General features: G+C 42.8%; 19 protein-coding genes across 33 annotated transcripts; 10 read left to right on the top strand and 9 right to left on the bottom strand.

The window, feature by feature from the left end:
* Positions 1–1,230: 1,230 nt before the first annotated feature.
* On the top strand, positions 1,231–14,896 carry rasgrp4 (RAS guanyl releasing protein 4). 3 transcript variants are annotated; one of them, XM_041046765.1, is made up of 18 exons: positions 1,231–1,711; positions 6,611–6,783; positions 8,231–8,342; positions 8,551–8,613; positions 8,737–8,868; positions 9,033–9,174; positions 9,973–10,146; positions 10,247–10,363; positions 11,052–11,327; positions 11,420–11,500; positions 11,791–11,895; positions 12,021–12,130; positions 12,264–12,414; positions 12,512–12,548; positions 12,881–13,012; positions 13,109–13,311; positions 13,826–13,871; positions 14,066–14,896. In XM_041046765.1, the coding sequence occupies exons 1-18, from the start codon at positions 1,695–1,697 to the stop codon at positions 14,263–14,265; spliced, it is 2,271 nt and encodes a 756-aa protein (XP_040902699.1). In that variant the 5' UTR covers positions 1,231–1,694; the 3' UTR covers positions 14,266–14,896. The 3 variants fall into 3 exon arrangements, with proteins under 3 accessions (XP_040902699.1, XP_040902700.1, XP_040902701.1); XM_041046766.1 differs by lacking the exon at positions 13,826–13,871; XM_041046767.1 differs by lacking the exons at positions 1,231–1,711; positions 6,611–6,783; positions 8,231–8,342 and having other exon boundaries at positions 8,561–8,613; positions 8,741–8,868.
* Positions 14,897–15,266: 370 nt separating this feature from the next.
* On the bottom strand, positions 15,267–25,866 carry hnrnpul1 (heterogeneous nuclear ribonucleoprotein U-like 1). Its single transcript, XM_041046764.1, has 16 exons — positions 25,716–25,866; positions 24,948–25,213; positions 24,261–24,587; positions 23,010–23,223; positions 22,772–22,845; positions 22,508–22,647; positions 22,151–22,250; positions 21,918–22,030; positions 21,443–21,709; positions 20,979–21,101; positions 20,758–20,886; positions 18,205–18,373; positions 17,175–17,438; positions 16,798–16,943; positions 16,483–16,704; positions 15,267–16,197 (listed from the first exon to the last, which is right to left on the bottom strand). The coding sequence occupies exons 2-16, from the start codon at positions 25,177–25,179 to the stop codon at positions 16,081–16,083; spliced, it is 2,637 nt and encodes an 878-aa protein (XP_040902698.1). The 5' UTR covers positions 25,180–25,213; positions 25,716–25,866; the 3' UTR covers positions 15,267–16,080.
* A 381-nt stretch (positions 25,867–26,247) lies between these two features.
* On the bottom strand, positions 26,248–28,179 carry opa3 (outer mitochondrial membrane lipid metabolism regulator OPA3). Its single transcript, XM_041046500.1, has 2 exons — positions 28,020–28,179; positions 26,248–27,195 (listed from the first exon to the last, which is right to left on the bottom strand). The coding sequence occupies exons 1-2, from the start codon at positions 28,159–28,161 to the stop codon at positions 26,867–26,869; spliced, it is 471 nt and encodes a 156-aa protein (XP_040902434.1). The 5' UTR covers positions 28,162–28,179; the 3' UTR covers positions 26,248–26,866.
* Positions 28,180–28,915: 736 nt separating this feature from the next.
* ppp1r13l (protein phosphatase 1, regulatory subunit 13 like) lies at positions 28,916–41,465 on the top strand. 2 transcript variants are annotated; one of them, XM_041046132.1, is made up of 14 exons: positions 28,916–29,116; positions 34,799–34,847; positions 35,001–35,063; positions 35,174–35,295; positions 35,614–36,133; positions 36,862–36,954; positions 37,113–37,201; positions 37,665–38,028; positions 38,120–38,589; positions 38,879–39,016; positions 39,210–39,343; positions 39,491–39,657; positions 39,977–40,170; positions 40,295–41,465. In XM_041046132.1, exons 3-14 carry the CDS (start codon positions 35,027–35,029, stop codon positions 40,328–40,330), a joined length of 2,364 nt encoding a protein of 787 aa, XP_040902066.1. In that variant the 5' UTR covers positions 28,916–29,116; positions 34,799–34,847; positions 35,001–35,026; the 3' UTR covers positions 40,331–41,465. The 2 variants fall into 2 exon arrangements, with proteins under 2 accessions (XP_040902066.1, XP_040902067.1); XM_041046133.1 differs by lacking the exon at positions 34,799–34,847.
* Positions 41,466–60,099: 18,634 nt separating this feature from the next.
* On the top strand, positions 60,100–64,370 carry tmem91 (transmembrane protein 91). The gene is made up of 3 exons (XM_041046994.1): positions 60,100–60,534; positions 62,266–62,412; positions 64,215–64,370. The coding sequence occupies exons 1-3, from the start codon at positions 60,100–60,102 to the stop codon at positions 64,368–64,370; spliced, it is 738 nt and encodes a 245-aa protein (XP_040902928.1).
* A 2,104-nt stretch (positions 64,371–66,474) lies between these two features.
* Positions 66,475–70,384, bottom strand: exosc5 (exosome component 5). The gene is made up of 6 exons (XM_041046701.1): positions 70,064–70,384; positions 68,662–68,775; positions 68,262–68,383; positions 67,996–68,136; positions 67,183–67,272; positions 66,475–66,942 (listed from the first exon to the last, which is right to left on the bottom strand). The coding sequence occupies exons 1-6, from the start codon at positions 70,158–70,160 to the stop codon at positions 66,847–66,849; spliced, it is 660 nt and encodes a 219-aa protein (XP_040902635.1). The 5' UTR covers positions 70,161–70,384; the 3' UTR covers positions 66,475–66,846.
* A 345-nt stretch (positions 70,385–70,729) lies between these two features.
* On the top strand, positions 70,730–76,235 carry bckdha (branched chain keto acid dehydrogenase E1 subunit alpha). The gene is made up of 8 exons (XM_041045851.1): positions 70,730–71,031; positions 72,479–72,655; positions 72,752–72,838; positions 72,917–73,025; positions 73,768–73,929; positions 74,027–74,233; positions 74,321–74,462; positions 75,236–76,235. Exons 1-8 carry the CDS (start codon positions 70,918–70,920, stop codon positions 75,576–75,578), a joined length of 1,341 nt encoding a protein of 446 aa, XP_040901785.1. The 5' UTR covers positions 70,730–70,917; the 3' UTR covers positions 75,579–76,235.
* On the bottom strand, positions 76,236–79,130 carry b3gnt2l (UDP-GlcNAc:betaGal beta-1,3-N-acetylglucosaminyltransferase 2, like). Its single transcript, XM_041045853.1, has 2 exons — positions 78,980–79,130; positions 76,236–77,995 (listed from the first exon to the last, which is right to left on the bottom strand). Exon 2 carries the CDS (start codon positions 77,850–77,852, stop codon positions 76,572–76,574), a length of 1,281 nt encoding a protein of 426 aa, XP_040901787.1. The 5' UTR covers positions 77,853–77,995; positions 78,980–79,130; the 3' UTR covers positions 76,236–76,571.
* Positions 79,131–79,232: 102 nt separating this feature from the next.
* Positions 79,233–84,308, bottom strand: napab (N-ethylmaleimide-sensitive factor attachment protein, alpha b). Its single transcript, XM_041045854.1, has 11 exons — positions 84,082–84,308; positions 83,256–83,335; positions 83,031–83,147; positions 82,627–82,673; positions 82,417–82,494; positions 82,178–82,233; positions 81,866–81,950; positions 81,660–81,764; positions 81,507–81,575; positions 80,966–81,016; positions 79,233–80,441 (listed from the first exon to the last, which is right to left on the bottom strand). The coding sequence occupies exons 1-11, from the start codon at positions 84,177–84,179 to the stop codon at positions 80,340–80,342; spliced, it is 888 nt and encodes a 295-aa protein (XP_040901788.1). The 5' UTR covers positions 84,180–84,308; the 3' UTR covers positions 79,233–80,339.
* Positions 84,309–85,882: 1,574 nt separating this feature from the next.
* Positions 85,883–97,344, top strand: bicra (BRD4 interacting chromatin remodeling complex associated protein). Of its 5 annotated transcripts, none has more exons than XM_041046461.1 (15): positions 85,883–85,915; positions 87,832–87,877; positions 87,984–88,029; positions 88,581–88,646; positions 88,897–90,978; positions 91,169–91,357; positions 92,749–93,375; positions 93,626–93,824; positions 93,923–94,020; positions 94,187–94,321; positions 94,428–94,477; positions 94,572–94,720; positions 94,809–94,903; positions 95,004–95,106; positions 95,208–97,344. In XM_041046461.1, the coding sequence occupies exons 2-15, from the start codon at positions 87,837–87,839 to the stop codon at positions 97,055–97,057; spliced, it is 5,730 nt and encodes a 1,909-aa protein (XP_040902395.1). In that variant the 5' UTR covers positions 85,883–85,915; positions 87,832–87,836; the 3' UTR covers positions 97,058–97,344. The 5 variants fall into 5 exon arrangements, with proteins under 5 accessions (XP_040902395.1, XP_040902393.1, XP_040902396.1 ...); XM_041046459.1 differs by having other exon boundaries at positions 95,001–95,106; XM_041046462.1 differs by lacking the exon at positions 88,581–88,646 and having other exon boundaries at positions 95,001–95,106.
* Positions 97,345–98,945: 1,601 nt separating this feature from the next.
* On the top strand, positions 98,946–106,972 carry ehd2b (EH-domain containing 2b). 2 transcript variants are annotated; one of them, XM_041046879.1, is made up of 7 exons: positions 98,946–99,354; positions 100,498–100,971; positions 101,087–101,263; positions 102,283–102,380; positions 104,743–105,155; positions 105,295–105,459; positions 105,571–106,972. In XM_041046879.1, exons 2-7 carry the CDS (start codon positions 100,751–100,753, stop codon positions 106,117–106,119), a joined length of 1,623 nt encoding a protein of 540 aa, XP_040902813.1. In that variant the 5' UTR covers positions 98,946–99,354; positions 100,498–100,750; the 3' UTR covers positions 106,120–106,972. The 2 variants fall into 2 exon arrangements, with proteins under 2 accessions (XP_040902813.1, XP_040902812.1); XM_041046878.1 differs by having other exon boundaries at positions 102,283–102,398.
* Positions 106,973–108,738: 1,766 nt separating this feature from the next.
* On the bottom strand, positions 108,739–111,355 carry nup88 (nucleoporin 88). Its single transcript, XM_041046309.1, has one exon. The coding sequence runs from the start codon at positions 111,347–111,349 to the stop codon at positions 109,190–109,192; it is 2,160 nt and encodes a 719-aa protein (XP_040902243.1). The 5' UTR covers positions 111,350–111,355; the 3' UTR covers positions 108,739–109,189.
* On the top strand, positions 111,356–115,632 carry psmd8 (proteasome 26S subunit, non-ATPase 8). Its single transcript, XM_041046310.1, has 7 exons — positions 111,356–111,565; positions 112,183–112,255; positions 112,382–112,484; positions 112,584–112,749; positions 113,372–113,472; positions 114,050–114,161; positions 114,741–115,632. Exons 1-7 carry the CDS (start codon positions 111,386–111,388, stop codon positions 114,876–114,878), a joined length of 873 nt encoding a protein of 290 aa, XP_040902244.1. The 5' UTR covers positions 111,356–111,385; the 3' UTR covers positions 114,879–115,632.
* A 3,780-nt stretch (positions 115,633–119,412) lies between these two features.
* Positions 119,413–123,666, top strand: spred3 (sprouty related EVH1 domain containing 3). Its single transcript, XM_041046887.1, has 6 exons — positions 119,413–119,553; positions 121,366–121,531; positions 121,689–121,857; positions 121,950–122,011; positions 122,138–122,296; positions 122,662–123,666. The coding sequence occupies exons 1-6, from the start codon at positions 119,543–119,545 to the stop codon at positions 123,664–123,666; spliced, it is 1,572 nt and encodes a 523-aa protein (XP_040902821.1). The 5' UTR covers positions 119,413–119,542.
* Positions 123,667–127,185: 3,519 nt separating this feature from the next.
* On the bottom strand, positions 127,186–136,189 carry dhx34 (DEAH (Asp-Glu-Ala-His) box polypeptide 34). The gene is made up of 16 exons (XM_041047143.1): positions 135,278–136,189; positions 134,558–134,869; positions 133,887–134,141; positions 133,679–133,781; positions 133,319–133,536; positions 133,062–133,236; positions 132,618–132,811; positions 132,387–132,488; positions 132,031–132,294; positions 131,465–131,638; positions 131,197–131,302; positions 130,591–130,697; positions 128,917–129,183; positions 128,488–128,679; positions 127,717–127,861; positions 127,186–127,570 (listed from the first exon to the last, which is right to left on the bottom strand). Exons 1-16 carry the CDS (start codon positions 135,980–135,982, stop codon positions 127,428–127,430), a joined length of 3,462 nt encoding a protein of 1,153 aa, XP_040903077.1. The 5' UTR covers positions 135,983–136,189; the 3' UTR covers positions 127,186–127,427.
* A 1,735-nt stretch (positions 136,190–137,924) lies between these two features.
* st14a (ST14 transmembrane serine protease matriptase a) lies at positions 137,925–148,705 on the bottom strand. Its single transcript, XM_041046914.1, has 19 exons — positions 148,304–148,705; positions 145,238–145,397; positions 144,458–144,588; positions 144,265–144,335; positions 143,881–144,047; positions 143,727–143,762; positions 143,400–143,634; positions 142,327–142,469; positions 142,110–142,213; positions 141,873–141,985; positions 141,655–141,788; positions 141,468–141,572; positions 141,225–141,332; positions 141,013–141,129; positions 140,639–140,761; positions 140,282–140,465; positions 139,337–139,608; positions 139,015–139,151; positions 137,925–138,859 (listed from the first exon to the last, which is right to left on the bottom strand). Exons 1-19 carry the CDS (start codon positions 148,343–148,345, stop codon positions 138,701–138,703), a joined length of 2,541 nt encoding a protein of 846 aa, XP_040902848.1. The 5' UTR covers positions 148,346–148,705; the 3' UTR covers positions 137,925–138,700.
* Positions 148,706–149,520: 815 nt separating this feature from the next.
* Positions 149,521–201,983, bottom strand: aplp2 (amyloid beta (A4) precursor-like protein 2). 2 transcript variants are annotated; one of them, XM_041046973.1, is made up of 17 exons: positions 201,678–201,981; positions 175,655–175,828; positions 174,209–174,338; positions 168,419–168,531; positions 166,895–167,115; positions 166,471–166,670; positions 165,852–166,019; positions 164,292–164,425; positions 163,392–163,466; positions 162,237–162,395; positions 161,252–161,380; positions 158,378–158,477; positions 157,416–157,589; positions 154,790–154,872; positions 153,795–153,872; positions 151,980–152,135; positions 149,521–151,675 (listed from the first exon to the last, which is right to left on the bottom strand). In XM_041046973.1, exons 1-17 carry the CDS (start codon positions 201,747–201,749, stop codon positions 151,574–151,576), a joined length of 2,268 nt encoding a protein of 755 aa, XP_040902907.1. In that variant the 5' UTR covers positions 201,750–201,981; the 3' UTR covers positions 149,521–151,573. The 2 variants fall into 2 exon arrangements, with proteins under 2 accessions (XP_040902907.1, XP_040902908.1); XM_041046974.1 differs by lacking the exon at positions 165,852–166,019 and having other exon boundaries at positions 201,678–201,983.
* A 3,902-nt stretch (positions 201,984–205,885) lies between these two features.
* On the top strand, positions 205,886–217,303 carry prdm10 (PR domain containing 10). Of its 4 annotated transcripts, none has more exons than XM_041046970.1 (23): positions 205,886–205,929; positions 207,057–207,198; positions 207,694–207,855; positions 208,032–208,091; positions 208,179–208,283; positions 208,541–208,715; positions 208,964–209,205; positions 209,464–209,664; positions 209,952–210,024; positions 210,151–210,268; positions 210,365–210,485; positions 210,637–210,909; positions 211,269–211,613; positions 212,000–212,155; positions 212,255–212,434; positions 212,516–212,626; positions 212,879–213,079; positions 213,233–213,376; positions 213,608–213,778; positions 214,207–214,344; positions 214,533–214,710; positions 214,792–214,889; positions 215,209–217,303. In XM_041046970.1, exons 2-23 carry the CDS (start codon positions 207,127–207,129, stop codon positions 215,395–215,397), a joined length of 3,513 nt encoding a protein of 1,170 aa, XP_040902904.1. In that variant the 5' UTR covers positions 205,886–205,929; positions 207,057–207,126; the 3' UTR covers positions 215,398–217,303. The 4 variants fall into 4 exon arrangements, with proteins under 4 accessions (XP_040902904.1, XP_040902905.1, XP_040902906.1 ...); XM_041046971.1 differs by lacking the exon at positions 205,886–205,929 and adding an exon at positions 206,173–206,200; XM_041046972.1 differs by lacking the exon at positions 205,886–205,929 and adding an exon at positions 206,322–206,873 and having other exon boundaries at positions 214,533–214,704.
* Positions 217,304–217,994: 691 nt separating this feature from the next.
* si:ch211-151h10.2 (uncharacterized protein LOC567699 homolog) lies at positions 217,995–224,415 on the top strand. 3 transcript variants are annotated; one of them, XR_005894609.1, is made up of 10 exons: positions 217,995–218,197; positions 218,945–219,209; positions 219,295–219,365; positions 219,896–220,034; positions 220,897–221,015; positions 221,103–221,283; positions 221,514–221,597; positions 221,683–221,778; positions 221,870–222,279; positions 223,431–224,415. XR_005894609.1 is itself a non-coding variant. In XM_041046975.1 (9 exons), the coding sequence occupies exons 1-9, from the start codon at positions 218,055–218,057 to the stop codon at positions 222,209–222,211; spliced, it is 1,440 nt and encodes a 479-aa protein (XP_040902909.1). In that variant the 5' UTR covers positions 217,995–218,054; the 3' UTR covers positions 222,212–222,372. The 3 variants fall into 3 exon arrangements, 2 of the variants coding, with proteins under 2 accessions (XP_040902909.1, XP_040902911.1); XM_041046975.1 differs by lacking the exon at positions 223,431–224,415 and having other exon boundaries at positions 221,870–222,372; XM_041046977.1 differs by lacking the exon at positions 223,431–224,415 and having other exon boundaries at positions 221,543–221,597; positions 221,870–221,998.
* Positions 224,416–244,662: the final 20,247 nt, after the last annotated feature.

The raw sequence follows: 244,662 nt of genomic DNA, 5'->3' as shown, positions 1-244,662 counted from the left end.
AAACCATCAAGTTAAAAGACTTCCGTTTCTAAAAGAAATAACAAAATAAAAGCCTTAAAATAAGCCGCATAAACTAAACATGTCAGTCAAAAAAACAAAAGACAAAGCAAACATTAAAAAAACACATGGTTTTCTTTAAAACTCGCAGGACCAATGCAACAGTGAGAATTTCACTTCTATGTTGAAATATTATTTTTAAAAAAATAAAGGTCATTCGCTTTTCTATTGTTTCAGCCTGTCAAAGATCTTCAAATTTAGCAGCTGAGTGGATTGCAGCTCTTCCTGTTTTAAAGAACTATTGCTTAAGATTACAGTAAGATTACCACATTGCTTGTTTTCCATGCACCCTGTTAAGTCCTTCAGTGATCTCTTTTCATATTCAAATCCAAATGCATTTTAGGTGTTCTGGACTTAGCATGCAAGGACTGCAGGAGCCCCGCTCCATGCATCTTTCCCTGCTTTTGAAAGCCATATCACCCACTCTCTCTGCCAGCCAGTCAGCTTCCTGCAGCAAAGAAGCCACCTCTGCAGACTTTGGGACATTAATGTCCCCTGTTTGATCGCCTCTTCCTCTTGCTGTGTTAAAACAAGGATGCCTTTGAGTTTCCCTGTCCAGCTGCACAGCCACATTCACAAGCACAAACACTACCTCCCTGTGTAATCACTTGCTACCCTGAGAAATGACAGAGGGAGTTAAAAAAAAAAAAAGAAGAAGAAGAAGAAAAGGAAGAAATCAGGATGATAAACGTGATTTGGGGAACCCTGGAGACCCTGGATGAACAAATCTATAAAGGAGATGCGTGTCATGATTCAACAATGTTATCAGACACCTAATTATTTCTTATCAGGAACTGATTCTTTTGCCAAGTTCAGGCGATGCCCCAGAAGAGAGCATCAAAAAGTCACATTTAGGTGTGGCACATTTTTTTCTATGTTGATAGTCTGAAAAAGAACCTCAGATGTTGCTTCCTGGAGTACACTGATGGTGCAGAGATGATTGCTCATCACTATCTCTCTCTAACTCTCCTCCTCCTTCCTCTACTGGTACTGCATTTGCATTCACTGTTTCTCTCTCTCTCTCTCTCTCTCTCTCTCTCTCTCTCTCTCTCTCTCTCTCTCTTGCTCTCTCTCTCTCTCTCTCTCTCTTTCTCTCTCACTCATCTCTCCCCTCCCCCTTGTGCACACACACACACACATGCACACACACAGAAACTAGTGTGAGTTCCCCTATCTGTCAGAGCCAGTTCCTCCATTTAAGATGCTGACTTGTTTATGTTGAAGGGACAAGTGAATGACTTTTGTTAGCTCCTGTGCTTTACTTTGAAGCTTGTTTGAGGCTTTTTCCTCTTAACATGTCTGCTTTGTTGCAGTTGGAGGGAGCGTGAAGTCTGTTTTGTTGTTGATTTGTGGCTGATAGATATCTTCAGATAGAAGAGAGAGGGAGGCTGACTGACACGCTGAGTGGTTTGATAAGCAGGGTTTAGGCGTGGAGTTCAGTCTAGTCGATGACCAGCAGCTCTCCGTCCTGTGCCCGCTCTTGTTGTCCTGGGCACGTAAACACATAGAGGACACAGAGGAGGAGGAGGAGAAGGAGGAGGAGGAGCAGGGTCAACCATGGAGCTGTAGGGACACGTTCAGATGCCCGTGCGGATCACCAGTGGAGGAGGAGTGCCGCAGAGGAGAAGAGCCCTGCAATGAACAAGACCAAGAGGTAATTAAAAAGAAAAGAAGAGGGTGCATAAAAACTGAGAGTCTGGTGCACTCAGACTTACTTGCAGCACAGTTTCTTAGCAAGTCTGAGTATGTGTCAGCAGCAAGTGTTTTGTGTGCAGCAGAGATGTGTGAACCTTGAGGTTATATCTGAGATGCAGTGTGGTTTGTGCAGGCTCTTGACAAGTTGAAGAGAAACGAGGGCATTTACTTTTATTTTCCACTTGTTGTGCGTGTATGTGTGTGTGCATTTATTTGAATCTACACAGTGTGCAGTGGAGAAAAAGAAAGGTTTTGTGTTAAAAGAAAGGTTGCAGACGCATATCATGCATACAAGTTCACACACAGTCACACACAGTCACAGCTAATTTCTTTGACCTGCATATCAGTGAAGAATATCAACTTCTCAAATTATTTGTGTGTACTGCACACAATCGAGCCCTGACACTCAACAGTTGTGCGTGCCTATGCAGCGCTACCTGCTCACCTTTCCATGGAAATGTGTTCTGCCTTTCTGTTCTGTCCGGCTTATTCCCATTTACATGTCAGTTCAGAGATGTTTTGTTTTTGTTTTGTTTCTTTGCATTTGATGTTAGATACTGCTGAGAAACAACATGTTTTATAAGCTGTATTTTTAGCGGTTCTTTTTTACTGCTGCAGTTGTGACCACAGCTCTTATCAGATTGCCTGGAATGAAAGGATTGTGTGTTGAATGTTAAGGTAGTCAGATATGTGTTATGTGTGAGTTAGCTACCTCAGTTTAAGGTAGACTGATGGAGTGGCCACATGACTGTGGTTCCCCTTCAGTGAAGAGGTTATCTTAAATCAGATGTCAGAATCAACGCATAATGCCAAGATTAGGTTTTGCCAAGATGCACAAGTGATTTTTTTTTTCAAAGAAGAGAGCAAGAGAGGGAGAAAACAAAGGTGTGTGTAGTTGCACAGGTATAATTTCATGGTCTAACGGATTCAAGGCTACAGTTCCAAACACCTGATTCTTAATTTTCCTCACAGAACAGGTGACGAGATTTGTGGACGTCTGCTGTAGATTTCCTGGTGCTAACTCCTGTGGTTGTTACAGTGGCTTTATGAGGGGCCAAATGATTTAATCACTCTTTGCAGTAGATGCATCCCCTTGATGCAGAGGGAACAAGAACACAGGTTGTGAAAGGGAAGAGCAAGAGAAAAAGAGCAGCTCACAAACAAGGCCTTCAAAGGGCCCTGGCTTCAATTAATCAATTAAGGAAAGAAAGAGAGGAATTTGCATATCCCCCCGTCAGTGTGAGAGCGAGAGAGGGGAAAAAGGGGGAGGCGGAGGGGGGACTGGATCTGTGGCCAGGAGTCCTGACACGGATGGGAAGGGGAGAGAGAGGGGTATTTCCAAAGAGAAAAAGGAGAAGCTGTTTCCTGAATGGCTTGAATAGAGCAAGGATGAAGGAAGAGGAAAAAAGTGGACGAAGGAGGAGTCAGGGAGGAAAAGGAGGTGCGAGAGGTCTTCTTAAAACAAAATCAGTGATATGATGGACCCAGGCCCAGGTTCAGTGATAAAAAAAGACTACTTAGGGTTTTTTCCTCATTGTCATGCGCATGAAAATTTTCTGTTTCACCATCAAGTTTCAGCAGTCATTTTGTTTCCATGAAGGCACTGTTAAATAAAGAAAGGTTATTTTTATATTTACGCAAGTTGGTGTGTGAGGAAAAGCTCTGAGGAAAAGGTAAATGCAAATGCCCCAACAGTAACTCTAATTGTGTTCAGATTTGCATGGGAGTTCACCACATTCTGACTCTATTTACCAACAGCACTTGGTGTCTTCAGCTGGCCTGGGTCGTTACACAGAAAAGAGATCACTAACTGCTGTGCTGTGTGTTACCTGCTCAGCACTCTGGGGGAAATTCCCTGACAAACGTCATGACATCAATAACATTTCCCCATCAGCACTTCTGTTTGTAGTAGCGATTGCGTCTCCTCATATGTGTGTCTGCCTTGATAGACAGAGCTGGATTCACTCTGAGTCAAAGAGAGAGATGACAAGTTGTAAAGGGCACTGAGATAAGAAACTCATCGATAATAAGTCAGAAAATGAATTGGCCAAATTTATGATGATGATATGATCATTTAAGTGTTTTATTTTAGTTTATTTACTGCATTGGTTTACACATTATAAAATACAAAAATCCAAAAGATATACTTGGAGATGTTTGCATATATTTTACAGGAAACAGTAAAGAAAAGAAAATGGGAAAAGTCATTCGTCAAGCAAAACAATTCAAAGCACCCATTTGTTCCAGCTTCTCCACTGAGAGCGTTTGTTGTTTTTTCATCACTATAAAACACGAAATGCTTCTGGATTTTGGACTGCTGCTCTAATGAAACAAATAAGACTTCACCTTGAGCTTTGGGAACATGTGATAGGCAATTTCACCACTGATTGATATTTTTTAATAAAAAAAGAAGTGATTGATTACTCAAAATAATCATTGGTTGAAAACCTACAAACCTACAGTCATACATTAAATTATATAAATTTAATTTTCAACTTCATTATTTGAAGTGGTTACGTGTGGCCCAGAGCCCTAATGAATAAGGCATCAGGCTCTGGAGTTGAGGATTGTGAGTTCAAGTCCCACCTGGGTTGTGTACATCAAATGATGCATAGTTTACACTTAATTTCCCTCTTGAAGTACAAAAAAGTGTTAATTTGAATAAGCTTAGGAAGATAACTGTGTTTCAGACTTGGCCAAAAAAAAATGCCTTTAGACAGTGTTTGATGATTTATGAAATTGTTTTCCGCTTGTACGGGGTTGGCTAATATTCTTTCAACTAACAGGGAAATCAGGCCTGATCAGTATTATTTATATAGTCCATACTCACAAATTACAAATTTTCCACAGAGGGCCTTTACAGCCTATATAGCAAACAACTGTGTCGAGGGTCTAAGAAGAAAGATGATTGTAATCCTTCAATTTATCTTAAAGTAAAGATGTCACAGAACATGTGATGAGATGCAAGGGGTGTATTGTAGAAGTACAAGAACAGGTGGCTGAGGTGTAGATAAAATTAACCCTGGCACCTTGATTGTGTCCTTGTTTGGCTTCTCCCACTAAATTCTTCATGTATGATGGAGCTTACCTATCTTTAATGTAAAACAGTTCACGGTGGTACATGCTGTGCTGTTTAGTGTTTTGAGTTCAGTAGCCAGCTGGTGTAATGAGGCGAAGAGGAGGAGGAGGAGAGGTGGGGTTTTGTTGCCCAGCAGGTTTCCAAACCAACCATGTGGAGCTGGACTACCAGGATCAAAAGAGATGGGGTCTTCACTGACACCCCCACCCCCCATCAGGGTTTCTGAACCTGCACATGGCTGAGGTGGAAATGTGTGGTGTGATAACTCTGATGGCAGGATGGAACAGCACATACAGGCGGGGGAAAAGCTTGTGGTATAAATAGATCATTGAATGTCACCCCGTATACCTGTATGAAATTGTGCATCCATGAGTGTCCATTCATGTGTTGTACATAAAGCAAACCTAACGTTTTCATGTGACTGGAGAATGGATGCATGTGTATGTTGAGTTATGCATTTTGCGTGTGTGTGTTTTGTGAGTGTGAGTGGGCTGGGGAAATGAGCTGCACAAACAAACAGAGGTTAAGAGAAGGGGATGTAAGTCTGGTCATTCAGGGAACTTGTCACCAGTTCTCTGAACTCACAGTGTTTCCTGGTAATGTCATCGCATTAGCAGCGGTATAGAGACCGACTCAGTTTCACAGCGTTACATGCAACACGATTTTTGTGCAGATTCATGGGGACAAAATCTGAAACAGCCAAGCACAAAATTGAAAGTTTGACCATCTTTTTAAGGAGACAGACACACACAATGATCAGATTTCATTTAATTTAAACTTTGGTTTTATTGAAAATTTGGCAAGAGGACTGTGGATAAAACCACTACCTCAACTCTTTTGCAAAAATGAATCAGATACCAGTTTAAATGTAAAAAGCATGAGAAAAGTCAGTTACTGGTTATTGTGAAATACACTCAGACATTGCTAAACTGAGCCCCTGATCTGAAGAGGAAGCATAAAATAAATGAGTCTTATTTGTCTTTTTTTTCAAAGACCTTAAAGATGAAAAAAATCCATATTAACGCTCCAGAAGAAAAAGTGTTCTTCAGTTGAAAAGCTCTGTCGCACTTCTGACCACAGTCAACATCAATCCAGCTTTAGGGTGTGGCAAGAGGTGTGGTCAATATGATGTATGTCTCACCAAAAGCAACTTCCAACGCTTTTTAAGTCCAGGTTCCTCTTGTTCACAGACTACCACAGAAACCCGAAGGAACCGCAAGTAGCACCAACACAGTCCTACATCATTGGCTCCCAACCATTCAGACTTAATGGTGATCCCTTAGATAAAGGCATCGTATAAACCCCTGCATCAATACTACAAAGACAATGGCCAAGTATTGGCAACTTATACCAGAAATTTTGCAGCACTCTGGTCCTCTCTCCATATTTTAAAAGAGGGTGAGGTGTTAACACTTATGACCAAAGCCAAAAACTAATTTAAGTCTGTGACCTATTTGATAGATAATGAACATGTTCTGGACTGTTCCACCATTATCTGTCTCTGTGATTAGCTTCACGTTGACAAGCACAGAAAGCGGCATAGCTGTTTACAGTTTTTCTGCCTGTGCACGGCGGCTCAGGCAGCTGCAGCGCTGTAGCACGGCTTATCAGATGTGGGGAGCTGCATTTCCTCAGATGCTGACCTGCACTACCTCACCACACTCTGCTCTACTTATTTCTAGGCTACTCATACTGTGTCGGCCTGCCTCTCTCTCTCTCTCTCTCTCTCTCTCTCTCTCTCTCTCTCTCTCTCTCTCTCTCTCTCTCTCTCTCTCTCAGGAAACCCAGTGAGAGCCCTGGTGTGCTGAAGAGCAGGAAGTTGGTCCAAAGGAGGAGGAACACATGTCCCAGTCCTCAGGACATCAGCCGGGCCCTGCAGAGCCCCAGCTCTGCTCCCAGCGCCAGTGCTGCCAGCCTGGATGAGCTCATACAGCGCTGCCTGAACTGCTTTGGTCAGTCTCTGTCTCTGCGTGTTTGCATGTGTTCCCGAAGTTTTGTCATGTGTCTTCATTCTTTAACACAACCAGGTTATATAAATGAGGGATGAGGGAGAGTGAGGGGGGGCATCCAGGGTGAGAGGGACTGACAGGGAGGAGGGAGTGAGGGAGGGAGTGAGGGAAACAAAGGGCAGTCTCATACAATCAAGCTTTGTTCTGTTGGGCTGCAGAGGCCAACTAGCTATTCCCATGCACTGTTAAACTACAGGAGTCTCTCTCCTCTCTCCCTCTCCTTCAGTGGTCTCACACTATTCATTGGTCATTTCATCCAAAACACAAAAAACAAGCCGAGTTATCCCTGTTGGCATCCTACATACAGACAGTTTATCATGATTTAGATATCCACTCTTCAGGGTCCTGCTAATGCTGATTAGAATTTCTTTTGTGAGGCTAAAAGACGGAAAAGTAAGGTGTGAAAAACTCTGTGTGTCTGTGCAGAAATAACATCCTGGTTTATCTGGTTTTTCTAGGGAACTCTTTCCGTCAAATGTTAAAATGACAATGAAAGTCAATGGTGAACAAAAGTAAATCAACAAATAAAGCCAAACTGTCTGACTGTCCAGATACCACAAGGAGGAAGTGGAATTTGTTTGTTTGTTTTAGAGGATGGTGGTTTGGTTGTACTTACCCTTTTGGCCAATTCTAAACGTATCCTTAAAGTAATACCAATGAGGCATTTATATCAACACCTAAGATACAGCATGAATTAAAAAACAAACAAACAACTTGTTAGATTTACTTAGATTTAAAATAGCTCTAAATATTAAATACTTTTATAGTCAGTGGTTGTGACTGTTGAAGCAGATCAAATACAGGCACGTTTCATTCAATACGGAGAAAGAGTCGCTGTAGGTAAACACATGCAATAATATTTTTTCCTATAAGTGGGCATGAAAAGGGTCAAAAGCTGGAGCTGAGTGTAAAAGCTCTAGTGGTGATGCCTACACCCACATGCCACTCAGTCTTATTTTTGGCCTTTGTCCCCTTTTAGCAGCAATCATAAATAACCCCGTGGCAGAATGATTTAAACACTTACTTGCACTCTATAAGCCCCATTATAATAAAATGTAAGATTAAGTATCAGGTAAATTAGACGCATCTGTTCAGCCATTTTGCTGTTTTGCAAGGTCACAGGCGGCTGTATCTCATGCACAGGAAAACAGAGCTGGAGAAAAATCTAGTCCACCTGAGCAGCATGTATCAACAAAGCACCTGGAGAAAACAAATTTTAAAAAATCTAAACCCACTTAAGTTGAATCAGCTGACAAACTGAAATAAACTGAAGTGAAGTGAAGCGGCTGACCACTGAGCCGAGGTGCAGCCCATAGTTTTTGTTGTTGCTGTTGATTTGAACCACATTAATCCTCACTGTGTGAAATGTGCTGCTGTGCTTTGGCTGCAGATTCAGAGGGGAAGCTCTCCAGTCCAAGAGGGTCCCAGCTCGTCCACATGACGCTGATGATGCACAGTTGGGTCGTGCCGTCTCAGACATTCACCCAGAAACTTCTCACCCTATATCCTCCACTGTCGCTCAGTGCAGCGCTCTGGTCCCACCGGTGCACTGCTCCCTATCACATGTCCACGCTCATTAATCAGATCAGGGAACAGACATGGCTTTGTTTTGCGGCAAAGCAGATTTGAAGTATATATCCCTGCTGGTGTTTAGTGTAACGGTGTGCCATATCTGTGTAGTTCGTAGAGATCCTTGACTCTTCCTCTCACTTATAAGGATTGTCCTGTGGACAAGAGAGGGCTGAGGCGGACACAGATCTGCCACCTTGTCAGGTGAGTAAGGACACCAGGGAAATGAGCGTTTGACAGTGTGTGTGTGTGTGTGTGTGTGTCTGAACGGGTTATCCTGCTCTATTTGCGGGTAGTAAACATATTTTCTGTCTGCCTCGTGGCAAGGCAGTGGATCAGCCAGTTCCCAGCAGTATTCGAGGCAGACCCCCTCCTTGAGCAGACTATGGGGGACCTGTGGGCGCTGGTTCGGTCAGATGGAGAGAAGACTCACTCGCAGCTCATCGACACCTCCTGCTTGTGAGCCATGTTTTGATTGGATTCACCATTATGCCCTGGAGGAGTTGTAGTTTGCTTGTTTGGCCACAACTCAAACAAGTTTTTCTATAAATAGAAAATAGACCTTTTTCTATAAATAGAAAAACCGTCTATTTTTGTCCTGTCACTTGGCTTTCTTTTCCTAGAAGCCCTCATGTGAACATATCCCAGGCGCCCTCACCCTCTGTCAAGAAAAGGAAGGTTTCTTTGATCTTCGACCACATGGAACCAGATGAAATGGCGGAGCATCTCAGCTACCTGGAATTCAAGAACTTCTGTAACGTTTCAGTAAGTTCAGTGAACAACTTCTCACTGTTTACTGTTCTCACTTTGCTTAATTAGGCTTCATCATGTTGCCATGACTCACAGAATTGTTGCCACTCCCATGACAAACACTCACAATAGGTCAAAGTGCATGCCATGAAGATTTAATAACGTGTTTAACTGAACACATGCCAATTAAAATGCCAAATGTCACATGGATAATTGATCCCTTGATCAATTATCCCTTAACAAGAATTTACAGTGAAAACATAACTTCACCTTACGGCCAGGAAGGAAATCATATTCTCTCCATGATCAAGCAAATTAAAGACACACTGGCACTTTTGTATTACTGAGGGTTTGAAGCAATACAGAAACAACATTAAATGAGACAGTATTAAGGAAACTTAATAAAAAGTGTCAGCCCTGCTGGTAACTGAGAGTTAATGGGCCACAGCGGCATCAGTCTTTTTCATTTATATTTGCTATCAGGCATAATCTGTTTGCAAGAAGAAGCAGATTGTAAGAAATTCTTGTGATCGAGGTTAAGCTTTTCATCACCAGGATATAATGGATAGTTTAACCACCTGCTGTCTGGAAACGAGTTACACAGCATCCGCACCAGAATCCAATTATTTATTCATACCTATATCTCTAGACGTAAACCGTCTATAGAGTGTGTCTTATTAGAAAGTGCTACCACTTCCCTTTTATTGAAGAGTCAGGTAGGATGTTCAAATCAGTTAGCTCAGTTGAGTGGAAACATGGCTGAACTCTTGACCAAGTTGTTTCCTGCCTGAACAATGCTGTTTGATTGGCCAGTTCCTGGACTACCGCAGCTACGTGGTGCGAAGCTCGGTGAGGGACAACCCTGCACTGGAGCGGTCAGTCATGATGTGTAACGGAGTCTCCCAGTGGGTCCAGCTGATGATCCTCAGCAGACACACAGCCCAGCAGAGAGCTCAGGTCTTCACCAAGTTCATCTATGTGGCTCAGGTAAACGAGCTGAGGGATCACACATCACAAAACCTGGCCAGAGGGATTTTTGATCGGCTGCCAAGAGCTGCAGACGCTCATTCTGCTCTTTCCTCTGTAGAAACTTCGGGCTCTGCAAAACTTTAACACTCTAATGGCAGTAACTGGAGGCCTCTGTCACAGCTCAATCTCCCGCCTCAAAGACACCTCTAACCTGCTGCCTCCTGACGTCACTAAGGTATTTTCAACATTGCACATAACCATGAGTCAGTCTGTGGATGACTGCCTCACCACAAGCCAACGATGATTAAACTTTTCTGCCTTGAACCAATCTCCTTCCAGTCCTTTGACATTTTTGGCTTCATTTCTTTATTTTTTATGGACTCCTTTCATGTCTAAGACATACTGGTGTCTGTATCTCTAAGCAAGAGTAAATGATGTGTTTGGGTGTAACAGCACGTTGGAGAATACTCTGGTATGGGTGACATTTTCACTTCTTGTTTTCCTGTGGGGGACAACTTCCTCAACTCCCCCTTTTTAGGGTTCTTTATCTCATCTTTCTTTTGATTGTTTTTGTTGTTGTGGCTTAGTTGCTCTGTTAAATTGGACTTAACCCCCCCCCAAAAAAAACACAATTCATGTCCTACAAGAAATAAGTGAGCTATGTCTTTAAACTCATAGGCTTTGTATAAAAATAAGCCTATAATTTACAGGCTTAAATCAAAGCCTAGCCAAACCCGAAAACGCTGGAACAAGACCATGTTGTTAATACATTATTTCATGTGCTAATAGAATTGTATCTTATATTCAGTGTTGTTTGGATCAAATGTTCGTATGTGATCATTTTCATTACAAAATAACTACGTACAGAGACACAAACAAAAGGCTCATTTATCAATAATCCCTCTATCTTTTTCCTCTTTCAGGCCCTGAGTGAGATGACAGAGCTGCTCTCCTCGCGCAGCAACTACAGCAACTACCGGCGGGTTTACAATGAGTGCACTGGCTTCAAGGTGCCCATCCTGGGTGTCCACCTGAAGGATCTGATCTCGCTGAACGAGGCCCTGCCAGACTACATCGACGAGGACAAGATCAATCTGAGCAAGCTGCAGCATCTGTACAGCAACATAAATGACCTGCTGGCCATTCACAGCTGCACGCCACCCTTTGAGGCCAACAAAGACCTTCTTCACCTGCTCACGGTATAAGACAGAAACGAGGAGGTGACTTTTAAGAATTCACATAGAAAGATTCCATGAAGAACGTCTTAAATTATGTTCTTTTAATGCTTCAGCTCTCTCTAGATTTATACTACACTGAGGATGAGATATATGAACTTTCATACACCAAGGAACCCAAGAACCCGAAGATCCAGGTCAGTAGAGCTACATAGTCCTCTTTGAAGTTGAGCTGAATCTAACACCAATGCTCACACTTGTCTTAACCTATTTTCACGAGAGGAGGGACATTTGTCTGCTTTCTGTGGGTGTAACATGTTCTTCATAACAAAAGCACAGACTCAGTGCTGAGATACATCAAAGTCAGCCACATCAAAGCATCATACGTTAGAGAAGTGTGTTATGTGGTGGGTGTGCTCTTTTTTTTTCTTCTTGTTTTCTTGTGTACAGTCCTTTGTGTCTCATCACTGCATCTGTTGGTCCACAGCCTGTAGCTCCAGTTAAACCACCAGTAGTGGCAGAGTGGGGTTCAGGAGTCACCCCCAGGCTCGACCCTGACACCATATCCAAACACGTCAAACAGATGGTGGATGTGAGTATGTGACTCTGCAGCAACCTCCTGTCTTTCACTTCCTTAATGCTTGGCAAGCTTAAGCAGAACTAACCAGCTGCTCTAAAATGCAACTGACTATCTGATTGCTCTGTTGCCCCCTGCAGTCCATCATGAAAAACTACGACCAGAACCAAGATGGCTACATTTCACTGGAGGACTTTGAGAAAATAGCAGCCAACTTCCCCTTCTCCTTCTGCACTCACGAAACTGACAGGTGAGGAAGCTGAAACACGCACAAAGGCCTCTCACCATGACGTGGCTGCAAAACAGAGAGAACATGATGGATTATAAAAACCTCAACTCACTTACTCACTTTTGTGTTGCACTTTGGAAAATTTTCTGCCCAGGGAGGGACAAATCAGCCGTGAAGAAATCACCTCTTACTTCATGAGGGGAATGTCTATATGTGCCAAGCTGGGCTACAACTTCAAAGACGCGCATAACTTCCACGAAACCACATACAAACGGCCAACGTTCTGTGACACATGTGGAGGCTTTGTTAGTATCCATTGTTGTTTACGTTTTTTTGGTTTTACGTTTTGTTTTTTTGGTCACTCAAAGTGTAACATGACACAACATGTCTGCCCTCTTGTAGCTGTGGGGAGTCATCAAACAGGGTTACCACTGTAAAGGTAAGATCACAAAGTCAAAAATTAACCTCTATAATGTCAATCAATGTCATGTAATTGTTCAGCAAACAGTAATCAGCTTCATCAGAGCAAATTACCAAAAAAAAAAAAAAAAATTCTTACCAACCCCCAGTTGCATTTGGCCAGTAAATTTTGGTCCAGGTTTTGAGATTTCTGTCTCTGAGATTTCTGCAGCCATGTGAAAAGTAAAGTGAAAGTCATTTGGTTTGTGGCACTCCAAGAGCTGAATGCACAGACCTTTTGTAATTTAAGCGAACTGATTCTTTAAGTAGAAGTGCTTCTGTTAATGTCTCGACATTTTCTCTTTCTCTCAGACTGTGGGATAAACTGTCACAGACACTGTAGAGATCTGGTGGGAATGGAGTGTTTGAAGAAACACAAAAACACAACTGGGTCCTGCCCGTGCACCCCCGCACCCGACCTAAGAACCAAGGGCAACAGCTGGAGTGCGTCCTTTCTCCCTTGCATACAGTACACAAAATATTCCCTCCCTGTAAAATGACCTTAAACACAGCACACTAATGCCTAATGTTCCCCGTTAGGTTCAGAGGAGGAGACCTTTGTTTTTCCCCAAAGTAACGAGACAGAACACAACAAGGGCACTTTGGTTTGGAAAAATAACACCAGTGATTCAACGCTGTCAGACCGGTCCACTCAGACAGATCCTGGAGTGTGGACACCTGAGAAAAAAGACAAGAGGGGAAACAACCACAACTCTCTTGTATATGCGTCTCGAGATAGAAAGGTGAGACTGGACACGAGTCCCTGCAAAGTGATCACGTAGGAGGATGGAATTTCTGGACCTTTTCTGACCTTTTACCATGTTTTTATATCACAAATGCTCAATTTGAATCATCAGTAAGTCAGTCTAAATCCCTGGAGTGGCTCCATGTGATAGGAAAACTACAAAGTAAGAGCTTCCAGCAGTGATTCGCTTGAGTTAAACACTTTCGGCTGCTACAAGAGGAACTAATAAATGATTAGTCAGTCACCAATACTCTGGCTCCTTGGAGGGTAAACTTACTAGTTTTTGTGACTCCTTTCAGTAATGTTCCAGTAAATGACGAGCACTCTGTGAAATCGGTAGTTTTAAATTACACTGTTGTACTAAGATTTACTAAGCAGCAGAGAGTCATTTAAAGCCTCGACTGCATGATGGTAACCTCTGGTCAAAAATCTCTAACACGACATGGCAAAATTAGACCAATAAATAATCCTCTGGGTCCTTTCTGAAAGTGAATTTCTCTCATTTACAATAGAGAACTGAGAAAAGTAACCTCAGCCACCTCACCCTCACCACCAACGGTAACAAGCTCACAGTTTTACTTTTCTTTGTTGAGTTTTAAAGTGTAAAGGAGGGATTCTGATTTTGCTCAACAAAGAATTAAAAGTGAGAAATTAACACGTGAAGTGAAAGATTTTTCTGTCTTTTTTTTTTTTTGTGGACCAAACCTTTGTATAATCTTCTTGATGGTAAATTTGTCTTTTCTGTTTTCCAGGTCAACACACTGCCTTCGAGAACCAGAGGCTGCTCCATGCCTGTTTCCTTCTTACAGGAGAAGATGGAGGAGCTGCACCTCTACAAAGACAAGAGCAGAGAGCCAGACTGACCGCTCTTATCTTCAAACATTTCCCCACATGGACAAAACATCCAGATGCCACCACGTCTCTTGACACATCTGTGTCTGACCGGTGTTGAACTGATGAGATTTGACTGGCCATTCACTTGAGAATGCCAGCAATCATAAATGGACTCCTTCAAGTATGCTTGTGACATGTTTTTATTTTTGTCGTTTGTATTAGTTTGGCTTATTGTTTAGGCTTCAAACATTGATTCTACTGTAATTTATGAACACCTCATTTTGTTTTTAGAACATGTGCCTTGGTTCTCTGGTGCTAAGATTCCATACAACCTCAATCCATGACGGTAACTTATGACAGCCTGCAGACAGACATACCAGTTTCCTGATCAAATATACTCATCATAAATGCAGGGTAGGAAATTAACACTAACCTCAACAAAATTCTGGTTAATTTTAAGTTTGGCAGCTACTGTCTTTGAAAACTTTGCTCATGAATTTGGAAAGTAAGCTGGTAAAAACTTCAAGAATTTCTGTTTCTCTGGCTTTGCATTGGGTGATATGATGGTTGTCTATTCCCGTATCATCTCTGGTCGTATAAAGCCCACTTTCTCCTTTTTTTTTTAGGGGGTGGTGGGGGTATTGGCTTTGTTGGATTTTTGCATGTGATTAACTACTTTAACATCTTCACCTGGTTCCCAAGAAATGTTCATCAAAATCTCTATAGCTATCACAAATACATTTTTTGAAAATAAGAGTTTTTCCATATCACCCACCCCAAGTTTAGTTGGTAAATAGTAAAAGGAGCTTGTGAAGTCGAATCCATCAGCCACAGTAACAAGAAGCAGAAAATGTTTTTTTCCTGCCCTGACATAATTTTTGATTTTCAAATTTCTCCAAAAGTTCATTCAAAGTTCAGCAGGACTGCACTGGAACTATATGTATGCTCCAAAATTGTCATAATTTTCAGCTAAATGCTTCTTTGTTTTGTCCTTTGTCCACAGTTTCAATTTTGTTTAAAATGAGAAAAATACACCAGGAATGATAAATCAAACCGTATGTGTTGTGTTTGACCAAACTCACTGTTAGAAAAAAAAAAAGGATCATATTAACATCTCCATGCGTATACAACTGCTTTTACTGTATAAAGACAAGAAGACAGCTTGGGTAACTGGTCATAATCAGATTTTCACTTTCAGGTAGAAAAAATGGGTTTGACAGAACTGGATTTAACTACTGGACTCAATGAATAGCAATCACAAATTGATAAAAAAAAAAAAAAAAAGAAAACCCAAAACAAAAATGCACATACAACTACTCAACAAGAGTGGCAAAATATTCTTCTCAAAGACTGGATTAACGCTTAAATACTACAGTATCAACACCTAAAAAAATGTTTGGATTCTATCAGCGTGAATAAAATGTTCTCATTCGGTAACTGAAAAATAAAAAAGCGAGACAAAGGAGAGGGTCATGAAGGTAAAAAGCATGCACTTTGTTCTTTAAGATTCTCAAAACAAGCAAAATTATTCAGGCCTTGCTATATTGCTGCCCCGTCACTTTTTCACACTATGCATCCTAGAAATAGACATTTACCTCTTCAACCTGTAGGAAATGTGGAGTTTGCAGTTCAACACACATCCACATTCAATGCATAATAGATAACATTCATTAAATGTTTTGATACCTATCTACCACCTCACGGTCACTGCTTAAAGAGTAAGACTTCATTCAGTAAAAAAAAAAGAAAATGCAAAGACATCAAACTGTATATGATTTGTGTTTACACTGATCGGTGAGGAATGAAGGATACTGTGTTAAACCAGACAGAGACAGTTGTGTTTGGTGGCTTAATGTGGAACTGTACAAAAATCAATTTGCTGCAGAGGTCAGAGGTGTTCAGGACACAGGTGGATGCAGGATGTAGGGCAAAGCTACTGGGAACCAGAAGATGAGCCTTGGCTGCCCTGTCCAGGGTAGCTGCCGTACTGACTGTAGTACTGGTTCCACTGGTTCTGGTTCTGGTAGTACTGCTGCCACTGCTGAGCATACTGGAGGGGAGGAACAGATAGCAAACACTACAGTGAGAGTATGTTAATTATTTTTTTTAAACCTTTTTTCCCCTCACAAATTGTCCCTGCATTTCTATTTTTGTACGTCTCTTAGGCACAGCACAACTCCAAATCTTACGAGCATAAAATTTTAAAACACCTCCTGCAGCTCGCACAGAGCCACGCCCTCTGACAGCCCCATCACTCACTCCCCCCGTCCCATTTTGGATTGTAAAATGTTTGTAACAAGCAGGGTCAGGCAGTATTTCATCATTCTTGAATTACCTGCTGATATTGCTGGTTGTAGCTCTGTTGTTGTTGCTGCTGTTGTTGCTGTTGCTGCTGCTGCTGTGGCTGTTGCTGTTGCTGGTGGTGGTTGTATGTCTGTCCAGTGGCAGGTGTCTGGCTGTAGCTCTGGCTGTATCCTGGGTACTGACTGTAGTTGCTGTAGTAATTCTGGCTGTAGCTGCCTTGGTTGTACCCGTGGTTGTAGCTCTGGTTGTAGCCCTGTTCAGGAGAATAGATTAATTTCCTATTAGTTTGTTTTTTTCCCCATTTATTCATTTAGAAAATTTCATACACAGAGTTCATGCTAAGTACCTGGTTGTATCCTCCCTTATAAGGAGCCGGGCGATTGTAGCTTCCTCCCGACTGCTGGTTGCGGTTGTATCCACCGCGTGCATCAGAGCCTCCATCACGGTAGCTGTTGCCCCAGCGATTCTGGTTATAGCTGCCACGACTGTAGCCTGTCAAATAAACAATAATTATCTAACAACACCAATAAACATAACTTCGCTGTATACTGGTATACCCAGCCCCAGTTTGCACCTCTCATGTATTACATTCAAATTCAAAACAGAGTTAAGTGAGAAGAACTCTTTTTGAAACAAGCTGCAGTGTTGTTACACAACCTTCTCTGTGTTTGAGGGATCATCACTCTGACAGTGCATGAGGTATGGGGAACTTGCAGCGCTCACCTCCTCTGTATCCACCGCCTCCATCTCCACTGCGGTTCTGGTAGCCACCACGGGACCCATCACGGTTATCGTACCGCTGGAAGCTACCACCGCCGCGGCCACGGAAGCCAGCCTGCCTGTTGTCGAAGCGTTTTTCAGGGGGCGGGCCAGCCTTGCGGCCCTCCTCATTGTACTGCTTTAACAGCTTTTCAGCCTCATCTCGCTGCAGCTCAATGAACATCACCGCCTCCAGGAAGTCGCAAGCCTCAGGGAGAGTAAAGTTGGCTTGGAAAGTGACAGAGGTGACCACAGGAGGAGGAGAAGAAAGACAGCCCATCCAGCAAAAGATGGATGGAGAGACAGAGAAAGAGAGAGGGGTAGGGGGTTGTAGTGAAGACCAGAGCAGCCACACCACCGGAAAACAAAATGAAAAATTATTACTACCATACAGAGGCAACAGAAATCATAGAGAAACTAAGAGCAGATAGATGAAAGCAGAGGGCAGGGTAAAGGGAACAAACATTACCTCCAGGGGAACATGGAGGAAACATTTGTTTAAGCAGACACGGGGGAGGGAGGAGACTTCAGTAGAGGTGGGGAGAGGGACAAAAAGGACAAGTAGAAGGTTGGTGAGAAGAGGAAACAGCACTGCAAACCAAGGACAGCTGATGTAATGCTATTACAAATTAACTTCCAACAACTTGAGCATGTGACTGCTTGTAAGTTTGCCATTTGGAAATATCCTTTTCAGGGAAGCCAATTGTGCAATATTAGCTCTACTTATTACATGACCTCAACAAGTCCCAAGTCTCAGTTTGCAGTGCATTAGAAGTAAGCTGAATGGCAAGTGGCAGATAGAGGGCAAAAATAAGGAAGAATCAAATTCATGTGGACTGTTTAAAAAAATGTCCAGGTCTGATATCTGGCCAAAGGCTATGATAAGGGAAGGGGGGGTAGGGGGGCATCTTCCAAGTTTGATTTTAGAGACAACACATAGAAAAAGTAAAAAGTAGATCTGGTGTTTTATTTGTTGTTTCCACAGCATTCCTACCTTTCATTTCTAAAACAGCATGATCGGGCACATCCTTCCCCTGCTCATTGGTTTGCTTTAATGTTCGTTCTTTTAAATCCTCGTCCGTGGGACAAATTACAATAGCCTTGCGTTGAAAACCTTCAAAAGGACGCATTTTTCGTCTCCTTGCTGATCCATATACATTTGTCTAGCAATGGTGACAAGAAAGAAGTAGAAGCTTGTTTGTTATTGTTTACTTGTAGTGGCTTTCCACTGGAAGGAAGCTGGAACCCTGCAATAATGAAGTGAGAGAGGTTTGGCTTGGATGTCAGTCTACGTTTTTACTCAAGTGCTAATGGCCTCTCATCACTCCACAGACTTACCTCACAGGCTATGCATCCAGGTGCCCAGTGGCTGTTGATGAATGATAATTATGGACAGAAAGGGACCCCAAAAATATCTAAACTGACTACACTGTACCTTTACTCAGCTACCTAACAACATTTAGACAGTGTTTATCAATAATAAAAACTCACATTTAAATAGCAGTTATAGTGCTTATTCCAAGTACCTCTTCAACCAGTGACAATTTGCTGCATTGTTAATATGTTTTAAAAATGCTGTAGAATCACTGCTTTATTCTCCTGTGAGCAACTTCAGGAAGCTGTGCACTCTGTCCAAAGGCTGTATCATAAACTATAACCCAAGCAATTATGTCCTTGCAGAACAGAACAAGCTGTTTAAATGCAAAGTTAGGATGGTACAACATGCAATGATTTTCAAATGTGTTCTGTAGTATTTACGCACTGGTACTCTCTATCAAATTTTGGCACATTATTTGGGTGAGGAAAATATAGCTGTGAATATCTTGGGGGGGGACACCAAACAAACTTAAGCTGCCATTAAGTGTCATTTCTCATAAAGAAAAGGGTGTTGGATGTTTCTTAGTGGTTACATGTACGGACTCTTGCCATGCCATACATAATTTAGTCAACACACATTCTGGAAAGTTGTGAAAACTGGGAACATTAAGTGATGCATTCCTATACCATGCTGCCAGAGATGCCTCATCAAACTTCCTCCTTAAAATTAAATGAAGTGGAATTTACGCACAAAATCCAACATCTACTGTCATTTGTGAAGTTTAGACACATTTTAAAAGTACCAACTGCACTCCAGCATACTGCAAAAACTATAAATGTTCACGAAGTATCGTCACACAGCAGGTACAAACTTTAAGAAATTTTTCATACATCCATGAGCGTTTTAAATCTGCAACTGCTTCCACTACAGAACTCGACCTTAATAACAAACCCTTTATTAGACTAATTTATAGGTTCAGTAATAAAACCGCAACAGATGGGCAAACATGCAGATGATGTAAGAATAAAGTGAGAATCATGCCGTGTCATGTTATTTAGACAGAGGATGTGCTGTCACCAGCACTTACACGCATTTTATCACAGCGAAGCTTCTGTATGAGCAAACAACTCAAAGTACCAGCTGCAATCAATCTCCCTGTTCACTCAACAATAACCAGCAGTTTCTACACTCAGCAACACGACATGTTTTAGTATGTGCTCAGTTCAACAGTAATGTGTCAGACTGATATTTATATAAAAAAAACATTTGAATCATCAGTGAAGAGAATATCAGACTTCTAATAGTTTCGCTAACTTGCATTTAATTTGATTTCCAATGCTGTACCCTAGTGCCAAAGCCTACTGCTGTCTTTCATAGACCAACATTTCCATTAACAACATCTATAAATCAACCACATGATCCTGACTATTCTCGATTTTAACAGAAAATCATCTGACTTGAACTGAAACCTTTGTTATACCACAATCAGTCTGATACACTTCTCTACAAAAGCATGCTATGCTACATCAGAGATAACTTGCTGTTCTGAAGGGGTCCCCCCACACTTACCTCGACTTACCTCATCTTCATACGAATTCTAGTCCCATTCAAGACAACAACAGACATATATAACCTACCTGCACATACTCACAGTGTCCACTGAAAAGCCACAGTTCGCCACCAGACCCACCTACCTTTATTTCACATTTGCTGAACACAAGGGTCTGAAAATCTAAAAACTGTTAGTCATTACTTACCTTCAGGGTCAATTTATTAAAAAACACACTCAAAAGTTCCATGTATCTCACTTAAAAATAGCTTTTAAAAAGCTATCAACTCTGTCTTATTAAATTAGCAACAGAAGGTGTTTTTCTTACTCACCAGTCAGAGCTTACTTGTTTCTCAACATCTTTACATAGTCATGGTTTACTTGTACATTGTTGAAATTCACAAGACAAACAATACTGTATTATGACAAGAAATAGCAAGTGCAAATATACTGAGGGATGAAAACATGAAATATTCTGTCACTTATGAGAGCCATTAACCATTTTCTTTAACAATGCATGACAAGCAAGTGACAAGAGGGTGATCAATGCTTCTTCTACTCTATAATACACAGAGCCACCCTGAAAGATAAATAAATAGTCCATTAGAGAGAGTGATCATCAGGGCACATTGACTGACTGTGGCGAGAATCAGAGCAGAGTGTGTGTGGGAGGGCAGTACCTGATCCAGGATGTAGTTGCGTCTCTTGCGGGCAGCGATCTCAATCAGCCTGTTCAGACACTGGGTGGCCTGCTGTATCAGAATATCCCAGCGCCCGGCATAGTTCCTCTGGCGACGCAGGCCCATCACCTGAAGAACAAACAGCCAAATGGCAAAAATGATGGACTGCAAAACCGTATGTGTAGGTTTACTTTGTTTGGGGGATGGTGGCCCAAACTAACCTTCATCTTATCCATGATGGCATTTGTGCCCAGGATGTTGTACTTCTTCTCAGGGTTAGTCTCTGCATGCTTTATGGCCCAGGTAGTCTTCCCACAAGCAGGCAGGCCAACCATCATCAAGATCTGAAACAAGTCAACAAAGAAAACCGGTTAATTTTTACTTTATTAGCCCAGCTCCTATTAAAATCAATAAAAATGTGTGATGTAAAATGAATTTCATCTCTTCAAGTGAATTTGAATATATTAAGATTAGTTTAGTAAATGTTTTCCATGTTTATCAGTGCCAAATAATATTCTAATTATATTCAGTATGATTAATGTTATGAAAAAATAAAAACCAAATTGAACAAGGTTGAGTCTCGTAGGAACTGCACCTCACTTTTGGGCTGCTTGCGTTAATCACAATTAAATATTTTACAGGTATAAATGCCATACACTGTTCTTTCATGTCAGTACTGCCCTACCTCGCATTCAGATTTGCTGGCAGGTCCCTTAGTGCCTCTGATCTTGTCCTCCATCTCTAGATTGTGGATGAAGGTGTATCCCTCTGGTGGGGGAAAGAAAGGCTCCCGCCTCTGTCCAAAGTTGAACTCGACAGCACAATTCTTCACCAGAACATGAGGGAACAGGGCCCGACCCGCCAGCTCCTCCTTGGTTGTCCGGAAAGCCACACCCAACCACACTCCATTCTTAGAGAAGCCCATCTCCACCTCCTCACCACTTTCAAAGTCCTAAAATTACAGTCATCATGAATTTATCTTGCTAACACTGTAATGTCAAATAAATGGACAAAACACAAGAATTATGAGCTACAACCAATTATGAATTTGTCAAATTCATGTCAATTCTTCTTACTTGTATTGTAATTTAAAGTAAGACCAATGATCAAAAGCCATTAAAAGAAGATGGAGTAATTCAATCTCTGTTGCCATAACTTACGATGTAACAGCCGATGACGTCATTTTCGCCAAACTTCTCGCCAAAGTCCGCAAACTTGCAGTCAGATGATTTCTTTCCTGTTCCTCCATATCCGAAGGAAAATGGCTCCTCACCTAAAACATGACAATTAAATCCATTTTCTATTCTATTCACGACCAAATTTTCTCAGTTACAGTAAAAGATTCATCCATGCTGAACATCAGTTTGATTGTTCAGACAGCTGCTCCTCTTACCAAGTTGAGTGCTGCAGTTGTTGAGGGACCATCCAATTCTGACCACGTGGGGATCTGGCTCGCTGCTGGGCAGGTGCTTCACGGGAATTTCCTCATTGAGCTGAAGAATAGGAAACAAATCAGCTCAAAAACAAGCCAGAGCTCATACACTTTCAAAAATAATATAACATAAAGCCTGTGTGATGTATCAGAGATCTTTATATCATCTGTGGACATCGTTTACAGAAAAGGTTTATTTACTGTGACTCAGATGAAATTGTCCTGCTCTATCAGAAAAGCTGACAAAGCATTTTTTGGTTTATTGGCATTTTTTATTTTATTGCCACTAGAGGTAGAAACTCATTCTGTGTATACTACCTTCATCTCATAACACACACGACCCCGGGTGACACCATGTGTTGCTCGCGCTCCGGCCCACAGGTAAGCAAACCCTTCGATGGTCAGTGGATAACCACTGTAGCGATCTCGGGACACTTTGAAGTGCAGATCACAGTTGTCTGAAAAGAAACCAAAACAGATTTTCTTTGTAAAAACTGGCGCTACAGATGTGGCACATGATATAATCATGCATTACTCTGGTTTAAACTGTGCAGCTGTATGAGGGTGGTAAAGTGTACTTACATGTATCAATTGTAACAAGAGTGTCGTCTATGTTCTCCTCCTCATCTTCAGCAGGGGGCTGTGGTGTGCGGGATCTGTACAATATCAGGACAGTATGAAGTTAACAGCCTAAAAGTTACTTTCATTGACAATGACATGCACTTCACTTACTCTGTTGTTGGTGTATTGTACTATTGTGCTATTCAGAACACCAGCTAAAAGCCAAAAATCAAAATATCACAATTTATGATGAGCATACCTCTTGTCCTCACGGTGCTCATAATAGCCGTAGCCCCTGTTCTCCTCATATGGTCTCTTGCGTCCGTAGTGTCCTCCTCTATCAGATTCCACTTTGACTTGCTCAACCTGACCTGCACCATCTTGCCCACGCTGCTGTTCTGTCTCGTGAATATCCTGCTTCCTTTCTCCAGCAGCCTCAGGGTCATCTTCCATTTTGACCTCCACTTTGATATCTAAAACGATAAATGAACGTTAAGAGAAATAAAACCTTAAAACATTCAAGTTTACCAAATAAACTGGGAGAAGTGAGTTATCATTGTACATTTTCCATATCAGGTTGCCAGAATCCTGCCAATTCACCAACTTTGCTAACACCATAATTTTCATAACTTTTATGGTGTGTATCCTGGTACCCATATGCATCATGGGGCACATGTATAAAATGAACAAATCAGGACTCTTTCATAGCAAAACAGCTCCATAGTAATAGTAAAAGTCTAAAACTCCACAGGGAACCTTTAAGTTGGCCATTCACAAACTCTGCTCTCTAATGTGATGTGTCATTTCAAGGCCTACAGACATTCACGAGGGTTTTCAGTTGTTCTGAAAGCCTTCCACTCAAGTTTAAGTTCGGTGGAGTGATGCTGACATGACATGACCCAACTACATGCACGCATAAAAAAAAGATGAAGGTTCAAGTTGTTTCATATCAACTGGTGCTACAAAAGCACAAATTAAGTAATTCTAATCAGGAGAAATTAGTGAAAGCACATACATGTAGGTCGTGTGAAGGCTCTTTGATTTAACAGGCCTGTGAAGTCTGTGAAATTTCCTGTAGAAGTACATGTGACAGTAGATAGATTTTTTTTAAGTCTTACCTGCTTTGAAATTGTACTGTCATGCTTGGTTTAGTCTGCATTTCTAAGAAGGTGTCTACTAAGCCTGTGGGGAGAGTTGTCCTCTATATTTGACCCATCTTAACAATTCAGGAGAAGCAGGCAGCCCCAGAGCAGAGCAAACTGCACACCAACTCCAACCTGCTCTATGAGGTGATGGTACTAACCACAGAGTCATTGTACCACCCTTGAAATGACACGCGTGTCATCCTTAAAAAGCATTAAAGCTTTGCTGTGTCTGGTGAATTTATCTCTCTCAACTCTATCTTGATCTTCACAATTATAGTGGTGAATATTTTGCAAGGTGACAATCAAAACATCTTATTACATAAATTAATACATAAATTAATCAATCCCTGTATGCTAAAAATCACCTTGTTTGATCTCAATGTTCTCCTCTGGCTTCAGCACAGGCTTGGTCTGTTCCTCTGACATCACTTCAGATTTGTCTATGTCGACATCTGCTGTGAAGTCAGGCATGCTGTGACCCGAGTCTGAAGTTGGCTGACTTTCGTAAGGCTCGCCCTCTGCCTCCTCTTCCTCATAGTAACCACCTGAATCTCTCCCCTCATCTTCCTCTTCAGGGACATCACCATCACCATCACCTTCACCATCTCCTTCACCATCTCCTTCACCATCTCCATCCCCATCTCCATCCCCATCTCCATCCCCATCATCATCAGCATAATCCTCAGGTGCTTCTGCAAATGAAAAAGGAAAATTCAAAACTTTTAGTCCTCACTAAACGGCCACTTTTAGTTTTTGACACTTTGTTCTCTTTACTTTCTCATCTGCAAGTGCACTGTGACCTATTCAAATTAAATACACAGAATGGGCAACAAACAAGTGGTTATTAAAAAACTCTGTCAAACAAGCAAGCCAAACAATAAGAATTTAGACCTAGTATATGGATCTGTTGAAACTTAATGTGTGTACATAGACTGCACATACCAAGTAATAAATAAAATGCACAGCCTGTTACTAATGTCACAAAGCTTAGTTTATGAGTTATACAAGCAAAAAACAATTAACTTTTTTGTTTTGTAAATAAACAGTATTACCCTGTTGCACTTGGGCATCCTCTCCCTCTTCGTTTCCTTCGTTATCTTGATAGTCCTGGCAGTACTCATCATCCTGCTCCCCTGGCTCTGAGGCATCCGCCTGAGCTTCAGTCTCCAGAGCGGATTTCAGCCTCTCCACCAGGTCTGCCTTCAGGCCTCTGGTGTCCAGGCCGCGGCGCTGGAGCTCCTCTTTTAATTCGTTGACTTTCAGTTTCTTCACGTCAACACTCATTGTGTTTCAAATGTTTGCGGCCTTTATCTGTTTACTAAAAAACACAGGAAACGTTCAAAATCGTACAAATCGTACAAAAGTACTGCTAACAACACTGCGTCCTGCTAACTTTCAAATCGATATCTGTTGCGCGGCAGTCTCAGCTAGGTCGGCTAGCTGGTTAGCTAGACTTGCATCAGTGGATGGATATCGCAGCAGTATAACTTGTTCCACTACAGATATATAAACCATGCAATCCCAGCTTTATACATACCCTTTTCCTATACAGCTTTCTGCAAGATGAAACTATCACTAAACTATTTGCTGTGGTTGTAATTTTTTTCAGGTTGACGCTAAGTGGCTAACGCTGATAACCTTCTTAGCCATAAGCTAGCTAACGTACCGCCAACCGATGCAAGTAACTTTAACTCTGATAATATAAAAGCTGCAGTCGATGCTTTGTTTTCCCAGTAAAGTAATATATTGAATGCGTTGTTTGCTAAGTTCCCGGCACGGTAATTTTGCAAAAGAAGATACAAAATAAGGTTGGGGCCTACCTCCTCTCACGCTAGTTGCGCGGGTCAGCGGCGGTGGAAGCTAGAAGATTGAAAAAGTCGCTACCGCCCTCCAGTGTCTAAAGCTCAAACCGGACGTTAACAAAACCTGGACTCAAACACGCATTTATGAGCGGCTTCTACTGTGAATTTTAAACCTACACCGGGATGCACGTATTGTTTCCGCAGATCAAGTACAAGTAGAATTGTGTTTGTATATAGGAATGTGAGGGAAAGCCAAAATGTTAGCTTAGCTGGTTTGTATGTTACGTATTATCCACTTGGAACGCTCCATAATAGGAAGTGTTGTGGTGTTTACGTTGAAGGCATGCTGGGTAGCGTAGTGTTATAAACACACGACAGATCACTTCTGCCTACAGATGATACTGAAAAAGGGATTTTATAGTTTGCAGTTTGTTTACGTGAAGTGGTGAAAAGATGCATTGTTTGATGGGGCTTATTTGGGTTCAGTTATTCTTTAATTTTCTTTTGTTCATCTTAATTTGTGTGTAATGTGACACAAACTCCATTAACAGACAGCATACCATTTTATTTAACACATTCTTTTTACAGTTGCCATCACATCCAATGTACATGAGCCAGCAAAGGGATTAACGGTGAACATGTCCATGAAACTGTAGGGGCAGATACTGTCAAAAATAATCCACTGATGTGACCCAATGCTTGTTTGGGTTTGAGTGGCACTATATAACCTAGAGTAACTCTCATAACTGAAGCCAACGAAGCATAAAAATCTGCATTAAGGTCCATAAAGATCACTGAAATAAACAGTAATATGCTGGAGCTGTTATCAAATATATTAATTTTAGGGTCACCATTGCCTTGTACTGTAAATCTTTATACAGTCAGCTCTTACATGCAAGATGAACCATAGAAATTCACTATGAATATCATAGCAATCCCCCTTTACACCTAGTTGCTCAAAACATGAGCTAAGGATAGCAGCCCAATCCACAACGCACTGATATGCTCATGTCCATGTCTTCCACCCAACTTTATGGGTTTAGAGGACAGTGTGTGAAGGAGGGTTGTCATCAGGCTGTATATATGGCTGTACTGTGATAGTGCACTCTTATTCCTTCACACACAGATCAACAAACAGTACTATGCCATACAGCAAAGAACTAATTTGATCACTTTTTGGTAGGAGCAGGAAGGTACAGCAATTGCCTGTTGACCTCTCTCAGCTGAGCATCTAGAGTCTCTGTGGTTAGTGTTAGTTCTGCTAGTTGAGTCTGTAGACTTGTGATGGTCTCCTGCAGCTCCTCTTCTTTGCGGCGGGAGTTAGCAGCCTGCCTGCTGTACTCCAGCACCATACATCCACCACCAATGAGGAAGATAACTGCCTCTCCCAGCAACTCTGCGCCCAGCTCTGCAGCCGCATCCTCATTCAGTGGCTTAATGACGGAACCCTTAAAGCCCATGATCCGCATCTTTGTTCTCATCTCAATCCAGTGGTAGACTGTGAGGAAAATGAGCAAACAATATACAAACACAAAATTATGCTTTAAACATAAGATTTGGGTCTTGCTCACATTTGCACGTGTGCCAGATGATACACGGGGGAATGGATTTATGATCGTGTTGATTATGTTGCATGTGTTCAGTACAGTAAGCACTGTAAGTGTGAATTCTACACTAACTGCACTGTGGGATTGCCAAGACACATCTGTAGTGAGTTTACACTATTAGACTCTGCTAAACTCAAGTAACTCAGGTTTTCTTTCATGCTTTCATTTTCGCTCTTTTTAATGTCGCAATCTTTGATTAGTTTATGCGAATCAGCTTTTATAAATAGTATAAATGCTTTTGAAAATGAATGGGAATCATTCAGAGCTCGCCAAGTTTTTTTGATTTAAGTCCTATGACGAAGAGTTTTTAGGTACAGCGCAGCACAGCACCTACAGTATAAATAACATAGCGAACCTTGGCATTTTTTCTGCGTTTTGAACGACTTGGAAATGTCTAAATAACTGGGCACGGTGCCTGGTCTAAAATACTCCCACCTAATATCATAATCTAAGGAGGACCTGAAGGAAAAACAGACAACTGTCCTATCCTGATAAAACCAAAGGCTTCAGACTACAACCTGTTCAATGACAGGTAAGACCCGCCCTCTACGAGCTTCCCTGGTTACTATTGGTCGACCAGCAACACCAATGAAGATGATTGGGTAAGCGGTCTGGAACGCTACAATGTCATTGGTTGCTGGAACCCTCACTTCATCCAGGGGTGTCTGACACTGAAATCTAGCGGTCATTAGCAGCCATTAGCTCGGTTACTCACTCTGTGCCGGAGGCAGACAGATGTAATTTTTGAAGAACTCGCTTCTCCGGGCTCCCGCTTTTATCCGATTCGCTACAGGCTTGCTCATTTGCCTCACTCCGAGATAAAGGAGCTTGGCGATGGGGAAAGCACCGACAACCATCTTGGCGGAAACGCCTCACCAGAGTGGGGCGGAGCACATAGAGGTTACGCGATGACGTTTAATGACTGACGTTAAACGGTCAAGTCAAACGTGCGCGTGCAAATAATGGCTCACCTAGGCCTAGACAATCTAGGTAGATTTCACAACTGTAGTGTAAATTGTAGTGACACGCTACATAATTTAGACATATACCTGGGGTTAATTGCATAAAAAAAATCAGTACGGATAATTTACCCAAACGACCCGATTTGAAACAAGATTTGATGTATGACATATAACATATAACATACAACATACAACATATTATCCGTAAATCATCTCTAACAACCGCCAAATATACACCATAAAATAACATTACCCTCTATTGTTTAAGTAGATAGATAGGTGGACTACTTTACTGATCCCAAAGGGAAGTTGCAGATGTCATATGGCACAAGCATTATATTACAGTTATAGATACTATATAGTTATAGGATCAATATTTAATAAAATCTGTAAGAACATAAGTATAATTATGTAAAGCAAGTATTACGCTCATAAATATGTTGTCCATCTTTAACATAGTTCAACATGTAAATGTATAAGATCATTTATGTTCTAAACGGAGAAGCTCAAATAAAACGATGGCAGTCATTTGACGACAGTAAAAATAATTGCAAGGCTTCACAAAAAAAGTGACGTGGAAGCGTCCAATCAAACGTGCTGGAACATTTTACCTGCGCCAGCTGTGGCAGAAACACCTGGCTCGGGTTACAGCAGCGGAGAGAGTCAGAGGGGCTGGACTCTGAGCTAAAATAACTCAAGTCAGTACGCAGCTATGACTAAATGTCTGGAGCCACCGCCACAAGAGACAAACAGACGGAGCCAGACTTCAGGAAGACAAGAAATTTTGAACAGGACTCAGCTTTTCTCTCGAGTCTGGAACAAAAGAACAGAAGTACTTTCATTGTTTGAGGTAAGGAACTTTTTAATTCGCCCCGCAGGCGAATAGGCTACGCACCTCTGCGTGGGATCAGGCTGCGTGAGGTGAAGATTTATGAAGAATTGCGTTTATTTTTATGTTTACGTTGTGCGATTAGTGCACGGTGGTGTTGCTGTCAGCTCCAATTGTTGTGAAAACGCCTTTTTTCCTCCTCTGAATAGTTCTTTCCGCGGTTTTCTCGTTCACTGTGAGGGGTCTAGTATACGAGGAGGAGCCAGTTCTCAAACTAATGAAAGTCAGATGTTACCATCTCTGCCTGGCATGCCTCACAGTCTACAACAGTCTACAGCCACAAAGCAGAGCTGAAGTGCAACAGCCAGCTGCTGGACATTGAGAGACTGATGTGCAGCAAGTACAGCACCCTTCACCAGCAACTTCAGACAATCATATATTATACAGCTATTTACAGCCTATGACAGTCAATGCTAGTGAGGAATTACTATCTGCAGGGACCTGTGGGGTTTTATGATTTCATTAATTGTTATTTAATAGTGATGTTATCCAATTGAAGTGTTTATTATTGCCAGATGTTCGCCATATGGTGACCTGTCATAGACAAATGATATTAGTGGTGAAGTGTTGTGTTGCTGTGGTAAATTAAAAATCCATCATGACATTTGGAGCTCCTTGTGCACTCTTGTTGCAAGTCCTGCTTTCAAATGTGTCACCTGTTTACTGAGCTTTGTGACATAACTATGATATGCCAGCAAACCAAACCTTCCCGTCAGAGGAGGATTTGAATGGCACGTATCCAGCTTGTGTGTTCTGCACTGGGTCTCAGTCAAAACCAGCTGGGCTGCATTGTGTCATACATTTGCTGTAACAAACTGTTCACACTGTCACCAGAACACCTGGAATTCTACTTTACTCTCAGTGATAAAGCTCATACAGGTACACACATGCAAGCAGGTAGACATTCCGTATTTGTCATCTCTTGGTAATGCTTTGCACTCTTTTCTTCCATCCCTGCATGTACATGGCACACTGCAGGCATTAGATGAAGCATGTAACTCGCTAGAAATGCCTGTTATGTTGTGTAGCACTGAGAGATTCCTAAGTCACATGCTGTGGAGAACAGTATTACTCTAGAAGTGAAGGCGGCAACTAGCATACTGTGCCAAATGGGTCTCTGCAGGATCAGGATGAAGGCAAGTTATAATGTAGTGAAGGATTAGTTGTTATTGTCTCAGAAATATTCTTTGGTCCATGCATAGTTTAGGCGCTGTCATTGTCTTCAGAGCCTGATTTTTATCATCAGCTTGAGAAGATCACTAGAGTAGCATTGTGTGTTTTCTTTGGCAATAACAGTAATGAACAGAATGCACTGTGTGTGTGTGTGAGTACTTGCAGTAGAATGGATGAAAGCACTTAAATTACTAACTAGGTCGGAGGTGAGCATTGTAAAAAGTACTTTGGGTGGAGTTTTTCTGTCCGAGAAGCTTACAGTTACAAAAGACATGACTGATCCATGAGCTTTTTTTGGAACATCCTATGTCAGCAAGGAACTTATCACTCAACATTCAAATTTAACTCAACAGCTCATGTACCCAGGAAAAAAAAAAAGTCAGAACAACTTACTGTTTCATGACAGTTTTGGTAATAGTTTTATCATCTATAAAGCTTGAGGTGACATGCTGTGGTTACCTTTTCTGTGAAACACTTTTCCTGTGGTAGTGGCGGATACTGAACATGAAAACCATAAATGCACCAGATGATCTCCTTCCTAGAGCTCTGTGACACAGATTCCTGATGTTTTATGCAATAATTACACAGTAACTCCCACCTGTATTTGCGCAGTTTGCCCTGGCCTTAATCTCCAGTCAGAATCCAGAAATACCAACAGCTCATTTCAAATAATTCCCATTACAAGAAACAGTGTTGAGCCAATGTAAACATTACATTAAATGTTATCTTTGACATTGGACTTATGCCACAAAAACACCTTCATGTGACTTTACAGCAATGATATTCTGGATATTTCAAATCATGTTATGCAAGAGCAAATGTGAAAGCATATGAAAATTAGATCTTAACAACAGGGTTTTTGTTTTCCCTTTGAACCTAAGAGAGTATATCACCGCAGCCCTGTCATCACAGCAGGTCTGTTCACCAGTGGGACACAATTTAGTTTGTGTTGTCTGTATGATGCCACACCACCAGACTTAGGTTTTAGGACTTCATGACAAAGAAAACTGAAAAGTGATTGTTGTATCACAGGATTTTTTTATCATTCAATCTCAGCCAAGTTCCCTGCCAAGAATGAACATAGACAAAGCCAAACAGATCTGGAGGAAGGATATGAAGGCGGGAGCCACAATTGTGAAACAAGAGAGGGAGGAAATGAATGGAAGCCTGGGTGAAAATAAGGAGTTCACTAGAAACTGGAGAGTCAGTTAGGTGCGTTATCGTGAAGGACATAAAAGGAATGGGAAAGCAGGAGGGACTCCTTGCAGTCTTGGTCAGACACACCCTGGCATTCTGCAAAGCTAATGATTATTGTCTTTAATCCTCAAATCTCCCCTCTGCTTCACACAGGATCTTTCTACTTTTCTGAGTGTCTGTTAACAAAGTTTCTGAGTTTTTAAAATTACTCCTTCATGTTGTTTTAATCTCAGGGCTTTCATCTTGGCTTTGCCACTCGAAAGAGCTAATTGTAGAATGCAAAAATGGTGGAACCAGCTGACATTGTAATCTAAGCACTGGAAAGAAAATGACTGAGGTTTTCCAACAAACTTTTCTCTTGAGAAACCAACCTCAGTGCAGCAGCAGGTCAGCCAGCCTGGTATAGAGGACAGCACCACTGCAGTGACCACAAGCTGTCAGTCCACCTTAAATTTTCAGATGATTAATGTTTATGTTCTTCAGTGCTTAAAGACGAATGCCTTAAATAAAAGCACATAAGAGTTTATGTGCTTTTATGTTCATAGTCTCTACAGTATTTTTATTTTATGATGAAACATACGTGATATCTGCATGTTGACTATTAAAAAAAAGAAAAAATCTGATTCACCATATGCATTTCTATAATTTTATATGCTTCTCTCCTTGAAACCTTCATTCTTCCAAGTTCAACCTAGTCTAGAAATCTTACCCAGCAGTAAAATATGCTGATAAGAAAAGCAAAGGTAGACATTATGCAAATTACCAACAAAAACAAAAGATAAACCTAATAAACAAATACAAAAGTTTTTATTGACTAAATCTAAAAACAAAATCAAATAGATTTTAGCTTTGATGGTGTGAGTGAGAGTGTGCTGACAACAATACAGTGACTAATACAGTTAAAGTTGTCCTTGAGAAAACTAGAGAGAGCCATATAGCACACAGAAAAATTTCACGGGGAGGAGAGGAAAGGGGTGGGGTGAGTGAACTGCTGGGCAAGAAGGGGAGAGGTCAGTGAGTGAGTGATTGAACTGACCTCGGTGAGTCAGTGAAAGTGTAATCTCTTTTTGCGTGAGCTGCTCTTGACAGAGATAAGCATTCCAGGCTATGTGTGAGGTGAATTCCTCACTGGGAGGAGTGGTGAGGACTGTGAGTCTGTCACCAGGTCTGACTTAGACACCACAAGTCCCTGCTACAGTACAGACAACACGGCACACAGTGTGAAGAACATTTATTATCTGCCTGTGCTGAACACTTCAATTTGATGACCTTATATAACGCATGTTTTCCTGTTGCCCTGGCTAATGTTCAACTGGTGCTGGGGTCTTATCCAGTGAATGAGAAGAATGTGTCAGAAGTTGATCGAATTTGGTCTAATTTCACAAGATATTCAAGTAATAAACACGATATTTAATTAATAAACACAACTATTATATCAGGCCTAATGACAACAAAGATAAGCACCCCACTCTCGTCTCTCTTTGTGCCCAAACTGACTCAAAGGAGCTCAAAAGAACCCTCCAACGTCTTTGTTAAATGTTCGATGTCATGTGTTCATCATGTACAGATAAATGAAAAACATCCTTTTCACAAAAAGCCAAAGAAAGAGGGAACATTTAGTGAAAAACTGAAAATTCTTTCAACAAATCTGTATCTGTCATATGTGTATTATTGTTTTCTATTTCTGTATAAGTAAACACGATACTACTAGGACAGCTTTGGAGATGTGTATGGTATTTCTTTTCACAGTTGAAGACATATGTTTAATTTAGGATTTTACTAACTGAAGGCATGTAGACACAAGAAACCTATAAATCTGTAATACCCTAAACACAACACATTGATGATATAATACAGTTTAATGGTTGCTGTCATTTGTTTTTGAAGTGGGAAACAAACCAAAATAGCTCACAGAAATGGTAAGTGGTCACACAGCAGGCAGGGCTGCTGAATCATCAGCGACAGAGGATTCCTTGTTTTCCACAGGCAGAAAGACTGACTTCACTTTCTGTCTGTCTGTGTAACTAAACTTGGAATCATTACTTAAACTAGGGCAGGACTGTAAATTGGAGACAGTTGTGGCTCAATACACTTTGATAAACATGTCATTTAACTACAATTTGGGATTATTTTTTTAGCCCCAACATTCAAATATATACTATCTGATGGAAAGAATGTTAGGTTTAGACATGAAGGCCATATCAGGACTTACTGGTCCTTTTAAGAATGTCATGAACTAAAGGTTCTCCACAATATTAAGTTTTTAAAGTACTTAAAAAAAAAGATGCAGTTGTATTTTGTATTTTATGTAGAAGAAGCCACAGATTAGTGAGCTTTTCTTTTTTGACACCTCTTAATGAATAATAATGAACAAAATAATGAGGAGTTCCTCAAAGGTCCATTCTCTGGCCTCTCCTGTTCAACAGCTAAATGTTCCCTATTTCTCAGATTATGGAATGTTATAATATCTCTTACAATGATTATGCAGATGACACACAACTCTACATAACAACACAGTCCCTTACATTTCATATGTTTATTTTCAGCAGGATAGACTATTGTAAAGGTGCCTTCACAGGTCGTAGTAAAACATTAGCCAAACAGCTGCAGCTCATCCAGAATGCTGCTGCCAGAGTCCGTCACTAGACAAGACAGTGGAGCACATCACACCAGTCCTTAAATCACTTTACTAGCCTCCAGTGTGTCAAAGGATTGATGATTGAATTTATGACCCTAAGTCTGTATGTTCTCAAGATTTGACTACTGTATTTGTCATATAAAGAGTATATGGATGAGCAGAAATCGGAAATTATAAAGAATTATTTTCCATGCAGGTATTTGAAGTGATTATTAGGTGTTCAATGACTCTTTGGCATTAACACGTTAGTTGGATAGCTTTCTGCTCCCAGTCTGGACTAACTGACGTGCTGGCATACGCAACCGTCTGGAGTATTAGTATAATCTGACGTCCACTTGATAAGCTGTGTACTGCACCTGTCTGTCTGTCTGAAACTGGCTTTCACACAAAGCAGTCATATGTGATGTTAGCTTGAACACCTGGCATCACAGATAATGCGGTTGAGTCAGCAAGCAGGACAGACAGCTGCTGCAAACTCTCCTATTAAGGGACTCAGAGGGCTGAGATTTCATTCAGTACATTTACATAAATCATTTGCCTACAAGTCTTTCCTTGCAATAATGTGGAAATTGTGGCTTGTTTGGACATGAAGAGCATTCAGGTTGTGTGTTCACATGTTGTTTACTCCCTGTCAGAGTGCCTGAGGGGGTGAGAGAGCAAGGAGCCTGCAGCAGGAGTGAAGTGGTGGGTTTAAACAATACCTGCTTATACATGCCAAGTCCTAGCCAGTCTCTCCGATTAAAGCACATACATGTCACGAGATTGTAAAATCATTGTTAGCTGAAGGTGGTGTGAGACTTTTCTCCTCCTAAACGCTGTGGTGGTTTTCTTTTTCAGGAGCAGAACGCTGCTACCTCACAGCCATGAGTTCCCAGACAAGCTTTGGCAGCAACATGCTGTGTGAGTTTCCACAAACCCTTGACTTATCTCTTTGGCTCGGTGTCTATTTGTTCACATGGGAGTAATATCCTATGCTAATTGTCTGTGATGTTTATGTGGTTCATATTCAGTCCAGGCCATCAATGATGACCTGAATGCATCGCTGGCTACAGCGGACGAGTTATCCCGAGAGTTTAACTCCCTGCTGAAGGAGGCCTCCTCCAACAGTAACAATAGAAAGTCTGGGCCTCAGGTACACACACATACAAACACACTCACACATACACAGACCTTGAGGACTGGTTTCTCCTTTTCTATGTTTGTTTACAACAGCTATATTATTTTTAGTATTTGAATTGTGTATAAATGAGAGAGTGTCCAGCTCTAGTGAGTTAAAGTCCTGCACCTTGTCCTAGCTGGCCTCTTGGTGCTCATGGATGCAGTAATAGGGAATTCTAACAAAAGTAATTCATATTTGATCTTTGTGAAAATGATACTGTGCTCAAATTTTACTATCCAGTAGTATGCTGTAGATATTCCGTATCATGTTTAACAGACTTTTCTCCTGCAGACCAGCACTACAAGGGAGTCAAGCAGCAGCAGTAATGGCAGCTCCAGCTCTATGCCTTCCAACCCGAGCTCAACATCCTTCTGTCCCATGGTCATCTCTAACAACATAAATGCCCCGTCCTCCCCCGTCTTCTCCACCAGCCCACTCTCATCCCCCAAGATCCGCAGAGAGACACACTCTCCACTTCCTCGAGCTGGATCTGACAGCTACTCGTACGGCCAGCAGAGCCCCAAACAGTCACCTCACACCCCGAGGCGTAACTCGCCCTCTTGTTACGACAGGAGCCCGCGAGGTTCAGTTAGTTACATAGATAGAAGCCCTTCTCCAAGCCCCACATCTGCTTCTTTTGACCAGTCATCGCGCTCTGCTTCACTCCACTCCTCCGCCAATCTGCTGAGCCCTTATGACAGCAGCATGATGGGCCGCAGGTCACCTCGGCCAGACAGAAACCCTTCCCCTTTGTCTTTCAATCATCCGATGTCCAACACACTCCCTCGAAATTTTGGTTTCAGGCAACCTGGTAAGCGGCTACAGTTATCCAGCAATAAGACAGTAAGCTGATAGTTGTGGGTCAACTAAACCAGACAGAGAGAGAGAGAGAGATTTCAGTGACAGTGCTGTTTAAGCATGAAGCTGGTACAGCTCATGCAAAATGATGGAAATGCACCATTTAAAACGGGTATTATGAACTGTTCCTCAGTGTAATGCTGGACAGCTAATGATATTCATTGTTGATCCTATTGAATTGATAGGTGCTGAAGCGGTGAATCAGGTACCGTAGTGTTAAACATAGTAATTAGACATGGTGTGTCAAGAAAGTGGGTGTGGTATCTATAACAGTAGTCAATCATAAGTAATTCTGCTGTCATGTTAATTATAGTTTGCTTTTATTAAACGTGGGTGGAAGCTCTGTAAGCTGACTTTTGATGTAACTGAGCTTTTGCAAAAACAAAACAAGAAATGCTACTAATTGGCTTGATGGTTTCACAATATAGTCCAACCAGTTTGTTACAAATAAAAAAAATGAAAATGCTAACCTACCCAAAAGAATTGAATTAGTCTTTAATGTTTAATATGAGTTCTTCAGCTCTGCAAATTAAAAGTCTCAGAAAAAATATTGTCCTTTCAAGGACTTAAAACTTACTTTTGTAACATCTCCCTCTTTCTAGCTCTCCCACTCTGTTTTTGTGTTTCTGTTGCTTTTATTTTCATTCTCTGTCTCATTCAGTTTCTCTCTGTCTCTCTCAGACGAGGGCGTGCAGCGGCAAAAGAGTCCCAGCAAGTGGAATGAAACAGATCTGGACGTGTCCTATGAGAGAAAACCTCACCACACCTATGACAGTTGGTTGATTTCTGCTACTTCCTGTTGTGCTTTTTTTGTTCAACTTTTATGTGAGGTGCTGAATTAGTCATAGGCAAATAGTTTAGGTATCAGACCTAAGGAGTATGGCCTCTCTGTGTGGTTTTTGTTTTTTTAACTCAACACTTTCCTGTTGCAGAGACAGAATGGCTGCGGCAATCGGTGCCAAACAGCAGCTGGAGAGAATCCAACCTCGATGGCCCTCCTCCAGCCCCAAGTCCCAAAAAGGTGGGTGGTGTTAATAGAGAGACATTCAAACAAGCCCAAAGTTATGTAATCAGCTTTTGCAATCCAAAAAAATGTTTGTGCTTTACCTCAAGTTCTTGAGAAGCCACAAACATATACACCCAATGGGACTTATCACATTTCACATAACAATAGTTTCCACTTTGGAATCCTTTTTTTTCCACCTGGTGAATAGAGGTCAAGTGTTCCTCATACTTTTGGCTCTCTATTCTACCATTTTGTTCTGATCAGGTTTACCAGAGCATGTTGCTGCTAATAGTAAACAAGTGGTTGCTCTATTGTGAAAGAAAGTAATGAGACTGAACCATACAATAAATGTGCCACAGAGCTACAGAATAAACGACAGGTCTCTGTGATTTGGCGCTACAAGAGAACCTTCCCATTTCATCTGATTCAGTGGGTTACGATAAGCAAGAATTTATCTCTCTTTATTTTTCCTTTGCAGGATCCTCGCTCTCAGTTTTCCCATGGTTCTCTTCCCCGTAACACGCGTGTATCAGTACCTCCAGAGGTTTCATCCCCAGCCCACTCACCTTACTACCCTCAGCCCATCATCTCCCGTATTTCTATTCCTCCATCTTCTACTCAGTCCCATCAGCGCAGGCCCATTCCTCTCTCCGTCATCATGCGTCTCCAAAATCCCCACTGGGGAGGAATGCCAATCCATCACCCCAGAGTCCAGGGAGGAGAAGGGGACATGGCAGCTTACCTACCACCTGCACCCATGCCGAGGGAATTCTTCCACCAACCTGTACTCCATCCTCAGCAACACCCACCTGAGCTGAGACAGCCAACCATATACAGCGATGGTAAAACACATTAAACATCTGCAAACTATATGTTCACAGGATCTTTGCTTAACTTTGTGATACAAGTGTGGTGTGTATTCCATCTTTGCAGTGCTGAACCCAGGGGATGTAGACGCAGAGTTAGAGCGACTGGACTATGCTCATCACATACCCGTGATTTCAGAGAATCCCAGAATGCCAGAGGGTGGTAGGGAGGTCGAGCAGGGCGTGCCACCTGCTCCCCGGCCCCTGAGCCCCACCAGGCTGCAGCCAGTGGTGGCCCCAGAGGCCCAGAGCCAGGAGATCCCTGACCTGGAGGAGCTGCTCCGTATCCGGGCAGAAATCCCCCGTGCCCTGAAGAGACGGGGCTCCGTGGACCAGTCTCGGCCCATGAAGAGGGCCTCACATTACCAGCCAAACCAGTACAAAAATCTCATTGACAAGCTTTTTCGCAGGAAGGACCATCGCCAGAAGGGGGAGCAAGGTAGCGAGACCAGTAGCTCCTCAGACGGAGAGGACAGCCCTGCACCTGCCCCTGTGCCTCCACCTCAGACAACCACACTGATTCCCCATGACTTCAGAGTAAGAAAAATTTTCTTGCAGTGGCTGATGATGGAATAATCATGAGCAGAAACATGTCAAACTGTAAAAAATAAATCCTCTAAATTGGCTGAAAATGTAATAAAGCCACTGAATTCATTATTTTGCTTTCAGTGCGTAAGGGAGATTTTTATGTTACTCCTGTACATCATTTGGCAAAAATTGTCATTAGTTAAACAGCAAATGTTAAATGTGTTTTAAATGGTGGAAGAGGTTCTCTGCTCTCCGGTGTTTTACTTTAGACAATTAAGCTTCCCATTCGTCCCCTCAGAGCTATCATTCCATTCTGCGGCGGTCCAGTCGGGATCGCAAAAGTTCTGGGCATCGAGCTCGACTCAGCCCGCTGGTCCTGCTGCTGGATGGAGCGTTGGTTGGAGAACTGGAGACAGTGCAGAGAGCAGTGCAGGAGGTGTGTGTCTGTGCATAGACCGTATTGCCCATACAGTAAACTGCCAATACTGCTACTGCTGCATTGCTGCTACTTCTACTACTATGCTGATACTACTACTCCTACCTAAAGCACTAAACCCATAACACTAAAAAAAAAAAAAAAATGTTGTAATTAGCCCATGAATCAATTCTGTGTAACGTGGTCTTCATAGATGAACGACCCCAGCCAACCCAACGACGAAGGCATCACTGCTCTTCACAATGCAATCTGCGGGGGTCACTACAATGTGGTAGACTTTCTTGTTCGCATTGGAGCCAATGTCAGCGCACCAGACAGCCACGGATGGTAAATATTCTCTTGTTGTTTTACGGCTTTATCCTCTCTCTCACTGACCTTGGCCTCCTGTAAAGGTTGTAAAAAGTCTTGGATATTTTCTTAACCTAACATTGTCCCCTGGATGTTCTTAATCACTGCTGTTTTACTGGCTCACAGGACTCCACTGCATTGTGCAGCCTCTTGTAACGACCGTCCGCTGTGTGAGTTTTTGGTGAGGAATGGAGCTGCTGTCATGGCCATGACGGAGAGCGATGGCACGATTGCCTCCCAGAAGTGTGATCCTTACGCTGTCGGGTTTGAGGAGTGTGAGAGCTTTCTGAAGGGTGAGGCCACTACGCCCATACATGAACTGACACACACATACACACACCCTATGACACTGTACTAGTGGCTAAAAGTCATAATAGAATGAATCATAAGATGACAACATTTGACAGTTGCTGCTTCTCCTGCAGAAACTGCCGGTTAAATGTCATATTTTTAAGATGAGTCTCCCATCAGTCATTCACACACATTCACATAATGAAGCTGATGCTAAAATAAGAAAGTTGGAAAGGCATTTGAAACACTGAACGTAATATTCACTGGCAGTTGAAGGTCTGGGAAACATTAGGCTTTTTTATGTGTTCTTTGTAATATCAGGTGTGGAGGATGCCATGGGGGTGGAGAACAGCGGGGTGCTGTACGCTCTGTGGAACTACCCAGCTCAGGCAGCCGATGAGCTGAGCTTCAGAGAGGGAGACATGGTCACTATCCTGCAGAAACCCGAAGGGTCGGGCTGGTGGTGGGCGTCGCTCTGTGGCAGGGAGGGATTTGTTCCAAACAACTACTTTGGGGTAAGATGCCAATGCCTAATGAACAATGTGGCCCTCACTTTTTGATTTTCTTACTACGGTGCATTTCATAACAAAGAATGAAACCTGATTGTTAATGTTTTTGGTTTGTTTTTGTTTTTTTCAGCTTTTCCCAAAGGTTCGACCAAAGTCTCTCTGCTAACTGGTCTCCTGGTGATCAACCCCGGTCAAACTGGTGTAGAGACACGTGAGGAATGTTTTTGATCTGTCATTCAAGGAGGGTTGAAGGAGAAGAAGTCTCAGCACATATTTGCCTTTCTGATGAGGATAAATCTTTACAGACGGCATCATTTGTATCAGCTCTGCTGTGGTTTTCTGGTGAAGCTGCAGCACGGTACAGTGCTAAACCTCCCAGTTGAGTAATGTCGGTCTGTCCAAAGGTCACAAAAGGGTCATATTCCCTGCAACGAGGTCAATGTAGCTGTATACTGTCAACAAACATGACCCACGATTGTTCATTTGCTCAAGGGCAGCTTCAATTGGAGCGAAATCAACCTGCTCGTTACTGGAACAAAGTTGTCAGCATTGCACACTCTTTGTGAAAGAGAGCAGACAAGAGTTGACATGGAGGTTTTATTCTTTTACAATATTTTGAAAAGCCTCTGTGTATCTTAGTTGTTAGTGTTAGTGTTGGAACTGTTGTGTGAGGCAACTTTTTCTGCTGATTGATCCTAGTAAAAATTCCTGGCTTTACTAGCTAAATGTGATGTTTGAATAGGTATGTGTTCGAGTGTGGCTGTAGACTTTATCCACAGACTTAGACTTAGACTTTAGCCACAGCAAGAATTCACCAGCGTTTGGCTCATTTCTACTAGGGCTTAGTCCTTACACATGTTTTTGTTCTTCTGTTATATTTTTATGCTGCCTGTCTTGTTTGAAAGAGAAGGCTTTGTGTTTCCTATGATAATGAAACTGGTCATTTTGTAGATGTGTTTGTCTTCACAGTGACAGAATGAGTGTTGTTGTTAGGGGACTGCTGTATGCTTATCCTTTAACCCCTCACAAAGGGGCACACAGTGACCAAAGGTTTAAATACTCAATAAATAAATCAGTCATGTGTGTTTGGTTTCCACTGAAAACCTTTGTTACGGTTATGTTTGAGGCTTAAAATTCGACTGTGAAATGTCTTTTGCTGACCAGCAGATGACACTGTATAATCAAATATAAATTCAGCACCAACATAGAATTTACATTTTACAAAACTACCAGCTGATGTAAACTAATATGGAGTGAAATCATTTCTCTGTGTTTTGCATTGTATTAAATCTTCATAGTGATTTGTTTATTCTTCCTTGAAGTTATATTTATTTTCACATTCTTTTTCCCGCTCCTCTTCTGTTCCACCACAGAGCCCCCAAGCGACTGCTGTGATTCCTAATGAATCAATTAAATGCACTATTATGCATAAGTGTAATTACTAAAAAAAAAAAAAAAAAAAGAAGCCACACACAATTAATATTTTTTTAATTAAGTTTGACTCAAGCCTTTTGATCTGCTGACTATCTCTACCCCACTGGTATTAAGAAAACACCAACACTTGTAAGCTCCATCACAATCCCTCAGGAAGATTAGTGTCAACATCGTTTGAAGCTGACTACTGTTCCCCTTTAATGTTTTTCTTTTTTTTAAACTTTATGTAGATTACAAAACCAAACGATGATGACATACACAGAAACACATACGCACATAAACAAGTTACTCACACGCACTGTGTCGCATCACTGTGGAAAGCTAATGTAGTGTTTCAGATCTTCTGGTGAATAATGCAGGTGGTAATAAGTGGACTGAACTGTCCACTGGCCTGTGGCAGCATACGTAATGATCACCTGAAATAGAGCTCCTCCTGGCCTTGACTAGAGGGGCCTTGTTAAGGAAAGAAGAAAACACGGCAAAAATTCCCATGTTGAGTTTCGTCTTTATTCATAAAACATTATATTTCTTGATCCAAGTCAACAAATCAACCAGGGAGGTGAGATACTGTGACTTTTATCACTGTAGTTTCATTCAGCTTCTAAAAAGTACGGCCACCTCAAAGAGAGGCGGAGTAGGAAGAGTCACTTCCAATAGAAGATGACTTTTTGCATAGAGGGAATTAAACTTTTTCACATTTTCTGCAAAGTAACTCCTGATGCTAAAGAAGATGAGTCGCCATCATTTGAATCCATAGTTTCCAACATGGGGGTCAGAGATAAACCTGTGGGGGTCATGAGATGATTAAAAGGACAAAAGAGATGAGGAAAAAAACATGTTTGCCATACAGATTATTTTCACTTTTTCATTTTTTTAACTGTGAAATACTGGAATATCTCTTCAGACCTCTAACCACTATTCAGATGAAACGAGGTGAATAGGAAACATCACACTTTGGTGTAAGGCCTTGAAAGTCATAGATACGTGCAACCTGTGATGTGTTTACGAGAAAACACTGCTTCTGTTTAAAGGGTCGCAAGCCAAAAAGTTTGCAAACCACAAACTTTTAATGACTTCTATCAAAAGTATTTAAACATTTGCTGCAGAGACTGTAATCCAATTCAGCAGAATACAGTGAAGCACTAACTATTCCATTTGTAAAACTTTCTTGTTGAGAAAGAAAATTAACTACATCTCTCTGATTCATATCCACTGCAGGGCTGTTGGGTTAGAATTCAATGCACCGTGTGCATGGTTTTCTGTTTTTTCCAGATCACTGCGTCTCAGTCTTGCTCTCGTCTGCAACCACAAATGCACATTTTCCTTTGGCCCATATGGCCATGAACACTCAGTCAAGCTCCAGGCACTTATTTCTCATTGTTGCTCTTTGACAGTGCTGCACTGGAGAAAGAATTGTATCTGCAGCAGTGAAGGGTTTTGTGCTGTACAGTGATTCTGCTCAAGTAGAACTCATTTGATGCCTCATTGAAACCCCATTATAACCACGATGGAGCAAAATGAACAGTTATTGACGTGGTCTGCAGCCAGCTGGTTCAGGGCAGCGGGGGAGCGTAGTCACTTGCCCAGTCTGTGGCGTGGTTGCACATATTTATTTTTATCTCATTCTCATTCTCCTCACTGCATTCAATTCTGCCTCATTATACGCCCCCCCCCCCCCCCCCCCCAACCTCAAAACCACCACCACAACCTCCAACCTCACCTACACACACACACACACCCACACACTGTGATTTAAGATGCTAGTCATTATCTGAGGCAGCGTCTTTCAGGGTCTGAACCCCACTTGACATGACAAGCCGCCCCTCAATTCCTGCTTTCAAATAAACACATAAGAGCAGTAAGAGCAGATGGGCTCCACTGCCATGAGGTAAAGAGCAGGGCTGTGGAGGCTTCACAGGGAATAGGATGGCTGAGACAACGACAAAGCAGGATGGGAAAAATTGAATGAAGAGGAATAAAGAGGGTGAAAGAGGGAATGGAATACCTCTACCACAATTTTCTTTTTGATGGGATACCTGCCAGAAGAATGCAAGTATAAACTATGAACCACTGAACCACATCAAATATGCTTCATTATACCTGCCCTGACTGACAGCTAGTGGAATCAGCCATTGCAATCTGACGTCTGTTCTGACGGTGATCAAAAGAAAAAGAAACACATAGGGGAAGGGATCAGTTTAATTATTTTTGTTTGTCAATATGGAGTTGAAATTACAAGAATTAGAAACATTCTCATATCCATGCACACAGACATTGTTGCAGACACAACTGGGGTATATCATGCCTCTGTCTTAAGATGGCAAGCAGAAGACCCACAGGTCATCAATGTTGTATGTTTTTGCCTTTTAAGTATTGAACAGACGCCCCTCTCAGTTATACTTCTGAGGAGATTGGTTCTGTCAGACCAGCAGCAGGAAAGTATCTTATAATGTGATCTCAGCAGGGGCTATGTTTCATTATTTAGAGACAACAAATGTGTGTGTGTGCTTGTGTTTGTGGCTCTACATTGCTGTGACAACAGTTGGGTGATGGATCATAGTACATGCCATGTCTGTTTTCCAACAGTGCAGACCAGAACTGGACTGATGTCTCCCTATATTTGTGAGTATTGTACATGACAGCCAGCAAACTGCCTTGGAGAGAGACCCTGTGTGTGTGTGTGTGTGTTTGCATTTCTGCATGCATGCTCCACTCTCACTCAGACACTGAGGTGAGCAGACAGATCCGTGGCCCTGCAGAAACACAAAGATTCAATGAGCCCAGCCAACCCTGCATCAAGGACGCGAAACAAACAAAACATAAATATACAAAAACGGGGGAAAAAACAAGCCTGCAAAAATGTCCATTCCACTTCTCTTTCTTTCTTTCTTTCTTTCTTTCTTTCTTTCCCTGCCTTGGCTATTCTAGCCTTGCTCCTACTCTGTGCTTCTGTGGAGTAATGAATAATAGAGGAGTGCTTGTCCTCCCTCGTTCCCCTAGTTAATCAGAGTTTGCCTGGCTGCCCTCTTCTCTGCCACTCCTCACTTTAATAAATCATTCAGGCCTTCAGGACGACAAGTCCGTCAGTGAAGGCTAAGCAAGAGCTGCGCTGGTAAAAAAACAAAAAACAAAACTGCCATCTTTTCTCACTACAACCTCCTCCTCTACTCCAAAACCAGGAACAGCCCTTTCTCACTATCATCTCTCTTTCCTCTGCATGTCCTTCACTCTTTTTTTTTTTAGTTTCCCCATCTCTTACACGCTCCTCTCATTCTTTTTCTTCTTAGGAGACAATCTAGACTGGCAAAGGAGTCCCACTCCATTTCTCTCCCCCTCTCTGCCTCTCGCTCTGTCTCTCTCTCTCTCCCATGGGGAACCATTTCACTTAAGCTCTCACTCTGCCAGGGGTTGACCCAAAGCGTAATGTTCTCATTCTTCATCTCTTTCCTCCTTCTCCTCTTTTACGCCTCTACTGTCTCTGTGCCCAGAAATTCCTGATGACGGATGATGTGCAGGATGTGCTGAGAGAGACTAATTCCCCTGCAACTTCTAGCCATGGCTAGTTATTTAACCAGGATTGCAGCAACTGAATTTGCAGCCATTTATAGAGAAAAGACAAATGCGGGAAGTAGCATATTTGACTCACTGGTTGTCAGGAGGAACATGAACGTCACTAACATTTAACAGCATAGGAAAATGTAGCTAGAGCTATTAATTCAATAAACAAAACATGATGTTTGCTGTTCATTGTTTATATTTTTATATGAGGAAAACACCACCAGGCAGCAAGAAATACCAGACCTTTAGTCACATAGAAAAACAGCTTGTCACAATACATCCAGCAGTCAGCTGGGATTTGTTCAGTCATGAAATAGTGCAAAGGACAGGACTTCTGAGATGTTGTGTGCCGTCAAGAAATGGCCACAATGCATAAACTAATTGCTCCTAAAACCTCAGTGCATTTTCCCGTTAGCAGCCTTTGTGCTAAGCCAGGGCAAACATGTCTATGAGCTGGAAAGTGACTGGTTTTGATCAATTTAACTGCAAGACTGCAAACAAGACTACAAACCAACACATTTCCCAGAATGTTGGCCCCTTCTTTTAGCAAGAAGCTATACTCAGATTCTGGATCAGGTCTTTATTAAAAGGACAATCAAGGACAAATACCAGAATGGATTTGTGGGTGGGGGGATGACACACAATCAGGATTTGAAAGCTTTTACAAAAGCCTTTGTTTGTTCCCTATACTTGAAAATGCTTTGTCACTTTATGTTGTTCTCCATTCTCCCCTTCTCCATCCATCCATCCACCCTCCTTCCTCCCTCACAGCCTCAGTATTCTCTGTGGGCATTATTGCAAACACTGCAAACAACCTCTACATCTAACTCTGTCTCCTTTCCTCTCTGTGCCGGGTGTTCTCAGCCTCCTTGAGTCATTTACAGACAGACTTCCCGAGCAGCTATTATTCTTAATCTGGCTCCATTAACCAAGCAGCCGTCATACGGGGGTGGGGGGTTTCGACGGGCGGGATTAGGAAGTGACGCCATAAAGGGGCGGGGCTTTCGCCACGTGGTTGGGGGTTTGGGGGGTTGTGGGGGGTCATAAATTAGGGGTCATAAATCACCCTTTTTGGCATAAGGGTGTACCCTTATTCTCTTACATCTAATCCCCTTAAATGACCACTTAAGCATTTATTTCATTTTTTACCGCAGTTTCATTACAGTCATCAAAATCCAGCATAAATTCTCTAAAGTGTTGCTTGTGCATGTGTGTGTGTTTGCACCAAATGTGCCCGTGTGTGTGTGACTGCTCTGGTATTTTCTTGCTGTCTGATCAGATTAGTGGCTGTTTCGCCATCCTCCCTTTCAAATGTTCATAACGAGGTGCTGTCTCAGTTCACTGTGAGGTTAATGAGTAAAAGAAGGAAGACGAGGGAAAATTTGCTGCATCTGGGGAAAAAAATTACAGGGCACCAAACAAAATGAAGGAGAAGGAGAGAGGACAATAGACTGTCGAGTGCGGAGGAGAGTTGTGTAATATATCATTTTGTGTGGTGACCTCAGTGAAACAGTGCAGTTTGCCTTGTTGATGCGAAGCACTCTGTATCAAGCAGCAATCCACTGTGCTTGAATTTAAATGTATATGTAACATACCTGCTGCAGACAACTATTTCAAGCCAGATTGTTGGTGGAAAACGTCAGAATCACAGAAACAAGAGACAGAGTCTAAAGCGAAGTCTGGAGCCTCTGCAAGGCTGCACTGAGTACTGCACGGCACTCTGAGCTAAATGCTACATCAGCATGTTAACAGTAAACGTATCATGCTCATAGTGACATTGCTAACATGCTGATGCACAAGTGAATTGTTTACCATTATGCGTTAGCAATCTAACATATGCTAATTAAAACAAAACCAAATTCTTCAGGAAAAAAGGGATATTTTGACCTGATTGTGGCACCTGATAAAAAATAAAGGATCATGTGGGACATGAGTGGTGTTTTCATTGGTTTGTATTAAATTTCACCACAATCCATCCAACAGCCATTGAAGTATTTCAATATAAACACAAAAATCAACATTAGGGTGAGCGTAGAGGAAAAGTCACCAAAGTCAGTAGGATTCATCCTCTGTGGAATTTGAATTTCCATCTAAAATGTCATGTTTATCTATCGAATCATTTGTGATCTACTTTAGGGCGGGGCAGAAAATCAACAAGGTGGGAAACAAGTCAAAGACAGGAAGGAGACAATGAACACATACACAAGGCACGGGCATTAAAATAAAACAGGGAATGCAGAACAAATCTCAACAAAATACTGAACAACACAAGAGTCCCCAAAAAGTCCAGAAAGTTAAACCAAAAAAAAAAAAACAACATCAGTCCAAAACAGAGTTCAAAGCCCCTGTGGTGACCGAACAGTCACCATAGGGGCTAATCATAACACCATTTGCATATATTACTTGTATTATTTTGGAATGTTTTACTACTTCTATTGTTAGAGAACTTTTTGTTTCATTAATGTACAGATCTCTGAACTGTTTACATAACGAGGTTTATGTCTTTAAACTAAAAAAACACAACTCCTCTAATAATGTTCACTCAAGCAGTTTGTTGTTTATAATAACACTAAGCACTTTGTATTGACATTAAAAATGGTTGATTAGCTTTGAGAAACATTGCATGCAGTTTAGAACGTCACTTAAAGGTCACTTAACGTAACAACATTACAAATGATTTCCTCATTTGTAATGTTGTGTTTTGTTTGTTATGAGGAAGAAAACAGAAAAAAAGTAACTGCAACATTTCTCATGTAGATCACTTTAGTCTTTGTACTTCACCAAAGTTTTGTTAATGTTACCTGTTTACCTCATCCCCATAAGCCTAATTTTTTTTAATACCTCGCATCTTACGCCCATCATCTGGTCGAGGTTTGTTCCAGGTTGCTGTGCTGTCTGCTCTCGTATACCTCATGAGGATGGATGTTAGAGAGGAATGAAACTGACTGTGACTACGCCAAAGAGACAGAGGACAGATGAATAATCCTCTGGAAGCTCAGTCCTGTTTCGACAGGATCGAGCTGCTGAACCAATCACAGTTAGGCGAGCCAAGGGCGACGTCCCATTAATAAAGTGGACGGAACAGTTTGGGTGGTCACTTTCCTGAACACTCGTCATATCTCTCCCTCTGTCTCATTCTCCTTTTGCCCAACTATTAAAGTGAGGCGCGACCCAAAATCTATCTTTTGGGTATAAAACTGTCCTTGAAACATGGTTGTAAAAACTTAGTAGTTTTGACCTTAGCAAAGAGCTTTTCAGCTGCGGTCAGCTTGACTTTAGTCAGTTACAACAAATTTCCACTTTTGAAAAGTCTTGCCTCTCAGACCGCTGCAGCACACGTGGAGTCTGCTACGCTGTCTCCAGCTCTCCAAACATAGATTATCTTGATGAGTAAATTTACACAAAGGTTTCACGTCAACTTCAGTCTTGGTGAACTTTGACATGTGAGTAAAATAACAATGCAGAGGAACCCATCCGATCGCACACACCTGTGCACAATCAGCCAGAGCAGGAGGAAGGAGTGGGGAGGAGCCGCCCAGGAATCCACAAACTGAAAAACAAACTCACACATGCACACAGAAAGAAAAAGGAAAACAAACACAACAAAACCCCAGAGGCAGCCGAGCTGCCTCATAACAATTTGGTACTGACAGCTGAAAGCCTTTTAGTTCAGTACTCGAGTACTGATTCTTAAAAATACCTTCAGAATCATTATACACTTACATGTATACTTACATTATATTATCATATTGAAGCCATGTTTCTGCCAAACATTTAGCTACAACTGTACTGTAAGTGTAACGTGAAACAACCTCAAACCCAGCCTCTTGTTTTCATCTCATGTAAAACAGAAAACATAATTTAATGGGCATTTACAGGTGTCATGGTGATGAAATCGTGATCCCGCTAAAAGTGTTTATATCACAAAGAGCTGCTGTTGTGACTTGTTTGTCCCAAAACTCTCCTACTCAACAGTGCATCACTTTTTGTCACCCTCACAGCTAGCCGTATAATCAATTTACTGCTACATTAATCTCTCTCCCCCTGAGAAAACCTCACCCTTCCCCTCTCTCTGTCTCTCTCTCTCTCATGCCCCTGTTAATTCAGGCAGAGCAGGGCTCCAGATATAGAAAACCAAAGCTTTCTCTGTGCATGTAAATGATGAAACTCTTTCAAGCTTCGGTTAACACTGAATCGTGCATCCATATTCAGACTCTGTTTGTGCCTATTTGAGTGTATTTATGTAAACATACCTGCGTGTGTGGGTTGGGGGGCTGATGCCTAACGTGAAAACGTGTGTGGGTGGGTTTGTGTGTCCAGTGCTGAGCTCTCTCCATTTTTATTGTCCATGTATGAAATGATAGAATTTCTGTCCTTATGTAAGATAAATAATTCAGGCCGTCGGAGGCAGAAAGTGGAGTGAGAACACTGATGGAAAAAAAGAAAAAATAAAAGAGTCATGAGCCCCTGACTTTCTCCATGAATTGTCTTCCAGGGAGGAACTCTGGGACAGGGGCTGCATTTCCTCTGTGCTGGCGCCTAAAACCCAGTCGTACTGCAGTGCTCACACACACAATTCAGCCCTCATCAGCTTTGTGTAGCCCGAACGGGAGACTGAGCTGCTGCATTTGCATTTTTCCCAAAGTGCTTGGCACACAAACAGGATCTCTTGTTAGCCCTTCTCTCTAACAAGGATAATAGATTACATCTTTCTAAAGTATCGATGTGCTCCCCAGGGCTGTTTCACAAAAAAAAAAAAACAGCACCAGGCTTGATCCTGGACACTTTAGCACATATTATTTAAACATCAGAACTGAATAAATAAAACCTAATGTTATAAACCAGCCACACAGATTGAACTCATTCTAGCAATGATTATGTTTTAGAGCTGCAAAGTGATTTTGTTTCCCCTCCTTAGTCAGTATTGGATAAGCTGTGTTTTCTCTATTGAGCTATTTACCATCTCAGGCTTTCTGCTAAAAGTACAGTGAATGATGGTGACAAACCAGAGAGGCAAACGCCTGAAGACGACAAGTATTCCAGTCATATTTATTAAATGAAAAACTGGTTCATCCAAATGATCCATCTGCCCATTCTCTAAGCCTTTATTGTAACATTGTGCATCTTGGCCCCAAGAAATTTGGTGAGATGTTCATGATTTTTAACGAAGCGGCCTACATCGTTATTCGTTCAGCTGCCCCCAAGAATTCTTATCGTGGCTGCACTTTTACGCTCGTGCGCATTTGCAATCCTGTACTTGGCTAACACAATATCTCACTGAAACACAGTGAAACTATGGAAGCGAATGCATGTCCTACTGGCTGTTCCGTGTAGTTGTGGCCCAGTTTGTGCTGTTGTTGTCGTGCAGTTGGGGTTCTTTGTGTTAGAGGTACACAGCACTGCTTTTACTGTAAGATCAATACAATCTGACACGGACAGAGCATCCATCGGTCTCATCCTATGCAATATCATTAGTGCGTTCGTTTTAACCACCAAATCAATCCTGCCGTCTCCTTCTCTGTCCTTTACTCTGCATGTTTCAGCTAAAAACAGAGAGATGAAGATGGAGGAAGATGATGGGACAGAGAGAGAGAGAGAGAAGGTGGGGGGAGAAACAATGAGAGCGTGAGAAAGAGATGGAGGACTACAGGAGGAGGAGAGAGGCCGAGACTGAAGGAAGGAGGAAGGAAAAAAAGAGATGGAAAGTAGAGTGATGAGGGAGGATGTGCTCAGACTAAAGAGAGCGTATCGATCCCTGCATCATGATGGACTGAGAGGCCCCTTGTCACTCTGATGGCCAAAGACAAATGGAGCATCAGATAGGCAGCTTTGCAGCTGTGCTGACCGGCTGGAAAGAACCAAATAACAACAACAAAAACAAACAAACCAAAAAAAAAAACAGCCCAATGGTTAAAACATATCTGGGGGAGGGGGATTCCAGCTGAGAGCAGTACACCTCATTAAATACTCAGCGTAAGCCCTGTGGATTTCATTGATTGCTGGTGTCCAGTAATGCCCAGGCTTTATCTCGTACGGCCTCCCCTGACAGAGGCGAAATGAGCATGAGCCTGGGGCAGGGACAATCGCTTTTGAATCTTGAGCCTTTTCTGATTGGAGAGCTTAATGTGGGCCGGCCCGGGCGGCCAAAGTGGGTCACAGGGTGAAGTAGACATGAAAGACCTGACACAAAGTGGAGTCATCCTTGCTGGGGGGCATCTCACTACCTCCACTCTGGTACAGCACACACACACACACACACACACAAAAGCTACTGCATAACACCAACCCCCATCTTCCTCCACCTCCCTCATCTTTTGTTCCCCCGCCTCTCTGTTTTGATTCCTGCCTCTGTCCATTTCTGTGTTTGCTACAAGCAGCAGCATCAAGGAGATTTTCATCTCATGCTTGCACCTTCCTGCACAATGCGGATATTGCATTTGCAGCATGTCTACAGTCCTGAGACACACCTCCCAATAAACACACAAGGGGAAAAAAGAGAACCTTAAAACCCCCCTGGCTACATCCCTATCTTAACCCCAATCCTGATTCCAACTCAAAATAATGCCCTGACCCTTCTAATCCTCTTAAAGAAGTAAGAAAAGGCAAAATGCCTTCACTGTGCATGCGTGTTCTTCTTTCTATACCTATAAGGACCTCTGAGTAATACGAAAAAAACACACACACGGTCAAACACTGCGGAGACGGGCTTTAGGACCCAGCATTTCCTCCGTAACAAGGCAGCTGAGATGAAGAAAGGCAAAAGGGAGAGGGAGGGTGAGAGACGGAGAGAGGTGGAGGAAAAGAGAGAGGCAACGGGGAAAGCTGCTGTATTTGGAAAAGTCAGAGAAAAGCTGAGAGCGGCAGAAGAAAGTTGACACGTTGTGAGATGCATCGCAGGGATTAATGGAAAACCTGCAGAGCGAGCCGAGCGGGATGCGAGGGGAGATGCTGTGCAGGGGGAAGCGGTGTCTTTGATACAGAGCGTGCACGTCGCTGCTGCCGGGCTGCACAGGTGCAATAAGGGCATCTCCGCGCATCCACAACCGCATCGGCACAGCTCGACGGAGGGATGCCGACAAGTTTGGCTTCTGCTCCGTAACTAAGTCAACGCTCGCATCCCATCTCTCACACAGACACGTGTAGGGTGTGTACATTTTGCTCATATTTAGACTCGCACAGATTAACACGCACACTTTCTGCACATGTTCACGCTCAAAGACAGGAAAACAAGGCGCTATCAGTGCGTAGAGCCATTCATTTCTGTGGATAGTTAAAATTGGGATTCTGGATTTTGCCCCGTTTCTTTTCGGGGGACCCATCCAGAGGACAGGACAGCAGGACAGGACGGAGAGGGTCGGATCTGAGTTTCCAACTTAAAGGTGAGAAAATACTCAAGAGAAACCTTGTGTTGTTTTAATTTGGGAGAAGTGTTTTTGTAAGAGAGAGAACAAAACATAACCTTGAATTCTGGCATTAATGGGAACTGTTTTGTCCCTTTTCTGTTTTCTTCTTTTAATATTAACATTTTATTGTTAATACCACCATTGTTAATACCACCACCCTCTCTCCACCTTTGTGAAACAGAATTTACAAATCTTTAAGAAGGTTAAAACCTTTACGCGTATTTCTGTTTCCACAGTAAAGGGTTTATATAGTTAACAATAACTTATTAATATTCAAGTTTGACTTTCATATCAGCAGCCATTTGTCAGAGTAGGTCTGGGGCTGTAAGTGAATCTGTGTTGATATGAAACCTTTTAATTACTGATTCAGGGTTAATATTTGAGAAAGGTGATTTAGTAATTATGATGATGGCTCTGATGGCCATAATCTCTATCTGATTTTTAGCAACTGAGACAATTTTTGTATTACTGTGATATTGTGAAAAGGAGGTTGATATCACCTATGCTGCAGCAGTGAGAGCGCTTCAGCTTTCAGTATTAATTAAACTGAAAATTGATTTTCTTACAGCTTTTTTTTTTTCCTGTGTATGTTTTGTGCACATAGAGTGGAGGGTATTTTGCTTTGGAGTGAAACGCCAACAGCAGCAGAACAACACCCCATTACAAACGCACACAGCTCTGCTCCATTGTTTATGTTTGTATAGCTATTTACGGCTGTACCACAAGCCTGGTGTGCAGTAATGTAAAACCATAGCGCACACATGCAGTGTTCCTGAAACCTTGGACAACCTAACACTCCTGCAGCTCCCTCAACACATATTCATCTTTTGTTCAGGCGGAAAACGTGGTTTGAAAGATCACACACACAGAAACAGATTTACATATAAAAAACATTTAGATGTATGTATTTAGTATAGAGTCTATATCAGGGGATAGTATTAGAAAAGGCAGTATGAGTGCTTTCAAAGGACACGCATGGAGTTTTCCTTTTGGCACTCCTAATTAAAAACAAGTCCTTTCTCTGCTCTTAACCTGACAATGATCTGTGTGTGAGTGTGTGTATGTCTGTGTATGGGTCATTGTCAGTTTAAGGCCAACAAATTTGCCCTCCTGCTGTGATGATGATGAGAACATGTAATATATCATCGCTCATGTAAAGACCTATGAGAGGCTAATTACCTCATTCAGCTCATTGCTGCACACGAGCCCTAACACACACTCGTTTTAGCTACTGACGATGACATTGCATTGATTCATATTCATCCCCTAAAGGTCTGACCTCAACTAAACTAAAACTGCTGCATGTGTAGCAAATTTAAAGCTTAACCGAATCCAAGAAATCCTAAAACTCCAGTGGTTTACCTTGTGTGCACCAGCTTGGTTTTTTATCTCCAGATTGAAGAAGAATCCCCTCAGTGTGTGTGAACAGATATGTATCACTACACTGAGATGTATAGATAAACACATGTAGGCATGTACAGGTCATTACACTATAGCACAGCTAACATAAAAACAATCTGGATGACATCTGTGTTGCCTTTGTGTGGTTAAGTATTTTTGCATTTTTTTTCACTGTAACATTCACAGACAGTCAGTGCGCATCCATAAACACTGGAGAATATAGCAAACTGAAAACAGCTGTAAGACGCAACTGAAGCACAAGTTACACATGCACACACAGATACAGATGGATGGCAAATTAAAGGAAAAAGCTGAATAAATGAGTGGAGAAACATAATGAATACTTCTACACAGGTGTACTTATTTGTATAGTTAACCAGTTAACATCCCATCATGCTCTGTGACATGTTTAAAAATGCAGAGCAGGCTCAGTTGATTCTGATTTTGTATCAAGATGGAAAGAGGAAAAGATCTAAGGGATTTTGAAGCAGGGTTCATTTGTAGGGCACGGATGGCAGGAGCCTCAGTCAGAGACTCCTCAACTGGCTGGTGTTTCAAAAGGAAACTGTGGCCAACAGCGCACATTTGACGCTCGTACATTAGTGCGTCCCTCAAAGATGAGTGCAGAGTTCAGTGGTGCAAAAACCACAGACACTGGTCTACAGAGATGTGGAAAAAAGTGACATGGTCAGATGAGTCATCCCTCACCATAATCGCACCCCAAGAGAATGGCACAGGCCTGAGTGCTTGACCCCTGCGGTGAGGGGATCTGAGGGCCCTGCAATGCTGTGGGGACCTTTTTGCTGGCATGGTTTGGGTCCCATCCACAGGGCACGGGGGGTCACTGAATGGTTTGAGTACAAAAATGATGTGAATGGTCTTCACCTTGTAAGACTATGCTGGTTTTTCCTTTCATTTGTCAACTGTCTATATGTGTGTGTATAGACGCACGCACACACACACACACACATATATAAAACTCAAATAACACAATATTGTGAGATATAGCCAGTCCCTGTACGGTGTGTCCCATGATGCTCAGAGACGCACATCACATCACACTGAGTACAACATGCAACACACTCTGCAGAGATTCTGGACCCATTTGCAACATATTGCAGATGGGTAACTGTTCCTCAGGCCTCATTGCACACAAGCACCAGGTGTGCGAGCAGTGTGTGTGTGTGTGCGTGTGCGTGTGCGTGTGCGTGTATGTGAGTTTGTGTATGATGTGATGTGTGGGGCTATGTACGTGAGCATATAGGAGGCAGGGTATGGATGGCTTCAAAGGGTTTACTGTGTGTTCCTGAAAGGTGAATGATGCAAGGCTGCAAGGGACTGCATGTGTGTTTGTGAGCGCATGTGTAGTTATGTGAAGGAGATGAAATGAGCGTGTGTGTGTGTGTGTCTGGGGTTAGAGGAGGGCATACTGTGGACTGATTAATGAGCTCATGCAGTCATACACACATTGCGCACGGAGGGGGGGTTCAAGTAAACCCAGCGCCTGGCGTGACTGCGCTCATTTGTTATTATAGAGTAATTCCGTGGAAATTATCCGTCCTTTACAGTCTAATGTGACAGTAACACATCCTCACTGGAAGGCACGGCTATGCTGGAATTATCCCATCCAGTTATTATCAAGCAGAGCAGAGGAACAGTACTGAAATGGCAAATTAGCCTCTGCTTCATTTATCCTGCAGTGAACACTGCACTCCGTGGTGAATGTGTTTCCATAGGAACATGATGTTACTTTGAGCCTCATGAGCTGTGCAATGCTCTACACATCGCCGCCTGTTTTTTTTGCTTATCTTTTCAGTTCAGTTTCCTTTCTGCTCTCGTCAGTCACTACACACAGATCAGTGAAGAGAGAGAGAAGGGTTTGGAAATGAAATCAAAAGGGCTATTTAACTGCCACTTGGGTTTTTCAGATTTTCGTTTGGCATATCTCGAAGCCTGCTCTGCTCTTATCATCCTGACATCCCTGTTCTTCAAGATGTCTTTTTATTAGAGCCTACGGGCGTTTACAGCTCCGATATTCTACAGCCAGCACGTCCTCTCTTTTCTACGAGCCTGCATCTCCTCGATCTGCATCAGCTGAAATATTACAGCAATTACTTCCAGCTCCGTGCATGAGTGTGTGTGCTGTGAGATAGAGAATCTGTGTGAGCCAAAAAGACCGCAGAGTTGCTGAAAATCAGTATAAGAGACAGCAGCAACAGGGTTTAAAGCACTTTGGTCGCACATTTGCATGTTTTAGGAGCGAGTTTTCTTTTCATGCAGCAAGTAGGAATTGTACCGAGTAAGACAAGTTTTAGGTTTTTGTACAGCAGCTTTGCTGACAGTATTGGCTGGATTATGAAGAAGGGAAGGAGTCAGATCAGAGTCAAAAAAGAGGGGTAGAAGTAATGGGGGGAGCCGAGGAGATGTGTGGTTCTGTATGTGTGTGACAGAGCACCAGACTAAAAAGGAGAGAAGCAGGGAGGGAGAGGAGAGGAGCTCTTGTAAAAGTGTCAGTGGTGATTTGTAGCGGCGTCCTTGCAACCTTCTCTCTACCTGACTGGATGTTTTATGAGCGTTGCAGAATCAGAAAAGGAGGCAGGCTTATAATACAGCTGACAGAAGTCTTTTTATGGTGGATGGGCAGAGGTGAAGGGGGTGGAGGGGGTGTAATAAAGCTGAGTGCATCTCTCCTGGAATGAAGCTGCAGCGATTAGGAGGAGGGCAGAAGAGAGAGGGAAGGCTGGTGCTACAAATACTAGTGTGTGAGTGAGCATGTGTGTGGTATGCACCATATGTCCAGATGTGCGTTTGTGTGTGTTTTTGTCATGAGGGGGTAGGCAGTTTGCTCCAAGCTGTTGCTGACGTCAGTGTTGAACAATCACTCAGCTTGTTCGGTATGAGAGGTACTAGCCCTCCATAAAGGAGTGGGTTAAGGGGAAGGGGGGCAGAGGGGTTTTGCACAGCGAAGCAGTCTCAGTGCTCAGAGCAGAATACAACCCTCAGCACCACGACAGCCCAAAGAGACCCAATTATTATTATTCCATTTTTTTTTCCTGTGCTGTGCAGTGACGCATGCAACAACAAGTCATTGAATTGATCTCGAGTCTGTGAAGCACTCTGCCATGCAGACTGAATACTTACTGATGAGATATTATGTATTTTGTTTAAATGACACATTCTTATTCTACAGGGAATGAAAAGCCCCTCAACACAATACAGAGACTTTTTTCGTCTCTTTTCGCTTGTCAGCTCACAGCAGCATTTCCCCACCTCTCAGTTGTGCGCTAATTTTAGATTTTCTCAGTTTGGAAAGCATGAAGTCAGTCATATGCGAGTTGAACTTCATCATTTAAGTTCAACCGGCTAATGTCTTAAACACTAAGAGACTCTCTGAAAAAGATACGCTGTTTTGTTCTATTATTAGAGAGCCTTTTTAAGAACACAGTGGATTTAATTATGGCTCATTTAGTCTTTGGTGATCAGTGAGCAATGAAATAGTTGAAAGTAAATGTGACTGTGGCTCATAAATAGAACCAGTCGAACGGTATTCTGCACTGTTGTGCTGAGTGATACGTCGATCGGATCACTATGTTATGATTGTAAAGCTGCTGCAAAATACGTAAATGCAGCTTAACAACAACAGCTGTGCAGGGCACTTGGTTATATTGACATTATTATTTCCATAATTTCAATCATTGTTATTATTATCCTCAGTGAAAGTTAGAGTCGACAGAGGTTTTACTGCCACAGCGGCCCCTGAAAACGTTTCGTTTGGCTTCTGTCATTTGACAAAGGGGTCATTTTTCTTGTCCTCATTTTTCTTGTCCTCACAAAGCTGTAAATTGAACCTTGGCTACTGCTGCAGTTGCATTTAAGATGTCATTAATGCTCAGACCCTTTTGCAGCACTGCAGTAACTAACAATGAGTGGAGTTACTGTGTGCCCGTGTCCAGTGTCCCTGTCGGCTCTGAGCTGAATGCATGCGGATCCATCAGAGATACAGTGCTGAGCTAGAAGTTTTCCTCTGAAACACACAGAGCTGTGTGCCGCTGCTACACCAGTGGGAACTATTTTACTACACTGGACCTTATTATTTTGCACTTTGTATCGTGGTACTGTGAGCCTTACTGCAGGACAGAGCTACAAAATAAACTAAAGTTAGAGATTTTATTCATGGCTAAGGTTAGTGTTATGTTTAGGTTAATGTCAGGGTAAAGATCAGCGTTTTCTGAACTGAAGATACAACCCCACCACTCCTGAGAGACACGCATCCAGTTGCACCCTGTGATTTTATACTCAAGTAAATGTTTCCTTTCCCAACAGTGCTTAAGGAAGCGTAATCTCCATATGCAGCCTTTCAAATCATGCAAATCTGCCACTGTATATACTGTTAATTAATTGTATGCATAATCATCAATCAAGGCTCTCATATTCTCAGGACAAGATTTCTGGGCCTCACTTTCAAAACTGCGAGCATCAGTGAGAGGTGGAAATAGAATAAATCAATAAATAAAAACAACGCCTTTCTGTGTTTAGCTCACGGAACCCTCTTGAAAACTGTTTTTGTCCACTGTATTTGTGATATTAGTCACTCTTTTAAAGACAATTTGTCCAGCCACTGTCCTGTCAGGACCTCAGAAGCCCTGCTGGCTGAAAGGACAGCTGGTCCTGAGGACAGTCACGCTGTGACAAAGGGTGGCTTTGGTTGGTTGAATGGACAGAGGCTTCAGCCGTTCTGACAATGTTGTGAGTTAGGGACAGGGGTTCGGGATAACTGTGTAGTAGTGTGACGAAAAGTAAGACTCATGGGAACTCACAACCCTCAGAAACAGGATGCTGTGTGCACAGAGTTAACATGAATCTTTAGTGTAAATATTTAGAGTGACCCTGTTCTTTTTTCAGCAGACTTCATCGTCCTCCTCGGAGTACTGGATAGCCAGACGCCCAACTGCTCGTGTGTCCTGAGTGAAACCCTCTTAAGGTGGTTCATTAAAATTACATGTCCCAGCGGAGCTCTGCTATAGCAGGCAGCAAACCCACAACCATAAATCAAAACCTGAGGACTTTGATTTCTTCATTATCGCTTCCTGCAGCAACAACAGAGGAACAGGAGTATTGGCAGGCCTGCTGACCTGCGGATGTGCACCATAGGATTCTATTTCTGGAGCCTCATTGCTTTTACAGATTAACTGCACTGAAATATGGCCCCAATCCGTTCATTGCGCCACTAGTTTGACTGCTGCTGGAGGTTGTGCATGTTCAAGCTTCAAAACGCCCCACTGTGCATCAGTCCAGTCATCTGAAGGGCCTCTGCCTTTGGCCTGTTTTTGAAGCAGCGTCAGTGAACTTTGTTCCTCTGCAAGAGTCTGAAAAACCTAAAATAATTATTTGCCACAACAGCTTGAAAGTCTTTCTTTTTTATGTTATTCTCCACACAATCACTTCTCAGCTCACGTCATTGCTCATTTCCATCCAAAACTGTTGACGGGGATGATTGACGTCAAAAGCTTTCACACTAATACTGTGACACTGTGCTTAGATTAAGACTTAATATTTATTGCAAGAGACATTTTCCATGAGTTCCTGAGGGTGATCACACTGAAATCCCCTTGCCCACTGTTTTCATTAGCCTGTCTGGGGCTAATCAAGGTCCTCCATCATCAGAATTGACATTTCCATATTGTATGAGAGCGAAAGTAGCAGACATTAGCATATTCATGAACACTGACACACTCAATCATGTGAAATGGAAGACGTGGGGCAAACCCTGAGCCATCAAGCCCTGAAACAAATAGCTTATGACATGTGAGGAAAAGAAAATCTTTAATCCACAAACACAGCTTGAGCACTGCATCTCGTAGCACACAGGAGCAGGCCGCCTTTGGCACATTAAGGATATTTCACTCTGCCATAAACGTGGCTTGTGTTGTTGGCCTCTGGACCAAGGCCTATAATAAGACAAAAATGAAAGAATAGGATTAAAAATGGATTATCAGTGAAACACTAAAACCAGCAAAGCAGCTGCCTTTGCATAAGCCCATTGGACGCTCTTCAGGGAGACGCACTGCAGACCGATTTGTAGATTACATTTGGTTGTTGATGTGGTGGCCTCTTGTGTGGTTGGTATTAAAAGAGAGGGATGGAGAATCTAGATGAACTGGAGCACCCTCTTCTGGGAGAAAACCCCAATAACAGCCGGGCATCAGGGCCGGGGCTGGCGCCCGGGACTGGACAGGCCCCAGGTGGCCACTTCAAGGGCATCTTGGTTAAGTGTGAGGAGGACAGGGCCTACCCTCCCTTAGCGTGGAGGAGCTACTGCGGACATCCTCCTGAGCTCCAGCAGCAACAACTACTGGACCCTTGCTCATTACCTCGCACACTGGAGTCATTTTACCCTCCAGCCCCCATCTGGGGCCACACAGACTCCCTGCTCAGCAAAGACTACCTGGAGACCACCTTTGTGGACATTCGGCCTGGCTCCACTCTGGAGAGGAAGCTGCTGGCCGAGACGCAGGACTTCAACAGTGTGTCCTACAGCATGGATGATGAGGATGACCTGCTTCCTGACTCTGACGTAAGACTGTCAAGTTGTTTTTTCATATGTACTGACAACAGAGTTTGTGTTTTGAATTCCAATACATTTTCTGTCAGTTGACTTGTCAGTTATTTGGCTAATTGTTTCAACTCTGCACATAAATAATTATCATATCTGACCAACTTGTTTCTACCAAATCCTCTTTGATGCTTGGAGGAGTTTTGCATTTAAAGGAATAGAAACTGTCACGGTCTCAGTGCAGATTCCGGGAATGGAAGAAGAACTTAAAATAGACATATGAGCAGTGCGTTTCAGGGTAGGCAGCAATAGAATGCTTACTGTCAAAAAGCCAGATTACATAAAGCTCCTCTCCTGCTGCGGTGCAGGTAATGACACTACAGTAGCGACGGAGAAGAATGCCAGTTCTATTTCACAGATCACGGAGCAAAGCCCACCCTGGGGTGAAATGTAAATTAGCTTTAAAACTCTGATGTTTTGGGAGACAACATGAGAACGTATATGCTGCAAGTGTCACAAATAAGTAGCTGCTGGTTGTTTAAATTATTATGAAAAGTCTCTCAGCAAGGTTAAATTAAAGTTTCAATTACCCGCTGTGAACTAAAAGGCTGGCGGCTGTTTTACGATTATTACTTTGATTAAAAACACGATCAAGTGGACAAACAGTAGAATTACACACCATTAAAATCAAGAGCAGTTGGCCGCTGCACAGTTTACATTGAGAGTTTGCTCCACAAGGACAAAAGAAGGGCACATGAAATAACTTTTTTTTTTTCTCGAGCTCATTCTGAATGCTGGTAGTAGTGCAGTGATGCAAAAGCGCAGGCCTGTGGGAATAAAACCTTGCAGTGACCTCAAAGAGGCACAACACAACATCTCCTGCTCCTTTGTTTCACTTCAAATGCTCAGTTAAAGGAATCAAACTGGCCCACGAAACTCCTTCATCACCTCATGATGAATTTTCACTGCGGAGCTGATCAGTACTACTACCCAATATGAGATTTCCCTGCTTCTTGTTGCCATTGGAGCAGCTTTATGTCAACAAAAAAAATGCTTCAGGCAAATCACCTAAACCCAGTCCTGCTAAATCAAATCAAGTTTAACCATCCAAACTAATGTTTGAAACACTGTGTGTAATATAGCACTCATCTTTTTTACATCTTAAGAAAAAAGAGCAGCAGCTCTAAAGGCACATGTGTTTGAAGGCATTTGCTCAAATGTTACTGGAGCATCTTTGGGAAATGAACCATTGTTTCACACACAAAATAAAACCAGCAGGGTAACATGACAGGGACAGAGTGAGAAAGGGAGTCAGATTGAATATGCAGCTGTTTCAAAAGGACGCGTGAGTCATGAATCACCTGCGGTCAACAGAGCTAGTGCACATCCAGGCTAACCCCATTCAGTCACATTATCTTACAGGCACAAGCAAAGTTTTTCAGTTGTTGGGTAGGACGTGAAAATAACATAACACAAAAAGCTCATTTGTAATGCTATCCTTAAACCTACTGTTAGTAAGTGTATTATGTTTGTGTGTATAATGCAACTTTTAAATTGAATAATACTCTGTGCTTACTTTTGAATGGAAGAGCTTTGGGTCTAAAGGGATGTTTCATTCAAGTCATTTATCCTGACAGTTGTATCTAGTCATGTAGTTATGATTTTCATTGGCATGAACAGACAGTATCAGAGGTATTTCTTTGTAATCCTGAACCCCCCAGACCCTCTAAGTGCACTCTGTTTGAATCCCAGGACTCATCCATCGATGACTTCAGTGATACAGACAGCGAGAGCAACTTCCCTCTGATGATCCCTCAGGACTACCTGGGTTTGGCCTTTTTCTCCATGCTCTGCTGCTTCTGGCCCCTGGGCATCGCTGCCTTCTACCTTTCACAGAAGGTACACACTCACACAGTCTCAGTCCTGAGCTGACAAGATATAACCTGGCAGTGTGGTTCACAGCCGAGGGTGATGTCTTACCTTGTGCTGTGTGTGTGTGTGTGTGTGTGTAGACTAACAACAGGTCCACTGTCTTAAGTGCTGTGCAAGTGTGGACGTGAAGGAACTGCTTTGACAGCAAGGCAATACGCCTAGATTTGCAGGATTCTGCCACAAGAGCTTAGAAATAGCGCAAAGCTGAACAATGCAAAGGAGAAATGCACAAAGATGTGTAGTGTGGTTTTATACATTCACATCATTCTTTAATCACAGTTCTCTGTAACAGTCTCTTGTACCATAATTCAGTGATTGTTTATACGGAAGCTTAAGAGGTTTTTAACCTTCAGTCTCTTATATTTTATTGAATAAACGTGCCAATATCAGTGTCATGACCCTCATGACCTTCCCATCCCAGACATTCTACACCTGGAGTAATTAACAGCTCCAACAACAGAAAAATAGCGTAGCGGTTAGCATCGCGATTAGCATCTTTTCAAACTTCCACTCAACAGCAAACACAACCATTCACTCACAGAAACACTTTCACAACTAACGCTACACATTAGCAGAACACATTCATTCATCAGTGAGTCCTTATTAACCATTCATACATGGAAAGAGGGATGTTTAATAGAAACATGAACAGACACACTCTCTCGTCTACTCACGACACTAAGTTTAAGAGAGGGACCGATGCGCCCGCTCACCAAGCTCTGCAGCTCTAGACTCCCCCTGCTGGAGACCCCCGACTACTACTACTTGCTTATGTGGAAGTTATTTTAACCAAGGAAACAAGAAAATAAAGAAAACATAATACTGTGCTTCAACATAATAGAACTGACATTAACCTAAAAATGTGAGACATGGACTAACAGAACTAACAACAAATCAGAGTATGAACATAAAACTGAACCTCACGTGTTTTAAACGGTCAGTCTACATCAGTCTACATGCCATACAAATAAAGATGCTGGTTGTAGTATGGCGGCACTGGCTGTGTCCATATGTGAGGCCTTGAGTAAGAGTGTTGTGCAACAACAATGGGACAGATGACTACAGACTTGACTACAGAAACAGATACTAATACATTCATGGAAAGCTGAAATGAGATACTGTGGCTACAACACGTGTGACAGCGATTTTCTATAAAAATCTGAGTGAGAATTTGATAGCTGAAATGAGCGATCAGTTCAAAGACAAAGCTGACGGAAATATGAAGAAGGGTAAAGGGAAGGACATCGCTGCACAAACATCTCATCAGTCACTATTACCACTGGCAGTGTGAAAAAGCCCTCACCTCTATCTCTCTAGTCGCCAGAGGCCCATAGTTTATATAGGCGTCATTCCAGCAGTGCAGGGGGGAAAAAAATCCCATTAACACTTTTACAAAGCTAACTGGCAGCAAACTGCAAAGGCCTTTTGATCAGATCAATAAGCTCCGTTAAGGTTTAATTAGAGTCATAACAAGAAGCCCCAAGGTGATAGATTTCCAATATTGTTGAGTGCTACCTAAAACAGGGGTCAAAGACAAGGACTAGAGGGAGAGAGGATGGAAGGAGGAGAAAGTGATGAATGAGGCACAAACGGCGGGTGTGATTCAGAGATGGAACATAATATGGGTTTAGTGTGTTATTGTAATGAGTGGAAGAGGAAAGTGTAGGCCAGGGAGGACACTGACAAATGATGACAAATGCCGCTCTCTCCTCTTTTTTTCCCTCCTTCTAATCCTTATCTCACTCTCTCCTCTCTCCTCCATTTCTCAGACCAACAAGGCATCAGCTCAGGGGGATTTTCACGGCGCCAACGCAGCGTCTCGCCAGGCTCTGTGGCTCTCCGTGCTCTCCATTGTGTTTGGGATCATAACGTATATCTGTGCCATCGCTGCGTTGATTTCCTACCTGTCTGGAAAACCGCCATAAAAGCAACATTTGCACAGAGAAATGCATAGGGAAAAACAGACCTCTCACACATTTCATGGATATCAACACAAGCCAACATATCACCTGCAAATGTAAAATAATCACAGTCTTTGTCTGTCAACCCCATCAGCTGTCATGTTTTATCTACACCAAGCTGGAAAAGCCAAAAACAGACAGTAAAAAAATACAACAGGAGAGCTGCTGTATAGATCATAATCACTTGTAATTGAATTAGGACATAATTCAGCTCGGAGGACGTTCCTTGCACGTGAAAAAAAAAACGAACATTATTCAGTTTCACTCTATGTAGAAGATTCAGTCTGTAAGTGTTATTTATTTTGTCACTCAAGGTCTTAAGTTACCTGCTTATCTGTGCTGTAGTCGTCATCACATATGAAGCATTACTGAAGTTGAAAAAAAAAAAAACGTGTGACAACAGATACAGATGTTATCACAACACTGTGGATATCACTGTCACAACTCAATGGATGAATAATGAGAGTCAGAGGGAGAAAAGAGGGGATATCTGGCCTCAAACTGCCTGGGAAGAGCCAAGTGGAGGGCAGTGTGCGCCGATGGAGTCTGCAGATTTATGAGAAGGTCACAGCAAGGACGTGGCAGTAGCTAAATCCTGATGGACCTTGCTGTTGGAGGACCTGAGCCAGCACTGTCGCTTGTGGGGGCTTTAGAGCCCCAGAGCTTTATTTTTAAAACACACAACGGGCCAGACGCAATATTCTTTGAGAGAACCCAGATTTTCTGTCTACGCCTCTGGCCAGAGCAAAGGATCTGCCAGGAAATGCTGCACATGTATGTCAGTCACCCCATTCAGATTTCACACTCAGCATCGTTCACTGTGTACCTTCAGAAAGGACTGATTCTGCTTTGTTTATGCCAAGTTGAATAAGTATCTTTATGTTGAAATACACAAAAAGCTAAATACATATAGTGCCATTATATAATAAAATAAATATGAATGAGGAGTTCAGCAGTTTTACAACGAAATGCAAGGTCGTGCGGTGAACATTGGCTCGAGATATAGAAGTAAAATGCTTTATACAGTGCACTGCATATGGCACATTGCTGGGAAGTGATTAGATAAAGAGGAGAGCAGACCTGCCAGGAAAAGTGCCAAAAATATGTGAGAAACTCTGAGGATGATCCTTTTATGAGCTATTCCATTAATAGAAGCAACCAGGCTGCTACTCCACGCTCCTCAAATATAGATTCTGCTATTTCCTCCCCCCAAAATAGAGGACTGAAATCCTTCAGGAACATGTTTCTTGCAGTATGACAAACTTAAAAATGAAGTTCTTACTTAAACGTATGTAAACAAACAAAGTGACACTTTGTTTAGATGAGCAAAGGGACAAAAAAAAAAAAAGTACAAGACAGGTAGCGCTCTGCCATGTGATGCATGAGTCAGTAAAATCTCCATTTCGGTCGCAGCAGACGCCTGCATGGCGAGTTTCCATCACTTCCTTCATGTGGCCCTGAATCACTGAAAGAGCAGCTTTGATAAAAGGAAAAAAAAAGACTCCGGCCATGTTGGCTTGAGCTTAAATGTGCCATTAGCAAAAAAAGTGAACAAGGGAACTCAGAATAAATATTTTGAAGAAATGGCTCTAAGTTATAAGATGACCTTTTATATTTAGATGTATAGTTTTTATAGAGTCTGCAAATTTGTTTTCTGCAAACCAGTGTCGTATCACAACTGAGCTAATAGATTATAATCATGCGTGATATATGTTTACGCACCTGTGATACCTCAGTGTTTGACCCTCGTCTGCTATCACTGTTGATCTGCTGTGATACAGCTGCACTGACTGAGTCCACACACACTGTCGTACACTTCTGACAATCCTGAACCATTCTCTGTCTCCACTGGACATTTACATTGATGAAAAAAAAAATTACCCTTTGTTGTTACAGCCAAGCTACCACAATTAGTGATTTACATGTGAGCATTTAGTGTGGACTGCCTTGACTGATCACGCTGGCATGAAACAGGGTCTGGTCAGATTCATCTCACTTTGTGTCATTTGTACAGATAAAGACTGGATGTAGTGAAGTGGACAACTCGTGAGTCGACAAAGGTCAAAGGTTGTGACAAAGGAGATTTTATTAGTACAAGAGATGTTCAGTTCTTTCCCAGTTCCTTGTATTACATGTAAATATTAAACTGAAGGAAAAAAATCAATGAATCCCAATAAATGCACTTGTTTAACTTTCATCTTCCCTCTTTTGATTTTGCACCCTGACAGGCCAATCTGGTCTTCTTTCAAAGGTCCTCATGTAAAACCTCCCCCCTATCCCACCCCCACCCTCTTAAATCTCTCATTTCACCCACAGCACAGACTACAACTGAGCTGAAGCAAAGGACGCCCAAAGTGGTGGCTAAATATTTTATTACAACATCAGTATTTGAATGCATTATTTAAAAATATAAGACTAGAAAAAGAAAGCGTCTTCTTCATCAGAGGTTTTTGGAGTACCGCCGCCTGACGGAGTCCCTGTAGAACTGGAAAATCTTCTCTGATGCTTTCTGACTGACCGCTATACACTGCTGCAGCTGCAGAAGAAGAAAAACAAAGATTAAAGACCAGCCGAAATAAGAAAGGTCTGCGTTATCACTGTAGGTACAGACAGAAAAACATCATCATCGTCATCAGAGCTGAAGGAAAACAGTGACAGAGCTTGCACAGTTATAACAGATATGATGAAGAAATCTGGAAATCACACATTGAGCATCATCACAAACCTAAATCTGACGATGCTGTGTTTCTGAGAAAAAAAAACATTTTTCACCGACCTCATGAACTGAAAAAGATCCTTTGGTTGATGACATCAATACTCTGCGCTCTGCACTGTCTATAGCAAAGGTCATCAAAGCTCGACTTTCCTGGTGAGAGTGGGAACAGACAAGGAAAAATTCAGTGACATAACATTAATCCGTGACACGCAAGTGTATTTAACCTTATGTTATTCTATTGTAATGAATTAAAGTTATACTTTCGTATCGTGAAAAAAAGAGGTACAGAAGGTTTAGACAGAGTGAAACCCACTTTTCCTTTCAGTTTTTCTGCTGAAAAAAGGAAGGATGTTGGGGCTGAATTGCTTTTTACACACACAAAGTACAAGATATGAGGCACAGAGGTGAAACCCATTTAACCACAAAAATGGACTTGGAGTAAACTGAACTGTAGAGGGTTTAAATGCATGAAATTTACTATAATGCATCAGACTACTAGTGTGTACTAAATCTATTTTCAGGCTTTTCAAAACTATAGTCTATTCGTGATCAGTCTTTCAGTAATTGTTCTACAAATCCAAGGCCTTTAAAAATGTCACTTTTTTTGTTGCTGAACAATGAAACTGATAGTTTTGCTGAGATGCACCAGCAAAATATATGAGCCTCTTCTCGTGTCCCTCATCCCAGCGAATGCATGCGTGAGAAAACAGATTCCTCTCAGTTATTAACATTTTTCTACATGCAATTTTTTTTTTGATTCCAGAGGACTCTTTAAGAAATCTAACAAACAGCTGTACTGGACAATATCAAAGTTCTTACTGGTGTTTTGTTTTTTGGGTTTTTTTTTTGACCACACATGAGCCCCAGATTTACCTTTTCCTGAGCTGCAGTGGGGTCTGTGATGATTTGACCGTTTGTGTCGATGGCACAGGTCACTCCACAGAACAGGCAACTCATAGGTAAGCCTGCGTCCATCAGAGCCATGCAGGCTGCATTCAAAAAGCAGGACAGGAGCTGAGGAACCGATAAGGAAGAAGACTCACAGAGGAAGATCGTTAGGAGACCATTTCAATGCCCTGCCTGCAGACTGGGAATTAACTTTACAGCATAACTCTGCAGAGAGCCTTACTGAAGGATACTGAACCATCATCATGCAGCACCTGAAGAATGAGAGTGAGGGAGGAGCGAGGATGGAGGGACAGGAACAGAGATGCCTCACAGGTTTCTCGCACACACTGCTCCTGTGATCGCTCCCTTACACCTAGAAAAGAAACAAATGTTGGGATACATTCTTGAGTCAGACAGAAAAACTACTGGCTGACTTATTCCACCTTGTGGTGTGTTGTGGTATGGTAGCTTCTGAGCAAGAGACAAGGATGTTAAAAAAAAAAAAAAGTGTGCCTAATTTCTCCTATAGAATGTTATAGAAACATTTATTTCTGAACTGTATAACATTTTTTCACTGTGTTACAACAACATTCGGGGACTGTATAAAGCTGTATAATGAGACTTTTCTTCCCCCTTTAGAAAACAACTTACTTGGCAGTCCCACTTTGGGCTGAATCAACACCTCCAGAGTTGCCCGGTCATAGATCTCCTTGCTGACTTTGACCTCAGCTGGTCCGTACACTCCAGCCAACACACTTGTGTCTCCTTCATAAGTACAACAGAGGAAATTTTTCAACAGAGAACACATTACTAATCCAGGAAATTCTCTCTTTGAAAATTGAATCGAAGGCAACTGGACATATGTTTGTCTGGGAAGACGTTTCGCCTCTTATCCAAGGGGCTTCATCAGTTCATACGCATCGGTCTATCTAGTCCGCACTAGTCTGACCAAGGGTCAGACTAGTGCGGACTGTCCAGTTGCCTTCGATTCAATTTTCAAAGAGAGAACTATGACCTGGATGAATGAGAACATTCACAGACATATCCAGGAAATTGTGTTTTGTCCTGAGTACAGCTGAAAAACAAAAAAAAAAACAACACTAGAATGGCCAATAATACAGCATCAGGTCACTTCAGATAGAGGCCATCACACAAAACAATGTCTTCCCTAATTAAATTCATTCATCACTCTGCTTTCAGAGATAATACATAATACGTAGAATGAATGACAGACTTGTCACTACAAAAACAAGCTCCACTCCCAGTAGTATAGGACTTCATTTATACAGTGCGCAATCCAGCTGTACAACAACTGGCCAGTCTGTAACAGATAACTCCATCATACTTTCATTGCTCATCCATCCATATTGTTGTACCTCTTGTACCTTATTCAATGCTCATTCATCATTATTGCACCTTATCACTTTTATCCACCCGTATGTATATAGTGTATACTTATATTTACTTTTTTCTGTTTATATTATTGTATTTTATTGATATTATATTCTTTCTTTTTTTAATGAGTAACTGTGACCAAACATTTTGCCCTGTGGAACAATAAAGTTTATCGAAGTTTGTAAACAAAACTGACGAACACTCTAGTGTATTTACGTATAGGTTAGCATCTATTGTTATTTGGATGGCTAATGTTAGCACTTATTGCTACCAGTGTTGTGGTCGCTCAGTAACATGTTTATGCTCATTAAGAGACGTTTTTCTCTATTAAGCTTAAGAGTCTTAAGCTTCTTTAAGATAATCGAGTCCAGATTTCACAAGTCTAAGCATGGGGGGGTTTTCGAGCTGGACCTGGTCTAATGTGGTCCGGATGTAGAAAAAAAAACAGTGAATTCTCCCCTTGTTGCATTCATATTTGAAATAAATTTCACACATTTGTACGTGGTTTTCAAACACCATTTAAAGAGTTTAAAGAAGCGGAGAGCAACAGTAAACTGCTGATGATCCGACATATGACCGGACTACGTGTGAAGCAGACCGAGTCCGGCTCTAAAACCTTCTTTTACAACAAACCCTCAATATTTCCATGTGTCGTTACCTTGGATGAAGGACGCTGAGCCGTCAGGTCGAGACAATGAGCTCTGCTCACAGCCAAACTCTCTAAGGGCAACATTTGAAGAACCGCACACCTCCATCACGCCGCGACCATCGACGAAGAGTACTCTGTCGAGGGTGTATGATGTAATCTGTTTACCGTTTATGGACCCATACTGATGACGTAGGTTAAAACCTAACGCTAAATGTACAAATCGTTTTAACTATCTGTGTTAGTGCCATTGAAAATATGGACATGGCAGTGACAGTTCTACATTGAACTACTCCCTGGGCGACTCCCCCTCCAAGCGCCCCCCAAAAAGAAAAGACTCTATCTCTGAACACACTCGATCCCGCCACGTGATTCACATGACAAACCGAACCAACCAGGTGATTCGTATGACGTCTGAAGCACTCACCTTCTTAAAACGTCACTCAAGTGCTCCAAACGTTAGTGTGTTTATAATGCACTTTCCAAAATCAGAGTACAGAAATAATAAATAAATCATGTATAATTTCAAAATATAAACCATGAGGGGATATTGGATTTAGGTAATGACTATGATTATTATTAAATAATTAGTGCCTAACTTAAATCAGATTGCACTTTTAAAAACGCGTTGCTTTGGGTCACTTTGCGTTTTATTTCGAAGGTTTAACCGGATGTCATGCTCACTAATTATTCGACCTGACAAGTGTGGCTTGATCGCAACAGCTCAAAGCTGAAAGGCGATCAAACAGGTATTGTCGGCTCGTTCCGTCAGCTAATTCTTACATATTTACTGTAAAGATTAACATTTCTGCCAAGCCAGCTAGCTAGCCAGCCTGTTGGATAAATAGCGACAGTGGACTGTGCAGATGGCGGCTGTGAGCAGCATGAACAAAATGTATGGACTGTGTTTCCACGCTGTTCGTCGGACAGCAGGACTGAAGGCATCGAGGCTGCTTCAACACAGAGCCTTCAGAGTCAGTGTAAGTTCAGATGTGCCACATTGTGACCTGATGTTGTTCTGCTACATGGCTAACGTTAGCTAAGTAACATGCAAGGTTGCTGCTGTCAGACGTTGAAGTTGGCCTCCGATTTGTCACTCTAGGGAACTTGAAGATACAACACTGAGCGACAGATTCTCCGTTAATAAAAAGCTTGATAAATCGGACGCTGTGTTTCAAAGACTCATTGACTTCTCTGAGATAATCTAGTCCAGATTTGACATGTCTAATTATAGGGGTTTTTGCTTTGGAACTATGTGGAAAAATCAGCAGAGATATCTCCCTCCCATGCTCTCATTACTTAAAGTTTTCACAGATTTGAAACTGGGTTTCAGACAGCATTGAACGTATAACTCTAATATCTAACGTCATTTCACAGCAGTAAAAGGATAGAAGAAAACTGAATATCTGTCGCTCAGTGTTTAATCTTAACATTCCCCTAACTACCGAATCAGAAACTGACTTCAGCGTCGTACCGGAGCTTCAGTTATCGCGATGGGTTGTGAGCGAGCTAGCTTAGCTGACAATCGTGCGGGAAAAGAAGTTGCTCTAATTATATACAGATTCTCCAACTTATGAAGTCAAACTAAAGCTGCCACGTGTGTGAATATACACGTTTTTAAAATGTAACGAGCAGCTTGACCTTGTGTTGTGGCTCAAAAGCATAGCTAGCTAGCCGGCTAATGTTAGCTAGCTACATTCCTATTGGTCGAAGAAAGGGGCGTGAGGAGCAATATGCAGACAAATAAATTTTGGAACCTGATATTTGTTGATAGTTATTGTTGCGTTATTTCTTGTGTCACCCGTGTGTACCGCCAATGTGGTGTTTCTTTGCCACATGCCACTAAAATGTATCTTTTCATCTTGTGCTATAATTATGACGAATCGTTTAAAACAATATATTTTTTAACTGTATGTTTACATTTTATATTTCCGCACTTGCTGTGAGCCATACCTGTAGTTTCACAGGGTGATAATTCACTTTTAGCAAGGCAAGATTATCAGTAATCAACATTTTGGCCAATTGAAATTAGTTTAAATATTAATATTAATATAAATAAAATCTGTGTACCACCTACTGTTCTGTATAAAAATAAATGCTAACAGACATACTAAAGATTTCTTAGTCATTGAGTCTGTTGCAGTAGAACAGGTTTAGTCACAGAAGACAATGATCTCAACTGCTGGAACAAGTTTTTACAACAGGAAATCTGAACATATTCCAATAAAAACACTTTTTGTTAAATGACACAACTAAAGTCAGTTTCCCCTTTCACCTCAATGGAGCAGATGCAGAGGTTTTGTCTTTGGATGTTGTTATTAAGAGAAAGATGAATCCTCCTTTGTGGTGTCTGTTTTAGAGAGGGCCTTCTGTTGCCACAGCCACAGTAATGTTGTTAATAAATAATGCTTGTATTCAATCTTTCAGGCCATGCACCTACAGCAGCCCTTTGACTCATCGCTGGAAAAGCCTCAGTTCCCTGGAGCCTCAGCCGAGTTTGTGGATCATCTTGAGTTCATCCAGCCCAATGTCATCTCTGGGATCCCAGTGTACCGGGTGATGGACAGGCAGGGAAATATCATCAACCCCTCTGAAGACCCTCAGGTACAGTCAGCCTTCCTACTGGTATTGTTACTGTTATTTAAGGTGACACTCAAACATCTGCTTCATTTGTGGTTTGTTTGTTTCTTCCCTGCTCAGCTCTCCAAAGAGACAGTTTTGAACTTTTACCAGAAAATGACTCTGCTGAACACAATGGACCGCATTCTTTATGAGTCTCAGAGACAGGTAAGATTTTCCTCTTGCATTTCCTTGTTCAACCATGGAACAGCACAAGTACTGAGTGTTAATTTGTTTCTTTTACAGGGTCGAATCTCCTTCTACATGACCAACTATGGTGAGGAGGGGACACACATTGGTAGTGCTGCTGCTCTTGACCCAAATGACCTGGTCTTTGGGCAATACAGAGAAGCTGGTAAGGATCTTACAATGTGTGGTTTTAGATTATTTTAATTTACTTAGTTCCTTTTAAGATATAAAGTTACTTTTTAAAATTGATCAAATTTTATTTTTATAGTGATCAAAGCAAATTACTTACATTACCTTTCATATGTACAACTAATTTTTGTATTGATGTCATGATCAGTAGCTTGGCTCTTTCAAATGCAGTCTGGACCATACATAAGCTGATCAGTGTCAGCAGTGATTTTATTTCAGAAGCCAAAACTCTGGTCCAAGCATGCTGGGCACCAGAACACCTGTTCAGATAAACTATACAGGTGTGCTGGTTCGTTCTTCAGTATACAGCACAGCCATGTCAAATTGCATCTTTACAACAAAAAATAAACACATAGAAAACAAAAGATGAATTAAAATATAAACTTGGATATTACATATAATACAACTCAACGTCCTTTACATCAACAAAACATTTAAACTGATTCATTTTAAACAGATTGTCATTGTCCCTCCCTTGCACGCCCTCCTGCCACAGTTCACCCTCTTAAATGCGTCTCTCTGTCCACATGACTCCCTAACTGCTCTTACACAAATCACTGCTTTGCTCTTCAAACTGCTTTTTCATTATGCATGTGACCTCTTTACCAATGATAACCTTCCATTTGAGTCACCCCTCATACACCCACTCCATGCCCACTGAGCATAATGCCCATCAGTTGCCCAGTTTTTTGTGTCATCATTCCTATGTGTCCCTGCAGGAGTGTTGATGTACCGTGGTTTTCCTCTGGATCTGTTCATGGCTCAGTGCTACGCCAATGCTGACGACCTTGGCAAGGGTCGGCAGATGCCTGTCCACTACGGCTCCAGAGACCTGAACTTTGTCACCATCTCTTCTCCTTTGGCCACTCAGATCCCTCAGGGTGAGCTGTTCGTGTGTGTGTGTTTTAACTTCTTCAGTCTGTAGGGACACACATGTGCCTGTCACTATATGTTCATGGTGTATGCGTCTGGTTTCAGCTGCTGGGGCTGCATATGCCGTCAAGAGAGAAAACATGAACCGTGCTGTGATCTGTTATTTCGGAGAGGGAGCGGCCAGTGAAGGAGACGCACACGCCGGCTTCAACTTCTCTGCCACCCTCGAGTGCCCACTCATCTTCTTCTGTCGTAACAACGGCTACGCCATCTCTACCCCCACCAACGAGCAGTACAGGGGAGATGGCATCGGTAAGAAGTCTCGGTGTGGTTTTCTGCTGAATCTTACCCACAGCAGCTTTTATGGATACAGCTTTTATTCTGTCTCTCACTGAACAGCTGCTCGCGGCCCGGGCTATGGCATGCTTTCCATCCGTGTGGATGGTAATGATGTGTTTGCTGTATACAACGCTACAAAGGAAGCTCGCCGCAGAGCCGTGGCTGAGAACCAGCCCTTCCTCATTGAGGCGATGACCTACAGGTTAGTTGAGCGGTGTATGACCACTCTGCTTTTACAGACAGTTTTATATTTAAAATATAAAAAAAAAAAAAATCATAATAATTAGAAGAAACATCAGGATGTAGAAAAGAGTTTTAGTCCTTTTGACTTAGTGATAAGTTCAGTAAAGAGGAACAAAAACTGATAAAGAAACTAGTGACTAGGAAGTAAATACATGGACAAAGAAAGGAATGTCTGATATTTGTTTTGTTTTGTTGTCTGTGTTCAGTGCAGCCAGTTCAGTTCCTCTCTGCATTAAACTCAGTCTCGCCAGTCATGGTCAACTTAAATTTGAATGAGATTTGATTTTAATCATTTGCACAAGATGAGCTCCATCATTATCTCCACCTAAATAATATAAAACAATAATCACAGTGCTAAAGATGTATGAAGAAAGCTTGTATAAACAGAGCTTAACACATTTCAAAAATGGTTTGTTGGGCCATTAACCAAACTTTACTGAAAACTTACCTTCACTACTGAGATATCAAGGAAAATAAAGATTACATGACTGGTTGAGGGAATCTGTGAATTATACAAAAATAACCCATGAAATTATATTAGATTTTCCTCTCTATATCGTAGCATGTACATAAAAAGCATTCATTTTTATACTGTAAGATTTGATTCTTAAAAATAAAAAATTAAGAACCAGTTATTTTTTTAAATAAGGCTTGTACAAAATGTACTTTGCTCCAAAATATTGATGTTAAGGGAAGTCAACATGAATCAAAACGATTCTGCTCGTTCTTCAGAATTGGCCACCACAGCACGAGTGACGACAGCTCGGCTTACCGTTCTGTGGACGAGGTGAACTACTGGGACAAGCAGGACCATCCCATCTCCCGGCTGAGACATTACATGACGGCCCGCAGCTGGTGGAGCGAAGACGACGAGAGGAGCTGGAGGAAGCAGTCCCGCAAGACGGTGATGGAGGCATTTGAGAGGGCCGAGAGGCGCCTGAAGCCCAATCCTGAGCTGCTGTTCACGGATGTGTACCAGGAGATGACGCCAAACCTGGAGAAGCAGAGGCAATCCCTGTGGAGGCACGTGCAGCAGTACAAAGAGCATTACCCTCTTGACCTGTATGATAAATAACTTCAACATTATGGAGCAAGTTGTGATTTGGTAAACAAATGTGGGAGTGGATCAGGATTGAGACTGGGTTAAACTGCTGCACACTTTTTACTATTCAGAAAGCTGTAGTTTTGATATGACATGTCATTTCTTTGTGTACAACAAAAGGAGAGGAGAAAGATTGTGCTTTCAAAAATATTCTTCATGCCTCTGGGTTTGGTGCCTTCAGTTAATAGATTTACTGTCAGTAGTATAACTACTATAAACGCTAAACCACACATTTGTTTCACACCACAGTTTTTTTTTTTTTGAAGTGCAGCACAAGTGCAAAAAAAACAATAGCTGGTGCAGTGTGAATGCATTATGCAGAGAAAAATCATACAAATAGAATAGCAATAAATGGTGGAAGTTTACCCCTGTTGTGTATGTTCCTTCCCCTGTAGTTGTCCTCTTCAGTGATTATGGTATTCAACAGGTTTCCTTGTGTATCACTGATTGTGTATCACTGTCACTGATTAACATGTTAAAGAACCTGACTCTGGTTTAATGGTTTTTAATAAGCACACCCAATTTTTTGATGGGTTTGTCTTCTGTTACACACTACACTAAATCCAAGAACTGTACACCCATCTGTTATGCGTTTGATGTTTTGTGGAAAATAAACTATGGAACTTTCAATTGTATTCATATTTTATTTAAAATGTGAATTGGGTTAATGACACATCCAAACAGTGTTCAGCTTGACAGTGAAATATCTTGACAAATGGCCCCACAACAATGCTAAAAGCTTCCTTTACATTTCAAGTTTTAAAATGTCGTCTTATGACACAAAGACCTGATAAGAGTCACTTTACTGCATATTTCAAAACAAAACAGATTTGCATTTTTTCTTCCAATTGCATTGTCTCATGCTTGTTATCATCTCCATTGAAGCAGATAATGCCATGGCTTTGACATGTCTCTGCAGCCCATATCTACTATCTTATCACTGCATCTTTTGCTCACTGGTCCAGTTCAGCAAGTTAAGAAGGGGCTGTGAATGCCCTTCCACAGCCTCTTCACCTGTGGTGGCGAGCGCTGGTGAATCAGAATAAGATCTTTATGTACGCACAGATTCCCACGATCATGCTCCTTGACGTCAAAGGTCTGAAAGCCCTCGTGTGCCTCAGGAGAGACTCCCAGAGCCTTAGCACACATCCCGATGTAGACATCATCGATGGGGAAGAAAGGAATGACATGTGAAACTGAATACAGGGGTTGCAGCAACACTCCAGAGATAAGAAAGCCGCCTCCACCAGCATAAGCAGGGTAGGGGCCGTCGTAGAAGCTCAGAGGAATGTAGTACTTGATGTTAGGGTCTCTGAGGGGATTTGCTGTGCTTATGACATGTCCAACATACAACTGAGATGCTTTAGAGGCCGTCAGAGACTGCAGGTAGCTGAGAAGTGCCGGTGTGTTGACAAATACATCGTCGTCCCCGCTGAAGACAAAGGAAACATGAGGACAGTGTTTCAGCGTCCACTGGAGGAACATGTTCATTTTAAGCGTCAGGTTCAAGAGGGAGTCTTGGAAATCCCACTGCAAGAGGTCCCCAAAGTGTTTTGCTTCAAATGACAGCAGCGGGCTGAGGTCAGGGTCATCCAGCGGGGAGTTACCCAAGAGGAACACCGTGCGCACTCTCAGCCCTCTCTGGTACATCCCCTCTCTGCCCCAAGTCTCCCGCACTGCCTGTCTCCGCTCAAAGTTTCCAGGGGTTGACTTGATGGCAAACAGCAGGAAGGTCTGGTTCGTTCCCTCCCCTTCTCTGAGGATGCACTTGTTAGGTTGATTGATAAGTTCTGGAGCTGACCTGCAGTTCATGCCCTGCACAAAGTCCTGAAACAGGACAGGGTAGGAGGTGAAGTCGTGCACATTGGTTTGCAGGAGCTCTTGATTCATCTCCCTGCAGCGAGACCAATGGGAGTTGAGTCTGAGAGGGTTTTTCCCCTTGTCCAGATTCCTGAGGGCCAAGTACAGCAGACGGTTCCAGTACGCTTGATTCTGAGGGATGGTCTGTCTGAGGCCATCAGAAACAGACACATTGTGGACGTCAGGGTGAGGCCTGGTGAGGCTTTCCGGCTTGGAGGTTTCTGTTTTCACATCACTGTCGTGGTCCTGGAGACTAGCATGCTTCAAGGGGTCCTCTGGTTCAGGCCTGTGGCTGTAGGTCGTCTCTAGGTGTAGGGTTGAGTAGAAGAATATCAGAAATAAAGTGACAAATAGAACCATTGCACTGAAGGTGTGAATACGTCTCATTGGCTCCAGGTAAGTAAACTAAGCTGTGTGCGTGTGTGGTTCCTAGAAGTGGATCATATTTCAGGGGAGATGGTCCTGGGACCCGGTGTGTTATTGTCTTCAGGTTACACAGACTCTGCCAGCAGGTGACACACTGGTTGTACCTGCCAACACAGAAAACAGAGATGACAGGACACCTTTATGAAAACAAACTTATAAACTTTACAGCCATGGTCAGACTCAAAATTCGACAGAAACTGTTGATTAACATCAATAACAACAGTATTTAAAGTAAAATCTTTAAATATACTGCCAGACATTCGTTATTTTATCAAACTCCATGTAAAAAGCTGACATAAAAGTATTCTAATGCCTGTTGCTGAATTATAATTTTAGTTTGATATAATACACAGATTAACATATTAAAGTAAATTGCAGCATGACTCTGACAATTAATACATTTTTAAATGCTGAAAAATAAATGAGGCTTTCCAAGTCGACATGGACACTATAATCGATTAACGTTATCTGCGACATGAAAAAGGCTGGTTAAATAAGCTAAAAGTCCCAGCACTTTTTTTTTCTGATAATAAAAAATAGATCTGATTTCAGTTCTAATATGTACAGTTACAGTTCAAATGTAGATCTGTGACTTCTTTTGAAGATTATTTAAAAATCTGAATTTGCCGCAGGTGCTGTGGTCTGTTCTCTACTGGGATGCTCTTGAACACACCCTTTTCTCCAGAGTCTCATTAGGGGGCAAACTGTCTTTGAACAAATAACAAAGGAGAGTAATCCTGAGGGGCCTCACTGATTAAACAGCGTCACAATAAATGAAGAACACACCTGAGGTCTTCGAGTTTTAGCACGAGATGGAATCATGAAAAGCATATGCATAGTTTATGTTACATCCTGCCATGTTATGAGTCCCTTAAATGTGTGAGATATCTCTACGGATTCAATTAAATATTACTCGAATGACTCAAATTTCGATAAACCTGCCACGACTTAACAATCAAACCGAGACACACCGGCACTTGTGCGGCCGGTGAGACCTTTAACCTTGCGTTTTAAAAAAAAAAAGGTCAAACCACTCATAAAGAAATGGCAATTTAAGTTTGATATTTCTATAAATAAAAACTACTTACTAAACCGAAGACGCGCACATCGAAGCTGGAGCGTGCGTCTGAAGCGGGAGAAGAACAAACGCGTGTCCAGGAATCATTAGGTCCTACTGACAGGTGACCAGGTGCGCAAAGCTGCATCGTTTGTTTTCAACCCTGCATTTCCTCTAATGTAACAAGGGCGGCGATGCGAGTACATGCAGGTGCAGGTTTAGGTACATGAGATCAGGTGATCACTTCACACAGAGGAGCGGGCAGGTGAAGGCCACGCCCAGGATGCTGTACTGAGACGGGTTTATTCAAAGGTTTGACAGGAAACATCACTGACGTACAAATTATTTAAGACCAATTGTCTATTGACAAAATCATCAGGAGGATACATGAGCACAGTGTTCAGATCAGTAAAGCTCCTTTTTCTTCACTGTATTGCATCTCGAGCAGGCCTTTAAAAATGCTGTTTTTTTTTTCAGCCTGTTTAGTTATGACAGAAAACAAACAAATTAGACAATAACATAAAAAGGAAATAATAAAATACTTGAGAAATAACTCCTATTCAGTGGAAAACAGCTGTTCTAGTTTTCTCATCCATACCAAACCATGCAAATGTTCAAAGGTCAAAGGTGATGAGCTTTTTTTTCACCTTCTATTGTGGAATAAAAGCACGTTAAATGGAAGTGACAAGACAATTAGCAAATTAATTGATAACATTTGATAAAAGAATTAACCCCCCCCCCAATCAGATCTAGCTGTGCACGTCCTGAGAACTTCGCAGTATAAGGCAGAGGGAGTATTTGACATGGAGTAACCTCAGAAACTGTTGGTCTCTCTGCTTGGAGAGGAACACCACAGCTGAGATGAGGTGCTGTTTAATTAGAGATGCCCTGACACGATCTACAGTATGCTCGAGCACTCAAAATCACCAAAAAACAATTTTTTGTTTATTCTAAAGCACATTCTGGAAAATATATTTTTCAGATTGAAATGTTGGCATCCTCTCATCCCTATTATAAGAATGAAAATAAAATAAAGCCTTTATTATGCAAGTGTGCTGGTATGAATACTAGGTATTGCAGGCCCAATTATGAAAGCTTTAACTAATATTGGGCCAATACCTGTATCATAACAATATACAACTAACAAACTGTGTGCACTGTGCACTGAAAATAGTGTTTATAACTATAAAGACCATAATTTTTGGAGAATCGAGTTGAGCAGATTAAAAAGGCAAGAATAAATACTGCAGATGGTAGGAAGGAAACACAGTATGAAGGAATATAAGGGATAATGATCAAACAATTAAGATTTCTGCTAGAATGGAAGTGACAAGGCAAAACAAAGGATGCAAGTCAGATGTTGAGGGCTTCAGGCTGAGAAAGCAGGGAAGTCAGCGAAGGTCGCTCTCATCATCCTGTATGGTTTTCTTGATGCGGAGAAGCATGGTGGTGAGCCACTGGTCCAACCGTGATATGGTGTCGTATTCCTTCACCTGAGGTGCAGTAGCAAATATTGACAAAAATTAACCAGATTCCAAATGTTAGAAAGCACCATAAAATTTTTTTTTTAAAACATGAATATAAGAGATTGGGCTGTGTGGCATACTGGTTTTTATTACCTATTATAAAAGTAATCATGCAAAACAATAGGGTTTTTTTTCTTCTTCTTTTTTTTTTTTAAACATACAAACACTTGCTTACTGACTTAGAAATAAATATTAACCTATAAGATATGAGGAAGTTCAAACTGCCACATTCTGATTGACACGATTTACACTGAAGTTCATTATATTTAAAAAGACTTTAGTCACCAATTAATAATCAATATTTTTTTGCTGGTGTCCCAACGCTTCACTCACACAAAATCATTTTGGCACCAAAGAACCCAGAAACACTAAACAAAAACTCATGTCAGCCCAGGATTTTTAAACTTACTGATGCAGAAACTTCAAACCAGACTCAGTTAAAAACCTTGGCTACATGCCTTTATTCTGCTGAAAGAAAACTGTCCACTCACCGAATCAGTATAGGCATCCACATTCTGTTCTTCACAGGCATCTAGAAGTTTCTGGTTAGATAAAAACATTTTTTTTTTTTACAACAATGCTGTAAATCAGAAAGGCTGCCCATAGCCAAAAACACACCCTGAGGGTAAAGAAACTGCAGAGACTTTTTGTGACATAAGCAAGATGCCAAAATGAGCAACAATACATCTACATGCCTATAATCATTACAAAATCAATTATTACTTCTACAGTTATTAAACACCAGCATGGGTTTCTTACTCCAATCAGAACTGCTGAGGGTAGGTGCTAACTGTACTGAGCTGACAGGTGCTTACAACATCCCTCAGTGTTACTGAGGGACATGTAGATGTTAGCAAGTTCAAACACCTGCCATCAACATAATTTTTATTGAAAACAACAACAACAGAAACCAGAGCGGAAAGAAACAAAAAGCAGCAGTCAGTCTGTTGGAAAGTTCAAACTGTTCTCCACCAGCTCCATCACTTCTCTATACCTGAAGGATTGAAGAGCAAAAACAGCACCAGAGCCTACCTTCAACAGTTTGCATTCTCTGGAGTCTGAAAAGGCCGGAAACATTTCTTCGTACTTCTGCACAGCAAGCTGGATGACAAGAGGATTTATGTTAGAGAAGTGGCTCATGCAACAGCTGCTGTACATTAACATAAATTCTGTGCCGTGGCTTACTTTTGCATTCAGCATGTCTACACAGAAGTGACAGAGGGCTGCCTTGAAGAAGTGATCCTTGGCACTGTATTTCAGGAGCGTACTGTCCATTGCGTGGGTTCCAACCTAAAAATCACAAAGTACAATTCATGTCTGTTTAGTAACCACATCCCCTGGAGCAACTGATAACACGGTGAGATGAAGGCTGCTGGTGAGCATTATCTCACCTGTTCATAGATCTCAATAGCTTTTGGGTACTGCTCCAGCTGAGCTGCGTAGGTTGCTACTTTCAGAAGGCACTTGTTTGCTGAACTAAAAAGGAAAAAAAAAAAAAAATCAATTAGCTCCTCAGTCCACACATATTCAATGAAAGGTCAAAGACCACCAAGTAACGCAAGTGCACAATTATAAAACAAAGACATACAATGAAAAAGAATTGCATTAAAGAGGAATAAAAATAAAAGTAAAAAAATACATCAGCATATAAAACACCAAACCTTAAGAGCAAAGAGGAAGTATTACTCATTCAAAACAGTCACCTGGTGGATTCTTCCCCTTTGTAATAATCTGCTGCCTGTTCATAATGAGCGATGGCCTGGAATGGAGGTTGGAGAAAATTGGACATAAGGCGCAAACAGAGCTTTACCATGTTTGAGTTTAGCAAGAGATTATTTGACAGTTTAAAACAACAGACCAGCAGTTAAACCAGAAACAAGAATCTGACCTGGAATTAATACAATTTAAAATCAATAAAGAATTAACAGCTATGTCAACTGACCTTGTCAATGTCCACCAGCTCTGTCTCATATATTTCAGCGATGGTGATATGATGTTTGGCTGCGATGGTGAAGCGCCCCTAAATCCATTAAATAACACATGGGAGAAATGACTGACAGGGGAGTTACATGTCACATAAGTAAATTAGATGCTATACATAAAAAGGCTTTTTCAAATTCAATAATTTAAAGAAACTAGTTTACAGACTTACCATATCAGTGTATATCTCAATAGCTCGGTTTAGGCAGTTTATGGCCTCTGGTGAGAAAAAGAACAAAGAAAGAAGTAAGAATGAACTTAGATTCCAAGATCAACAAAATCAGAAGTAACCAGAAGGTCCATTTAACAGTTGACCACGGGTCTTGGTGACTTATAAACAATTTTCTCCAGGGCAAAAGCATTGATTTGTCCACATCCCCATTTATTAACTGCATTGTGGGAAGACCCCCTAATAATTCTGTTAAAGCTCTTCATCTGGAACATCTGAATGACATTGGATGACACTGGCTTTATGTCCACAGCCCACCGGAACTGGTACAGCAGCTTGTAAAATGGTTATTACAAGTGAACTCCAGCAGTTATGTATCCCCAAGGGTGGTGATGATCAATGATTACCTTGTGGATCTGCTTTTTTGAAGGCGTTTCCAGCATCTATGAAGTTAGTCGCTGCATCGTGTTTGCTCTGAATCTGCAGGTGAAGGAGAGCAGCTTGGGAGAATGCATTTCCTGCAGCTAAAAAAAAAAAAAAGAGAGAAAATGTTGCATGTTAGAGGATGGAAAGGCAATCATTACTTGTTCATTCAATACACTTGTTTATTTAAACTGCAATAATCATCTTACCACACCAATTTTTGGCCATTTTGTACATGTTGGCTGCCCTCACATACATGTCACAGGCCTCTTCTAGCTTGGACGAACCCCTGTATGACAGCACACATGTTTAATCAAACAAAGAGTCTTCGTTTACTTTTTCTGTTCTTGTTGTTTGAGTGCCCAGTCTTTTGTAAGACTCATCCAGACTACTGCTGGGTGGTCAAGCGCCATAATGGGTCTAAGTCAATGACTTGTTAACTGATACATAACTTGCAGCCTCTGCGTATGCATGTAGGTTAAATAAAACCCCACTTGAATAATTGTTTATACTACTTTACTGAATCTGATGCAACTGACAAATCCGTTCTGGTCTACAGTAAACAAATGTGATTGACATGCGATTTGCACCGAGTGACTTTGCGAAACTTACCCGGTGGTGGCGCTACAGCTGCAACACTTCAGACAATATTCACAATGAAATGTTACATAATTTCCTCTTTGATTAAAACCTCATCTGCACCTGGCGTAATTAAGTCACCCTCGAGCGGACACTGCAGCAGCTGGCACCCTGCAACTGTTTCTCGTTTATTGCCGCATAGAGCTTTGTGTTAAGAAAGGAGTTCAGCAGTTATCCGAGGGAAAATAACGCTGCGTACATAGTTCAACTGCAGCGTGGACCACACTCGCAAGACACTGACCACAACTTAGCGTCCGATGCAGAGCAGCCCAGTCTTTGTCTCTGCTGGTGTCTTGTTTATTTATTTATTTATTTATCTATCTTTCCTAACCACCTTCCGCTTAGTTGGCCCTTAGCTTGTCAGAATTAGCTCGAGTAGCTAGCCGACATACTCACCCAAACAGCGAGCCGAAAAACGACTGCGATGACTTTACTTTCTTTTCGGCCTCGGCCATTAAAGCCGTCGCTTCTTTTTCTTTCCCACTGTTGTCCATTTTCGTGTCGCTGCTCTGATTTTGAGGAGAAACGAGGAAATACGAAAGTCAACAAACTCGCTAACCAGTGCTAGCGGCAGCGGGTTTGCCCTGTCACATCACCAGTCGCGAAGTAACCATCACCTCTGTCATGTGACACGGGAGCGCTGAAGACACTGTGCTGCGTTCACGTGCTCTTCGTAAGCGCCACTTTCCGTATTCCCCAAACTGCGGTCGTTGAAAACAGCTTTCTGCTTTATTGAGTAACTAACAGTGACACACCACGAAAATATCACCCACACTACGGCCTAAATTGCGATGATAGCAAACACTAATCATTTTCATATACTGTCAAACAACAATTTCTCAATTATACCATGTGTATGTCTTTGCCAACATACAAGTGTAATTTTTCTACAACACTTAAGGCATCGTAAGACAAATATAGGGCCCATTCAAAATAATAATGAGTATGATGATGGTTACATTTAACTTGATTCTTTCACTTGGTTATGTAAGAGATGAATAATATACAAATGCCACAAGGTAATGAACTACATAAATATTCCCTTGGCTCCTCCTGAAATCTAATGAACATCAGACCATATCTATTTACTTTAGTACATTATGTATGCTAATCAAATTGTCTTATTTAGCTAAAATATATATCATGTCATGTCATCTGATGATTTACATTAGTATGTAACTTAATCTATATAACTAAGTAATTAAGTTACTTCTGTAACCGATGTAAAGACAGTTGTTGAAGTAAATTGTTTTTTTATTTCCTCTCAGGATGTTTATCAACTGCAGATTCATCTTTGGAGTTGAGTTTGGAGTGTTGGTAGTTGTTTCTGAGCCCTGTACAATAGTGCAGCATATAATACTGTATAGTTAGATGATATTACAAGTCCAACAAACAGGAGACAGAGGATTTAGCCTGCATGTTTCATCTTAGCAGCTCTGACATTTTCCCTGCAGCCTGTTCTGGGATTCACCTCATAAAATCTCTGTTAGCAGACTTACTTTACTTGCTTGTTACCTATTTATTAAAGCTCTCAAAGCACTTGCTTCATTGGTTAAGCATATTTTGTGAAATTATTTAATAATTTTAACTTGTGATCACTTTTCATGACAAGATTAACATTTCACAATATTATGGAATATGTTTGATCTGCTGTTCCATGATGAACTGCTCAATTAAACTTTTTTTTTGAATCATCAACTTATTTGAAGTTTTGCGACTGCAATCTGCGATCTGTCTGTAGCAGTGGTTTCTGTGTTTCTCTAAGACAAACTGCCGTCTCAGTGTCATTAGCCTGATAGCCATTATGAGGGAAAATTATTACCAAATTCCCAGTGCTTTCTCAAACGTTCTCTAACTGGACACAAACTGTATTGTGCTGACATTTTTCTATTACTCAGAGAAGATTTAATTTCTTTCTTTCTTTTTTTTAATATGGGGGATTTTACCCCCACACATGCACACACCAAGCTCAAGTCATTTTTTCTTTCATTTTTTGACTCCATCCTTAAAGCAAAAATTCAGCAGATTACCATCACAGAGGAAAAATATTCAGCCTCAACCTCAAACTTCAACCTTTAGTGAAAGTGCCTGTCGATATCATAGAAGAAATACAGATTTCAATCAGGCAAAACGGAAGTCTGCTGTTTCCTGCCTGTAGTTGGGTCCTGTACAGCAGCCCGTGCGAGGCTGTCCTGGAGACCCCGCGCTGCCTGCACCTCTATCGTCTCGGGTGAGTTTGTTATAAAACAGCATTTTTCTGTATTTATCCGAATAACTCCAACAAACCTGTGGTATTCACGCACTGCGGAGAACCCGCAAACTGCACCGCTACCGCAATCGAAACGCCAGGCTGCTGCACGACCCGGCAAACATAGTGATTTTCCACCGAATTCCCAAGCATACCCCCCTCATCCAAGAGTATTCCAACATTAACTCATATTTTGCTTGCAAGGAGAGGCAGATAGCTCGCTACGCAATTGCGTTTACCATTCAAAGCAAACAGTACTGTCTTTTCTTGGTTGAATCGAGGTGCCGTTGTGCAATACGAGTGTAAAAAATGTGTCACTCGGTGGTTTGTTTTGAATGTCAAAGGCTCAAGCTAGCCGTACGTCTGAATATTGTTGATAGCTGGCTGGCTTAGCAGGCTAGCTAGCTAGGCTAACGAAATGCAACCCAGATGCATCAAAATGCTGGAAATAGAGGTGAAACGGGTTTTTGAAATCAGATGTTTTATTAAAATAAAGTCTTAAGCCAGTCCTATAGTGGTTAAATTATGCGTGTTTTAACGAATCGGCCAAATATGCATGGAAAGCTATTTTGAAAACACCATCTAGCATCTAGCTAGCCGCTTGCAGCGTCTCCATTCATATCCTGCGCACAGGCTCTGCTCTGACCGAGTAATGGCTCCGATCCGCTGCCTTTTTAGAGCGGCAACTGGGGATACGTCGCCGTCATAGCCTCGGCAATATGTTTGATTGAATTATTTGGCGATTTGTTGTCATTGTGCTACTGGAAATGTCGTGCACTGTTGTTGAGACTTGGGGTAAATTCAGCGAGAACCCGCACTCGAAATTAGTCCAGGCTGCGTGAAAACCGCGCGTTTTCAGTTTGTTGTCTATTTCCATCCGCTGTTTCTCGGTGTGAAGCAAACATATTTGCTGCTTGATCTCTTGATGAGTTTATAACAAGGTGGTTTTGTTTTTACCGATTATATATATAAGTGTATATATTTAAAAAACATTGCATGTTGCAGCTGATGGCGAAGATGGGTTTATGTGTTGGAGTGAACTTTATTTTCTTTAGCTAGGGAATCCACTTTAATTAGAAGTGTTAGTGTGGTTGTTAAATCCCAGCAACCTTTCACAGTTGCTTCTGTGCTTGCTTTATTCTCAAAACTAAAATCTAACAAGGTGTTTGACAACACAATGCGATGTAATGTTTTGAGTCATTACTCATAATGTGAATGCGGAAAAACACAGGGATTGAGATAAAAAAAAAAAGACTTATTTACTCTTGGCACTGATTTTTACGAAAATGTTTAGACTTGTAGATTGACCTAAAGAATTACAGGTGTCTATGTTTGATTTGTGGTTGAATTTGTAAGTGAAATTAGTAAATAAAGTAATTATTTTATAACAATTGCATAAAAGGGAAAAAAAGTCAGTTTTGAGTTGGTTTAAGGACTCATGTTGCAGTTAATCAGTCATGTACCATATACTAAGAGTTATTGAGCTTAATAAAAAGTTATTTAAGATATAAGTTATTAGGATTATTTATGTGTTTGCGGTTCTGTCTTGCACGGTTTGTAGCACAGGACTACAAAAGAAAGGGGAATATTTCTTATAAAGACCAATCTGTGCTAAAAAAAAATGTGTGCTAAACATATTGTGCCAAGTTTTGCTACATAATCCACCAAATGTCATTTTAATTATTGCTTATTAAATGATTGTTAATAATGAACTGAAGTATCACACAATGTGGTGTTATAATAACAATTATAACAACTTATAAATGTAACTGTGTAGGCATAGTTTAAAATATTATAAATTTATGAATTGAGTAACTTTTGTTTGTGCTGTTTTAATGAGTATATTGATAATGAAATAAATCATCACTGGACTCCTAAACCTTTTTCATCTTTAATAGTTGTCATGGATGATGAAGACGGCAGGTGCCTTCTAGATGTAATTTGGTAAGTCCTTGTTGAAAAAGTGCAAGATCAGTTTGATATTATAACAAACTGTTTATTCGTCTCTTTTATCCTGTTGTGAATCACATTGTTTTTTTTTTTCCTGCAGTGACCCAGAAGCTCTCAATGACTTTCTTCATGGATCTGAGACCCATGTGAGTACAAGAGAAAAAAAGTTAAAGAAGTCACATCTGTTAGGCTTGTGATTTCTGGTTTCAAAAACTGGGTTTGTAATTGATGTGATGAGGAGTCTTTATTGTGCGTATTTTAGTTGGAACGTGTGTGACTCCGTACTTGAGTCACTTTCAACTGACATGTTGATGTACCCTGAAACCCACACCCTGCACAGCTTTCTTTTACTTAAATTTTTTTTTTACTGCTTTCTCTGCTTAATGGTTGTCTTTGCTTTTTGATTGCACTATTTATGGTTTCAGCCTGCCTTCCCTTTTTATTAGACTAATTCATAAAATGAGAAATGCTAATACTAACGCCTCCCAACTCTGTGTTACTCCTGTCATTTTGCCCCTCTTGCTTATCTTTTCGCTGGTTCTTTACAATCTGGGTTCTCTGGGCTGTGTTCTGTCCTTTTCCTTGCCCTCCTCCTCTGTTTGATGGTCTGTATGTTTCTCTGTCCTGGTGGCTTTTGCCTGCTGGTTTGGGTGCCTTTGGTTTCTGTCTGTCCTATCCTGGGTGGATGTGTCTGTAGTTGGACACTGACGACCTTTTGGATGGTTCGAGTGACCCCTCCAGCTCGTTCTTCTCTACCACTGGGGTGAGTAAAATCCCCCAATCCTCCTCCTTCTGTTTTCTATCCATCTATGTAGCATGTATCTCCAAATACCCTCCCTTTCCACTAACATACCTACACTCTACAAGCTTTGATTTGCCACGACGTGACAGGAGGTTTGCGTGGGGTTTTCATGTCTGCAATTCTGTTACACTCTCATCTCGATCTTGCCATCAAAATTCATCCATCACCTGGTTTCACTTCTTTCCCCTGTCCTTTCTTCCTTTCCTTTAAGGGCCATGTTCCAGAGGTCCAGCCTGCAGTCCAGCTGTCGGCCAGTGAGCCGACAGGCTTACCCAGAGTCAGTGTTGACCTGGACTTCTTGGAGGATGATGATATCTTGGGAGGGTCCCCAGGTGGTGAAGGTGGGAGCAATGGCATTGGGACAAATCACGAGCCATGTGACATCCTGCAGCAGAGCTTGGCTGAAGCCAACATCACAGAGCAAAGCTTACAGGAGGCAGAGGCTGAGCTCGACCTGGGCTCCTTTGGAATTCCAGGCCTTACACAGGTGGTTCAGACACTGCCTGATGCCAGCCTCTCTGCAGCTGGGGGCACTGCTGTTGGTGTAGGCATAGGTGTTGGGGGAGCAGCAGCAATTTTCCCTGGGTCAGCCCCGAGCACCACTGCTGCTCCTCCCAATGCCACAGCTGATATGTTGGGGTCAGTGCTTGCTCAGCAGGGCCTTCAGCTCCAATCACAGGTCATGAACAAGGCCATTAGTGTTCAGCCATTTATGCAGCCTGTGGGCCTGGGAAATGTGACACTTCAACCCATTTCAAGTCTCCAAGCTCTTCCTAATGGGAGTCAGTCTGGACATTTGGGTATCGGACAGATTCAGGTTGTGGGTCAGCCCACAGTCATGACTATCAATCAGTCTGGGCAACCAATCCTGGCTAAAGCCATGGGTGGTTACCAGCTGCACCAGTCTGGGCCAGAGGTATCAGGTGCTGGTTCTCAGGCGGGGCTTGGAGGCTCAGGAGGTGGACTTCTGATCCAAGGTAACAAAGCCACTTTGGGATCTCCAGCTTTAAACGGACCGGCTGTTTGTGTCAGCAGCACAAACAGCAGCAGTGGCGGTACAATGACTGCTCCTGCTGGGCTTGTCGGCTTTGGCAGCAACCCTCTAAGTTCAGGAATTGGACCCCAGACGCAAACTCAAGGCCAAATCATGCAGAACGTGATCATCCAGCGCACACCAACACCCATTCAGCCTAAACCCCCTCAGGGGGGAGCCATCCAACCGAAACTCTTCAAACAGCAACAGCAGCAGCAGCCACAGCCAGCACCCCAGACCCTGCAAAACGATGCCCACAAGGCTCTAGGGCTGCAACAACTTCCAGTTTCTGCTGCTCAGAATGTAGCCTTCCTGACAGGAAAGCCAGGCTCTAACGTTGTCCTGAGTACTCAAGCCACAGCTCAAGGCCCCCAGTTCCAACAAACCCTATTCAAGCAACAAGCAGCACAACCATCTGGAAAGCCCCTCAGTGTGCACTTGTTAAACCAACCAGGCAGCATCGTTATTCCCCCTCAGACAGTTCTGCAAGGTCAGAACCACCAGTTTGTCCTACCACAGTTACAGGCAGGTGGGCAGATCCTGACCCAGCACCCTGGGGGCCACATCATAACTAGCCAGGGTCCTGGTGGACAGCTCATTGCCAACCAGATTTTAACTGCAAACCAGAACATCAACTTGGGTCAGGTGTTGACTTCACAGGGCCACCCTGGGGCTGCCCACATCCTCTCCGGACCCATTCAGCTCCAGCCTGGCCAGATGGGCACACACACCGTCTTTCAGATGCCTGTCTCACTGGCTCAGAGTCAAAGCCAGACACAAACACACACAGTCTCAGGTCATGCCCAGACAGTCATACAGGGCATGCCCATCCAGAACTCCCTGACCATGCTGAGTCAGGTGGAGGGGCTGAGCCCAGCAGTCACCCTTCAGCCCGCCCTACAACCTCAGCCAGGTGGAGTCCCCAGCAGCAGCAGCAGCACAGGAGCGGCAACCATGGCTCAAGGCCAGCCCGGAGAGTGTGTTACTGTGCTGGGTAGCTCCACAGACCAAGCTGCTCATCCCACTCAGCAGCATGTGCCGCAGTCCTCTATCCTCACCATGCAACCGGCTTCCTCCGTGTCCACGGCTATCACAGTACCCTCTTCTTCTCCGTCCATGTCGGTGTCCACCTCTTCCTCTGTCGCAGCAGTGGGGCTGGTCCCCCCTCAGGCTCAGCACAGTCCAGGGAGGTTACTGCTCACCAACCAGGGCTCCAGCATGATCTTGAGCCAGGAGTCTCTGCAGATGTTCCTGCAGCAGGTCAGTGTTCCACTCTTTGCACATTTGCTTTAATTGTGTACAGTTAACATTGTCTTAAAAAAATAAATAACAAATGCACGGAGTGATATTTTTGTCTGACTTCTTTGGTTTACTATTTTACTCCCCCTTCCCTCAAATCCCCTTCCTCCTTTCCTCCCTCATCCTTAAATGGTAAATGTACTCCTATCAGGAGCAGCACCACCAAACAGAGAATGAGTCAACCCCCTCTGTGGGCGTACCAGCGTCTGTAATCGTCAGCAGCAACAGCATCACTGCTCTGGCCCCCACTGTTCATGACAGCCAATTAACTGACTCTTGGGTGGGTCAGAGCCACAGTCCTTCCCCTGGCCCCTCCCACATGACAGCAGTGGTAAAGCAGGTAGAAGTGCCCCCTTTATGTTAAGCCCCACCCACTTGTTGCTGCTGCTGCCGCCACAGTGTTAGGGTATCTTACCTTTCCCCATCACTGCTCTGTACTTCACTTCTGCATATTAGTCACTGCTTCCATAGCTCTCACCGTTGCTATGCAGTTCCTAAGTGCAAAAATTACTCATTCGCTTGCAGCTTGTGTGTGTCTCTAACATCGCTTCATTGTACGTAAAGGCATGATCATACCAGTTGTTCGTTTGCATTGTGTTACAGTGTTTTAGCCACTGTGCTAATTTAAAATTTACTGTTATCCACCTCTGTAGAATTTAGGACTGGTAATCAAGTGCCAGTTGTCTTTTTTTACTGAAGTTAATTGTTTAACTAATTTGGTATGTTTTTCATTCATTCTATGTATTTTGTAACAGAATACAAAAAAAATATGCTCATGCTTAACAGAAGAGCTACCAAGGTGCCAAGTGCATCATCTTTACCTCTTTACTAACACTGAGTCAACTCACCTCACTCAGACAAATTCAGTCAACTCACCTTCATCTGCTGCATTACTGACCAATAACTGATCAGTCGATAAACATCTCTCAACCCTGCTCTTCTCATTTAGACCCTTATATGCTTACAGTGCCCACTACCCCTTGTAACCCCCATTCTGACCAGTGTAGCGAGTCCCAAACCAAAATTACGTGCTCCCCTGACTCCCGTTCCTGAAGTCTTCAGATCACATTCTACTTAACCATCACAGGCCTGCAGATTTTGACCTCTTGCTTTTGCTGACTGTTCTTCTTTTTGCCTCGCCAAATGATCATTGCTCCCTTTTTATGTGTAATCCTCCTCAAACGCTAGGAAAAAAAATCATTGAGCTTCCACTACTTAAGCAGCTACTCGATTTTAAAGTCTAACACTTTGCTTTTGTATTGTTTGGTGTTGTTTACTCGCGTTTGTGTAATTTTGTATTGGGGTTGGGCGATAATTCCATATTTTTGCGTATCGATTTTCAGTGGAATTGTATTGTGATGTGAGTTTGTTTTACGTGTGCAAAGAGTTTGGTCTAATGCAGTGCATAACAGTTGAATGCTATCATTGTATTAAACATCACTTAAAGTATTTTACATATGGTTATACATATATTTGGCATATCATAATACATAGTGATGTCAAAAAGATGTTCTGACTGTGATATATCCATATCGCCCAGCCCTATTTTGTATCTGGTATCAGATCTTAAAACATGCACTAGAATCGTATTTACTATATACTGCGTGCATGTGGAACTTTTTGTGTGTTTGATTTTTGTGCTTAGTGTCCACATTTCTGCCTGTGTTCAGATATTGTTTACGTTCTTGTATCAGGTATGCATATCAATGTACTGTGATTCCACTTCTTCAGGTACCCTCCAGTGGACATCAGCAGCCCCTGAAGATCCAGGGCATGTCCCCCTCAACAGCCTTGACCACTCACACCACAGCACCCCCTGTGGCAGACAGCCCCCAGCCTTCCCAGTCTCCTCTCACTCTGAGCCAGCAGATCCAGTCACCACACCATCAGCAGCAGTCACGTCCTCCCTCTCAGCCTCAGCCACAGTCTCAAACACCCTCCCGCTCCTGCACGCCTTCATCTCACCCTCCCCTCTTTATTGTCCACAACCAAATTGCAGAGTCTCCCCAAGCTACTCCACAAGGCCAGCCGCAGCAGACACAGCTCCAGCAGGCACACATTCAAGTTCAGCTTCAGACTCAGCCGCGGCCGGCCTCTCAGCCTGCCCCCTATCAACAGGATATGCCTCCCATGTCACAGTCACCTAAGCCTCCTCCTGCACCACCTGCACAGCACCAGTTCACTGCGCCTCCTGTCAGCACTTCTGCTACTGCTGTAGTGAAAGCCCAGGTTCCCATCCAGGGCCTGACAGCAGAGCAGCAGCACCACCTTCAGTTACTAGGAGCGCAAATTCAAACCCTGTCAGGCATCACCCAGCCTTCACCTCAGCAGAAACAGTTGCTGGATAAGCTGCACCAGGTATTGTCTCAGTTAATCTCAAAGTTCCCCATGTATTTTGATGTCATATGCTACTTTTTCAACTTTCAACTGTTTTACACTGTTGCAGAAAAGCTGCTTTAAATGCATCAAATCCTCCCAGTAATTGGATTTGCAATCAACTTATCAGTACAAATCAAGAGTACAAGTAGGCTCCAGGAAACCCAGTTTTTTCATTTAGAATTTCTTGTGTACAAAATCATGTAAGCAACCTGTCCTGATGTGTTCTTAGGTCCAGCAGAACATCCTGCTGCAGGCCAAGCAGCCTGCTCAGCCTCAGCCTCAGCCTCAATCCACCAGTCAGTTCAGTTCCCCGCAAGATGTGCCTGTTGAGAAAGTCGTGATTGCATCAACAGCTAGCACTGGTACACCTGCTCAGCTCCCCTCTGTGCTGCAGCCACCGTCAGTGCTCGTCAAAACTCCTGCTACAGGTTAGACACAGTTTGCCTCTAATAATCCATAATGTCAGGACCCTGAACGCACCTTGAAGCATTTCCCTGATGTGATGATTTGTTTCCTCTTATTTTAGCATCGAGTGAATTACAGGTATTCTCAGGAGCCCAAGGGCCAGCTGGAGCAATGGTGAATCAGACTGTCACTCCTGCCAGCCTTACCCAGCCTGCACAGGTAGGTAACATTACAAAGCCAGTTTCTCCGAGGACAGAATGGGGGTTATACAACGTTGTGTGCTAGCTGTTCTACATTAGTCCCACAGTTTGTCAATGAATTTCAAAACTGATAGCTTTTTACGTATTTTGTCAGTTTCTAAACTTCTCTCTGAATTCCCCCATAGGTTCAGCCAAAGCCAGGAGTGATCAGCTCAGTGGGAGGGATGACTCTGGGGAAAGGTGGGATGCAGATACAGGTGTTAGGAGCCAGCTTGACTCAAATGCCTGCTCCACAGCCCCCAGCTCCAGCACAAACTCAGGTAGTGTCTCTTAATTTTATTGAGGTCCTAAAAAACTGCCACTAATGTTGAAGCTTCAGTCTGAAGGTTTTAATTCCTGGTCTTCATCTCTTTGTTTACATTACAGACAACAACAATGAAGATGCCTTTCAGCGCAGAGCCCAGCAAAGAAGCCAGGTGTGTGCCGCAGGCATTTTAATTGTTATCTTAACACAACTCTACAAATGCCATTTTTTGTGACTAGTATTTCTTAATACACGCCTCACTGCAGGATGCTAGAACAGCTGAGGAAACAGCAGGGTTCAGTGCTTCACCCAAACTACAGTGCTCCTTTCCACTCTTTTGAGGACACACTGCAAAGACTGCTGCCTTACCATCTCTACCAGGGAACTGCCAACTCTTCTCAAGACTATCAAAGAGGTAACAAACTCCATAGCCTCCAGTGCAGGCGATACACAGCTTAACAAACTGAAGAGCTTCATGAACATTTTGACTCTTTTGTTCACAGTGGATGATGAATTTGAGAGGGTGTCCTGCCAGCTGCTGAAAAGGACCCAGGCCATGCTGGATAAATATCGCTACCTGCTCTTTGCAGAGTCAAAAGTAAGTTTATAAAGCAGCATTCAACCCACAGGCCTTCTTGATGTCTAATTTGTCCCGAACTGATTTTGAACTGATGTTTTTGGCGTTTGAACCTGAGCAGAGACTGGGCCCCTCGGCAGAGATGGTGATGATCGACCGGATGTTCATTCAGGAGGAGAAGGTTGCGTTGAGTCAGGACAGGATTTTGGCAAAGGAGAGACCAGGTGCCGCCCCATCATACATTGTTGTCTGGTGGTCTTCATGTAAATTGTTTTCTTGTGTGTATGTTTATGCTAATGATATAATTCTGTTTATCTCATTGCAGAGGAGTTTGTCGCAAATGCACGCATGTTGGGGAGTGTAGTTTCATCCCAAGAGAAATCCTCTTCTGCTGACCACACCTCAGTAAGTGGAGGTGTAGTTGCTGCTGCCTCTACTCCAGCACCTGCTGCTACTGCCCCAGTCCCTCTTCCAAACATTACCCCAAATCATCCTCCTGCTCCTGCTCCTGCTCCAGCTCCAGCTCCAGCTCCAGTTCCAGTTTCAGCTCCACCTCCACCTCCACCTCCTGCTCCTGTTCCTGCTCCTCCTGCCACCACTTCTGTCACCCCTTTCCCACCTACCAAACTGGTAATAAAGCAGGGTGGAGGTGGAGCCTCTGTGTCATGGTCCAGCAGCTGTCCACCACCTCCAGCTGCAGTGGGGAAACCAGTGGCCGAGCCTACCAGCCAGAGCTCCTCCTTCGGTCGTGCTCCGGCAGCATCTTCCTCTTTCTCGTCCTCCTCCTTCAACTCTCAAGCAGCTGATGATGACGACGCTCTCCCGCAGAGAACCAGCAAACCACCTATCAAGACCTATGAGGCTCGCCGGAGAATTGGCTTGAAGCTGAAGATCAAGCAGGATCAAACAGGGTTCAGTAAGGTGGTCCATAACACTGCCTTAGACCCAGTACACACACCTCAACCTCAGCAGAGCAGCCAGTCCATATCGCAGACTCAGGCTCAGTCTGAAGCTGCTGTACCACATCCAAAGTCCCACTCTTTATCAACTCATCCTACTACAGTTATCAGAACTCAGTCCCCCGTATGCACTGCTTCCTCTGCCTCATCAGTCTCCATAGCAACCACTCAGTGTAACCCACCACTGAGAGGTAATATTCCCCCCAGTGCAGCCTCATCTTCCTCTACCTCTTCCTCTCATACTTGGTCGTCATCGTCATTGTCGTCCTCCTCCTCCACTCAAATGAACGGGACATTGGATCATCATGATATGGGTGGGGTCAAACACAATCCTGCCTCCACCATCAATCCCTCGCCGACAACCTGCCGCCTTCCCCTTCGAAAAACCTACCGGGAAAACGTTAGTCCCCGGGTCAGACCTGGTGTCCCAGGGGGAGGAGATGAAAGTTTGTCCTACCCCAGACCCACACCATCACCCTCCAGGCACGAGGCATCATCTCCTCCCTCAGAGCGGACAGTGATAGCCAGTGTGAAGGTGGAGAAAAGAGGCAGGGAGGCCTCACACACTCACACAGTCACAGAGTCAAGCCACGAAACGGGCCATTTAGGGAGTGCAATGCAGGGGTTGGACGAAGTGGACGAGGTGTTTAACCGTGGTATCAAAACCACGCAGCATCATCATGTCCCACAGCTCTCAGACAAGGAAGGGGCAAAGGAGAGAGCGGAGGAACACACAGACCAAGAGAAAGATGTAAGTAAATACAAGAGGGCGGGTGGAAAAAATAGACATAAGGTAGGTGGGGCATTCAGAATGGACCAGCATGCCCCTGGGCCTCCCTCTCCAGAGTCCTCCTTCATACGAGACTCTTTGCTTCCTGCCAAACGCTGCAAATCAGACTCCCCCGATATGGATAATGCCAGCTTCTCCAGCGGCAGCCCCCCGGATGACTCTCTGAATGAGCACCTGCAGTGCGCCATCGACAGCATCCTAAACCTGCAGCAGGAGCCCTCTGCCCGCGGGCACCACATCAAAGGGGGCAACAGCAGGCCCCACCAACACCAAAGCCAGCGCCCAGGGGGCTCGGCAGCTTCATCCCACAGACCCTCGGTCCCACCCCCCTCCTCTGCTTCCTCGTCCTCCTCCTTGGCCCAGCACCCTCAGGTCGGTGGCCGTGGCCACAATGGCAGCCTGGTGCCCCAGACTCAAAGCAGATAACAGCCCCTCAGCCCCAGGCTGGACTGACAAGGGGGAACTAAGAGACAGTTTTGGAGGCAGTGGAAGGGGGGGGCACTGTGAAAACAGTATCACTGTACTACTCTGCCAAGCTGTGTTGGCTTTGTTTGTCCATTTGAATTGTCCAGACATTTCTTTGTCATTTACAGCCTGAGGTAGACCCGTGGTGGAATAAGTGCAAATGTGGTCTAAGGTTTAAAAAAAACAAAAAAAAAACAAAAAAAACAAACCACCATCTCTGTGAGTTGCAGACTTGAAGATGCCTGCCGTTTTGTACGTGTTCTGTCAGCCAAGCTCAAGAAACAAGATGAAATTGTTAGAGGTTGCTGTTTTCTGTTTTCTTTCTTCTTCCTTTTTCTCTTTTGACCTTTTCTTTTTCTCATTCACTATTCATACATTCCTCTCATGTGGCCTGAGCACCAGTCCACGACGGTTCATCTCCTGGTTTTAACAGTGTCCCAATGAGCGTCAGGCAGCTTGTTTATACAGTTCAGAAGACGACAGCCTTCTTTAACTCGATCACCTGCAACTGAGAGGTAAAAGAGAATACAACCAGGTTCATGCTGGTTGGTCATATGCTGTAGGTCATAATACATACGGTGTCTTCCTTTACCAACCAAATTTAATTCTGTTATCACGTAGATAATAAAATGACACAGTTCACCTCTTTATCAAGAATAAATTTCTTTAGGCAGTAAATAAACTCAGAAATGCAGTTACGTTGCTCACAAGGCAGCTGCTCTGTCTTCAATTGGCCTCATTCTCCATTATGCCTGTATTTCATATAGATATCACATCTATTTTAGAGTAAAACATGTTGGAAAAAGTCATGGAAATAGTGAAGCTGTTTCCTGTTTGACTGCCCGTGGGTACAGCAGTACCGTATCAAGGTGTAAATGACCTCCACACACACACCTGCGCCCCCACCACCACACACACACACACACACCCTCTGGTTACCTATGATGCCAGGTTAGGTCTGTATGCATTTTAGTCAGCAGGGGGCAGGCCAGTTTTAACTGTTGATTTTCTGTGTTCTCAGTCTGTTTCATATTTCTGCAACTGTGTCTCTGCCTCCCGTGTGTGTTTTTCTTGTTTTTTTTCTTTTTTTTTTGGTCTTTTTTTAAAGCCTGGTGGACAATTCAAACACAAGCACAAGCATTGAAATGGAAAAAAAAGGAACAATAATAATGTACAAAAAGACCGTGAGAGAATTTGAAGTATAGTATTACAGATTAATTTTGTATTGTATTTATTGTGTATAATGACACTTTTTAAAAAGAAATGTACATTTAGTAAAACTGTAAATTAAACCTTGCTTCTTTTATGAAACATTGGAGAGCATCTAGTCATTTGTCCAGCAGTTTGGACGGTGATTCCCGATCTCATGGATACATTCCTTTGAATGAGTAATGATGACTGAAGTGTGCTGTATGATAGGAGGGGGAGGCACTGCGGCGTGTTCTCTATCAGGCAGCCAGCAGGTGGTGCATGGAAGTGGAAAAAGTGGAGTTCATTTGTGTGCTTCATCGCCTGGAGGGTTCACAGAGTTTGGGAGGAGCAAGAGAGTTTAGACTAACGAGGGGAAAAACTGTCACATCTGTAAAAGTATGACATGTTACAGTAGGCTGATTAGAAAAAAAATTAAAAATTTAAAATGTGGTGGAGTGAGAACCCACAGGTGGAGGGGTGCAGCATGAGGCCTCGTTTATCGTTCTAAATATGTGTAAGAACGCTGAGGTTGTGTCATACTGAAAAAAATTACTCCACCCAAATTATTTATTCACCCCCACCCCCCACATCACCCCTCCTCCAGGTCCACACCCTCTGGCCACAGCGCAGCTCATCCCACAGCAGAGTGTTGCTGCTGCCTACAGTGTTGCCAGGCATCCCTGGAAGAGGAGGTGCGTTTAAACTAAGAGAAGCAAGCAAGAGGGAGAGAAAAGTTTGCCTAAGTGTTGTGTGCCTGTGTGTCTGAGTGTTTGCCTTGTGCTCTTTGAGCAAGCAGAGTAAGGATCCTTGCCAGATCTGGAGCTCATCTGAAATACATTAAACCCTGGAGAAGAACGATCCTCTGTAATCTCGCTGCATTGACGCTCCGCTGAGGGTTCCTATTTGCTGTCAGAGCTACACCCATACATGTAGCAGCAGCTCCTCCAAGAGACTCACTGTTTTTGTCTCCTGAAGTCAAAATATTTTCCAAACTCGAGAGGGCAAGCCTGGAGAGAGAGAGAGATCAAGGTGCTTGAAGAAGTCTGTGCTTTCTCCATAATAACGTGGTAATTCCTCCTTTTTCCAACTTTACAGTCAGCTTGAATGTGAACTTTTACTCAGATACAGCCAGGTTGTGATGCAGCAGAGGAAACCAAGCCTTGATGGTATTTGTAAGTGCAAAGATCAGAACTTAACTGAAGAATTAATGCTCTAAGAAACTGTAAACTCTCGATAGTCTTTTTGAACTTTTTTTCCCCATATCTTCATTTGGATATTAAAACATTACTCCACTGAGACTTGTTGCTCCTTCAGGCTAAAATGTTTAATGTCATGTTCCAAGTCCAGAACTGTGTTGCAATTGTGGTGCACAAACCCACAAGGCATTTTCCATCATCCTTTAACTTCAGAGACTTAACCATAACTTTAATTCTTAGGGGAAGCCTGTAAGCCAATTTTTTACTCATACAGATTGGCTGGCACAGTACTTTTGTGTGCAATGGCAGGCAAATCACATTTAATGTGTCTCCTGGAAATCTCCAGGGTTCGCCATTTTGACAAGAACTCTGTCCACACTGGTCTTGTGACATGCTGCGTTGCCTAGTCTCCTCTGGGCAGATATTTTTTCATCGTAGTTCAAATGGGGCTTGAGAGAGAGAAGTTCTTCATAGATGAGTTACCAACTGTTGATGCATGTCTCACTTCTGTGCCTTTTCTGTCAGTCCGCTTCTAATTATGAGTTATGCCTTCAATTCCTAATCCCGTGTTTCTGTTTATGCAGACTACAGAGGGAAAAAAAGATTGTTACTCCAGGGTTAAACTGAATTAAAATAGTTTTTTCCCGTGTATAGACTGCCCCATAAGAGGTCCCTTCCTTACATGAGCAATTGAGCCACGCACCTATTTCATGTTTCACCGAGAGGAGTGTCTTAGTCATTTCACTGTAAAGAAATGAGCTGTGTCTGTGCAAATCCTGAAGCAGGGCAGGGTTTGCAAGTTTTCCAGCATGAACACCAACTTTTTCCAGGCATGCACTGACAATGTTTGGCAGACTCCTGGTGGGCTGAGGCTTACTCCAGATTCCACATCCTTACTCTAGGTTGTGGCAGACTGTGATCTCCAGGCACAAGAAGGCTAAGGAACGTTTTTCCCCCTGGATTAACCTCATTGGGATTAACCTCTGATTGTCTCCTTTTCTGTCTCCATTTCAGGAAATAAGAGCTGTCAGTGTTGCAACTGTTTTCAAAGGGGAAGATCCAGACTTCAAACAAAACATCAGCCCTATCGTTCTTCTTGGCGTGTGCAGAGGAGGCTTCAAGGACAAGAGAGCAGTGTTTGCATAAATACAGGAAACACCTGAAGGTTTTCCAAGATTCACCCACAGGAAATACAGCTCCGACCAACAGCCACAACTCTGACACAGATTTTTTTCCAAGAAACTCACAATCTCATTAATCAATCAGCATGTCACGCTGGGGGCGAAAAAATGTGAAGAAGGCGCCTGAGGTGATTCGCACTGTCACAGAAGGGCTAAAGTCCCTGTATCGAAAGAAGCTGCTGCCTCTGGAGCAGTACTATGGTTTCCATGATTTCCACTCTCCCAGTCTGGAGGATGCAGATTTTGATAACAAGCCTATGGTACTGGTGGTGGGACAGTACTCCACAGGAAAGACAACGTTCATTAAGTAAGACATCACAGCTCTGGCTCAAGCATTCGCTGGCTGTTGAACTGTGTGATCATTGTGAGCTTATTTAAGAACCAGAGCTGAAAAAGTCAGAGGCTATGTGTGTGTCTGACAGGTATCTGCTGGAGCAGGATATTCCTGGGAGCAGGGTGGGACCTGAACCCACCACTGACTGCTTCACCGCCATCATGCATGGGGAGGTGGAGGGAGTCATCCCTGGGAACGCCCTTATTGTAGACCCCAACAAGCCCTTCCGTAAACTCAACCCGTTTGGAAACACCTTCCTCAACAGGTGAGAACAAGGATTTTATTCACAGTGTGTTGTATAATGATTCCACTTTGGCAGCCAGATACACTGTATATCAGCAAGAGAAGGACAGACTCCATGAGAGAGCCCAGGGAGGGAAAACAGGGAAGGAGAGATAACAGAAAGTTTTTTAGCTCTTTGGAATTTCAAGTCCTTGTGCCAAATTTCAGAGCAGGGAGGCACTTGCCTTATTTGTGGAAAAACTAAGAAAGGGAGCGATATCACCCAAGAGGATGATGAAAGCTAATGTACAAGTTCAAAGGCGAGGTCAGAGTGCTCCACAGCCCCTCAGGCCAAAGACAAATAAATGAAGTCACACACTTTTTGAGACTTAGGCAACCTTTAAGAGAAATCTTAACACTGACGGTTACTGTTTTGGCTGCCAAATTTCTGTGTATGTTTTTCCACTGTTGTAAACCAAGAAAGTCTTATTTCTTACAATAAAGCACTTTCAGCTACTAGGAACATGGACATGCAAGCCGTAAGTGACAGGAACATACGGAGCTCCTGTTAATGGAGCCTCCTGTTAACATGAAGTTCTGATGCCAGTTTTCCAGCAGAGTCCCTCTCTCCCTCTGCAGGGTGTGTTTGTGACTGTATTTGCGTCTCTCCTTTTGCTGTGACTTCCTGCTCTGGGAGCCGGTGGGCTCGTTAAGCTCATAAGCCACAGGAAGCGGTGTTGTTGTTCTAAGCCACACATCATTACCAGGCCTTATTGTTTTGATTCTGGCAGTAGTGGTCATTTTCCTTCAGGAAGCCCAGAGCAACGAGAGGCCTGGTTGCACACAATGGCCTGCAGAAGGAGGGGTGGGGGGTCTGAAGAGGGCTGCTTCCAATCTGCTCCTTAGATCACGTTGGCCTCTGTGATAAGAGTTTTCATTTTTCACATGATTTACATTCTTTCCATTGACGCTGACAGTGTTTCAAACAAAAGGGACCTCTGCGAACTTGTCTCTTATCATCATTTATGTGAGTTTCCTCCTGTCCACTGATGAAAATACCAGGTTCCAGTGCGCCCAGATGCCCAACCAGGTCCTGGAGAGTATCAGCATTATTGACTCACCGGGGATCCTGTCCGGGGCCAAGCAGAGAGTGAGCCGAGGTGAGGGAGGTAACAAAGGTGAGGAGAGGGCATGGGGGGGGCCTGCAGAGACACACATCCCTGAACGTCACCTCACAAACTCATCTCTTTGGCACACCCAGCTAACCCATGGGACTAGTTTGCTCTGTCACAATAACACTTGGCAGCAGGGCAAGAAAACGTCTCAGAAATACCCTGAGCAGCCAAAAAATCATAATCAGGAGCAGAGACAGGACAAACTAAAATTCTGTCAGCACATCTGGAGGAAAGTACTCTAGAAAAATAACTATTATCATCATCTCACTTAAGTTTTTCCACTTTTCTATTCATCCATGCTTCAAGTAACCCAATTCAAGTCAATCTGCATGAGTAACTAACAAGTTTAAATGGTGAGCGCATCCACATTATGCGAAACACATTTCCTCACTTACGACTGGTGGTATCAGCCATGCAGATAGCTTTGGTTTTATCTGCTGAGGTTGTGAAATATCTGTGAGATTTCTCCCTCCACCCCATTACAATGGAGGTGAATGTAATTTTGTTTGTGGTTCTTACAGCAATAAAAGAACTACATTTAAAAAAAAAAAAAACAGCACCAGCATGTCTTTTCAGAAACAGTGTCCCAGTAACTCTGCACAAACCAAACTCTTTCTTTGGTAAGAACATAGACTGTATAAAACATGGACGTAGCACCCGTGACGTCACCCATTGGTTTCGGGGAGTCGGTTTTGTGACCAAACCATGGGCAGTTGAGCTGCGCCATCTTGGATTTTAGTGGGAGTGTACTTCCCATATTTGGCGAAGAGGCGGTTACTCTACGGGTCAGCCGGCCGAGAACCCGGCCACTTAGGTCGGAGCAACCGAGCTAGCCTAAGGCTAATAAGCTAGGATAACAAGCTACGCGGCAGCTACACACAGCTACATCCACCACACGACAGTCCCCAAGTCCGACCCGACTAGCTCGACCCCGTGCGACCGCGACACACGGTATACAACAGAGATCATAATGTTGCTGCTGTGTTTTAAACATGACTATTTCAGATAGAGAGGTTTTAGGTGGAGCTGCAGGGTTTGGTGGAGTTGTGGGGGGAAATTTATTTCTAGCCTACTATTTAACTGTGGAACAATCATTATTATTTCATATTAATAAAATATATAATAAAACGTTAAAAACATTATTATTATTATTATTGCCATCACTGTTAATGTTAACAATAAAAAATATTGATAATAATAATATATTAAAATGTTTAATATTTACCGGCATTCGCCGCTGCCTCCACCCACTATCCACTTACAGTTACAGCAGCACACAAACAACAGCAGCCGCTTACTGACGGAGCTGCTCTGTCCGTGCAATGTCGGACTTTTTAAACAGAAAAATTAGACGAAATAAAATTGTAGCCTAGTATTCCCGCAATAAACGGACTCAGAGCACGGAACACACCGCGACAGCGTTCCTAACATTAGCTGCTCCGGTCCGTTATCTGTATCAGCAGCGACCGTAAATCGGCAATTAAATCATAAGCCAGCGGCAAAATATGCTAATACATGCTAATTAGTGCAAACATCCAGGTAAAATAGTGAGAAATTTACTTACCGAAAAAACTGCAACACAGACTCCTTCGACGGTCGGTTAGTACAGTCTACACTACAACAAGTCATATTGTCATAAAAACCTATCCTATCCTATCCTAACCTAACCCTATTGACAAACAAACAAGGACACTGCAGGCTCTGTCAATCGCTAGAGGTAGCCGGAGGCCTCTGGACGTAGCCGCCTAGCCCAGCCGATGCTTTAGCAAAGAGCTAACTGCCAGTGCCTGTCTATGGGGCTATCACTCAACGTAACCACGTCCTAATTTATGTAAAAAAATTAAGACTAAATAACCTAGAGACCAAAAACAAAAAATGCACCAGGCTGTAAATATGTTTTTTTAGGCTGTAAAGTTGGCTATTTTAAAATGGGGGTCAATGGAGACTTCTGGAGCCAGCCCCCAGCGGCAGGAACTGCATCTTTTTGAACGCGGAAGTGATCTTCAATGCTGAAACCTACAACTCCCCCCTTGGGTAAGAAGTGGTTTGACGTTTGTGGGTTATCCAGAGTAACTGGGGGATTTTTTGTTAGACCTGTAGATTGGTATTTTAAATGTTAAAAGGCAAAGATTTTTTTTTTTTTTTTTTATCAGTGTGGTATCTATGAATAAAGTGAAGCCCTGGTGTCTGAGTATACAGCTGTTGTGGCTTTGACACATACAGATAAGAGGTGTGAAGGGTTTGTGTCTGTGTCATCCTTCCATCCTCTCCTGGCCTCCTCTTATTTTGGTTTAGCACACATTGCAGTTTCAGGTTTTTATCATCTTTATATTCTTTTTCATAACAGGCTATGATTTCCCTGCTGTGCTGCGCTGGTTTGCGGAACGTGTGGACCGCATCATCCTGCTGTTTGATGCCCATAAACTGGAGATATCAGATGAGTTCGCCGAGGCCATTGGTGCCCTGAAGGGCAATGAGGACAAGCTGCGTGTGGTGCTTAACAAGGCAGACATGGTGGGCACCCAGCAGCTGATGCGGGTGTACGGTGCACTCATGTGGTCCCTGGGGAAGGTGTTTGGCACCCCGGAGGTGCTGCGCGTCTACATTGGCTCCTTCTGGTCAGAGCCACTGCTGGTTACAGACAACCGTAAGCTGTTTGAACTGGAGGAGGAGGATCTGTTTGCCGACATCCAGAACCTTCCTCGCAATGCAGCTTTACGCAAGCTCAACGACCTGGTGAAGAGGGCACGTCTGGTTAGGGTGTGTGACTCAGTGTACACTTGGCATGTCAGCATGTGTTCATTAAATGATTGTTGACACTTTGTCATTGCTGCAGCTTGTGTTAAAAGTGTTTAAAGCTTGGTGGAAGAAACCTTTGTTGTGCTTTTCTTAATCCCAGGTCCATGCCCACATCATCAGCTATCTGAAGCAGGAGATGCCATCTGTCTTCAGAAAGGACAATAAAAAGAAGAATCTCATCTACCAGCTCCCAGTTATTTTCTCTAAAATCCAGCTGCAGCACAACATTTCAGCTGGAGACTTCCCAGATTGTGCTAAAATGCAGGTTAGTCTGAGTTACTGTCTGTTGGGTTTTACTATTGGGTACGTCCGGATGGCAAATATGTAAATATCTTCTCTTCTGGCTAACACATTTTTCTCATCCTCTTTTGTTAAGGAGCAACTGATGGTTCATGATTTCACCAAATTCAAAACCTTGAAGCCTAATCTGATGGCAGCCTTGGATGAGTTGCTCTCAGTTGACATTGCCAAACTGATGCCCCTCCTGCGGCAGGAGGAGCTGGAGGCAGGTGAGCAACCAGGTGTGCAGGGTGGAGCCTTCCTGGGGACCCGAGTCGGGCCCTTCACTGAGGGCGACCCCTTTGCTGAGGAGAACGGAGAGGGGTGTGAGGAGGAGGAGGATTGGGTGGTGACCAAAGACAAGCCCAAATATGATGAGATCTTCTACAACCTCGCTCCCAATGAGGGGAAACTGAGCGGCATCAAGGCTAAAGACTGGATGGTGAGCTCCCGCCTGCCCAATTCAGTGCTGGGTCGCATCTGGAAGCTGTCAGATGTGGACCGCGATGGCATGCTGGATGATGAAGAATTTGCCCTGGCTAGCCACCTGATTGAGGTCAAGCTGGAGGGCCATGGTCTACCCCCTGAGCTCCCCACCCGTCTGATCCCACCCTCCAAACGCAGGCAGAAGGGTTCTGATGCATAGACATGTCACAAAGTGCCTGGAGCTCAGAGAGACTACTCTCTACTCTCACACTTCTGCTACTGTTTGTATTTGCTCTTGTTTTCCTCCAGACCCATTTCAAAATGCTGCATGTAATGCATTTCTTCTGAGACTGAGTTTGATCTTATACAATTGAATATACTGTATTTAAGTGCAAGTCCTACCTTTGAGACTATAACAAGGGCTTACTGCAAAAGATTGTGTATTTCAAAGTCACAAGGGTCTGGTTGCTTCTTCCCTTTGCCTCCTCAAAGTTTGCTTTTCATGACGAACTTTTAAAAATATATCTACTTGTGTTTGCTGAGTAGAAGTAAATAAAGGCTGGCACCCTCTAAGCGAGCAGTATTCAGCATATATTTCACAGAGTACAGAGAAAAACTATAGTAAAACCTTTAAATTTCACATTCCTCCAGTAACGAGACTGGAGTGGCACAGTATTACCTGCCATTTTCAGATCTGGTCATTCCAGCAATGGTGTCATTTACAAATTTATTTACAAAACTTGTTTTGCTCAAATGATTCGAATTTTTTTGCTTTTTTTTTATTTTGCATTTTCAATTCAAACTGGCAGCACAAATCTAATAACCTGAATGCATTTCACTTTGATGCGTTACACGCCACAATTCTGTGCATACTTCATATATTATTTTTGTAATTGTTGCTGTTGTTTTGTATGTGCGGGAGCAAAACCTCATATATATAAAAGAACATTACTTGCTGAGATGAACTCTTCAACTAGACTGAATGATTGATATATAACTGACTACTGTACACAGCTCCACCAACTGTTCTTATGTTAACTATTATTGTATCCAAATAAAATTCCCTGACTGTGTCTTGTCTCTTGTGTGAGTAAAAACTCAAACAAAGCTTGTGATAGGAAACGCTGAGTTAATTGAAAATGTCTGCACTTCAACATGAATTGCATGATACAGAAATAACAGTTGGGTGAGTTTAAATTGGTGCTTTTAACAAGATTTGCTTCTCTATCGAGCTCAGTTGGTCTCTCAGTGACAGACCAGATAAACAGTGACTCACACTCTCCCCTGCAAAGTCCCCATACCACCATTTTCCGAGGCTCTCTCCCCTCTCATTCCCAGCATCTGAAGCTTTCTCTGCCTCTCTTTCTGACACACTCACAGTTAAGCGCAATCCATTCTGCTTCATCCTTGGTTAGTTCTACATTCACACTCTTTGCCTTCCTGCCATCTTTATGGTTTTATCCTGTGTAAACTGTGTGGTATGAGCACAAATATGTGTCCTGTGTAGAGACGTGCGTGTTTCACATGAGGGTTCCAAGATTTGCGAAAGAAGGGGTGGCCACCCCGCCTCCTTGTTCCACTCCTCCATGGAAAGAAACACAAATGAGAAACAGAGGCAAAGCAGCTCTTTCCTCCCAGCTCTCTGGTTTACAGTGACTCACATGTGAAGAATGTGGTGGGCTGGCCCATGAGTTATTAATATCTCCTTTCCTAGGGTCCGCTAAGGTTCCTCAGGCTTATGTGCAAGATCTAGACACTGTACCTTTATGAAAGACTTTAACAACATCCCCCTATTTGGCGTGTTCCTGTGCTGGAACTGCAGAACACCACACCCTCTCCTGTGTATTTATGTGAGGTAATCTGTGAGAAGAGTCAAGAATGGTGACAAAATTCACTCAGGAAAGCTGAAAGCTGAAAGTTCTTATGGAAACATAGTTTCTTGACTTAAAATAATCTTATTCTGACTTCTTGTATAATTTTTAGTCATTGCTGGCATTGCTGCCATGCGCCATTTTGGAGAGCAGAATTTAAAAAATCGCCACAGCAGTTTTAACAATGCCTGTCTGTTACATAATTAGACTGTGCTGAGTCACAAACCATTTCAAACATTTGCTGCTAAAATCAAACTGCACGGTGCTGCCACAGCAATGGGGTTAAACTTTCCGACTCGCAGGGGACCCCCACCAACATCAAGACATCCCCAACAATGAAGCTTACTCAACGAAACCGGGGTCTCCACATACGTCACTCAGTGTTTACATGGGGAATTCCTCACTAACAAAACTGCGGCGCAAGAAAAACTGAGGTCATCAACTGTGGAGTGGGGTGACATCTGGTGGACACAGCATTACTGGCAACCTTACACTGCATTTGTAGACTACAGTGTCTGTGTCTATAACTGGCAGACTAGAGGCCTGCAGCTGTGTAAATTGTATAAAGGACAGCTTCATGCCTATGCATAACGACAATAAGTTGGGAGTTTATTGGGTACACCTAGCTAATGCAACACACCCTGCCCTCATCAAGGTTATAATATTCAGGTTTTTAGTGCCACATAACAATAAAATGCAACCGCAACACAAACTGCTTCCTCCAAAGAGAGAACAATTTCAAGAAAAACTGATTACAACCATGTCCACCCTGTCCCTGACCTGAACCCTGTCAGAGGTCAAAATCCAAAGTCCACCTTTTGTGCATAAACTGTATTTAACACTCAGCTACAACTAAAAATCAGCTTCAGCAAAGTTAGTCAGATCAAGCAGGTATCTTACCAGACTGATGAAGCTTCATTGTAACTTCAGCTGAACTTAAGAGCACATGTATAACACACACAGCTGGATGTAATTGAAATTTTATTTTAGAACATTTTTTTTTCAGTATTTTTTCATTCACCTGTAATTTCACTTATCAAAAATATTGAACAATGCAGTTAATAAATGCATAAAGTCAGTAATAGAAAACTTTAGAGCGTGTTATTTATCCAAAAAGTGAACGTATGTTGAAAATAGTTTGGTAAGCTTTTCTCTGCTCTGAATGAATCACTGACTCAAACCTTGACATTTGACACTGAAGTAAATCTATACAAACTGTAACACATGCAACACATTAAGGCAAACCTATAGTATCCCTATTAAGAGACAAACAGAGTATATAAAATATCTCTCAATTCAGATACCCATTCCACACACGGAACATTCACTTCGAACTGATGCCAGCTTCTCCTCAAATGACACAAAAACCGCAGATTTAACAACTGACTGCTAAACATTTTATTGTGATTTTTGCAGTTCTTAGAAACTGGAATGGTTTTTGATGTCTTTTATCTGCTTCATCATGTCACCAATTTGCTGTCCCTGTTCTCTAAGGACATCCTGAACAGCTTTCTTCTGGTGGGCGTTGAGTGACACCGTTGTCCTGGCTCCAGGCACATCCTTGTCTACTTGCGTCTTCTGGTACTCCATCTTCATGTTCACCTGTTTGATTAAGTTGTTCAGGTGTTTCAGTTGGTCACTGATGGTCTGGAGTTCCTTCTTCATATCCTTTTCACTGTTGGACAGAATGGGCAGTTGGCTTTGGAGACTGCCCAGCACTTTTTTAACCCTGTTCATAATGGTTTCTTGGCGATACTTTGCATCTTCATACTTATCAGCCAACCTCTCTGCTGCCTCTCTCAGACTCTTCCTCTCCTCCCTGCACAGAGACAGCTCTTCCAGCTGCTTGTTCTTCTGGCCTCTCAGGAGTTTTACCCTTCTCTGCATCTCTTCGCGGGCCATGTCCTGCTTGAGAATGTACTCCTCACGGAAGACCTGTGTGGCTCTGCTGAGGAGCTGCAGACACTCTGCTGGTGGTGGAGATGTGTCCTTGTCCCCCGCCTTGAGTACAAGAGGATTGGTGGAGCTGCGTGCCAGGATGTTGCGGATGTGCTGCTCAAAAGAGTCATTGGCCAGCCCACGCAGAGGGGAGCTAGCAGACCCTGGACCCGGATTGGAACAGAGCAGGGGAGGCGAGGGAGGGCGAATAGAGCTCAGCAGGGGCAACAGGATGCACTCGTAGGTGCTAGTGATGCAGATCATGGTGGCACCCAGGGAAAGATCAGACACAACCAAAAAGCCACGAACTGGAGCTGACTGACTGGTTAGGAGAGGCCTGGTACAAAGAATGTGCTCTACAATACAGCGCTTCTCAGCTGCCAGCTCCTGGAGACTGTCCTTATTCTCCTCATTTGACTTGAGGAACTTCTGCAGCTTGTTGACCCAGATTAGCCCCACACTGTGCACACCTGCTTCATGGGTGCAATGATACCTGTGCTGGCACAGGGGGTCTTTGTGCAGCCTGATTGGGCAGGTGAAATCAAACTCTTGAGGCTCCTCATCCTCGCCTGTGGCTACTTTGAGGGTGAGCTCTAACTCGACACACTCAAAGACATAGAGAGCTGGCACTGCCTCTGTGCCTTGGATCCACTTTTCCACTCCCCCTGTCTCCTCCTCTTCTTCAGACTCCAGCACTACACAGTGGTACAGCGTGCCCGTTTCTGTGGCGATGACCAGGATACTGGGCACACATGGCAGGCACAGAATGGCACAAGCATCGTAACCATAGTTATCCTCTGCTGCAGGATACATGGGGAGGGGTCCAACTGGTTTACTTACATTCACACCGTTTGCCTGGCTCATGTAGCTCACATAGGTCTCCCCGTTTCCGTACAGGATGTACAGAGGATAGACCTGCTCTTGTTTGGACCACTGTGCTGCCAGCTGCCGAGGGGGGTTCGAAATCAGCCCGAAGTCAAACGCCACTGCTATCTCGCCCAGAGATGCTGCATAGGAACAGACCGGAGCATGGGCGCTGCTGTCATCTTCAGACTGCGACACGGCCAACACTTTGGCCGGCGTCTGGGGCGACCTCAAGCCGTAGAACCTGATGGTGTTGTCGGACGTGAGCAGCACGAGGTGGGGCTCGTCGGTCACGCTGGGGTACCAAGCCGCCTGCCGCAGATTCACGGACGGTGAGCTGGTGAAGAAGCGCTCCGCCACCGGAACAGTCTTGCAGTTGATTTCGCTCCGTCCGCCCTCGAATTCGGACCTCTTACCCCACCGCTGAGGAAGTTCCAGCACAGAGACGCCCCGCTGCCCGACGAGCGCGACGTAGTGCTGCGTTGGACTTAGCAAAACCTGGCACACCTCGAAGAGCGGAGGGTTGATGCACAGCAACGTCTGATATTTCCCGCAACTGCGACTGTCATCCGAGTTCAACTGTCTCAAGTTGGTCGTGTAAAACACGCGGTCTGCATCATCCCATACGAAAAAATCCCCACCCAAACAAAAGGTGAGGTTTTTGGCGACCCCTCTTTCGTTTTTGTTGGCCCCGGAATCTAACTTGTCACGTATTTTTTTGAAAACGATATGATTTGGTAAGTCGTTTAGCCACCGCTCCCCGCCAAAGGCCGCCATCTTAATCCGCCGTCTGTTGCAGAGGGAAAACAGACCATGGCAACACGCGTGTTTCACGACAGTCATTTAACGTATTACGGTGGCCGGTGCCGTACATTTTGCAGAATCACCATGGCGTTGAAAGAGACTGCGGGGTTGTACGAGACACTGAAAGCGGAGTGGAACAAGAAAAATCCAAACCTGAGCAAATGTGGAGAACTCCTGAGCAAACTCAAGGTGGAATCTCACATCGATTTGCCTGCTTTTGATTTTAGGAGTCGAACATTGCTTGTTTAAGAAGCGTTACCGCTGTTAGCAAATGTAGCTAAGATCGCTAAGCTAGCCAGGCTAACGTTCGGTGTAGAGTTTTCTTTTTAGTTAACTTTAGACAGCTGCAGTCATATTGTTTTCACGGTAATAACGTTGAGCTGTTAGCATTCGGATGATAAGACGTTTTAATCATTTTAAGGATTTCTGTTACGATAGTCGAGAAATAAATCATGACAGCCAGAGTGGCTAACGTAACAAACCTTTCGCTAATTCATTGTCCTGCTAGTTCCAAACCTGGAACTGACAACCAAAATAAACATTTGAACGTAGGTTAATTGAGAAGTTATTCGGCTTTTTGTGTTTCTAATGTTACAGAGCAGTCAGTCGTTGTTTATCGATTATTAAGTTACAGTTCCTGATGAAATTATTTTGTTTAGGCGATATTTAATTTTTCGTGAGCATCTTTATTTCCGTTATTGAGTAGAAATGCCATTATCATAGATTCTGACAAAGAATTATGAGAACACAAGCGACACATTACGTGTGAAATTTTGTAGAAAATGACACAAAACTTCTATTTACAGATTTCGTTGCTGGAGCTGAACTTTTTACCTACCGGTGGGTCTGCGCTCACCAAGCAGCAGCTCATTTTAGCTCGTGAGTATAGGTGGCATGTCAAGCTGACAGACAACATTCATATTAATCACGGATTATTGTCGGACAAAGCAGTAAGTCAGTTTTCAAGATGTTCCTATTTGAGACGGATCTGTGTCTGTGTTTCAGGGGATGTCCTTGAAATCGGAGCCTTGTGGAGTATCCTCAAGAAGGACATCCCATCCTTTGAGAGATACATGGCCCAGTTAAAATGTTACTACTTTGATTACAAGTAATGTCACCTTTTTATTTTTCATGTGTAGTGGGATTTTGTGACATGGTACTCGCTGGCTTTTCCTTACGGTGCTCTTTCTTTACCTTTGTTTTTAAGGGATGAACTGCCTGAAGCTGCTTACATGCACCAGTTGCTTGGACTGAACCTGCTCTTCCTGCTCTCACAGAACCGTGTGTCTGAGTTTCACACAGAACTTGAGAGACTGAGTGCACGAGATATTCAGACCAACGTATACATCAGACACCCAGTGTCCTTAGAGCAGGTGCTGCATTTTATCTCTAGACAAAATATAAATTTGCATTGCATAAGTAAATATCTAAATTAATATTGTTACATTAGCAGCAGGAACAGGTTGTAGGTTGTTGTCAATTAGGGGAGAGCACCCAGAGTGGTGTCCTCAGATTAATCAGTTAATTCCCTTAGATTATCATATTCACTGTATTTGACATTGTCTCCATTATATTGTTTTTCTTATGCAGTTTATAAATGGCAATACACTTTTCTGAACATCTTGATTAGTTCTGGCTAGCCAGGTTTTGTTGCTATGTGCAGACATGCTTCTGTACATCGCATCACTATATAAATGGTGAAATGTTGAAAGTCGGGTCATAATCAACGTACATGGATCACCAAGGTTTTATACAGTTTTATACTGATTTTGGCCTGAGATACATGGACAGGCTGTCTTTGATATGTTGTACTCACGCACAATCAATTCAGGTGTGCAAATTATTAATCAATTGGCACAAATGATCAAAAACATTCCCTTGGATACATGCATGGGTCTGCGGAATTTTCTATTTACACAATGTTATTACTGTGCTAATAATAACTTACATGTAAATACCATCTTAATGTTTTGTATCCTCTCCTGGCCATTTCAGTACTTGATGGAGGGAAGCTACAACAAGGTATTTCTTGCCAAAGGAAACATCCCTGCTGAGAGCTACACATTTTTTATAGATATTCTGCTTGACACAATTCGGTAAGGATTAATATGGTAACCATGCCTATTGTCATTTCTACATTTGTTTAATTGGTTCATTCCCCTCTTTGTGCTTTATGACCAGTGTAGTTGTTTGTTTTCCCTGTGAAAATAACCCAGGTTTGTTCACTGTATATTTTGTTTCAGGTACCAGTGCATCTTTTAAAAAGTGTTTATGTTAATACCATGGCCATAGAAAATACTGGTATATGATTGGTTGGCAAAAGTTAATTAAGACCATATTTTAGTATACTTTCAGCATATTTATCATCAGCAATTTGAATGTCTTTCTAAATTAGAGAGAAGGTATGTTAAGCTGCAGTTAACTACAGCAACAAAACTGGTGGTTAGTGCTAACCTACTAGTTATCACATTGATCAAAAGAAAGTAAATTGGCCGGTAATGTAAACACACCCTCCTTCTTCTTTCCTGTGGACTCTGCAAAGAAAACAACTCAGTCTCAGTTACTTTCATTTAATAAGAAGGAAACCTCATTGTTGTTTATGTTTAATCTTGATTTTGGTGTCCTTGTCCTTTAAAGATAACTTCAGCTAAAATGTGACCTTTTCAATTGTAGTGATGAGATCGCAGGCTGCATAGAGAAAGCATATGAGCAGATCCAGTTCAGTGAAGCCACTCGTGTGCTTTTCTTCAGTTCACCAAAAAAGATGACAGACTATGCGAAGAAGGTATGTATATTTTGATTCAGGAATCATACTTAAATTACATATTAATAAGTATCCAGATTTAGCAAAATGAAAACATGACAAAAGTCATCAGTTTTTGTATCTGACGTTGCATTAAAACATAATGGAATGGGAAATAGAGTGGAAATATTCTCAGTTTGATGCTTATTAGGGTTTTATTTCTTCATAATTTTTTTTTACTAAGACAGAATGTGTTTGTGCAGATGTTAACAGCAGGTATAATTTGTACGCACCTTGTGCTGGTGGGACCTGAAAATGCAGTGCCATTTTACAAATGTGAAAAATGTTTTTTAACAGCAACAACCTGTGAGGGTTCTACAACAAGACCCAGCTTAATAATAAACATGTATTACATGTTCGAATATGTAGTATTTAAATTAATGGAAGCTAATATGACAATTCAGGTAAGACCAGAATGACAGATTACTTGTTGTTTAGCATCCAGCAAGGTGTTCTTTTGATTTAATTTAAAACTAAAACAAAGCTCCTTCCTAGATTCTTGCATACAGAGAATAAAAGTGCCAAACACCCAAAACTGATGTTTTTCTCTTTTCATTTCAGAGGGGATGGAGTTTGAGCCCAGATGGCTATTACTCTTTCACCAGTCAGCAGCAGCGGACAGAAGAGGTGACCATCCCCTCTACGGAGCTGGCACAGCAGGTCATCGAATATGCACGGCAGCTGGAAATGATTGTGTAATCTGCCCCCAGGAACACACTCAACCATGTACAGACACAGTCACACACAACGCTGATCCGATACACATTCAGTCAGCTCAAATGCAGTTTCCCTGAGGGTTATGACTTCATGTATGGCCAGAGTGGTTGATTTGTTGCCCATACCTCAAAAATCAATCAGCATCTGGTTTCCTGTGTTCTTACATCTATCTACAGGTCTTCCTGTCTGGCAGTTTGCTGTCATTTTAAAAGATGGGGAACAAAAGTAAAAGTATCACAGATGACCAGTCTATTCAGCAGTTTCTACAAATCTACCTTTATTCAAGGGTTTAATTGTTACATTTAATTATTTTAGTCAAGATGCCATCTGTCCAGCATTAAAATTGAGCTTTCATGGGTCATTCCCAGCTAGTGACCAAAAAACAAGAACAAGAAGTCAATCCTCTCAATGTAATACCCTTGGCTGTCAAGGTACTGTCTACAAGAAAGTTCATTACAATCACGACCCTGTGACTTTGCCTTTCAGTGTCACACAAAACTCAACACAACTCAGAATTTTTGTTGACAAATTTAGGCAAACTCTTTTTGTATACAGATTTTCTCATTAGTAGAGCTCACAGAAATGTATTGCCCTGGCCTTGTATCCTAGCAACTGACAGAATTGCCATTGAAGTTTGAGTGTTTTCTAAATGGTAATGCCTCTTCCTCCCTAGATGGTTTGTAATCCGGTTGATCTTACAATGCAAGTCTTTATCTGCAATAAATGATTCAGAGAATAAACTTTGTGAATGACTGTGTGTTTCAGTTTTTTTACCCTACAGCTCTAATTTTCTTAGGAAGCAAGTCATTTATAGGAATTTGGAATTTCTTAATCTCTTTTCTCATTCTTCAGAATCTCCTTCCTCATCTTGCATGTCTCTTAGTGCTAAGCAAGCTGCAAGTGTTATGGTGGTGACCCAAGGAGGCTCATTCTTGTTGTCTGGGCAGTCCTCACACCTGTGGAATTGGCGGGCAAAGATGTAATTGACCTGATTTTAAGCAATCACATAAGGCGGGATAAAGGTAAGCTAAGATACATCTTTAATTAAGATTAAGAGTGTTAGGAATACTATAAACAATATACACAGTATGAGTAGTATATACAAAATAAACCACATACATGTACATAGAGCCAAAGACAGTATAAACCAGGGGTTCTCAAACTTTTTGGGGTCAGGGACCTCTTACAGGAGAGAAAGTTTTCCAAGGACCCCCTCCTCACGCCGATTAAAAAATGTTTACTGCCATTTGTACTCCTAGATGCCATAGTAATTATTTATATTTTAAACTTTTCAACTAAAATACTTCAGACCTGTTTAATAAAAAAATTTAAACACATACCCGGTTTGCTTTAAAACAAGTTTAAAGAAAACCTAACAAGTGCAACTTTAACATACTAAACTTACTGACCCTTAGTCAAATTATTATCGGGAGCTGCACACAAAAAGTGTCCTGTGCTCCAGAGCAAAGTGACAGATTTACGTGGTGCGTTACAATAATTTCAGGAGTTTTTAATGTCCTAAACCTAATGTAAGTGAGCGGTATTGGCTCAGAATGTTTGTTTTATTTGCGTAGTGGTTCCCATTCATAGTTACGCACTTTTTAAATGATACGCCATAACTTTATTAATTTATTGCAATTTTTTTCGCAGACCCTCAACCTATGACTCGCAGACCCCTGGGGGTCTGTGTTATCAGTCCAGTCTAGTTTATTGTTCAGGTGAAAAGCCAGGCACCTGTAAGAATCCACGAAGGACATGCAGCATATAAAGCATGATACAAACAATGTTGGCAGTGGACAAAGTTAGACGGCCAGCATTCAAATTACAGAACAGTTAGTGGTTACTGTGTGCTCAGCAGATTATAATTATGATAGTAAACAGAGCACAGAAGCAAAAAACTGTCATAATTGTTGGTTGACCTGTACATGAAGTCTGCCGTGTACAGGGTGAACAGGAAAGGATCCAAGACTGTTCCCTGCAGAGCCCCTGTACTGCTGATCACTATGTCAGACTCAAAGTCCTTAGTCCTCACATACTGTGGGCGGTTGGTGAAGTAGTCAAGTATCCAGGCTGAGACGTGATGATCCACTCACGTCTCCAGGTCCAGCTTGTCCCTCAGGAGCAGCGGCTGGATGGTATTGAAGGCACTGCAGAAATTGAAGAATATGATCCCCACAGTGCTGCCGGGTTTCTCCAGGTGAGAGAGAGAGAGCTCTGTGCAGGAGGAAGATGGCCGCGTCATCTACTCCAATGCCAGGCCGCACTGCCAGGCAAACTGCAGCAGGTCCATTGACGGCCTCACCAGGAGGCGGAGATGGGTGAGTACCAATCGCTCCAGTGTCTTCATCAGGTGTGATGTAAATACCACAGGCCTGCAGTTATTGAAGAGGTGGTTCGGGCGTGACGTCTATGGCGCTGGTACCACACAGGATGTTCTCCACAGCTGTGGAACTCTTCCCAACTTCAGGAACAATGCGGTTTTTGACCTGATCGTGGAGCACTGGACCAGCTATGTACCCTCGGGAGGGTGCTGGATGGGGCATGGAAGTTTGCCCAACCAGTCTATATGTGTTTTGTGGACTTGGAAAATTACGACTGTGTCCCGCAAAGTATCCTGTGGGAGGTTCTCCCAGCGTCTCAAGTTATTGAGACGCTGTTCTTGGTACACGTGGCCTCACGTCCTCAAATTAAGAGGACGTAAGGCTAGACAGACGTGGAAAAACATGAAACTAACTTAACTTTTGATGATCCAGTAAGGGAAATTTTCTTTTGACTTTGCCTTTCCAGGGTCTTGGCTGCAGGAAGTCACAGAGCGGCGTCTGGACCTGGACCTGGAGTTTGTCTGGTATGAAGTGTTATTTCAGTCTCAGATCTCAGATTTTCATGAGCAAACTGTGTGAAGGGGCAAAAGTTTAATTAATTAGCGTTGTAATCACAGTAGGTTTGACGGGTGCAGAATGGCTCAAAGTATGCAATATTGTCAGTCAGCGAGACAGTTCTTTATTAGATATGTTTTGCATTAAATGAAGCAACACAGTGGTAGACAAAAAACAAAAAAAAAAAAACAAAAAAAAACAAAAACAAAAAAACGAGCGCGTCCGAGATTTGAACCCGGTACCTAAGCGATGGTCGTTCTCCCAGACCAACGAGCCAGGTACCGACCAGAAACCAGTACTCTGGAGGAGAGTGACCATAAAGTTTAGCGAGTTACTGAAGATTGATCCGTACATGCATGTATGTTAATTATAGCCTATAAACTATGAGACTTTACGGTAGGTTCCTGCTTTAAGGCACAAAATGTGATTGCTGAAATCTAGAGACACTAGTCTACTGTTGATTGTCGAGTTTCCATACTCAGTGACATACTATATATGTACATATGTACACACACACACACACACACACACACACACACACACACACACACACACACTTGGGTACATCTATATATTATCAGTTTCAAATAATTTTGTGCTACATCCTGTAAACGTATTTGCACTAATTATTAAATGTCAGTGTTTGGAGATAGTTTGATGAAAGCACAAACTAGCCTTTATCGTGTTTGCGACGGAAATGCATTATCTGATTTGTATATTTACGGATTAAAAAAAACAGCAACTATATAGCAAAATGAAGCAACTTTATTTTAGTCCATAGTGTCGCAGATTCCGTGTTATTCGCAGTGGGTTCGTAATTTCACCGTTTAAGCCCCAAATGAAACGTGTTTTTCAAGTCGAAGACGCCTGTTCTTTAAAGAGAGAGACATTGCTGTCCATGGTGCTGAAACCTCTGTCTCTGTGAGCACCAGCACTAGGATCCTAAGGGACACTGCAACAGGTTGTAGTCTTTTCCTGCTCACAATATGAAGCTACATAATATACACTTTTAAAATATTTTTTAAATCAAAAGTAATCATGGGGACAACTGAACAACAACTGAGCCAGGTTGTGTTGGTGTCATTCAAAAACACAAATGCCAGCAAAGATGCAATGAAGGGCGAATACATCTATTTTTATTTTACCTATAGGTTATTTTATAGTTGCTCTACAAAATTTGTTTGCCCCGTGATAATCAAAGGATCACCCGGAGGTCATTGAAGGTTTAGCCAGCTTTTCATTTACCACCCACGTCACTGGATATATCAGCAACTCAGTGCTCAGTTTCAATAATTTAAAATCACATGGTTACACTGACAAACCGTATTGCCCACCTAAAGCCACGATGCTGTCAATGATTAGTGCGGATGTGTTGGCACAGGGCAGGTAGAGTGAGAAAGGGAATGAGCGAGGGAGTGATTTGGAGAGAGAGGGAGAGAGAGAGAGAGAGAGAGAGAGAGAGAGAGAGAGAGAGAGAGAGAGAGAGAGAGAGAAGGAGGGAGGGAGGGAGAGAGAGAGAGAGGGAGGATGCTGCCAGCGGAAAATGGCTGCTGCAACCTCAAGCCTATCCTGATACACCGAAACGACATCAAGGTGGAGAGAGAGAGCGAGAGCAAGAGAGAGAGGAAGAGAGAGAAAGATTAGGAAAATGAGAGCAGATAGAGAGAGAATGTGAGTGAGTCCGTGAGTGTTTCCTGAAAGGAGGATAAAAAGAGAGAGAGAGAGGAGACCCTGGGGTGGGCTGCTGCAAGCGGCGGGCAACACCGAGCCATGGAGGGCGAGTAAGTCCTTACATTTTCATTTTTAACATTGCAGATATATATTCGTCCATCCGCCAAAACGGATAGGAAGAACGCCACCGCCATCAATGTTACACCAATCCAGCATCATGCACTATTATCACAATCGGTGCTCTACAATTTAGCAGGCTGCCGAGAATAAAAACACCATTACGTAGTCTTGAATCAACAGCATACACCCCATTTCCGATATATCCACGCCAATATGTGATAAATGTTAAGCCACCTACATGTGGACCTGTGCTTTTAGACGACTGGCCCACAGTCTACACGCACAAAATTAAAAGATAATAATGGAGACGTTTTAAATAAACAGTGGCAGCTATGCAACAACTCAAAACTAAATGCGTGGCTAACGGTTAGTTAAAAAAAAAAAACAGTCATGAAATCTGTGAATGTGTAAAACGTATTGGTGGGAAAAAAGGCGAAATATGGCGAGTTTGGGGCCAGCATCGCGTCATTCAAGACATGGCTACAGTAAAACGAGGGAGGGATGGAGGCGTTGTGATTTTTATCAACGTGTCTCGGGGTTTCATTATGATTTTTTAAAGCCAAACTTTATGAATGAAATGTGATTTTTTTTTCTCTCTCTCTCTCTCTCTCGCTCCCTCATCCTCACCCCTCCTCTCCTCCTTCCCTTTTCTAGTCGGCCCCCTCCCCCCATCTCTCGTTTCCTCTCCATCCTCTCTCCCACTCGTTCCTTTTTTCCCCCCTCCTCCTTCCCTTTTTCACACGCGATTGCATTGTATTTAGGCCTAATAAAATTATCCGGCGAAATATATAGCGTATAGTGCGATGTCGAATCCCGTCTGCCTGTGTCCCATTCATAAAAAATATAACATAATATCGGGGTGTGTTAATGAGTGCGTGCAGCAGGGGCGGAACGGAGAAGAGGAGCGTCTGGGAAAATAAATGCAACAATTAAAATTGGTTGCGATCTGAAAATAACAAAACGACGCGGCCGTGCATGCATCACATGCACATGTCGAGCTGCGGTGCTGAATTATTCAGCCGATCGGCGAGGGCAGAGCTGATTTTTTTTTTTTTTTTTTTTTTTTTGCAAGAGTGCCGGGGCCTCTGATGGCGAATGGGTGCGTTCATTGATACATCTATCTGGGAAACACTCATTCTTCCTCCCTCCTCCCATTTGGCCATTTCTCTGCCCCAACGTTGGCTTTCTTTCTATCCAATTGCTCCACGGTTCCTTTATTCTCAGCGAATATAGTCTACAGTCAGTGCAGCGCTTAACATCCCAGTTTTAATTCTCGTCTCCTCTCCATGCAGCAGAAATGTTTAAATAACGCCAAACCTGACCCATCCAAGCATCTCGTTATTTTTTCATATTTGTTTACCGTCATGCCAATTAAGATCGGATTTACCTGCACCTTGTTACCAAAGATAAAAAAAAAAAAAACTGTCCTTACTATTAGGCCTACTGTATGATGTGCATTTGAGCTGTCATGTTGCAACGCCAATGCTCATACAGAGCCAACCTGTCAGTCCTGTCTTCTTTGTGTGAATTTTATCATGTTATCTTAGTTCAACAAAGCTGAAAACAGTTGCCTTAGCACGCAGGCATCACACTGAAATTTGTTCTGCATTTTTGTATTGGCTATTGAAGTTGATCTAGGTTTCTCTTTTTTCAGCTGAATGGACATGAATGTCATTGCGTGCATATTTGTGTGTGTGTGTGTGTGTGTGTGCGCGCGCGCGCGCGCGCGCGTCAGTGTATGCTTATCATTGCGTTGTTTAATCAGCCTGGGCCTCTGCTCACTCTCTTGGCTTCCCTGACAGTGTGCGTGTTCGTGCAGTGGTGATGACACGTGATGACTCCAGTGGCGGTTGGGTGCCCCTTGGAGGTGGCGGCCTCAGTCATGTGGTCATATGTAAGGGGCGGACTCATGACGGCAGGGGGCGGAGAGAATACATCATACGCGGAGAACGGCTGCGAGATCGAGCAGTGAGTGTGTGCGTGTGTTACGGCTGTCTTTGGTGCCACGTTGTTCCTCAACACCACCTAAAGACTGTAGATCCATGTTATGTGGGGTAGGGGTTTTGGGAAGGGGTACATCTTGGCTCACTTGTCATGTGGCTGGGATTGCTGTTTGTGTCTTTAGCCGGTGTTGGAGTGTGCAGTGCAGAGGGGGTTAGTGTACAACAAGGTGAACCCCATCTTCCATCACTGGCGAGTAGAGGATCGAAAGTTTGGCCTTACATTCCAGAGTCCTGCCGATGCCATCTCCTTTGAGAAAGGGCTGCAGACTGTCATAGACAAGCTGGACAGAGGTAGAGATACATATAAGAACTGATTTCATTAGTGGTGTTGGCTTTAGAAAATATCCAGGAAAGCCTAATTCCTCTCTTTCCATGTCATCAAGGCTCTGACTCGCCCTCGTCCTCCACACCAGAAGAGGCCGACACCGAGGATGATGGACAAGCTGTGAGTATCTGAGCAGTTTGTCGTTTGAGCATTTATTGTCTAAAAAGGGCTCGTTTATCCTCCCACTGGGCCTCAATGCAGTCATCGATGTCTTTGACTTGCTGGGTGACATGCAGCCTCTGCCAGTCCCATACAGGAAGTGAGTCGTCATCCAACAGCAGAAAGGAGATGCTTCCTAAACCTATCACCATAGTGACAAGTGAGTCGTCGTCTACCTGCTTCGTGCGGTCAGAAGAGTTTAGTTTTGGATCCAGCCATGCTGTCACCACTCAGACACCTGCTCAGGTATCACAACACCTTCTGCTCAAAAGAACAGACACATGTTGATTTCTCTGTGCATTTTCTTGTGAACTCTAATGATGATTACAATAAAAGAAGAGCTCCCTGCACAATTAGCCACATTTTAAATTAAATTTAGACATTTTCAGACAGAAAAACACAAAAGTTTGACTTAGGTGGATTTTTTTTTGTCTATGTCTCCACCTTTAAGTCCACACCTACAGAAGAGTGAATTCAAAATGATCTTATCAGATTTGGGGTTCTTGATGACTTGTGCACCTATTTGAGTTTCCTCGAGATGAAAACCTGTGATCACTGCCACAGTACACACTGTCCCTGACTCACTCTGTAATCCTATACCCTCTCCACAGATCCACACCAGACCGGGACAGCACCAGCTCTCACAAATGACGGCTGTGTTGAATCCCCCAGCGCCCCCACCCCCACCTCCTGCTCCACCTACTCCTCCTGTGGGTCCCCCGGCCTCATCTCCTCTGTCCCCCCTCTCACCTACCATTTCTCTGCTGGAGGAGGGAGACCTCCGCAGTGTGGACCCTTGCAAAGACCTGTGGGGTTCTAGAGGCTATGAGGACTACAGACGGGCGGGGGCCACCAGGACTATGGTCGGGGGGCTGACGGGGGGTGTGGTTGTCGGTGGTGGAGGGAGTCTGCAGGACAAGTCAGAGCTGTGCGTAGTTCGCTTTGAGAAGGAGCTGGCAGGAGTGGGGACAGCAGGCTGCGACGTAACAGTGAGCTTGGACAGTAAAGCTGCGCAGCGTCTGTCCTCGTCATCACCCACCTGTATGTCCATGCCCAACGCTGTGTCAGGCGTGTCCTCAGGTGCCGGCTCACCCCAGGAGACGGGCAAAGGCTCGCCCTCTCCGTGCTGCATCCACACCTCACTGGCCACACCCCGGTCACGGACTCGTAAGAGAGGAGGAGGGGCCAGCAGCAGCGGCGACCCTGGGGTAATCTCTCCTGACGACGACAGCCCATGTCCTCAGGCATCATCGTCATGCTCATCTCGCTGTGTGTACTGCCGCTCTGTTTTCAGCGCTTCAGAGAACGGGCGGGGCCGCTGCAGAGATGCCCCGGACCCAGCCCTGCACTGCCTGCGCCAGTGGACCTGTGTGTGGTGCGCAGAGAGTCTGCTTTACCACTGCATGTCGGACTCTGAGGGAGAGTTCTGGGAGCCTTGCTCGTGTGATGACTCGATGGGGGGCCACCCGCACCCCCTTTGCTGTGCCCGCTGGTTGGCCCTCGTGGCCCTGTCGCTCTTCGTGCCCTGCATGTGCTGCTACCTGCCTTTGCGCGCCTGCCTGCGGTGTGGGGAGAGGTGTGGCTGCTGCGGGGGAAAGCACAAGGCGGTCCGATGAGGCCAGGCTAGGGGGTGGGAGGGGTTCCCTGGACCAAGGGGGTTTGGGTGTTGAGAGGAGAGAGCATCTGTAGGGACGCAGGAGGCGGAGCTTAGCAGGTGGAACAGTGCTCTCAATAGACCCAAACCTCTGACGTGGCCCTACAAAGCCCCACGGCCTTCCACTGCATTCCGCTCTTTCTCTTTTCAACCTGGGGCCTTCCTCACTGGTCCATGCCTGCTGAAGGTGCACTGCACTCAGACCAGGCTCTGTGGGAGTCATCTGGAGCCTTCATAGTGGATTTACTGAGAGTTGGCTGATCTAGATTTAGGAGTCAGAGACTTTATCACAGGAAGAATGGCAGAGGCAACGATGATGTGTACACTGTTTCAAATGTCCGTTTTTTTCTTTTGTTTTTCTTTTGTTTTGGGTTTTTTTTATTTAGAAAGAAAAACACAAAAAACAAAAGATGTTTATATATATGATTGTAATAATTTTAATTGGTATATTTTATTAAATGTAAAACATATTGACAGAATCCCCCAGTGGCACACTCTATCACGTATTCACAAACATGAGATTTTGGGGAAACTATTTGTTTCACGTTGGCCTGTTTATCAGTCAGATGAACAGATGTCACCCTTTACCTCTAATTTTACCTCAGATGTCACTCAAACCCTGGTCAAGGAGAAGAAGGGGGAGAGGTTTGGAGAGAGTGAGCACAAGTGAGTGCAGTCTTCAAAAAAGTATTAGCATCTGAGACCACTAGTGTTGTCTTTTGGTTAAAGTTGTAGATCCACGGTGGAAGAAGGGTTATCAAATGCAAAGGGACAATTGTTGTTGAGGGAAGTTGCAATGAGAACCACAAAGACTTAAAAGTCATAATGTGATTCTTTATGATCCTTTGTAACCAAACACAAGATTATTTTTGTTTTCTGAAAAAGAGAAAAAAAAATCAAGAATGTGTGTCGAACATTAAACACCCTCACTTTACACATATTTTTCATCTTTCCATGTATTTTCAATATTAATCATAAAAAATGTCACATCCAACCACTGTACTTGTTGAATCAGTCAAGGTGCTTACAACTGAGGCCTCTGAGCGAGTCTATTCTACCTAATGTACACAATGACCATATAGTCCCAACCCCAAAGAAAAACTAAACAGGACCCCATGCTAACAAATCTGTAGATGTGTCTAAGCCTTTGAATGAGACGCCACCAAAAAATGAAGTGCAATGAACAATGTATTGAGAGAGTATTTTTGTACCAGTTGCTCACTTTAGGAAAAACTAAGCAGAAACTGAATACCGTAGTGTGTTAATGTGTTCGGTATCGAGCAGAAAAGATAAATAGGAACACAGACTCTCTGAGCAGTGGCAAATAGCTCACGTGTGACATTTAAACATGCGTGCTGTAGACTGTTGACCCTGTGATAAGAAAAGAGACACATTAACTTGAAAAAGATGAATGAAGGAAGGACTTTGTTTGGGAACAGTGGCAGATGTGTTTGCTGAATGTTGCTTTAAGTGTGAAGTCGCCCCCCCCCAGAAAAAAGCTGCTATTTTGAGTCCCGCCCCGACCCTTTTCAAACTTTCAAACTCCCGCCGGCTTTTAGCAATCTATGAGGTGGTGTGGCAGAGTCAGAAACAATCCTTCATATTCTTATTCCACCCAAGGTGCTGAGGATGGTAGAAAATAGTATGTGAAAAAGGTTTTTTGTAAGTTTACAGTTGGACTTAAAGATAAATTCACCCCAAGACATTTTTAAAAAATGCTTCTGGTGATGTACTTTGCATTTCTGTGTCGATTTTGCAGATTGGTAGTATATTTTTCTACTTCCAGTGAATAACTGGCCATGGGTAGATTAGGGTAGATTAACCACAGCTCCAACAGATTTTGTTAACAGAATGTTTTGGGTTTTTTTGTGTAAAGCCCTCAGAATCAAAGAGGAAGGGCATTTTGTACAGCCTCTACTTTGCACCAGTGTTTAACAATCATGCAAGGTGAAATACATTATAGAAGAGGTAGAGACGCTGGTGTCTCTGCAGAAGTTTGCCTCTTGACCAAAATGCAATTCAGCCACACGAGTCATAAGATTGTTTTTGTTGCTGTAGTTGTAATAGCCGAGGTAATAATAATTTAATATCGCTGTAACTGTTGTTATATGTCTCTTTACTGACGCGAAAAACCAACTACTGAATGCAACAAGCTTACGCCTGGTTTTCTATGAGTTCTTGAAAGATTTCCTAAATCTTATGATAAATCATAAGATGAGCTAGATGTAGGTTTTGCAGGTTGAGTAAAAGCGGGAAAAAATAAATGACAAGAAACTGTCACAAAATAACTAATGAAATGCACTGAGCATCACAGAATGACGATATCTTCAAAAGAGAATCTGTCGGGGGAATTTCTCTTTCAAATCCAGAGGCATTCTCCTTTAAAAATTAAAGATGGGAATATGTATAGTATGCTCTGTATAGGGAAACCAGAGTTGACTAGTTATAGTACAGTCTCTAATGTCTCAAATGGAGGTTCATCTGGTAAACTTCAAATTATGGCAGAATGAACCTTTCAGAAGCTTCACCAGATTATTTACATTTTAGGTTTAGCCAAGAACTTTTATCCAAAGTGACTTAAAGCGAGTGAACAGGCAGTGGGGTTCAGAGTCTGCACACGCGACTGCTGATGAACACAACCCTTGACCTCTCGGTTATGGGATGGTTGTCTTCACTATTAGGCCAGCCTGCCAACAATGTTGGTCCATGTTTAAAAAAAACAAAAAAAAACAAAAACACAAAGGCAGGGAACACAAACTCAGTCGGTCACCAGACTGCCATCCCCTGATCCTAAGTTAACCCTTTGCTTCCCCCGACCCCACCCCATCCTCCCCCACACACAGACACAGAATCCCCACAAATCTGCAATGCATATACCTACACACAGACATGTTCACTCAATGGTGCAGATATACAGAACTAGTGAAGCCATTGCACACAGTTTGCTACTTCTGGTCCAGAAATGGTGTTAGAGTACATTACTGACAGTCATGCGATCACACCTGCAGGCCCCATTCTTACATCTTAATAAATGTGCCTTTTGATTTGAGTAATCAATAACTTATGATTTGTAAGTAACTCTGTATTAAGTACTATTTACTTTTTTGGTTATTGATTTCTGCCAATGTGCATATTTTCAAATGTACGTATTTATTAGTTTCAAAGTAATTAATGAGATATTACCTGTTTATTTATTTATTGAGATATTTATTCTGATTCTTTATTTTTTTGAGACAGGTTTTTATCTTCCGTGCTGTCTTACTTCTGACTTTGTGCCAATGTGCTGCTTTGAGGTGTTACATATCGTGGGTTTGTATCATTATTAAACCCTCACTCTATATTTTAAAATCAGTGTCTTCTCTCTCACTGGTGCATGTCATTAACTCACTGTGCCTTTTCCCAAACAGTACATGAAAGCTTATTATTCCACTGCTGTCTAAGGAATCTGAAAAACAAAAGAACTTTCAGTGTATAAATGCGATCTGTTTTTAAACAAAGGTTTATTCAAAGCCATTCGAAGGCTGGAAATAAAGCATTCGAATAACACTAATATATTTAAATATTGGGACAGTTATTTTGGGACAGTAGTTTCTACAAATGTGCATATCAGAACTATGCAGTAGGCTACAGAAAATATATCCATTGTCCATGAGAGGAAAGTAACAGCACTTTATGTTTTGATTGGTTGTTGTCCATTAGGTGCTGCGGTCAGTTAGTCGTCTGTTACTTGGCAGAGTACATGTGCTGCCTTTTATGTCTGAGGATCTCAGTGGAAGTGAGGGTCAAGTCTTCATTACAGACATCACAGTGATAAACTCTGGTAAGACTGGACACTGAGGACGAGCCTGTCTTTCCACATGAGGGCTCTGAAAACCACAACACATACTCACAGTTAGTTTCAGATTATTAAGGCAGTATCTAGTCGGCTAGCGAATCTGTTCGCTTGTGGAAGTGTTAGAGTAATCTGATACCACAGGATACCTCAAAATAAATGACATAAGCAATTCCTGACCTTCCTCCACCTGCTGCTGTTCTCCTGCTGGCCTGCAGGAGGCCTCGTGTTGCATGCGCTCCAGTGGAGTCAGAGGCATGTAGAGGTCACAGTTAGGACAGCTCCAGAAAGTGCGTAAACACTCGCTGTACAGATCCTTAGAGTCCTGCAAATCATACAACAAAAACACAAGGATTGATGGGACTCAGTAACATTTGTCAGTTAATTATAAATGAGATATATATTCATTAAAGAACATTTAAAGACTTTTCTTTCTGAGACATGAAATCCACAGGACAGCTAAAACTATTCAGCAATTATTTTATATACTTTTTTTTTTTTTTTTAAAGGATAAATATCTTGTTAATGAATTCAACATTTCTGTTTACCCTGTCGTTATTTTAATTTTAACCTTTATTTCTTCAGGTATGGTATGTTGTCACAGGGTTTCTGCAGTGTTCATCAAATTAAATTTAGGGCTTTTTAAGGCCTTATTCATGGTCATACTGGCCAAAGAATGAGGGAAAACCACTAGGTAAAATATTAATTCAGCACATGAATTTATTGACATTTCATTTACTGTTGTATAAATTGGGTATATAATTATAACTCCTAGTAATCAAATTCATCAATGAATGTGACCTAGACCCAGATAAGCAGCAGAAAACTGTCGTGTGTTTGTTGTTGTTTTTTTTTTTTTTGTTTGTTTTATAGATGGAAATCTATTTTCCATCTCTTTGTAACTCTAAAAATATTCTTTTCTAGACTGGCACTTTTTCCACACAGACTCACAGCCAGGCAGTTGTAGGTGAAGAAGCTGGTGACACTCAGGCCTCCTTTAATGGGGTGTGGCTTAGCCTCAGCTCCTGGAAACAGCGGGTTTAGATCTGGAGCTTTGCTGTGAGACAGCTCAGACTCAGACTGAGGGCCGATGTACAGGTTCTGGGTCTGGAAAGCTGTGAGTCGCCGTAGGCTGTAACTGGCCTGGGAAGGAAAGGTAAGAAATACACAGAAAATACAGAAAGAGTTTATTGAAGGAAACGGTAAAAAGCTGAATGAGAATCTGAGTCAATGAGAAACTAGACTTGATAAAGTAGGGTCACATCACAAAATTAATTAACATACTGGCAATTACTATTTGTATCAAGCATATGTGTGTGAGCTCCTTATGCTTCTGGGGTACATGATAATGTAACCACCAGGTCAGAATTGCATCAGTACCTCGGTGTAGAGCAGGAAGCGGACCAGGCCCTCACTCAGCTTCTCCATGACTCTGCGGGAAACCCCCTGGACTGTGTGTCCCTCCGCCATGCTTTGTCCCAGCTGGGCCAGCAGGAGGCGCTCCCACTCAGCCCTGAGAGTGAGAGACGTGGACAGCACCTTCAGGGCCTCCTCCGGCTCCCTTAGCTCCAGCTCTAGCCAGCTATCTACCACCAGACGTGTACAGTCAGCATTACTGTCCACAGCGTTTGCTACCAGCAGCAGAGTCTGGTGAGAAAATGGAGATACACAGAGAACTGATTTGTAATAATTGTGTATTATACATGGGCTTACCAGGATTAAGAAGTGAGCAATTCTCCATTGACCCCCATGTTATAATAGCTAACTTTACAGCCTAAAAAATATATTTACAAACCGGTACATTTTGTTTTTGGTCTCTAATGATAGTTTCCACCTCTGTGAACACTGGGGGGGAAGAGGGGTGATTTTTTTTGTACCACAACCGTTTTAATATTATTTAGGCTTAAAATTCTTACACAAATTAGGGCGTGGTTACGTTGAGCGCCAGCCCCATAGACAGGCACTGGTAGTTAGCTCTTTGCTAAAGCATCGGCTGGGCTAGGCGGCTACCTCCAGCGGTTGACAGGGGCTGCAGTGTCCGTGTTTGTTTGCCAATGTTCCGATAGGTTTTTGTGTCAATATGGCTTGTTCTAGCGTAGACTGTACTAACCGACCGTCGAAGGAGTCTGTGTTGCAGTTTTTTCGGTAAGTAAATTTCTCACTATTTTACCTGGATGTTTGCACTAATTAGCATGTATTAGCATATTTTGCCGCTGGCTTATGACTTAATTGCCTATTTATGGTCGCTGCTGATACAGATAGAAGACCGGAGCAGCTAATGTTAGGAACGCTGTCGCGGTGTGTTCCGTGCTCTGAGTCCGTTTATTGCAGGAATACTAGGCTACAATTTTATTTCGTCTCATTTTTCTGTTTAAAAAGTCCGACATTGCATGGACAGAGCAGTTCCGTCAGTAGCGGCGGCGTGCTGCTGTAACTGTAAGAGGATAGTGGGTGGAGGCAGCGGTGAAAGCCGGTAAATATTAAATATTTTAATATATTATTATTATCATTTTTATTATCATTAATAATAACACTACTACTACTACTACTACTACTACTAATAATAATAATAATGTTTTTATATATTTTATCAATATTAAATGATTGTTTCACAGTTAAATAATAGGCTAGAAATAAATTTTCCCCCACAACTCCACCAAACCCTGCAGCTCCACCTAAAACCTCTATCTGAAACAGTCATGTTTAAAACACAGCAGCAACATTATGATCTCTGTTGTATGCTATGTGTCGCGGTTACACGGGGTCGAGCTAGTCGGGTCGAACTCGGGGACTGTCGTGTGGTGGATGTAGCTGCGTGTAGCCGCCGCTTAGCTTGTTAGCCTAGCTGATTTGCTGTTTAGCCGTAGGCTAGCTCGGTTGCTCTGGGCTAAGAGGCCGAGTTCTCGGCCGCAGCTCAAATGCCCATAATGGTTTGGTCACAAAACCGACTGCCCGAAACCAATGGGTGACGTCACGGGTGCTGCGTCCATGTCTTATACAGCCTATGGTGGCAGTTTGTGGTGGGAACGGGGATATCCCACATCTGGTACTAACTTGCAGTGCTGGGACTCGCACACAGTTGGACAAATATGGCTTGTTGGTCTCCAGCAGAGTGACGAAGGCAAGCAGCTGGTGTCTGCTGCTGTCATTTCGATCAGGTCCTGCAGGCAGGAAGCAGAGACAAAGAGGGAAAGACAGACGAGACATGATGAGACAAGTGAAAGGAAGAAACGCTCCAAGAAAAGACTCCATCAGTGGATCAGGAGGCCGAGGAATAGATGTTACATGGAGAATTTTAGAGAGCATTACTTCCAATACATTTATTTAACTGCAAACAAATGAAACCACTGCAGAGAAAAATAGTGGGAGCTGTTCTTCAAGTGCAGAACAGTCAGGTGACAATTTAGACTTTACCACCAAGAAAAAATGTTTTGGAAAACTAGCGTAAATTTTAAGAACAATCACCACTAATAAAACAGGTCAGTGCAACAGACTTTAAAATCAAATCCATGAATCAACCACACCAATGAAGGGAAACAGATGATACAACTTATCTTGACAATGGGGTTATTTTTTTCAAGTAATTTATTCATTAATTATATTCTTTTGTTCTAAATTCTACATGTATAACTTTTAAAAGAAGTTGTTTTAGAGGTTTACCCATTTCTCTGCTGTCATCCTGAGGCACTTGTAAGACCTCTGGGTCACTAGCAAACACACTGGTCGGGTGGATCACCACTCCCTGCTTATTCTTTGTGTGAAACACCTACAAAATGTAAAATCACAAAGTGGAAGAAAATGGGATTTTTTTCCACTCTACATTATCACACAATCACCACTGAAACAGCTGCTTTATTTACACAAGGTTTTCCCTCTTCATTGTATCATTAAAACGAATAAAGGGCGTAGGTGCGGCAGGAGGCCCGACCTGATCGGAGTCCTTGCGGGTGGAGTTGTGTTCGTCGGGCAATGCCAGCTGAGGGTAGAGGCCTCGACAGAGCAGCAGCTTAAGCAAAACCTGCTGGTGGGAGGACAAGTCCTGACTGATGCTGACTGCCTCCTGCAGCTCTGAGACGTTGTGACGCAACTTGAACTTCACCTCCTGTTGCAGATCAAACAGCATCACTGACAGATCACTCTCAAAGATACATAAAGACAAACTTACCCAGCTCTGTAAAACTGACACGTCTTGATACCATATGTGCTTTATACAAAGATAACATCATTTATCTTTGAAGTGCTGACTTTTAACAAATGCAGGGATCAGAGGCAAATTACAGTACATTTTTATTTGATTCTGCCTGGTGAGTCATAAGTGTACCACAAAATAACAAAAAAGACTCAGCCGCTGAGGTTTAAAAGTTGTAACCATAAATATGATACAGTTTTGCAACATAAAGTTTATATATGTTCATTTATTTATGAGTGTTAAACATTAGTGGTGAGGTTTAGGGCAAGTTATTTAAATTATGTTACACTGTGCTCTGAGTTTACCTGTATGTCCATGTTCTGTCCTGATCCCTCTTTGTCCTTCTTGCCTTTGCCTCTTTCTTCTGTGTCTGATCCTGAGGACAGTTCTCCGTCCTGGCCCTCGTCCAGCCTCAGGACTTTACGTCTGCTGCCCTCCTGCTGCTCGTGATCCCTCTTCAGCTGATGCAGCTTCCTCCTCTCTGTTAGCCTCTCCCTGCGTTGTCCACGATCACCATCAGAGGGAGCACCGTGCTCTGATTCCAGCAGGCCCTGGCTCCTCAGCAAGTCCTGTTCACCAGAGATGAAGCTCATACTGAGAAACAGTATTCACATATTTTTAAAAAAAAATCCCAAAACAAAACTTTTGGTCAGTTGCCTGCCTTGAACTGTCTGCGTAGGTTGACCATCTCATATAGTCGCTGCTCCTCCAAGCCTCTCCTCCTGCACCACTTCCTTGAGCCACCACCTCTCTCTCCCTTCACCTGTTGAGCTCAAAGATGAACCTTATTAAGTACAGTGAAGATCATCTTATATGCCACCTGTTAGAGTGTCAGATCTGTTTATACAAAAGAACAAAAAAAGAAAAAACTGACAACTTTTCCCACACTGACCTCCACCCAGGCATTGAAGGTATTGAGCAGGGTAAAGGGGTCTCCCTGGTTGCTGTGCAGGGGCTGACGAGCAGTGGCACAGTCTGGATTGTGCTGTGAGCTGCGCAGGAAAGGTGACTGAACGCTGAGGGCTGCTGCCACTGTCAACACGGGCTCCACAAGGTTAAGCAAAGAACCCAGTACCAGCATCTTCCCTGAATGAACACAAACATACACACTTGCATCTAAATCTACATTGAAAATGAATTGCTGGTTTAAGTTGCGACTGTCTGTGCAGCTCTAAACTGAAAGAGACCAAGTTTTAAATGATACCAAGGTACCTTGTTATTTTATTCACTTAAAAAAAAAAACAAAAAAAAAAAAAAACATTGTATTGTGTTCTCTTAAAAAGACAGGAAACAAAAAATATAAACAACCATATGGTTTTGGCATGAGGACTCTTACCTATGACCACATCCACAGGCAGTTGTGCCAGCAACTTCCCAATGGAGGTTAATTCACCAAGACTGTCTAGCGCCCCCTGCTCTTTCAGATAAGTAACTGCAGTCTGGATACTGGCAGCTGGTGGTGGGTCAATGAAGACAAAAGAAAGTGGATCTCCAAGACACATGCTCTTCATCTGCAGGAACAAAATGGCATAAATAATGCTGGCATTTAACTACGGAAGTTGAAGACTCAAAAAGAACTGCTATTCTGGAGACCTGGAGAACAAGGGAGTCCAGAGCCACTCGGTGGATTTCAGGCACAGGATAGGATGCGAAGGCATCATAGTCAGACTCAGCGTACAGACGGTAACACACCCCTGGACCTGTACGGCCAGCTCGACCTTTCCTCTGCTCAGAACTGGCTCGGCTGATCCAGAACTCCTGCAGACGTTGCATCTTAGCCTTAGGATCAAAACTCATTTCTTTTACCTTTCCTATAAAAAGAACACATTTAAAAAAAATAAAAATAAAAAAAATAAAAAATTTATATGGTTATTTGTAATGATGGACTCGGGTAGGTCGAGCAAATTTTAAAAGATTTTATCCCAAGCTATGAATGTACTGGTAGTTCCATACCTGAGTCGACAACAAAGCGCACACCGTCGATTGTAACTGAGGTCTCAGCAATATTAGTAGAGATGATGCACTTTCTCACCCCAGGAGGAGCAATGTCAAACACCTGAGGAATAACATGATAACAGATAGTTAGAACTGATAAACTATAGCTAACATATCAGATTCAAACATGACTTGTCCAGTCGAATCCAAACAAAGTTGACTGTGCCTTATCCTGCTGGGCCAGTGAGAGAGTGCTGTGCAGTGGTAAGACTATCCAGCGACGTGTGTGTGTGGCATAAATTTGACAGGCCTCCTGGATGGTGGAGATCTCCGCCACACCACTGAGGAAGAGGAGCAGGTCACCGCGCTCCTCGGGTGGGTATCGCTGATCGATGCCCTGCAGAATGCGCAGGTATGGTCTGGGATCCAGTTTCTCTGAACGTGAGGGCTGCTCCTCAGGTGGAATGGGCTGGTATATCACCTTAGTACAGGAAACAGAGAAAAATAATATTCAGATGCAATTAAAAAACAACCAACAAAAACCTAACATATTTATGAACAAGTGTTGTGTCACTATGTCATTTATTTATTTAAACAAGAATATTCAAATTTTACAAAACAAATAATTAGAATATTTTGTTATATATAATAATAATAAATCAAATAATTACTATCAGATTTTTTTTATTGTAATGGAAAGGTGCTTTTTGGCCCTTTGTGGATGCATCAAAAATCAAACCACATTTGGAACTACACTTGTTGTCTCTTGTAAAGGTAAAAATCTTGACACTTCCAGAGCATTTGCCTTTGAGTGTGCCAACCTCAAGACCCAGAAAACTAATTTCCTTTGGTGAGATGCGTGTTTATGTCTGTGATTACCATGTGTCTCCTGCTTACCTGTATAGGAAACAGCCTGCCTGGCACCTGCAACACAGGGGCACCGCTGAAATAGTCAGAGAAAAGTTTGATGTTGATAGTGGCTGACATAAGGATGAGACGCAGGTCTGGGCGTTCAGCCACCAGAGAGCGCAGGACCCCGAGAAGGAAGTCACAGTGGAGATGTCTCTCATGGACCTCATCCACAATCACCACCTGGTACTGGGCTAGCGTCCTGTCCTGCTGGATCTGTCGGAGCAGCAGCCCCTCAGTCAGGAACAGCAGTTTGGTGGCCGTGGTCCGAGTGGTCTCAAAGCGGATGTGGTACCCCACCTGAAAATTAAGACTGCATTTTGTGAGCTCTAATACAGTTTATCTTTTCAAATAAGTACTAACTGCATTTCACAATCTTTGACTAAACCTGCAAATAATGATTTATGTTCTGTTATTCATATGCTGCCTATTTGATTTTTTTTTTTTTGATTAATTATTTAGACTATAAAAATGTCCAAAGGAATGGAAATAGTTTATAGTACTTTTTAGCTGAATTAGTCTGGCCAGCAGCAAAAACATTTTCGATTAATAATGAAATTAACCAAACCATAGTAAGAATTTATTTACATGTGTGATGCTATGACTTACCACATGTTTAGTGTTTTCACTTTATAATTAACAGAAAAATATCAATTAGCAAAATTGCAACCAATTATTTATTTATTTTTGTTACTAAAGATGACAAACCTTTGAGCCATACTGATTGAGACTCTCAAAGCTGACCCTCTTCGCAAGGGATATACAGGCAATACGTCGAGGCTGAGTGCAGGCTATGTGGCTGAATCCAGCTGAAAGAAGATACTGAGGCACTTGGGTGGATTTCCCACACCCTGTGTCCCCTGCCACCACAACCACCGGGTGACTTCGCACCAGCTCCACTATCCTGTCCCGGTACTGGAAGATGGGCAGGTTCTTCTGCTCCCGGCAAAGCTTGGCCAGCTTGCCAAAACTCTGCCTCTGGCTGAAGTCCAGGAAGTGCAGCAGAGCCAGGCGGCAGTCGGAGATTTCCTGAGAGCCTGGACCTGAGGATCTCTGCTTGCTTCTGTGCTTCGACTTTCCCAGGCGCTCCTCGATGTCCCTGGTGCACACAGATACATTAATCCGGTAGCGAGCATCATACTCTTTAGGAAGGCCAAGATCTACCTTTCCAGTCTTTCCCCTGTCCTTCCCTTCTTCTTTACCCTCTTTTTGCCTGGCTCCCCCTGACCCAGACATGTCCCTCTTTGTTTTAAACCTCTGGAAGCGGTCAAAGAAAGCCCAGAACTCCTTGTGCTCCGGGCTACCGGCCTGGATGTAGTCATGCTGGCGGAAAAAGATCTCGTCCAGCTGAGCTCGGCACTGCGGGCTGTCCCAGTCCCAGCTCCGACTGTCTCTCCCTCTGTGTGTGTCCATATTTGCTGTAGATTTCTTGCCTCCTCCAGCACCAAACGGGATTCAAGTTTGTTCAGTGCTGACAAATGAAATCCACGTTCATGTGTCTGAGACAGGAAAAGAACAAGTCCTACATATTGATTAAGACTGCTACAGCTGACATCAATGGACAATACTATTTTAGGACTAAGAAAAGACAAATCCAGTCGCGACTGCTGTGGAGGCTAGGGGAACAATAATACGACGGGACCGTTTCCGCTCCCAAAAAAATCTTCCGGTAAAAAGTAGATTCATATTGGTTCCGGGGTGCATCTGTGTGTGTGAATAGCGCTTAATTATTTGAGTTACTGTTGCCTTCCCATCCGCCCCAGGCAAACCCCAGAGATGGCTGAAGGGGGGAGTTGTAGGTTTCAGCAACTTCCGCGTTCAAAAAACTGCAGTTCCTCGGGACTGGCTCCAGAAGTGAGCAATTCTCGATTGACACCCATGTTAAAATAGCCAACTTTACAGCCTAAAAAGAAAAAAAATAAAAATAAAAATACATTACAGCATGGTACATTTTTTTGTTTTTGGTCTCTATTGATAGTTTCCACCTCCGTGAACACTGCTTTTTAGTGTTATTTAGGCTTAAAATTCTCCATAGACGGGCACTGGCAGTTAGCTCTTTGCTAAAGCATCGGCTGGGCTAGGCGTACACTCTCACTAAAATCCAAGATGGCGCAGCTCAAATGCCCATGGTTTGGTCACCCCCCACCCCACAAAACGGACTACTGAAATACCCAGACCACCCCGCCTGGCACCAACAACCACGCTACGTTCAAAGTCACTTAAATCACCTTTATTCCCGGTTTGAGCTTCAGCGGGTCATTTTGATTATGTCTACATGCCTGTGTCTATACATGCATTGAGTTGCTGCCATGTGATTGGCTGATGAGATATTTACGTTAACGAGCAGTTGAACAGGTGTACATCATCAAGTGGCCGGCGACTGTACACTAGTCAAGATATTTCTGTTTTGCATTTGTTTCGAATGTAATACTATTTTTTCCTTTTCATTACAAATGATTATATCAGTTTAACAATTTGGGTGAAAAGTTGTCCATGATTTTCAGAATATCTCAGTATTTTTACTTTAATGGGAACGGCACGGGCGGTATCATTTTATTCAATTTAATTTTCAATTCAATTTTATTTATGTAGCGCCTTCCACAATTAAAAATGTCTCAAAGTGCTTCACAGAGACCCAGAGCCTGACCCCAGAGCAAGCATGTAAGGCAACAGTGGCAAGAAAAAACTCACTTTTAACAGGAAGAAACCTTGAGCAGAACCTGGCTCATATGGGGGACCCTGTCCTGCCTATGGCCGGGCTGGGTGAAAGGAGGAAAAGGAGGAAGAGATAGGACAGCTGGGAATGGAGGAGAGGAGGAGGACAAGGACTCACCTGTTTGTCTCCTTAAATACACCCTTCTGTTGCTGCCATAAATATAAAACTTGGATTCATCAAAAAAAAATGGGACTTTTTTCCCCTGTCGTCCATTGTGAAATGCTGGTATTTCCTAGCTCACCAAACAAGCAGTTTGTTTCCCCTCCTCAGAAGTGGTTAGATACTGCTACTCTTCCTCTGAGACCACAATAGGACAGGCTTCTTCTGACAGTGCTTTTGCTGACTGGATTCTTGAGTTCTTTCTTTAGCAAATTCTGCTACTTAAGCAATGGTCTGCTGGAAACTTGAGGCACAGCCTTATTCATAATAGGTGAACACCAGCTGCAAGTTGAGTTACTTGAACGAGCTTCTAACGAGTAGATCAAATCCACCTGAGCGTCATTTGAAGGCTTGTCTCACCCAATTTTATCCCTCACACACAAGAGACAGTTAAAATGTGGAATAGTGGCACTGAGGCAAAGTCCTTCAAAAATTGTAGTTTCAAAGCATATCAGTGGATGGAATTAGAAATGCAAAGAGTGAGGTTATATTAGAAATATTTTATTTCAAAACATCTGATATACACATTTACACAGATTTGAGAGACATTGAAGATCATATTCACATATTAAACATGAAACATTTAACTAAAACAAAACCTACTATTTCACACTGTGTTTTATGCTGATAGAAAAGCAGTTAAAATGTAAAAAGCCATCTATGATGAGGAGGCAATGCTTTCAAAAGTGAATGATCACAGCACTAACTTTTCAGAGATTTCTGTTGGACTAAAAATCAATAATAAAATTCATTAGATACCAAACCATAGGAGGTACAATGGAATGAGCTTGATGTCCTTTTGTTTTTCATTTGTAAAATTCAGAACAAGGACAACAAGAAAAAGTGTTGGAAAATTCTTAAGATGGCTTCTGATAAAACACAGGACACCAGAGTACAAAGATGCACATTTCATATATGTGCATGTGTAACTATCACACCTGAAATCTATTTATTGTGCAGCGCATAACATTGTTCTCCATTAAAACACACTAAAATAACAACAAAAAACAAGACAGAAATAAAACACTTATTTACATTAACCCCTTATAAAGTCACAGTGGACATAAAATGTGTTGCAGCTGCTCTTCAAGCAAACTGTGCATTTTCCACTGCAGCCAGACCGGGAGTTGAGGCCACTGCATCAGCTAGAGAGTCAGACTGGTGTTTTACTGAAGCAACAATCCGTACCATGTTACTTCTCATCCCCCCGCGTACGTGTCCATATCTTTGGCCTTGTTTGACCATTTCACAGTGGTCTATACCCCCGTTTGTTCTTTGATCCAGCCACGGAATTTGGTGACTGTTGCGTAGATGCCAGGTTTGTTTCTGCGGGCGCAGCCGTCACCCCAACTAACAACTCCTGCCAGGAACATACGCGTGCCAGACGGACTGGATAGAGGACCGCCGGAGTCTCCCTAAAACAGATAAATCCACAAAGATGCACACACATTCATGAAATATTTATATCCCTTGTTTTGTAAAATACACTGAGAGAGAACTATTCTGCAAAGAGAAACAGAAAGAAAGAAAGCAGGGGGCAGCAGCACGGGGGTCAAGGGTCTTTTAATACCTGACAAGCATCAACTCCTCCAGTCAGCACCCCAGCACACAACATCCGAGACGTGATCTGCCCTTTCATCAAATCATTACACACAGAGTGGTTTATGATCCGGACCTGGGCTTTTTGGAGCACTGTTGCAGCTGATCCTGAATCACAAACACACATGCAGGAGGACACCATTACATCGGGGCTCTAACAGTCAATAAACTCCCCATAATGGCTCGCTGTCAATTCACAATGCTACTTCTATTACTGCTATAAAAACAATGCTAGCAAGAAGTTGTAATTAATTACTGTCAGTAGAAGCAGTTTATGGTTTTTCAGGACTCACCTCCTTCCCGAGTGGCACCCCACCCGGTGATCCACACAGTGTTACCAGTTGGAAAATCATGCTGGGGAGCCGGCAAGCAGATGGGCCTGATGTAGTCAGAGTAGGTGACAGGACTGTCCAGCTCCATCAAGGCAATGTCATTGTCAAAGGTGTATGAGTTATAGTAAGGGTGGGCTATGACCCGCTTCAGGTTCCTCTTCACCACAGCACTTCCAATCTTCCGCTGGATGTGAAGGCCGAGGTAAGCTTCCCAAGTGCCAGGCTGGGACAGTCTGAGGACACACAAGAAACCAAATCACAAAGTTCATTCTTCAACTCAGATAACCATTAACAGGCACATCATGTGGCAGAAGCATCACATTCGAAAACACGAGTTAAGCCAGGTTAAAGTTAAATGGCAGAGAGTGTGACGACTCAGGCTGCCTCAAAAGTAAACTCAATATTTAAAGCATTTATTACAGACAATTTAAAATAAATAATTATTGTTTTTACTGATAGAAATATCTATGTCACTGTTAAGTCACCTCAGAGAAATGTGCACCTGACAAAAAAAAAATCTACTGTAAAAAGATTTAAAATATCAGAAATGTGATTTATGAGTCATAAGACAGAGCTCCATGTTTTTGTTTACAGTGGCAATAGAGAGGCATGAACTACAACATGCATTTTAAGGGTGAATAATTCAAGACACGAAGCGTGTTAAATTATTCATGTACACATTCAAGCATTGTGTTGTTAGTGAAAACACAGAGGACTAAGGTTTCATTTTGCGTGCGACAAACTGTTTGCCATGAACAGTAACTGAAATGCCAACTGAACTGTTCTGTACTAACAACTCAAAGAATTGAAGAAGTTCTACGAACTTTATTTTTTTCCCCATACAAAAGCAGTATAACATGAACAGCTTTGCTGTGTCTGTGTAAACACCATAAAGTAAGACGCTACCTTGTCTTGCCGTCATCTTGCACACAGTGGGCAGCAGTGACCAGCCAGTGTGGATTGATGAGAGATGCTCCACACACGTGACCGTAATTTTTGACATGGAGGCTGACCTGCCAGGGAAACTCCCCTTCCTCTGCGTCCTGACCACCCACAATACGAGATGTCTTAAACATGTTCCTCCCACAGTCTGAAAAGTAAAAACAATCAGTCATTCACAGGGCCGGCTTGTTGCAGCTTGATGAGGTTTCTGAAGTGGGTGTTCGTTCACAGCTGCTTTGTCATACAAATTAACTGTGCAGATGGTGATAATAACAATGTGATAATGTGACGCAAACTGCTGAGATTTTGTGCGTGACATACCGCAGTTCTCCTCGTCAGACCCATCGTCACAGTCTGGTGTGCCGTCACATTCTGGGTTCACTTTACTGATACATTTATTGTTGTTACATTTATATGTAAGATCAGTGCAGCTTACATCAGAGGCTACAGAAAAAGAAAGAGAGAGGAAGGGAAGAACAGTATGAATTTCTACAGTTCATTTCAACATCATTAGTTTTGTGGTCACTAAAACATGTTTGTTGCACGTTACACAGGAGATAGTGTCACATTTGCATTGCAGTTATTGCACTGAATTATTCCTATGAGTTTGGCACAAGTGACCATTTATACATTGCACGTGATCATTTGATCCATTCAATAAAAAACAAAAGCCAACAGCAGATTCAGCATCTTACTTCTCTGACAGTCAAGCTCATCTGACCCATCCCCGCAGTCGTCCCTGCCATCGCAGCGATTCTTCTCAGAAACACATTTGTTATTCTTACATGTTATTTGTCCAGATTTACACCCACCTTAAAAACAAAAAAGAGCACGTATGAGAAAAGTGACTGAAAGCCTTTCAGTGCTTATGTGAAATACGTTCTTCATCAACATCAGCAAGTCTTACCGCAGTCCTGCTCGTCTGTGCCATCTCCACAGTCATCTATGCCGTCACATTTCCAGAACATGGGCTTACACAATCCATTTTTACAAGTGATACTTTTATCATCGCACTCTGGAGGAAAACAGTGAAAAATTAACTAATTAGTACACAGCTAACTCATCTTGTGTGTTACTGATATATAAAGTCATTAGAAAAAGAAATTAAAACCAATAGTCTGAGTATAAAAAATGAGTTCATAGTACTTACTGCAGTTGAACTCATCAGTCATGTCTCCACAGTCATTCCAACCATCACACCTGAGCTCTGAATTAATGCAGCGCTGATTTTTGCACTCAAACTGTTTGGGACAAGCTGTGGATGAAAGGGTCAATGTGAGACACACATTCCTGATGTTAAGAAATAATCATTATCTGGGAGAAACTGAGCCACTTACGATCTTTCATGTCAATGGCCTCAAACTGTGCATCAAAACCTCGGTCTACGTAGGAGGCATCAGAGAAAAACATCACGCTCATTTGTCTGGAGTTGCTGGTTTCCGCTGTTCCATCAGGATAATCTCCACACAGTCTGAGGATGAGACGCACAAACAGTGACAGTTTGTTCTGTTATGCAATCCTTACCTGGTTTTTATACGTACAAACGTGTACTCACTTCTTTCCATTGACCTCCACATAGTCCTTCTGACAGTCTTTAATGTTTTCCTGCCCAGGCTCAGACAGGAGGAACTTTTTGAACGTCAACTTCACCACCTTACCAGCAGGGACCTGAATGGTTGATAGAGACAAGTAAAAACGGAATGACATGGTGACGTGACTTTCTAAGGAGAAATACAGAACAGAAACATACGAAGCGGCTGAGTAACGTGTAGATTAAGAGCTGACATCTCACCTCGATTGTCCACTGGCATGAAGTCTGAGGAGGATAGTAGTTTGGGAAGTTAGGAGAAGAGAAGGTGCCTTTTTCGCCTGTCAGCTGGCCACCACAAGTTGTACCTGTTAAAAAAAAAAAAAGGAAAAATAAAAGGTGTGTCAGTATTTGCACAAATCTCAGACATTTATGGTGTAGCTTGTAACAAAGAGGCTCAAGCTACAGTCACAAACATTACCTTTACTTCCACGTCGGACTTGTGTGACTTTAGCTCTAAAACCTGGGTAGTTCTTCTGTTCATTTGTGGCCATCGTAACCAGCAAGACATTGCCAGAAGACAGAAAGGTCAGTGGTTCACTGGGTGAGTAGTACCCACACATCCTGTAGAAAAAAAAACAGACAGCATGGATTTCCTCTATGTACTGTTCCCTGACTGATACATTAGGATGATAAAAAAAAACCCATACGTGTATATGTGATGGTTATGATGCAGTTTTATTTAAACTGCATATTCACATCCAGCAACCACTGAATGTGAATATGCAGTTTAAATAAACTGCATATTCACATTCAGTGGTTTAAACTGCATAACCACTGAATGTGAATATGCAGTTTAAACCACTGAATGTGAATATGCAGTTTATTTAAACTGCATATTCACATTCAGTGGTTGCTGGATAAAACACCAACAGAAATAGTAATGTACAAAATGCCACTTCTGAGATTCTTCCTCCCACTCAAGAATAAAAATCCTCACTGAATCTGGACACATCATGTCGTCTGACAAGGCTGGTTGCTTTGACATGGACTGAGTTTAATCATAGACTAAAAGCTAAAAAAAAAAAAATCATTCCACTACCCTCTGAAGAAAAAAGTATCATGTGGCATCAGTGTGGATGGCTTATATATCGCTAAAGCATTTTATCTCTACTGAAACGATTTTATCATGCACACATGAAAGTCCTTCCTTTACAGGTCCAGACTGCTGACTGCATGCTGTGTTTCCGGTTTGGAAAGAGCAATCGCATTTTCACATTTTCAGCTGAGCTGCTGCCAAATTTAGAATAAACCGTCACGTTACAGGTACCATTATTCTAGCACAACGCCTAACCCAGGCAATGTGAGGCAACTGCACCTTTATGTACAGTATAACGATCAACCAGAAGCACAGTATCTGACCAGCAGAGGGCCTTACATACAAGATAAAATCTAATCTATCCAAATCTAAAAGCATGTGCAGAGTGCCACAGTATGAAAATAAGAGTCAGGAAGGCCATGGAGTGAATGCTGTAAACAGATGAGGCAACTCACTCTTCCATGACGCGGCTCTCAATGGCCACCAGGGAGTCGTAGATTTTGACAAAATCATTCTTGCAATTCTCTTCCAGATTCATTGTATCAAACTCAAGCTTGATGACATGGCTTGGGTCTGCTCTCAGCTGCCACTGGATGAAGGTGTTGGGGGGATAAGGGCTGTCAGGGAAGCCGGGGGATTGGATCTGCCCTATATGATTGGCCCTCGCATGTTCTGCAAACTTGAAAAATCCTGAGACATAGACGACAACATTTAGTGGTGTTCACACTCAGCTTTGTTGAATCACTGGTAAAATAAATGATAAAGGAAAGCTCAGCACTTACTGCTGAATGATGTAGAAAACAGGCGGGCATCAAGAGCTGTGAGATGACAAAAGACAACACAGATGTAACCGAGAGGAAAAACTATGCAAGGGACCGTGGAAGTGGACAAAATCACAAATGACAGCTGTCTGGCTTTCATTTGCCTTTACTCTACCTGAAGACACCACGTCTGCAAGGACCAGAGAGTTGCCAGGTCTGTGCAGGGCACGCTGCACCTTGTCCACCAGCGTGTTCATTGAAGACATGGCTTTGTCGACAGCTGCCTCTTGGCCTGCAGGGACTCTGAACTCAGACAGGTAGTAGGCAATGACGCTTCCTTCACTAAGGAGCAGCGAGACAAGGAATAAATCGTGTTTAGGCAAAGCAAACGACACACGTGTGATGACTGATCAGGACTTTATTGGTCTTACATTAAATTCTGTAAATTGGTAAGTGGTCAGTGATGTCAGTGATTTAACCAGAACACAGCTATGTAAAATGCTCTTGTGCATTCTTCCCAGATAAAAGTGTAAATGGACCTAATTGCTCTCTTTCTTACCTGAAAGCTTGAACTGTAGAACCAACATAGTATTTGGCCAGCTGTGGACTTTTGGAATAGATGATTTTAAGCTGAGAGAGACAGGAACATAACCACAACACAGTGTGACCGAAGGCTATTTGAAAGTACAGAAGAAAAAAGTTTAATTTCTGAGAGCATGGCAGTGGGGTGGAGGCCTGAGCAGCAGTCTTACCTGTGAAATCACCTGCTTCGCCAGCTCCTTAAACTCGGTGCTGTTGGAGTTCTCATAGGCGTCTTCAAACACCTGGTTGGTGATCCGCATGGAGCCGCTGTACATCTTCTTGACCCGCACATCTTTACGGACTGAAGGATCACACAGACATTTTATTTTATCTCCTTGTTTTGTTGTTTTTTTTTTGGTGTTATTACTGTAGTATTCAACTGTTTAGGCTTTTGATTTCTTTTTGATTATCACTAAGATTTTTTTGCCTTTTATATTTTGTGTTGTGATGTTTTAAATAAATTATGTACCTTTAATTCTAGGCTTCAGTCATTTGCATGCACAAACAAATACACAAACAAAGGCGTGCTGAGCTCTAACTCTCCTATGAACAATTCGAGGTTTATCAAAACCATGTGTGCTTATGTGTTTTGGTTATTTCATCAAAGGGAAATTGAAGACAGCAAAATTAATGTGGGCGCTTCCTTTCTTTTGAACCATGTCTTTTACCTCCACTAAAGAAGACAGCTATTGACAGTAGTCAAGACTGTTCAACCTGACTTTAATAACAGTCATAATAATAGTTTTGCCGTTTTATTATTTGCTTCATATTGAGAACATAGTGTATATCAAGACACTGATGGCCAGATTCCTTGATTGACATTAGTTACATTCGTTTATCATTGTGATGAGGTTACCTCAAAGACTGTGATCTTTTTCATTAAGCTTTTGCTGTTTTGTCCATGTCTGTACATACATACATTTGAATGGACTGAAGGGAGGGGTACTTACAGTGGAAATGCCAGACCAGCAGTCCGGTCATAAGAGCAATAACAGCAGCAAAGATCACCACACCGATCACAGCCCCAACTTTTCCTGGACCCTTTTTCTTCTCAAGCTTTTTGTTATCTGATGCTGGCAAAAACTGGACAGAGGTGTCCCAGTCTTTGTCCTGGAAGACAGACACAGAGCGATGGAAACATTAAAACTAGATGGCAAGTAATAAGTGAATATTACTTTCACAGGAGAAGGAGGAAATGTGTTCCACTAAAAAAAAAAACAAAGAAAAAACGCAAATGGTTTTCACTAAGGATATCCCTTTACTAATAGTGTTTTCTGTAATTTTTTAAAGACATGATGCAATATTGTGGCTTTCTGTACCTGAGTAGATAATCAACTGAAGATAAGTGACAGCAAGACAACAAGTAGGTGCCTGTATATTTTAGGAATGTCTCAGTCTGTGGTCACCTACAGAATTACGTTCTCAATTAGAGGAAATGTGGAACTGAAATACTGACATTTATTTGACAAGTAGCTTTTAAAGGGAAAGGAATCCGAGCAGATTTTCAGTCAAAATCTGGTCATCAAAAAGCAGAATGGACAGTTTCAGTGTCTGGAACTGTTAATGAATTAGAAGGGAACTTCAGGCATGAGTCACTGCTCTACCTTTAAGAGGTGAGACAGAGAGGGGGGAGGGAGTACAAAGGTTTCACCATGTAAAATCCTGTCAAACCTGCTGGGAGCAAACTACACACAGATCTAAAGTGGAACACAACAAGTTCCTGAGCGCTGCCTGCACTGCAGTGTAAAATCTAAGGCACCTGTAAAACTGGACAACTTCACCGGCCATCAAAATATCATCTTAAAAGCTTTTGGATGTTTCAAGAAATTTGTTTCAATATTTTGTGCCAGTCAATTTTAAAAATCACAAGGTGCCTAGTGGAGGATCATCTGCAGTGCAACATTATGACACCATTAACCATGTTTGAATAAACCAAGACAAACACTTTCTTTACACCTGTTTAAACCTGAGACTCATACTGAGATGATATAAATGATTTACACAGCACCTGTGAGGGCATGGCAATAAGTTTAAAGTGTAATACCGTAACAGAATGGCTATTTTGAAGGAGCAGGTTTTACATTTGTCGCATTAAATTCTCATTTTACAGTTTTTAAAAGAAATTTCCAATTTTCCAATGTTCCAATGTTTATTAACCAAATATCAACCAAATATACACCGTTTGCTACTTCTCTCATTTGGCGTGCTTTTATCAAAGGCTTGTGTTATAGCTGGTTGTTTCTGTGTAATGTCTTTAGCCGTTACCACTGGCGGATGTGTGGTTGGCCTCGCTGCTTGGCTCTCAGCAAATTGTTCCGGATGCTGCCTCTTCAGATGGTTAAAGAGATTCGTTGTGTTGCCATCCGAAGCACGAACCTTCTCTGTGCAAACTTTGTAAATGACAGTTGTTTGCACTTTGTCGTTTGGAGAAAACCCAAACCAGTTCCAGTTATTTTTGGGGACCAACTCCGAGCTTTCACTGCCGTTGTCGGCCATGGGTACCCGCTACACCTTGACTAAAACAGCGAGTTTAGTAAAAAAAAAAAAAAAAATCAGCACTGCTCGTACTTCGCCATGATTGGTTGGTCATGTTCACGTGAAGCGGACAGTTAGTTGCCCATAAAGCCTGAAATTCACACGTAAATATTTAGTGAGCAATTTCTCAGTGTCCACCTGTTTCAAACAATGCCATCCTAATAATTTTTTTTTTTAGTCTGTGAGACACATAAACTCTGAAATAATGTCAAATACCTAATATTGTCCATCTTTCTTATTATTCTTGTGGACAAGAGAAATCAAAATCTAAATAAACATCATTTAATCATCATTTGTGTAAATGACTCATTACCAAGCCTCACTGACCAAAACAGCAACCTCACTACTACGTTTTCACCTAACACTGTGCATTTATCACCATGTACTCTGAATGTGTGGAGCAATCTTAAATGGATGTCAGTCTACACAGGTGAAGGACTCAAGTGAACAAGTCACAACAGGGTGGAGGAACCCGGAGGAATTCAAACGGCTGCTCACTGACGGCTGCAAGCTTTCTGAGGATCTCCACCGATGACACCCAGGGATGGTCCCAAAATGTTTTCACGCCAAACATCGTCCAGAGATACACTGGACGATGTTTGGTAAAGGTTTAAGTTAAGGGGTTGAAGGGTTTTGGATTATTATCTGCTGTGCTGTGCAGGTGGGAGGAAGCCGCAACACATTTTTTTCCATTGTACCAACTTCTTGGAAATGAAATGCCAGAGAAAAGGAGGGCCTGTTATGGTTAGGGTTTGTTTGTTCGCAGGATATCTCAAAATATGTAACAGGTATAATTTGATACCTGATGATTTCTGCTATTTCCTCATGAACTTCTGTTCTCGCTCGAATGGACACACGACTGCCTACTGCAATAAGTACCAGTGTCCTGATCCTGACGCAGGACAGAGGAGGTATTTGCTCACAAAAAAATCAAGGTGTGACACTTTCGGGTTTTTTTTTCTCTATGGGAATAACAGCTCACGTAAAGGGAACCACATTAAACTGGTGACACAGCCTCTAATCAGCACAGAACCAGAAGCTCAGCAAAGAAATAAAAGCAGTTTTAGGCAATTTAGATAAACCAGTGATTTGAGTGTTAAGGTTAAAGAACTCCAACTCTTTGCTTGTATATAGTTACATCCTTTCAAGTGATATGTGTGGAATGACAGCACAAGCGATCTATCTGTTTCACGTCTGACTGGTTTGCTGTGAGCAGGTTCATTTGCCTATGACCCAGACTTATTTAATTCAGCCTGTCTCTGCAGCAGCTTGGTTTACTAGCTTGTTCTCCTCACAGTCACTCAAACATGCACCATTGTCAGTGTGTGTGTGTGTGTGTGTGTGTGTGTGTTTCCCTAGGTAACAACTTAACATAAACTCTTTCATGAAAACACAATCACATAGTCGACATTTAACAGGATATAAAACTGAGCCACCACCTTAGTTTCCGGCACATAAGCTGTACAGAAGTGGTTTCTTACCGAGTTCGGGGTGTACCTCAGTCCACTGTCCATGTAGTCCATCAGGGATCAATACCTGGACTAAACTGCCCAAAGTAAAAACTGAACGATCTCAAACACCTGATACTGCTTCTCCTTCCCCCTGCTGCTCTTTGTGTTGCTTTCGTTGACCTCTGTATGTTCTGATGCTTCCTACAGGCTGTTTTCCGAGGTGAACCTGCAGGCCTGGGCGCCGAGAGATGATTCCTGTGTTTGTCAACGAATTACACCTGCGAGCGATGTAATAATAATAATAATGATAATAATCTGGTCAAAAACGTATCCCTGAGTTATTCAATTACGGCTCCTCTCCGGTCGAGATGTTCATAAATGTCGATCCGATCGGAATATGCCACCTGCTTAAGGGACCTCAACGGAGGGAAACTGAGCGAAACAGCAGAAAAAAAAAAACTTTTTCCGGGAGCTTCAGGTTTCTGCGGGCGTGTCTCCACCCCACATACACTTGGAGCGACTTCCTGTTTACCTGCAACAGGTGAGCGTCACTATGTTTTTTCCGAAACGTCCTTCAATGTAAAGCGATTCAGAAATAAATGAGAGTGAGAGAGTATTGAAATTTAATTAAAAAAAAAAAACAGAAACTGTTTATATTACATTTATGTTTTGTTACATTGTTATAGTAATGGTTTTATTTTAGCCTATTTTTAGTATCAGTCATGTGATCTTGTGCTTCAGGCTGCCTTGAGTAATGTAACGATGATGACTCACTTCTGCTGAATCACCTCGATTTCATTTCACATCTACTATGAGCCACAGGTTTCTGTTTGAAAAAACGGCCAAACCCCACCCCGTAAAGGAAATTCCCCCAGACTGTGAGAATAAGTAAATGGATCAAATTTTCCAATTTGGCGTGTGTGTATATAAATATAAATATAAAAAAAAAAAAAAAAAAAAAAAAAAAAAAATATATATATATATATATATATATATATATATATATATATATATATATATGCATTGTCAAAATTCAGAAGTTGTAGCTTCTTAAGTGCAAATATTTGCTTTGTCTTCATCTTCTATGAAACTATTTCTCAGTATCTTTTGGTATTTTCACTTTTTTTCTGGGATTTTATGTGCTAAATCATTAATTGCTTAATAGAAAGAAAAACTAATTTAAACATAAAGTTTGTAACAGTTTGGGCTATTTGTCAATCTATCTATGAAAAGACGACACATCCATATGGAAGTTGTGAGTTTATTGATGTGTATCCCCCTTGTAACCATGAATCTGTTTCCACTGGTGTCAGTTTTATATATATATATGTGTGTGTGTGTATATATACACACATATATATATATTAAAAATCACTAATATGCATATTATATTAGTTCCCAGTCCCCTCCCACAATCAAGCAGGCAGTTACAAGATTGAAGCTGTTTGGGTGCATAGTGAGACAGTCACATACAGAGATACTGTCACAGGAAGAGAAAAAATAAAAAACAAGAAAACAAACTTAAAAATATATATATATCATATCATTTCATATAAGAACAATGCACACCACAGGTAATCCTCCGGAAAAAAAGCCATGATTGCAACATCAACTATACAGGCATACAAAGACAATACTAAGAGAGAGAGAAAAGAGGATCCTAGGATTCATTTTACTTGTTTGTGTCATTCTCTACCTGTAAATATACATGTTAGCTTTTTTCTTTTTTTTCAGAAACCAGCTCTCCAAGCCCTGTCTTTCTGTGTGTCTCTGTCTGCCTGCACAGCCCTCCAGCTCCAAGTTGTCTTCAGGTGGCTTTGATCCAGGGCCGGCCCGAGTGTTTCTGTTACCTGGATGGTGATTTTTTTTTATTTTAACTCCCACAAATTCCCCAAAAATAGCTTTAGTACCAACAAAAATTATTTTTTTACAATCCACAAATTTGGTAAATTCAGGTTTAGAAAAACAACTCCATTGTTAAGGAATTGTTGTGCACCCCTAAATCCACCAGTGTATGTTTTGACTTCATTTGGGGGCCTCCTGGTTGCCAGTGGGCACTGAGCCACTGCTTATTATGTCTGTGCCTCTGGGCTGGCCCTGTGTTGATCTATCAGACTGTTCTGTGCTTTTTGACCAGTAAAGCTAACAGTTGCTCCAATAATGTGTGTACATCATCCCCAGCTTTATTTTCAAACTAACTTCTGTGGTAATTATTTTTTGCTTAATTATTTGTCAGTTTGTGGCATGTCATCACCCTCTGTCACATTGTATGTGACACTGCATTAAAATCAAAGCCACATGGGAGCATGTCAGATACATAGTATGGAAAAAGCTTCCACAATACATTCAACTATGTAACACATGTCAGTAAGCATTACTTAATCTACCGATTTATACCATCTCCTTATCAATGAAAAGTTGTGTTTGTGTGTGTAGGAGGGGATATGTTATCACATTCACTTAGTAGAGGTTCAGAGTAGGTGTTTGAGCTGGGGGCCTGTGCACACCTTCACCTTTCCCGACTCTCTCTAACAGTGTGCCTGCAAACACAACTCATGATCACCAAGCTAAGAACCCTAAACAAACTCATAACCTCATCCCTGGGAAAAAAAAGGTGTAATAAAAACATCTACTCTTATATATATTTAAACTGTATATGTATATTTTTGTCTGTTATCATAACAAAGAACAGAAAGTAAATAATTCATGATTTCATTTTTTTTTCTCATTTGTTGTTTCACTATACATTTTAATCGGTACAAAGAACCTTCATATACAAGCAATCTATTGAGAGGAAAAAGAACAAAATAAAACACCAATTCTTTTTGAGAAAACCATCAGAAACTGCTTGGATGACACTCGCGCGATGGAAAACTAAAGTGCAGAGTCTGATACGCTACTTTAATGATGGCTACTCAAAAACGTTTAAAATTTTTGCTTGATTTGCCTTTCACTTTCAAAAATAAAGAAAATGTCTGAAGAACTGTTATACATCTTGATCTGAGATAGCTGTATTGGTAATTACAGAGAAATCTGCAGAATCACATTTTCTGTAATGCAAAATGGCAGATACATCACCTTTTCAAAAGAGACATGATCAAAAAAGAGCTCTATAGTACAATAGTAGCAGTAGTAGAAGTAGTAGCATTATTTAAGGATCGTTTTGAACAAACCAGTAAATGGAGTTTTGGATGTATGCAAATAATTGTAACAATAGCATCATGTGTTATTGGTCAGTAGTATGTTCCCCCTAGGTTGCTGTCCTCTGCCAGACTCCACTGTGCCCCCCGTAGGCTCTGGTTAGATTTGCATCTGCTCCAGGTATTTGTAGGTGGGGTTTTCGTAGCCGTGGTTCTGCATCTTGCTGAGATGACGCTCTTCGGGTGTCAGCATGGGGTCGACCTGTGAGACAGACACATGCCATTCATAATGGCTGACCTCAGCGAGGGCAGACTGCAGTGAAAAAGGTAGGACTCCTAACAGCTCTTCTCAAGACAGCACCACATGCTGTGTGTGTCGTATGCAAATGCTTCAGGGACAATAATCTAATGTGCCCTGCACTTACCCACTAGCTCCATTTACGTGAGAGAAGCATAATTTAATGTAAATCTGAAACTTGGAATAAGATGGAAAGCAGTTCAGCCAGAGCACTGCTGTGTGTGCTACACACCCTCTGCCCAAATCTCCACACTGTGCTGTGGCTTACCTCCACGATGCCATGACTGATGGTGCCATATTGCCTCTTCCTCAAAAGCACCAGACTGATCACAATCACAGTTGCTATGGCCACCGCGATCACCAGCAAACCAATCAGTGCACTGCTCCCAAAGCTGAAATCCTCTCCCAGGGGGCGGTAAGACTCCTAACATGTAGAACAGATGAGAGGGGGAGAAAGAGAGAGAGAGCAACAGTAAGGAGACAATACAGCTGACCACTGACACAATAAAAAGAAACACAATAAAGCTGATTTGGATTTGTACACATTTGCTAGTCACATCAATCACGAGGTCATTTTCTTATGCTGAATAGACATTTAAATTGGTGATATGCTGTTATATGACAACTTCAAAAAAGGCTTCTGTCCAGCCATTTAAAAATATATATGAACCCACAAACCATTTTTAAAGGGAAACTCCAGCATTTATCAACCAGGGTCTTATTCTCAAATTTACTTCTTAATTTCCATTATGTCCAATGAGCATGAGAACACAAATAACTACATTTCACATTCAACTTTTACAATCAACTTGCTGACACAAACTATCTCCTTGTGTTTACTTGCTCTCTTCCTAACATGCACACGAATCGACTCGAGAGCGAGTCTCATGTTGATGTAGATAACCCAGCATTTGCACATGAACACAGCAGATGTCAGGTCGATCTGGATGTGGATCTGCTGTGCTGTGAATGTTACTTCAATAGCTACAAGGATTTCCAACGTACAACTATCTGTGTTTACTTTCAGTCAGACTCAAAGAGAACTGTTTGCAGCGATCTGGAAAGCGATTTTGGAAAGTTGTAGCAGGCTCACACAACTGATCCCCTGATCAATATAGTTCCCATCGGAGTTTGTGTTCTGAAATCTCTGCTGCAGAGGTGCTGAACAAATTGTTATCATGATCAATAATCATAATGAAAAGCTTATAAGATTAGCACCCAGGTCAACGCATACAATAATTTCCCTTTAGAATATAAGCCACTCATTTATTTATCAGGAGTAAACACATCTGAAATTGGGTTTTTCTGTTCTGCAGATAAACTGTACTTTGATTTTAAACTTTGCCAAGCAGAAATAATTAAAAATATCACTTTTAGTGATTAACCTTCCTTGAAGCTGCTTCTAAATCGGGGGGGGGGGGGGGGGATAAGTTAACTGGAGGAGATTTGACTCTTAATTCTCATGTTATGTTATATAACCACAGTGAAGCAGGGATAAAATCCCTTTTGGCCAAGGATCTGTAAGAAATGGTTGACTTGTGAACAGTGTGTAAACATGCATGAAACGTGTCTTTGTGGACAATTGTGTTATATCTTATCCAATTCCTTGTATACATACACAACCACAGTCACCCACGCTCATTTTCACACACAGTGTGATCTGACACATATGACACAAACTCATATGTAGACAGCCCCATTTTTTTAAATATATAAACTGCTCATTCTCACACATAAACCGAGCACACTCAGTTTGTGTGGATTCACATTCATCATATGAACTGAGATTTTCAACGTGTACATTCAGATACATTCACATAACAAACATGCGTCCATGCAGAAATAACCAAAACATATTAGCCTGAACAAAAAAATAAAACTTAAAAAAAAATAAGGGAGGGGATTAGGGGTATGTTCCAACTGTCCGCTGTGTTTTTCAATTTTTCATTTATTTCTTTATTTGCAGTTATCAGCTGCAGAACAAATTCTCTGCACACTCCCACACTCCCTCCTTTCATCTTCTCCCCACTACTGATAACTACAGTTCCCCAGAGAGCCCTGTGGAGGTCGCCGCTATACTCACCAGCTCATCATCATGCATAACGCTGACTCTCTCTGCACTGTAAACCACTTCTTTAACATCCAGAGACTCATCAATCACCTGTCAACACAGACAGGGGAGCCCAGGTTACACTCACCACAATGTGTGTGTGCGATAGCCAGAAAGCGACAGAGAGAGATAGGCAGGTGAAGAGCGAGAGGGTGTGAATGTGCAGTGAAGTAAACTGTAAGGATTTTCTGTGTTTGGTTGATGATACACTTGGAGCTGTCTTGTACAAAACTGGAAGGAGAGAGGGAGGGGGTTTGCAAGCATCAACAACAGACTCTCTTCTAGGCACACTTAGCATGTCTTTCTAAACAGACTGTCAGCCACTCATTACTGAGAGCTCAAATCTGGAGAAGAAGCACTGTGAGTGGAAGTGGGTGTGTTCAGGAGGCAGAGACAAAATCTGCCGTTTGTAGAGACGGAGCAGTCCAGAGTCTGTCACGAAAAATTATCACCACAGGAATTTAAGGTGTCACCACATTTTGTCATTTTTTTAACCTCAGATTGCTCCGTCTTAGAAAAACTGGCATTTCCAAAAAGAAACATGCATGCATTCAAAAACTTGCATAACTCATATTCACACACACATAGTCACACACACATACACACACATACACACACGCACACACGGCTTTGTGGTCAGTGTTGGATTAGCATGCAAAACACAGCCCACATTCAACAGCCCAAGCATCGTTCGAAGCTCTGTCAGAAGAAGAATGGTGTGTCTGGCAAAAAAAAAGTAGCATGCGATGACTGCCGAACAAAGTGCAGAGTTGATCTGAATGAATGTTGGTTGGCAGAGGCCAAAGAGAGACACACAAATAGCACAGTGTGAGATAGCTGTAACTATGACAACATAGTTACTGGAATAATCTGACTCATTAAAAGCTGAACTGTTGAGCAAGTTAGAGAATCAAAAAAAAATGCTTTGAAGCACAAACAGAACGACAAACCGACAACGAAGCTCTTACCACATTGTTGCTGATCTTGGGTTTGCTGTTGATGATCCTCTCCTCGGCACCTATCAGACCGTCCAAACCAGACATGGCGGAGCCTGCAGGAGGTGAAGGAGCACGGTAAATAACAGCGGAGCGGCACAAACCCACAAACAAACAGTGATGGTGGTATTGATGGTGGACAGCTGCACACAGATATCCAGCTCTTTTCCTGACAACCATCCCCTTAGTCTCCTTAGTGCTCTGGTGACAACAAAGCCTTTTCTTCCATTCAGCACAGTGTGAGCAGTGTGAAGCCAACATGACACTGACCTTACACTGTCTACAAAAGGCCCTCTCAAAGTGGTGTTTTGCATTTGGCTGAGATTTCTCTGTTAACATCCAGTTACGTGTATTGGCTCATTAAATTAGACAATTATGAGTCATCCTGACATTTTGAATCACTCACTTATCTCCTATTTCATGGGCAAAATTCTGCATTGCTGCAGCTCCTTGTCTACAAGAGCTCCACAGTCCCTTTCAATTCAATTTTATCAATTTTATTTTAAAAACCCTGTGGGTTTCAGTAAGAAGCTAAGTTTAAAAAAAAAAAAAAACTGGGCCAGAGTGTCAAATATGCATGTTCAAGACTGATGGTTTTGAAATAGGATCTATTAATACACACACGCCAGATATGCCATGAATAAATCAAGAACTGAGAGAAGAGCGAGCGAGGGAGGCAGTGAGGGCAGGGTCCTGAACAATGTACAGCAGAGTCTGGTGTTGGCTTATTGTCTGCTGCTGCTAGTCAGCCAGTGCCAAACGCTAAAGACTTGTACAATTGTCTTCAGATTAAGCGAGGAACAATGATATGTGTTTACAAGCGTCACTCAGTAGAAGTGACGTTAGAGACTCTGGCAGGTTATCAGATGGTACTGCAGGGTACACATTATGTCGCAACCAGCCACGATGGGAGCGACCTATGGAAGTAACGTGACCTCTCATCTGCATGGATTTAAAAAAAGTGCTGAAACCAGTAGTCTGTTAATCGACTACTCAATCGCCAGAAAATGGATTGAAAAGTCCTAATTTAAGTCATTTGTCAAGCAAATGTGTCAAATATTTGTTGGGTCCGAATGTTGAACATGTGAGGATTTTCACTAGTCCTTGACATTTTAAAGATTATAGATTAATGGAGAAAGTACTAGACTGACTAATACACAATGAAAATAATCCTTAGCTGCAGCACTGCGGTAACTTGGACTAGTAAAACAAAATCAACAGCAAATTCAGAGGGACAAAGGTCTACAGATACAACAGCAATTGAGGTTGCACATTCATTTAAAAAAAAAAAAAAAAAAAATCAATATATAATTTAGGTTGGTGGAAGGTGTCTATTCACAGAGTAAGATCACAAGGTTAAGCCCAAATCAGACAAAACAGATGACGTAACCACATCCCTGTCTAAGGTCTTGTAGGACAAATTGGGCCAATTTAAATTGGGCTGTGGGTCAGCAGCAGAAACACTGAGCTTCAGACAGGGCCACTAAATCACACAGGTCCTATCAGGAAGTGGGCGACTGATGAGGGGAATGAGTGTGTGGGTGAGGGAATAATTAAGCAAGGTAGTTTGTCAAATGCACTGAGGACGGGATGACAGCGAACACCCGACTGAAGAGTCTCTGAGAAGGGAGCTAGCTCTGACTTATCTCTACCAGACCTGGAAGCCACTGACATTTGCTATTCAGCATGAGGTGATAATCCTAGCATGATGAAAAGCATGAGAGCAACAGAGGCCCAACCACGCTGTTCATGTGAGTCATCAAAAAAAGAAAAAAGAAAGAAAGAAAAAAAAAAAAGAACCACCAGATGGCTTCTGATAAAACAGAAATGGTGGGGGAGAGAGGATCCCAAATTGCACCAAAGGGAAAGGAAAAGGAGAACAGTGGAACAAAACAGTAGATAGGAATGGCTTGGGAGATGAGGGGGCAGAAAAACAAGATGCAACAGAGGCACCAACCTTTCTTGAAGGCACGTGGGGAGTCTGATAGATCGCCTTGGCATTAGAAATGAGCAACAGAAAAAAAAGAACAGAAAAGGGGAAGGAAAGAAGAGAGAAAACTTAGGTGAGAAGAGAAAGGCAGGATTATCAAGCTGTGTTAATTGATTAGGAAAAGAGTCCAGCAGGGAAGAGTCTGAAAATAAATTTGAAAGAAAACTCAAAAAAAAGAAAAAAAGAAAAAAGAAAAGGGAGCCATTTCAGAACTGGCTAGCTCTTGAGAATTCAATCTTTTGTTTGGCACAAATATGACAAAGAAGTGAACCATAACTGCTCATTTTTTCCCCTAAGCTTTTGGCTCCAACTCAGCACCAAAGCCTGAGGCTTTGTGCATTTATCTGAACTTCACTAGTGCTGTGTTGAAGGCTAGGCCACGGGGAACTGTGCAGGCACAGATAAGCCCAAACCAATGGCTCCACATTGCATTTTCATTGGCATAGAGCACACTGTAAACCTATTCTCCCGCTCTGTGCAACAGTTCTGCCGTGCTTTGCCACCAATGTCCTTCAGAACGACTTGTGTGTATGGCCTATTGTTCTCCACGCAGCCACAGTGCTGTTCGTGATACTGCTTGTGACTGTGTCTGAGGCTGGAGCTGCTCACCCTCTGGCTCTGAACGGGACCCCAGGGATGTGACTTGGAAGGGCCGGTAGGGTTTGCCCTCAGACACGGGGACTTCCATGCTCTCCTCTGACGACACGGTGACGTCTGGCTGCGATTCGGAGATCGACGACAGGAACTGGTCCATGTCAGCTTTCTGCTCCTGGAGCAGCTCGTCTGTGGAAAAGGCAAATGACAGAGTAAGAGACAGCCTGGCACATGTTAACACCAGTCAACCTGGGACATGGCAGGAAAGTGCAAAGTGGTAGTTTGACCAATTACTGTTAACATTCTTTTTCCGACAGTGAGAGAGCTGCTGCTGCAAGAGACGCCTGTTCCCATTTCTGCTAACGACCAATTAGTATTTTTCTGAGAGCTATTTTCCATGTAAATCTGCACATCTCCCAACAGGATGCTGCACGGTGAAAGCTGTAACCCAGTTCTGTCACTGTACCCGCTCCACTTTAATCTGCGCTGCAACACCACGCTATGGTTCCCTTAATGAACCAAAGGAAACAAAAGAAAATAATAAAACGTGCTGGAAGTTGCCTGTCTTAAACTGTGCCACTGGAGATGAATACATCCCAAACACACTTCCTAGCTTTAGATCTAATTGTAAAAAATGAGAACTGGTGAGCAAGGGCCCTTGAAAACAGAGAGTTGTAGCTGTATTAAATTCACCTCCACATTCATACTGAGAAAAAGACAATACTTTTCTCTCTGTCTCTGATAATTGGTCTGCTGGTCTCCTCCTATATTTGTGTTTCCCTTTGCACAAAGAGAAGACTGTTTGCACCAGATATAAGAAAAAACGTCGCAGAGAGCCAGAGGAAATGTGATGTATTGGCTTTATCTGTCTGGCACATGTGCGAATTCCATTGCTGTTTTCATTTCAGTTCGTTCTTATTAAAGGACACTGTCCCTCCTCCAGGCTGTCTGGGGGCTTTTGACTAAACACGACTCACCAATTTCATCCTGAATCTCCTCGGCCACATAAGGTACTTTATAGAGGAGAGACAGACTTTGGTTCATCCTCTCCTCAATCACACGCAGGTGGGTCATCACCTGTCATTGGAAAAAGAAAACAAACAGGGATTCATGTAACCAAAATCCTGCTGTATTTTCAAAGTGAAACTCCCTTGTATGGAGATGGTGTGTTTTATTCCCAAGATCCTGGATAATTCGTAATAGAAGACAAAATAATCATGATATTTATTTATTTATTTTTAAACCAGTTACAACCATGTGCAGCTAATCATTCTTTTTGATCAATCTTTTAATTTTGTCTGAACAATAGTTAAAAACACAATGGAATTTAATTCATAAAGATACACAAAATACTAATGTCAGAGAAGCAGGATTTTTTTGATGTGATAAGATAAATGATATGATAAATCACTCACTAAAATAAAATAATTTTATGACATATGACAAGTCCATTAATTGAATAATAATTTCAACACTAACCCAGTGACAACAAATTACAGAGTAAACTGCCAACTATTAAAATAAAATGTTCATCCCAACAGTAGTAACTGAAACGCTCACATTAGTGAACCAAAAAATACACCCTTATCCCAGAAAATCCCCATGTAGTTCGCTCTTCATTGTGTTTATTGTCATTGGTGAGGTTACAAGTTTTGGCACCTACTAGCGTCACAGATTACAGACTTGCAGGAAAAACATGGTGGTGCAGCAAGATACTGCACATGAGACAATTAAATTTCATCCTCAGAAATAGATGTTAGCAGGAAGAGGAGATTCAATCCCGTCAGAAAGAAGACAACAAGGGCAAAAATACATAGAAGATGATGACACCATAATGGATAAAGGAGGCCGTGGATGATGAAGTAGTTTGGTAACCACTGATGCACTCCTGTGCATAATACAACTACAATTTAAAAAAAAAAAAATCAGTACAACCAAGAAGCAGACTTTAGATTTATGCCAAAACTAATGAACAACTCTTTATTACAAATTTGAAGACAGACAACTTAGTGTTATCTCCTCAGAACATAAGTGTACTGAAGGAAAGGAGTTGTTCATGTTCATAAATTTAAACAACAGTCACAGAAACAGCAGAAACTCTTCCTGGTGAAGAGCATATTTTCTTGAGATGAACTCAGACTCGCTCACAACCAGCCAACTTGCAGACATAAAACAAGTTGCTGCATGTAATATTCAGGTCATTCCTGAAGCTCTGAACTGACTTGACAGGATCTACTACCTGTCAGTCCCAATGATCACCACCATATCACAGTCTGGGTTCTTTATTTATAAATAAAAAAATAAAAAAATAAAAAAATAAAAAAATAAAAAAATAAAATAAAATAAAATAAAATAAAATAAAATAAAATAAAAAAAGTCTTTTGATCAAATAGACAACTTTGTTTTTTCTAAAACATTCTCCAGTCACTTTCATGGTATCTACTAGCAATATGATGTTCAGAGAGGAGAAATATTTTCACATTTCTGCTGCCAAAGTGCTTGGCAGAATATGAAAACCTACCAGCCACTGACAAAGCTGACCAGCTCTTGGCAGGTAACTGGTGTTTATTTCCCACTATGATGATTGACTGTTTTAATCTTCCAACACATGGCTGCAGTGCACCAGAGCCAGCAACAGATGGCAATAATGCACCTTTCCCATTAAAGACAGGCTGCAGCCCCTGTGGCACCATCCTGTGACAAACAATCCTCATAATAAAGATTACATGTCCCAGTGTTGGAACTGCAGTTTTGATGCATCAAGCAGCCTTAACTAAGTCAGAAAGGTGAGGCTTTCAGAAAAAGAGAATAACCTTCATCCCAGAGAGTCACATAACACAGTTACATAAAGCACAGCGAGTCTGCTATTTACAAAAGGACTGTTTTGTAATGTACAAGTCACATGTCAAATCCACAAACAAGTTGCAAAACTGAAAATGCAGATTTGAAATTTGCTGCAGGATTGGCTGAGTAAGGAAATGGGGACCAGGCCTGACAGGTAAATACCGTGAGAACAACAACACAGAATGGCTTCTCATGACTGAGCAGAGGCTCACCACCTCCCAAATCGCACGATTCATCTAAATACTAACCCTCCGGTCTTTTTCTTCCCCTCCTCACTATGTTGCTTCACCCATCTGCTGTGTTATCTGCAATGGTGGAGGAGAATAACTACAAATGGTGTCGAAGGGCACCGACACACACAGGCGAATACATCTAACAGAGCAGCTTCCAGCCAAATCCCTGTGCAGCAGCTCAGAGTCCAGCATTACACAAGACCTGCGCAATGTTAATCTTCGGCTGAGGCTTAAGTGAATGAAACACCCGCCCTCCCTCCGTCAGACGAGCCTACTCACTCCTCCTGGGCTTCAACTCAGAGAAACACACACTCTTTCTACCTCCTACACACTTAGAAAGAGGACAGAGAGGCTGAGACATCATTATCCCTCCCTTGTCAGAGCAGGAATCAGAGGAGTGTGAGATCTTGGAGTGGCTCGGCATGAGGTTTCAGATTTCCTGACACGGCCTCTAATACAGTGCGTCTTCATTGTCAAAACTAGCCCGGGAAGGAGGTACCAATTAACCAGACTGAACTACACAGACCCAAAGGACTGCACAGTCAATGATTAAGTGCATAAATCTACCAAAAATGCCAAACACTTGCTGGTTCTTGCTTCTCAAATGTGTGGATGTGATGCTTTTTGCCATTTTAAAATCACTGTAAAATGAATATTTTGGAGTTTTTTTTTTACTGTTGCACACCTTGGTGCTGGGGCACTTGTGATGGGCATTCTTCACCAAAGTCAAATCAGGTGACCTTCAGTCGTGATCCTCAGGATACAAACACTGACCTGTGACTTCATCTGAGCAGCCTTCTCAGGATCCACGGCCAGGACATGCTGGTAGTGTCGGATGGTGTGCTGGCGGTCCTTGTTCTCAGCACGGACGTACCGTCTCAGGGCTTGCAGGATGCGGTGGGGCTGAGGGGGAGAGACAGGAGGAGGAAGAGGGGTGGTTAGTAGTGTTGGGGTAACACACGGCCTCATAATCATGTTGGCCTCATAACCTTTCCACTGAAGTAGTATCAATCAGTTTTATTTTTCTTGTTATTTTATGGTTATTCTCCCTTCACCTTGATATAACTGAGCAGAGGGACGACAAGAACATTGCTGAAAAATGTGGGGCACAAAATCATAATTGCATACAACATGACAAAATCTTTTGCAGCACCTACAGAAATAGCATCACACAGCAGATGATGCAATTACCAATTTTGGAGGTATAACGGAGGCAGGATAAAAATTGCTGAGCTCAAGTCAGGCAACATTATTCCATTCGAAATAAATTCGAAGTACGAAATAAAAATATATTGAATTTAGTCCCTTTTGGGTAGTGAGCTCAACACTGGGGGTTAGAGACAAGACCGTCCCCTTGCAACAGAGGACCAAACTGTGTGCTGGCAAAAGGATCAAAAGACTATTAGATAAAAGGAATTAAAAAAAAAACATGACACAGGGATTATAGCTGAAGGTTCAAATGTGATTGACTTTGTGCTCATGGAGGATTTTGCTATGTGTGTTTTTCTGGCTGCAGTAATCCATTCTCCTCATGATGAATTGCAGTTGGCAGAGGGTCTTTTGACAGGATATGAGATTAGCCACAGGCCATAAGTAGTGTGAGGCTGAGCGTGGTCCGACAGTCGTGTGCGTGTGAATGTGTTTGCACATTGACTGAGGGGAGGAAAAAGTAATAGACAGATGGAGAGAGGTGAGGAGAGGATAAAAAGATGCTCTCTGAGGCTGTGTGTGTATATGTCTGTGTGGGGGGGAGGTTTACTCTGGGAGGGTCGGCCTGCAGGGCAGCCAGGTAGTTCTCCAGGGCCAGACGGCGCCGGTCATTGAGCATGGCCTCCACCCGGGCGAGGTGAGTCTCCACCAGCTGCTGCTTCTCGCTGGCCGCCTCCTCCTCCAGGGACTCCACCATGGCTTGGAAGTGCTGAAACAAAAACACAAATATGTATATGCAGCTTAAACAGTATGACACAACAGAGCTACAAAAAAAAAACAAAAAAAAAACAAAACTATCAGATAAAAGAACCTTCTTCCAGTTGACTTTGGAGTCTCCCACATGCTTTGGACAAACTCTAGTCGAGATTTAACATAAGCTTTCTTCAACAGTGGTTTTCTCTGAAGCTTAAGCTTTTAAGTCCTTCAGAGTATCCATAGGTGTCCTGGTGGCCTCCCACACTAGGCTCCTTCTTGTTTGTGAGGACGGCCTGCTCTAGGCAGATTTACACATGTGCCATGTTTCTGCATTTCTAAGGGGATGTTCAGTAACTTGGAAATTTTTTTTTGTATCAGTGGCCTGACTCTTGCTTTTCAGTAACCTTTTCTCTGAGCTGCTTGGGGTGTTCTTTTGTCTTCACTGTGTAATTGTAGCCAAAGACACTGATTAACCAGTGACTGGACCTTCCAGACACAGGTGTCTTTATACTATAATCACTGCACATTCACTGCACTCAGGTGATCTCCATTTCACTAATTGTGAGACTAGTAGCACCAGTTGGCTGGACCTCTGTTGAATTACTTTAAAGGGGGTGAATATTTATGCAATCACTTACTTTACATATTTTTAATTAATAGACATTATTTTGTAGAAATCTGTTTTTGAAACAGAAACAGAAAGCTTTTTGGTGTGAATACTTTTTATAGGCACTGTGTGTGTTTGTGTGTATAAATATATGCAAAACAGCTTTTGATTTCACTCATGTCGCTTCTCAGTCTTGTCAAGGGAGTTAGGGACTCATTTAGAAGTTTCCCCATTCAGAATGTGCCCTAATTTAGCCTTAGAGTGATAAAGATAGAGCAGCTAGGGACAAGAGATCTTTAATGGCACAGGGAGTGAGGGACCCGGTGCCTGTAAGCCGTCACATCTCACCCAAACAAAGGGACAAAAGGGGGGACTCCCACGAGGAGAGGATCAGTGTCTTACCTGGATCAGTGTCTGCCTCTCAGCCTTGGGCAAGTTCTTCGCCTGGCGATCAGCCTCTTCCCATTCCTTTCTTACCTGGAGCGAGTGAGACACAGGGAAGGAAATGAGGAAAGATGCGAAGTGGTTGACTTTTATTAAAACAAGGTTTGACCACAGAAACAGCTGAGGTGTCCTCAAAAAAAGTCTTGTTGAAACAGTGCTGTGTAGTGTACTGCCTGTGTTCACTAAGAATGACTAATGTTTGTAAATGTTAATGGGGAGAAAACAAAGCCTGTCATTGCACAAATGTAAGAGACTCTTAAAGTTTGGCCTCGCTCCTTGACAAATTCCTCTATTAACATTTTTGAATTTTAAGAACACTAAATTTAGAGAGCCAACCGTCTTGCATATTTTCTGGCCTTGAATCCTCTCAGGTAACAGCTTCTCTCAGCTTAAGAGAATTTTTACTCTTAATTAAACTACAAAGATGTTATACATTTTCTTATTCGAGTTCTTAAAAATGTATGCCTGTCTAATATTTCAGCATTCCTCCAATTTTAATACATAATAAAGGCAAAATAGGTCACAAACAGTATCACGTTTATATTGTACCTTCTTAATGTGGAAAATCAATTAAGGACTGTTCTGCTCCTTTTATAAATGTAACATTTATCATCAGGCATAAATAAGATTCCTGCTTTGTTTGTTGTGCTTACTTTAGTTCTTGGATCGAAAGTGCATTTATCATTTACTGTTTTGGTAGAATGCCTTTGCTCCAGATTAAGAATCTGTCAAAATGTTCTTTGATTTACTGGTATTGATGTTAAACACCACAGTTAATGTATCATGGTCACAGTGTAAGCGGAGGAGTACAAGTCTTTCATTAGGGATGTGGTGCCCTGATTCGACCTGGTAACTCACCCTCTCCATGCGATTGCGGTGCCTGATCTCCAGCTGCTCCTTGGCCCTCTGGAAGCGACTGTGCTCCTTGTCATCGGCCGGGGTCTCAAAGTAGATGTCCACATCATCGGTGGGCTGAGGAGTCGGGGGTGTGGCTGCAAATTCAGAAACAGGCGGTGAGTGGACAGGGCTGCATACTGACGACAGGGAGGGTGGACAAGCACAGAAACAGACGGACAGGCAGACCGGCTGATCCAGTCGGACACAGGTAGGCAGAAAGACAAAGGAAGGCAGACAACTGGGCACAGAGAGAGAGAGAAGGAGTTGAAACTGGAATGCAGATTGAAGTTGGACAAAAATCCTCACAGAAGCACTCCTCTCATTGGCGTTCTTCCACCCTCTGATAAATTTAAGGGAATCTGACAGTCTTTCCTTTTGAATTCCTTTCATCTTCCCATCGGCTTTCTGCTGACAGGTCGCGTCTCCAACACTAATGGAAATATCTCCGCGTTTGACGGCTGGGTCATCTGGGGCGAGGCCAGAGGGCTCTGTTCTGGGTTCTTTGCTATACAGTCACGCAGGACTCACTCCCTGCATCGCTGCAACTCGCAAAAACAATAACGCTCCAGGCTCGCAAACAGGAAGAGACCTCATCGTTTCTCCCAAACATCAAAAAGAGGACGCCCGGATTAATGGATAAACACATATTTCCTACTCCAAACTTTACTGCTTTAGCCCCTAAAATCATTCTATTTTTAAAAGGCAAAAGAAAATCCAATTGGTTATGGCCATGAACTGTGTTTGAACTGATCATAAAAAAAAAAAAAAAGGCTGCTTGCTGACGTGTGGTGGTGGGGTTCTAGAAAAAGCAGTGGCAGTGCTCTGTGAGCAGACAGACAGGTGGACAGGTTGTTGACAGGCAGACAGACAGAAACATTAACAAATGGCAGGAGTGGCCAGTAGCAGACAAACAAAGAAGACAGAAATGTCTACAAAGTGTGTTTGAAGCGGGCATGCATGTCACTGAATAAAAAAAAAGAGGAAAACTACTGAAGTGAAACTGAAAGTCATATTTTTTTTGGATGTTGTATTTTGGGATTTTTGACTTAAAAGTGACAAAAGAGCTGGGCACTGATTTCTGTAGTGCTAATATAATACCTGAGTTTTGGTGCCAACACCAAAACCATACTGTTTTCATATTGTACGTGGAGTAATATAATAATTCCCTTTAATAAAAGAAGCCACATTTCTCAAATGTTCAGTGTTGTCTAAACACAGGCAGCTGTACAATTCATTTGCCTGGAGAAAATAAAGCCTAAACAAATATGAGTAAATAATAAAACAAAAGAGAATAAATGCTGCTGAGTGAACTCAGTTGTTTTGATTGTTGTGGTGGAGGTGACATGATAACAACAGCTGTAGTGTCATGATGAGTGAGAGCTGAAGACTGAAGAACATGTGTTCTGCTCACAAGTTAGTGACAGACTAAACCTATATTATCCTGCAGTGTTTCCAGCAGAGAGTCTGCAGCAAAGACACAGAGAGGGAGAGGGGTACCGGCCTACGTCAGATGAGACTTACTCAGGCGCTTGCACACGGCCATGCAGTACTCCTCTGAGTCGAAATTGTTGCGGTTGCCAGCACAGCCCCCGTATATGAAGCGCACGCACTTCCCCTGGCTCATGTCGAAGTGCCAGCGGGGCATGGAGGCACGGCAGGGGCCGGTCTCAGCCTCCAGGGTGCACACCGCTGCCAGGGGACAGCTTGTTAGATCATCCGGCCACTGGGGGCAGCACTTAATTCCAGGCTCAATTACAAACACTCAGCAAACTATGGTCAAACACCCCTTACCACTGCTAGGTGTAAAAATATGATTAACAAAAACAATGACAATGTAGGAGCAACTCCCTTTTGTATGTGATGAACAGTATTTAGCAGCAGTTTGGCAACAAATAAAGGAAGGATGATTTCTGCTTTCACTCTTATAAAGCAGCATCGTACATCACAGAGTCTGCTGTGAGATGAAGAAAAGGGTAAATGCTGATGCATACACTTATCTAATTACAGTCTGGCTGAGATTTAAGTATAAATGACAATAGTTTAAAAGTTGATTGTATTTAAGTGATAGGCAAAATGCCAATGAGAGAGAGAGAGAGCAGGAAGGGTGGTACATTATAATCTTAAACACCTCATTACAAACCTTTCACTTCCTGCAGAGTCTTGTCTTCATCTTGGCTCTCTGACATTTTGCTGCCCTCTTTCTTCTCGTCCTCGTCGTCCTTGTCCGCTTCCTCATCCTCGTAGACGTAGTGGTACTCCTCCTCATCTTCCTCCTCCTCATCTTCATCCTCGTCCACTGGTTCCTCCTTTTGTGTGGGCTGCTCGTCAGCTGGTGTTTCACTGAGGGGGGGGCGTGAATGATTGAGTGAAGGGGTGGAAGCCAGGAAGAGGAGTGATTTATCAACAACAAGGCAGAGCAGCTGCCATAGGTCAATGTCACAACACTTTAATTCATCCAGATGGCCAGTAATACCCGCCCTTCACAAGAGAGCGGATATTACACTTGCAATATTTCAAAGACTTGCCCCCCCTCCACCCCAGCTCAGGCTTTCACAACTGCTCACCTCTCCTCCACAGCATCCACCTCATCTGGGTCGACCTCGTCAATCTCCTCATCCTCTACCTCCTCCTCTTCGTCGTCCTCCTGGGAGGGCAGGGAGGGTGGGGCGGGCTCCCCAGTGCGAGAAGAGGGGCAGCACACGTACTCTGTGCCGTGGAACTTGTCAATGCCACAGGGCAGCAGCATGCCATAGCTGTGCAGCACCATGGAGCTCTTGGCGCAGGCCTAACAGGGTGGAGGAAAAGAGCTAGTGATGAAATGTATTGGAGACCACACAGGGCTCCAGTCTGATGAAACCGCTGTGATTTAACACTTCTCACTGCTTTGAAGAATCTACTTTGGCTTTGACGAGGTGATATTTATTTAACCTTTATTGATCAAAGCAAAGTTAAAGGACTACATCATGCTTTATTCTGTGCCTGCATAACTCTCCAAAGCTTATCTCATAATATTTAAATGTTGCTCATTTATCGTGTGTGCTCGTGGTCTTGCAGAGACCTTATGCTAAGACGGATTTCTTTATCCTTCAATGAGGGTGGATACTAGCTATCTAGCCTCAGAGACGCTGGCAGTGTTTACCTTATGACTTATAGCGCAGTGCTAATCCCTTGCTGTTACCTGACACCGTAACAGATCGATCCACCTACAGAATACAGACGCACTGATTTTGTGGCTAGTTCTCTTGTCACACACTGACTCAAATGATTAATGGGCCGCGCTTCCAAAAAGTTGTGAAGTCCTTTAACTGACGTTCTATTTTTCAGCAATGCTGTGCTTCATGTAGCAGCTAGGAGGTTACAAAGCACAACTTCAGTCTAACTGATGGCTGCTGAGAAACTCCGCTGGAGCAGTCGAGGATTAGCTGCCCTGCTTAAGAACATCTCAGTGGCAGCTGGTAAGGGAGGGATATTGTTTTTGAATAATTTTTCTTCTTCTCACTGGTAAGATTTATTACTGTTTGCTTGTAACAAATTTGTTATCAACTGTAGGTCGTTTGCGCTTCTGCATCTCACATTATCTAAGGCTGCAGACACATTTGTAAAACATGACGGGGAAGAGTAAGAGTCAGGAAGCATGAGGCAGGCGGCGACACAAACAGAAGCTTGACAAGCTCAGTGAGCTGATGCTCTTACTGTCGTGGTCAGAGTGGCCCCCAGGGGTCATCTCTGGAGCTGCCCAGGGGGGGATTAGTTGCATTACAGCCACAACACTAATCTGATTAGGAGCTGAAATGTGAGTGCTCCCAGTCAGCCTGTGATCACAGGGCCTCGGAGACTCACTGAGACAGGTGGAAAGACATTAGGGAGGGAAGAGCAAAGATTGGAAAGTAAAAGTTTGACCACTATGACAAGGAGAAGGGATTCAAAATTTGAATGATTGATGCCCTGCTTAAGAACATGATTTTAATTTCTAAAAGTGAAGATGATGCTTAAGACTGCCTCTTCCCACAGGAGTTTTCTTTTCCATTGCTCTGCTATCTCTGAGATACAGCCTCCCACTGTTTCCTGTTAAGTAAATCCTTCCTTACCTCTTTGGCCACGCCATGCCACTGCTGATGGCTGACGCACATGTCCATACGCTCCTTGTGGAAGAACTTGCACTTCTCTGGAACCAGCAGCACATCACTCACGAACTCGCCCACTGTAACAGCAAATCACACAGACCAATATGCCCGTTAGTCACTCCACCAATTTGTCCAAGGAAAAAAAAAATCCCTCCTCTGCCTGATCACTGGTCTACAACACTGCCAGGGTTCGAAACAATAAATCACCTACTGGGACTAAAAAAAGGAATAGCAGATGAGATGGATGAAAAGCGGATATGATTCAATAATTCATAGCTGCCTGGTCCTTTAAATTTCATTACAGTGATATAACAGAAAGGGCATTTGACACTTGAACATCTGTCTGTGCACCTGAATCCGGGAGGGATTCATCCCTTCTCTATAGCCGTGTCTGTCAATCTGCGATCAGAACGGCAGTGGAGAAAATCACGTTTCACCGTTTCATACTGTGACACTTTCAAGGCAGACCAGGCTCTTCCTGCGAGTCAGTGATATCATTTGCTTGATGAATTCAATTCGGATATGTTTTATTCATGGAACGAGTTGACAGACGGCAGATCGGGAGAAATAAAAGACTTGAAAGACGTCTTGTGAATTCCTATGAATAGGTTCAGGCTGAAAACCATGTGTGTGTAAGCATATGGTGTAGAGGTCATAAGAAAGATTAAAAAGGACAGCGACTGCTGATGGGCTGGCAGAGTGACGAGGCACCCAGGTAGAAACACTGCCATCAGAAACAGATGGAAAGCCAGGCTGAAAGAGAGAAAGGAAGAGAGAGGGAGGAATGAATAGAAGGCTTAGGGCAAAGTCCATGGCAAGATCAGAGTGGTCGTGGAGTGGGTGGATTGAAAACACACAAATGAGGGTCTAGAGGTTTCACGACGAGGGCTGGGAGCTGTCCTATAACTGCTCATTTAGCGGTTTGCCGCAACCTCGGCCTGAGGCAGAGCTGCTGGAGCACTTCATAGGAGCCAGGCAAAGCAGGCCGGCAGAGGGTGAAAAAGCAGTGTTTTGGAAAATGAGAGGGTAGGATAGGAAGAAGAGAGAGCTGGAAATAGCAGAGAACTCAGCAGCTGCTTCTCATCTCCGCCCAGGAGGTACAGTGACAACCTCCCCACACAGCCGCCCCCCCAACCCTCCATGCCCTCTTCCTACTGCCTCTGCTTTTTGCCCACCACTGCTGGAGAGTAACTAAGTGCATTTATTCAAGTACTGTACTTAGGTACTACGTAATCTAAATTAACTGACCAGTTAAGTATTATGGTGAAAATACCAAGCATTCTTTGGTTCCAGCTTCTCAAATATATATTTTTTAATTTTTCTGTTTTATATAGTTTAAAACAGAATTTATTTGGGTTTTGGACTAAAACAAGAAATCTGAAAATGTCACCTTTGGTTCTCAGGTGATGTGATGGATGGTTTTCTGACATTTATTTTAAAGACTCTGGGCACACTGGATTCATTCTTATTCTACAACGTCTAATTCACTACATTTTAAAGGGTAATTAAAAAAAAAATGTATTCCATTTATTTGACAGCTATTGTTGCTTTGTATATAAAGACTTTAAGAGATATGTTTACGATATGATCAGCTTACAAAACATGATGCATTGTTACAGCCTGTCTAAACTACCCACAGTATATTAAGGTGTTTAAATTAGCTCAGTCTTGATTAGCTGTGGCATTTGAACAGTATAACGAAATAGTCCAATGCAACAGAACAACATAAAATAACACTCTGAAAGTGGCCACGGTGCATGATGAGAGCTTTTACTTTTTATATTTAAGTGGAATTGGGTGATGATATTTCTGTACTGTACTTCAACATAAGTGAACTACAGTACTGTACAGTACTGTCTTTGTCATACAGTAATTTCACATTATTTTACTGCTACTCTACTACTGCTTCCTTAAAAAAAGGTCCTGAAAATGGTTTCTTTGGCTGGTGCTAACCTCTCTCCCTTTAACTTCTGCCTCTTTTAACATCCACAGGAACAGAGAGTGAGAGTGAGACTGAGAAAGAGCTCAGGGAGAAGCATCATGACTCCCAGTAACCCTCAGCTCCATATCCTGCACAACGGATGATAACTGATTCATTCACTCATACACTCCCTCTCCATTTCATCTCTCTCTCTCTCTCTCTCTCTCTCTCTCTCTCTCTCTCTCTCTTTCTCTGTCTGTCTTGTTCTCTCACGCTCACAGGTTGCTTTGGTTGTGAGGTGTGGTGGGTTTCAGGCAGACGCCGTACGCAGTCACACTGCAGTGGGTGATGGATGGCGGTGTTTGGAGAGCAGCTGTGCCTCGCAAGCACTCCTGCTCGGTGTGTTCCCGACTGTGTGTAGTTGTTCGTGCGTGTGTACGGGAGCCTACACTCCTCTTTCTCTTTGGCCTCCTCTCCGCCTACTCAATTCATCCACCTTTCCTTTAACCTTCCGTCTATCAGACACCCTCGCTAACACTCTTTGATCCCCAGAAGGGGGTTCAGCTAAGCACCAACCAAGATCTGCTTTTCGACAACACGGCTATTGTGTTTCAAGGGCTTTCCAAAGGAAGCCTGCTGTTATGACATTTAATGTAATCAGCATGAGATCTCAAAATGCAAATGACTCGCTTAGTACACTTAATGATTCAATCTGTAACATATCTGACCACTTAATAATGTGATATATCATCATGCATAAGTGAAGCATTATGTCAGATTATACTCATCCAAAATATTGACATTCTGTACAGCTGACAAACACTAAAGATGTAAAAAAAAAATCTTTAAAAGCATTTTAAAACATTCATAAAATATTAATAACTTAGATGTAGTTTGTAGTGTAGTGTTTGGTCTTGCCAATCAGTTTGAGTCTTGTGCATTGATTTTTGGCAGTGTGGGTAGCCTTTTGTTTACATTTGCATCAGAGATTGTGCCTTTAAAGGGGAAGGAATCTGATCCACCACCATGAAAGGCTTACATGGAGGAGACATGATTACAACCAGGAGGTGGCGGGAGGCTGGCATCACATAACGGAAAAAACATTGCATTTAAGTTCTGAGTCTGACTTCTAGCACACACAAAGGACATTTGTATGAAATGTTCATAACTCAACCACAGGCAAAACTCAAGCCTTAAACAGCGTTGCATTAGTTGCCTAAGTCTTAATTTTGTCTGACCTTTCACATAATCTTGTAGTCACGCTTTTGTCCAAAGTTCAAGCTTATTTCAAAACACTATCAAGGGTGACAGAGTGTGAACAGGCAGAGGCGTGGTACTCTGAAACAAGCCTGAGTTTGTGTCCGTTATCAACTTACACACAATCACAAGACTCAGCCCCTCTGACGATAGCAGAAGTTGTCATTGTGTGCCCTACCCTGTGTTAAATCAACAGGCTTAGTCAACAGGAAAAGCAAAGTATGTGTCACATCTGTAAGTGTTGCTTATTAAATTTCACTTCTCACCCAATCAAATCATGTCCTTGAAATATCCCTGAAAAGTCTATGAAAGCAGCTCAAAGGTCCTGATGATAGCTAAGAATAAGCCTCAATATTCCTGAAATAAAATGTTATTACTGAGGAATATTGCTGATAGCCACTAACAGCAACAAAAGTTTTTAAGATCCTCATGAATCTGCGTTTACCCAGAAAATGATTTCTTTGTTCACGTGCACTTTTTGAGCAAGAAGCAACTACAGTCGCAAATTTTTCACAATTTAATCGCTGGGTAAGTGACAGTATGCCGTGCACACCACCCAACAGCCCAGTCACATATCAGCCACTGACTGTTCTCTCCATTCTAGCCTTAATGACAATAATAATGATAATAATAATAATAATAAAGTCTCTTAAATAATCCTCTGCTGTTTGACAAAGACATCATGCTGTAGGGATTAGAGTGCCATGGAACAAAAATCACATTCATTTGCAGAGCCATTGTTTGTGGACAGGAAACACGGAGGGATTGTGGCTCTATGTCTGAGCCTGTGCATGGAGAGATGGGATACAGAATACCCCGTCGCTCTTTTTTTAAACTGAGCTTCTTCCTGACTACTTGCATTATTCATATAAACCTATTAACTTGACATGGTTGCTGGTCTGGCCCTTTTAATCATACCCTTCAAGCTATAGCCCACCTCCCTTTGGTCTGTTTCCTTTTCTTTTTTGATTCTGCTATAATTTACGTTCACTGATGAATAATATAAGGCATAACTTCTGATGTCCACTTTTCTGGAACACTATGTGAAAATCACAAATAATGAATAATTCAGCGGCACTCGTCATTGCACTTTGTATGACAGAGGGGCCTGACAAATTATGGACTGGCAAGGTGAGTCGCGGTGAGGTGGCAGAGGCACAAGGTGGCACGTAGCATATGATTAGAGCCCTCCAATTAAGCCCCTAACATGCTCCATTACATAATTAAGCAGAAACCCTCTCAATAGCCTCCGTCTTGCCAACACCTTATGTTTATCTCTCCTTCTCCATCTGTCTCTGCTCCCTCTATACAGGCTCCTCATTTGCAACCCAGCAGAGGAGCAGGGAAAGCCTTTGTAATTTGAAGGGGCAGGAGTGCGCAGACCTTAAACAGTGATGACAAAAATGTGCAAAATCAAGCAATGAAACTATTTAATTACTCCAGAAGAGGTAATGGGATTATTTTAATTAAATGGCAGTGTGGCTGAATCATAATGAGAGGTCCTGGGTGGTTGACTGATGCAACAGCTGGCCACTGTGGAGGCATGAGGACAGAGATTATCAGGTGTGGCAGGTGTACAGAGAGAAACAGCTTTGGGATGTAAGATGAGAGCTAACTGGGGGAATTCTGAGGACCAATTCTGCCTGTGAACCTCTCTCATCTGTATTCCTGTCTCAGCCACCGAGTGGCCACTCCAGTTGTGGTGTTTGCTGTCCCATGAATTTCCCAAAAGCCTCCTCTCGCGTTTGCCAAAAATGCTCTTGAATGGTAGCCATTTCACAGTCCAGTGCAACTGCTAATGGCTTTTTCATCTCAGAAAGCGGCACAACTCAATCAGCAAGAGGCTTTTGGACAGAGGAAGGGTGCTGGGAAATGTTTGCAGCACAGAGAAAGATGTTTTTTCCTTCCTGACGTAGCTGGACGAGTACAGGGAGAAGCCTTGTTTCAGAACTCTGTTTCTTTGGACTAGAACTAGAACGCTTATTGCAAACCTCAGAGGCAGCAGGAGTGTTCTGTGTGTTTGTGAGTCAGGGGGTACAGGCATGTGGCCTGCAAACTCTGAGGCTCTACCTGACATTTAATAAACCAGAATATAGCCATGTTGTCACTGCTGATTACAGTGATGCTGTGGGAGACAGAGGAGGGAGGGAGGGAGGTGTGTATGACGGCGCAGGCGAAAGAAGAAATGGGGAGTAATAAAGCGGGCCTCCTTGCAGACCTCCCCCTCGCTGACCCTGTGTGTCTGTGTGAGTTTATGGCCACTGTCTGAGGGGGGAAATAAGATTGTGGTTTATTGCTCAACAAGCCTCCCCAGCAATAATAGCTTTCCTCCCCTTAGCTATCCATTCTGAGAGACATTAGCTCTCATCCAGCCTGGATCTGCTCAATCTGCAGCTCAAGGCCAGGATTAGTCAACTGAATGAGACTCCAATATTACTCCATGTCACCTCCACTCATGGCTAAGATGTATCATAATCTCTACTTTTCCTATATTGAACGAAGCACTGATGCAGAAGAGAGGGGGGAAGAAGTGGTTTGTCCAAAGCCTTGAACCACCTACTAGTGCACAAGCTTACCTAGGCATTTGTAAGGCACCACAATATGGGCGTGGCCTCTGCACACCTTCTTCTCCTTCTTGCACCAGTTCTCAATACGAATTGGCTGGTTGGCTTCCACCACGTTTGTAATTTGGAGCTCGGGATACATCTGTTGGAAGAAGAAGTAAAAAGTGGAAGTTAAATAATAAGAGGATTTTTTTTTATGTGTGTGTACTGTATGTGCTCGTGAGTGTGCAGGAAGGTGCGATAAGTGGAGCTTCAGTGGGATCCTTTAATCCATGCTTTATACTCTCTAGATGCCATCTGCTCAACCGTGAAAGAGCACACAATTTACACTTTCTCCAAATGTCATTAAAATGTCATCAATAAATGCAACTGAAGCTTGAGGAGACGGCTGCATGAAAACATACTGCCCCGCGTTTTCTTTTCTTGGACAGCTGCATAATAAACCATGACAGTAATACCAACAGCCTCCTGGGTTAGAAGATACAGTAGGAGGAACAAGTAAATAAGAGTGAGGATATCCATGCTGTCTAAAAAACATGTCCTTAATTTTAGAGCCAGCTTGAAAAAATTGACAGTCAGAGGGTCAGCTAATTGAAATGCCACCCAGTATCCTGAAAATAATGTCCATCCTTCAGGAACAGCTCAATAGCTTCTCTAATAAATCACGGTGAAATGAAACTTGACTTTTTGACCATGACTTTTTCCACCTCACTTGCCAAGCCCCCTCAGCACAAAACAGAACCTTTCAATAATAAATGTCCACATATTTACTTTTTTATCTTCTATTTTTATATCACTCCGATTACTTTACTTTCCTGGAAACAGAGAAGTAATTCAAACTGTGTTCAATATACAGGCATCTCATGTCTTTGTTAAGTGTGTTGTAAAGGTACTTAGCTGAACTGAAATGTCTTTCACAAACCAAGTATCACCTTTGATAAGTAAGTGAGGAAATTATACACTGAAGAAGAACAGAATTATGCAGAGTTTGGGATATATGTGTATTTAATTTAATTTACTTGCTTTTACAGGAGTAGCGCAACATTTTTGGAAAGCGTTCTCATTTGCTTTCTTCCCGCGAATTAGATGAGAAGATTGATACCACTATCATGTCTGTCCATTAAATATGAAGCTGGTCGGCAGCCAATTAGCTTAGCTTAGCATAAAGGCTGGTAGCAGAGGGAAACAGGATGCCTGGCTCTGGTTTGAACAGACTTTATTAACATGGTTAACTAGAGTGCACAAATGTGCCAATTTAAACATCTAAGACTCGACTAGATACCATAAATTATGATATTTAAATAAAAACATATACCTATAAAAACATGTTCAAATCTACGTCTAAAAAAATAGAAACTAAAAGTTTGACTCCTGTCACTCTGACATTGATGGTTGAACTTCACCACCTCTATGATGCTGACAGGACAGAGATTATGTGTCTGTGTCACAGCGACTCACTTCCTGGCAGTACTGCAGCACACCCTCTTTGGTTCCTACACAGCTCTTGGTTCCAGATGGGTCGGGTTCCCAGCGGCCGGTCTGAATGTTGACATGCATGTTGAGCTTTCCGCAGAACATCGCCACCTGTGGCTCGGCCACAGCAAACCCTGTGCCCGCATTGGCTGCTAGTGCCTGAAGACAGAAAAAGAGAGAGACAGAGCAAGAGATGGGGGTTAATGTAGTCAATCATTGCATAGCCCATAAAAGCTGTGGGGTATTGGTGCTGACAGACTTGATACACAGTCTGCTCCACTCGCTTTTCTCATAAACAACGTTGGGAGCCTGGTAGTGAAGTGAAGTCTGAACACATAAAGCTGGTTCTGCTCATGTACTGCTCTGGATAACTATACAAGACGTGATGGAGCAACATCAGTACTGCCTGTCAATGCTTGGCTGCTACCGCAACTCAATGCTGCAGTGCTGAGAGAGCAGAGGGGCTCAGACAGGAGACAAATTAAATGCACCTCGGGAATGTTTGGCTAGGTTGATGGTTAAACGAGTAGGGGTTTGATTGGATTTGTGCACACGGTTTTTTCCTCTGATACCCACTGAGTGACTGAGAGGCTGCACACAGAGAAGAAAAAAACTGCAGTCCGTCACGCCTCACAAACCAGGACATTCCTAGTTGAGGGCAGAGCTTTGCTCATTCGGACCTCCTGGGACTAAAGTCTTTCCACAAAGGGTGGATCATTTACTCTTCAAGGTAAACAATGACAGTTCCTGATCCACCATCACCTCAGCTGCATGTACACATATGAACAACAACCCGTGTAATTTACTGAATATATGTGTCCTGAGACATCACATGATTTGTTAAAAAATATATTTATGATTTCCCACCAGAGTTCCCCATCTTTGTTTACCTCCCAACCCTGTGAACATGAGAGGAAACCTGCTATCTTCCTATCCCTGTTGTCCTTCCTATCATCATTTACTGGACTCAACAAGCAGGAAGCAGGAACACCCAGTCTGCCCATCCGTAACTCAAAATAACTAAACACTACTTTGTGTAGAAAATGGACACCGACTGTACAAAACTGCTGTGTAATCAGCTTTCACGTGATTGCTTTTCAAATGACTCGGTGTAGTGCTAGAATCTGTCAACCCATCAGCTCCTCACTGAGACAATAAACCATGGCCTGCTAACACTGGCCTGATGCTAGGGGTGTCACAGCACGGAAACTCTAACGAATTAGCGAAGCGATGTGGCTGTGCATGCCAAACTGTCCAAAAACACACACCAGGGAGCCTCCAGAGAGGAAGTGGAACGGAACTTATCCCCTCTTGATTGTCATAATGTCATCAAGCTGAGTAAACAGGCTTCAGCCCCAGAGAGAGAGAGAGAGATCAAAGGATTGAGTAAGGACTGTTAGACTCAAATGTCTGACGGTTTGTTGTGTCCTCGAGGAGACACGAGCAGAGGTGTCCTCTGCAGGGCCGAGCCAAGGAGAAAACAGCTGAGGAGGGAGACTTGAGTAACAGTGTGTTAGACAAAGCTCTCTGTCTAATTCTGCGCTGGCTCCCAGGCTGATAATAGGCGCAGAACAGAGTAGAGCGAGGACAAAACAAGTGCTGTGTAATCAGCAGTTGGCTGTAGAGTGTGATGAGCCGCAGAGCCAACCAGAGCTGAGTCTGCATGCGTATACACACACATATACTGAATATAGCACCAGGCGTACACACACACACACACACACACATGCACACATTCAGCCGCACAAGCACACTGGTGCCCACGCGCACACAAGCATAACTCACAATCCTAAAACACACAAAAAACATGCAGACAGCCATTCAGGCACACGTTCATCCACGTAGGCGAGCAAACACACACTGGACTGTTTTGATTTGATCCTGGAGGCACAACAGCCTCAGATTCAACCTCATTTCCCCTCCTTCCTCCATCTCCATGTCTTTGTCCTGCTCCACTCCTCCCTCTCTGCACCACCACAGGCTTGTTTGCTCTCCTCCCTCTCATTCCTTTGTCAAATTGGCTTGGGGTGCATGAGAAACGGAGAGGTGGGGAGGAAATGAGGGATGAGAGAAGCACGTCAGGGAGGACGACAAGGGAGGCAGTGACAGCCTGACCACAACTAGACTGCAGCTGTGGAAAAATAATGGCTGTCCCAACAACCCTTTGACTCCACTGGTAATAAAGTCTCAGTGCGCCCTTAATTCTTCAAGTTTGACAATGGCAATGGAAGCAGAGTGGAGGTGGTTAATGCCACCGCCTTAAATCTGAAGTCACATGCTTGTTTAGTACTTAAGAAAGAGCCGCTGCGAGCCAGGCATGTACAAAGAGAAGAGCCACGGAGGGCAGCATAGAGCAAGAGAAGTGACACATGCAGACAGACAGAGGGCTGGAGGGTGAACGGCAGGGCAGAGGAAGAATTTAGTCTCATCTGTGGTCCCTGTCTCATCACTAGTGTCACCTGAACCGGAGGGATGACTGGCCTCGAGAAAACCGGCTCAGTTCTGCTGACTGTGATATCCTTAAAAAAAAAAAAAAAAAACACACACACACACACACACACACACACACACACACACACACACACACACACACACACACACTATTGTAGGAGACAACATGTCAAGAGTTTTGGTTTCATCTTGCAATTGACAGAATTTCTACCTGGTCATGACTCAGCCTTGGACAGCCATGACCATGAAATTTATTTCAAGAGTATCACTGTCACTATTTTTTTTTTTTTACATCACTTAATATCGACTTCTTTCATCAGCCACTGCGAAAATACAATCAGAAGAACAAAAATGAGAAGATGAATACAAAGTGCAGGCTACATTTAGTTCTGGGTCGGACCAGTTTTGTCCTTTTTTTTTACTGTGATTTGATGTAACTGATCTCCTCCTTAAAGGTCACATGAAATAACCTGACAGTAATCTGCTTCTGCGGTTTGTCATGTTTCCACATCCACAACAGAGGTTTGGGGCAGGACCAATAGTGACTTAAATTAAAACTAGGTGAAACAAATTCTGCAAAATTGACACTGGCAGTGACAGCAGCCCTTGGGGATCACTTCTCTTCTATTTTATTTGTGACTGCTAGCGCTAATTCAGCGTGGTAGACCTGGAGGTTTTATAGGACAGGAAGTATTGGCTGGATTGCCCCAAGATCTGTAATCACATTTTATTAACTGGGATCTACAAGATGAGTTATCAACAACAGTCTGACAGGTTGTGAGAAAAGGAGATGAGGGAATGTAAATAAGTGAAAAAAAATTCATCTTCTGTTTTATTTGGCATACAGTAATAATTTCCAGACACAGTAAAGTAATAAGATCTCTTCATTTCTTTAATCTCTTTGTACCTCTCTGTCTTGTATTAACCACTATCATGTTGAACTATTTTCTACAAAAACATCTAAATAATGTTTTTGAAGCACTGGCTGATACATTTAACTTCACTCTGGTTTCTCTTGTTTCAGACTGGATGAAATCTAGATCTGGATTTCACAAACACACAGTTACTGGAAAAATATGCCGCCACACCCAACAAGCGCAAGTCATCGAGCATCCATCTCTCATTACTGACTCAGGGTGAGATGTTATATCATGTGTACGTGTGAACACCTGCTGCTGTGTGGAGGTTTAGCGAGTCAGAGGAAGAGACAAAAGAGGGAGGCAGGGAGTGGAAGTTGGGAAAAGGGAGGGGCAGCAACAGAGGAAAGCCCAGGCAAAGAGGGTATATAGACAATTGCAGCAGGAAACACGCGCTGATTGGCTTACATCCTGGCCTGGCATATTATTCTCAAATGAATGCAGACTGTAATGCAATAAAGAGTGGTGTGAGGCGGCGTGCACGCAGGAAAAACAGGCCCGCCACCACAGAAGCTTGTCAAAAGCTGTGTGGGCTGAGGATAATTTAGCTCATTTTCACTCTTTGCAAACACACACCAGTCTGTCGCTGCTCTCCCAGTCTGCCTCCAGCACACAAACATGTTTTATTAGCCTGCTCTGTGTGCCGAGCCAAGTTTCACATAAAACAAGCTAAGACATGACAGTGCTTGTCGTGAAAATAACGTACGGTACATTGCATGCACACACTAACACTCCTTTTTTTTTTCCTTGTTAAAGATAAATATACCTTATGACACTGGTTCTCTAATGAGAAACCCAAACACACACACACACAATCTGTCTTGATTTGTTTTAGAAAACATTACCCGGCAACACTAAAAGCAGAAGAGCTAGTTATATTGAGTTACAGCCTGTTTACTGTCTACATCTACTTTACATTACACCGTCAATCATTCTCTGATACTTGCTTATACATTTTATTTGTTTTACATTTTAAAATACAACCTTCACAGTATCACACCCACCTTAAAAACAATTATAAATATATACATATGAGAATGAAGTTTCTTTTTTTCAGGATTATCACCTGATGACTTTCTTTTCTGCAGTTTGCTGATTGACAGTGAGCAGAGTGTGCATTCACATGAAAATGCTGAACGTAGGTGCAATGAAATAACTATAAATCAGAGAAATTTGACAAAACCAAATTAAGGCCTTACATTTACTGTGATAGACCACTTAACTCAGGCAATTTTCGAGTCTACAGAAGGTGTTGTTTTTGTGCTGTTCAAGAATAAAAGGCAGAAAATGGTTTCCTCTAGCAGTTGAGAAAGGTAGGAAATGAATCCTGATATTTTCACAAATGCTGATTGTATGGAAGTAAAACTACTGACACAAAGTTACAAGAAAAAAAAACACACACAGGTTGTATTCCTTAATGAGGTTTCAAAAAAACCATCCTGGACCTGTATGGGTCAGTTATTACACGACCTTCCACACAGCATCTGGGCAGGATCCAAAGAAGCTAATCCGATCTTTGTGTGTGTTTGTGTGTGCAAGCATTTGTGTATGTGTGTGGTCTCAGGTCAGCCACTCGTGGCAGCGTGTGAGCTCAGGACACACACAGAGAGGACAGTGGGAAAGGGGAAACGAGCAGATGAGGGTCATAATATTCAAAACACCGGGGTTTGAGCCTCGGTGGTGATCCTCCAATACAAACACAGAGACGTTAACTCTGAAACGGCCAAAACAAACTGTACACAAACTCCCTGTGTGAGCAGACAGTCTAATGAACAGGTTAGATGGTGGTGCCCGGCTGACATGTCTGACAAACACATTCTCCGGTCAACAGGCCTGTGTTGCATACAGAAGCAACTACACTGCATTCAGCTCCGGTGTCAACAGGTCTATAAACCCCGTAGGCCTCACAGGGAGCGGTGGCAACTAGTCTAATTTTGGCAGAGGTATGGTGAAGCCATCCTCAAAGTCTAGCCCTTATAAAAGCAGCTCCAGAATGAGGCACTGGTCAGGACTCGTGGGTTCCCAGAATGCTTAGTGTCCATGTGACTCTGCGGAGAAATGCCTGGCATCGTTAATCCACCTAATCCTTCCCTGTGGTGACTTAATGCTTAAACAAGATAGGCAGTGGTGAGAAAGTCACACACACATGTACAGGAATAAGACGTATATGTGTATCTATATGTACAATATATAGGGACATAAAATGAACACTGATTTCCATTTTTTATTGCTCTCAATAAAAAAAGTGTTGATGTGCATGAGGGAGCAGTGTTCAATGCGATTACTGTGCTGTGCTAATAAGAGGAGGTGAACAATTACAGCATTTTTATTTCTTTATGAGCTTCTATAACAGCTTTTAGTATAGCATGTGCTTGTTTATTGTGTCTTGAGCCACAAACTGCTGTAGTAATCAAAGTTCCCCATGAGATAATCTCAGCAGGGGTTTAAATCGACTAATGGTAACTTTGCCAGGTGCAGAGATTTTTGGTTTGTCTCGAGACTTGAGAAACACCTCAATGAATACTTTTCTTTTTTCACATTTTCAGTTGTCCAAAAAATGGACGATGATGAAAAGGCGACATTTTCAAACAGTTTAATAGCATCATTACTATGAGTCTACAGTGGTTCAAAGGGATGTGTGGCAGCCTACAGGCTAATAGCTCTAAAAAGAAGGAAAGGAACGGACTTTACTGTTGAGTGTTTCTTATATTAAAGAATTTAGAGAGCACTTTCAGTTGGGACCTTAAAGCTGCTGTGCTGTCACTGCAAAGAAATGAGTAGTTTCCCATCTCTCGTGTCCATGCAGCCATTTTCCAGATGCAGCGCTGCATTTGGTTCGCTCTGTGGCGACTGTGTGAATCAATAAAACGGATAATGATCCATTCATGTCAAGAGTGATCTGAAATACTGACGCACATTAAAGATCTGATCAAGTTTTGCTTATTCGGACAATGTGAGTAAGACAATATCGTTAAGATGTTTAAATGAGCTGACAGTGTTAGTGCTGGTGATCATGATACAAAGATATAATATGACGTTATAGGAGTCACAGTTCACACTTTCAGAGTTTATTGCTTGCAAGAAAATAGCCATCACAACTTCCCAGAGTCCAAGGTAACGTCTTCAAATGTCTTGTTTTGTCCAATCAATGGTCCAAAACTCAAAGATGTTTAGAAAAGCAGCTTGCAATAACTACTCTCACAGCACTGTACTGATATTATACAATGTCAGCACAGTATCTAACCCAGCTTTCTCTGGTCACTCACTGTTGATGGTGAATCCATGATCTTTATAAATGAGCTTAGATTTTATATTTGGAAAATGTGACTTTTATATTTCTGTCAATTACAGGCCATCATAGATGCTTCTCCGTTTACACTGGAGGTCAATAAAACTCCTAAAATACTTATTACCCCTCTGACTAGCTATCAAACCACCAAATGAGGCTGTGTGACATTGGTGCGATTCCTCCCTGTGGTAAAGCCCGTGGGAAGGCCGGGTCCTGAGCCACTGACACCATCGCTATACAAACAGCTTGCCAGCAACAGATAACAGATGAGAACGGGGGAGGACATTCAGCGACAGAGGGACAGTGACATTTTCCTACTGGCCAAACACCTTCACCACCTCCCACCCTCAAAGGGGCAGACAGTAAAAACAGAATAATAAAAGGAAAAGAGGTGTCATGTTCTCAGACTGAATCAAAAGGGCAACCCCTCGCTGCAATGCAAATGAGCTCCTCTGTCTGAGTGAAATGGCCTTTTGTCTTCACCATTTGAGGTGTCTCAAGACTACTCTGGAATTGCCCTGTGAGTCACTGCTCCAAAACCCACAGTGCAAAAAAACGCTCCCACAGTTTGGGGGGAACAGACTGTCCAGTCAGTGCCAGTGTCTTTTTCCCCAAAGAAAACAAGCCAAAGCTGTGAAATTTACAGTTTCACATAAACTCTGTGTGGGATTTTTCCTCTTAAAAAAGAAACATTACTCACTTTCCACTTCCTCTTTTGTCCATGCGAAAAATCTCGGTGAAAGTGCAAACGCATTTAAATGTTAAAAGTGTAGAAAGTCAGATCCTGTAAATAACTTTTTACTTTGTTCTCCTTCAATATTCCAAAATAAAACCTTTTGGGTAATAAACCTATATCAAACATTCACACAGCTTCTATCCACATAAAACAACTTCCTAAATTTGTTCAAGGAAACCATGGGATGAATTTGTGTTTCTCCTTGTATGTGTGTGTCCTGTGTTTGTTAGCGTTTGAGGTGACAGGGACATGATCCACAGAGAGCTGAATATTATGTTTCTGTTCACTGGCTGTCACCTCTGCGCGGCTCATTAACCCCCCGTCATTCATACCCAGACGGGACCGGACAGGAGAGAAAAGTCTGCCGTTCCTTCTGCCCCAAAGGGTCACAGAGGAGCGGAAAAACACTGTCACCACACACCCAAAAACGCCCACCGTGGGAGACAGTGGCACGGCCATGACACGCCAGTACCAGCCCCGGTTCAGACAGTAAGCCTATTTGTAATCCTTAGAGCTCAACCTGTGCTTGATTGAACATGCCTTTGTTAATGAGACTGTGGAGCTGCTCCAAAGTGCGAAGCACTGGAAATAACATTGACACAGCCATGTCCATTATTTTCTTTCATGTCTCAAGCCAAGACAATTATTCAGAGGGGAAAGGGAGATGATCGAGCTCGGAGAGTTCAAAGCGATGAAGGATCTGAGGGAGATTCAGAGAGGAAATTTCTACCTGTTTGACTCCTGCCAGTGATATGTTATGAGCTTAGGCCGCTTCCTTTTCAGTAAAAGGAAATTAGAATTTGGGATTTGATTCGATTTAAACTGAATTTCTTCTCTCAAATGCAAGCACAAGTTTATTTTACTAGATCTGGCGTTCCAAGCTTCTCTTAAAGGCAGGTTGTGTTGTTGCTAGTACTACTGCCACTACAGAAACTACCAATAGTAATAAAAATCAATATAATATATAAAATATATAATATAAAAAATTATTAAAATAAGATAACACACTGGCGCTACAACCCCAATGTTTAAATATACAAACTAAAGATAAAACTTGAATATAGAAATATGATTAAATTTAAAAAGAAAGAAAATTAAATGATCCAAATGTTTCACAACAATTAAACACCACAGATTCTCCCTTAGATCTCTTAAATTCCTGAATCTAAGAGGGCGTTGATATTTGTGCCCGCCTTTGCCTCTTCTTTGTTTTTGAGAGCAAGAAGAAATCTTTTATAAATGGTGAAAGGTAAATAAAAATTCTGTATTGACTGCAAAGTAAAGTGCATCCTGTCTTGTGGCAGTTATTCACTGGTCTTAATATTCTACATGTCCTACCTTTAAATAAACTCCCCTCACAGTTTCCAAGGAGAGCTATGATTGAGCTGCAACCTGATCTCACCGAGCGTCGCCCTAACGTCTCTGTGCTCAGTGAAGGGAGATGAATAGTAGCGAGACATGTTCGTAATTAAGCTCCAGCTAGAAGATGCGTAGCAGCTCGCTGGTTGCAGGGTAACAGTTGTGGTGATTGAGTGGCGCAGGTCTGCCTGTGTGTCAGGGGGAGATAACATGGCCTCTCTCCAGCTTACAGCAAACGGACGTGAATGACGACTTGTTCAAATGGCCCGTCACTATGGAAACCTTCTACAAAAGCATCCCAGCTATTCACACAGAGGAACACTGAGGCTGCAGAAGAAAGGGAGGCAGAGGGAAAGAGAGAGGGAGAGGAGAAAACAGGGAATGAGGGAGAGAGAGGAGGGAAAAGGCGAAGGCAGAAGAGAGAAACAGAGGGAAACAGATTGGAGAAGTGGAGCGCGGGGGGGGGGGGGGGGGGGGGGGTATTGAGGGGAGGAGGGCGAAGAAAGAAGTGAGATAGATCATCAGAATCTCACAGCGACAGAGCGAGAAGACAGGAAGAAGAAAGAAGAAAGAAAGAGGAGGGGGTGATTCGAGAAAGACAAAAAATAATGGAGAAAAAGGGAATGAGGCCACAGTTGTGAGAGACTGGCATATGAGACAGTTTGGCAAAGAGGGAGAAGAGATGGGAGGCGTAGTGACGAAGGCTGTGTGAATGGCACAGAGGACGACACTCACAACAACAGCTGCTCTGCCCCGTTTGGTGCATTCAGCAACACTGTGTCCCTGTGTGCAAACACAAAAATGACCCTCAGCTCCATAGGTTTGCACATATTTCCCCCGATACACAGAAATACGGCACACAAAGCCAATGTCTGTGCTCAGTGCCCTCCTCAACAACAACAAAAAAAAACTGTGCCCATTTCCATGGCAGTGTGTGTCAGTGTGTTCAGCAATGTGGCTCCCCATGACGAGCACACACTGCACCTGCCGCTGGTGTCTTTTAAAATATTTAGCAAACAGTAAGTCACAGCACGAGTTCTGAGAGGAATCACGATCAGGAAAGATGAAGCTAACTAATAGCAGTTAGCAGGATGTGTCCCTGCAGGTTACTGCCAGTGTGGGTGAAAGTCAATGTGCACCCAAGTTCACAGTGTGACGACACTACTTTTGCAGTTTTATGAGACCAGGTTTGGAGGTGAAGGACTGTGGAAGCAGGGTCATAAGAGACATGACTGCAAAGTCGGTGACACAACATGAACACAGAAAAACAAACACAGATCTGTACCAGACATTCACTTAATTTAAAATGTTTGATTTTAGGGAGAATTGAGAACTGAGACAGTCTGGATGAAGATAAGTGAAAGTGGAGTTCCTGGTAATGTCCGTATCGTCAGTCAGAGTTGTCCATTGGCTTTTGTGCCCAGAGGCCACCGATTGTATCTGAATGCAGTCTGTCTTGGCAGGGAGTTAGAGAGAACACAATTGTTCCTTTTTTTTCCCCTTTCAATAATGCTGCTTCATACTGATTTGTCCACAAACCTTGTTTATCAGCCAGTTGTTATTTGCTATTTCAGTCCATTCTTCAGCTCCACAATACATATGTCATATTGTGAGTACATGCTGCTGATTTATTGTTATAATCCTAGTTGGACGGTGAGGTATGAGCGGATAAAATTAGAATTTTAAAAAAAGTGTAGCCACAGGAGGGTGGCACAAGGTAGAGAGCACAAATCTACTCTGTGACAGTTTCAAGCATCTGAGCAAATGTTAACAAGGACAAAAGTTTGTTTGATTCATGTTTGCTCTTAAAAGTCTTGGTTTAAACTCCACTTGTCCTGAGAAAACATTTCAGAACACCTATGTATTTACAAACTATAGCTGCGAGTTTACTCGGAAATAAATCTCACATAAATCCACACAAAGCTTCCAGAGACTTCTGAGTGTGGAGCTGTCAACCAGGAAGGGCCCTGTTAGAGGGCCTTCGCAGTCGCTCCATATTTTCAGTCAAAGCCTGAAAATTCATTTCATCAAGAAGAACGTCACCCTCTCACTGCTCAGTCATGTCCTCCCTCTCCTTCTCTACTCTTTCTCACCTGCTTACTATAAATTGCTCTCATAAAAAATTAAAACGAAGAAAAATGAAGCCTCTGACATCTCTCCTTAGCTCATTTTGTCTTTTTTTTCTTTCCCTTGCATGATTACAGGATCATTGTATAATCACAAGAACATTGCTGGGGCACTGTCACTCTCACCCCTACAGTCCTTACTGTAGACGGCTTGTAATTGTTGTGATCTCCTAATTATTCTGTGTGTTCATCATAAGTGGCTGTGGACAAGAGTGTCAACTAAAAGCCTGCCATGTAAATGTAAATGTGGAGAAGTGGAGAGATACTAGGCCAACAGAAGAGAAAAACACTGTTAATTAGAGCAAAGTACTTTTTTTCACTCTCTGTGGCACACTGCCTTTTCACTGGGGAGAAGGTGTGTCTGGGCTATTTATAAGCGGCTCCAGTTGGTGGGCCAGTGGGGTCTTGTCTTGCAGGCCTGCCCTGTGCAATGTTGCTTGTTCAAAGACAGTGAAAAATAAACACACAAAAAAAACAACTTTTTTTTGGTTAAGTGGTATTGTGCTAATTAGAACCATATTTCATCTTAAGAGATTTTGTAAATGAGAGCTCTGAGGGAATTTTAAGGAAAAATAGATGTAATGGTAGTAGACTCCATTCCCTTTAATGAAAAATTCTGTCAGGAGATTGATTAAAAAAAAGGTCATAACATGCTTGTGTGGCATTTAATTTATTTTCAGTTTCACATTAGGGACTCAAAACGACTCTGATGAGCATCGGTATGCTGTCTCAGAGGGTTCACACTGCAAGTGTCCTGATTTTATTGTGGGTAGAATCTAGTAAAATCTGTCATGACCAAGAAATATGGACCATGTACTAATGTTCCAATCATGTATTTTAAGTAGTTGTATTGCCTTTAATTGTACATAATTTGAATTTGTTAAAAAGTGTAATCCATCGCCATCCATTGATGATCTTTACAATGGGTGTGTGCTGGGAGGGGCAGAGATAAAGCCACTGGGAGGGGAGAGAGGGAGTTTAGCTAACGACTGAGAAAAGTTCAAGTGTGTTGACGTACAGTGGGTATGGAAAGTATTCAGACCCCCTGAAATTTTTCACTCTTTGTTATATTGCAGCCATTTGCTAAAATCATTTAAGTTCATTTTTTCTCCTCATTAATGTACACACAGCACCCCATATTGACAGAGAAACATGAAATTGTTGAAATTTTTGCAGATTTATTAAAAAAGAAAAACTGAAATATCACACGGCCATAAGTATTCAGACAGTTTGCTGTGACCCTCATATATTTAACTCAGGTGCTGTCCATTTCTTCTGATCATCCTTGAGGCGGTTCTACACCTTCAATGGAGTCCAGCTGTGTTTGATTCTACTGATTGGACTTGATTAGGAAGGCCACACACCTGTCTATATAAGACCTTACAGCTCACACTGCATGTCAGAGCAAATGAGAATCATGAGGTCAAAGGAAGTGCCTGAAGAGCTCAGAGACAGAATTGTGTTCTTGAATGGCCCAGCCAGAGCCCTGACTTTAAACCCAATTGAGCATCTCTGGAGAGACCTGAAAATGGCTGTCCACAAACGTTCACCATCCAACCTGACAGAACTGGAGAGGATCTGGCAGAGGATCCCCAAATCCAGCTGTGAAAAACTTGTTGCATCATTCCCAAAAAGACTCATGGCTGTATTAGTTCAAAAGGGTGCTTCTACTAAATACTGAGCAAAGGGTCTGAATACTTATGACCGTGTGATATTTCAGTTTTTCTTTTTTAATAAATCTGCAAAAATTTCAACAATTTCATGTTTCTCTGTCAATATGGGGTGCTGTGTGTACATTGAGGAAAAAAATGAACTTAAATGATTTTAGCAAATGGCTGCAATATAACAAAGACTGAAAAATTTCAGGGGGTCTGAATACTTTCCGTACCCACTGTATTCCTGAATCACACATGAGCAGTTTCCTTGGTCACTGAGCTCTAACAGAAAGAAAACTTTGAGTTTCTCTTTGTGCAGTGAATGCACAGATTAATCAGTGAAATTCTGTGTGGGAGACCTCCTAGAAAACTGTTATGTTCCTGAGATTTTCATAACTGAGAGTTTCACTGCATGAGTCTTTTTTTTTCTTAAAGAGACAAAAACCAAAGAAACCATTAACTCAAGCAAAGTGCACCTCAGATATTTATAATGTGGGTCCAAGTGACCAAAGGGCAGCCAGACACGGGGGGAAAAAACTATGTGGTACAAATAGCTAAGCCACTGCCTGACATCACAGGGCAAAGGTCCTCACTCCTCCCCATTTTAATCCCTTTCCCCTCCCTCACTTCACAGTTTTTTCCCTCTGACACATTTTCTCAGACACCCAGTGTTGTCAGTATTGTGTGGTCTCGCCATCTTTCTCTCAGCTGTTATCTGCGACGTGTCAGACAGACACACAGGGCTGCTGTTCAGATGCCTGCTTGTTGAACATGCACGGTGCTCCTGACGGTCGACATCAGAATGTCTACTGCATCTTGTATTTCATTATTCTTTTATTCTGAGGGCAGGGGCTGCCGTTGAAGCGAGGAGAGCGGGGCAGAGCAGGAGAGCGAGGGGACTGAAGAGCCGTTTCCCCCACGGCTCCTCTTGACATAGATTTTCTGGCTGCACGCATCTCCCTGGAATATTACTCTTCCTAATCCACCTCTGCAGCCCCATCACACATAGCCTTGAGGGTCATCCACAGCCATCATAATATTGCATTTGGGTTTCCCTACCTGGTTAGATTAGGTAGATACAGAGCAGACTGGTTTCTGGCTGGCTGAGGAGGAGGCAGAGAGGACAGGGGATGAAGGGGAAGAGGAAGCAAGGGAGCAAATTTCTTTCGAATCTGCTCGGGGTGTACTATTTGCAGCATATGCTGCCGAATTTAGGAAAAGACATGTCAAGTGATAGCGAGGGCTTGACTACAGCTTCCTCGTTAGTCCAATCACTGTCAAGAGATGTCAGGAAAGAGGCAAGGCATGCAAGAACAAAGATGGGCTGAAGGAAAGAGGCAGGGCAGAAGAGTGTAACTGTTAGCCAATAAAACATGGACTGTGCTGTGTACTGCTGAACCATCTCAATAATTATCCATCAGGAAAAACAGATCTGCTTCTCTCCAGAGTTGCCTCGGACAGAACAACGAGTTGTCACCTTAGCTTTAAAAAGAAAAACAAAAATAGCACAAGGGTCTATGAATTGTTGATTGCTGCTTAATAGACTCAGTTCTAACTGGGGGATTTATTAGAGCGCTAATTGAATTTGAGCCTCTATCGTCATATTTCTCAAATGCTAATACAACAAAACGAGCCAAAAAATTTGGAGTCTAAGGTGTGTACTGTAGCTTGTGGAGAAGGCTGGTATTCACATTAAAGTCAGTCAACAGAGAAATAACTGATAAGTGTGTGCCGCGGCGATAAAGAGATAATTACACCTCGGGTTTCACCCAGAGCTTGTTGTTTAGTTGCTAAGCTACGCAGGTGCATGATTGCATAAATAAGGCGCCGAAGTGTAAAAACTATTTCTTGCAGGAAGAAGATAATTGCTTTTCATTTTGCGTTAATGACTCAAGGACTGCGATGATTGAGGTCCATTTTCAGGTGAATTTTTTTTTTTTTTTTGCAGCCGCCTCACAGCTGCGTGATGTGCTGACGATAGGCTGGAGTATGCCTGCCTCTGTTACAGAGCCTCTGTCAGTACAATCACCCATTCTTCCCTCCTGACCACTAAAAGCTCTCTGCATGAGCAAGCCCTTCAATCTTCCATCTCCCTCCTTTCATCTCTATTCACTTCGAGCACTCTGGACAACTCTGTGTGCTCCCATCTCCTCTTGCCTCAACTATCTCTTTACCTCTCCACCTGCTCCTCTCTCACTCCCTCAGTCTGTCTTTCTCTCTGTCTCTCAGAGCCATGTGAGCTGGCGACCCTCTCAGCCCTCTCTATCCGGGCTTACGGTCCACGTGGCCTAGAGCGGATTACATTCTTGACATCACTGTGCCAGATGTTTATGACTAAAATAAACAGAACAACTAGCCTCGCCACTAAGTCAAACGATGCATTTAGCCTAAACTTGACACCACATTTCTCATTTATGCTTGAGCAGGTTCTTCTCTTTAAACGGGAAGGATTCGCTTTTGCCTAATGATCTCCCCTGTTTCTTTGCCTTTTACGTCTCTCTCTTCAATTGGAATCAGAGCTGCTGTCTTCATTACCTTGTTCCGGAGACTAAATTGTCTAGCTTTCTCTGGGTTTCACTTCATTGCTTCACAGCCACCCCCCCCCCCCCAACCAAGGTTGCATTTTTCCTCCTGTAGCTCCTGCTCCCAGCTCTCTCTCCAGTGAGCCAGAATGGAGATCAAATAGCCGATAAGCCGCCCACTGTAACATACACATTAGCATGATTAAATTGGCCATTGCTTGTCCATTTATTAAAACCCTTTCTGTGCTCTATGGGAGGTCTATCTAGCTGGTGAGTTTAGCAGGAGACATATGGGCTGTATACGTGCGGATGTACGTGGCGTGTATCGCTGCCATGTGAATGCCTAAGCCTGACATCACCATCATCTGACACAGTGAGGGATTTCAGGTGATGTGATGGGGAGGGAGCCTGTCAAGAAGCCATAGCTGGGTGGGAAAAAGAAATCAGCAGTGGGTTTGGCTCTGGCAAGGGCTACGCAGTAGATTTAGGGCTTAGGTGATTGTTAGACAGGGCTCAGTTTGTTTTGAACTATGGGCCTGTGTTTTCCACAGGCCGCTTTATGTGGACGCTGACTCTTTCCCCACTTTGTACTGCACTCTCAGCAGTTTAAAAGAGAAGGATTAGACACAGGAGTGTGCCTCTCTCTCGTCTGCCGGAAAGCACAGCCGCCTAATCTCTCGCGCTGAGGAGAGGGGATTTGGGAGAAATGACCTGTGCTCACTTCACTGTGCTCACTTCACTTTCTCTTGCTTCTCCTCCTCTCATACCCTCCAAGTTGACTGAAAACACAGTGCCGCATCCTTCCTTCCTTCCGTCACTCCCACTCCTGCTTTTTCATTTTCCTGCTGGATGACTCTACGCTCATCAGCATGCAGCACCACGCGGCTGCTCCTCAGGACCAGGCAGGCTGGCAGACAGGCAGGCAGACTTGTCAATAAAGGAACCACAGTAACAGGGCACCTCAGCGAGGCCTCCAGCCCTGTCACTGACGTCTCTCTCAGCTGCCTGGACTCCCTCAGTTAATGAGCACATAATTGTTGAGCAAGCAAAAGCGAAATTGGGGAACAGAGGAGAGAGAAACGGCCATGAGGTGAGAGGTGTAATAGAGAGATAGTGGAGTGAGAGGGGAAGGAGGTGAGGGAAGCACAAGGACAGATTGTTCCAGCGGAAAAAGTGAGATATAAAACAGCCAATTTGTCCTAAAATGTGTGGTGTAGTACAGTCAGCGGTGGGAGAAGAGGCGAGGAAGAACACTGTCTAAATCAGAGGGACTGCGGGGGTAATGCTGCTCAGTGGGAGCTGACATTGAGAGCAGGCGGGGAAAAGCAGTTTCAAGGACAACATGGAAATATCACATTCAGTCGCTACAAAGCAGCTGTGAGTGGTGGTGAGGCAATGCTCGTGGAGCCAGAGAACTGCCGCACAAAGAACCAGATCAAGGACACGAAGTAACGTTTCTAAAATATCTGACAACAAGAAATGATAGCAGGTGACAGATGTACTGCGTGGGAAAGTTGAAAGAAGAAAAAGTTGTTGACCTTACTGGTGTTGGCACGATACCAGGAGTTTGACTTTGATGTCGCAACTAATTTTAACATCCTTGGCTTCGATACTACAAAACCACAAGAAAGAGCAAAAATCAGGCAGCATGTTGCCACATTTTACTCAGACGTGTCTCTAGCAAATTCTGTACCATTAGTCAAAAAAGTAATGAAGAGTTAATCAAGAGTTAACCGTGAGACAGCCAAATCCTTCACACATACTATAAGCCCTGTGGAGGTGATGTTAAAATGGATTTTCAGCTCACAGAAAGAAAATGTTAAGAACATACTGAATATTTCAAAATTTAATATTAAAATCATTTTTCATCACCATCTTATAAGGTTGTATTAAAATGTTCAGTCATAGTGACGACACTCAACCTTACTCTGATTACCACTTGGAAGTAAGTTATAGGAGGCAGCCAAGTTTAACTCTGGTCCCTGCATGCAGTGCCACTCTCCCATGACCACCCACGCTGATTTTAAATGAATCTGTGCCCTGATTGCAGAGCTCCCTGCTCTTTTTGCTCCCCTGCAGACACAGAGCAGTGGAGCAGAGACACAACCCACATGTCTGCATTAACTGTGGTGCTCCAGGCAATGCAAGGGAGGCCATCTTTACCCGGGGAAAATGATGGCTGTAATGTAGATATGCTTATCTGTCATTAAGCCCTGCTCTACCCTCCCTCAGCTTCTCTGCAGGGGGAGGGCGGAGGGATTTCAATCAGACTAGTGAAGACTATAACTCTAGCGAGACATGCTGAGGCCAATGGCTAATCAGTCATGTCTCTATGGAGAAGACACAGACTTCACAGCAGGAGCATCCGTCTCCAGGCCAGTCTACTATACTTGCTTTTGCTTAATCGTTTGACCTTGCTCCACCACCTCCTGTGTCTTTTTTTCTACAGTGTACAACCCAAGCCGGACCCCTCTGCGGCATCCTGCCACTTCTCTGGGAGAGATCCCAAATCCAAACCAGCATGATGACGGCGACTATGAGGCTGACAAATCCCTGTGCTCTCGCATGACTGGGCCGCAATGTCCGCCTGTCAGCTCCCAGCACCTCAATAATAGTGCAGAGTCGCTAAATAGGCTCCTGAAACATAAGGATGTGATGAACACTGAAGGGAGCGGTTGGAGGGTAGGTGAGGAATGGAGGGGGTGGAGTCCAGTGAAGGCGGCTAGCTGCTCAGAAGGCTCTATAATTAGCGGCAGAAGATCAAATGACTTTTAATGGGTTTGTCTGAAAACAGCAGACTATTTCAGATTTGTGCTTAGAGCTATATTCATATCTCATCAAGCTAATGGAATTCTCCGGAGTGCTTGATTGGTTTTTATCTCAGATCAAAATGGCTGATAGAGGTGCACGGTTGCAGCCTTCATGAGCTACAGTTTGTAATGAAAAAAGTGCCATTTCAGGGCACTGTTATGTAAAATGGAGGTGGCTGTGACAAAAAGGTTTACGCATGATGTCAAATGCACTTCAACTTGTGATATGACAGAACTCACAATTCATGGTTTGGTGCACAATCATTGTTGCTATAGGAGTCATTTCCCATGGATGTTTCAGTGAGAATGGGCTTATAATAACTCCTTGTGACAGTTAATGGAAACATCTACTGGTCATTAGTTAGAGAATTAATAGGAGGGATACTACAAGGATAATATCAGGGTCATAGCTCAGCCATTGCCGGATCTGGGTGGAGGGAGGTCTGGTGCAGACTGCTAAATATGCTGCCTACACTTAGGCCTTCAGCACACAGCAACACACAGCACACACATTGACACAAACACTGCACAGAGACACACATGGGGAACTGTCCCGTGCAGAAACAACTAGTTAATTAATCGATTAGTTGATCAACAGAAAATGAAATGATAATATTGTCAATCTGTTAGGTCCTTTCACTGTCCAAAAAAGCCAAACATTTACTGGCAGCAGGTTCTCAAATGTTAGGAATTCCTACTTTTCTCTATTTTATGTTATTGTAGATTAAATATCTTTGGGTTTTGGATTGTTGATCAGACAAAGCAAGCAACATGAAGAACAGTTTTCATTGAAAAAAAATTTGCAAATTAATCAGTGTGACAGACTGGCAACATGTCTAGGTTTTACCCTCTACCTGATGTCCTCTACCTGATGTCAGCTGGGATTGACTCCAGCCCCCCTGTGACCCTCAATGGTAAGCAGTATAGTTAATGGATGGATAGATGGAATTTAATCAATAGTATAAATAATCATAACATGTAGCCCCTAAACTGTCTTTTTTTTTACTCCTGTGAGGTTTTTTTACCGCCTAACAAAACTGTATTCCTAAAATTCCTGTATTCCTTGTGTACAGTTTATTGCAGGGGAAACAAAGGGAAACACAGACTAAGGCAGAATGGGGAGTTGCTGCACATGCTCTTGGTGAAATTATACATGCCTCACTCTGTTTGTGTGTCTATCAGTGCCCTTTATTTCCCAGGGTTTCTTGCTAGCATTCAAGCTACATTCATTTTCACCACCCCGTCATCTGGGGTTTTCTATTTTAGACTGAGAAAATTATGTCTATTGAACTCCAGCCGGGTTCTAACTCTCATTTACGTTTTGCCTTCTCCTTAAATTATACAATACAAAAACCTTCTTCTTTTTATTGCCTCTGAGAGGGCAGGGAGGGTATCTGCAGGCTTTAGCTCTTCATCATGCATGAACACCTCTCAATGAATTAATTACTGTGTTTGGAGCTAGGAGTTTGAAGATAAGCAGTGTGGAAAATTCAAAGGGAAATTTTCATCTAATTTCAGTTACAGGAATAAAAAAATCTGTTCTGCCTCAGAAGCACACGGTGGATTGCTGGCTTCTCCCTCTCCCCCTTCCCTCCTTCATAGGTGAAATCTCTCCCATTGTTCTGTCTGTGTCCCAAGTGGACCATCCTACAGGGCTGCTGTTTGTCCTTGGCCACCTTCTCCTTGAGAAAGTGCTGTATCAGACAGGCTGCTAACAGGACCGTCACACAGCTTGAGTACCAGCGGCGGCAGCAGCAGTAGCAGCAGTACAGGCCTCTCTCTGGGGGTATACAGTTACACTGCACTGCTTCTATCTTTTACGGTTCTGACATTTTCATTCCCCCCTCACTCTCCTGAGGAAAAAAAAAGGATAAACTTGAAAAAAAAGAAACAGGATGGAGTCCATGCCGCTCTTGGTTCCAGTTTGGATGATACCATTTCCAATACAGGCATGGGGGGTAAAGGGAGGAGAGATGTGAAGGAAGCTCAGTAAGCAGGAAGACGGACAGGGAGGGAGCTGGAACTAACATGCTCTGTTTTCCCTGGCAGCGGATGGAGTATTTGAGCAGTATTGCTCAGCAAAACAGAGCAATGTAGCGGCAAGGCAGCCTGACAGTCATCCAGCCAGCTTATTAAGACAGGAACACCACCTCCTCCAACATTCTCCTTCAGCTATAAAACTGTGGCACTCAGTGTTTATACATGGGTATGCAAATAAGTTAAGAGAAGAACCTGATCCTGCAGGACTTCTCATGGCTCTCAGATCACAACAAGACAACAAAGAACACAGACGCTGTAGCTGTGACTGTCCTCAGTCACGTCATAAAGAATGTGGATCATGACAAACGCTGGCTTTCCAGCACGATGCACGCACATCCAGAGAAAATAAGGACGGAGACCTATGATGCATAGACACAAATATACACACTGAGACAGACAGACCCGCCCATGACACACTTCAGCTCACACAACGAAAGAGACAAAGAAACAAATCACCAAAAAGGCTAAGAAAAGACACATCAATTATAAGTGAAGTTTGGAAAACTGGGTCTGATTTGAATGCTCTTGTTCGACAAGAGAGACAAAATTCAGAAGATGGGTTCAAACACAAGAAGAAGAAAAAAACAAAAACAAAAGAAAAACAGCCCTTGAGTAATTTATGCTCTTATATTTTCTAGTGCAGTTGAGCATGCAGACAGTGGGAAACAATGCCTGGCACACAGTTAACTGGCTCTTTGATTCTTAGCTGCCTGCCTCCATTTTATTCCTCCATTTTATTCCACTTTAGGCAGGCCAAAAAAAGACAAATCAGTGCACAGGCCTCACCCAAGCCTGCATATGACTCACTGAGCTTACAAAATTGGGAGCTACACACCTGAATAAGACAAGGAAAGGACAGCAGCAAAAGTCTTCTTCACAGACGGACAGACAGGGACTGAAGAAGAGACAGAAGAGGCCATAGGCAGAGATACAAGTGCACTATAACTCATAGATAGCACACCAGATATTTTATTCATGGGAAGACAAACCCAAGCAGCAAGAGTGACTCACAGAGCTACAGGGACACAGACACACAGACACAGACACAGACACACACACACACACACACACACACACACACACAGACTGAGCAGGAGGGTGACAGGGTTTAACCCACCTACGTTGACTGCCTTCTCATTCTCAAACTGAAAATACATTAAAAAATAAAGTCTGAAATGGCAAGGCTCCTTTCAAAGGGATTAAAGGGGATGTTTTTGTCTACTGAACTTGCTAGAGTGTATAGTCACTCTCATTGCAATCACAGGAAGAGAGCTGCTCACAGTACAATACAGCGAGCTGTTTGCACTTCAGGCTATGCATTCCTGAGCACTCTGGCATATAAACTGACAAAAAAGGAATTCTCATGCTGCCGTGCTGAGCCAGGCCATTGTCTACAACATACAGGCTCAGGTGTAGCGACGTTCACCTTGGCTGTGTATCTATGAGGAGGATTGTCATGGCTGTGCAGATTGGCCTCCGTATGGCAGGAGGCCTGGTGCAACTTAAGCGATGTGCAGTCATGAGTGTGTCGATCTGAACCCACTCACACCGCGTCAAGTCCCCGCCACCCAGGATCTCTCACCGAGAAAAACTGACTAAATATGTGATGAGCTGAGCTGTAAGAGGATTCTGGCGCGCGCGCACACACACACACACACGCACACACACGCACACACACGCACACACACGCACACACACGCACACACTTAGAAGGCATACACAGGCACATAAACATGCATTTCCAGTTGTAAAAAAAATTTAAAAAAGAAGGAGGCAACTCCGCACACTTGGGATAATTAGAGCGCACGCAGAGCCTGGGAGACAAAGCCTGGCATCGTGAGAACAAGTCTCGCCTGATGAGGCCTCTCTATTTAAATCCCCGGGATGAGCTGAGAGTGTGTCTGTCGATGGAATCGCTCCAGGAGACATGCACAGGCTTGGAGGAAGAAACAGCCAAGGCAGTGAAAGGGAAGACGGAGAGACAGACACAGGCTGAAAACTGTAGATGAACTGAGTGGCAGGAAGGTGCCTTTGAGGAAATGAAAGGAAAGAGAATAAGGGCTTAGATTCAATCAGTCATTCCGTCTTACTGTTAGTCACAGAGCACAGATCAGACATCGACGTGGAGCGAACGCCACAGTTACTACATACACACAGGTGACTCACTGTGTTCTGTGGTACTTTGAAGTCAGTTTGCCTCTGCAGGGTGTGGAAATGAGGGTTTGACTGAGTGAGTGGGCGAGCTGGGGAGTGAGCGGAGTGAGCGTATGAGTGTGCGTATGAGCAGACAGAGAAGGGTAGGGCTCTAGGATTAGTACCTTTCCCTTTGCAGATCTATAAGCACTCAGTGTTTCTTGTCACTAAGAGGATTCACAAGGATACGGGGCTGTCCCAACAATTGAAACCAAGGTTTTACGCACTAATCTACGAATTCAAGGACGAGTGAGGCTGATTCTCAGCTGATGGAGCACATGCTGCTGCCTTCATCTTGATTGACACGGCAGAGCGTGGAGGTCAAAGAGGCAATCTTTACAGCTTAGAGGAGGGAGAAGAAACAGCCTGAAAGGCTTTAACTGTGCATCACCGCCCACAACGCCGCATTGAGAGATCACTATCAAATACAAGTGCTACTGATTGTTGTTTTGGGTTTTGTTCAGGAATGAAATGTCGCCAACAGTCTGCCTTTGCCCTTGTCTCTCTGCTCGGTATCTTGATCACCTCTGTATGGCAACAACACCTCAGGCTGTACTGGCTATTCAGGGGCACACAAAAGGCCCTCATAGGGAACCATTCAGCCCTGCTAACGGACGGCTCCATAGCACCCGCCCCGACAATCACAGCCAACTAGGGGCACTCACTCACAAGCAATTGTTCATTATCAGCCCATATCCAGAGCAAATACACACGTGGAAGCACACAGGAGCACACTTTAATATCAGTGCTTGCCTACAAGCATATACAGCCAAGCACGCACACAGACTTTGGATGATAAGAGGAAAAATGCTGCTGCAAAAGGACTTTAACCAAAGAGCAATAAGCACAGCACCACAGCCTTTTTTTTGGTTTAAGCTGGGCAGAATTTATTCTCACTGCTTCTTCTTCTCCCATTGCACACGTATCCATCATTACTGCACTCTGTACACTGACATGTACATGACTGGAAATAGACCCTTATAAAATCAAAGTCACTCCACCAGAGATAAAGCTGTGATTTTTAAGGAAGTCTTTTCCACAAGTATTTGACGCTACAGGCCAACTGGAAGGAAAACACCAACAATCTGATGTTTTGTTGCGTAACACTCCGTCATTTCTACTCTGTATGTCACGGCTGTGATAATCTCCACTTGCTGAAATCTGCAGAGAATAAAATGTACTGAATGCATTAACTGTTCCAGATATTCAGTATTCCATTAATCCAATGGGAGCCATATCAGCAAATGCCTCAGTGTGATGCAATTCTCTGGGTGAACCTGCTTCTAGCCTGCGCCCTATTTCTAAATTAGATCCAGAAAAGATACAGCTGCTCACTCAGGAAGAGAGTGAATGAGCGACTGAAATAAAAACCCTGCTTGCTCTATTCTGAATACAAAAAATGGTCTGAAATTATAAGGCGAGATAACAGAGAGCAAAGAGCTAGAAATCACCAAAACCTCTTTTGAAGCCACTGCAGACTGTAAAGCCTACAACACAGAGATGCTCAGATGAGAGAGGGGGGAAACCAGCTGAAGAAACAAAAGCTCACAGTCTGGCACTCTCACAGGTACCTGACAAAACAAAACCGTTTACACAGCTGAGGTAGCCCGCTAATCCCAAATGCTTAAAAAGGAGGAAGTGCGAAACAAGAGGGCCGCTACGGTCTGATGACACCTCGACAACCTCAGTACGCAAAGGGATGAGGAACAATGGAAGGTGACGAGTTGGACGAGAGGGAATAAACCATCCCTGACCAACTGTGAGAGTCTCTCTGTGGAGCTCTCACTGGCTCGTAAATTCAAGCTCAAGGTCCAGGGCAGCAAGTGCAGTCAGCATGTCAGCACAGCAATATCTACCTCAGCTGTGTGTCCACAAGCTCATCAGCAGGGTCCAGTCTGCACACACCAGCAGCTTCACTGTCAAACAACAGCAACAGTCAACAGCAGGCAGTTGGTTTTTGGCTGTGCAGGCCTGACATGTTTCAAACAAAGAGAATTACACAAGAAAGGCCAGCAAAGCTTTGGTTTCATTACTATCCAGGCTGAGAGAAGGACACTCTGATATTTAACTTTGCTGAATCTCTAATCCTCAGTTAACTATAGACGTAACCGGACGCTGCAATTATGCATCATAAAATCTCTTTGGGGTGTTGGTTTGTTCTCTGCTTTCTCTGACTCTAAGGTGCTCATATTTGTGTTTTACCCACAGGTGAACATCCAGGTTTGTTTATTGTCACTTCAGTCATGAGTCTCGAGTTTGCTGTAAACAGTGCGCATTTGGAGGCAAATGAGGCAGGTGCAAAAAAGGGATATGAAAATCAATTTTCTATTCACATCATGTTTTACTGCAAATAAAAATGCCATATCAAACAAAGAAAAAAGCCTGGTCGTTCACGACAGCCATTGATTAAACCACAGGAATCCTCGCATGCAACTTACAGTTAAAGAGCACAACAGCCAGAGCACATTTCTCAATTTAATCTGGGTGACTGATCAGGAAAATTCATTGATTCCATCCATTAATCATCTCAGGAGAGTCTGTGCAATATCTATCGGCACGTCTATGCAGCTGGGAAGGCTGACTGAGGAGGCAATCATTGCAGAGGGGACAGGTCTTTGTAGAGAGAGTGTAGCTGCATAGATTTTGTTGGGGACATAATAACCATAATACCCCCCCCCCCCCCCCACACACACACAATGCCAGCCAATACTGCCTCAAAATGGCCGAGGTTATTGTCGCAAATGGGGGAGAGAGAGAAACATTCCCTGATAATCACTTTGCACAGCACACAACAGTGCCAGGAGGAGATGTCTTGTTAAAATGTTTTGTCATGGTTACTTCAAAGGTGAGCAGGAATACTTATGTTTACCCTCTGAGGGGGTGGGGGGGGTGGGGGCTGAGAAAATGGAAATGGGTGCATTGTCATTCGATGACACACACGTCTGACACTGCAGGCATCAGTGTCTGAGGACAATATCCGGTGATCGAGCAGGAAAATAGGACATCAGCCAGGTGAGGCGTGAGTGCACGTGTGGGAGTGGGTGTGTTTGTACAGGAGGACCTACTTGTGGCCTATTTGGATCTAACAAATGTACTCCTGTGCAGTGTTTTAGCAGTTCTAATTGCAATACAGACTATAAACCTGTCAAACTAAGACATTAAAAGTCACTGTGGAAAGAGAACAGTGGCCTTCCTGCTTCACAGGTGTGGCATTTGGGGGTCATCCTGATAACACAGGAAAAGCTGGAATTTGAATACATAGGTAAATGATTTCCTCCTTTGTGGTAACAGACACACAAATCATGGACATAATCATTATGTACTGTTAGTGATCCATTGCAGAGGTCCCTTGTGTCCCCAAAGGCCCGACAAAGCCCCACTTGTCTTTCGTTTGATCTCTGCAGCAAACCCTGACATAATCTCGTTAGAGTACATTGTTCAACTCACACCAACAAACTGCGATCAGTGCTCAAGAATGAAGTGAAAAACGACCTAAAAGCAAGAATATTAATTTTTTAACTACATCTGATATTATATCATTTTCCATAAACACATTTTAAGCCTTTAAACTATGTTAAAAACATAACAAGTACTAATCCCTACATTATAAAGTGAAATGATCAATTCCGCTACTTGTGTGGGAATCTTGTCTGGGAGACGTGATCAAAGCCTAATAAATATATTTTCCGATCACATGAGGCGAGATGAAATAGTGTTTCGTAGTGAGATCAGCAGAGCTTGGCCATAAATGCCTCATGTGAAAAGAGGACAAATATAGGCCGAGAAGAGAAGAAGAGATTTGCTTTTTTTTTTTCCCCTCCAAGAGTGAACCGCACAGGCTTTTGATCCATGTCAAACTCACCTGGTACATAATAAATCAGAAAACAGAAAAACCTTTCAGATTACATACCTCGATATATCCGGCCAGCGCTGGGACCACAATGCCCAAAACAAGGACAGATATCGCTGGGACTGAACCCATCTTCCAGGATCTCCGGTTATGCTACTGTAAATAACTTATATCCTATGAGCTATATGTGTGTGAGGTGACGTCCGGAAGAATAAAGAGCAATACAAGTCCTGGGAATAATCTGATAATCTATCCCGGAGAGCGGGACTAGTCCTGCTCCGCTTGTTTTGTTACCCGAGCTCGACAGAAAATGTTGGAGGGGGACTGAGTGTCGGTCTCCTCTGGAAATGTGGACCGTGTCTGTGGCGCGCCTGCTCTGCCTCTGCTGCCTCCTCCCTCCCCGGGTTCATCTGATCCACAGAGCAGCCGCACCGCGCCACCAGGCGGCCAGCTGTGCCCCACATCCACCCTGAGGCACAAAATACATTCAATCATACTCATGCACTATTATGTCAATAATAATAACATCTCGCAATGCAGCGGTGGAAGAAGCACAAACACGTTCTGCACTAATGTACAGATTTAAGGCACTCATTGCTGTTTCCATTCTTTATTTACTTTATTTCAGCAACACATACATACATTTTAACAGAAACAGAATCACAATCAGCTTTATTGACAAAGTCTACGCACAGTACCCATAACAATGTACATGGTACATCAAAAACCAGGGCCACCAAAGCTGCGCAAAGATAAATAAATGTAAACATGCGACTATTAAGCACAGTACAGAGAGAAAGCAGCACAACAATGGATACAACCCACAATGTCAAGTCAACCTGTGGGAAAGAGGTGATGCACAGTGCAGGAGAGTGTGAGGAGAGCTGAAATAAATATTAAGTGTGTAGTATAACAAGTTACTTTACAAACCTACAGTAGGTGATTATGTGCAGCATGTGCATGCACAAATGTCTGTGTACATTATACACACGGCCTGGTTGGTGGATGATATGCACATGTTATCCAGAATGTGAGTTTAAAACTAATATATAAACAATTACTAGGTCAGTGTGTGAGGGTTGTACAGTGACATTTCCTGTCCCCTGCCCCTATTTCTGGAGGTGGACAGGACCTGGATGGTGTGCTGGTCAGCAGCAATGATCTTTTCTGCTGTTCAGACTGACAAATCAGACAGTGATGGATGTGCAGTGTAGAACTGGATCAGCAGCTCCTGAGGCAGGATGAACTTCCTGAGCTGTCGCAGGAAGCACATCCTCTGCTTTTTGATGACTGAGTGGACTGAGCTGACTGCACTCAGTCAAGTGAAATATACTGCACCACATTTATTTTAAAGCTGCAGTACCCAGATATTTTACCACGTATAAAATCACCAAGACCCATGAAATGTCTGTGAATTTTCTCCATCCGAGAAGAAACTTGTTTCAGTTCATTGTTAACTAATTAACTGTGACTAAGTACATTTAATCAAGTCCTGCACATAGGCCCAGTTTAGGTACTTTACTTAAGTATTTCCATGTGATGCTGCTTCATGCTTCTACTCAACAGCATTTCTGGGGGAAATATTTGACCTTTAATTCCTCTGCATTTAGCTGTTACTTTGCAGTGAGATATAAAAAAACAAAACAAAACAAAACAAAACAAAACAAAACAAAACAAAACAAAACAAAACAAAACAAAACAAAACAAAACATACAATCGGCTTACAAAATGTATTTTATTGTTGTAGATTAAGCCAGAATGTGACTAGTGAATATTTTCATTACTGGTTAACTATTAATTTATTGCTTACCTGAGAAAACAAAAAGACTGAGCAGATGATCAGTCTTGAGTACATTTTTTTCTTGTTCTGAAGGAAACATACTTGACAAAGATTTAATTTTCTTCATTCAGTTGATTGTATTAATAGGATGCTTCCACACACACGCTCGCACACAGCACCATTAGCCTTTTGTAAATTCATTATATTGTCCCCAAGTAATTTTTTCTCTCTACATTGTCATTAGTATTTCTCTCTGATGGCTTATTGAAAGAAGCATCATGCAAATTTCAGCCTTGCTTGAGGCAGGACGCTCGGTGTGGTTATTAATTTTTGAAACATCGGCCGTTAGACATGTTAGGATGAGTTGAATTTGCACATGTTAAGTCTAATCGTGAGACGTGTCAGTTTGTTCCCCAGATACCTCAGTAAAAATGCCGCTGGAAAAAAACTGATCAGAGAATTCATTTTCCTGTTCAGCTCCCTAGGCAACAGCAGTCCAGGGAGAATAGGTCAAACTCAATTTAAGTGTTGCTCCGCCTTTTTGGCTAAATCCAGCAGACTGGAATGTGTTGTTCATTTTAATTTACTTAATTAATCTGAAAGCATCCAATACCACTTTCCTCTCAACAGAGCCCAGAATAGCTGTAAACTGAACATAACAAACATACTGTGACTGGTTCAGTTTAGAACAATAGTGTCCACGTTATTTATTGTAAGAGAAAACTCTCTTAGTTATATAGTGAAGAACATTCAATCTAAAAGAATTTTTCTAAGTTTCCTCTGAATGTTGAAAAGCAAGACCGTCCTCAAAACTTTCATAAAACACAAATCATATGAGAGGTATAAAGAAACAATTCACTCATTAATTTAATTACTAACAACTTACCAAACACACAGCCAACTCTAAAAACAGGACAAGTGTTCTGTAGATAATAGGTGGCACTATACTGTAGGAACAGATTAATGTGGACTTGGATTTGATTCTTGATTCTTTTTTTCTTACAGCTTTGGTTATGCTTCAGGTGAAGGTTGGTCTGATGATAGGACTTAAGTGTCCTATCAAGTGTTAACTTAATTAAATCTAAGTTTTCTTAAAATATAGAATTACAGGGGTTAAATTGCTCCTTGTGACCACTGGAGGGCAGTACTCTTGATCCTAAACATGGTAGGATCCTCATACTTTGTGCATTTGTATTGATTTCATGGATATGCTTCTTTTCTTGCTTTTTGTTTATTTTTATTGTACTACATTTATTTATTATTTTTTGTACTGTTTTCCCCTGTAGAGTCATTAGTGTTTACTGCTCTCTGGAGGCCATACTGATAAACTGCAGCATTAAACTGACTGAAATTCAATGGCAACAATTTCAACAACTGATTAATCATTTAAGAGTTTTTCTTAAAGCAAAAATGCCTGGTACCAGCTTCTCAAATGTGCATATTTGCTAGGTTCCCAGTTTTATTTGATCCTAAACTCACACTTTTGAGGGTTTTGACTGTTGATCAGGTAAATACTGAACAGTCAATAAATTACTAAGATCTAATAATTACTCAGACCTAATGATAATGAAAATAAATGCTGGTTAAAAACTGGACTACTGCCTTAACCAGGGTTTTCTGTGTATTATGTGGCATGCAGAAAAAAAAACCTCATTAATTTGAAAGAAAAAAAAATGCAACAAATGTGCAATGAACTGAATTATGTGGGCAAAAACAGAGTGGAGCAAACCTGGGGCTTTTAGGGCCTCTGAGGGCCAGGGCTCCTGGGCAGTTGCCAGCTTTGCCCTGTTGGTAATCCAGCCTTCACAGGGCTGTTTATTGCACTACATGATGCAGGGCTTTGTATTGTTTGATAACAAAGTGTACATTATTAACATGATTATTTGACCTTAGTGATGTCTCAGAAGAAAATTAATCTGTATTATTTTTTATATGGTATCTGTACTTAGAAAGTACAGATAGAAGGTATTAGTATGGTCTCAGTATCACGTCTGCATTGACGAATTTAATATTGCTGTTCCCCTCTACCACCACGCAGGGGCGGTAAACCCACGTGATTCCGATTACTCTTAGGTCAACCGTCATCAACTCTTTTCCTTTTTTTTTTTTAACTGGAAAAAAATGACCCCTTTTTTCAACCGAAGCTTGAGTGGCTTGAGGTAGAAATATATATAAACAGAAAATAGAATAATTAAAAAAATAAAATAAAAATTTAGACAACAGGTTTAATTCAATTGGATGATTTCGGTGTTTTCATTTTTCTTATTGGCTGTAACTGCAGCGACTAAAATTAATCACAAAGTTATTACTACGATAACCATACCCCTTTGTGAAACATTCGTAACTGCTCAGAAATATTACTATAAAATTCCGATGAGTTCATATTCTGTTTCGGGAGGATATTTTAAAATATCTCGTGTTGCTTTTGCGCCAAAGTAAATTACCGCCAATCCGACGCCACGCTCCAGCGTGTTGCTAGGCAGATTATGTTAATATATGCAATGCAGCCATCTCTGCAGCTACCATTCTGAGGTAAGAACAACTTGTATGTTTTTCACAAAATCTAAGAAAACCAGGGATTGCTTCATGGCCAGTTCTGTAGCTCGACTACTCAGTAGTCTTTCTGTTTTTATAAATTAAATGTTCGGATTGTTTTAGCGCATTTGCACCGGTAAAAAATATATTTTTTTCGTTGGGTCTCTTCAGATGTGGTTGTTGTTGTTAGTCCCACCCAAAATGGAGCCCGTTCTTCCTTGTTCACAGTAGACTGGAAGGGCTGGGCTCAACTAGAATCGGGGGACGGGTGGGTCTAACCAAATAATTCGGGCTTTTACCGCTTCAAAACCACATTTGTTAAAAATCGCAGATTGTGGTCCACGTCCTGGGGCCTGACAAGTTATGTCTGTCTGCATGGTCGGCCTTACATTGGGACTATATGGCCGTAGTGCTAATGTTGCGGTGCAGTAAATGCCCGGGTTTCTACGGCGCTGGTTTTTGTGGTATGGTCCGGTTGGGACTGAGAACCTGCGGGGTTAAAATAGGGGGGAATTGAATTTATTATTGATTATACCAACTAGAGTTTTGAATGAGTTCACGGAGTCCTGACTTTTCACCGTGGCTTTTGTGCCGACATGAGGTTGTATTTAGACGCCGTTTTCCTTGCGGCCTCATCACCAAACGTTGACCGCGTTTTCCTTCGTACCCCCGCTGAGAGTCCTGTGTGACCGCTCTGTGGATGAAGTGACATGCTGCTTTATTTTGGCGTGCAAGTCCTGTCAGCAAGGGCGAAACAGTCTGTAGACCCAGAATCTCTGTCTCAGATGGCACTTCAGGGTTGAATTCTGTGCCACTTAGCTCAGAGATGGCTGCTGAAGTGCCTCATTGTTGCAGCTTCATAGCTCTTCCCTAAATAAACAAGTCTAGCACATGGTGGTTTTGATAAATCTGTGACAGCAGAGGCTCCATCATCCATAAAGGTTGCTTCATACATTTCTACAGAAACTCTCAAAATGATCTATGGTCTATGATCTATGATGGTCTATGATCTGCCAGTCCAAAATCAGCTGTCAATATTTAACTTTAGCATTAGCTATTATCACCATGCATCATTATTATTGTTATTAAAGTCACCCATTTCCTCTTGTGTGTGTGCATTACAGGCGTCCCTTGCTGTCTCAGGAGTGAAGTGAGAAGTGACGTGGTTGGCGACAGGCCTGGCACCGAGCTGCCATGGAGACCAAGCAGGAACCCTCTGCTGTGTGGAGTCAGACTGCTAACAGTGATTCAGGGAACGCCACACAGGTCTGCCTTCCTGTCTGAACTGCCTGCAGGCGGCTATATTGCAGTCATAGGCAATAGGAAAGGGTGCAGTAGATTTGAGTACAATTTAAGCATCTCAGGATTGGTCTTCTGAACACTCCCCAGACCAGGAAACTCACTTCTGACCATTGACCCTAGCTGCTGCTAAATCTCAAAATTCTCCATCCACTTTTATAGTTTCATGTAATAAATCAAAGTGGGATTTTCCAAGTAGTGGTTTCTTACCCTCAAGAGAGTCTTAAAGAGGACCAAAAAATCACCACAGTTTTTCAGCACTTACCCATACAGAAATGTGCAAAAGTTTTAGGCTCGTTAGATATTTCTTCTCCATCATCAGTACCAAGGAGGTGTCTGATCATTCCCAGATTTATTAGTTAGATTACATTTTTTAAAAGTTTAGGGGGGATTAACAGGGGGTGAGTCACAGTCAGAATGTGTAATAATGCCACAGGTGTGTCTTGCGCATATGTGTTGCAGGTGCATTTTGAAGGCAGCACAGTGGCCCAGATAGTGTACAGTGGAGATCAGGCGGACCGGGGACAGCAGCAGGTGGTTTATACTGCAGACGGGAACTCCTATGCCTCTGTAGAGTCTGCAGAGCACACACTGGTCTACATACACCCTGCAGATGGCACTCAGGTGAGAACGGGTCCTATGGAGAGCAGAGACTGCCTCAGTCAGTTAGCTTCTTTTTCAAGAATTTCATATATTTTCACTTATTTAAAATGTACAAAGTATACATGAATTAATGTGTAAAATTAATAACTTGGCCCTGCAAGATTTTCTCACAACATTCTCATACATTTTTGTTTTAGGCTGTATTTGGTGATCAGCCACAAGTGGCTTACATTCAGCAGGATGGTACAACTCAGCAGGTAGGTTTACCAGGCACTGTCACATTGTTATCTAACTGTATGACATACTTTTTACGCCACTATAAAGCAACTGAATTTGATTCATAGGTCACAGTTTTGCTGCCCAGCGGACAGAACATGAATGCTGCCAATCTGCATGTCCTGAGTAACGTAGCAGAAGCTCCACAAGCGATCCTGGAGCCAGTTTCCCAGGTGAGAGCACACTGTGTGCAGCTATTCACCTTTCCAAACAAGTGAATATCACCTGTGTATTTTATTTTTGACACACATTCTGGCATAAAGCAGGGAAACATAAGCAAACATAAGCACAAATTTCTGTGCAAGAGTATATTTATACCTTTTTTATTTTGTTGAAGATGAGAATTTGTTGTGTGTTTGTTTCCCACATTAACAAAGATTAAGAACATTTGAATGAATATTCACTCTTTGAAATGATCAAACAAACACAGGAGCAGCTGTCTGTGTCCAATTCGCTCACCTCCATGGCGGACATCGCAGACCCCCCCTCCAGTCCTCTTGGGGCCACAGACTCCACAGATGATTCTGATGAAGAAGAGGACGAAGACTCTGAGATGGATGACTGGGAGCCTCGCCAGCCTCAGTCATTCAACCCTCACAACCTCTGTGAGTGACGTCCTCCACAGTCACAACACGGCCGTCTGGTCTGTCTCTGTCAGAACTCTTTGTTACTCATGTAGAGCAGCAGCAAAGAGGCTTTTTGATAGCACTGAAATCACAGATATAATTCACTGTGGCTGTGGACACTTTTTAAATACAACAATTACACAAAGCAATGCATACAAAATGACCATAGAGTGACATCAAGAACGATGATTCTGATTTACTGATTTCTCCTTTTTGTGGCCTTGCAGGGTGTGAGGAGTGTAATAATGCCAGCCCCACAGTCTGTCTGAAACACGGTCCTCTGCACCCCATCCCAAACCGGCCAGTGGTGTCCAAGGCCCGGGCCAGTCTGCCTCTGGTCCTGTACATTGATCGCTTCCTGGGTGGGGTGTTCTCCAAGAGGCGCATCCCAAAGCGCACACAGTTTGGTCCTGTGGAGGGACCTCTGGTTCCTCAGAGTGAGCTACAGGACCACTACATTCATCTGAAGGTAAATCAGCTTTCTATACAAAGAATTTCTGTTTAAGGTCTTTGAGCTCTTTTTAGTTGCAATTTTTATTTTGACACCTGTCTGTCATTTTCTGCATTTAACATTGTTTTCTTTGCCCAGTTAGTTAATTATTAAATTTCAAAATCCAAACCAAATCATTAAGAACTGAGGAAAACCTTTTGTGTGTGAAGGCATGTACAGCCTAAGGTTGGACTTTTTTAGTCTGATCTCTTACCTGTTTCTTGCTTGTTGCCTTAGCTGTGTCTGCTGGACACAGAGAAAGATGGAGAGAAGTCTAACGACATGTGGTTGGACCTTTCTGATGAGGACAACTGTAACTGGATGATGTTTGTGAGGCCTGCTCAGAACCACCTGGAGCAGAACCTGGTGGCCTATCAGTACGGCTCAGAGATATTTTTCACAACCATCAAGAACATCCAGCCTAAACAAGAGCTCAAGGTCAGTCCTGTGAAGAGCAGATGATGCGTTGTTTTCCATTGTGAATGCTCACATTACCACCATATCCAGCAGCATCAGGCAGCTGTTTTCAGTAAAAACATTATAAAATGTTTATACAGCGGTGTGATACCTGTCCAGCACCTGGCAGACACGCAAGGTTTGTAACTAGCTGGTGATGAGGTTTAGTTCATTCTAGAAAATTTGGGGTTAAAAAGGGAGTTAATCAGTCCTAATAGGTTAAAGTATTTTAAAAACATTATAGCTTTTAATGAGATTTTCTTCTGCAGGTGTGGTACGCAGCATCATATGCAGAGTTTGTAAATCAAAAGATCCATGATGTGACGGAAGAAGAGAGAAAAGGTAAATCTCTGCACATTGCTTACTTTGCATATTTGTGATGACCTGTGTCTAATTACAAACTTTACAACAGTAGTAGATGTTTGCAGTTGTCGTTATCCCTGGTCTTCACTTTCTGTTGTTTCCTAGTGCTGCGGGAGCAAGAGAAGAACTGGCCTTGTTATGAGTGTAACCGCCGCTTTGTGAGCTCTGAACAACTGCAGCAACATCTCAACATGCATGACGACAAGTTAAACTCTGCTAATAGGTAAAACCTTTTTCCTCCACCTCATTTCATGTTTTCACTTTCATTTCTACCACACTAGAGGAAGACCAACTCTTCATTGTGTCTTTACTCTCTCAGATCCAGAGGCCGGGGTCGAGGAAGAGGCAGGAAGAGATTTGGGACAGGAAGAAGACCGGGGCGGCCTCCTAAATTTATACGTTTGGATCCACCAGTTGACGCTGGTGGGGACAAGACAACAGTAAGGGACACATTGATATTGGATGTGTTGGTTAATTGATTGTCTCTGAGAAGTTGTGATCAATATTTTATGTTAATTTCTGACATTTTATTGACCAAAAGATTTACAAAAATTACATTTATTTTAAATTTCCAATCACCATTTTAATCAGGAGTTGCTGGAACTGACAGAGAAGCAGCCGCTGGACGAGCGAGTGGAGGGAGCTCAGAATGGGCTGAAGGTGGTGGAGATGGAGCCGGAGGCAGAGCCTGGGACTGAGGTTGAGGGTCAGCTAATACCTCCTGCAGGGGAACCGGGCCCAGAGTCCATAACTCCACCATCCAACACAGAGTTGGCAATTCCGCTGAAGGAAGACCCAGCACAGAGCAGCCAATCAGACGCCCACCTCACATCTCAGGACATGCGCCGTGCCAAGAGGATACGGGTAAGACTGGAGACATTCACTGAAATGCAAAAGTGTTTTAGATTTAGTCTGTTATTTTGGTGTCATAGTGGCTATGATTTGCTTTACAACCGTGTGTCTCTCTTTCCCAATGCGTGCTTCCCCCCAAGATGGATGTGCAGGTAGGTGGGACCTGGAGTACAGCAGAAAAACACGAGGTTCAAAGATTCCTTTTGTCATTTTCCATGGTGTTAATGTTCATGTGACATTTCAGGATATGCCCCCTCCTGCACACTCCATTGCATCTAACCGCCTCTTCCCGCGTCTCAGCAGATCAGTGTCAGAAAACACTGTTGGGATTTTTTTGTTTTTAATTCCCCTTTCTCTCTTTTGTGTCTCAGAATGCAGCACTGCAGCACCTTTTCATCAGGAAGAGTTTCCGTCCTTTTAAATGCACCCACTGTGGGAAGGCCTTCCGGGACAAAGACAAGCTGGATCAGCATCTGCGGGTCCACGGTCGGGACGCCTACGCCTTTTCCTGCCACATTTGCAGCAAGAGCTTCATGAGCGACGCGGCCCTGGAGGACCATCTGCTGGTGCACACAGAAAACCGCTCCTACTCTTGTCTCTTATGCCCAGAAACCTTTGAAAGGCTGGACCTGCTCAAAGACCACGTAGGGGTGCATGCTGTGGACGGCTGCTTCACGTGTCCCTCCTGCAAGAAGACCTTTACTGACTTCATCCAGGTTAGTGATGTTGTTCTCCAGCTTTTTGACACAGTGATTTTAGAACAGCTGAACAGGATTGGTTAGATGTGACAGGGAGAAAATTGTCGATTGTCAATCTTTTTTAGCAGTTTAAAAAAACACTGTAATTAAAATTCAGTGTGCCCACAGTCACACAGTTCTTATGTATATTCATCATGATCAAAGCAATGTAACCAAAACTTTTGAGGAAATAAACAGCATATGGGAGAGGTTGTGTGCAACCTGTTAATCAATCATTTAATTCTAATCACTGTAAAGCAAAACCTAAGTGGCTTCTCTTCTAGAAAACTACAGTTACAGATCATATGAGTCAGTTTTAATCGTATTTACTCAGTTTTCAGATTACAAAATCTTCTCTTCCATAGGTGAAGAAGCACATACGCTGCTTCCATTCGGAGAAGATCTTCCAGTGCCCAGACTGCGAAAAGGCCTTCTGCCGGCCGGACAAGCTGCGTTTGCACATGTTACGCCACTCAGACCGCAAGGACTTCCTGTGCTCAACATGTGGCAAACAATTTAAGGTAAGATGGATAGGGACAGCACTAAAAGATAATAGTTTGTCGTGTTACTTTTTAGATTCATGAGGTCTTACTTGAAAATTCTCTTCCTGTGTCATTAAGAGGAAAGATAAGCTGCGGGAGCACATGCAGCGCATGCACAATCCTGACAGAGAGGCCAAGAAGGCCGAGCGGATCCACCGCTCCAAGACCCTCAAACTGAAGGCACCCACCACTGACTTTGAGAGCTTCATGTTCAAATGCAGAGTGTGCATGATGGGATTCAGACGCAGAGGAATGCTGGTGAGCAACGACTCAAGCAAAGCTCTCTTTGTTAATATTAAGTTCCAGTGCTCTTTTCCAGTTTTATTTTTCTGATTACAGGTCAATCATTTGTCCAAGCGTCATCCTGAGATGCGTATTGATGAAGTGCCTGAGCTAACGCTGCCAATTATCAAGCCCAACAGGGACTACTTCTGCCAGTATTGTGACAAGGTTTGTTTTTCCTCACCCACTTATTTCAGACAGTGAGTTCTGGACAAGACTCATAATTTATATTTGTTTTTTCTCATCATTTTATTGTTTTATTTATTGTAAAGTGCATTCCAGGGTTAGTGTGAAAATCCATGGCTTAAGTCAAACATGCAAACTCCTACCTAAACTACCTTAAACTCTGAATCAGATCAGAGGAAACGCTCTTTCAATATGATATTAATGAGTCTCTCTAATGAGCTGATCTCTATGCAGGTGTATAAGAGTGCCAGTAAGAGGAAAGCCCATATACTGAAGAACCATCCGGGGGCAGAGTTGCCTCCCAGCATCCGCAAGTTGCGACCAGCTGCCCCTGGTGAACCAGACCCCATGCTGAGCACGCACACCCAGCTGACTGGCACCATCGCGACTGCACCGGTGTGCTGCCCACACTGCGCGAAACAGTACAGCAGCAAGGTTAGGAATGGACAAGTTAAAGTTAAATTTTACCTGGAAACCATGCTTATAAACATTTACATAGAATTCAACTGTGCAGTAATTCACAATAGTGCACTGTCTTGGACAGTCTCAGACCTAACTGCTAACTCACTCTGTGTGCTTGTGTCTCAGACCAAGATGGTTCAGCACATCAGGAAGAAGCATCCAGAGTTTGCCCAGCTCGCCAACACCATTCAGGCTCCTTTGACAACAGCTGTGATCAGCAGTGCTCCTGCAGTCATCAGTGCAGATGGTACCACAGCTGAGGCTGTAGTGGTAAGAAAGAGTTACAAATATACATGTCGAGCCAAACAGTGGATTTCTGTTCAAAGGGTGTCACATCTTGCCATGCAAATTAGTATCACATAAACAAAAAAATCAGTGATGATAAAGAACAAAGCTGCACAGTGCCAAAAAAAATGGACTAATTAAAGCAGCATTAGTGGCAAGCAAGAAAGACAGCTAATATACATCAGATATTATAACCATTATTTATTTTCTCCACAGACCACAGACCTGCTGACCCAGGCCATGACGGAGCTTTCTCAAACACTGACCACAGACTACCGAACCGCACAGGGAGACTACCAGAGGATTCAGTACATCCCCGTCTCTCAGGCAGGAGGCAGCCTGTCCCAGCCACAGCACATTCAGCTGCAGGTGGTGCAGGTGGCACCGGTGAGATCCAGAATCTGATCTAGGATGCATCACATCCTGCCTTGCAGTCACAGTCAAACGCTTTGATAACTGGGAGAATCCTGATATAGACACATGTCCAGTCACTTCAGCCAGTACAACTAACATGTCTAACAAACATATGAATGTATAAACCACAGTACCTGACCTGAGGGAAAGGAGAACTGTTTTTTATCTCTGATTCACTTGTTGGTCTGGGATTTAAACTGGTGACTTTGTGACTTCTATTGTCGTTTCTACCTCTCATGCGGCAAGAACAGCTGATCACTTCATTTGTTACAGACGGTGAACAAAATGACGCGCATTGCTTTTACAGTAACTTGACAAAATATATAAAAAATGTGTCCTGTGGTGGATTGAGATCAATTTAAAAAGAGCAACGAGTAGTTATTTTTCTCTGTGTTTCACAGGCGTCCTCCCCACATTCGCAGCACCCGACAGTAGATGTGAGCCAGCTGCATGACCCTCATGGATACAGTCAGCACTCCATCCAGGTACAACACATCCAGGTGACTGAGCCCTCAGGCACTGGACAAGGTGCCACCCAGGTAAATCCTCCTGACTCTGACTCTGGGGTGAAGTTGATAAAGTAATTTATGACATGTAGTAAGTGTCATTCTATATCAACAGAATCTCAAGAAATCCCATCCAACTTTGCAGTCTGTTATGGAAGTCAGGGATTTCTGCCTGCAAGTTACCAGAATACTCAAAGAACCATTTCATCTTCATCTTTCAGATAACTGGTCAGCCTCTAAGTCCCACCGCCCAGCAGGCTGGTCAGGAGCTGAGCCCTGCCCAGTTGACCCCTGTCACCCTAGCTCAGAGCCACACCCTGCAGACCAGCAGCACCCAGCAGCAACAGGGGACCGTGCAGCACGCTTACATACCTGGGAACTGGAACTACCGAGGTTATTGTGAGTCCCATACATGTCATATTCTGTATGTTTTGATGGCTCCACACGGTTTGATTACATGTTAGGTTAATATGTCAACAGCGTCTGAGATCCAGATGATGGCTCTACCTCACGCTCAGTATGTGATAGCTGAGGCCAGCACACCTGTTTCTGGAGTCAACAGCAACCAGGTGAAAACGGTGAGTGAATGCTGTCTGGTACCTGACCAGTGTATTTGTATTTGTGGTTTAGGAAATCAGTGTTCTGCACAGCTGAAGCTGTTTAATCTTTCTCTCCCATGTTCTTATGGGTAAACTCACACTGCAACTGGAAGTGTCAACACATCCTGGATTAACCTTTTTTTTTTTTGATAAACATGCATATATAATTGTCACATTTTTTCAGTTGATAGCTGGATCATATGAATATGCAGTAAAAACCTGAAGCTTGAGACCCACATGGAACTTCTTGTTACTGCAAGAATGTGGAATTAAAGATGCTCGCATTCTTGTCTTGCAGACGCACTATGTTATCTCTGAGGGTCAGACCGAGCTGGAGGCGAAGCAGGCTGTTCCTCAGAGCACAACCCAGGCCCACACTGAACATCTGGAGCAGCAGCCGACCAGTCAGCAAGCCACCACACAGTACATCATCACCACAACAACCAATGGCAGTGGCACTAGTGAAGTTCACATCACAAAACCCTGAACTGTACAGTGATGAACTGTCAGAGACTGATCCTGCATGTAGACCTCAGAAGCTTGTACGCACATGAATGAACTAATACAGTGTCATATGCCGATGGAAACAGACGGAGATAAAATGGGGAGGAATGGATGACCAGCACAGTTTTATGTGTCTGTATGTTAGTAGAGAGAAAAATGCAATGTTTTGATTTTGAACAGAATATATAAAACAAAAACTAAACCGAATACTTGTTTTGAATACACAGAAATGGAAAGTGTGGAATTTTTCAGAAACATTTACAGTGGAACTGTGAGGAACGTTATATCAAAAACAGGGCACCTGCACAAGTTTTAAAGTATTCAACATCCAAGAGATCATTTTAAGGTCTGGAAAAGGTGGAAGACTTTTGTTGCTCAGCCCTTAAACAGACATGAGTGCCCATTTTACATATTTGTAAAGTTATAGATATTTCTTGAAGTATAGTATTTGTAAATGAAAGTCTGGAGAGAAATACAGAACTGAAAAATATGGGAAAATACTGTACAAAACAATCCTGAAAAACAGGTCACTATGTTTTTGTCCAGTGTTAAGTACACTGGACACACACACCCTCTGCTGTGTTGTATGTTTGCATATTGTCGCTGATATCTGATGTAATTTTTTGCCAACAATTTCCTCTTTAAAATGTCTCACACATCTGTTTTTATTCATATGCCGGATCGTCTTGATTTTCCCAAAAAAATCAGAATTTTTTTTTTTTAATTCTACTTTTACAAGACTTGCCGAATGCTGCCAAGGTCTTTGGGGGTCACTTAGTTAAGCATTGCATTTGGTTTTACAAGATAATACAGAGTTCTTATGGATATAATTGACCTTTAAACTTGTGGAATATTTTGTTTTTGACATATCTTAAAGGTATTTGTCACAGAGTTAATGGCACCTGGAAACTATACTTGAAGAGTAGCTTGGCACCAGGCTGAAAATCTCTAATGCTCGGTGCGGTCAGAAAATGTGCTCTGTTACACCTGCAACCACATCCAGCAGTGATGTGACAGGGTCCTGGAAAACATCTGTACATCACTGGAGCAAGGTGACAACTGGAGGGTAGAAAAGATAAGAATTTTACGTCAAATACAAGAACATGCGTTTTTAAATGTGATTTCTTCTGTTTCTTTCCCGGACACTAGTCAGTGCGAGAAGAAAAATATTGATGTTTTCCTCAAACAATTTTTCATGTTGCGGTTAAGGTTTAATCGAGAGCAGCACAGCCCCATGGTTTGCTCTTCCCTTGGTGCCTGTGCAGACAGGTAATGCGTGTTTTTTTAGAGGCTTATTTTCCTCAGTGATGTTATGAAGACAGATGACTAGAAAGTTAAAAATATGTTTTTAGTCCCTCAAGCGTTACCAATGAAATATTTAATAATTTAAACAAATTAATAAAAATATTTAATATTAACAGGTTTGCAACTGAACAGATCAGGAACTCAACATGATGCAGTGTTTAAGGTTGATATGGGCTTATTTTACCGTATTAATCGGTTTATTAACCTACAAAAAACTGAGTACTCAGATTTGGGTTGGCACTGAAAGGGCAGCACAGTATTTCAGGCTAAACAGCAGTGAGACACAGGGTCATTCAGCACATCTCACGTTTCCTTCGCAGTTAAGTGAAAATGAACTTCAGCAGCAAGAGTTCATAACAATCATCTGTTTTACTTATATGTTAATTAGCATCTGGTGCTGGAGATTACCTTCTGTGTGTTACAGTACTTTGAAGTACATAATGTTTTCGATTTTCATTAAGTATTTGTACATAAAATATCTCTCAGTGGCAACACATTTTAAAACAGGTCATTGTAAATTGTTGTTGATGTGCCCATTATTTATACTGCTCTATGACAATAGACTTGTAAAATGTAAAATATAGGAGGAATATTGAGCTCATGTACAGCAATTTCCATTATTGTTGAAACTGTTATTTTGTCCATGTGTTGAAAATTCATATTCTTTTATATATGCACATGTTGTTTTTCTGTTCACTTTATTATAAATGTGGTGAACCCTGGATCAGACGGTGTCCATATAATTTCATAACGTCTGTCCGTATTTGCCAGGGTGTTATTCTTGTCCTCACTGCTAGATGGCAGCATGGCCTCAGAGAGCAGAAGAGTTCTTAAGCATCTTGAAAGTTTGATAGTTAAATATTAAAACATTAAAACAAAACAGTTTTAAAAACAATTATGTCTGAATATTAATGAATTAAAAAGGGCTTTCTTCCATTTGTAAACTTCTCTCTGGCAAGGATTAATTGATTATTGCTGTTCAGTTTCCAACAGGTTGTTCACATGCTGTGAACTAATAATATCTCAGTGTCTGACAGCGAAGGCAGAGGGAATGAAGTGACAGTTGGAGGGGTTGTAGTTGGCTCTCAGTGCACCTGGGTGGAGCAGGGCTTGTCATCCAAACAATTGTAATCAGTATGTTTAACACATTCCTGCATGGACGGAATGTGGGAAAGGGAAAAAGAGGCACTGCCTTGATAAAACAAATCTTCCAGTAGAACCAGTTCAACGAGCTTGTCACGTTACGGACATAATCACATATTTAGCAGGTGTATGATGTTCAGCTAATTGCTCAGCTGCAGTTTGAACCAGCATGTCTGTGTCAGAGTTGTTCCCATGCCTGGGCTGACAGTCGTTCACACCAAAAGTCAGGGGGGTTCAGGAGCGGGAGAGAGAGCGGGCCCGGACTGTAGATGGATGGAGGAAATAAAAGAGGACGGGGAGGGGGAACCTGCTGAGGGGAGCCGAAAACTGCAGAGGTAGGTAGACCTGTGTGTCATTCAACAACTTCCCTTTCATTTGAATCAGCTCATGAGTGGCAGGTCTCTGATTACCTCCTGCTAACATGGAGGGGAGGTCTGAGTGAAGTGATGGTCTAAGTACATTTCTCTGCTCAGGCTGTTGAAAGCAAATGTTTTTCTGCTCCATTAGGCAGATATCTGCCAACATTTCTGATGGCTGGGTTCACATCCAACTGCTCACCATTACACACGAGCTAAAAGATCTGAGGCGACTGTCAGTTATACAGTACAGTGCTGGTTTGGGCATCAACCACTGATAACTCTGACTGCTCGTCCATCATAATAAGTGCATGTTGTGTGGCAAAGCATTGTTTGAAACCTCAAACCTTATTTTAGATTCCAGTCAGGATCCCACAACAACAAATGAGGTGAAAGTTGAAGGACAAGAAATCTGTAACTTTCCATCTCCTGTCATGTGCTGCTATAAAAACACGCCTTCTTAGATTTCATTCACTGTGAAAGTCATGTCATAAAATCAACATGAATGTTTAAGTAATGGTGCAGTGAAATGATCCTACCTTGACACTGTGCTAATTTGAGCGAAGTGTCTGTCTCTGAAATTGTTTGCCAAACAGTTTCTGTCCTTTTTCTTCCCATTTGGCAGCTGATGTTGTTCCCTTTCATTTTCAGTTGTCCAGTCCTCTCTCTCTCCGTTGGTTTTTAACTGTTTGCTGTCTGTCTCTTTCTATTACCTCATTACTCTAGCTGTTCAAATCAAACACCAGCTGATGGTCAGCCTCATCACACATATTGGTCCCAGGTCCTGGGGACACTGCCATCCTGGAAAGCTTGGTATGGTTTTGCTCCGGTGGGTGTAATATGGCTGATTTGCCAGGTGGAGGCGCTGCCGCACCCCTTTCTGTTACTGGTAGATCTGTGTTGGACTCTCCTGTTGGTCTGTCTTCTGTGGATGGTTCTGGGAGGTTGTTTTCTTGCCCTGAAGTGGTGCCTGAGGCCAGGACAGAATCAGGTGAGTTCAGCAGCATGAACCAGATCTCACTTGGCTGTGTTAGTGCATTAAATCGTGCAATGTTTATTCATTGACTGTGCTTCAGTTCAAGGGGGATCCTCCACAGAGGATACAGCAGGAGGTTGTGACTGAAAACAGTAATATCCAGTATTCATGGTAAGACTTTATTATTTTCTCAGCTTTTCATGAGATATAAAATTTTGGTGTTTAATTTTGACTGCGGAGAGAGAAAGATGGGATCATAGACGGACATAGAGATTTACCCTGAAGGCCAGATTTTATTTAAGGACGCTACATGTATCAGGCATTTCCTGGTGAAACTCAATTTAACAAAAACACCTCACAACATAAAACAGCTTCTACAGATGTGCATTTTTAAATCTGCTACATCCATATTTTGGGATAAACATGTCATTTCAGTGCACCGAAAGGATCCACAAGTATCTTAATCGTCTCACCAGTTTAATATTAAATGTTTCTATTTCAATGTTTAACAAAATACCAGGAGTTCTGTTGTTGTGAGGGATGATCACATTTATTAGATTGTTTATTTTGCCATTTATGGATCTAAACTCTTCTCACTTTTCAAGGTGACAGGAACATGATCCTGGAAAAACAAACAACAAACAATCGAACATAACCTTTTCAAACGACTCCATATGCAATGCAATACTTTTTTTCTCCAGGGTGTCCCAGTCCCCGAGCCCAGGCCCCCACATTCCTCTGGCCCTTGCACTGGCAAACAGTCTGCTGCTATGTGTGCTCCAGGAGCCCCTACCAGACCCCAGTGTGCCTCACATTCATGCTCTCCTCTCCAGGCTGGAGGTAAGAGGGAGAAAACCACCTTAAAAAAAATCAAAATACCCCCCTCACTGACACACTGCAGCCTCCAGCAATCCCTGTCATCCCCTGTGTTTTCAGTTGCTCTTTGCATGTAGATCAGGATAAAGTCTTTGTTGGTAATATTACAGAGATCAGACATGGCACTCAGGAATACACAGATACTCTAGCCCCGGGCAGCACACACCATCACTGAGCTGCCTGTCATCTGCACTCTGAATAAACCAGACTGGCAGAGAAGAGCAATTTTAATGTTTTGTCTCTTTCTGTCTTTTCTGTGTTTGCCACACAAGCAAAGAGGCTCTGTGAATGCAATGTCAGTTGGTCTGTCGGCCAACTCTCGGTCCAACTCTTTGTTCCATGGTGAAATATTTTATGTATTGAAAGGTTTGCCTAGAAATGCACCAGAGGATTAATTCTCCTTCTATTTTAACTTAATTCTAGCACCACCAGTGTCATGAACGACACTGTATCTCAAAAGACAAATTACCGAAATTAGGTTTAATTTACTGTGAGATTAAGGCTTAGAAATGTGCTGACATGCTGGGCTAAGAAAACTGCCTTTCCTTCTGGCATCAGCCTCAGGCCAGACTTTAACTTCTAACAAAGATTTAAGAAAAGAAAGGAGTTCTGTCAATTTTTAACATCCTCAAACCACCACCAGCATAGCTAAAAGCATTTTGTCTGGTTTAAATCATATTCCTCCTTCTCATGTTGTTATGACCATCCAGTGTTTGGGTTTATCATTTCATTTTTTTGCTTTGCTTGCTCAACAAAACAAAAACAACCCTCCTTAATACCCCCCCCCCCCCCCCCCCCCCCCTCCTTTTTTTCTTAAAAACTATAGTCAGTGTCTGACACACTTGGGAAGGTTAGCACTGGATCAGAGGTGACACTGGAGGAAGTGGACCAAGATCCCATACTGATAGACAAAGTGAAGCTCATCTGCACCTACCTACAGCAGAGGTGAGGTTCGATATCCAGTGTACATGCCATCCGCATTTTTGGAACATTAGTTCAACTGGATTAACATCACACACTCCTCTCTGATAGGACGAGGTCGCTGCGTGCCCTCGTCCAGCTGCAGGGGGATTTTGAGGCCAGCGTGAAGGACATGCTGGAGGGCCTAGATGGCCTCTGGGCTCAGCTGGAGGAGCTACACACTGGAGTCACACTAACCAAAGAGGGGAGTAGAGGCCACGGAGACCTGGCCTTAGCACGGACAAATGCAGAGGTAAGTGGGAGTGAATCTCTGTCTGCGGTTCTGTGGTAATGGCACTAAAGTGTTGGACTTGTTTTGTTTTATATTTCAGTTAATCTTAATTATTGTTACACTGCTTAGGTACTGTATAAGAAATAACGTTTGGCAAGTTTTCTAAAGTTATCCTTGTCCATAGTTTCTGTTTCTGATCATCATTCCGATCATGCCTTGTTATTTGTAATACTTTTGTGTGTTTGGCAAAGAATCTGTTCACAGTCCTGGGTCACTACAGGGGCAGACTTCAGTGCTGCCAGACTCATCTGAAGGACAGCACACGACTACTGCAGGTAAAGTTCTCCTCATATGATAAAAATCCACCTTTGATATTTCCTCACATCTTCACTGAGAAATACCCTTTGCCCTGATTCACAGGAGTTAACCTGGAGTCATACTCATATAAGCAACAGTGTGGGCAGCAGCAGTGAGTCAGTGTGGCCAGAGCTGTTGCTTCAGTCCAACATTGAACAGGTACACTAAATTCTGTCCCTTAGACAAACAACTGAATGTTGTTCATAGGTTTCGAAATGCACCAGGACTAAAAACTTGTCTCTCCTCTCAGTTTGACAAGGTGCAGGAAAGTTTCCTCTCCCTGGAACAACAGACCTTTACATTCCAGGCCCACCTGGAGGGACTTGGAAAAGGGAGTCAGAAAGGACATGGAAGACCCCTCGCTCATGTCAGTGGGGCCAGTTGCTCAGTCTCTCCACAGACCTCCACACATCTCCACAATGGATGCACAAGTGATGTGTCAAAGGAGAATTGTAACTCTACCTCTGCATCGTCTACCTCCTCAGTGGATGCAGACACAGAAACAGACACTCCGCTCTCACTGTGTGAGAGGTCGGCTCTGCAGGTCTCCTCCACGATTGGACGGCTGCGTAAATCCGGAAGGAGGAAGTGATTTTTATCAAGATGTACTTGGCCTACGCACCAGGTGTTTTGTAAACAGCAGGTTGCTTGTTTGGAAAGGTATTTTCAAATGTTGATCAGTGACTGGTTGCATAAAAACTGAGTATTTATTGCTTTTTGTGATTACATTACTTTTTTTTGTATCACAACTCAGTTTTGCTGTGTTCATGAATTTCTTCATTTTGTTTTAATTTTTCATTTCAAAGACAAGTGGGAACGATTTGCTTTTTAATTTCCGGAATGTCTAAAACACCAGGGGGCACACTTTCACCAGTTATTAGAAGTATGAACAGAGACGTCTCACAGCACCCATTCAACATATTGTACAATCACAGCATAAACATATATTCAACTGAGATCTCTGTCTGCAATGACGACCATGACCCAGACCTTTTCCCTTCAATCAGCTTCATCAGACGAAAGTGTGGGACAGGCTCCTCAGACAGATGGCCCATAAATGTGTTTCTTTAAGGTCAGAACAGTCAACCACAACTTGCGTTTGAAGAATCTCATAAATGTGTCTTGAGATTCAGGCTAAAATTCATTTGCTGATTGATTTAATCAACCACCCGATTTGTGCTTTAAAAAGAATATTCTAATATTGAATATCTGATGATGCATTATTTTCATTACTCAGCTTCTTGTATCAATGTTTTACCCAATGTTTGTTACAGCTCTTTTAACCAACATTGTTAAACTAAAAAAATTCATTCTTCTATGATTTTAAGAAGTGCATTTTTATAATGTGCAAGTTGCATGTTAAGAAATCACAGATTTTTTTTTTCTTTTCCAAAACAATTTTTCCCTCTGTCTCTCTCCATCAGACTGAGAAGCTGCGATGACTTGAGCCCTTCAGAGCAGGGATTTCAGGTTGAGGGCAGAGGGGGTGGGGTAGAGGAAGGTAGAAGGGGGCAGTGGAGGTCAACCCCGGAAGCGTTTCTGTTATTACTAAAAACTGAGCAGCCCTCTAGACCTTTTTGAAAGACATGAATGTCTTTGATCCAAATTCAATTACCCTGCAGCTCCACGTTGAAGGCATAGAAGTCGACAGTTTTCCGAACTAGATTCCTGACTTTTCTGGTTGGAGCAAACCGGATTCCTGACGAGAATCAGTTCATTCATGGCTGTAGCTAAGTGCTAATTTTTGGGAGTCTGTACAGTATGCATGATGTGGATGTCATTTGACCATGGACTTGCGTATCATCTTCCAGATCCTGCATCTGTCCGATTCCCTCACACTGGGGCAGTGACTGGGAGAGGTGGGGTGGACCCCTGGGGGATCTGGGATGAAAGGAATGTGAGCTGAATGCTGCAAGATCCGAGCTGTCACAACACCAAAGACACAAACATACCATGTCTGGATGGATAGGGGGATGTAAAGACTGTGGGAGGAGAGATGTTGTGTGTTTGCTTATTTGAAGTCAGTGACAGGAGCTGTGAATAAAAAAAAAATCTGTTATGACATGCCACATGAATATGTAACATTTTCCATGAACCAGTCATGAATACACAGAACATAATGGCCTTGGATGCTTGCTTACAATAACAATGACCACATTTGCTTTGAGGTCCAAGAGTCAAAAGACAACAAAAAGCTTTGAGCTGATTTATTAAGTGCTTTAATAAATTATTAAAAAGAGGCAGGGTTTTTTTTTCTGTTAGATGTGAATGAAAAACAGTTCTTCAAATACAAAACAAGCTCTGCTTTACAAGCTAATGGAGAACATCCCGGTCCTGTCCAGATGAACTCATGCCTGACATTGTTGGCATGTGATGTCATGGCCAGCAGGGACGGTGTCCGGGAGAGCAGAGGGCACCGGCTATCTGCTCGCTGAGAATGTAAGAGCGAGTGAGTGAAATTACCACAGGCTTTGTTTAGTCACACTGAAAAGTTGATGACCAGTCCTGGAGCAGAGGCTATTTCAAAGCTAGCTCAAGTGTGTGTTGTTTCAGAAAATATGGTTTATGGCAGAGGTCAATCCCTCGCCTTATCCTGACAATTACTCAAGATCGGGTTTCACTGGCATACACACAGCACACATTTGTGCTGATCCCTCCTCTGATGGCACTGCAAGACACCACACAGTAGTACAGACAGCTGATATCTGATATAAGCAAACTCACGAGCTTGTCACAAAATGTATGTGTATGTGTTGGTTGGTGGGAGTCGTGTTAACCTTTTAACTTAATGGCATTTCCCAGGTTAATAAATGGCAACAGCTTCAACAAAAAGGCTGCGTGTCTTCATCAAGTGATTTGAAGCGTGTGACAACGACATCACCCCACAATGTGTCCTACAGTGTTTGTAGTAAAGCTGCTGTCCTAAAGTACTCAAAGTCTCAAACCCTTTTGTCAAAGAAGTTTAAAAAAAATCTGACACTGGAATTGTCACATCCAGCTCCTGAGTCAGGTCCTGTTTGTCTGTGTGTTCCTTGATACCAGTTTAGTTAGTTTCCTGTTTTACTTTGAAATTACTAACCCCTTTGTCTTTTTTGTACATTCACTTCCTGTCCTCCTTTATTTCCCGCCTCTGTGATTACCTGTCCCGCCCCTAATGTGTTGCACCTGTGTCTAATTGTTTCCCCGCCTCCTTGTGTATTTAAGTCTTGGTCTCACTTTTGTTCTCTGCCAGATTGTCTTTGTCTGTATAGTCAAGCGTTCTAATATTTGTTCCTTGTGTGAGTCCCTGTGTGTTTTGACCTGGTTTGTTCTCCTCACGGTTTTTTCCTTTGCCTTACGATTTTGATACCTCTGCCTGATTTTGGACTGCCTTTCTGTGTATCGACCCTGTTTGGATTAAAGACCAGCTTTTGCCCCTTATTCCTGTGTGAGTCGTGCATTTGAGTTCCTTTCTGAGCCCTCACTCTTTGACAGGGATGAAGTAGTTTCTAATTTCTAACCTGCTTCTAAGACAAGTTAACTATACTTGAGTTGGTTTGTTTTAGAAACTGGCTTTGAATACTGTAATCCCATCCTATTGGTAGTTGTTGGTGTGTAGGATAACAGATAAAAATGATAAAACTGTGTGGTGGAGCAGCTACTTTCCACAGTGATAGGGCCATAGCAGGTTCCATTCTGACACAATCACAAGAGATAAAGGGAGATGTTTGTCATCTTGTTAATAACATTTTGTCAATGTGTACATATATATTTGGTTTATTAAGTTAAGCGTACTTTACCAGCAAATAAGATGCATATTTGTTTCAGAGATGGCCACTTAGGTTTTTTTTTCCCCTCCATTTCTATGGCACTAATTTCCTCCTTTAAACATGTTTGTGCCAAACCTGAACAAACATTTCTGCTGGCAAGTGTCTGCTCCACGTTACAGTCTACATGAAACCTTTGAATGGCTGCAGGTTTTGACGTGTATTTTTCTTTATTTTGAATATAGCCAAGAGCTTAGCTGTGCTGGTCTTTGAGTTGAACTTCAGAAAAAAGCAAAGCCCTCCTGGTGAATCACAAACTACATGCATGGCTGCTATTAAAGGGCTGGACACAGATAACGGAGGGCCATGCCACTTTTAACCAGAGGCTGTTGGAAACAGAACGGACAGCTGCACGTTGAGACAAAACATCAAAACACCAGCCACAGATGTACGCAATTAGCAACATGGTAGACATTTGGGGAGCAAAGGTCCATAAACTCGCAACTTATTATGGTTGATCTAACATGGCTGGAGGGAAGCCTAAACTCACCAACATTAATGGGGTTTTAGTTTGGGCTGAAACTTTCCACCATCCAGAATTTTAAATCAGAGGAGGCTCAGCTCCTCCTAAAATCTTTCTCCAACATTTGATATCAGTTTTCTGCTCTCATACTTAATATTATCCTTTTCAGGCCTTGTATATGTGCGTGTACAAGCATATGTAGTGTGTGTATGTGCGTGTTGATTTAGAGAGTGACATAAATAGGCCGGGGGGAGGGAGCGAACGCCAAGCTCAAAGTGTTTCCACTCATTAGGAAATGCTAAGCTTCCTGTTAGTGTAAATATTTTCTTATTTTGTTTTCCAAGAGCATGGGGTAGAATAATCAAGCCTGACCTCTCTGCCCTCCTGTTTCCTACTTATCATGTGGACATGGCTCACCTTCTACGTTGACACCAGAGGAAGGAGCCTGCCCAGACCCATCACTGGCTAGTGGGAGAGGTTAGGCAGGAATGGATGGATTCGCTAGAGGTCATGAGCAGCAGACATTGATACCAATAGGTACCAGCTGTAGGGGCCGGTTCAAACTCAGCAAGGTCAACTTTAAAACTCATAAAATACCTTTTCCATACTTTCAGATTAAATTTTAAGTGCTAGTATCACCTGATCAGCAACCATCATTCCATGAATTGATAAGGCATAGTTGCAGAATATAGAAAAGATAGAAAAAATGAGTTATACTATATTTGAAGGAATTGAGCTCACCATGAGTTCTTCATGATAAAATCTTGCAACTCCAGATGTAGCTGTCTGAAACTTTGAAATATTATGTTATAAATCTTCCAGCCTAATATTTTTCCTAACTTTTTGGAATGAAATCTCACTATCCATTGCATCACCTGTCTTTTATCTTTCATTTATGTTTTATCTTCGCTGCCAAAGAGACAGACAGTTTGATTTCTCAGTATTCCTCCCTAAGAAATAATAATTTTTGGAAATGTTCTGCAACCAGATGCCGTGGCTCTCTACTCTGGATTTCTTGCTGACCCCTTAACACTGTACTCAAGTAAATGCTGAGATCTGAGAACAACAGTTTGCTTCAAGATAGAAGAGGTCAGCTGATCAGACAGGATGTGAACAAGACATTTTAGCCAGATTATCAAAAACCCTTTCACTGAAGGTAAAACCAAAAGTAAATGTCCCTCAGATATTGATAATGATCACTCTTTGAACAGAAAAAAAACTGTGTGCATGCACAATTCTAAAGCAGTGTTTTTGGGCTTCTTATCATTCTCCACCCTCAAAGCTCGAGCTCATCATTCTCTGTTCGAGGCACCGATGTGTGAGGCAGCTCTCTGAGGAAAGGCTAAACAAACAGGCTGGCCCAGGCACAAAGAGTCCGCCACTCAGAGACATGTGGCAGCAAAACCCTCTCAATCCACGTCCCCACCCCCCCAGCCACAGCTCTGAACCCCTCACACTCCCACCAGAGCCACACAAACCCCTCTGCATACCCTGAGCGTGGAGCCAAGAGAAGGAAAGATGGAGGAGGAGGGGGAGCAAATTCTGATTCCTATTCACTGAATGTCACCACCTCACAAAGGGGACCGCATGACACTGCCACTAAATCAGAGTTAATGGACTCCTTTCTCACTCCTGCGAACATGACAGGGGGCGTGTGTGTGAGAGTAAGGGGGTGTGGGAGAGGGATGGGGGCTGGTGAGGGTGACTGTTTGCCCCATTGAAGGGGCACATGGGCCAATGAGCCTTGTGTGATATAGTGAGAGCAGATTGGCGAGAGAGGTGTGTTTTCCAGCAGCATTAACAGCTTGTTCAGTGGAAAGCCCTGCGCCTCATTCAACACTTATTTGTTTTAAGCAGGCCATAATTCAGAGGATATACTGACTTGGTGTTCTCTCTAAGCTGTTGGTGATTTCAAAAAGGTGAATGTTAATCATATGCTTTGTTTGACTGTTCTGTCACTTCTCTTTCAGCGCAGCTGATTTGTGTGTAAGAAGCAAAACAACATCACATCAATCACTGGCCTCTTTAACAGTAAGTACAACGCAACACAAACCATGTTGGAGCATAGGCAATCAATCAAACTCCTAAACTGAAGGTATGGGGAACACCATCCACTGGGCTTGTGGGGCGATTGTTGATTTGCATGTGAACACTTATTTCACAATGAGGAGCCAGACTGGGGGACAGCAATTTCGGAGCCGTTTGTTATCTTCCCTACAGGGCAGAACCTAATACAAGTAACCCCTCCCGCCCTGCAACATCGCGCCCCATCCCACACTCAAAGAGCGCAGTTCTGAGGCAGTGGCAGAGATGAGTGAAGATGGCATTGGTGTCACTTGGCAGGCATTCATGGCCTCCGCTCCCCCCTGCCTACGACTGCGCAGGGGAGATGCAGAGAGACAGAGGAGGAGAGACACGGAGCCCCAGGTACCGACCTCATTAATAGATAAAAGCAACCTTTCCCTGTGACCCCTGACCCTGAAGGTTGCCATGGAGCCTTCCAGTCCAGGCATAGATGGAGCATGCTGGGATTGCTCCCAGCAGGGTGGAGTGAATATGGGCTGCTGTGAGAATTATTAAGCCCCCCCTCCACACACACACACACACACATCCACCCCCTCCTCTCTCATATACAAATACATATTTGTCCACTTCATGTGCTTCTGAGCTTTCTTTTTGAAGTTGTGCTGGAGCTCATGCGCTGCTCTCTCTCACTTCCTGCTTTTTCTGTTCGGTCATATTAATACCAGTCAAACAGTTAAGCTCATTACATCCCTGAGCTCACCTTTGATGTGCAAGGAGGAAAAAGTGTGACAGTTTACATAAGGACGAGTGGAATAAAAGACGACCTGCAACTTTCTCTGCTTGTTTCATCTCAGCAAACCGGCCATGTATGGTGTTTGTTTTTGAGCTTTAATGTGTGCATTTAGTGTGTTCATTGTGGATGGAAGTTGCAAGAACTAGTTTAAATGTATATGTAGCCCCACAGCATAAAGAGATTGGACATTTGCTGTTAAATCAAAGTTATTATTACTGCATGGAAATGAGAACATACATGAAACCAAGGAAGTCTTGGTTTGTGTTGTCACACTTTGTATCTATGGGATAAAGTGTATTGGTATGTTCCAGGGTGTGTGTCCATTTACAGTATATCTCTATATATGTATGTGTGTGCTTGTGTGTGCGTGTGCGTGCGCGCATGTGCTCGTGTGGTTGTTGTAGAAGGAGAGGGTGGGGGTTATATCTTGGTCATGCTGACTGAGTTTTATAAGCTGTGGCTAACCCCACTCCCCACAGCTGACTGAATATTAAATAAACAGAGCCAAGTGGCTGAATTCAGTGGAGTGAACGCTCGGGCTGGAGAAGCACTACCTCACCAGTGCGAGGCCTCCCCCATGGGGCCCCCACATCAGTTTGTCTTATTCTTGGCAGCTGCAGAGAAGAGAGGCAGACTATGGGGTGGGTGGGTTTATGGGGTGTGTTTGGGGTAGTGTACAAGGAGGAGGAAGGAGGAGCCACCTAAAAGGGGAGTAGAAAGGAAAGTTGGAAGGAGTAAGGAAAGAGGGATGTGGGCAAAAGAAAATTGGGGTCTGGTGTTTGCTGTGGGATGAAAATCCCGACCAGCAGCAGAGGAAAACTGAGCGCTGAGCCGTCACTTGCTAATTTTTCTTGTGGTTTTGAGGGGAGCTGGTAGAATCTTTCCTCCCTCCGCTCGCCTGTCTGCGTCATAGAGTGAAAGTAAGGCAGTGTGTCAGTGTCACTCAGTCAGCCATGAACAAACCTCCTACCAGGAACACCGCAGGCCTTTATACTTTATCCCAAATTGCTGCTCATGTTGCTCTTTTCTCAGTTGATGTCTTATATTTTGGGATGTATGCGATAACAAAAAAAGAAAAGATAGTGATGCTCAAAAGATGCAAGCAGAGCAATAACACCAAAAACATTGCATGTGTTTTTTTCACCACCCCCATTCTTGTGATTGTTTCAAATACATTTCATTTTGATGAAAGTGTTTATTTTGTGAAGCTATTTCTTTTTTCATTTTCTTTTTCATTTTATTTTTTTGCATTTTTGTGAATCAGAAGCAGACAAAGCAAGAAACTGTTTGGGCCTATTCTGGCCCAACTGAGCCGACACAGGTGTTAAAATGATGATGAATGTCTCAGGTACAGATTTACTTTTACACTTTTTACTCAAGCTTTTTAACTTGAGCTGTAAGTGTCTAAAATTCAACAGAGTCACAGTCTGTAAAAAATATTGTATTGGGGAAAACAAGTCACAACTGCCACTCCCTCAGCTGCACTGTGAACACACTCAGTCACATCCTCTCTTCAGGGTCAAGTCAAGACACACAAAAACACACACATTACACACTGCCCCGTCTGAAACCCCCTCCCATCCCACTTTAGAAACAGCATCACTGTCTCACACCCTTGAGAGTTTCCTGTCTTGTATTTTTTTTCCCATCTCACAGTTAAAAGATGATCTGTGGCTCAACCCCAGATTACCCCTCCACTACCATCATTACACACACACACACACACACACACACACACACACACACACACACACACACACACACACACACACACACACACACACACACACACACACACACACACACACACACACACAGTGCTCTCCATGCACACACAAACTGTTCCTGGTCTGTCTTTTGGGAACCCCAAAACAGACCATCCCAGACCATGAGTTCACCCATTCCAGACAGTGAATAAAAAGCATTTGATATCAAGCTCCTGCTTGATTTATAAGGCGCTCCCACATGAACACTATCGAGTCACAGTGAGCATCTGGGCAGGTCATGGGAGCCATTTTCTGGATGGAGTGAATCCACAGGGCTCCAGCCTCCCACACCCTGCTCTATAAACACAGCTGTCAGTCTCGTGTCTCCTGTCATTGCCAGCTCCCATGTTTTATTCTCTCCTCTTTCACATAATTTGAGCTGTAGGGCTGAGCAGGCAGAGAGCCCCCTGTCAGCATCCTCCTCTGTTGTTGGTGGAGTGGGAGAGTTTTGCTTACTTGCTGACTGAACTGATTGCACAGCAAAGAAATATATTTGGGATGCTTCCCTGTGTTTACAGAGCAATCTTTGCCAGGAACGTACACCGATGCAAACCTCTGGCCATCTTTAATGACTCACACCAAAAAACCAGCGAAGCACATAGTGAGAGTTCAGTTAATTGAAGCCAGTGTCTGTGTTTTTTGATTAATTGTTGTCCTCTTCATATCCCTCCCTGAGCGTCCTCCCACACTGTGCTTTAGACCTCCCACAGAAGACTACAAACATACATTCACATGCACTTGCAGACACACACATTCATAAACATATACTCAGCAGGCAGGTAGGGGCTGTAGGGCCGGGAGATGCTGTTTCATCTTGACCCCAGGAAAGCAGAGGCACGAGTGCAGCTCATTGGTTTTCAAAGGGTGAATGAAAAAGGAAAGAGAAAGATTGAGAGCGATAGACAAAGAGAGAAAGAGCTTTGTGTGTGCGTTGGAGGAAAAAGGAGAACGAGGGAAACAGCGAGAGGTCGAAGGGAGCCGCTTGCTAAAAACTCTCTGTGGACTCCCCTCTGCTTCCCTCTCCTGCAGCCCCATCAGGGAACATCAGATAAATATTCCCTGGTGTTTTTGCAGGGATGCGTCAGTTTGGATGAGAAGGGTTGAGTCTGAAGAAAAGGCGGGAAGCATTATGTATTCCTCACTATGGGAACAACAGAACCCTATGTACACTTCTCTCCCTTTTGACTCCCTATGCGAGCACATGCAGGTCGGCGTTCCCCCTCGCTCTCCTTGTGTGGTCTGGAGCTCCGAGTCATTCCCAAACAATCGGCATTAATCCAGGGAGTGAGGGGCCTGGAGCACAGCGCTGCCAGACTGCCAAAGCACCCTCACCCTGGCCTGCACCAATGCACGCTACACTACACCCGCTGTACACACAGACACACACATTCACTAATAGACTCATGGAGCCTTTAATCAGACTCGGTAGTGTGTTGTATTGTGCAATATTGGGACAGAAGACTCAGCATGAACAGCATCACACAGCACACCACATCACAGACATCTGTTAATGTGCCAGATGCTCTCAGACTCAGGTTTATCCAGAATAATAAAGTGTTATATTTTTATTGGGACATTGACAGAGCTGTTTTTAAGTCTTTATGGATGCCTTTATCTCTCAAGTTGGCGACCAATGTTATGGACATGTTTTTTTGCCTAGTTTAGAGTCTAAAGTCTTGAGTAAGTTCAAGGAAGTTCTCAAGTTCCTGCTTGGTCTGGCCTGTGTGAACCCAGTTTTTCTGCACAATGAGGGGTTATTACTGACATTGTAGTTGTGCTCATTTTTGATTTTATTTCAAAATAAAGTGGTTTAAATAATTTGGCAAAACTATTTTGTACTAACTGACTGACCATCTAACTGTTAGTGTTTTATATCCCATCTGACATACTAACATTGTGTTCTCAAACCTCTGTCATCACATTAGTGTGTGCAGTATTATCACAACCAATATTAAAAGTGACCAAAGTCTGAAAAACAAGACTCAAGTTCCTCTAAACTGGAATTTACATTTGAATTTGTCCCAAGTACAAATCTCAGGTCTTAAGTCTACAGTTCTGCATCTTAAAATGATTATTATAAATATTAAATATAAAATTATTTCATTTTAATCTATATTTTTTTCCAGTCAACACCTGGATTCTTGGCAGGTGCACTTAACCAGTTTCTGTTCATGGAGCACCTTTTTCTATTTCTACAGCTCTATTTTGGCACTTTGCATCAAGCCAGGGGTTTTCAGGTTGGTTGTGCGCTCAGCCTCCATGAAGGGCTCACATTGACCAGAACCTGCACCACTCCCATCCCACCCCCTTGCTCACATGCAGGCCAAGGCATCTGGGATTAGCCAGCATCGTGTGCTGCGGCCTGGAATGTATATTCCTGGCAGTGCTCAGGGTAAATTGCTGTAATCAGCCATTACTCTAATTCAGTCATTTACCTGACTTTACACATTCATCACTCTCATATAATTCTAGGCACACAGATGATGAATTGGAGTGTTTGTACCCCCCTCCTCTAACAGCCCAGAAAACATGTCTCGCCGGGGGACCAAACTGGACTCCCCCTGAAGCCTCTTACAGCCTAATCACCAGCTCTGACCAGCCATTAGTCAGTCAGTTCAGACACCCTGACACCGCGTCCGGTACCCCAACCCCACCCCACCCCATCTTGTTCCCCCGCACACAGGCCAGAAAGTGGTTGTGCTGCTGGGAGGTTGGCTGGATGGAGCTGTGGCGAGGAACCAGGTCACTACCTCCCTTACGGCCATTACTGTAATTATAGTTGGCGTTGTTAATTGTTTTTTGTTGGGCCTAATGAGGTGGGGGGCTGGTGCGATGCAATCAGGGAGGACCAAAAAAGGTGGAGGGAAGTTTGGGTGAGACAGGGGATGAGGAGAGTGGGCGATGGAGTGCAGGATTGAATTGTCAGTCCGGGTTATGATTAGGAGGCGCAGATGCGGCCATGTGAGAAATGAATTTCATGCCTGTTGATTCTGCGATTTTTCCTGGAATGTGGGGGTTTGCTGCAGAGCGAGAGCGAGAGAGAGGGAGAGAGAGAGAGAGAGAGAGAGAGAGAGAGAGCTCCTCAGATGGACAACTCTTTGTGCTCTGACACAGTGATGGAGGAATGAAAGGCAGAGGAGGAAAACAGTGTAAACAAGGACTCATCATCTGGAAGAATTTGTGCTTTAAGCTCCTCCCTGACCATCCTTTATTCTTTAATTGATTTGTCTTTAAGACATTTCTTAGCTGCTATTGTAAACAATTTAAACTATTATCATTATTATCATTGTTCTACCCTTGTGTGTATTGCATTGCTTTAATTTTGAAATCAAACGTGCAGAGCAGTGATTTCCTGAAGAGGCTGACCGAATTTGACTCCTCAGACAAAGCAGCTTTGTGTTCCTGGACACACATGGGAGGAGAGGTTGCACTACGAGCTTGACCAATTGTGTGACAATTAATCAGGGAACGTCAGATAAATATTCCCTGGTGTTTTTGCAGGGATGCGTCAGTTTGGATGAGAAGGGCTGAGTCTGAAGAAAAGGCGGGAAGCATTATGTATTCCTCACTGTGGGAACAACAGAGCCCTATGTACACTTCTCTCCCTTTTGACTCCCTATGCAAGCACATGTTTTCCATTTCTGTTTGGAGTGTCAGCGAATTGTGTGACACAAGGAGAGAGCAGGGTGTCTAGGGCGGGTATATGTACGAAGATGAACTGCCAGGCACTGTTTATCCTGGCCAGCACTAGTTGTGGATACCAGCCTGCAGCCAGCTGCCAACCTGCCATCTCACCAGCAGCTTCCCGCCCCACATTACTCCCCCACCCTGGTCACTCCCCCAGGCCAAGGCTGGACCCACACTGTGGGATTTCTTGGACCGGACAAGCAGCGGAGATGCTGGCCAAATGTACTCCTCACCACGAGAATACAAGCATCAAGGTTCAGGTTTATTTGCCCCAGAAGTGAGCAATTACTGTTTTTTAAACATGAAAAGAACACAAACATCAAAAACAACCCAAATACGAGATACAGTTCATCGTGGTTCAGTGAAAGCAGTTAAGACAGTTACAGTTATTCCTAATTGCACTGAATTTCCCATTACAGCACAGTGGTGTTGGAAGAAATGATGCTTGTAATTATCTGTCCTGACCAGAAGAACCAGAGCACAGAGGTTGACATTAAGAGTGAAGGGTGAGAACGTTTTGGTGGAACTTAATGACATGATTTTTTCTGTCATTAAAAGCACATGATCAATCATGATGAAATAAAAACAACACCACAAAAATAGAAAAGCTAAGCTAATTTTTCATTAGCCTTGTTCAGGCTTGCCAGCTAGTAAGGGCAGTCATTGGCAAGACAACCACACTTTTTCAAACTCTATAACCCCAGTTTTTATTGTGGGCTTTTCAGTTTGAACATAATGTAAATGAAGACACAGAGGACTTGATATAATCAAGTCTCCAGTTTTAAATGTTAATATATTGGCAATGAATGAGTTTTTGTTAGGATTAGGCAGGGTCCCTTTCCCTTTTGCTTGTGTTTCTGTTGTGTTCCCCTTCCTGTTGTGTGTTGTTTGTCCTTGTTTTTGTGTGTGTGTTTTCACTTGGATGGAGTGTGGGGATGCTGTCTTTCTTGCAATACACACCTGTTGGAAATCTACTCATCACCCCACCCACTTCCTGATGCATTTAAAGACCGGTGCTTCAGTCCACTCTTTGCCAGTTCATCTATCATCCATCATGGTATAAACATTGGCCAACCTAGGTCTAGTAAAAGGTTTACCTTAGTGAGAATCTCAGTTTGTCTGCAGTTGTAGTTGTTAACCTCTGTTTGTCTCACCTGTGTATCAGAATCACCAGCCACATATCCACTTGTTGGTTTTGACGTCTTAGCTTCTGGTTTCCTGGAAAAGTACAACCTGTGCTCTGTCCACCACCTCAGTCCCAGACCCTCTCCCCCCGACCTGGATTCCCTTCCTCACCTACCTGAAGCCACTACTAGTTCAGTTCTTAATAGAAGGTAAGTGGTTAAACTGTCCACTGGAGACATCTAATTAATGAAACAAGCTAACAAGTTATGGTGGAGGGGGACTACTAGCTGAATGGATTACTACCTTGCAAAAGTAATGACTTTTCACTGATATATAAAACAGTACCAACATTTGATATAGTCTGAATGGTAATGTACATTTCTTTTGATTACATGATGCCTCTGTGTGGGGATTTTCACTGGCTCTATCCAACCGTCTGCTGGTCACTCCTGGTCCTGTCAGTCAGAGGGTGGCGAGTTTGAGCAGTGGGTTCCTGAGCAGTGAGGTAGTACACATGCTGTAATAGGGTGTCACAGTGAGACATAGAGCCTGTCTGTCCATTGGGGACATCGCATCATGGAAAACAGAGCACAGAATGCTGCCTGTGCAGAGCTGGACATTGCGTAAAGTTGTCGGCAGCCTTGTCGGAAACGAATCGAAAGGAAACTCCTGAAAGCGTTTGTCGCGCCCTGTCTACACCTCACAGTGTGTGAGAACCCACAGGTGCAGATCACAGCTTGTGTGTGTGTGTGTGTTTGAGCACATGGCTATGCACAGGGCCCTGTTTGTACTTCTCCTGCTGGGTTTGTTAATGAAGGAGCCTAATTGGATTTTTTGGGTTGGTGCAGGGGCCTTTAGGAGAGGGCGGGGCCAGTCCAAAACCCCTGAAGAGACAGATGAGGGGGACAAACCTGCAGGCTGGATTACTACTGTGCCCTTTTCTCTCTTACTCTGTCTTCCCAAGGTAGGGGATTATTGTTTGTACGAGCAGGGAAGCTGGTGAGAGAGCATTTCATGAGTTCAGCTTGTTAAGATAAAGGGCAGATCATGCGAGGCTACACAAAATCTGCTTTGAAGCAGATGTTAAAGGGATAATCTAGTGTAGGTCAGCTGTTGCTTTTCAAACCACCACATCCATTACATCCATGAACTTGTGAAAAGTTATTCTCAGAGGGAAACCTTTGTACTCTGAAAAAGTGCTCATAAATTTAGTCAATCGGATTTTTATGACATGAAGCTTATGAAACACTTGTGAGTGTGACTAAAGTCCACTACAGATGAAAATCAACCTTACTTGGCTTGTTCATTTGCTGAGCTGTTTACGGCCGTGCCCTTTTCCTGTTCAATGAACTGACTGAATAAAAAAATGGAGGCTGAGCCACTCAGTTATGCCACGATAATGGTAAAGAGAAGAGGGAGGTTCTGCAGATTTTTTTTTCTTCCAACAAAAGCAGTGAAACAGAGGGAGACATGCAGTGAGGGTGAATACAGGTTCGCTGTCCCTCTCAAGTCCTTCCCACCCTCCCTCGTTCCCTCTCCCTTCGCTGGGCTATTGTCCGCTGTCCCCCGACCTCCCCGTCTTCCGGCTGGGATTGGAGTAGTTCCCAATGGCCGCAAACAGGATTAGGGGCAGCCACGGCTCCGGTCATTCTCTGTGGATTTGGGAGCGTTACTGCAGCTTGGCTGGGCTATGGTACTTTAATTACCCTGCCACCAGGGGGCCTCAGAGTGGCCCGGCGGGTAACAAGCAGGGAGTGGGGGAAAAGCTTCTATCTTTACATGGGAATAATCCCTGAGCCCTTCTCATCAGGTCAACTTGTGCTAAGCACTGACCACCATTTTTAACCCTGGCTGCTAAGCTTTGGTGCCAACTGCACATTAGTGGGTTCATATTTTATTAATATTAAACACTGTAAAGGGACATTTTACTGTAAATCAGTTGCAGTCTTTGTTACCTACCTTAAAAAAAGTTAAATATAGATATGTTTTAAAAGTACTCTTTATGTCAGTAAATTAAATTTATTACATAACTTTGCATTTACTCACTCTCATATGGTGATGAGGTGAGTAGGCCCTAATTGTTTTAAAAGTGCTGCAAGCTAATGCATGACAGCACACTAATTACATCAAATTGATTTACATCAAAATTACATTTATTTAATTGACATTTATAAGATGTCAAACACAATTTAATGGTTTATTTTTCAGCTAGCATCATGTTGTCTGCGTGAGGGATTTTTAGCTTCTCATGGTCCCAAGAGATTGTGTGACTCCTAACACACAATCAGACCAACATGGTTTGAATTTGTGCAGGAGTGTGATAATCTGTGTATGCGCATGTATGAAACATGGCAATGGTGCAGGAGGTTGTTTGTTTATCTGACATTCGGTGACAAGATCAAGGTGGTGCTTATTACTGAAGAGGGGAACATTTCTTTGTTTACTTAGGCTGCATTAGTGTTTTTCAGGTCTCTGTAAGAGACAGACCTGCTGCACCTGCTAATGATTGACAGACTTCACATGAACAGAGAGAAGATTCTTGTCTCCGCAGCCAGGAATGATGTCACAGCCATAAGACCACAGCTGTAAACATAACAGATTTTATGCCTTTCACTTTATGCATTTTTGTAATGAGACTGAGAGTCTCTACAGGCTTATTTTGTTTATTATTCAGAAGATGCTGAGGTGTAATCTTATTAAAATATATTTACGACACTGTTTTGCATGTCATGGAGTCAACATACAGCTTGAGGTCAAATGGCTGAGAGTGGAACGAGAAAATATGGTACGGTCTTAAAATGCCAACATAGCCCTGGCTTAATGTCACTGTTTGTTATGTGTGAGAGTGTATTTGGGAGTCTGCCTGTGTGTGATGGCAGACACAGTGAGAGTGTGTGCTTGTGAAAAAGCAGGGTCTACAGGGAAGGAGGCAGAGCGCGGGCACAGACAAAGGTAAGCCTGTGTGCCCCTTGCACTGACGACCTGTGGAAAATTCCCCGTCTGTGCTGTGCCAAGATGCCTGGCCCTGCGTGGTGGGACTCAGGAGGAATGTAAGAGGCAGACATGACCAGGAGTGCCAGCATTTAGCCGAGGCCAGAGAGGGTAGAGGGGGCATGTCCTAAAGGGGTGGTCAATTTAAATTCACAGTTTTCTCTTTGTGTTGAAGAGAAGTGTGATGTCATTTTATGATGGATCAATCTTTGATGACAAAAAATTAGGAAAAGTATAGATGTCTGATGCATATAAAGTAACAAAAAAACATGCCCTACTACAGTGAAGTGCGGGTGATTTGCGTTTAAGCCAATAAAACCCATATGAAATCCAAGACAGCAAATAATTTTTACTGGAGTGGAGAGCTGCTCAGAGGCATTGTGCTTCCACTAGTTGCTGGAAGACATACTGCATGTCTGTGCTCCCAAAATATACAGTACATCACTGTGATATAGTATGGAAACATGTATGCTGGATCATAGTTCACTGTGCCCAGGTGTGTTTCTGTTGGCAACCAATGCTAATACACAGGTCAAAGTTCACCAAATTTGAATTCTGTGAAATGGAAAAGAGTAAAATCACTACACAACCAAAAAACAATCCTCCACTTGATTTTTAGCTGATGTCAATGGGAGGCTAAATGAATTTCTAATCAGCGCAGTGGTTTGTTTCCAGAATCTGACTGAAAGGAACAAGAGCAGAGAAGCCGGCTGGTCAGGCAAACTTTCCCTTAACTGTGGATCCCTTCTCTTTTAGTAAATAGAAATCTTTTCAGTTACAGTATGCATGCCAGTTAAATGGCAGAAAATGAAGAGTGATAAAGTTACACAGAAGCAGTGGTAGAATAAGTGTGGTACCTGTCTTGCCCTTCCACAAAAACCTTTGTCTGCTCATTCAAACAGCTCAAAACCTTCAGTGTGTTCTTTCACTGTGGCCCTCTTTAGGTAGCTGTCCTCAGGCAGTTCACCTGGTTGCCTGGCCCCAAGGTGTCAATCTGGACCAGGTGTCCCTTTCCTTAACCATCACCTCTCTGGTGAGACATGTCTGAGCAACAGGAAGTTGCCAAAATATCCCACTCCACCTGCACTGGAGGCCTGCAAGTCCTCCAGCCTCCATTCTCTCCACACACTGACAGCTGGAAGATACGCTACAGTGACTGTAAGCAGTTCCCAGTGGAACTGCTTAAATGTGCAACTTTGCTAATGAGCATGAGTTATTGCCTTGGATGGACATTAATAATGCGTTGTGAGCAATTATAAGGGCAGTGGGGTGGCATAGTGATTAGAGAGTCTGTCTCTCAAGCAGAAAGCCCTGAATTCAATCATGTTTGACAGCAGGATCCCTTAGGGTGCGATTCTGTTGCTGATTTGGCTCTTAGATGGCCTTGTGGCAGTGAGGTAAGCACAATGACGAGATTCTTATTCTTTTTTCACAGAATATCACTAAAAATTGTGTTAGTGTGACTCATATGTCCCTTTATGACCTTCCAAGAGGTGCTGTATATCTTTTCCAGAGAATAATTTCTATAGCATAGTGATCAGGTGCTGTTGTACTCACTGTGTTGTAATGGGTGCAGAGAGGAAATTGTCCCGTCTGCCAAGCCTCCGTGGATCCTGTCAGAGGCTCCACTGGGGCTACTGAGCCTCCTTCAATCAGACCTGGAAGCCAGCAGGACCCTTGCATCTGGTCCTGCTTAGGGCAGCCCCCAGCCTCTCCTGAATAACGCAACAATCATTTGCTTTTGCTCCAGTTTTCTACCACAGCGAAGCTGCAGAGGGGCGCAAAGACAAACTGCTGGGTGTGCTCCTCTGCCGTGGAACCAAAGCATGCGTGAAAACAGCCAGGGCTTGGAGGAAACACATGCGCAAATACATAAATAAACACACATATGGAGACTCACATACACAATGGAGAGAGAAAAAGGTCAGCTCTGCCTTGCCCCCACCCTTGTAGACATTCCTGGAGCACCTGCACTCACTTAATATTTTGGCAGGAGTGGAAAAAAAGCTTCTCTGCTCAGCGCCTGTCATGTTTGTTCACTGAAGGAAACAAGTTTGGTTTTAATTAGAGCCCCTGCCAAGAGCTGAGGTAATTGCCACTCTTGTATGTCTTGCTTTCTTTTTAAAATTTCTTTTCCCTTTTGTTGCTTCATATACTTTAAAACAGAGCTGGGTAGAACTCATGTTTGCAGAAAAAAAAATTAAATTGAAAAAGCAGAGAAGGACACACAGTATAAGATGAGCAACATAATAATTTGGATAACTGCTTTTCATGCAAACTCCACCTCAATATGTCTATATGTCTGTCTTTCTGGCTACTTTTGGCCCAGAACAAGGTTTTGTCCTCGAGACACTTGGGGATCCGCTTTTCCTTAACCCCAAACTCTGAACCTCTACCCCACCCCCGTGCTCTTCCCCCCACCTGTAACCCAGCTGTGGCCTTGTGCAGCTCATGAAAATTCCCACCAAATTATTCTGACAAAACACCAACATCTGCTGCAGGGAGACACCCCCCCCTCCTCCTCCACATTACGCACACATGCACACATACATGCAAACACTCATTTACATATAAAAGGTCAACGTTCCTCTGAGCCAGTGGTGCATACACATGTTTATATACCTCAGGTGGCCAAGACAGCTTGAAATTTAATAAAATAGAAATGAAGAAAACATCTTCACCACCACTGATAACACACATAGTACATACACGTATGTAATAATGCTGCAGAAAACACATGCAAACACAGACACGCTACTCAACACAATGTGTCTGGGGGAGACTAAAAACTGATAAATATGTTAATTATGAGCAAAATTGGAAACATGCAATTAAACTAACATAAGCCCATGTTGTCAGTTCATTTTGTAACTCCTGTGACAAGTGGTTAACTTCATCAAGTCACATTCATCCATTTTTAGTGTCCCCTGGAAACTTTTGGGTTATAATTCACTTTCACTGCATTGTGTACAGCCTGCTGTATTTCTGAATTAGTATGCCAAATATGTGTTTCCTTCATTTCATTTCCTTCTGTTGTGTCTAATTGCTTGTGATTTTGTAAGATGTAGCACACTGAGCTCTCTCTGCTACTGAATGTACAGTTTATATGCATTAATGCAAGGATATAAAACACTTAGAAAAATATTAGGGGCTCATCCTTCATCCTGCTGCTCTGCTGTGTTTCATCACACCTTGTGTGACCAGTCACAATGCTGAGATTGGGAGTGTGCTTAAGACAGGAAAACACTTTTGATTTGTCTGTCTGTCAATAAGCAGATGAGAATCAGGGATGTATTTTCTCCCAGGTTTTTCTTGATGGGGCCTCAAATGATTTGAGCACATGCTGAGTCTTTCAGAGGGGCTTTTATTTTGATTTGCACCAGCAGGGGATGGAATGGAGCCTGCTTGGTCTCTCTCCATCCAAGCCCCTGTGGACTCATCAGAGCCATGCTCCAGTCCAGAGATGAGACGACACGGCGCTGATTTACTATTCAGAGGTTATTCATCGCCTGTGGATAAAAAAACAATTGAATTATGTTGTTGGAACAGCCAGGACAGCCAGGCTGGGCCAGAGCAGTTCAGGACTGATGATCTGCCTGAACCGAGACAGAGAGACAAGAGAGAAAGACAGATAGAAAGAGATGTCTGGTCCTTCTGATTACTCCAGGCGACTTCCTGTTTCTCTGATCGGTTCTATGTGCCGATGAAAACCACAGAGAGGAACGCTGTCTGCATTTAAGGCTGCTGATGTTCCCTGAGATGTCTACTAAAAGCTCAGGGTCAAAAGGTGAGATCTAAACCTTGAGAACATAATTGCGGTCAGGTGTGTGTTTTCAGATGGACATTTGAAAAAAACAGGTGTTAATATACTTCACCAAAATTACTTCTTTTAAGTGTCTAGTATTCACACTCATAGTTTCTCTTCAACATATCTAAATACATTGCTTTCCTACTGTAGTGTTCCCTGCTCATGGCTCTACAACTCTAAACCTAAGCCTACATATATGCATTTTAAAGATATTGGGCATTTGATTTTGGAATGACTGATACTGTTGAGATACTTTTATTTGATGATCATCATGTCATATCTGTAAGATGTCCAACATAAATACAGTCGCCGCTGCTGTAATGAAGCACGAACCATCGACCGATGTTTGAGTTTTCAGCTGTCAGGTCTGAAAACTCAAACATGGGCCCCACGCCTAGCAGTAAAATTGTTTCTTGGATGTTCAACCTCCTTCCCCTCAATGACATCATGCTGTTAGCGTTGACCTGCCATGAGTGCAGCAAAACTTTGACTATGCAGCAATGGACAGAGTGCCCCACATTTTTTGCCATTTGTGGAATAATAATGAGCATGTCTCAGGTGAAATAAACCACAAGGGATGCTCATTACAAAAGTGCTCTCCAGGCTCTGAGGCCACAGATTCCATGTTTCCTATTAAATTGGTTTTTAATCACTGCTGCAGAAATGCCTATGGCAGATGCACAGAGGTGTTGGCAGGACATCCCTCGTTTTTGAAGGACAGGGATGTTTTACCCATTTCCCATCACCCATGTGGAATCACTGATATTAAATTGAAAATGCACATTGAAATCCCGGGACACACAGATTGCACAAATTTCAAAACATCAACAAATGGAAAAAACATTTAACAGCATGAATCTCTGTGTCCAGAAGTCAAGTCTGTTGGGTGGCCTTTGCTCAGAGGGTGGCCCACCATGGCAAGTTATGAGTGTTGATTGTGTACAGTGTGAGTATCAATTGTAACACCCCCTCTTCTGTTCGCCAAAGTGAACATAGCTCCCTGCGTCCCTCACCTCCCGGGACACAGAAGGTGAGCTGGACACTGGCCCAGATAAATGTGCTGTCCGTTCCAGCTGGGGTCGTGTCAGGATTTCCCGGGCAAAGGGGACAGGCCCGCTTTTGTCCAACGGGAGCTGCGTGTGGTTCAGTATCTGAAGAGAGTCATAATCACATCGGTGATCAGGGTGTTAACTGGCCCACACAGCTGTCAGAAAGCGATGCACCCTGGGAATGCATGATGAAGGAACCGCTGGTCCTCAGCGTGCGGGTTGCACTATGTGTTAATCTCTGTAAACACACAGCATGCATATGTCTATTCATCTCTGCGAGGCCTATATTTGTGGATGCCTCATTTCTTGTCCAAACACACACATCAACAGCTATGGCAGCACATCAGCATTTTCACCATGTGTACTTTAATTGCTTTATGAAAAGCATCTGTCTAAGACATTGTGTCAAAGCCTTCTGAGCACTGTTGTGATACATCTTTGAACGAGTGCCGAAGCACAGTAAATGACGGGAATCAAAAATAAACAGAACAACATGAAACAACAATATAATTTCAGAACCAAAAAAAAAAACCCACAAAGCATCATCTGCTTCAAATCAACCCGGAAACATTCCCTCTTTGCTGAAGAGACATTTGGAGGCCTTTTGATGCGTGAAGAGTGACCCAAAAATAGCTTCCTGTCCAGGGGCTGATTCACGACCACGGGTCAGTCCTGCAGAGTATATATCAAGTTTTCAGTTTGTTGCTTTTAGCAGCTGTTATTGCATTCAACAGCTTGAGCTGCCCCCATAGAATCATGGGCATGAGCACAGGGGGAGGACTTTGCCCTCAAGGGCCCGAGCGTGCAGACAGAACAGGAGGTGGGAACTACATGATGACGCTACGGTACTATGGCCAGACCCAGGCTGGGATGCGGACCATACCGGGTTGTCTCCAGGCTGGCAGGCAAGGTAGCGCAGGCTAGGTGGTCTGGTCTTGTTTACCCCTTCAGCTGCACGCACAGGCTTGTTTAAACAAAGTGGGTGCCTTCATAAGCTTCCCCTAGGCCTGTGGACGTCATCAGGCAGGCGTGTGTTGATGTGGCCTTTCCCTGAAGCACCCTGGACTGTGTACTCCAGAAAGAGAGAGAGAGAGAGAGAGAGAGAGAGATGTTGCCAGCTGCAGGACTCAGCCCACAGCACCCCTCTCCCAGTTGTTTGACCAGATAACTGTGGGCCAAAAAGATGGTGGAACAGCATCAAAATCTTGGCTCTCTGGCAGGCCTGATTAACATTTGGATCCTAAAGTCGAACTCTCCCGCCAACGATTCAACATTCTTCCACTCCACAGTGCTGCCAGCTCTTTCTGTGATCACTGTGTACTCACTCAATCACCTGTTGCCTGCTCTTTACAGGTGATCCTAACTGAAACCATGCTTGAAAGTACAGTTAACATGAGAAATGTAATATTATGGAAAGGACTGATATTAGTGACTTTTGAGTGGTTGTAATATTGTGCATTAAACCAACAAAAACTAAAACCTGTAGCTCCCAATAAGTTGTAGTCACCGGTTCAAAGAGACTGATTGTCA

The sequence above is a fragment of the Toxotes jaculatrix genome, chromosome 9, assembly GCF_017976425.1.
Source record: "Toxotes jaculatrix isolate fToxJac2 chromosome 9, fToxJac2.pri, whole genome shotgun sequence".
In the NCBI taxonomy this organism is placed as follows: Eukaryota; Metazoa; Chordata; class Actinopteri; family Toxotidae; genus Toxotes; species Toxotes jaculatrix.
The sequence above is the reverse complement of the archived record's forward strand: the minus strand, read 5'-3'. Positions and strand labels throughout refer to the sequence as shown.

Coding starts and splice junctions, on each gene's coding strand:
- opa3 (XM_041046500.1), bottom strand. CDS start 28,161: ATGGTTGTCGGTGCTTTCCCCATCGCCAAGCTCCTTTATCTCGGAGTG. Junction 27,196..28,019: donor CTGTCTGCCTCCGGCACAGA/GTGAGTAACCGA, acceptor TTTTCCTCACAG/TCTACCACTGGATTGAGATG.
- prdm10 (XM_041046970.1), top strand. CDS start 207,127: ATGGAGACCAAGCAGGAACCCTCTGCTGTGTGGAGTCAGACTGCTAAC. Junction 207,199..207,693: donor ATTCAGGGAACGCCACACAG/GTCTGCCTTCCT, acceptor TATGTGTTGCAG/GTGCATTTTGAAGGCAGCAC. Junction 212,627..212,878: donor TCTGCCAGTATTGTGACAAG/GTTTGTTTTTCC, acceptor ATCTCTATGCAG/GTGTATAAGAGTGCCAGTAA.
- rasgrp4 (XM_041046765.1), top strand. Junction 8,614..8,736: donor CAGATCTGCCACCTTGTCAG/GTGAGTAAGGAC, acceptor CCTCGTGGCAAG/GCAGTGGATCAGCCAGTTCC. Junction 13,872..14,065: donor CCTCACCCTCACCACCAACG/GTAACAAGCTCA, acceptor TCTGTTTTCCAG/GTCAACACACTGCCTTCGAG.
- dhx34 (XM_041047143.1), bottom strand. CDS start 135,982: ATGGACACACACAGAGGGAGAGACAGTCGGAGCTGGGACTGGGACAGC. Junction 132,812..133,061: donor GCCTGTGGATGTGGTCATAG/GTAAGAGTCCTC, acceptor GTGTTCATTCAG/GGAAGATGCTGGTACTGGGT. Junction 132,489..132,617: donor CCTTCAATGCCTGGGTGGAG/GTCAGTGTGGGA, acceptor TGAGCTCAACAG/GTGAAGGGAGAGAGAGGTGG.
- st14a (XM_041046914.1), bottom strand. CDS start 148,345: ATGGACTACATGGACAGTGGACTGAGGTACACCCCGAACTCG. Junction 143,763..143,880: donor TGCAGACGTGGTGTCTTCAG/GTAGAGTAAAGG, acceptor GTCATCTCACAG/CTCTTGATGCCCGCCTGTTT. Junction 141,573..141,654: donor GGCCATTGACATGAAAGATC/GTAAGTGGCTCA, acceptor TTTCATCCACAG/CTTGTCCCAAACAGTTTGAG.
- bckdha (XM_041045851.1), top strand. CDS start 70,918: ATGGCGGCTGTGAGCAGCATGAACAAAATGTATGGACTGTGTTTCCAC. Junction 71,032..72,478: donor ACAGAGCCTTCAGAGTCAGT/GTAAGTTCAGAT, acceptor TCAATCTTTCAG/GCCATGCACCTACAGCAGCC. Junction 73,930..74,026: donor GGCCACTCAGATCCCTCAGG/GTGAGCTGTTCG, acceptor GTCTGGTTTCAG/CTGCTGGGGCTGCATATGCC.
- psmd8 (XM_041046310.1), top strand. CDS start 111,386: ATGGCAACACGCGTGTTTCACGACAGTCATTTAACGTATTACGGTGGC. Junction 112,485..112,583: donor TGTTACTACTTTGATTACAA/GTAATGTCACCT, acceptor TTTGTTTTTAAG/GGATGAACTGCCTGAAGCTG. Junction 112,750..113,371: donor ACCCAGTGTCCTTAGAGCAG/GTGCTGCATTTT, acceptor TGGCCATTTCAG/TACTTGATGGAGGGAAGCTA.
- si:ch211-151h10.2 (XM_041046975.1), top strand. CDS start 218,055: ATGCCTGGGCTGACAGTCGTTCACACCAAAAGTCAGGGGGGTTCAGGA. Junction 219,366..219,895: donor AGTAATATCCAGTATTCATG/GTAAGACTTTAT, acceptor TTTTTTCTCCAG/GGTGTCCCAGTCCCCGAGCC. Junction 221,016..221,102: donor TGCACCTACCTACAGCAGAG/GTGAGGTTCGAT, acceptor CCTCTCTGATAG/GACGAGGTCGCTGCGTGCCC.
- ehd2b (XM_041046878.1), top strand. CDS start 100,751: ATGTCACGCTGGGGGCGAAAAAATGTGAAGAAGGCGCCTGAGGTGATT. Junction 100,972..101,086: donor GGAAAGACAACGTTCATTAA/GTAAGACATCAC, acceptor TGTGTCTGACAG/GTATCTGCTGGAGCAGGATA. Junction 102,399..104,742: donor AGGTGAGGGAGGTAACAAAG/GTGAGGAGAGGG, acceptor TTTTCATAACAG/GCTATGATTTCCCTGCTGTG.
- nup88 (XM_041046309.1), bottom strand. CDS start 111,349: ATGGCGGCCTTTGGCGGGGAGCGGTGGCTAAACGACTTACCAAATCAT.
- spred3 (XM_041046887.1), top strand. Junction 121,532..121,688: donor AACGGCTGCGAGATCGAGCA/GTGAGTGTGTGC, acceptor TTGTGTCTTTAG/CCGGTGTTGGAGTGTGCAGT. Junction 122,297..122,661: donor CCACTCAGACACCTGCTCAG/GTATCACAACAC, acceptor CCCTCTCCACAG/ATCCACACCAGACCGGGACA.
- aplp2 (XM_041046973.1), bottom strand. CDS start 201,749: ATGGGTTCAGTCCCAGCGATATCTGTCCTTGTTTTGGGCATTGTGGTC. Junction 175,829..201,677: donor CGCTGGCCGGATATATCGAG/GTATGTAATCTG, acceptor TTCTGTCTTCAG/GCACTAGCAGCCAATGCGGG. Junction 167,116..168,418: donor GGCATGGCGTGGCCAAAGAG/GTAAGGAAGGAT, acceptor CCACCCTGTTAG/GCCTGCGCCAAGAGCTCCAT.
- b3gnt2l (XM_041045853.1), bottom strand. CDS start 77,852: ATGAGACGTATTCACACCTTCAGTGCAATGGTTCTATTTGTCACTTTA.
- tmem91 (XM_041046994.1), top strand. CDS start 60,100: ATGGAGAATCTAGATGAACTGGAGCACCCTCTTCTGGGAGAAAACCCC. Junction 60,535..62,265: donor ACCTGCTTCCTGACTCTGAC/GTAAGACTGTCA, acceptor TTTGAATCCCAG/GACTCATCCATCGATGACTT. Junction 62,413..64,214: donor CCTTCTACCTTTCACAGAAG/GTACACACTCAC, acceptor TCCATTTCTCAG/ACCAACAAGGCATCAGCTCA.
- exosc5 (XM_041046701.1), bottom strand. CDS start 70,160: ATGGAGGTGTGCGGTTCTTCAAATGTTGCCCTTAGAGAGTTTGGCTGT. Junction 68,384..68,661: donor GCCCAAAGTGGGACTGCCAA/GTAAGTTGTTTT, acceptor TTTCTTTTCTAG/GTGTAAGGGAGCGATCACAG. Junction 68,137..68,261: donor TGCTGCATGATGATGGTTCA/GTATCCTTCAGT, acceptor TCGGTTCCTCAG/CTCCTGTCCTGCTTTTTGAA.
- ppp1r13l (XM_041046133.1), top strand. CDS start 35,027: ATGAGTTCCCAGACAAGCTTTGGCAGCAACATGCTGT. Junction 36,134..36,861: donor TTTTGGTTTCAGGCAACCTG/GTAAGCGGCTAC, acceptor TGTCTCTCTCAG/ACGAGGGCGTGCAGCGGCAA. Junction 36,955..37,112: donor ACCTCACCACACCTATGACA/GTTGGTTGATTT, acceptor TTCCTGTTGCAG/AGACAGAATGGCTGCGGCAA.
- hnrnpul1 (XM_041046764.1), bottom strand. CDS start 25,179: ATGAGTGTTGACGTGAAGAAACTGAAAGTCAACGAATTAAAAGAGGAG. Junction 22,648..22,771: donor TCTTGTTACAATTGATACAT/GTAAGTACACTT, acceptor GTTTCTTTTCAG/ACAACTGTGATCTGCACTTC. Junction 16,198..16,482: donor ACAACCAGCAATATCAGCAG/GTAATTCAAGAA, acceptor CCTCCCCTCCAG/TATGCTCAGCAGTGGCAGCA.
- bicra (XM_041046459.1), top strand. CDS start 87,837: ATGGATGATGAAGACGGCAGGTGCCTTCTAGATGTAATTTG. Junction 91,358..92,748: donor TGACAGCAGTGGTAAAGCAG/GTAGAAGTGCCC, acceptor CCACTTCTTCAG/GTACCCTCCAGTGGACATCA. Junction 93,825..93,922: donor CGTCAAAACTCCTGCTACAG/GTTAGACACAGT, acceptor CTCTTATTTTAG/CATCGAGTGAATTACAGGTA.
- napab (XM_041045854.1), bottom strand. CDS start 84,179: ATGGACAACAGTGGGAAAGAAAAAGAAGCGACGGCTTTAATGGCCGAG. Junction 83,148..83,255: donor AATGGCCAAAAATTGGTGTG/GTAAGATGATTA, acceptor TTTTTTTTTTAG/CTGCAGGAAATGCATTCTCC. Junction 81,576..81,659: donor TAGACATGCTGAATGCAAAA/GTAAGCCACGGC, acceptor CTTGTCATCCAG/CTTGCTGTGCAGAAGTACGA.